A 243,793-nucleotide genomic window follows, 5' to 3' on the forward strand; every position below is an offset into this window, starting at 1 on the left:
TACAACGCTAAATTTTCCTACCTACGTTTATCTTGGTTGTTTTGCAGACAAGTGAGTAGGATTTTAGTTTGAACAAAAACAAACGGGCTCATAAAAATTCAAATTTAATGCATTTTCTAAGCCTCACGGTCTTCCTCTTCCCAAACATTAAGAAGTCATTTCTGGATCACTAATATTTCTGAGGAGGAAACCTCGTTGTTTTGTTCAAATTAAGACACTTCAAGCAGCAGCGCTGAATAGTTTTGCCTCTCAAGGAAAAAGTACAATTTATGGACAACTCTTGAAAGTTTTTTGTTAATTTCTAAGAAATCGATTTACTAAAAAATATTTTAGGCAGGTGTATCGACTAATTTAATAGGTTAAAGCAAAAGTTTATTTTGATTATTGCACTCTATAAAAAGTGGAGAAAATTATTTTATAAATGGACAATTTTAAGAAATATTCTTCAGCCAGATTTAATGAAGTTTGTTTAGCAATATTATTGATAACATATAGCACAAAACCTACGATTTCTCAATAATTACTGCTCAAAACTCTTAATAATATTACTAAATAAACACAGAAGGTGCAAGTAAACATTCCATGCGTTTCAACAATGCATGTAATGTAGCATTAAGGTTCATTTATCAATACAAAATTGATATAAATTCCTATTCCACTTATGATAATTTAAAAATTATTTTAAAACATATATAATTAAAGAAGATACATTTTTATAAGTAGCATATCGCACACCCACAAAAAAAGTGACACAATACGAAAAATTCTAAAAATCAGATTCACAAATGAACAGGGATATTGCCAATTTTGTAGTATTTACTTTCCCTAGCTTTTTTATTTTATTTTTATTATAAATTGCATTAAAATTTATTAGAAATTATTATATTTTTTACTGAAGGTACTTTCGTCCTTAAATCCTTTCCGACATCATACTTCTATCTGATTCTTCTCTTTCTTCTGGTCCCTTCAGCCTATTCTTCATACTATTCTTGGTAACCTCCCATATAACATTCTTTCTTCGTGTCCCAGCCATCTCAACATCTCTGATTTAATATTTAATATGTATGATGTCTTTTTTTTAACGAGGGTTAGCAACAGCAGAGGTCATGTAAACCCTCAGGGTGCCGGTGTTTTTGAAAAAACAAAGCCCATTTGTAAGTATGTCGGGTTCGAATGCAGAGCCGCTGGATTCGAACCCGGGACCTTCACCTTACAGTGATGAGCGCCGTTTCAACGCCTAATCGTTGCGGCCCTCATAATTTTCCTTTCCAAAATATTTAATTTTTCGCGGTAATACTTATTTAAGGTACATGTTTTAGAACTATAGCATATAACTTTGCGAACGAAACTTTTATACAGTTTCATCTTTTTTTGCGAGACAACAAACTTGTGGTCAATAACTCGTTATTTGCGTAATATGCTCTGTTGTCTGTTAATATTATTTCATTAATTTCTTTTGTTATGTTGTTTTGAAATTTCCAAGGGTGACAGGATGTGAGGCTCTTTGGCCCGATGAGAGAGGCATTTTTAAATATTTGGTTTTTTATTAATTTCTGTTCAATCCCAATATTTTACCTTTATTGTCAATAATTTCGAAAAGTTTTTTTTAATGTTTAAACATTTTGTGCCATGATTATTATATCATCAAGCGAAGACTTGCTATTTTATTAATGATGCCCTCTTCTTTTAAATATTTTACAGTGTGATGGAGTAAGACATTAAATAATGTATACGAGAGGGCATCATTAATATGTAAGGTGACTCCTTTCTTATTTCCATCCAAGACCTAAATTTTGGAATCATTAATAGTCATTTTTATTGGGTTGTCCGGAAAATAATGCAGGATTTTAAGTTTTCATTAAAAAAAATCTATATAAAATATTCTGTTTACGTTTACAGGATTACTCATTNAATTATTTTGATTAAAGAACATTGCTTTAAAGTAACTAGTTTCTTTTTTTTTGTTTAATACCAAAATCCTGCATTATTTTCCGGACAACCCAATATAAGCCTCACTAATATATCAGGTTCTCCGTTTATCCTCAATACATTAAGCATAGCCTTTCTGCGAACTTTGACGAAGGCTTGTTTTAAATCCGTAAAAAGTGCAAGTATATCCCGATCATATTCATATTTTTTTCTCAAAAACCTGTTTTAATACGAAATTCTGATTAACAATACTGTGGTTTGTTTTAAAGGCATTGATATTTCCCTATAATCTCTGTAAGCAACGTTTAAAAGCAAAATTTATAAATAGATGGCTATATAAAAAAACTCAAGTTGAACAAAATAGATTATTGGAATCCAGTAGAAAAAGAATAAAATATTGACAAACATTTATTATTATGTGTTTCATTTTGTTTCAACTGACAATAACTCTCTAGATACTGCTCATCTATTAATCCCCATCCTAATTGTTTAACATTTACGAAAAGGTAAATTCCTCAAATTATCGCATATGTAATTTATGACGTTGTTAGAAATAGACGGATCATTAATCTCACACGGTGAAATTATTGTTATCAAAAGTACACCATCGAATCGAGTGGTAAGGAGCTCAATCCATCTAAGCGCATTATCACGTGTGAGACAATGTGTCTCGCACATACACATAAATCTTTTGTAAAAGAGAGACGTATAATCATTAGCTGTCATGGGCGGACCATTGTGCCATGCATTTGCAAACGGAACCTAGCACATCTGCATATAGAACATTCCAAGAAAAACAGCCCGAGGAAGAAAAGATATTGACCACGTATTTCAGTCCACACTATTTCAAAAGGTTCAGACATAAACTTTTTTTAAATATATCCATAAACCATTGAATAAAAGGCGCGATTGGGTGAGGGTGTACATTTAAATGTGGTTGATTAAAATCAATCTTGCTTTACTTCTTAATTGAGAATTTTTGATAACTCAGAAGAGGTTATAGGAGTTTAAGAAAAGTTAGAGAAATTTTTCAAAATTCTTATGAGTTTTTTTAAATCATAAAATTGAAATTAATTTTTTTAAGAACTGTCACGTACTACATATATGAAAGTTAATTATGCACTGATAGATTTTAGATCAAATCTACACATGCATGTACACGCACACACTCGTGTACAGAGTTGAGCTTATCACTTCTCGCAGTCCACCGGCAATTCCAGATTTCGATTTACAATAAATTATCGGCAGGCCTCGAGAATCATACAACCCAGGGGTCAGTCCTCGATCTTAACCGTCCAAGCACTGAGGTTGGGCTCCAGAGGCCATCTTTGCTAGATCATTTCAGCCCCAACTTTCACACCCCACTCACTCTTAACTAGATTTTTTCCTATTTATATGCCATTCACTCAGAGCGGTGGAGTACTTAGTACTTCATCACCTTTACACTTATTATATAACTCACCTAATTGAGGGTTTATAAGGTACTCAATATTCCGCCATTAGCCCTCTGAAATTACAACTATTTGCGCCAATAAATTCATTCATTCTCAACACACGTTATGTACTATATGCAATAAAACATCCCTGTTTTATCCAATAATCGGATCGCTACCAAGCTCACGATTCTCATATCAGGTGGCATTCCTACACGCTCTCTATATGTAGCCAAGATATTGCCCCCTTCAATTAGGTGGGGCACCTCAAGAATCTTTCTCTACATGACGGACTCATACGCGGGCTTTGGCTCAAAAGTGAGAGTCGGTGTGTCATCCTCGCATGGCCTATCCTTAATCGGGTGAGGATGACCCTACTTCTACGATTCAGATCTCCCGAGAGTTTCTCTGCCGATCCGGCTCTCGCTGCTGCTTTCCTTTTTTGTCAATTATGAATAAATTTGCTTATTTAATTTAATAAAATAACGACAACTTATTAATAAATGAAATATTGTTTTTATTTTAAAAGGTTTTTTCTTAATGCTTGTTTTAATGCTAGAAAAAGGTACTCCGTTAAATCTAACGTTACAAACTTTGTTCAAGTAAAAATAATTTGTTCATTAATTGCGCCAAATTGAAACCAATCCTGGTCATGTTAAAAAAAAGTGAAAAAGCTATTAGTGTCAATTTTGGAGCGCGATGTTGAGTAATTTCGTTACCCAATTTGCTACCTACCGTTAAAAGAAAAATCTCCGTCTTTTTCTACCAGCCCACTCCGTCCTCGATTCTGGCAGGAAAGTGAGACGTTCCAATCTCCCTCGCCCGGAGATAGGATTGAAATATGAAGGGGGACAAAACAATTCCGACAAGGCGTCCATTATCGCAGGCTCGGCCGGTAAGAAGACTGTGAGTGGAAACCGGAGAGGCCACTTACCCGGCCTCCTCATCTGTCATAGAGAGCTGCATACATGAATCTTCAAACTTTACTTATTGCTCTTATATATTCTATGTATTGGACAACTTTTGTCATTTCTGAATTGAGAATTTTGAAGGAATTTTGGCCTATATTTAGTAGAGAGCGACTAATGGTGTATATCGACAATCGTACTCCAAAATATGCTAATACTTTACCATTTGATGAATCACATCCATATCCAGATTCTTTTCTAAAAACGCATTTCCAGGATTAAATTGTTATTTTAAAAAAATTATTAATGATATGCTGATCAAGTATGGCTGCAAAACATTCTATTTGAAAATGCCTTACTAGGAGGAGCATTTCGTAATAAACTCTATTTTTTTATAAAGGGGTTGGGGGGGGGTTGATACAGAATGATGACAATCCTTTCCTAAGTGACCTAAGCAAATCTATTGTGGAACAACTTTTTTCTTTATTTGTTTCAGATTTCTTCATGCGGTTCTATTCTATTATATTTAAGCTTGTTTATAAACTTCCGACTAATAAAGCTATAATAAGAATAAATAAAAATTTCATCTTTTAATATAACTTTATGAGCAAGCTTACATAGCATAGAATAGAACTACATGAAGAAATATGACAATAGAATAAAATCTAAATAGAATAAGTTTTAATTTACAAAGATGTTTCAGCTTATGTAAAAAACTTTCTGTCTAGTCTTACTGAATATATACTTATTTTACAACTTAAATTAAGGAAAAAATTATAAAACCCTAGTCTCAGGATTTTGGCATGGAATAAGTAGTTTGAGGGGGACCGCGGTAGCCGAGTGGTTAGCATGAGAGACTCTCACGCCGCGGTCGTGGGTTCGATTCCCAACCCCCAATTTGAACACACAAAGAATTCGTACCATGGCTAATATGCAAGATCATAAGGCCAATATTTAAAAAAATAAAAAATAAGTAGTTTGTTCATTAACGTGGGGGGAAGACCAGATGTCCTAGTTCAGTGTCGGGAGTCTGTAGAGAGTTTAACGATGGCTCCTCTACCTCTGGTGCATAATGTAGCGGAGATATGGGTTTAAGTTCTACGTTATTACCGGATATATAACCACCATCGGAAGATCCGCTTCTTTCTCTATGGCCTAATTGGGAGCCTGAAGATGCCTGCACGACAGTTCCTTGGCTCGCGTTTCGATTTTCATTATCACTAGACATATGATCATTGTCGGGACTTTCGCTGCAGTGGTGTTGTAAGCGAATATCCCTGTCCTATAACTAAGTTGATAGTGTCACCTAAATACCAATGAGAATATAGCTTATGCATGCGCCCATTTAGTGATTCCTCGTTATAGTCGTAAAGAAATGTCTTCCATTTGTTAAGAAAATAACAAGTTTAATATATGGCACAAAATAGAAAAATTAGCGTGCGAGGCTCAAGCAGAGTTAGGAGTGGTTCCAATGCAAGAAATGATCTCCAGCGAAGCAATGTGGTCGTGTAAGTCAACCTCCAGGAAGGACAAGCGTATAGGGGCTAGACGTAGTGGCATTTATCGCGACACATTTGAAATAATCTGCTCGCCAGTAAGAGTTTTAGCAAACATACAGGAAAGAGAAGTCAGAGCAAGACTGGCGAAAGAAAGGAAGAGCAGATCCTTGTGAAAAAGTGGTTGGACACATCAACTTTTATAACAATCTTTTAGTTCTTAAGATTCTGAATTGTATTATTGTTTTTGTTATTGTTATTTCTAATTTGTTACTTTTGGTTTTCCTTCCTGCTAACACGATTTCTTTGGTTCACAAGAAGTGTACTATTTTTGTTAGTTGTATATTCAGTACTGATATTTGCAAAGGGTTTGATTTTATTTTTTGGTTGCATTTTTTACATCATTTCAATTCACATCATTGGTCAACGCCAGCCCTCTCTTCCTTTTTTTTTTTTTTTTTTTTTTTTTTTAAACGGATACCAGGGACTGGAGGAGTTCCCTCCTGAGTACTGCAGCTGAGCTGTACAGCTTATTGTACTTTATCCCCGGCTCCATATTTTGGGGGAGGGCTCGCAACACAAATGTGAACTTGAGCCCCCGTTGTACCGGTGTTCTTCCATCGAAGAAACTCATTTTTGAAGGGGGTTGGGACCAAATTCAGGGTCGCTGAGATCCGATCCCGCCCCTTCCATTGATGAGTGCCGTGTCAATTTCTTTCAATTGCGGCCACCGGTCCCCTTAGGCGTCAGAAAAAGTCCAGAGGCGACGGTGGGGATCGAACCCACGGCCGCGGGATCTAATAGCCCTCTCTTCCTTAGCTTTATATTTATTTTCTTATCTTTCTCGCATATTAATACTACTAATTTCTTTTTCTGTTTCTCCCACTCAGTTTCGATGTTTTATGGTACAACAGTAACCAACTCTCTCTTATCTGGGTCCTATTGCTAGCCACTCTGTACCTCAGGGGCTCGTCAATTGTGCATAAAACAAGACAATACACAGAAACAAGATAAAAACATGATAGACTGGTTAACATTCACGTTTCCACAGAGACCTCGATATTCCTCGGGGGTAATTGCGGATAAACCCTACCATTCACGCTAATAAATTACATTCACACACCAGACTACATTCGTACTACTCCAGAGTTTTCGACATTCCTCGGGATATCCTTGGGACTAAACCCTTCCATTCATGCCCATTACATATGCCCATCACAAATCATTCTCACTAGCCCAGAGTACTCGATATTCCTCAGAGTGTTTTGGTGATAAGTCCATCCATTCACGCAAATAAATACAGTCGTTCGAACATTGCATATACCACATACATGAAGACACAGATTATTACTGTTATTATTTGTGTGTTGTTTAGTGACCGTTAGTCAATGATTATTCGGAGATCGTGAGATGCGGACTGGTGTGACGTAGGTTTTAGAAAAACATTTTCTTCATCGTGCCAACGTTTCGATATTTATTGAGATCATCTTCAGGGCTCAAAGTGTTTGTTTTCTGTTTAATTGTGCATTTCTTGGGTGTCGGGTTGAAAGTGCCCACGTCACACCAGACCGCATTTCACGATCTCCGAATAATCATTAACAAACGGTCACTAAACACCACACAAAATATTTTTATATCGATCATTTTACGGAATCATTCTTGTGTGTCGTATTGAGAGTGCCCAAACAACACGAAACAACACGAAATTTTGGGCACTCTCAACACGACAAAAAAATGACACAATTACGCAGAAAACAAACACTTTGAGCCCTGAAGATGATCTCAATAAAGATCGAAACATTGGCACGATAAAGAAAATGTTTTGTTCTAAAACCTACGTCACACCAGATCGCATTTCACGATCTCCAAATAATCATTAACTAACGGTCTTTAAACACCACACAAAATATTTTTTATATCGATCATTTTACCGAATCATTCTTGTGTGTCGTGTTGATAGTGCCGAAACAACACGAAATTTTGGGCACTCTCAACACGACACACAATAATGACACAATTACGCAGAAACCAAACACTTTGAGCCCTGAAGATGATCTCAATAATGGTTGAAACTTTGGCACGATAAAGAAAATGTTTTTTTCTAAAACCACGTCACACCAGACCGCATCCCACGATCTCTGAATAATCAATAACTGTTATTATTATTAATGTTTTTCTTGTTGTGGTTCTTGTTATTTTATTAAATTTGTTTATCGGCTATTTAAATTGTTTATAACCTCGTGGATTAAACTTTTTGTGCAAGGATCTTTGATCCGTATGTAATAAATTACAGTTGATGTACGGTGTGACGAGAGATTGTTAGGATGTTCGTTATTCTATATCTCTCCCCTGGATGGATACACATCTAAAAACAAACGTAAACTGGCCGAATGGAATTTTGAAGAAGAAAGAGAGACGTCCTTCAAAAGGTGTAACCCAGATAGATAGGTGAGCCGGCTGCGTGCCCGCCCACACTTTCTACCCCAATTACGCTAAAAGGAAGCCGTGTTGTTTGGGCCGCACAGGCCGATACCATTATATAAAAGCAGCCGGATAGAATAATATACGTTTTGTACGACGAAGACGATGAAAGAGGGAGTTAATGTTCTACTTAGACCACACGAGTTTTCTCAATGGCTCTCTCCCCTACCAAAAAGGCTCATATTACATTTGGAATCCTCTCATTCGACAAACTGGCCTCCTGTAATGATCTGGCTCTTTTAGAACAGTGCCAAAGGTGAATCCGTCAGCGCACTACAAAAAATATTGAAGTTATAGAAAATTCATTCACTTAACATGCAAAATTAGGCACTCACATGCGTTCCTGGCAGTGCATCTTAAATATAAAGAAGGAAATAAATTGATTTATTCCGCTTTAAAATTTTTAGATTTTTTGAAATAGAACAAGTTTAGAAATATCCTACACACTATCTTGAAAATGCAAATATGGCGTTTGTAGGAATACACAGATCTCCCAACTGAGTTTATAGTTTGGCCGTTTCTCATCAATTTTGACTGCCCTCCTGGATTGTTCTGTCTCCCTGTCCCTATCCTATTTCTCTACTCCTTTCCTACTGCTTTAGGTTGAACAGAAATGTAGCAATAAAGATGAAACCAAAATAAAGAGCATAATGACAAAGCAAGTTTATATAAATTTTTATATATCTATATTTTATATATCTACCCATCTATATCTCGCTTTCTTCCATAAAAAATTTTCTCTTTCCCTCTCTACCTCTCTCCCACTCACTCTCTCTCTTTCTCTCTCTCTCTCTCTCTCTCTCTCTCTCTCTCTCTCTCTCTCTCCNCTATCTCTCTCTCTCTCTATCTATCTATCTATCTATCTATCTATCTATCTATCTATCTATCTATCTATCTCTCTATCTATCTATATATCTATCTATCTATCTATCTATCTATCTATCTATCTATCTATCTATCTATCTATCTATCTAACTATCTATCTCTCTCGCTCTCTTTTATTTTATCTTTTTCTGTCATCGTTACTCCTTCCCTTTCTCTCTCATGCTTCCACTTGCCTTCAATTTTTTCTAGCACCGTTACTCTATTCTTTTGTAACTTTCTTTCGTTTATTTTTTCTCTATCTCTTCCACTTTATCTGTATTTTTCTCATTTTCGTATTCTATCATCTCTGTTATCATGTTCTCTTTCCCCCATATGTTTCACTCACACACTGGCATAGAAAATTGTTTGAGAAATGATTTGATTTGTAGTGTACATGGCGGAGATCAGTTGCGCCTCTTATTTTTCTATAAACTGTCCGATTGGTAGGTAGAACAGTTGATAAGTGAAGACACATAAAAGGCGAAGTGGAATTCATTACGAACTTGAACTTGAATGCTTAAAGGATATGCTGTAAATATTTTAACGTAATTTAGATAAAGATTTAATAAGGAAATTCCTATTGAACCTAGAATATACCTGTCTGTCGAGATATAAAACACTAAAATCCATTCAAAAAATCGTCTCTCCCCTCGACATCTCTCTCCCTCACACTCTCTCTACCTCACATAGCAAAATGTAGTAGAAAGCAAATTTTAATATCTTGTTTCTTCTTCTTAAAACTTTTTCTCTCTCTCTCTCTCTCCACCTCTCTCTCTTCCACCTGAGGTAAAATTATAAATTATAAAATCTATGTTGTTACCAATCTTTGATTATGCTTCCCTATGCTATTCTAATATAAATTACAAAAAAATAGAAAAACTACAAAAAGCACAAAATGCTTGTATAAGATATGTTTATAATATCGAATACTTTGACATGTCACACCATATTATGCCAAAGCAAAAATTTTAAAAATTAAGGAGGGCACTAATACTTTCAATGTTCGTAATAAAATTATTAAAAAGACAAAAACCATCATATCTGATAAATAACTTTAAATTGTATAAGCCTATCCATGACAAAAATACTAGATATTTTTTTTAAATTAAATTTATTTATTAAAACTGGTCTTATTAGACCAACCATTAATTTTACAATAATATTATAGAATAAATAAATGTTTACATTCTTATAAACCCATTGGTACAATAAGATTTACATTTCACTATTCACTATTAATTTTTAACAACACAAGTTCATATGGCTTTGTTCTTTTTAATCTTCTGACCATGTTTCGGTTATGTAAGAGTTTGGTCGCTTCCACATTCTCGTGCTGGCTGAGGCGAGCCTGGTGTTTGGCGGCAAATCGTTGTATTTCCGCTGTGACTTCAGGGCTCTTAAGATCCCTATGTAAGTCCTTATTCCTTATGTACCAAGGTGCATTGACCATGTTACGTAAGATTTTATTTTGGAGTGTTTGTATGATTTTGATATTGCTGTGTTTGGTACAACCCCAGAGTTGAATACCATATGTCCACATAGGCTTTATGACTTGTTTATATAATATTTTATTTTGTATTGCAAGATTGGAGCCACGTCCTATTAACCAGTATAGTTGTCTATACCTTAAACCTATTTCTGTCCTTTTTTTCTTCAAAGCCTATCCATGACAAAAATACTAGATATGATAACCTTAAATTTATAGTGCCTAACATTAGAACTGCTATCTACAATGCATCTTTTCTAGTAAAAGCAATCAATAATTATGATAAAAACAACCTGTACAATTTTCTACTTCTACCATATGTAAAAGCGAAATCTATATTAAAAGAAGAGTTCCTGAAAAAATGCAATAATAGATAAAAATTTAAATACACTATCCTCGTGTTAGACTGAATTATGTACTATTGTGTTAAGATTAGTTATTATTATTATTATTAATTTTTAAGGGCGTTTTAACGGCTAAGGTCATTTCACACCCTATCATCCAAACCTTCTATCTTAGGTTAGCTATATCTCTTCTGAGTGCTATAAAGCTCTGACTCCAAACATTCACTCGTAATCTTATTTATCCTATTGCCATCCAAGCTTTAATTTTTCTTTTTAAAATTCTTAATTCGGAAGGCCAAATGCATACAAAATTCCCATTTTAAATTGCATAAAATTTAATAAATTTATAAAATTTATTTCTGTTTCTTTTTTTAATTAGAATTGTGAATTTTGTTCCATAATTTAAAAATTCCCCGTAGGCTTGTATGGCTAATAATAATAATAATAATGGAGTCAGACTAGCAACAGTCTCAGCATGAGTATTGGCTCATCCTTATCCTTTTATTCTTCCATTCAAATATGATACATAAACTAATTCTACATAACAATAATAAGAAACAAAACACAATAACATTTCTTTATCTTTATCTTCTTTTTTTTTGTTTTGGAGGGAGCTATTTTTCTTATTTAAATTGCGATTTTGGGCATTGCAGTTTATTCCCCCGCAATTTGTATTTTCTTCCATTTCATTTTTCCGCTCCGGCAGCCTCAAAAACCTCTGAAAGAAGAAATCTTGCACGCACAACTTTTATTCAAACATTAGCAGGCATTCAATGATATAACAATTTGGGAAAAGGCCTAAATCTCATTATAAATTCCAATAAATTTGAGAAAGCTGAAAAGTGCTCTTCGAAAGAAACACTGGGGACCCAGTAACTCCTGTAAATCACTCGAAAGGTTGAGCCTTTGCCTAAAGGGTTGTAAAGTGGGACAGTCGACCAAAATATGTTTTACTGTCAAAATGGTGCGTTCTCCACTTCGCGTACATCGAGGACAAGTTGGAAGGTTGTTGCCTATTAAAAGCCTATTATGGATTAGCCTGATATGACCTATTCGCAATCTAGAGAGGATCACAAGTAAGATTAGTTATTACTAAATTTGCTATTTATTAATTATTAACACTTATATATTTATTATTGATTTATTTGTTATTTATTAATAGTGTACTTTAAATTATCATTGTTCTATTTAAGCGTTAATTAGAAAAATACCTTCTAAAAATGAAAATTATAATTAAGAAATTTACGATAAAGTGATATAATTAGCTATTAGAACTGAATAAAATTAAGTTTCCTGACTTCGGTAAGAGAGGACCCCATGGTCCTAAGTAAGCTTCAGGTTAATAAACTATTCATTCATTCATTCTCTCTCTCTCTCTCTCTCTCTCTCTCTCTCTCTCTCTCTCTCTCTCTCTCCACTCTCTCACCACTGGCATAAGGAATATAAATCACTTCACAACAAAAAATCTTTTCTTATAACACGTAAGTATCTATATAATGATTTACCAGATGAAATTAAAAAAAGCCTCCAATATAGAAGAAATTAAACTTTATGTAAAACTACTAATAAAGAATGATTAATAACTGAATTTATTATATCTGTCAAGTATTCAAACTATTAAAGTGAATTGTATGTTATGTAGAACAAATTTGTAAGTTCTTTTCAGGAATTGTTTCTTAATAGATTTACTACAATTTGTAATGAAGTGATGAAAATTTAAGTTTATGTTATGTAGTATATATATATATATTGTTAGTAAATTTTTTAATTATATAATTTTATTTCTTTATTGATTTGTTACAGTTAAACGAACGTAAATTTTTATTTAGTTATTATCACTGTTCCACATTCAGCTTAAATTTTCTATTTTTATTGTGTTTTAATTGTGTTACACATTTGATCATCTTGAAGCGCATTTATGTAAGTTCAAATTGTAAAATGTTCGTTTCTCTTTGTGTGTAAGAAAGGCCAAATTGACCTAGCTCTGCGACATTTGTAAAAATAAATCGTTTATTAAATCAAAGCAAATTTCTTTCTCTCTCTCACTCTCTCTCTCTCTCTCTCTATCTATCTATCTCTCTCTCTCTTTCTCTCTCTCTCTTTCTCTCTCTCTCCCTCTCTGTTAAATGTGTTACCACTGGCATAAGGAATATAAATCACTTCACAACAAAAAATCTTTTCTTATTACACGTTAGTGTATATATAATGATTTACCAGATGAAATTAAAAAAAGCCTCCAATATAGAAGAAATTAAACTATGTAAAACTACTAATAAAGAATGATTAATAACTGAATTTATTATATCTGTCAAGAATTCAAACTATTAAAGTGAATTGTATGTTATGTAGCACAAATTTGTAAGTTCTCTTCAGGAATTGTTTCTTAATAGATTTACTACAATTTGTAATGAAGTGATGAAAATTTATGTTTATATGTATGTAGTTTATATATATATATATATATAGTTTATATAAATAGTTTATAAAAATTTAGTTTATATATATATTGTTCGTAACTTTTGTAATTAAATCATTTTCTTTCTTTATTGATTTGTTACATTTAAAGGAATGTAAATTTTTATTTAGTTATTATCACTGTTCCACATTCAGCTTAAATTTTCTATTTTTATTGTATTACACATATGATCATCTTGAAGCGCATTTAGGTAAGTTCAAATTGTAAAATGTTCGTTTCTCTTTGTGTGTAAGAAAGGCCAAATTGACCTAGTTCTGCGAGATGTGTAAAAATAAATCGTTTATTAAATCAAAGCAAATTTCTCTCTCTCTCTCTCTCTCTCTCTCTCTCTCTCTCTCTCTCTCTCTATCTATCTCTCTCTCTCTCTCTCTCTCTCTCTCTCTCTCTCTCTCTCTCTCTCCCTCTCTCGCCCTCTTTCTCTCTCATGACTATTATTGCATTAAAAAATTTGGTGGTTGTACAAATCCCTGTTGTTCCTACCTGTTTGTATTGACTTATTAGCAAAAAATATATTTTAATTCAATCGTCGTTTTCCGTAAGTAGGTAGATAGCTTGTCTATCGGATAAAGGCGTGCGAATAGAGCCGAATCACTGTAGAATCTGTACAGTGTTGTAGTGAGTCGGAAAGCCCGCAATTTCCGTTCCCCAAAGGTGGCGAACCATCGATTGTTTGCTGTCAAAGAAGGAAATAGCATTACCTTTCAGCAAATCTTCATCTCTGTTCTTTGCCGCCCGGATTTACGCGTTGTCGCATCCTAGTATCTTGTGTGAGGCGGGGTTTGAAATTGCTTTTTTATTTACATTTTATTTTCCACGAAGAATAGTCGGCGATGGAGAAAGCTTCTGTTTTTATAATCGATCTGTGCGTCAAGTCCTCGCTACTAGACGAAAAGCTGGTAGAAACCATATCCACTTGCCGGGTTTCTTTCGATTGATTTTGTCCGAAGGGGTGTTTAATCACACGATTTAACCTAGTGCGTATCGTTTACAAATGAGAAATACAAAACCAACTTATAAATTGCCAATTTTTACTAATAAAATCCTTTGTAAATTTATTATTAATTTATTTTTAAATTCAATTTCATTCTGTGTGCTCTATGTCATCTTTTTTGATGAAGATAAGTGAGTTTTTTTACAGCTATAAAGGATCCTAATGCTTTCTATTAAGCGACGGTTAATAGTTATTAATGGTTCTTATGGTACAAATTTAATGTATTGTTTTAAATTACTTAATATCACTAAGATCATAAACGAATAACAAAAAACATCACCTATTAACAAAATTAATAAAAATTGGTTCAAAGTCCTTAGAAGTTGGTTTATTTTTGTCTATGATGTAATTATAAAAAGTTGACAAAGAGATCTGATCCGGAAAATCCGTCTAGCTTTTGTTGATTATTGTGACAGGACTACTTATCAGGGGTCCTTGAAAGGAATGGATTATTCCGTCTTATAAGGTTTGATCGTGCCCCTCGTAGCCGGTGATCTATCTCAAAATCAAAGGAATATTATTTGAGAAATAAATTACTAACTCAAATGAAGAGGGACACCTCTATATTATTTCTTTAAAACAAAAAAATCTATTTCCTTCAGAAATCAAGATACGTTGTATTAAAAAAATATATGAAAAATAATGCATGAACTTTATGGTTACAAGCAAACAATATAACAATAATTAGATACCATAAGAATTAATAATATGGGCCTGAAGGGAAAAATTAAAACAATCAGCTTTAATAGTCAAAAGAAAAAAACACCAAAAAAATAAAACCATTAATGAAAATTCACTAGTTTTCGTGATCCGCTTGACCAATTAATATCTTTCAATTAATTAAGGTTTTTAGTTGAGATAAAAAAGGTCCGTGTCACGAGCAGGATTCGAACCCACGACCTTCGGCTTTACTCTACCACTTGAGCTATCGTGTCCTCGATCCACTCGGACGCTAACTTCCCATCTCAACCCCACCTTTTGAATTTTCCCTCCTTTTTGCCATTTTTCAAATTCTCGGCGACAAATGAAATAGATTACACGACATTTGAAAAAATAGCAAAAAGGAGGGAAAATTCAAAAGGTGGGGTTGAGATGGGAAGTTAGTGTCCCAGTGGATCGAAGTCACGATAGCTCAAGTGGTAGAGTAGCGGCATATCTACCCGAAGGTCGTGGGTTCGAATCCCGCTCGTGACACTGACCTTTTTTATCTCAACTAAAAACCGTAATTAATTGAAAGATATTAATTATAACGGGCCAAATGTTTTATACAACGAAAATGATTTATATCAATAAATATTAAAGTAAATACAAATCTATTTTGGTGGTTTTCAGCTGAATATTTTTCTTTTAGTTTTCCTTCCAATGCCTAGACTAGACTGAACTATCCGTCCTCGCTTTCCTGCCTATACCATGGAGAGCCTGGATATAGTTTCTTGTTGCATATTTTAAGTTTATAATATGTCATTGGTACAATCTACTGTTCAAGTACGATAATCAATAGTAAATAGAATATTCTGTTAATTGAATTTGTAAGGCCTTAGAATAGGTGAAAATGTGAGGGTGCAAGGGCTGGTGAACGGATCTGTAGATTCGAGGCATTCCTGTCGACACGACGTAATCTGTCGAGCACGTAATAAACGGGTGTAACTCAGTGGAAAATAACACATCTACGATTGGCCAAACGTAGGTGTTTTCACGCTTCCTTCGACATTTCCGGTTTTTCGCAGGTTATGCTCAAATTCAAGGTCCGATTGAGAAAAGGACGCTTCTTTTTTTTCGATTTCCGTTTTCTTCTATTGTCATATTCATATGTGCTGATGATGGTGATGAATTAACTCTTATTGATATTATGACAGGCCGTTATATAAAACTGTAGACAAGAAAAGTGGCGCAACTACGTTATGGCAGAAGTGTTTTAAAAAAGGATAATTGCTCTTTTTCAACCAAATAAATGTAATGTGGGTTCAATATCTTCTTTAGTGTAGTCCTTCTAATATTTTAATCTTATGGAACTCCACATTACTGTGATGTGAATAAAACGCCTTGTGATCCATAAATAATTTATTTTATTTTTGGGGAACCTTTCGACAGCTTTGCAGGCTTCTCCCGTGTCTAAGAAGCCAACGGGTAAGCCAAAAATAAAAAAAGTTTATTGTTTGTTACTTATTCGTCAATGTTTTATCAATCAAAAGCCAACCCTCCTTAGGATAAGAATTTATTCTTGAAAACAAATAAAATACCATTGAATGAATTAAAATAGATTTAAATAATGTTAAACTTTATAAAAGTTTTAAAATGTAGCCTCCGGAAAAGAATAAATCGTCTGTACACGTTTGGATAGAGTCTCCAGGGATGGGTCGATGAAACTAATCAATCAACCCAGTTAATAAACGTGGATATAAACGATGTCCGGGCAGTGAACAATGGAGGGATGGAACGTGTGGTCGGGCGAGGCTGGCAGGATTACCCCAATACCTAATGGAAGAACGATGGCACATTTCTCCCCCACGGTCTCAATGGTCTCGATCGTCACTAGATTTCCTCATTCGTATTTCTATCTCTTTAACGATATTTCAATTGAATTTCTTTATCTGTTTATTGAGAGAATGATTATCCCTTTGTGGAAAGACATCGAGAAAGTGAGAAGATAAAGTAACAAAACGTCTCTAGAAACACATATTCGATTTGACTCAATTAACTTAATGTTTTGTATTAACAATAATTTCCATTTTTTAAATTATGTACAAAACAAACAGTAAGCCATCAAGTTGTTTCTGTTTTGTAGGATGTGTGAGACGACTTTTTGAAATGACCCAAATCAATCTGTGCCGTCGGCGATCGTTTCCGGTTGTTCGCATGGGACATCGAATCAATTTTTCGTTACACAATATCGCGATTGTTCTGAATTATACCCTTGGCAATTGTGTGATGCCGAAGAACAGAAAAAAAAAGTTCGTGCACGGCCAATGATTGGGTAAATTTTAATGAATTTCATTGTAACACAACAATTCGGTTGTGAACTGCCAAATGGTATGAAACATTCCTAATAAGTAATAAATTGTTTATTAAAGATTGCAAAGTACAGTAAGAGGCAAAAAAAGTGGCTACCTCCGTTTTTGTTAATAAATACTTGCAATACTTATAATTTTTATTTTTTATTCTTTACTGGATATTTTTGTCACACACTCACATCAGAATACTCGATATCAACAATAATTTGAATATATTACAATTTTTTTATTCTTCTTATGTACCATTACGTTTTCTAGTTAGTCCTAATAAAAAGTGCAGCTTTTTTTATTTGGCTACGTTCGGTAACTTTTTTCCTCTGTATTTCTGGAAAAATTGTAAAATTATTGGGTTTTTTTCCAATATTAATTTAGATAAAAAATTACGAGAGTAGTGGTGTCATGTCACGTGGTTGGTTGATTCTGAAAGCTACAGTTTTGGAAGTATTGATGTTTATGTTTACAATTTCGGTGAATAATATTTCAATTTTGTTTATGGGTTTTTGCTGAACCCGCCATCCACCGCCAACGCGACGTTCTAGTGAAAAATTGATTTTGATGCCGCTCAATTTGGAATGGGCGAAAAACGTGAATTACAATATAACTAAATAATATCCTAATAAATAGTGTAACAAAAATAATTTTAAATAAGTAATTAATTTGTATGCCAAATATTATTTAGGTACATGTTTAAAAAACTGGGTAAATCAAAATATATTATATTATTTATTCATTTGGTTCGATGTTTAATTTTACATTTTTTTATTTCAAATTTCTCAAACCAATCTAGCTCCCTCCCTTTGTTGAAACGGTGTAACACTCTTGTATTGAAATTTATGTTTTGGTTCAATTAGATGGTCCTTAAATTCATATATATTTTCGATTTAGGCAGGTTTTCTTTAACTCTCGTTTTAATTTATCTGCCGCTTTTTCCTATATATTTAATAACATAATGATTACAATTGAGTTGGTAAACCCCACTGTTTGACAAAGTGGTAATGAATTGAAATAGATATATGCAGAAAACCTAACTACAGATACTGTGAAACGAACAGATTCTTCTCACTCATGGACCCAAAAAGCTGCTTTATCTTTCTAAGTGAACGTGTACCTCTAAAAGCTACTCTAAAACTTTTTCTAGGTTTTCTGATAGTTCAATGTATGGCAAACAAGGAAACGCTAATGATTCTTTTTTTGCGGGGTAGCTAAGTCCGATTGTTACTTGTTTTACATTTAATTTTTTTTTTAACTTTTTACTAGCAACCTATCCATAAAGATTTCTCGATATCCATTGTTTTTAACCAAGGTTTTAATTGTGTGTGATTGTTTTTATAATTAGCACGTATTAATGAGAATTTCAACATAAGGTCTATAAGCCAAATGAATCCAGATGATGAAGGTTTAATGCTTGAAAACCGGATAGTTAAAAATAAAAAAATTAGAGATTAGAACCATTATTTACAAAAAGTGAATTTTCCTACTCACCCCACCGTCATCGTTTTTTATTAATTCAGTTGAATCTTTTCATATTTTTTTCATACAGCCTGGCAAAAAGCTCTTGTCCACCCTGTCAATAAAACCCTCAACCCATCCTCCCCTACAGACTACTGTCCCATTTCCATCATCTCAAACCCCTAGAAAGATTAGTCCAAGCACAAGTCTCCAGGCACCTTGAACACTCCCATCTTCCCAACCCCCTCCAATCTGGCTTCCGCCAAGGTTATTCCACCCAATCAGCACTAATAAAAATTACCAGTGACCTCCACATAGCAATGGACTAACGGAAAATTACTATACTTGTCCTTCTTGATTTTTCTAAAGCCTTCGATTCTGTCCCTCACTCTTCTCTCCTCTCTAAACTCGAATCTTTTTCCTTCTCCGCCAGCACCATCCGTTGGTTCCACTCCTACCTTACCAATCGCCACCAAGCTGTCTCCCTTCCCAATGGCCTTACCTCCTCCTTCCTCCCTCTAAAATCTGGGGTGCCCCAAGGCTCTAGCATCTCTCCTATCCTTTTTTCCATTTATATCAATGATCTGCCCGACTCCATCCAGTCCTGTAACTATCACCTATATGCCGATGACTCCCAAATATACATATCCTTCCACCCTTCCGATCTTCACTCGGCCACTCTCAAGATCCAAAAAGACCTAAACTCCATCAACGAATGGGCCCATAAAAATTCCCTAGTCCTCAATCCGTCCAAATCCACCGCCATAATTATCGGGTCCAGGCAACTCCTCAATTCCCTCCCCAGCATCCCACCTCTCATGCTAAATAACCATCCCATCCCCTTCTGCTCTTCGGTTAAAAACCTAGGAGTAGTCTTTGACCAAAACCTTTCCTGGCATTCTCACATTTCCCAAATTTCCCGCCATTCCATTGCCTCCCTCAGCCTGTTTCGTCGGTCCTGGCTTCTCTTACCTTTCTCCACCCGCAAACTCCTTGTATCTTCCCTTATACTTCCCTTCTTCGATTATAGCTGTTTGGCATACGGTGGTCTCTCGGAGGGGGAGAACGCGCGATTGAAGCGTATTATGAATTGTTGCGTAAGATTTGTGTACGGCACCCCACGGGGATCCCGGGTGTCGGGGTTGTATTCCCAACTTTCCTGGCTATTCCCCTCCTTCCGTGCACAGTATTTCCTAGGTTGCTTTCTTTTCCAGTCCATCCACACTCGTCGTCCTCCTTACATCGTCCAATCCCTCCAATTCAACTCCTCACATCTCACTCGTAAGACCCGCTCATCCCCAGTCGACCTTATCTTTCTGCAACATACAACCCCCTTTCTATTCGTCACGCTGCCTCCTTTTCCTCCTTTAAATCCCACCTGTATAATCACCTCCTCTCCCTCCAAGCAGAGACCTCACGTTAACATTTATTATTTTTGTTTAATATTCTCGTAATTTTTTCTTCTGTCCTGCCTTATTGGTATACATTGTGCCAAGATTTCTATCTTTTTTTTACTTTTAACTTCATAAAAGGAACCTCCTTTATTTATTTCATGTAAATTATTCTTAGGGGACTCCAGTCCCAGAATAAAGTTATTTTTCTTCTTCTTCTCCTTCTTCTTCATATTGTCATTTTAATCGGTTCCGAAAAATTTTGATTTCACCATTATACATTATAGTTTTTTGATAAACAATTTATCTATTAATTTCAGCACTTTAGCTATAATTTTTAATCCAAATTTTATGTTAATACCGTAATTTAAAAAATATTTGAAATTCATTGGTCATAAATAGGTTTATCTTCAAATAAAACGCGTTAAACAGTTATATAAAATAATAGATCAATTATCTTTTTATCCATGATCCGATTTGCATGTAGAATAGCTAAGATATTGGAGAAAATGTTCTCTCAGAAAACTTTAGCTGAGCATCTAAATTGATCAACCCATTCTGCCAATAAGTTACTTATGTTTCTAAAACGTCTAATATAGCCCTAAAAACAACTGTTATTCACGAAACCGATCGATAAAACTGCAAGGAAGCGTCGTTCCGACGGAAGGCCGTCCTTTTTACAGAAAAAATAAAGCTGCAATAAAAAGGGCAGAACGTTTAAAGAGAATTCTTGTAACTAGACGGGGTTAACAAGGAGTCTGAAAAAGGCCAATTCGTCGCCATGAGAGGGAGGGTCGAGAGCAGAGGGTCGACCCCAAAGTAAAGTACTTGTTACTTTGAAAGTCAATATTAAATCAGGATCGGCAGGAACCACTTGACTCGGATCTAAACTCCCAAGTTTCTTCTGAAAATGCTGAGAGCATTAAACTGCAAGGAAGGGTCATTACGGATAATTTATTTATACTTTCTCTTCCCCAACTTCATTTCAGACAATGTACTTTTTGTCCAAAAAAATCTTGTTAACATTTATTAAAGACGTGAACAGAGTCTAATACAAAATATGAATAGTATACATTTTGATAATATTTTGTGTCCACCTAAGTACATAACAGGATTGTCGAGCCACAATAGTTTTATAGAATGAGCTGTAACTTTAGTACGAATTTTAAAAAAATGGAAATTAATTTAAAGTTTTTCTACGAGTGCACGAAAAAAACTCCTTATAGCTCTAAGATAAGACCGGTTATTTCTTCAAGCTATAAATTTCCGCTCCTTATTTATGAATATGATCACCATCTTCTACTTTGCCGGAAAAAAATAAAAGTTTGTCGGAAATTGAACGAAAAAAAACTTATCAACAAGTGTAATCTTAAGACTTGATTAATGCTGCTATCTGTATTAACCGGTTTCAATAATCTGGTGGTGGTCAAATTTTTTACAGTTTACCATATTGGGTCGGGCTACATTTCTTCAAAACTTTAAACTTCTAGAGCATTTAGATAAATTATAGATCCACATATCCAAAACTTTTATCAGGTCGGAAAATAGTGTTATAAATTTATAACGCTCGACTTTTTTCGCGGGGAACGTTCCTAGCCTAACAATGTACTATTTTATAAATATTAGAATGCTTCTTAATAGCCAGATTTCAAGTTAATAGGTTTCAACTCACTTTATTTCACTTTTGAATCAGTATGAGCCGGAGCCGCAACGCTAATGCCAGAAACACACTTACCCGATGCTATGCCATGCGACGCTACCCGATGCTACCCGACGCAAATCAAAACTCCGATTTTCCATAAGGTTGCATTACCCCCGTGCACATCTACTCGATGCTATGCCACGCTAACCTACCCGACGCTCTGCGACCCCCACTGTCCAGATTTTCGTCGGGTCGCATCGAGTACAGTCGAAGACAAAAGAACCGGACACTCATATTTTTATTCAAACTACATGTATTATTGTCGTTATATTAATTACAACATACTTATTTTAATATAAACCAAATTAACTGTGATTAAAAATTAATTAGTTTTTATTTAAAAAATTAATTTTAATGGTTTGGTAGAAAATTAATCAAAACACCGGAATACGATTTTTTGATATAATGAATTTAACTAACAATTTATTGTACTCGCTTCGGCGGTACATATACTAAAATTGGAACAATTTATTACACGGTTTTGCTCATAAAATTTAATTAACAATTTATTTCATAGTTTTGCTCGTAAAATTACACCATTTTGTAATGTCGGGTAGCATCAGAACAGGACACTCATATTTTTTGTAGTTTATTTCAAACTAAGTACATGTAATTTTGTCGTTATATTAATTACAACATGTTATTTTAATGTAAACCAAATTAAACGAGATCAAAAATGCATAAGTTTTTATAAACATTGTTTAATTATGATGGTTAGGAGTAACTTTATTTAAAACAATTAAGATTAACAAACAATTTATTAGATGGTTGTGCTCATAAAATTTAACTAACAATTTATTACAAGGTTTTGCTCAAAATAGTGCATTAAGAACAAAAGATGCGTTGCGATTGTGTTAGTGATTATTGTGATAAACGCTGTGGATTGTACGCGACGTGTGCTTGCGTCGGATAAATGTGCACACCCCACAAAAACGTGGCAAGGCGTCGGGTCGGGTAGCATCGGATAGCGTCGCATGGCGTAGCACCGGGTAAGTGTGTTCCTGGCTTAAGTCGTTGACACAGCCACTCATCATTGGATGGGTCCCGGGTTCCAATCTCAGCAACCCTAAATTTCAACACATGTACTACCAAAAATAGGGACTTTTTTAAAGGCGCCCGGAGTATGACCTCTGCTACTGCGACACGCCGCCAAAATTATACAAAATAACATAAATGAATTGTCCTCATTTACATGATTTATATAACACTAAAGTACAAACTTAAAAAAGTAATCAGAACATGTGAACAATGTGTGACAGAACATGAATATAATTAATGAAATTAACAGTTTATTTCAAGACGGACATAATAGTTATGCGGCCATCAGAGGAGTCTACTTTTTTGTCATCTCTCTGTATCACATATCTGTGATACACATAATTACAGTAATTAAATGTGTTAGTTTATCACTGCTATTCGTGTAATCCAGCAATACTTTAGCTGTTACTGTCTCTTCGTGGAAATATATTATTAAAAATTAGTATATTATATAAAAAACTTTGAAGTGGAAGGTTTAAGTAGTTCCAACGCTTCCTTAACACATCAACGACCAAGTGATAGATTAGATAATTAGTTTCGAGATTAGAAGTGAGTATTTTGTACAATATATGAGTAGTTTTTAGTGAATAACGAATGAATTCATGACTAGTGAATAAATAACCAATAGTTCATTTTTAGTGAAGAACCAATGAGTTCATTATATTGTTTCAAAGTGTTTTACGAAATTCGGTGTTATATACGTTTTTACGAGAATATGTCAAAAACGAGGTTATATGAACCTTAAGTATTTCGGTGATTGCTAAGCCACTGGATTCGAACCCGGGACCTTTACCTTACATTGACGAACGCCTTGTCAACCGCCTTGCCTGAACCGTTGTTGCCACCAATGCCCTAACTAATAATCTTATATTCAATTGTGTTTTTCGTATGCTTAAACCATGAACAATGGAGTACGTTTGTTTTGCCAGTATCGATTTGTGCTAGCAAGCATAGCTAGGTGTCTGATGCGGGCAATAACAGGGCGATTTTCACTAACCATGCGGGTGGATAAAAATCTGCCATCCACCAAAGATCGTCGCATCCAATCTTTCTTGAAACTTTCTCAATTGACCCTCTCCATCCCCCCAACCCCCAATCATCCTAGATACTTTACCCAAACTTTCCCTTTATTGTTTAGCCATACTTGCGCTATACCGGATCCCTTAGCTATACCTGATTGGTCTCATTTCCCTCCGTATGTAGAAGAGGCAGCCATGAGGGGTCAATCTGACGCGGCACTAACCTTATATACGGACGGATCCAAACAGGGTAACCTGGTGGGCGCTTCATTTTTTGATCCCTGCAACAATTTCGCCGTACTGAAATTGAGTGGGGTAGCCTCCATTTTTACTGCCAAAGCGTTAGCAATCTTGGAAGCCTTAAAGTATGCTTAGACTATGAACTCTTCCGACCTAATTATTATTCTCTGACAGCCAAAGTGTGGTCCATTCCCTTCATAGTATCCTTAAAGCCAATCACTTCATCCTCACACAGATTTTCAATTTAATATGCCTGTTTAAAACCTCCAACACTAGCATTCATATAATCTGGGTAAAAGGACATAACGATGTTTACAACGATGAAGCCGATAGACTGGCGTAAGAGGCGGCCATATCTGGTCCTTTGCAGTTTTTCATCTCGGTTGGAGATATTAGATCTCATTTGTATAGGCACTCCTTGAGATCTTAGCAAAGGGAGTTTAGTTCCAGAAGTAATGCCAAGGTTTACAAATCAATCCAAATCCACATTCCTCCCTTCCCGTGGTTCCGTTGTTTGAATTACCCCCGACAATCCCTCTCTTCCATAATCCGCCTCCAACTAAACCACCATAGTCTACCTCTCCACCTTTACAAAATTAAAATCCTTAATTCCCTTTACTGCGCCTGCAATAACTTAGTAGTGGCCAATGCCAACCACTTCCTTCTTGAGTGCCCTCTTACCGCCTCAGGCAGAGAAACATTTTACAGGTCGCTGATTATGGCCGGCATACCTCTTCCCATCACAGTGTCCAATCTCCTATGTTACTCCCGCAGAACTGACATAATTGAATCCCTAATTAAATACATTTACCCCAACAAAATCATTATATAACAGACGTAAAAAAAGAGATTTTTTTGTTAAATAAAATTATAAATATAAATCATTGGCGAATGATAACATAAGGCCATAAAATAGCTTCCTTAAAGGAAAGTTAAATAAAAAATATAAAAAAACCATGAACATTTTATGTGCATTTTATTTAAGACTTGAATGGCTCAAATTTTGGGCATTCTAGGCAGCCAAAATTAAAATTTCTGTTATATATTTGCAGAATTGCAGATAATTTGTGAACAACGTAAAAAAAAGACGAAAGTATTTTTTTTTATTCCGTTGTTATAGCATACTTTTACATTTACTTTGTACAATAATGCTTATCTTATTTAATATAAAAACATAATAGGAGAATTTATCCTCGAAAATTCTTGTCTCTTTTTAGTAAAATGTAGGCGAGAGTTCGTATATAAATTAATTTCTTATATAATATACGTAAAATATAATTTAATGATGCAATAAACAAATAAGAAGCAATGTTGTTTCGCAGACGCGTAGAATATGTTTTTATTAAAAATGCTTTGTTATTTAAAGGCGGTTTCTGCTACACCGACAATACATTGTTAATTTGCTGCTTTCTTGTTACAAGAAGGGGTCTGACATGTTTGCACAAGTCCTATCTATCTTTTATCTGTCACACGTCAGGCATTCATACAAGATCCTCTTTTACATCTTAGATACATCTTTCTTTTCTCTTGTTCAGGCTTTTCAGTCAATTGAATTTTATCATTTATATCATTTGTGGAACTATTTCAATTCAATCACTTTTTTTATATGGATTTGTATATAAGGGGATTCTCCACAAAGGAAGATTATTAATAGACAGTTTGCCCAGATCCCCATTTTTATTTAACTCAGAAGAAGTTCCTGATGCTTCGGATAAAAAAATTCCACTTTCTATTTTATTTGTAACTAATCCAACAATGGGCAATTGTGATATACCTACTGCTTATTACAGTACACAGTCAATAGAGTAAAATATAAATCAAATTCACACGTGTTTGAGTTTAAACTGGCATTTAAAGTTCGCAAAAAAGTAAAAGATGGTACTAAGCCAATTATTTTTGCCGAGCTTTTTTAATCAATATGATCAAACATAACTTGATTCTTTTCCAATTAAAACTGAACGATAAACTTTGGACATTGGGTAGCTGATAGGCTCTAATGGTGATAATTTAACTTGAATTACCGGAAATAATTTTGTTAATACCGTCTTTTAATTTTTTATTTATAACTATAAAACCAGTCACCTATCATATTAAAAAAAAAAACATTTACTTAATATCTTTGTTGTTTTGAAGTTATCTCTTGTCTGGCGGTTTCTCGCCGATGTCATGCCATCATGAACCGAAACAGTGAAAATGCAATGTCAAAACCTAGCGGAAATTCGCGGACCCACAATGGTTATCAATGTCGATTGGTTCAACATTATGGTTCATCCACTGGCAGGACTCTAATCTGTACTGTATTACGTTAATCTTGTTAAATTAAATACTTCATGCTCACCTCAACTGCTAAATTTTGATAAGGAAATCCCAACAAAAATCTAGCAGTGAAAAAAGGGCCAAGTTCCAGACTAACAAAATACTGATATCCATATTGTGGCCAACATCACTTCACTCCTTATTTTATTAGATACACTGTTCTTTTATTTTTATTGTTTAACACAGACAGTTTCTGAATGAGGATTAAAACATCAGGAACATCAGGAAAGTTCTTTCACAGGAAAGGTGTGTTCCCTTGAAACTCAGAAAAAAAGAAAAAGGTTCCAGACTCCTCATTTATCAATTGCTCGTAAAAGTAGGAGTGAAGTGAGTATGTCAAGAATGTAGATATGACTACTTTTATAAGCTGACTTTTTCGAGAGGATGTCTCGACCTTTTACCTTTTCGTTTGAATCCTCCCAGCTTATGAACTACAAAACTGACTTGGACCCAGTGTAGATTTTATGGTGTGCGCTTAGATAGAAAAATACAATTTTTTATGTATTTTGCGCCAATTTCTGCGTTTAAATAAATGTGATAACAATCTAAACACAAAAAATTTTAAAATATGTACATAAATGAGAAAAAGCAGAAACTATTCATTAGTAGTCACACTTATATATTAGCGTTAATCCCATTCACTATTACTTTTACTATTACTGACTTAGGAGGTTGCGAAACCAGTGACGCTTCAGCCGTTGGGGAGGTTTACTTGGAAACGTGCGGGATGAAAAGTTTCTGACATGAGTGATTGTGCTACTGGATAATTGTTTATGAAACTTCTGGTAGCGGTTTTTCGCTATGTAAAAGACATATTTGATATTAAGGTCATTGTTAATGGTAAGATTGGATGCATACGAGGAGCTTTGATGATTGCTCAGAGGATTGTGGATCGTACATACATCATTTTACAGCATTTTTTGTGTAGAATCAAAATATACTATACGTTATCAAAGTTAATCAATAACCAAAAAATTTCTAAAACCCAAATATTATTCAAGTAAACCAGGGCATAAAGTTTTTTGGCGTGAAACTAACATGAAATTTCGTTTTACCACCTCTAGGGAACCTTAAAATTTTTCCGTTACAAGTCGTTATTGGAATATCTGATTTAAACGACTTTAACTCAAAACCGACCAAAAGGATTTTAACATCAAACATAACATTTGAAAGAAGAGAAACGTAGTTTTTAACGACGTATGTACCAAGAAAATATACAAAAGATTTCTATAAGAAAATATACAAAATAGGAAAACAATTTGAATGTTTGATACAGTTATAAAATGCACTTGACATTTTCTTTAAACCAAATTAATTATCAACCATGAAAATCGGCCTTCCAGGTTTTGAGGAAAATGTTATTAGAGGTTGCAGGATTGTCAGTCACCCAGAAGGTCATCGATATTATCAGTCAAAAAATTAATTTATACCGGTTCCGAAAAGAGCAAAACCGTAAAAGAGCAATATTTTGCTGATCTATCTTTTAAAATCATAGCAAATTAGCATATTCTGCGTCGTAGAAAATTTTTGCTTTTTACCTTAACCAACAATGAAATAAATATACCAAAAATAGTATTTTTTGGTCTGAAAATACTCATTTATGATTATTTAATTGCAATTAAAATTTGATTTTGAAAAAAGCTTCCTTAACCAAATGACTGCAATAATAACAAAATAAATAAAACGAGCCAACAGTTCCGCATGACACAGACGTTGTGCGGGTTTAGCCTAAATATCTAATAATTATTGAATAAACACTCCTTTCCATTTAATGTTACTTAATTTTCTGTTTCTAAAACATTTAAAAAATTATTTTTTAAATCTTTTACTCTACTCTTTCTACTCTCTAATTCCAGCTCCGCATGTCGAAAAGGGGCGGAGGGAAAGGGTGACAAAAACTCGTAGCAGAGCATTTTATTCGCAGCAATGATGCATATTTCAAAATCTAGTTTTAGTCGCACTTAAATAAATCGTTATTTAAAGATTTTAAAAAAATATGGTTTTTGGTGTATTAATTTCATTGTTGGTTAAGATAAAAACCAACGAGTCAAAAAATTAATCTTCCACAAAAGTCGGTATCTAAGGGTATAACGCTACAATCAAGATTATGAGGAGGTCAAATCCAAGTTTTGACCATTTTCTGACCTACTTTGCTTTTAGGAGTTTCTAGAGGTGCTGAAACAAAATTTCATATTAGTTTCATGCAAAACATATATATGTTTTGCGTGAAACTTACTTGAAAAATATTTGGTTTTTATAAATTTTTCGGTGATTGATAAACTTTAATAGCTTTTACTACATTTTTATTGCAATCTACATCAAAAATGCTGTAAAATGAGTTATTCACGTAGTAGATTGAGCAAGTTGAACGGCGAAATAAAAATATTAAAATACGGAAAATTTCAGTTTTCAAAACAAAATTGGCGAAACCTGTGAGGATATATGTCCAATATATTGGAGTGCAGATTCACCAAAAAAAGTTTGGTCCAAATTCGTGTCATACTAACCTGGTCGACCCCTTGTTAGTTTATTTGGTTCGGAATGTACTTACCAGTTACTTTAAACGATATTCCTTCAGTGTATGAAACTTCATCTGACATAAACATATTACTTGATCATGCTTATACTAGCACACTAGGAAATCTTATATAATTGCATTGTCCAATGTTATTGTTGGTTCCATTGACAGTGATTTATTAGTGAACGGTTCAGAAGCTAAGTGAATTGAATATATTCAGGAGTTGGCCACTCCCTCCCTGTTCTCTTTCTAGGGTTTCGGGGTCCGGCCATAAATCTCTCTTATTCTTCGTTGCCGGCTTGATCTCATATCACATAATATGAAGTGCAATTTATTTGATATATTGCACCCCGGCCTACATATTGCAATCGTTCACGGTTTTTTTTCCTCGCAGGATCCCTTGGCGCCGATCCGCCCCAATTTATACAAAATTATCAACGTTTAGTAAACATCTTTCAACTGCTGAACAGACAATGTACGACAAAATAATAACCTGAATTACAATATGGACAATGTAGTAATGGATGAATTTTTTTTTCAAATAACAATCAAACACTGACAAGCAAAAAATTCCACCCACTTGTAGCATAACATGATTTGTGGATATTTTTATATATCAATCAAAGTTTCATGTTTTTAACGTTTAATAATTGCGTCTTTGTCTAAAAAAGCAAAAAAAATTAAATTCCTAAGGAAAATATATAATATAATATAAATATAATAAATTAATAAATAAATAAAAAGATGGACAGATAAAATTTGTTTTAATTTTGTTTTATTTGTTTAATTAAAATTTCAATATCGCGTACTTCCTCCTCTTGGCTTAACATCATCTTGAAGACGCCTCGGCATACTTTCTACCAGTTTGGAAATATCTCTTTGATGAAGGTTAGCCCATTCTTCACGAAGAGTCCTTTCAAGATCGTGGAGTGTATCAAGAAGTGAATGACATGCTCTTCTTCGTCTTTTGAAGTTATCCCATAAATGTTCAATGGGGTTCAAGTCTGGAGAAAGGGCTGGCCAGACTAAGACACTGATATTTTGCTGTTGAAGGTACATTTGTACTATGCGAGCGACATGTGGATTATCGTGCATTAGAATAGGATTTTCCCTGATTTCATCGAGGAGATAACAATCATCAACGCATGATGTTCCAGAATTTCATCCACAAAGCGGTGGCCATCAAGGACCCTCGACGAACAGCAACCAACGTTGAAAAGTTTGTCTCTGGGAAAAATTACAGACTTCGTACCTTTCATTTTGCCTTCTCCACACTCTTTTATGCCCATTTAGAGCAAATCTACACTCATCTGTAAAAAGTACAGTAGACCGTCCAAAGTCCAAGAGCTGTGTTCTTGAGCAAATGCGAGCTGTGCAAATTTATGTGTCAATTATTGTCTTCTTACGGGGCGAAAAGCCATCAGTCCATACAGATTTAATCTTCTTCGAGCAGTGCGTACAGAGATTTGGACACCTCGAACTTCCTGGAGCTGATGAATCGCCTGAACAACAGTAAGGTGACGGTTACCCTAGGACTCCCAGAACCAGGCCTTCTATCGCAAGACCCGGTTCCTCGAAAACATCTAATGTCGTCTCGCAGAATTTCGTATGGAATAAAGCTGGCAATAGCCGAATACCTAATGAAACGTCCATCATCAATAAGTGCCACACCACGCAGAACATCCTCAGCACTAAGTGGCATTTTTAAGTTTAAAAATTGAAATTAAAAAAAAAAAAACTGAAAACATGTTATTGCTTCACTGAAGAGACTGAATAAACATTTTAAATTCCGTAAAAAGTAAACATTGAAATATCCTTTTTCATTATTTTGGATAAAGGATTAAGGTACTTACCTCTAATTGATATTCCCAATTTAAAACAGCATAAACAAATATTTATTGGTAAAAACAATCGAGACAGAGCAGAATTTTCTTTTATCGAGAAAATGATAAAAAATCAATTGGGTGGAATTTTTTGACTGTCATTGTATTTTCATTTCCCATTGATGTATTACGCCATCAAAATAAAAATTCAACTATATAAAACGTTTTATTGATAAATTCAAATTGATAACTCTTGGATAAATTTGCACTATGAAACTTAAAGTAATGGAAAGATAGGATTTACAAGAGAGATTGACTGAAGGAGTGAGGCCTCTATTAATGCGGTTAGCATCCTCCTATTAATTTCTGATGAGTATGATGGATCGAGTTTCCAGAGTGATTTAATTTCGACGTGAACGGAGTGGCAAGTTTGTTGTAGTTTGGCTTTCTTCCCCTTTTCTGTCCGATGGTTTCGAGGTATCGCAGCGACGCCAAAACACTTCGATAAACGATTCCAACATTTCTCTGACACAAACTTTCAAATTACGTATACACAAACGTTTATTTAATGTTGTGTCGTGTTAAATCTGTTATTTTTCTATCGAGTGACATCTATCGTCTTTCTTTTTATATTGAGAATTTATCTTGTCCATAAAAAAAGACCCTGAATGTTTATCATTAAAAAAAATGGATATTCTTTGTAAGAAAAATAAATAAAGATTGATTTGAGAGGAGAAAGATGGAGATTACTAACAATTTGGATAAGTCGTATTGACTTATAGACTTATTGGAGGTGTGTCGGTGGCCGCAAAGGTAGGCGTTGACACGGTGCTCATCACTGTAAGGTAAAGGTCCCGGGTTCGAATCCAGCGGCCCTGACATACTTATATATTACACAGGGCGGGCGACCAAGACCCGAGGGGTTAAAAGCCTGAGTAGGCCCGTACCCCATCCCTAAAAGGTCCGGGACCTGGTCGGCTCACGAGTCCTGTATAAACCTATTGGACCTATTCACAAACCCCAGGATTGTGGACCATTTTATCCTGGGGAGTGTTTTGGTTATGTCCTCTCCTTCGAAAGTATTAAATCTTTCCCTAGCATACCTATCGCATTCTGCGAGGTAGTGTCGAGCCGTTTCTTCTTTTGTTTCGCAGAAGCGGCAGAAGGGGTCTGGTAGAGTACCCATTATGAAGAGGTGTCTTCTCAAGGGGCAATGGCCCGTTAGGATACCTATCAGCCTCCTTATTCCCCTCCTAGAGTTAGAGAGTAACCATTTCGTTTCTTTAGGTTTGATTTCCTTCAGAAACTCCTTCCCCTGACATACTTAGAAATGCCGGTTTTCAAAAACACCGACCTGATTGATATTGATCTCTGCGTTCCGAACCCTCGTGAAAAAAGTGCGGGAGAGATAGAGAGATAACACGTATTTATTTAGGGATTGACAAATTCTTATAAAACACGGGAGTTAGCTGAGGATTGTTGTTCACAGACTTCTTATGAATTTACTTACTTGGTCATTTGGCTTTACTTACTTCTTTACTTACTTGGCTGGATGAAGCAACACAAATGGCCAGGCGTACTGCTTTTTCAGCCAGAGTTCAATTCATGGTTTCCAGCCAATGAAACAGTTCATTTTTTTAAACTGCAATGCTCGTCTCCCAAGAGACATTGCACTTTTATTTCTCAACCCGCTTTTTTTCTCAAACTTCAGCAACCCCCTTTCTAGGGCCGGGCCACTCTCACGATGCCTGGCAGTAAGGCCAGTTGAGTCTGATAATAGTTTTAAGAAGAGGAAAACATACATTGTGTAAGTTTATTTGTTCAATCTTTGTCAGTTTACAAGACAAAAAAGAGATTTGTTTGTTTGTCCCCCAGGCCGGGTTGCCCCTATTGTCGGCCTCACTTTTGTCTATTTCGCATTTGTTTCGTTACCACTATCTTTGATGCTTCACCCCTTCTACACGTGATTAAAATATCTTAAGTCAATTCAAAAACACACTCATGGCAACCTAAGTTCGGCGGTTCTCAAGTATTCTCGATATGCTGAGACCCCACCCCAACAACTATACTAAAATTATGTACCTAGACCTACGGTTGGAAAGCCGGCAACGCGATTTTCATCGTGACACCTTCCACTCAATCACGCAAATAAATACATTTACATCCAGAAAAAATCACATATTCATTATCCTATTAGCATAATTCGTTCGCGAGGTCTGCAGGTACTTGATATTCCACACAAACCGTGTCCATTCACACTTAACCACTTTCACACCAGCATTTTTTATATTACGCCTCCATCACACTGCAAATACACACAAAAATAAATAACCTAGACTTTGGTGTGTTTGTGAGTACTCCATATTCCATCACAAATTATACTTCTGGGGTATGTTTGTGGCAAATTATACTTCTGGCTAATAAATACATTCATTCAACTTAAGGATGTTATTTCCACCTAAGTAAGAATGCGCTTCCTATATATGACCATATACGTTTTTCCGCTTCAGGTATCTATCTATAATAGATTTCTTATTATAACCACTACTTTGCCTTAGAAGTTGTTTAAAATCTACAGGTAGGCCACACCTTATTCTTTGCGGCGATAATTCCTCGCATTCTGTTAGCATGTGCTTTGTAGATACTTATGCGCCCCATTTTATTTTTATTTTTGCCGTTATTGTTTTACTTTTTCGTATAAACGTTTTACCAAGAACACCTCTATTTCCACCAACAATTAAACATTGGTATATTTTCAGGTCCCATGTTGAAATGGAATTACAGGCGGGTTTTCAATTAAGGGCGGCCCGTCCATCAAACAAATACAACCATCAATACAAATGAAACCACATTGCTAACAACCCTCGTACATTGTGCAGTAAAACAATTGTCTTTATTATGAAATTTTTATTTAAAATCATAATTAAAAGTGGATCACAGTGATCTTTTAAGACGGCACCATCCTAGACATTTCAATAGAAACAAGTCTTTTTATTTAAAATCATAATTAACATATTACATATTTATTAATTTACGATTGTTATTTTATTTATAAATGTGAAAACACGATTTCGGTGAAAAGTTATGTTTGCGGCATTTGCAATTCAATGCCGAAACCTTCGGTGGCGTTCATTTTTATTTCAACGCAATTATTATCGACTTGTGGGACCCAGGGGAAATTCTCGTTTGTTAATAATTGTGGGATAAATCGGCGTTGTTTTTCCACTCGTCGCTTTATGTGTATATAATTACCAATGGTTTAGAAAAAAAGCTATGTCAAATTTTCAACACAAGGGCAGAAATGTAATCATCATCGGTCACAATGATCCCGTGAAATAATGGAATATTTCCAACCAGTGCAAAGGCGTCGTCGCGTATTTAATATTCTGTGAATTGGCGTAAAAATGTACAAGAGGGATAAAGTTTTACTGGGAAAATTCCCTATTCTCTTAATTGAAATAGAAGCGAAAAGAGAAGAAGGTCGAGAACAGGAGAGGGAAGGAATGAAGAGTTTAAACACATGAATAAATAAAAAGAAGTGCTCCCATCCGAGACCCGAACAAACAATCTGAAACCCCAAAGTAATAACAGAACTTTCTGGGCAGGTAATAGCAATTGGAATATTAATCAAGAAAATGTATTAATTAATTAAGATTATGTCCGAGAAAACAAAATACGCCGTTTTAAAGTAACGGGAAGAAAATTTCACTGCGAAGACAGGTTTTATCTTTGTCTTGAATCAGATGGATTTATTGCTGTTGATCTTTCATTTAACGTCTTAACCTTAGCGAATTATAAATTATTTACAGCCTATCATCCTGAGTTAAATAAACAGAATAGACATTCTGCCAAAAGATACACATAATTGATAGAACATTTCTGATCAAAATTTATTGAAAGAAGAATATTTTTTTCAAGACTATTCCATTATGTACATCATGTACAGGGGAAAAGGTAGAGTATTCTATTTTTTTGCCGGATAGGCACAGGGTCGCTTACTGGTTCTGTCACCACTAGCGGATTTTTAAGTTATTCAAACGTGTTTCGGCATTGTGCCATTCTCAGTGAGGAAACGCCTTCAAAATAAACTGTAAACCGTGCTATGCAGGTTCACCAACAGCCAAAAAAATGTTATTTTGAAGACATTTCTTCACTGAAGATGGCGCAGGGCTGAAATGCGTTTGAATTATCTTTTGTTATCTTAATTTTTGTATATATTTAAGCCAATAGTAAAAGGCCAAGTTACCAATTCGAAAGATATCTGCGCCCAAAAAACCGCAATAATATCGGACTTTTTTTTCGGATAGGTTTTTTATAGCAAAACAACCCATATTTTTTTCTATTTTTATCTTTTTCGTTATGTAGTATGGTCGGTAGTATCAGAACATATTGTAAGATATTATATTATTGCCACTTCATATTCTACCTATCTTTCAGTAGCTCAGTCTACTTTCTGTCTGACTATAGAATTTACAAAAAATTTTTTTTTTTAATTTGTACCTTAAAGTAGGTAATAAGTAACAGTGAGCAAGGTAATTAAAACAAAACAAAATTAAAATAAAATAAACAAAAATATTTAAAAATGCAATATCACAATATCATTTCCTCCCCAACAAAAAAAAAGTTAAACAGAATGAGGTGAAATTTAAAAAAAAAATTAAATGAACGTGGTGTTCCCATGCGGTCACCTACCACCCCCATGCTGCTTATATGAATAATCTGACAATAATTGATGTGTTCAGCATGATATAAGTATATACCCGTTGTCAACAAAAAACTTTTTCTTCAACAGAGTATAGTCATCTTATCTCTTGCGTTACCAACTACTCTTATGTACGTTCTTTACGGTATGGAATTTATCAGTTACTAGATAGCTGGTATTTCCTATTCTTTTTATTAACTAAAATTTTACTTAAAAAATACAATACCACAGGACAATATTTCTTTTTAATTAATTGTTGTTTCACATGTGTTTCAGATGCCTGCCAAAAAGTGCTGAGACCGAAGTAGGATGTCGATGGTAACAGCAAGTTTCTTGGCCGAATCGGCTGAAAACTCGTCGTTTTTTAATGATTCTCACTTCAACTCCTCTATGAACGAGGTCAACTACTGCGACAGCCTGGATCACCCTACGTTGTACATATTCACCCAAGTTTTGTACGGGCTGGTCTGCGGGGTCGGCCTGTTCGGCAACTCTTTGGTCATATACGTTGTCCTGAGGTACTCGAAAATGCAGACGGTCACCAACATGTACATCGTCAACCTGGCTGTGGCCGACGAATGCTTCTTGATCGGAATCCCGTTTCTCATAGCGACGATGCACCTGCAGCTTTGGCCGTTCGGCAACGTCATCTGTAAAATTTATATGACAACGACTAGCATCAATCAATTCACGAGTAGCATTTTCCTGACGATCATGTCTGCCGACCGATACATCGCCGTCTGCCATCCTATATCGGCTCCAAAAATGAGGACGCCGTTTATATCGAAAATAGTCTCGCTCAGCGCCTGGACGGCGAGCGCGATTTTCATGATCCCGATTTTTATGTACGCCAGCATCATGGACAACGACCAAGTGAAAAGTTGCAATATTTTGTGGCCCGAGAGCGAGAACATAAGCGGGCAAACTGCGTTTACACTTTATTCGTTCGTGCTGGGATTCGCCATACCTTCCGGGCTCATATTAGTCTTCTACTTTCTTGTGATCAGAAAACTGAAAACTGTAGGACCGAAGAATAAATCAAAAGAGAAAAAAAAGTCGCACAGAAAAGTGACTAAACTGGTTCTGACGGTGATCACCGTGTACGTGTTGTGCTGGCTTCCATATTGGTTAACCCAGATGGCATTAATATTTACGCCCCCAAAACAGTGCCAGACGAGGCTCACAGTCGCCCTCTTCCTTTTCGCGGGGTGTCTGAGCTACTCGAATTCGGCTATGAACCCGATACTGTACGCCTTCCTCAGCGACAACTTCAAAAAAAGTTTCCTCAAAGCATGCACGTGCGCCGCTGGCAAAGAGGTCAACGCCACGCTCCACCTTGAAAACAGCGTGTTCCCGAGGAGGACCCAGAGGGGCGGGTCCGAGAGGGCCAGGGTGGCAAGGGGCCGAGAAGACCCCCAAGAAGTGGGCCTCCTCGTTAGCAAATCCGACCATTCCACCGCACTGACTTCAAGATCAAACATTACAGTCTCGAGCGACACCAATACGCCCGTCAAGAACGGAGTCAAGCTCAATCTCGAACCTACAGATCTATAAAATTACCGAAAATAAAATCGATCTATGTACACATATCATATGAGTCGTTTATGGTAAAACACCACTTCTTGACTAATTGGTGACGAAAGGCGCGCTGGGAGAATCTCATTTCAACATACTACATCTCGACAAGATAGGACAAGATCTCTACATGTATTTTGCCTATTAACAAAACAAAGTCATGCTTACGTTAATAAAGCTAAAGTAGCCCTTGGCCCCGACACTTCTCAAATTCCTCAGCATCTATCTTGCAAAGCATCGTAAATTCGGATTGGTTCGTATGGGCAACGAGGAAGGCAGAGGTACCTATCATTGCTACGAAGTAGAAATTCTGTCAGCATTAAAACTGTTTTAACGGCCAACGACAGTATAGTGATGTTTTGGCACAAACAACCCGTAAAAAGGAAACCTAACAATATACAAGTTTACAGTATTTGATGTATTGACGAAAATGTGTTTTATCATTTATAGCTTTACGAATCTGGTCTATGTGTAGTATAAAAATCCTTCCCTACCATATTCCTAATATAGTCGTTCTTATATTGTAAATAAATCTCTTACTGGATTGGTTCAGTGTTAGATTAAGAAAATACGATTGTGTGTCTAGTCAAAACCTATGTGATGCGGTAGCCGTCCTGCTGCCATACTGAGCCCGCCTTCATCCGCCGGAACTGCTACCGAATCCAGCCAGTTTGATGTTCCAGCTCCAGCGGATAGGCGTGGCGGCATTTCGGCCCACCAAGCACACACTCCTTTCATATCCCACCTCATCTACCAGTCATGCAGGGTACATCTTATTTGTATAGCATTATATAATATTATATATATATTACTATTGTACAAATAAAAATGCTCATCATTATGCCGCCTTTGATTACAACCTCCTAGTCATTGTCACTTATTATTGTTAAGCCACTATTTTAACGTTGTTTTCAAACTAAAAAATATTCATCTTATTACACCGCCCACACAAAGTTGTTAGTTTGGCACAATTGATGCAGTTACATTATGTCTATGATGATAAATTAATACTACGAATGACTTAGTCAATCAAAATTGATCAATCAAGATGGTAAAAAAAAAAATAAAGGTTAAAGGTTTGGAAAAATAAATTCTAAGTGTAAAACAATATTATTAAGTAGAAATATGAAACATAACATGAGCAATTGAAGTTCATTTTACATCACAGCCAAAAATTTACATTAAAATAAAATTCACATGTATTCATAAATAACAATAAATGAGACATTGAATCAGAAAAGTTATAACACTTCAAGAAAATACACACTTTTTACATTACAACACTACCACATAAAAACAGGTTTTTTGATTAAAACACAAAATAACAACAAGTACACTAAAGACCCTTTTTTAGTTTGACATTATTTATACATTTAATAGGCCCTTTTTGCATAAAATCTACTCATCGGGTCATATCGTTTCGTGAAAAAATAAAATGTGTATTTTTGACCCCTAAAAAGAGTCATGATTTGTGCTCTGATTATCCGCATAATCGCATATCATTACAAACCACTAGTGTTTAACATAAAATATTGACTAATTTACACTATTTAAATCTTATTAATAACATCTTACATCTATAATAATAAACGTAGGAAAAGTGCGAATTGCCTTTCAGTTATTCTTTGAAAAAGTTTTCTTTTGAGAAATTCTCTACAATATCAATTAAAGGATATGTTAAAACTAATTTGGCATTACATAAATAGCAGTCGCATCTATTTAACCCATTTTGAGAAATGTCAACTCCCGATGACAACACATTGCCAAGCGGAAATTTATCGACAACAAACAATTACTACTCTAAATTTGTTCCCTTGTATGACTAGTCAAAGTAAGTTTTAACCTTTTTAACCATCACAGTATCACATTTTACCTTTGCACGACGATACATGGCACTGAAATGAAAATTAGGATAACGCATTGTTCCTTCCCCCGGAGAAAACCGTTTCAACCTCACCTGAGGTCCTTCATAATGCAATAAAATAAAAAAATACTCTAACTGAATCAAATTATTCAGCGTTACAGGTATCATGAAAAACCAAGATTTAGATTCTATAGTTAATGTGAAAACGGCATAACCTGCCTGTTAAATAATATTTTAAACGCTCATTAGATTAACGAGTTGAAACTGTGCAAATAAACATACAAACTTTTTTTAAATAAATCAATGCTCAGACCAATTAATTTTAACAACTAATTTAAAATCTTATCCGATATATCTTTCATGTTATGGTTACCAAAAATTTTACAGTACTGAGGTCGAATTCAATTAAAAAATTAATCTCTAGTTTTATACAGATGATGTGTTTAAAAATGTGACAGTTAATGTTTGATGTAAACTACTAGTCCAAGTTGTATGTAAAAATATGAAATTTTGTGCTACATACAACTGAGAACGATTTCTACTTCTACAACTACAACAGTATTCCCATATAAATTTTGATGATATTAAAATACAATCTAAAATTTAATCTCCGGATCAAAAATAATGTTTCAGTTAATATCTAAAAGGACTGGTTTCTTTCATGCACGACCTATTTACAAGTGAGCATTTCCGTTAAATTGGAAAGTCGTTTCTAAATAAAATATAAAACCAACTGTTTGGGCCAATAAACTCAATTGGCATGAAGCCCTGCCAGTTTGTTGACGATTTCTATAATCGTCATGAAAGAAGGTCTTTCCTTATCATTGAATTTCCAACACCTCATCATCACGCTGGCATAGACTTCACCGGGACAGCTTTCGGGTCGAGGCAGCCGGGTGCCAGACTTGAGGCAAGTGTAAAGCGTTTCGGCATTTGAGGACTGATTGTTGATGACCGGGTCCTGGCCGAAGGAGAACATTTCGTATAGCAGGACTCCGTAACTCCAGACGTCCGAGTACGTCGAGAATTTACCGTCCTGAATAGACTCAGGAGCGTACCACAGAAGCGGCAGCTCCCTGCACGTTTTTAAAATGTAGTAGTTGTTGTCTGTAACCTGAGCCAGTCCGAAGTCTGATATTTTGACTGTGAATTCGCTGGCTACAAGGATGTTCCTGGCTGCTAGGTCGCGGTGGACGATGTTCTTCTGAGCGAGGTAGTCCATGCCTCTAGCGATGTCCAATGAATATTTGAATAGGTGTCTTTCTGTGAAATGATCTCTGTTAGAACAGAGATGGCACTTTAGCGAGCCCTGTGGAACATATTCCATTATCAAGAGTATTTCGGGTTCTTGTATCACTCCTTTGACTTCGACGATATTCGGGTGTTTCAAGCTTTTCATTATGGCGATTTCTCTTTGGAAATCAGCCCTCCCCGAAGAAGAATGGTTTGTATTCAATTTTTTAACAGCCACTATTTGAGGCTCGCTAGCATGATTCGTATATTCGGCAATTGCTCTGTACACTTCCCCATAACACCCTTTTCCGATACGTGTCTCGAGTACAATATTTTTTATACCTTCGGAATCTAAATTTCTAGAGAGTTCGTATATACTCTGAATAGAGGTCGTACTGTCTAAAGAAGAATTCTGAAGATTGAAATGTGACCATAAAGAAGAGTCTTTTCCGAATAAGATTCTTTTGTCAGCGGTGTCGGGGTCGTCCATGTACGACGAGGTGGTTAATTGAGAAGTGACGGAGGTACAACTCTCATCGTCTTCGTTGGATCTAACTGGCCGCGCGAGGGTGTAAGTATGGGGTCGTCTTGAGTTGTGTACCTGATACAGCAGCTGGTGAAGGTCTCGTAGAGCCCCTTGTGGGCGCTTTCTCTGGTCTGGGTCGTGATGCCAGCATTCCTCGATTATTCTGAATATCTCCTCCGAGCAGTCTTTCGGCATGTCGAGCCGTTTGCGACTCAAATAAAAATCCTTGATACTGCCATTGACAAAAGGTTGCTCGCCGTACGAAAACACCTGCCACAAAGTGGTACCCAAGGCCCAGACATCAGCGGCCGTCCTTTTATATATCTCATCTCGGTCGTCGTACAACTCCGGCGGAATCCAATGCCAATCTTGATCTCCTAGAGCCTGGATTCCCGGATCGCTCAGACGGACATTGAACGAGAGGGAAGTGTGCGATACGACTAACACCTTATGACACCTTAAATAACCATGGACTATACCTTCCCCTTCCAGATGCCATAAAGCTTTGGCGATAAAAGCTGCCGCTTCTACGAGATCCACTTCACGGATGTCGTCTTTATACTTTTGCAGGTAATCGTCTAAACACCCTAAAGGATAGTATTCGGTAACCATTGCCACAGGAAAAATTGTGATACCGAGTAGTCGCACTATGGTATTTGATTTCAAAAAAGTCCATTTGTTCATCATCTGCAAGAATTCTTGAAGGTGTTTATCGTAATTTGCCTTTTTGAGCACTTTCACTGCTACTGTAACCTTCCTTTCCGGACTATCCGTTTTCCAGAGGAATTTCTCGACCTGAGTGAAACCCCTCTTACTCGGATAAACGTTGCCGGGAAAGATCTGGAGATTTTTAAAGCTGATGCACTGCGGCGAGGCGTTCGTATCATCTGCGATGTCTTTCGGTCGTTCTTTTACCGCTTGCAACTTACGACATAACAACACTTGAGACTCGTCATATTCTGAAGGTGGGATGATTTCGATCATAGGTATATCAATTTCCGGAGACCTGAACTTAGCCAATATAGCCTGAATCGAATCGTAAGTATTCTTATCGCCTTCGAACAAAAAATGGCCTTCACCTTTTTGCTCAATCTTGTATGTTATAACTTTACTCGTGTTAGTACATACATCGACCAAATAGGTGTTGTAAGTATTTTCACATTCCCTTAGGATAAAGCAGCCGGGTTTGTTTTCTCTCTTCTTCTCTAGTTTATTATAGGCAAAAACACCTCCGACAGGTCCATGGATTTTCAGACTTAACAATTTTTTAAGAGAAGGAGTATAAAAATCTTTGCAAATATTGAATATCGATTTTACCGAGAGGCGATAATATCCATCTAATAGTGTGACAAAAGAGTCCATAGTCTGCTTAGACATTTTAATGTAGACCGGGATGCCGTTTTTTCTTGCGATTTCAACAGTTGTTTCACAAATAGACACACAGCAGATATCGTCGATCGAACAAAGATGCGTCACCCCTTCAACGCCTTGTTTAAAGCAGAACGAAACGCCCGGTCTCTCTTTGCTGTAGATATTTACAAACAAATCTGCAGATCTAAAAACACCTTTATCTTCAATCTGCCCTTCAAACTCTTCTGAAAGATAGTTCGGCGCCATCCCTTCAAACTGGAATAAATAGTTGTACTTGACGCTTAAAACATCACGATTCCCAGTGCTTTCGAGCTTTGTGAGAGAATCAAAAATCGGCTTCTTAACAAAGAATTTGTGATGCTTCAAGATTTCTTTCGGTATGTGCCTTTTGTAATCGTTGAGGATCATGGGTATGGCTAGGTTTTTCTCAATCATCACTCTGTACATATCCGTTACTCCCAAACCCATGAGCTCGTCCTTGTGCTTCTCGTAGCTTATTTCCTTGATGTTACTATTAAGGATGTCTTCCCTCACCTGCAGAAAATAATAGTCCAGAGCTCTGAGATCCATGTTCTTAAGAGACTGTATGTTAGGCATCCTATACCTAAATAATTAAAATTAATTTTATTATATAAATTGCTCCAAACATCATTAACTAGCATTCTTATTTCAATGTAATTTTCATATTATAAAAAATACAAATAAAATATTGTGTTATAAGGGTTTTATTATGACCTTCAAGGATTTATCCTTGCCACATATAAATACCAATAGTATATAAATGATTTAAAAGGGAACATCAATAGTAATAAGTATGGTACTATTTAATTTGTTACAACTGCATTTACTACATAGCGTCCTAACAAAACGAGAATATGTTAAAACATAGAGAAACCTAGTAAAGACATACCAACACAAACAAGGTACAATAAAAAATAGAATGGTATGAATAAGAATAAAACACAAAAAAATGAATTGCTTTTACTAAGTAAAGTAAAGTAAAAGTAAGGCAGCACAGAGATGGTGATGCAAAACGCCTCTTCACCAAATAGGTGATGCTAGAATGGAGCAAGTGTTACACAAAGGGTACTGCGGGTTTCCTATACAAATCCATATACCCTGAAATCAAAACCTTCTCTGGAAATCATGGCACAAAAGAATTTTTTGCTTCTATATCCCAGATTCTCTCAAACCACTGCATTTGCGGTGCATACATGCATAAAATTAGACTGTGTGATACTGTGACATAGACTTCAGAGTCGTACGTGTGCATGTTATTGTAATTATTTATGTGTAAAACTATTTATTTTCTTGTTGTATTCCTTGTTTTAATTTGTTTATTTATTATGTGATGTGTACTTATGTATTTATTATATAATGTGTATATACGAGTGTACTAATGCTGTATTCTTGAAGCAAAGCAGTATAATAAATAATAGTTAAAAAATAAAAAAAATGGAGCACAGGGAAATCGGCACAAGACAGTGGGAATAACTGAAGAGGTAGACACAATGTTCAGAGCTTCGATGGGTACTAGGTACAATTTGTAGAAGTACAGATGAGCTGACGATAAAATAAATCCCAAATCGATATTTTGTTTAAATGCATTTTTATATTTGGTATAAAGTTTAAAGTATATAGGGTGTTCGGCTACTCGTGTTACAAACTTTGCCAGCAGATTCTACGTTCACAAAGGAACCAAAACTTCCTAATTAACTATGTTCCTAATCTCAACAGTTTCGGTTAAACTCCATTTAATATCCTTTTTAGTGGTGCAATTGCTTGGTTAATTACTTTTTTCAAAGATGAAAAAATTGATGAAGGAAAAGAAAAAAACCGTTATTGAAGGATTCGTAAGGTGGAAAGATTAATGATAATAAAAAATAAAAAAACTTAAGGAAATTTTGAATCTATGAATGAAACTTAGCAAGTAGATGTTTTTCTTCCAAAACTCTTTCTCCCATCTGTTTTAAGCATTCGCTGCTCTGATAAGCCGAGGCTTCTTCTCCCTTGTTGTTTTAGATACTTAAGATATATTTTTACCCTCAATGTTTGTTTTTTTCTCTCAATCATAAATATCCTCCGATAATATGGAAGGCGTTTTACCTCCTTTTTCTTTTTTGATAACACGGATAGACATTTTTACTTTTTTTTTAGTTAACAAGGTGGTACAATTAATGTCGGTAGAAAATTATCGGTATGTTAAATATTTCAGACAACTTGGAGAAAAGCCCTTCGCCTTGGACTTGCAAGAGAAAAGCATCCGCCGATAACTTCCGCAAACAATAGATACTTTGCTCCCTTCGGTGATGAAAACTTAATATTTACTTATGTCTTTTCATACAGTAACCCAATATTTGTATCTAAACGTAACCACAAATGTATTGATTTAAAAATTAAATAAACCTATGCATAAAAACAAAATAAATTATTCACAAGGGGTTTCGCAACTTTTTGGTTAGTAGTTGATAAATGTTGTAAAAAAACGTTCACAAGTAACCAAAAAAATATTTACGAAGTATCGCATCGTTTCAAATATCAAGAGTTTGTTATACGAGAATCCATAACCCTGAAAAGTAAAATGTTGTTTTTCTTATATTTTTAATTTAAGATCTGAACAAAAATACAGATACGCAAAACAATCTAGAAAAAAAGTCTTCATACAAACTCTGAATCTATCGTCTCTTTGCATAAATATCGATAGGTTTGATGTATGGAGTTGGGAGCTGGGGAAGATAAATGAGAATACTTTTTATAAACAGAGCAATAAAAAATTAGGCTTAAATTAAAGCAGAACATTTATCAAATGTAAAATGGAAAGGATTTGGCTTTCATAAACCTGTGTCACTGAATCGTTAAACGAATTGAAAGAAAACTTGGAAACCAAGTATAAAGTGCACGATACAAGAGTAAAACATTGCCTAGAAAAGGGCTCGTCAAGGGTCGGAAGTAAAATCTCCCTGAATAAGCGAGGTTAATCTCGTCAACCCTAAAGGGTTTTGGCCCGAATAGAAAATAGTTTCTACACCAGTAGATCCACAAAGAAAATTGATAAAGCCAGCTAAAGAGTACGATCCAGAAGATTTTTGTTTTAATTATCCTTAGAGGGAATTTTTTAGTGCCGTTAATTATTTGAATTTTACCAGGAGATTCCTATCCCGTTTTCAACAGATTAACGGGAACGGTTGATGATCGGTATGGCAGGTAAAGAGGGACTGGTGGCATATAGAAGCAATTTCCGTCTAAACACAAGTTTCATTACGATTAATTATACAGTTTTTAATTATTAATGAAAGATGTTTTCTAATTCGGCACTATAATGGGTCCAATATATAACATTGAGTCCTAGCTCGTACGTGAACTGTAATGCGCCTAATTAAACCCTTATCAAATTAATGTAAAATCTTAAAACTGTCTCGGACCGTTGAAAAATAGCTTATCTATTGCCATTTTGAAATGAAAATCATGTACAGCTATTTTCCAAACCATATCTCATTACTGGAATTATATAAATCTTATCTTCCCTAAGATAATACCCTCGTAGATAAAGGGACATCGTTTAACCACACCTACCTATATTTGTGAACGCCTTTTTTTTTTAAATACATATTAAAAATGCCTGGTCATGAGCAATCCGTTAACGTTTTCGATAAATACATATATTATGTATTTCCCACTAGCTGTCAATTACTCTCCTTTCGTTAACTTATATGATTTTTTTTTAAATAATACAAATAAATAATGTTTTACTATTTAGACCCAAATAACAAACTCTATTCCCGCTAACGCTATTTAAATGATAAACATTTAGACGATTTTTACCCCTTTGTTTTTATATCTATGCTGAACTTTACACTAAACACTAAACTTTAGACATATTTCTCTAACCTTGTTTAGTAGAAAACCTCAACATAACATAGCTACCAAAGAAGGAATCTAGGCTCAAGCTTTGAACTATCAACAACTTTATACTAAAGTAGTATAGCACTGTTCTAGAAACTTTCAATCCTAAACAAAAATAACTAACGACCAGGAGTAGTGAGGAAGCAAATAAACTTGCTAAATGAAAGTCACAAGATTTGTAGGCTCCATGATGTATTCATCAAACCAGTTTTAAGTAAATATTAAACAGGATTGGAAGATGTCTAATTAGAGTCAGAAATAAAAATAAAAAAATCATAAAAGTCTGCCACCTAAACTGGCTAACTCGACACTTTCAGTCTTGGAAGTCACCTTGTAACATTAAAATTGGTGGAAAAATAAGAACTTATGATTTCTTCTTATACCAGCTTTATGCTAAAAAAAAAAAAAAAAAATACATTTTATAACATCAATAACTAACTACATTGAATATATTGAAAATGTATAAATATTATATCTATAATACTGTGGACTTTGTGCATACTGCAGTAACTCTAAGCTTGAGACATATTACACAACCTCAACATAGTACCGTTAGTGCCAAATATTTCTGCCATCGGAACGAGGGTCGCAGAAAATATCTGTAAAGTGACAATCGGACATGGAGACAAAAGAGGAACGCCTTCAAAAAAGAATGAAGAAAAAGAGAAAGGGGTTGAAACAAAGCTAAACCAGTCGACCAGATCAATGTGCTGCCTTCATCATGTTTATGTTCCTTTCCTATTTCTTAATGACTACCTTTTAATAAGTTATAACAGTATAAACTGCACAGAGGTCAATCCAAATAATAACCAATAATGTAAAATGTATTATCAATGGTAACCAAAACTGGTCAATACACTTACACAGCAAAAACAACCTTCCAGCATTGGCAGGGAATCATTGGTCGGAAAGTACTCACAAACTTTTTTTGTGTCTATACACAAGCAGCTAGTTAAGCCAAAAAAAATTAAAACCAGTTTGTGAGTGGAAACCTTTCAAAGCAGTTCATTAATATACTCATTTCACCACAGTTATTTTGTTTTGGCATAGAATTACCATCAAAAAACACAATTTGAGGATATACAGACAATAATCTACTTGCAGCCTCTGTATGAAAATGAAAGAATAAAGATGTTGTTGAGTGTGGCACTGTTCTTGCTGTGGAACTCCATAACGGTGTTTTTTATAAATAAATATAAGCCTTTAGTTCCAGCAGGTTTGCCTCAACCTGCTGGAACTAAAGGCATATATTTATTTATAAAAAGTGAAAGAATAGATAAATTACGTATACTTTGATACTTAAACAAGAACAATTTGTATTATGATCAAATATAATCTTTGAATAACACCAATAATATATTCTACTTGTTGAACCTGCAATGGGTCATTTACTGGATCTCTACACGCACAGATTTTTCAAGTACTTTTTCAAGTACAGCTTTGGGCCATCTTCAGTGAAGAACTTCAGAACTGCCCAAGCACAGAAGCACTGCAGTTCAATGTATGTTCACCGACTCACAGACCAACATTGACAATCAACTTTAGTTGATTAATGGTGAATACATTGAATACCTCTTGCAACCTATTGTTATAAGCAAAGCCCAAATCCAAACACATCAGTTGGCTTTGTGCCTGAGCTTTCAGCAATATACACTAGACTCATTTCTTATATTCTTCATCTAGTAGGTCTTAAAAACACAAAAATGTCAAACATCCTTCATGAAAACAATGACAATGCAGTAACCCAAGCAAGAAGTTACTACCATCTTCGAACATAGCCATCGTACCAGTATTACATTGAGCCAATTGCCTCGTAGTGTTCATACTTGTACAATAGTAAACCACAAAATAAAATGTGTAGTTTTAATGGTTTGGGAATCAAGAAGTATGACATAAACCTTGGGTATAAACACAATGCAGTAGGTGCAGCTGGCTGTCGTTACCTGATCCTGATCTCGAGACCTTTCTTGAAGACGTCTTCGTTCATGTCCCAGAGGCGGACGTGGAGAGGCAGCCAGTGATCGACCCGGTCCCGGACTGCGAACAGATTCCTGCATATCGGCTTTATGTTGAACCGCTTGCAGAAGACGATTATCGTCTCTTCGACGGTCGTCTCCTTGTTGATGAGGAGGTCGAACTCTTGCAGGTTCACCGGAACGATTTTGATCACTTTTTCAGACATCGCTGCAGACGGGGAGTCAACATTTACCAGTTATTTAACGGCCATCTCGGGATTTATTCATAGATCCAGGCGAAGAGAATGAGCACCAAAGTCATACTTTGTGACAGTATTGTAACCTCCCAAGTCTCAATATCAACGTTCTCTATCGCTGATAAGGGTGAAAATATTCCATGACGCCAGATGAAATTTTCCCTCCACATTCAAAAAGCTACTCTTTTTTCTTTTCTTTTTTTTTAATTTTACAGGCGAAACAAAAATAAATTATACATGTAAATAATATGTGCCTACATCTAAAATCATCCACTATAAAAGTGAAGTTTTGACTCTCTCCAAAGGTTTCATCATCCGGAACACCTATGAATTTAAAAACCCTCTATGTTTTCTCCATCTTTATAAAGCTTTTGTACAACCCATACTAGAATATGCTACACCTGTTTGGAACCCATTATATCTAAATTATTAAAAAATTCTTCAATCTGTACAAAACAAATTTTTTAAAAAACTTTCCTCCAAACTAAATCTTCCTCTGAATTCTGCCTACCCTGGAATCCGCTCTGAATTTAAACTTTTCGAACTGGCACTAAGAAGGGATTACTTTGATATTGTTTTTGTATTTAAATTATTAAAAAATCTCATTGATAGTCCTTATCTCCTCTCTCAACTACAGCTACATGTCCCTTCGTACTCTCTTAAAACCTATAAATTATTTTATATTGAATTCCAAAGCTCTAACTACATGCTCTCTTCTCCTCTACACAGAATGATGATCAAGAGTAACAACATCTGCAATAGCATTGACTTCTTCAATAGTTCTGAGCAATCTGTGAAAAACCTTATACTACAACCTTAGTTGAATGCTTTTATATTTCATACTGTACAAAATTATTACATTTCATTTACTGGTTCAACTAATTCTCGCACTCTAGTCTTATTATATATTTACAAAGAGTATTATTTTCATTAAATATGTACCTAGTTATTGTAGTTTCAATTGTCTTTCAGCTTTATTTTGTTTTCTCTGCCTTATTTGGTTAGTAATTATGTCTTTCATTTTTGTTTCAGTTTGTTTCAGTTTTTACTCTTTAATTGTATTTTTATATTTATCATTTATATTTACCATTTATATTATTACCATGTATTCTTATTCTTTTTATATATATTATTTGTATTTTTACATATATTATTTATATTTTTTGTTACTGTAAAATGTCTTTTTTTATAATGGATTTCGATTCGTAAATAAATAAAGAACAAAGTATCTAGGAATAACTCTAGACTTAAAAGTTCAAATGTAAAAAACACATAGGCAACATCCTCCATAAAGACAAGGTTCTACTAATCCAGTCAGAGATTGTTCAACAAAAACTGGGGACTAAACCTCAATAGGGTTTATACACCACAACAGTCAGATCCTCAACTGTAAAAAGAAAACAGGAGCGATGCATCTGCCCCACAACAGCAATCCACATATATATTACCTTCCATCCTAACATATGTAACAACCGGAAGAACAAACAAGAAATATTTTCTTTTAAAATAATAGTTTATTATAATTCAAAACGAAACCAAAACAAAATTTATGGGATAACCATCATTCATTAAAAGATGAATAAGAGCACATACATCACTTCCTGATACACTCCATAATCTTGAAAGGACTCTTCATGAAGAATGGGCTAACCTCCAACATTATAGGTTATTATAGGTTAATAATTCCCAGACTGGCAGATTTTTTTTTTTTTTTTGCTTTGATTAATATTAAAAAATATATACAAATCGAGTTATATTACAAGTGGGTGGAATTTTTTGCCTGTCAGTGTATATAGATCATACTGATTATCAGAAAACACAGCTTGGCCCTTCTCAATCCTGTACTTCCAGTCTGGCTGTTAATTCAAGACTCCTGCTGTTTACATCTTCTTCTTTTGGTCCTTCCCTCTAGGCCCCTTATAGGCCTGTTGTAAGAAGAGAATTAATCTCTTCTTGTTTATTTCAATTTATATTTTTTATTAATTAATTAATTTTTTATTTGGTAATATTCAGGGTTCCATCAAATGGGAACGTTACGCATATATGGTGGTTTTTGAAAGTGTCAACCAGGAAACGAGGTCAAATCTAAGGAGGAACCACCACAGAATTTTGGAGAGAATTAAAATACTTGTGATAACAGTAAAATGAGAGAAAAGCCCAACTTTGATAGACCCTTGAAATACTGAAGTATACCCTAGCAAAGCTCTTTGGATTAATTCTGACAGCTTTCCAAACTGGTCCATGCAATACAACTTTTTCAAGAATAATAGAAGAATATAATAAAGACAAATATGAAACGTGCACAGATTTACATACTCTCAGACAGTCATGTGTATGCAGTGTAATATCAGAACCATCAACGACGATTAGGTATTTGATTCTTCTATTGATGCCCAGTTATGGAAATCAAGAAGAAATACTGGTCTTCCTTCCATAAGCAATCCAGTTCATTGGTAAGATGGTTTTCTTGTTGCGGTCCAATTGGTTAGCTAAAGTTGTAATGATTTGTTCATTTGGTGAACTAAGTGTATGTTATAAGATTTTATCTTAGGGTGTGCAGTGTGATGAACCTGTAGTTTGGTCGTTTCCAATCTTTTTGGCTGACTACCTTCAATGTTCACTTGGTAAAGCAAGGCACAAGTTGACGACTGAATGTTACAAGAAATAAGTCTGACAAACCAAAGCAGGAGGATTTACAAATCAACATGATCAAAACAACCAAACGACATATAACGATGTCTTATTGCATTTTTATATGTTGAAATAACAATTTATTAAATCTCAAATTAACATTTGCCATAAATAGAAAGTTCTACAAAAATAACACTTTATTAAACACAAATTTTACATTTCAACTTTTAATTATGGTTGTATTGGGTTGTCCGGAAAATAATGCAGGATTTTAAGTTTTCATTAAAAAAAATCTATATAAAATATTCTGTTTACGTTTACAGGATTACTCATTTGTATGAATGTCAACACTTATTAATCCTCTTCCAAATGATATTGTTTGTTTACCTCTGTAGCATTCCGCTACTTGGAAATAATTCAGTCATCCTTATAATGTCAAAGCGAGAATTTCGTACGATTTTCTTTTACGAGTTTAAACTCGGCCGAAGCGGAGCCCAAACGGCTAGAAACATTAACCAAGTCTGGGGCGAGGGTTGTGTTAATGAGTGCACTGTGCAAAGGTGGTTTAAAAAATTTCGGGAGGGAGATTTCAGCCTTGAAGATGAAGAAGGTCGTGGAAGGCCTTCCTCTCTTAATGATGATGTTCTGCGATCAGTGGTGGAAGAAAACCCCAAAACAACTGTTCGAGAACTTGCAGAGCAACTCAAAGTCAGTAAAACGACCGTCGCTGACCACCTCAAGGCGATTGGAAAAGTGAAAAAACTCGAAAATTGGGTTCCACACTCATTAAACGATCGCCAAAAAAATCAGCGCTTTGATGTTTGTGCATCACTTCTTTGTCGAAACAAAAATGACCCATTTCTGGCCAGAATTGTTACATGTGACGAAAAGTGGATTCTGGACAGTGGCTCGACAAAGGAGAAGCTCCAATACATTTTCCAAAGCCCCCAACTCATCAAAAAAAGGTAATGGTTACGGTATGGTGGGCTTCATTTGGTTTGATACACTACAGCTTCTTAAATCCTGGCGAAACCATCAATGCTGAATCATACTGTAACCAAATTAATACCATGCATCAGAAATTGGCAGTAATGAAGCCCTCTTTGGTCAATCGGAAAGGGCCCATTTTGTTGCATGACAACGCTCGACCACATGTGTCACGTGTAACGTCACAAAAATTATTGGAGCTTGGCTATGAAACTTTGCCTCACCCACCCTACTCTCCGGACCTCTCGCCTACTGACTACCATTTTTTTAGACACCTGGACCACTACTTACAACACATAATATTCAAAAATCAAACGGAACTGGAAAATGCATTTATTGACTTTATCAATTCTAAAAATTCTGAATTCTACTCAGACGGAATTAATAAGTTACCAACACGTTGGGAGAAATGTATTGAGAGTATGGGAAATTATTTTGATTAAAGAACATTGCTTTAAAGTAACTAGTTTCTTTTTTTTTGTTTAATACCAAAATCCTGCATTATTTTCCGGACAACCCAATACAACGGATAAATTTTCATTGTACAGTTTAAATTATACATATGATACACATGGACGATTATAACCTACTTCAATTCAGTTATACTTATAAATAATGAATAATCATAATGTGGTGGTCACTATTCTGCTCCGAATTGTAACATGGCTAAAATTGTCAGGTAACTAGGTAATATTATAAAAGATTTAGCTTTCACTATGTTATTGATCCAAAACTTGTTTATTCACCAGTGGCTCCGGAATAAGTACATTCTGGGCATGATGATTACATCAAAACAAAAAAGTCACTGTTGTTTTACACTACTTGGTAAGTTGGCTTAAAATTAGATATGTTTAACTAGGATTAAGACAGACCAATCTAGTTGGACAAAATCAATAATATTGGTAGAAAAGTTATAAATTAATTAAATATGATTTAAAAACCAATTAATTTCACATAAAAATTGTACAAATGTTAGTTATGTTGTGTTACTTCATAGTCAGTCTTGTTGAAATAAAATATAGAAACATTGCTGATTTTTACATTTAGATATTATTAAATTTCTAATTAAGCATTGTGTTTTAGTATAAAGTTCATTTATTCCCAGAAGTGATGCCTCGATTTGCAATAATACAAAAGTAATTGAAAACAACTTATAAGCCACTACTCAAATGACACGATTAAAATTTCCTGCTTACAACAATTTAAAACAGCCTTGTATCACAAAATTCTAAATGTTCTAACTGAAGAACTTTTTCTTGGCCAATGCAACGCTGAATTTTGTTTCAAATATAGTTTAAATAGACCATCGAGTAAAAAGGCAGGCTGGCTTACATGTCATAATCTAATGTAATAATCTATACAAACAATATACACAAATTGTAACTTACTTAAATTTAAAAAAATTATTTTAATGAAATTATTTTAGATTATTATAATATACCCTGATGGACGGTGATGTCTCAGAATGGCATAATCATAAAAAATTTTACTGTTACTAACTGAACAATTAATACATTCCTCTTTAATCAAAGGTTTCTAAACAATTAGAAAAATAGACTTTCTAAAATTGTTTTACAAATTGGATAAATAGATTATTTAAAATATTAAGTGAATATATTTTACTAATAAGAATACAAATTTATGTTTGTTTTAAAGCCAAGCACCAATATTCCTGTACATTTGACAATAATAAAATGTATGTACATTGTGAAAAAAAAAACAAAGACAAAAGTAAAATACAATGTTAAAAAAGTGCATATACATTTGTACAGGTGAGTCTAACAATTCACACATTAATTTTACTGCAGACAACACAATCTTTCACACGACATTTATAATTAATTATTGTTTAAGGTTTTTATAAACTTCATTTTAAACAATCATTTTAAGTTATTAAAAAATAAACAATGGAAATGGATCATCATAAATTAAAATATTATAAATTATTAATACGCATGGTTTAATATTTTGGACAGGTACTTTATTCACCCATAGCCAACGCATATTCATTGCATGGATACATTCTTGTTTTAAACATGAAAATATTAATGTAAAGAATTACATTGTTATACTTTCATTTCATCAAATTTACATTATAATTGGTTCTAACACAATCGAGTAATTTTGACTTAAGAAATCGCTTACTTTTAAATATATTATATACATAAAATCTTTGTACTTTCCATAATTTTCTTCATAGATTATAACAAATACGGAAATTCTTCATCATTGCTTGATTCTTGACTTGTCGGTGGAGTGTCAAGGTGAGGTAACCCAAGGTCCAAATATTCCTACAATTAACAATATGGTTAAAATGCACTAATTTCGTGGTCCGCTTGACCAATTAATATTACAATTAATTAAGGTTTTTAGTTGAGATAAAAAAAGTCAATGGCACGAGCGGGATTCGAACCCACGATCTTCGGCTTGATACGCCGCTGCTCTACCACTTGAGCTATCGTGACTTCGATCCATTTGGACACTAATTTCCCACCCACCACAACCCCACCTTTTGAATTTTCCCTCCTTTTTGCCATTTTTCAAATGTCGTGTAATCTGATTGGATTCTCGACGACAAATGAAATGGCCACGGACATTTGAAAAATGGCAAAAAGGAGAGAAAATTCAGAAGGTGAGATTAAGATGGAAAGTTAGTGTCCGAGTGGATCGAAGTCACGATAGCTCAAGTGGTAAAGCAGCGGCGTATCAAGCCGAAGATCGTGGGTTCGAATCCCGCTCGTGCCATTGACTTTTTATCTCAACTAAAAACCTTAATTAATTGTAATATGGTTAGAAGTGAAATTTTCACTTAAACAAATCCTGTCTTTTTTACCTCATTCGCTGTAACCATTAAAATTCTATCCAGGATCTTTACCAAGTCGCTAAATGTTGGACGCTCATTAGCTTGGTAACTCCAGCAGTCTCTCATGACCATATAACTGTAAAACGTACATTGATTGTTTCTAGGATGTAAAATTTATATTGATTTTTAGTCTTTTTTTTATTATTACATTTCAAGGGAACAGCATGGAGGTTTTTCCATTCTATGACCACTTCTGAGCAATTGGAAGAGTTTTTCCATGTTTGGCACTGATGGATAGGGTGTTCCTCCTAATGTCATTATTTCCCACAGCAGAACTCCATAACTCCAACTATAATTTTAAAAATTATAGTAATGAATGGAGAGTGTAAATAATATATATTTGATAAGGAAATTAAAAAATTAATAATTACACATCAGATTGAGTAGTGTATATCCTGTGAAAAAGAGCTTCAGGAGCCATCCATTTCACTGGTAATCTTCCTTCTGTGGTTTTCCTGTAATAGTCGTGACTGTGAATGTCCCGAGCCAAACCAAAGTCGGCAATTTTCAAGACATAATTTTCACTGACTAGAACATTTCTAGCTGCCAAGTCTCGGTGAATGCACTGTAAGATAAATAGCACACGCATAAAAATCATGAAAAAATAAAAATTCAATTTTTTAATATTTATTATTACCCGTTTTGAAGCCAAATAGTCCATTCCCCTGGCAGCTTGATATGCAAAGGAAACCAGATCTTTTTGTGTAAGGGTATTCCTATCTTTGATTGCTTCACCGATAGCAGGTTCGTAGCCTGATGAAGGCCTGTGCTGCCTCAGGAAATCTCGGAGATTGCCATAAGGAGCATATTCAACAATAACATAGAGAGGCCCGTCCTGGGTACAGCAACCTAATATATTAATGATATTTCTGTGCTTGCCTATCATTTTCATCATCTCCATTTCTGAGACGAGATCCATCATTTCAGTATCAGTGTGACCCTCTGGAGAAATAATTAACACAATTGACATTAAGAGTACTTTTGTCGTAAACCGATAGTATTACCTTTGAGCATTTTAACAGCGACAATGGTGGAAATTTCTGGCTGGATTATACCCAAGGCTTCGGCTTTCACTACTTTTCCAAAAGCTCCTTCACCGAGAGTTTTCCCCATCAAAAGATCGGTTCGAGGGAATTCCCAATCCGTGTCCAATGGTAACTCATATTCTGAGACTAGAGATTCAAGTTTAGTATTTCTCGTCTTCTGTTTTTCAATTTTTACGATTGGCACTACCTGCAAGAATAAAATTTTTGTTAGACTGTTCAAAGTTTTGCAATATTTTATTTATTTTTTTATGCAGTAGACTCTTGTTATTCACAATTTCATTATCTGTGCTTGCACTCATCATTGGTTGGCCACCTAGTTGGTTTTATCTTTTGAGGGCCCCAATGATGTTTTCTCATTTGTTTCAATGTTGTGAATAAGTGCATAAAAATCTGATGTGTGTGTACATAAGTTCATACATAACATTGACAATAGGTCCATGCAAATGTAAGCCGGCCCCTGTCTTAGCGATAAGTTAAATGGTAAAATAAGAACAAAATAGGTAAACGAGAAAAAGGGACAAAGGTTGTACTTTGAAGGGGCCACCGCCCAGATGGGAACGTCGTGACACATCTGGCAAATGTAGCTTGGAAAGGGTTACCCAGGTAGACAGTTAGGTAAGAACGGGGGACATCGTAAATTGGGAATACGTCAACTCCCACAACTTTTGAGTTTCCTTTCCACCCCTACTCCGGGAGAGACCCGGTATAAAAGGGATGACTGGAAAATCAAAAGTCAGTCAAGATACAAGACTCACCCCAGTGAGTCAAGATCTGAGACACCCCCCAGCCAGTCGAAATCAGAGACTCATCCCAGGCAGTCAAGACCAAGGACCGGGAGAGAAGCAGCCACACTCCGTCTGGGATTCAACAAGAGGACTCAGCCAGCCAGAGCCAGCGAGGAGCAGCCGTTGCAACCAATCGAGCCAAGTCAGAGGTCAAGAGAAGAGATGTTGTGGACACTGATCGTGGCGAGCATCGTTTGGGGTAAGTCCCTTTGTTGATAGACTCATCCCAGATTTAGAGTTCTGGCTGACTTGTAGATTAATTAATTAGCAATTAGGGTACTGTTAAGAGAAGGACTTGTATACAATAAATGTTACTGAATACTGTCTCTGGTTTATTGAATTCTGGAACCTTACCTTCCCCTACACAAAAATAAGTAGCGACGCGCTTACGCCGACTAATCTCTTGTCACTTATAGAAAAGCAAGTGAATATCGAGAGATAATTCGGCCGCCGCGCCGTCGTCCACTACACAATATAGAAAGTTTCTGATTGGTATACAAAAGAAGAAAATGCTTCAAAGCCTGAAATTCGAGGTGTTTCCTATTATACAAGGTTCTCGTTATCCACAGTGATGCTTGGTACATATTCTTTGTTAATAACGAGATATACTGTATATAAATGTTTAATTCATGAAAATTTAAGATTTCAAATATCCATAATCAAAAATTAATATACTCAATTGGTGTATTACGCATATTGATAAAACAGTTGTAATTTAAATTTAAATGTAAATGAGAATGTAAAAAAAAATTAAATAAATAAATAAGTAAATAATTCTTAACAGTTATTATTTTGTGAATAGGAATTTTTTGATTGCTTACAAGAGGATCTTGCTCGTTAACGAGGCATTGTTTTTCTATTATAACTTTTTTTGTCCACTGAGTGATTGCTGCAGCTCTCTCAGCCTCCAAAGCCAAAATCTTTTCCAGTTTTTCTCTGAAATATTTTTTATAAATTATAACATTATTTCTAAATTGTCACAGAATGGCTAGATCTATAAAAAAATTTCACAGTTGAAAAAGTAATAGATAAGATAGTTTACCTTTTAAATTTTCTGACGGCATTCAAAAGAAAGGTGACTAACGCAATCAGAAATAAACAAAAGACGATAAGGGCGCCGAACAGACGGAGGGCACTGCCATCAGATGTACTTGGAAATTCTAAAAATGTATTTAAAATAAATAATCGTTCATTGAAAATGTAAGAAATAATTCAGACACACACTATTAAACTGTGAACAATTGATACAACACAAACATCCAAACATTCATATTTTAATTATTACCGTCTACAACTTCCAAGTAGGCACTTGCATACGTATATCCCAAACTGTTTCCTGCAATGCACGTATACCAGCCTTCATGTTCGTGAGTGACATTTGATATTATTAATTTCTCAGGATCACTATTATTTTGATCTCCTGCCTAGAAAAACATATCATTCCAAAATGGCACTACACATCACAACATCCAAATCAATTTTGTTTAGATAGTTAAATAAATTATTATTGATCTATATCAATCTACATCAACAGATTATTGATCTTGAAATATATTTTTCCACATAGTTTAATACTATTTCAATAACATAAACCAGTAGTTCCTTAATTTTTATAAATGTATTATAGATTATATTTTATCATATGCAGAAAATTGAATAAAAATGTAAATTAAGAATATATTGAACTTTCAAATAATGAGCTAACTTATTTTCAAAATTATTCTAAAAACATGCACCATGAAATCTTCCACCGTTATTCATTTAGAACACATTTCCCCATATATTTTAAAACCGATCACCAAAAACAAGATAATTTGACATTGGATAGTGATGTATAATAAATAAAGATGATCCCTTGTTCTCAGCACCTTTTTTGACTAGCAACATCCAATACATGCAGTATAAATAAAAACCCTTTAATCACACAAAGTTAGATTGCATTGAATTGCATATATAATGTTAATTTTTTAAGGTAAAATGAACAATTAAAATGAATTTTCTTTGTGTTCAAAATTAAAAAATATATACTCTTATATGGGAATTATCAAAGAATAATATGAAATTATACAATTTGGTGTTAATGAATAACATTAAACAGATCAGTGTGATTTTAGCAAATGTTCATCTTAACTGGAATCCATTTATGAAATTTTTATTTAATATTGTGTGAACTATATATTAACAAAATAATTTTGCACAATATATTTTTATTGTATTAATAATAAATCAATAAATTGAAAATTAAACAAAAGGAATCCCTCAACTAGTGTTTTAAATGTGCAATTTTAAAGAGTAAAAGATCGTGTACTTATGAAAAAAATGGTGTTCAGATAATTAACTATTAAATTAAAGCAATTTTACATCATGCAACCAACCTTCACCTCGCTTGTTATATTTGTCGAATTTGAAAGAGTGACATGATGACCCTTATGAAAGCTTATGTGTGTGTGAAGAGATGACAAAATTTGACAAACAAATTCTGCTCTACCACCAGCCTCCACCGTTAGATTCTGAGGAGCTTGCGTCAGAATCGGCCTGTGTGATACAGTTTCTACAAAAATAATAAGACGTTTAAAGCAAATGTAAAGAAATGTTATTTACACCTGCCTTTGAACCAGTCTGAACGATTCGGTTGCAAAAACTGGTGTAAATATTGTACCTGAATTACAGTTCCGTTAAGGAGGGGATCCGGGACATTGTTTATCTCACTAGATCCAGCATAAGAGAAAAAAACTTTAACCCATTGCATATACGGTACCAAGTCCGTTAATGTCGGACATTCAAGTTTGGCAGTTGTATTTACAAGAACGGTTGAATTTCGTGGGTATCCCTCTTTGATGAAAGGTTTATGTGGAAGTCTTTCTATATTAAAAATGTATATCACTTCTTTTGTTTAACATAAAAAGACATTATTTACACCACTAGTTAAAAATTTATTATTGCCACAAAACAAATTACTTCGTCATTATTATACAATAAAAAAAAATGGCTTAAAAAAATTACCAAAGTAACTGTCAAATCCAATTGTAAATATTTCAAATGTAATGACTTACCTTCTACAAATACCTTGAAGTCATGTTCTATACAGCCAAGTATGTTGCATACAATGCAGGTATAATTCCCTGAGTCGCTTTTAATTAAGTCTTCCATCTTCATCGTCCACCCGCTGTATTTCACAGAGCCCAAATTTCGCTGTGGCGTTTTACCATTTTTGTACCAAGTTATATTGGGTGAAGGATTACCTGAAAGAGAAGAAAAAAAGAATTCCGAATTGAAATATTTTCTCTTTGAAAATCTCATAATTAACAGGTTAAGAGCAAAATGTTTACCATCTGCAGCACACTTTAGCCTGAACATGTTGCCTGCTGGTTTTGCAACAACTTTAGGCATTTTTTCTACCTTGGTAAATACAGGAGAATACATAAAATGGGTGTCGTTCATCAATCCAGTTGGATGAAGTTCTAAGCAAAAATCATAAATGAATTAATTAGACATGACATTATGACAATAAAGTAAGATAAAAAATTATGTTCTATCATGTAGGTTTAAAAATGTAATTATTACAATTTAAGAGGTAATGATTTAAAAAAATATCTGCTGTAATGATTAAATTTATTAAAAACATTACCATTTTAATTATTTACCTTCATTTACTTGTAGCCAGGCACTACTAGAAGCTTTTCCATCGATGAGACATGAGTACCAACCAGTGTCTTCAAGATTAACTGACATAATTGACAATATCTGTTTATTTTTTGGTTGATTTTTTAACTAAAATCAGATCGATAATCAAAAATAAAATATTTTTAATTACATGATTACTACCACTGTATGTCTTTATTCTTTAATATATACAGAAAGTTTACAATTTGGAAAAATGTATAGTAACAAGAAAAAACCTCAAGGTTTAAGACCATCTGAGGGCAATAAAATGATTCATTCTTTTCATATATATTAAAGGTTGAACATTATAAACATTATAAAATTTAAAAAAAAAAGTTGAACATTTCATAAAATGCCTACATTACTTACTGAATATTTATTTATTATCCCAGTATCATTAAATTGGGATGGATCAATATAGTTGTTATGCTTTAGCCAAACGATGTTTTCAGATTCGCTCGAATGCGGTTTGCATTCAAAACTTACTGCACTGCCGACTAGTACTGTCATATTTGCTGGCGTTTCGACAAAAATAGGCAATTCAACTTCTGATTCTGAAAGTAAAAATGAATGATTTTATGTACATATAATATTTCAAAGGCATCTCACTTGAAATATACATTATACATACACTTGAAAATGTATCAATTTATTGATGTACTCTAACCACAAAACAAAAATATACAGTGTCTTTCAATAATACACATACTTATGGTATACGTACCATATTATGCTAAGATAATATTTGTAATGGGAGATGATATTATGTACAGCAATACTTTCTACTAAATATATTTGGAACACATTATTAATATATTATAAACGAGGTTTAATAGGAGTAATAAAAAATTAATTCTTGGATTTTCTCAAAAACCTGGCTAAATCTTTGAAAAATTTTAGGTTCAGCTTTTGTAATTAATAAATTAAACACCAGAGTGAATTGGTTGAGAGCAAATAGAGCGACAACATAATAGACAAAATACTTTTTAAATTGTAGAACACCAATTTTATGACACATTTTGTATTTTGCCAATTTTAACAATCCTACCAAAAGACATGTAAAAATGAATTGAACATCACTAAAGTGAGTTTGGTTATTACCATAAACTTTTAACTTAGACTTGTGTTGAATAGTCCCTTGGCTGTTGCTCACGATGCAAGTATATGTACCACTGTCTTTTACAGAAAGCTGCGTAAAATTTAAAGATGATCTGACTTTGTTTTTCAACTCGTGGTCATCTTTATACCATTTGGTCACCGGTTTTGGAATGCCTATGCAATAAATAAATTTAATTGTTTTTAATAAGTCTATAAGAATGTTGAAGGAGTTGCTTACCGAAAGCTTTGCATATCAATGTACAGTTGTCACCTGCTGTTTTAGCAATGATGCTATGCATTTTTTCATAACTTGTAAAATAAGGCTTGACTTCTTCATCGTCCCAATTGTCATCTATGTCATCGATCGTTTCAACCCAGAGCTCATCGTCGACATCTTTTTTGTGGTCTAAGGCTTGGAAGCTAGGCCTCAAGTCTGACAGAACATTCAGGGATACATTATACAGTTTGTTGTTTTCAACTGAACACATATAATGGCCCTGGTCACTCAATTTTATTTTGGATATTTTCAACCTGTAACAAGTTTATTTTCAGAGGATAATGTAGAGTAATGACTTGTTAACTACTTAAACTAGATTTAATCTCCAATTATCCCATAATCTTGACTTAAGGATTCTTTTCTTCTCATTACTGGCAATAATCATTTACATAAATTATTAGTCATTTAAATTAAGCAGCTCTTTAAACCAGTAAATATTTAATAAAATATGTACGGGATGTATAATTACCAATGTTTTGACAGTGTCATTCTTGGGGTTTTTTTGTTAATCTTGTTGTCATCTTTGTACCATGTCACGGAGTTTTCAAGGCCTGGTATTACATTACAAGTCATGTTGACGTTTTCATTAGTTTTGACTGTCACTTCAGTCAATATACCTACAAATAGTATCAAATTAAACAACCATCAGCTAAAATTTAACAGTTAGACATACCATCAACCAGAATTTGTTGAGTTTCTCTCTGCAATTCGAGAGAGAACGAGGAAGCCCAAAACAGAAACAGAAAGAGGAAAAACATTGCACCTATAGAAATAAAAACTTTATTAGAATTTATTTATTATATCTTTTACTTAAAACGGAGTCAGAATTGGTGTATTTTTGCGTTAAAAACAGACTTCAATGTATGAACAATTCGAAAATTAATCAGTTCGGTTTGCCATTCATCATAGTGGTCACCATTTTCTTGTCAATACGCTACCCTTCCCCTTGATGGTATGGGCAGTTTCGCTGTTTTATAAATACGATAATCATTTTGATATTTAAAGAAAGATAAAATGTTTAATTTGTAACGTAAACTTAATGAGAAAATGAGAGAAAACGACGACAAGAATTGGGAAGACACGCCAATCACCGAAAATGGGTCTAAAAGGTTAAAGCAGCTATGGAGATCAGACTAATCGACGAAAAAATTGGCAATTTTTACTTTAAAGTTTGAATTAACATGTTTTTTTCACAAATCACCTTTGTCAGTAGTGAACTGTCGACTATCGGCGAAAAGCTGAGTAGAGATAAATGCTGTGCCAGTGCTAGGAATTGATTGATGCCGTATTAGCCGGTATTCTGTACGCACCGCACGTGACATTGCATTACATATGCGTAGGAAACATTTGCCTCACTACATGAATACAAAAATCACTAACTCTCTAGTATTTGATCCGTTGCATTTAAAACGAAGGCCTGCTTCTAAATACAAATAGGGTCTGATTTATAAAACGTCAAATTTAGATTTGTTTGCTGCTAGCATGAAAACTACTTTCATCAATTTTCAAAGCAATAATGCCGGCATGTAAAGGCTGCCCGGATGTGCTCAACATGATTAAAGGGTGCAATACCTTGGATCTATATAGAGAGCGTGTAGGAATGCCACCCGATACGAGAATCGTGCTTGAGCACCGAAGCTAGTATCTAGTTCCCCTGTTTCAATTTTTGGAAAAAACAAGATTATCTCATTGCATATAATACTAACAGTTTTGTGCCCCTAGATTTTAGTTGATTGTGTAGTGAGAGGGCCGATGACTGAATATTGAGTACCCTATGAGCCCTCAATTAAGTTAGTAATGCAGGGTATATCAACTTCTATAGTCCACCCATTTAATTCGGAAATGATTAACTTTAGCAAAACAAAATGGTCTTATACAAACCCCAAGTTAATTTTGACAAGAAATCGCGTGATGGTGACAGATTTAACATAACTTTCTCATCTAGCTGGGGAATTACACTCACTTTGTTATTTTAAACTAGAATACCATATTTATATTGTATAATATGATTCTAGAGCTTATTTTATGCCACTTTTACTGAAAAGAAAATTTTGATAGGATCGACCATTTCTGAGGTATGCCCGACGGAAGACGCGAAGAGGGGTATCCTTTTTTGTAACAAGATGGCCCTCCCCATTTATTTATTAAACGATTAGCATTAGCAAAAAATCCGTCGGCATGTTAAATCCGTTGCGACCACGTGATTCCTAACCAAAATTAACGTTGGGTTGTATAAGACCATTTTTTGCTAAAGTTAATAGTTTCCGAATTAAATGGGTGGACTGTTGAAGTTGATACACCCTGTATAATACATTGAATAGGCTGATGGAGGAATATCGAAGCCCCACTGGCAAGGGGACGACCAGGCTGGTGGGACAAAGATTTAGACCAATTTTTCTATTGCGATTCTACACACAAAATATCGGACAAACATTCGCCACTTCTTGTGAACAGGCCCTGGTTTTGCCCCGAAAAAATTTAAAATTGTAATTTTCCTTTTTTTTAAATATTTTTATTTCGCCAACTATGTGAATGATCATTTTACATACACGTAGATTAAAGTAAAAACATAGTAAAAGCTACCAAAGTTTATCAATAACCAAAAAATTTCTAAAAACCAAATATTTTTCAAGTAAACTAGTGCATTTTTTTCTCGCGAAACTAACATGAAATTTCCTTTTGGAGAGACCTCTAGAGACCCTTAAATAATGTTTGAATTTAAATTTATCGATTTTTTTTACTCTTAAATTTGTCCAATTTTTAAGAAGGCATTATCGGAATGCTTGACTGAAACGGCCATAATACAAAAAAGACTAAAAACGTCAAACATACCATTTGAAAGAAGAGGAACTAGCTTTTTAACAATGTATGTATCATAAAAATATATAAAAGATTTCTATAAGAATGTACGCAAAATAGGAAAATTATTTGTAAGAAATTAACTTTGTTTTTTAAGTAGAAATAATAGTCTGATTTTGATGATTATTACAGTTATAAAATGCATCTGACAATTTCTTTAAAACGAATTTTCAACCATGAAAATCGGTCTTCTAGGTGTGGAGAAAAATGATGTTCGAGCTTGCAGAAGGACGTTGAAATTTCAGTCAAAAAATTAATTTCCACAGATGTCTACGAAAGTTGTTATCTAAGGGATTATAATGCTAGAATCAGGACTATGAGGTCAAATCCAATTTTGGACCATATTCTGACCCACTTTGCTTTTAGGGGTTTCTAGAGGTGCTAAAACGAAATTTCATATTAGTATTATTCAAAAAAAATTTATGACCTACGTTACTTGAAATTTGGTTTTTTGAAATTTTTGGTTTATTGATAAACTTTGATAGCTTTTACTGTTTTTATTGTAATGTACCTAAAAAATGCTGTAAAATGTTATATTCACGTAGTAGATTTGGGCAAGTAGAATGGCGAAATAAAAATATTAAAAAGCGGAAAATTTCAACTTTCAAAAAATTATTTTTCGCGAAACCAGGGCCACAATAATTAATAACGTCAATTATGACTAATAAATATATGGTTTATTTGCAATATTAATGTATGTAATATTTCAATATGTCAGTACGATTATAGATTTTGAAAGAAACTTACAAGGTGACGACCGGGTTGGTGTGACACAGATTTGGACCAAACATTTTTTGGTTATCCTACCCTCCAAAATATTGAACATATATCCGACTTGTGAATAGGCCCTGGTTTCGACAAAACAAATTTATGAAAGTTGACATTTTCCATCTTTTAATATTTTTATTCCGCCGTTCTACATGCTCAAATCTATTACGTGACGTGAATAGTGAAGATATAACTTTACAGCATTTTTTATGTAGTTTCAATAAAAAAGTATAGTAAAAGTTATCAAAATTTATCAAAATCAAAAAATTTCTAAAAACCGAATATTTTTCAAATAAATTAGGGCATACTTTTTTTGCGTGAAACTATATGAAATTTCGTTTTAGCACCTCTAAATAATTTTTGTTTGAGTTTAAATTTATCTATTTTTTTGAACCCTAAAATTTGTCCGATTTTAAGAAGTAGTTATCGCAATATCTGGTTTAAACGGCTATACGTCAAAAAGGGCTAAGAGGATTTTAACGTCAAACATACCATCTGAAAGTAGAGGAACGTAGCTTTTTAGCGACATATTTACTATAAAAATATATAAATGATTTCTATAAAAAATACACAAAATAGGAAAACAATTTGAATGTTTGATACAGTTATAAAATGCACTTGACAATTTCTTTAACACGAATTTTCAACCATGAAAATCGGTCTTCTAGGTTTTGAGAAAAATGATGTTAGAGCTTGCACTAGGAATGTCAATCACGCAAGGTGGTCAAAATTAGCAGTCAAAAAATTAATTTCTTCTGATTCCATGAAATTCGGTATCTAAGTGTGTAAATAAAAGAGCATTTACAAAAGTCCTTGTTTAATTAAATGTTGATTTATTAAATTATTCTCCATTTCCAACCATTCCATGTAACCTTTATCCAATCTGCGATACTTAGCTCAACGCGATGATCGCTTAAAATTAAAACTAACCAGACCGCAACATAACCCATAGACGTCCTACTGTGTTTAAATCTAAGTTAAAAAATGAAAACTAGGCGAAAAAAATATAAATATTTACATCTCTTAAAATAAACTGAGATTTCATTTAATAATTTGAGCATAAATAACTTTTTTTAAATTATATCCATATTTAGTCATAAGAATAAACCACGTCGATCAATAAGATTCAAAAATACAATCAAAACAAAGGAAGGTAAGCCACTATAAAGCCCGAATTACACAGATAAATAAGTTTTCTTGACCAAAAAAGAAAATATAACAGAATATTTAATGATCATTAGATGAAAATAATCTAAAAATCTACTTGAAATAATGAAAAGTCACGATAGAACGCAAATGTAGGTTGAGAAGCTGATTTTTTTTTTTTTTTTTTAAGATTTTCCCTATTGTTTTCTTCTCAATTTTGACCAACATTTCGTCGAACGTTAATGATTTTTTAATTGGGGGATTCATTATCGTCACTTTCCGAGTTCTAATTATTGCCCATAGTTTTGATAAATAAATGCTGAGGAGGAAGACTGGACTCGAGTAGGCTCAATTGAATAATCACTGGTACATCCCTCTTGCATTCAATTTATCGTCTTGGAGTCCGCTTCCCCGAATCCGGCACGACACCCAACATCTTTAGAAAGCTTCAAACGAAATGAAGACGTGGTGAACCCTAAACCCATGTTCATCGGTTAAAACAAGATGTAAACAACATCCGAGGAGATTGTCTGACTACCTGCCCTAAGAACAGATTGAGATACAGCTTACTAGACTTTTTTCCTTTTAATATTGAAAGTAGCTCATTTTCATGTGGTTTCTTAAAGTGAGCGTGCCTTTAGTCATTACTGTGAAAATGCTTTTAGTTGACAAGAATGCGAATGGCTCTTCATGAAAAGTTCACTCTTATTGTCTATACAGTTGATAATTTTTTTAAGTTGTTTAAACATTTGTGGTGATTAGTGACCGTTAGTCGATAATTATTCAGAAATCGTGAGATGCGGTCTGGTGTGATGTAGGTTTCAGAAAAACATTTTCTTTATTGTGCCAACGTTTCGAACTTTATTGAGAACATCTTCAGGGTTCAAAGTGTTTGTTTTCTGCGTAAGTGTGCCATTCTTGCGTGTCGTGTTGAGACTGCGTGTTGTTTAAACAAATAAAACGAGAACTGATGTGTCATTTAAGTAGGAAACAACAACATAATTTATTTACAAATTATAAATAGATACCGTTTTGTGAGAGGTTAAACAGTCCCGCCTATAAACACTCTAGCCATAAGATTTACAATAATATATGACTTAAATTTTAAACTTGGAGAGATAAAAGATAAAATGAGTCAATAGAGTCATTATTATTAAAACTCGGGGTATAATGACAACTGATTTACATAATTTACATGAGGGTTATTCTACCAGGACTTTAAAAACTTTCGGTCAGCGGGTAAAATATGTATATAGAAATGCTTGGGTTTATACACTGAAAATGCATACGATCATGTTCTTCAAGCTAATAAACCACCCAGCCTATCCTCCTACAGAGCCATAAGCCTTTTTTTTTGCGATGTCTAAAATCTTCGAAAGATGTAAAGCGATTATTTGATATCCGTTCATTTTACTATCCTACGAGGTTTCAGAGTCGTCACCAAGATCTAGAGAGCAAAGATGCTCGGGTGGGTTCCAAGATGTACACACGCTTTTGATAGGGTCTTGCACCCGAGTACGCTTTATAAACTTAAACGCTTCCTACCCCCTCGTTATCCTGAACTTACTACTTATCCTGAAATCCTACCTAACAGACCACTGCTTCAGAATGACGTGCGGCAGCGAGCACTCGGAAATCAGATCGTTACGCCGGCGCCCCACAAGGGAGCATTCTTGGTCCCATTCTATCATCTATACTGCTGACCAACCTGCACACCCCAGATCCATCATACCACCTACACGGACGATGAAAACTTACTATGATCACATTAGTAATATGTGCAAAAATGTATAGGCTACAAATAAAAATAAAAAAATAAAAGAATTTTCATTAAGTAAAGGGAAGAACTGTACATATTATCCTAGATCATCGTCGCTGGATGAACTAGTCGAAAAAATCGCGCCCTGAGGAAATATGAATAGCTGAAATATCGTGCAAGGAAGATGGCTATTTTTAGTCAACCCGAACTGAAAAAGCCCCATTAAAAGGTTCCATTTCGACAGAGGCAAATGTTTACGCAAGTAAAAAGCTGTTAACATCTAAAGTTTGGAAGAAAAAAGAATCCTTAATGCTTTGCACACCGCTTTAAAATTATTTAAAAGTATTTGTTTAATATCAGAATTTTCGTATAAACAACAACATAAACATACAAAGTAGAGAATGATCATGCAGTTGAGGTTTTCCAAAAACTATTAAATGCCATTTTTATGTACAAAATCAACTTTCAATTCAAAAATTTCTTCACCATTTAATTCCATTCCAGCATTGGATGCTCCCAAAACCTAAGAAACCTAATCACCTTCCTAGTTCGTATCGGCTCATTATTAACAAAATACTAAAAAGCTCCTATTGATCCGTTTGTCCAAGGATATTACTTTAAACACAATTCCCCATCACTAATTCGGCTTTCGGAATAGCCACTCGACTGTCCAACAAGGACATGGCATAATCAACGTTGTTCACACATCCCTTGAACTGAAACAACATTGTCCGGGTGTGTTCTCAAATATACACCAGGCCTTTGACAGAGTATGGCATTCTGGAAGCTCAAGAAGACCCTACCAGTAACCTATTACCTCATCATAAGATTTTATCTTAACGATCGCTTCTTCCAAGTATCCCACAGAACTTCATTGTCGCCAATCCATCCTATTTCAGCAGGTATTCTAGGCGTGCTCGCTCCTTTCCTTTACTCAATTTATACCTCCGACCAATCTACTCAACCACACATTATCACCCTCACTTTTGCCGATGATACCGCAAACCTTTCTCCTGTTAAAGATCCCATCACAGCTTCCCTTAATCTCTAAAATCACTTACGTATTAGAAAGCTGTCAGAGGAGCTCCCACCAGTATACCTCAACAACGTTCCCATCCCTGTTGCGAATATAAGATACCAAGGGGTCTACCTGGACAAACGACTGGCATGGAACCCCATACACGATTAAAGCGCACAGACTGTAAAATACGATTTTCACGACTACTCAACAGACGATATAAACTCTCACTGACAAACAAAAGAAAACTTTACTTTGCACTTCTGGCCACCATTTGGACATACGGAATTGAACTTTACGGGACTGTAAAGCGTTCCAACCTCATTCGCATCCAATCCTTCAATTTAAAATTCTCAAAACAACAGTCAATGTGCCTTTCAATGTTTATAATGACACCAGCCATACCGACTTAAATATTTCTCTTGTACTCAACTAGCCCAAAACAGCTACAAAAGTTCCATTACAAAATATCTTATCATATGAACCCTTTCGTCAAAACCTGTCATCGACCACTTTACCAAATAATCCAAAAAGATTGAAGCGTCCTCGCGACAACCTAACTTGTTGACATCAGACTCTAAGATTGAGACAATCTCGCTCATCATATTGATGTACTACTTACGGCTACCGTCACAGCTTGCACGCTATCGTTAATATTTTTTACATGTAAAATTGTTTTACTTGTTGCGTCGAAGTATGTAGTTGTTAAAAAAATATATGTAAAAAAGTTAAAAAACAATTCAAAAAATTATACGTATTGATTTTAAATTACCAATACCAATATTATAAATTTATGATAGTACAGTTTTTCAAAATTCTACTGTTTTATGTAGTGTGTGCAACTTGTAAGAGTAGGAAAACCTATTACATATTTTTTCTAAAATATCCAATTTATAAAACAACGAGAATGTTCAAAGATTCAGCATCTCCAGAAAATCAGTTGATCGGTTTATTAACATGCTACAGCTGTAAACAAATTAGTGATGTATGTAATTTTTCAAAGAAGCATTGAATTTGTCCTTCACCATCAATGAGTAAATCAAATAGCTGATAAGTTAAGGATTGAAGATCGAACAGAGGTTGGGTGTAGGGGTAAAAAGGCAGAATTGTAACCTAGCAAATCTCTTTTGACTAATCCCAACAATTTTCCAAGCTGATTATTCAGGGATCGTGAGTTGCGGTCTGTGTTATGTAGGTTTCAGAAAAACACTTTCTTTATCGTACCAACGTTTCGATCTTTATTGAGATCATCTTCAGGGCACGATAAAGAAAATGTTTTTCTGAAACCTACATCACACCAGACCGTATCTCACGATCTCTCAATAATCATCGATTAACGGTCACTAATTACCACACAATTTTCCAAGCTTAGATCCATGCAATGGCTGTGTACAGGAGCTCTAACCAATTGAGCCATTGTGACTTTGATCCACTCGCGCACCAATTCCTCATCTCAACCTAAAATATTTGTAATTTTCCCTCTTCTTTTCATATTTTCAAATATCGAGGGTTCAGAATTCGATTCTTGCCCTAGTGGATCGAAGTCGCGGTGGTTCAAGAGAGCAGCGGCTATTGAGCCAAAGCTCGTGGGTTCGAATCCCCACCTGACACTGGTTTTTCATCTCAACCAAGACCTTAGATAAAAAATATAAATAATTAAAAAATCATAATTTTGTTAATAACTATTATAAGATAAATACATATTAAACTTCGTAAAAAGTTTGCCTTCATCTGTCTTTTCGGGGTCGGTCGGGATATAAGCAGGGTGAGATGAAACACCAACCCACATACGAAACTGTTTCTTAAACTAATCACTTTTCTTACACTGGCCAAAATAGTTAGGATATACAGACCAAAAAGGTCGGAAACGACCAAACTACATCTTCTTCACATCCCGCATTCTCAATTTATCTGTCATTCTATTTATCTATCTATTCATCGGTCCTAATTATCTATTTATATATCTCTTTCTTTTCCTGTATATTATCCTGATTTCTTTTTTGTGCCAGAGGCATTTGTAATTCGCTCAAGAGATTTCACAGATTCTTAAGCCGATTGGAGGAAGTTTGATTTATAACCTAATGATTTAATGACTATTAAATGGGATGGTGGCCGGCTTATATCAAACCGTTTAACTATAGTTCAGTTTTTGCTTAATAATTCACAAATAGTTAATTTACTGCGATAATCGTCAATTTAAATTGGCTCGGGGACAAATTAAAACAACAGCGTTAGGCAGGGTAAACTGATTTTTACAAAATAATCTATAGCACACAACCGGTGATTAGAGGAGATAAAAGGGGGACGCACCCCGCCAAAGAACAAAATTGTACACTACTTGATAATATCCTTTCATTCGATAATTTTACACGGGGATGGATGAAAACTTATATGCAATAGAATTCATATTCGCATATACATACATAATTTTACTTATTGTTTTAAGAGTGGTCAGTTGTTATATATTCAACAGAATACAGTGAAATTCTTACATAAATTTATTTTACGTCGTAAAAATGTGGTCAGATCCCTGTTACACGTCCATGCTGATCGTGACGCGTTCCATTGTAATGTCGCCTTCACCTAAAATCAATAAAAACAACACAGTTAGAAAATCTTTAATATAGCCAATCATTTCATAGAAATATAATGCTGTTACAGGGCGGATGTCATATATTTACGATTGTATTATAAAATTGAACTTTGTTATAGGGCTGCTTAATAATTTCCACGTTCGGGATATAGCAAAATATGAACAGTTGAGATATTCTTTTTTTTTTTTTTACGAGGGTTTGCAACAGCAAAGGTCATATCAACCCTCAGAGTGCCGGTGTTTTTGAAAAAAGCCCATTTCTAAGTACGTCGGGTTCGAATGCAGGGCCGCTGGATTCGAACCCTGCACCTTTATCTAACAGTGATGAGCGCCGGTCAACGCCTAACCGTTGCGGCCACCGACGCCCCCTGAGATATTCTTAACATCAATTAACATTCATAGTCTTAAAAATTCTATATTTAATTTTGTATGGCTATTGTCTGTTGTTTGCAGGGTAAAACAGTAAAACCGACATAAAATTTTAATGAGTCAATTGTGTATTTTCGGACTTAGGCATGGAGAGATTGTAAACTATTTGTAAACGGGTTAAATAATTTTATAGACAAGTAAATTAATTCAATTTTGTAAAATTTCGAAAGAAAAAAGTTTGGTTTTTCGATACTGCCAATTTTAATATCTCTTCTGTAATTCACTATTTTTTTCTAAAAGTGACACACGCTTTTCGAATATACTTTTTATTATACTGTTTTATCGATATTTATTTATATAAAGACAAACTGCAAAATTAGATATTTATTTAATTTTCATAGTGTATTGATAAAAAAAGGCATTTAATTTTTCCTTGGTTATAAATACTTTAAAAAAAGCACCGTTGGTACTTGAAATTATGCTTGGAAACTGTAGCTTTTTGTAATAAAAATGAAGAGGAGAATGTTGTTAATTTATGCGAGGAATGACTTCGTCGTCTGAAATTAACGACTGTATATGTTAAAACATTAATGTGTTTATGTTTTCATTATATCGGACAAATAAGATTGACTTCTTATTTTATTCCAGACAAAGAAGATTATTAACACGTTAAAGTTGATAATTAATTAATACTCTAGCAATTTACCTGCTAGACAAGGGTTTGCGAAAAAAAAGTAGATATCACTCAAATGAGAGATAAGATAAACAACATCAAACCAGATTCCTGTTTTTTTTTTCTATCCATCAGGCGATTTTTCCATATTTTCTTGAAGTTAACATTTTAAATACATTTTGCATAAGAACGTCATCTTATATATATTAAATAGTTATAAAAACGATATATATTGATTTGAATGAATCATAAATGGCATAACACCATACAGCGCTAATTCAACAAGCAAGTTTTGGCATTTTCTTTTAAAATCCTGCTTGTTTTTAAATTAATTAGTTCGCATATTTTGTCATAAATTTTGGCCACTGAGTAAAGACTAAGTACTCGTAAAGTGTATAGTTCTTGGTTAAAACGAATTTGTCTTTGTGCGTGGTTTTATAGTCTTAAAATGGGATAAGAATTTTAATCTTCTCTCGGTGGCCACCGACAATTTATCGTTTGTAGTTTACAGTCCAGGAACTGTAAGTACATTGAGTTGTACAAAGTTAAAGGAACAGCTGACTGTACCGATACCAGCCTAAGAATCACTCTCAAAGCTCTCTGTTGAAGTAGGAAATCTTTACGAAGTAGGCCCACATCACTGCCCCATAATCCAATATCACTAGCACGTGCCATAAAAAGAGCATAGGCTGTTAGCAGTTGAGACTTGTGTACAATTGGTTTCAATCTCTTGAGACCAAAACAAGCAGCAGACAATTTCCGCACCAGTATGTGGCAATCGAAACGAAGGCTTTGGTGAAGTTTAATACCCAAAAACTTCGTTCTGTTCACAGCCATTTCCCATCCGAAGTATTAAGGGAAAAGAGGAATTCAAAGCTATGGATTCGTGTCTGTTGATCAAATGAATATTACAACTTAGAATGATTTAAGTTTGTTATAGTAACTGACTCTAACAAATATTACAGCAGTTCCACATAAAGCAGTATAGAAAAATGAGCTCGAATCACGAAGTTAGAGATTTCAGAGTAATTAGTTATCAGGCACTATGTAGGCAGATCGTTCGCATAGAGCAGGAAAAGTAGCGAGCCAAATATCTCCCTTGAGGCACTCATATTAAGATTCTTTATCGGACCCAACCGCGCGTATCCATTGCCATTTTAATATACACTGTAGATTGTGTCCCCTGGAGATATACACTAACTATTTGATAAATACATGACCTCTTACAACATACACCTCCAACTTGAGTATTGCTCATTGAAATGAATTTATGTTATTCGTCCAAAGATTATGTAACATAAGATTAAGTAGTATTAGTGTTATTGCAGTTCTATCTTGTTTTGAACATTTTTTTTAACATTTGCCAAAAATTGTGAAATTTTACAACCACCCACAGATAAAAAAGTTAAATGTATTTCCTCCTCAAAAACGTTTATTTAGTTAAATTAAAAAATAAACAACAGCGTTTTTTATATTTTCCTTTTGAGGAAATATTTCTAAAATTGTCGAGTACCCACCCTTTACATAATGGATGACTTTGATAGAGAGAATTCCTTAAAATTCTGTTTTAGTTTGGCGGGCAATGCCCTTTTGTCGGGAAACGTCTTCCAAAAAAAAAAAGAAATCACACTTTCTTCCCATTTCTCGTCAAATCGTATTTCTTAATTCAGGCAACAGATAAATATACCTCATAACGCTCTTGTAATGCTTAGAGTTTATTTATATATTTGGCCTTTATCCCATTTTCCACATCTCTACGAATAGATGACGTCTGTTTCATTTTTAAAAGAAAAAGTTTACAAAGGTTTTCAGACGAGAGGTAATACATTGCAACGGAAAATAAGTTAATAATCGGAAAAAATATAGAAAAAATTGTTTATTGTTGAGCTGTACAAATTCAATTCAATTTAAAATCAAAATTAAAGTAACAATATCCGAAGAAGAAAAATAGATTATTATGAAATTTTGTTACAACCTCTTGGTTAAACGATGAAAAAAGTCTAGTTATAATTAGAATATGCAAGCTTACAATTTCCCTATCGATTCCAGGCTGCATTTGGAAATATTTAAGAATGGATTTTCCATTTAGGCTAGCTTTATAAGTCTTGCGTATAATAATTATCAGAGGATAACAATGCATTTTAATTTTTAATACAAAACAAGGGATAAAACAAATATCGAAGTTGATCCATGGATATGATTTCAATCAGTATTTCTGTGAAAGTTTGTTGAAAGGTGGGAATTGCATGGCTATGTATAGCCCAGGTAAAAAAGCAGCCTACACGCGGATGGCTATGGACGTACATTTGTGATATGAGAGCTATTCCCACGCGTACAAAACTTTGATACCACTAAGGTAGATTTCAGCCTCTTGTCCTTGTCATACGATATTTCCCGACAGGTGTATTTAGCATTTCGGCCCCTTTTGGTACAATGTCTATTGAAAAGACCCTATAAAGAAAATACCGCCAAGGGTATTGATCAAGCAGTATAGTTGGATGGAGCTTAAGTAGCAAAGAGTTCTTCCTACTGGATTCTTTAGAATAAAGGGGTTTACTCGTTTGTTTTTAATTATGGTTTAACTGTTAATTATACGAAGAACTTGCATACGAATAGATCTCTATTAAACGAACTGATTAAATTAACCTAAGGGGAAACCAGTTGTTAATTGTTACGTCTATATTTGTCAAGGGGCATGTGGTCCCGGAAGTTCTGGTGTCTAGTACTTGACTCGTCATCTTGTTTCATGCGACCTGACTCACTTTTTATCCGCGCAGATGGGAAAGGGCAGTTTATAATTTTACACCCACCGTTAGGGAGTCTTAAGTCTGCTAGAAATTATTACTGGAATAATTGTTCAGATAAAAAAAAAGTTATCAACAGTACGGTCGTTTTACATTTTTCTGGTCTGGCTATCTTTACTGTTTCGCTATCTTCAGTGGTGAGCCTGTTTGTGATGTCGACGTGTTGTTTTTAGACGTTAGAAAAAGGTCAAAAAAATGAGAATACTTGAAAATCTTGCAATGTACAAACACGACATTAAACAAACAAACATAATTATGAAGTATCTCAACTAAGAAAAATAACAAAGCCAACATTGTGAGAAGCCGAAACATATCTGACAGACCAAAACAGCGAGGATTGGCGAACCAAAATTACCGGAAACGACCAAATTAAAGACACTTTTCCGCAAACTCAACAATAAATCTCACAATTTAAATGTAATGTTCTTCTTTCAATTAATTAATCTTTATATAAGTTATTGGTTGAAATATGCGGCGTATTTAGCCGAAGGTCGCGGGTTCGAATCCCACTCGTGACTCTGGCTTTTTTTATTTCAACCAATACCTTACATAAAGATTAATGCTCTTTGTTGGCATCGACTTTGGTCATTTCTCTATAAGTGTAATTCTACTTTCAACTGTACTTTCCAGTTTTCTGACTAGCTCTTATCCTAAATCGCTTGTTTAAATCAAATTTTAATTAATTTCTATGGCAAATTAATTAAGTTATTGAATTTACATTTGGAATGTGTAAAAACAAAACACATTATGCATTAAAATAATAAAATATTGCTAACAATACACACCAATCGATGACCAATCTATAAAAAATAACTGTGTTCCAACTGACGTGTACTTTTAGCAGGATCTGTCGTTAAATTTTTAAATTATCAACTGTATTAAGAAACATGACACTCTTTACCCTCTTTCACAGTTCTTTTATTTAAAACCAAGTCACCATAATAAAATAATAAACCATAATTATTAGCCTGTATATTATTTATGGTTTTACTTCATTCCGTCTAGTTCTTATCAAGGAAATGTTTTCTCACAGGAAGTCCTTATTTTCTTCTCGGATTATCGGATTAGGTTATATATTGTTCATGACAACTCATAAATCAGTTATTTTTTTCTACTCTGTTTACACCTCTGAAAAGAGAATCGTATTATGAGTACTTTGGTCATATCTTTGAACTTGACCATCTGTACTGACTCCTGATTTCAGCAATCCACGCCGTTTAGTGAAAAACCGTCAGAACAATTTTCAATTGTTTTAAAATTAATTTGAAGGTTGAAACGATCGATAACGTCTGCGAAAGCCTCGATCCTCGCCTACTATTATTATACCCAGGAGGGAAAGGACCTTTTGTACCTGTCCTCCAACCCCTATCTCGATAAACCTTATCTCACGTCTACTTTCCTGTGTCGCCCTTTTACGTACGAGATGTGTATAAATTTCTCGTGAAATATGGAAACATAAAAATGAAAGGGCAATAAACCACCCGTTTGAAAAGCACAGTTTGGGAAATTATGAATCTCGTGTGACTTACAACAAACGATCAAAATCTTTTACAAAAACGTAAATCTTAACTCTATTGTAACTAAGGGTTTTTATTTAAATATTTAATAATAATTTATATTACAATTTGTATTTGATTATTAGTTCCATTGGTAGACTTAATTACTAAACTTGATTTAAGTTTTACAAAGACAGTATAATATTTGAAAATCTAAAAAACAACAATTACACCAATTCTATACACCAAACAATACAATTAATAAGTAAATTATGATTAATAAGTATCAATTTGGTCATATTTAAATTTATTTGAAGATAGACTCAGTCTTAACATTGCCAAAGAAACTCACAGTCCTTGACAATTTTGGAATCGGTCTTCAAAGAAATTTTAAACCATCTATTAAGAACATAATTATGTCAATTTGTAGACATCTTTAAAATTGTTTTGCCTTTGATTACCTTAAAACAGTTCGAAAGCTTGGCGGATAACAATTGAATTTGCTTTTTCATCTGTATCAAGATCCAGATTATACGTGAATAAAAAAGTGGACTCATCTAATTCTTTAAACAGAAACTTAATTATTTATTTTTTAATTTGTGAAGAGGAGTTTTCTTTGATGTGTAAAAATCGGCTGGCAATTTAATCAACTACAGGATACATTCGTTTATAAGCATTTCGACCGTTATCCACAATTTTTTGCTGAAATATTAAAGCAAATCTTGAAAATTGTCTCAATGGTCATCTTCAGGGTATAACAATTTTAAAATCACACTTTGGTAACGTTGAGGGATGAATCGGTTTTCAAAGAAATTTTAAATCGTCTGTGAAAAACATAATTATGTCGGATTTGTAAACATATTTAAGATTGTTTTGTACTGACGATGACCAAAAAATAGGCCGAAAAGCTTGACCGTAACAAACGGATTTATTCTTTAAATAAGACCGAACTTCCAGAGTATTCGTGCATATACTCGACCGTAGTTATATGCTTCACTCAAATTTTGATTAAACATTAAAAAATATCGACAAAAGTGCAAAATGTTTAAAGATTTTTATCTAGTTCTTTTTTATAACTTAAGTTTTATTCCTTCACAGATGTCCAAGATTATCCGAGACTTCTTTTCTAAATAAAAGGATACTCAATTACCAACCATTGTGGTTGAAGACCATTTAAAAAAAAATAAAAGGATATGCATTTTATTGCAGATTTTGCAATTGATTTTTCTTTTGAGAGAATAGAAAAAGACATTTTACAATACGTTTTGAGGCTGTAATGCTATCTTCATCCCGTATGAATAGACTAGGATTGAAGAATGGGCACCCATGGATATTTTTGTGCCAATTCTGCGAAAGATTCCAATTCGAGCAGTTTCCTTTCATGTAATCGAATAAAATAAAGTTTGAATAGCATTTTAATTTATCGAAACTGGAAGACGTTTTTTGACCCTTTGTCAATTTGGCCGTAACTTTTAATTAACAAAACCTATTTTATAATTTCTTTGAGCATTTTCTCCAGAAGAATGAGCAAAATTTTTGATTATTGTCTTCTATTATAAAAACAAAAGTACCTTGTATAATCTGTACTGAACTAAACTATCGACAAAATATGTTTGTTGTTTTTCAAGTTTTCGTGATTAAGATAAAAAATAATACCCTGATGAAACTGTATGGCAGTTTTAATGTGTTTTCATGTTTTTTTGTTTTTGTCTTTTTATTTCTACTGTTGAAGAACATCTCCAATTTTTATTTAGAAATCGTGAGATGCGGTCTGGTGTGATGTAGGTTTCAGAAAAACATTTTCTTTGTCGTGCCAACGTTTCGATCTTTATTGAGATCATCTTCAGGGCTTCTGTGTAATTGTGCCATTCTTGCGTGTCGTGGTTTGAGAGTGTTTCTCAACAAGAGAAGACAAACACTTTGAGCCCTGAAGATGATCTCAATAAAGATCGAAACGTTGGCACGTTAAAGAAAATGTTTTTTCTGAAACCTACATCACACCAGACCGCATCTCACGATTTCTAAATAAATATCGATTAACGGTCACTAATCACCACACACAAACATCTCCAATGTTGTTTTGTTTAATTCTATGCCAATTCTATAGCAAACCAAATGTCATGTGTAAACTACTAGGGTATATTTAAATTAAATGTACGATAACTCGTTAATTAACTAGTAAGAAATGAATTTATTATTTCATTAAGACCATACTTCTGAGTGTACATCATGACCATAGTTATGTGCACCACTCACATTTTGCTTAAATAATAAAAATATCGAAAAAGTGCAAAATGTTTAATGATATTTATCAGGTTCTTTGTATGCTTTATTCCATCACAGGATGTCCAGGATTATCCGAGACAAATTTATGTTTTTTAAATAGAGGGATACTAAATGACCAAACTTTGAGGTTGAAGATCATTAAAAATGTTTAAAGTGTTTTTGTGTTTTCTTAATTTCTGCTTTTATTGCTTAATTCTGTCCTTAATTTCTGCTGTTGAAGACCCTCTCCAATGTTGTTTTGTTTAATTCTATGCCAATTCTATAGCAAGCCAAATGTCATGTGCAAACGACTTGGGTATATTTAATTTTAATTTACGATAACTCATTACTAAGGTCCGAACAAAATAATACGTAATATAATAACATATAATGCATATGCAAACATAATGCGATATAATAAAGCTGTAGCTCTAAGGCAAAAAGAATGTTAGAATATTTGCAAATGCAGATAGTAAAGCATGGTTTTTTTATTCCTATAGATAACGAGTAAATCTCAGAAATTTGATGAAAAGGAAAAATCGGTCATTCCACCGCTCCGGTCTATTTCTGGCGTACCCGGATGCCGCTTCAAACGCTCAATGAAAATTAAAAATAACGAATTAAGACTGGATTAGCTTAGAAACTAAACAGGACCTTGTTGCGTTGTAAACAAAAGTTTTTTTTATCTAGGCCATCGTTGGAACCTTTGAAGATCAGTCTTTAAAACTACCGAAATAGAGCCAATAGGTAAATAGAAAAAAATACCAGGAGGTTCTCCGAAAAATTAACACTATTTTATTTCTGACATAACACGCAGATAATCTAAGTACACTGAGAGGCAAAAACAAATTGGCCACCTTTAATATTTTTAATTATCTCTTCGACAATCCTCCATTGATTATTATCTTACGACAACATTTAACCCGTTTTAAAGGATTAGAGGTCAATAAAACGAAGAAAAAATCTACCTACTTGTGTTTACAATTGGATTCTGTAAATAATTTTTTTCTGTAAAGCTTCTTTCTAACCTTCCAGTGGTGCAATTTTTTTTAAGTTGTACCAGTTTTAAGTTAAATATTTGTTTGAGAGATGGTTTTAAGTGATACCGATTCGGCTAGAATTATAGCATTATTGTAAGATGGAAGAAGTCAAGTCTGACCAGGGTGCTTAACATTTCCTGAACAATTGGCCGAAGGGTCTTCCATCGCTACCAAGATACTGGAGGTTACTCAAGAAGGAATGGATCAGGTCGCCATCTTGTTGCGTCTCAGAGAGTTGATAGTATTATTGTTTCGAATCGACTTTCTATCGCTGTTGACATCAAGCAACAAGTTAGAAATGTTAATTTCAGTTTACGCACTATAAGGAGAAGACTTTCAGAAGCTGGATTACGAGGCCAGTCACTGGTCCTGAACTTATGTCAAGACAGAACAGCTTGGCTAGTTTGCTAACTATATTGCATTACATAAAACAACACTGTTTCCTCTAAAAATCTGAACTCGCTGCGCGCTCAAGCACAATTCTCATATCTGGTGGTATTCTTACGCGCTCTCTATACGGAGCCAAGTAATTTCCCCCAACGGGCAACCTTTCTCTGCATTTTAGCCACTAACATGCAGCTCCTATTAATTTTATTTTGCTTTGTTAATTAAATTATTTGAACACATACAAATAATCTAATTTACTCCCATTATTTTCTTAATCCATTTTTAGAGCACATGTTCATTCTATAAAGGCGTTGTCGGACGAAGACTCCTGTTATTGACTCAGACACTACATGTCTTCTGTGAGAAAGATATTCTATAAAATTGTTTTTACCATTTGTGACCACAAAGATAATATTACATTGTGTAAAGTATTGAAAAGAAAAGTTTACAGTTGTAGTGTTAGTTTAGCTGATGCAGTCGCAGCACCCAACACAGTCATCATGTAAACAAAACGATAAAAAGGAAACGTCTATGAACAAAACCGTCGGTCAAAAGGCGCCAAACGAAATTTCCCCGAAGGAGGTCAAATAAGTTGCACCGAGCTTTTGAGGATTGACGAAGCCCTTAAAGACTTTATGCCTTCAAGTGGCCATCCGGAAAAACCTGGCAAAAGATTGATAAAATATTGGAATAATAGTTTAACCTAGAAAAAGTAATTTCTACAAAAGTCCCCATTTTTTTATGAAAGTAGGGCTGTTTTGTTAAATTTATGGTCAAACCTCAGAGATTTTCGTCGAAGTTTTATACTTAGAGAGGCAAAACAGTGGCCACAATCTTTTATTTAGGAAATACTTGTTTTGTTTACTGAATATTGTTAAAGAAAAATGTAAAATATGCCTAAATAAAAAATTAAACTGAGCAAAACAATTTTACAAAAAATTCCAATTAATATGGTCAATTATGACCACTAAACAAACATGGAGTAATTTACCAAAAGTGTTGCTATGGAAAGAATGAAGAAAATATTCAATTCATTACTGACTATTTCCTCCCCTTGCGTTGATCACCGCTTGCATTTGACCTGGCATTTTATGAGGTTTTGAATATTTGGTTATTACACATTGTGGTATATTTCCATACTCCTACAACAGCGCCATACTTAATTCCTGCAAATTCTCTGGCATCACCGGGCGAGTGCTTGGGTGAGTTTGACAATTCGTCCCAAAGGTGTTCGATAAGGTTTAAGTCGGGACTATTTGAAAAACAGTGAATTGAAGCCCGTTCCAAGTAGTCACCAACAATAAAGTCTTTCTGGGCTTTCACTTTTCACAGACTAGTGATGTGATTTTTTTATTTTTATACGCTTCAGTGTCACCTTGTCTATCCGATTTTATAAGGATGTTTTTCCACAGATTTTTTTATGAAATATTAAAGCAAATCTTGCAAATTGCCTAAATTTTCATCAGGGTAAAACAATCTTAAAATCACAGTCTTTGGGCGTTAGGGAATGAGTCGGTCTTCAAAGAAATTTTAAATCGTCTGTGAAAAACATAATTATGTCGGATTTGTAGACATATTTAGATTGTTTTGCCCTGATGATGACCGTAACAACAAAATGTATTCTTTCGATAAGACCGAACTTCCAGAATATTCGTGCATATATCCGACCGTAGTTATAAGCTCAACTCATATTTTGCTTAATTATTAAAAAATATGGACAAAAGTGCAAAATGTTTAAAGATTTTTATATAATTCTTTTTATGTTTTATTACATCACAGCATACCCAGGAGATGCGAGACAACTTTTTGTTTTCTAAATAGAAGGATACTAAATGACCAACCATAGTGTTTAAAGACCATTTAAAGAAAATAAAAGATATGCATTTTATTGCAGATTTTGCAATTGATTTTCTTCTGAGAGCAAAGAAAAAGACATGTTACAATACGTTTTGTGGATGTAATGCTATCTTCATCCCGTAAGAATAGACTACAAATGAAAAGTGAGCACTCATGGTCAATTCTGAGAAAGATTCCATTTCAAGCAGTTTCCTTTACAAGGTAATAAAACAAAATAATGTTTCATGTGTAATAAATTATAGTTTTGATGTGATTTTTTTGTTTTTATATGCTTCACTATCCAATTTTATAAGGATTTTTTCCCAGTGTAACCTATTTTACTTTCAAGTAAACATTAGTGCGTTAACTTAGAATTCTTGGCAAATATACTATAAATAAAAATGTTTTTGCATATTTTTCTAAACTGTTTATTAACGACTATAAGTGGTGGTGAACATTAAAACGAATAGGTTTCTCGAATAATAGAGAATGGAAGAAGAATAGGGCAATATATCATATAAGAAATAATGAATGTACAAAATGCCATTGTATGTAAGGGCCTTTTAAATATATGAGCTGTTTATTTAAATAGATGAAAGTTGGTTCCTTTGTTTTTGTATTTTTCATGAAATACAATTTCCGATCTGTTGACAATGCGTAAACTCGTTCCTTTTGGTCGCAGCCGGGTCGAGGGATTCCCGTTTCGACAATAAAGTAAAACATGGAACAAGTGTTCAACATGTGCAGTCTTCCCTTCCATACCTGTTGAGCCCCCTTTCGTGAAATGGCGTGAGAACCCTTGATAACTCCGTCCTACGGCTATCTGCATCCTTCTTCGGATAAAGAGCAGAGTGTTTCCGACTTGTTCTGAACTTTTGATAGGTAGCACGAGAGATCTATTAATAAATTCTGTTGTTTTCTTTTCGAGAAAGACATTAAATTTGCTTAGAGATGATTTTGAATAATTTCTACCCAAAAACGCCCTTTTTTATACGAACCGCATACATTCAAATATAAAAGACATAAAAGAACATATGTCAAAAATATGTTCTCCTAACTGCTAATAAAGTTCACTATTTCTTCAAAATCCTGCCAGAGGTTTAAGCTGTTAAAATAAAACTGTAACGAATGTGTTTTTGAAATGTTTATTTACCACGTTAAAATGCTAATACGAGAAATTTGTGTCGGACATTTATTTTATATAAGGCAGAAAAAGTAATCATATTTTTCAATATATTATGTGTTAAAAAAAATCGCGTTCTTTCGCGTATCCATGCTATGGGACTAGGTAAGCAATGACAGTCTGGTCTGGTGGCCACAGTCGACTACCCTCTCCATTTTTTTAATTCATTAACAATGAAGTACTGGCAGTCATTCTACAGCTCAAGGAGTCCACAATAGAACAGCGGTTATTGGCCGACCGAAATAGACTAACCTCCACGACACGCCAGACCACATGTCTGGTCATATGAATTCAGCGAGTGGAGATGTGTGGATTCGGTTTAAACCAGTTAGAACGCTGCGTTTTTTTTTCTCCCATAGGTCATAGGAAAATTGTAAAATGAACGTACAAAACGCCTTTTCCCTGGAGTAGAGTCTCCACAGCTTTATGCAGCAATTATGTGATTGATGCTTAAAAATCGTATTTAGTTTATTCAACCAAAGGTGATGTGAATTGCGTTATACTACATGAGCCACATGTCTTAAACCCAAATTATCCTTCTTTTTATGTTTACTTCTAAATTTTTGCAAGAAATAAACTTTTTGTTGTAAACTGTAAAATCTAATCTTCAAGCAATGTAATGTGTAAAATGAATATTATATTAAAATGAATAGTAATTTTTTTATGATAACGACAAATCAAAAACCAAATTTTACTAACGCTACATTCTTACATCCATATGTATTTTATTATGGATGATTCCAATTCTTATTAAAATACATGTACTTTTTATTAATAAAATTAACGGATTAATAATAAATTAACGGATTTTTACAGAAAAAATATTAATAAGTGTAACTCTGTGCCGTCATCTTATGTCTACAGAATTTTAAATTATGTGTATTTTTGTATCCTTACTTGTATAAATAATCCGAAATTTAATTCCTGATGAGAGTAGTACACAACCGAGTACCCGTCGGATTAAGACTGAAAAGGTCCCACCGTCTTAAGAGGGGATGGAGGATGGCAGAACGCCGTGTCGCCGGGGGTGGGGCCACCCCCTCCAAAAACCGCCGCGCCACCCCCTTCGACAAAACCGCCACGGGCCCCAATTGCCCGTCCTATTATTATATTAACCCCCCTCGGCCGAATTGGGATTTCAATTCGAACAATTACATCTCGAAAAGGCCGATGAGGATGAGGGCTAATTGGCTTTCAGACGAGGGAAAAAAGTTCCACTCGCCTTTAACATTGACCACATGCTACCCCTCTCAATTGCTGTCTCTCGAAGAACGAGAGAATCACCAGAAAAAAAATTAGCCCTTTGTTTTCCTATTTGTTCATTTATGTGTGCATCATAATTGTACTATGCTATCGCCACTTCTCTGGTTGCTGGTAGTCGATCATCTAATCGAAGAACTCAATGATTCACCGTACCACACCATAGGTTACGCAGATGACCTGGTAACAATCATAAAATAGAAATTTGAAGACCCTTTGTCAAAAATATAATAGGAAGATGGTGTGAGAAAAACGGTTTGAATATAAACCCTAAAACAACATATCTCAATAAATGCTCCCACTATAAAAGGTGAAACCTTAAGTTTCTCCGAAGAAATAAAGTACCTTGGTATAACCCTTTACGAAAAGCTCAAATAGGGAAAACATATAATATCCTGTATAAAGCCAAGGCTCTTAAGCATTGGCCAAAGACTGTGCAGTAAAAATAATAAAGCACAAAATGGCGTACCGGTTATACACCACAACGGTAATACCCTTGGTCACATATGGAGCTCTAGCATGGTGACCAAAGGCACTAAAATAAGGAGACAGAGATCAAATTACGAAATTTACAAGACTAGCGTATCTCAATATTACAGGGGCAATGCATACTGCACCACCACAGCAATACTGCATTCAACCTCCCACCCTTACATGTTTATGTGTCAGCTGACTCCTTAGATATAAAGAAATAAAACCAGATCTAAGGAGTAGCCGCCACAAAATTCTATAAAGAATTAAAATAAATGAGATGGCTACAACGGTGTCTGACAAAATGAGAGAAAAGGTAAACTTTGAAGACCATTCGAAGTGGTCATGTAGATGTATTAGTCGTGGTGTAATATAATGCGCCCTTTTGTATCCCCCGTTCCTTATTTCATCAAGAAACTTGATTATTAGGTCCAGTTTCAGTGGTTAAATTTCTTCTACAGCCACATTGTACATACCACAACACTTCCTCCTGCGAGCAAGTGTAGCACCATAGTTTGTTAATAGGTGTGTTGGTGTCTCCTCTGCTTCTTGACAGAATGTGCATGTGACGCCTTGAATTATACCAATCTTCTTTAAATGCCCATTAGTTTGCAGTGACCTGTTAAAAATCCTGTTAGGATTCGCAGGTTTTTCCTTCTTCCTTTGGTACATTCTGTCACTTCTCTTCTTTCGAAATTTGTTAGGAGGTTCTTGGATTGTTTGTGTCCAATGAGTGAATTCCATTGTTACCTCATTTTGTTTTCATCCCTCGGTCTGAGGTACTCATTGATAGTGTGAGTTCCTATGCCACAAAAGGGTTCGGGTCCTGTCAGCCGTATAGCAGCCCCTTTTTTGCAAGGGTTGCTGAGGCTGATTTTGTTCTGCGTACCTAATATGTTTAATTTGGTTTCGCGGTTCAACTCCAACTTGGAACTAATGATGTTTGAACTTAGTGCTTTGATGGCTGCTTGGTTATCTAACATGAGAGCTATGTTCTTGTTTTTGTACCCTTTAGTCAAGTAGAATTGAATACATCCCTCGATTGCGTGGATCTCAGCATGGAAGATACTGGTGTATTTTCCCATGGGTTCTGAGTATTTGGTTCCTTTTACGGTACATTTTTCATATCCAAAGAGATCCACGAAGACGCGCCAAGGAAAGCGCTCAGTTTTATAAGGAAGAGCGTACTTTCCAAAGTATTGGGGGGTCCACAATAGACCTGCTTAGGTTGCAGTAGAGTAGAATTGTATTCAATCAACCCTCCCCCCCCCCAAAAAAAAAAAAAATGTGCTAAGCGTATGAACTTTATTGTGTAACACACATTCCACATAAACCAAATCATAGATAACGTTTTTCACGAGCGTATTACTGGTTTTTTCTAAATTAGGGTAAAAATTGTATTTCTCTTAAATATATGTAAAAGTCATCTCGATGTACGGTGATGTGCCACACTGTAATCATCAATCCTTCACTTCTCGAGCTCTGCTATGCCTTGTACTCAGCAATTTATACGTGGAAGATTTAAAAAAAAGTTAAGATGTTTATAGACTTTTTATTTAGGTGTCTGCTTGATGGTTGTTAAAACGCCGATCCCCATGAGGCTTCTCAAAAAGTGGGAACCTCTTAAAACTAGCCCAACTATCCATCGTTTTATCATACCCTAAAGTTATAATTGACGATGATGGAGGAAGTGGGGTTTTTGTTCCCCAAGAACTCCAGCCTTCTGGCTTATTGTACTTCACTAGTTCCTTATTCAGTGCAATCGACTCGGTCGTTCTCTCACAGACTGTTGCTGCAATTACTTTCCCTGGGTTTTCTTTGTATCTCAGGTTAAGTCTCCATTGGAGCGGTTGCTTCTCATTATCTGTTTCTTCCTCCTCATTACATAATCTACAAATTGGATTATCATTGAATATGCCGATATTGTGTAGATGTGTTTCACATGGCAATGCCCGGCAAAAATCACTCCTCGGAATTTAGCCCTCTCTCATAACAGTTATAATTACTTCATTCTTACTTTTTCTTATCAAACCATTTCGCTTTCGAATGGTAAACTCGATATGGTGGAACGCTAAACCTCACAACCACAGTACCTTGGTTAAACGGTTTTATGTTGAACTGTTCAAAATATATCACTTTTCTGGGTACGTCTATTCTCGCGGGTTTTTTACGTAACTTAAGACAAAATTGACACAATACCGTAACAGAACATTGTGTTGATCCATTCATTGTAAGAGCAACGACAAGTTTTTATTAAATGTTTATTAAAACAGGAGTGGTCTAAGTAGGAGTACTAGTACGCATCAACACACATTGACATCAACAGAATGACACAATATATTTAGATTTTGCCAAGACATTTGATAAAATTGATCATTGTCTCCTTATCCGATAATTCATCATCCTTGGATTTGTTCTCTAGTTTATCTAGTTGGAATGTTTTAGCTCTTATTTGAAAGATAAAAATCAATTTGTGAACCTTAAATTAGTAACTTCTAAAAAAAATAGTAGCCTCATCTGGTATACCTCAGAGGTCGTTACTCGGTCCATTCATTTTCAAAGTATTTATTAACGATATTTCTTCTCGGTTTTTGCTCAGGTAATATCACCCACTTTGCTGATGACTTGAAGGTTTATGCCACTATAACTTTCATTCATGCTGCTGAAAAAATGCTGTTTCTGCAGAAACCTGTCAATAATCTTCTTGAGTGGTGTTCAGGCAACGGCAGGGTACTGAATATGGTTGTTTAATTTGGTTATAATAGGTATGTGGTTGTTAGATTTAGTCTTTGACGTAGTGTTGCCTTCTTATTATACCATACAAGACACCCAATTGGGCAGGCAGACTACCATTAAAGACCTTGAAATCACCTACTCTAACAACCTGCAATGCACCTCAATAATGAAATAAGGAAAATCATATTGTAGGTTTCTTACATGAAACTACAAAAAAATTTAAAGATGCAGAAACAGTGATTATATTGTTTAAGGCTATGGTTTCCTATTTTAGCATACTGTTTAGTTGTTTGAACACCACATCAGAAAAGACTAAATAATGCGATAGAAAATGTACAGCGACGATTACATTTGTAAGGTAAAGGTCCCAGCGGCCGTGCATTCGAACACGACGTACTTACAAATGGGCTTTTTTTTCAAACTCATCGGCACCATGAGTGTTTATATGACCTCTGCTGTTGCAAACCCTCGTAAAAAAAATACTCTCGTTATCCCAGGGGATACATACTAAGCATCACTCAAGATAACGAGAACCGCGGATAATAGAAAACCTCGCACTTCAGACTTCGAAGCATTTTCTTCTGTCTGCATACCAATCAGGTACTTTCTGTACCGCGTGTACTTAACGTCAATATTATGTATGATCTTATGTGCACATATTTCAGTGTGTTTTTAATAAGAAAAATACAATGTACTATAACAGACATAAAATTTATTCCACGCAGGAGAACAATATATATACATCAACAGGTATGCACTTACATACACTTACACAACATGGAAACAAATAGAAAAGTTTTTTAGAGGCCTAAAAGAGATAAAACAACTACGGGGCAACCGTGGATGAGTGAAATCTCGGATAAGTTTTAGATTTAAAATTTAAAGCAGTTCGCTGACTGTGCGTACACATATTTTGCCAGAAAATACTGTCGTTAATTGTTTTATTCATTTAATTAAGTTAAACTAGAGGTAGATAAAAATAACACTAAGAAGAGAAAATCTATTTGCAACCATGAAAGACTATCTGTTACAAGTCGGTTTTTAGCCACTGATAATTCCTTCGTAAGTTTGTAATACTTTTGTCGAATGTTTAAATCCCAGAAGTTGGTAACGCTATCATGGAAGAATTTAAGAAAATATGAGACAAATTAGTCTACTTCATATTTGAAATAAAATAACAGTTACGCAGTTCCATTTAGAGATGTTATAACTAAGCCATTGCCAACTCTTGTTGTTCTTATGCTCCTAGGTTTATGATGTTATGATGTTACAGTTAAGGAGTGCCCGATATGCTGTCCTTCTGGACCCTTTGCACCCATACGCGTATCGGCTTCATACCATCTTCATCTGTAAATGATCACTGTGCAATATAAATTCATCCACTACCAAGCCTACCAACTCCAACCAACTTCCAGTGGTTTTAGTTAATAATTGTTCTCCTTATGAGATTCTTTGACTTTTCTCCTGTTTGGACCAGGTGACTGATTTAAAATTGCACACTGGGGTGCCTGGGGTTTCCAAGCCGGAACGCCCGCCCGTCACCCTCAACGCTTTATTTTGAAAGGTCCGCATGCTCTGGACTTATTTTTGACGAGGCAGCTGCTCTCTCCCGCTCACTCTATCTCTCTCTCCCTTTCTCTCACTCGAGGACACAGTTTCAGTGTTTCATTTTACTCCCCTATTTCATGGGATTTTTAGAATTTGTAGACGGGTAACTTTTAGGCGAAATCAAAGGATCTAAGAACGGTCCTTTCGGTTTTAACTTTTCGAGTGGGATAACACCGACGAGAAAAGGAAGTAGATTTTTTGATGGCTGGCACAATCCCGTTGAGAAAAGAAGTCGTGTCGCGGAAAGTGTACTTAGTACTGCGTACCATTTTGATAAAGACGTCGGATTGGACCTCAGGTTACGGATTTCCGTAGCCCTGTGTACGTTAACGGTGATTTCCTCTGGCCGTTTATAGTGGGAGAAAAAAACGGATATTTTTGAACTAAAGCCTATTAAACAGGGGTATAAGAAGTGAGGAGGAAGTCGGGGATTGTAGGAGGCTCCTTCCTCCACCCTCACCGCTTTAAAGAGTTATTTTAACTTATCTACAACAGCCAAAAAGGTAGTGTGTAGACCGCTCCCCTGCGCCTTCGAATAATATAACCGTTTACGATGAAAAGACCAACAAAACATGTTTTTTTATAGTTGGATTAAATTTATTTTCTAGTGTGGATTTAGATGTATGTAGTTGTAACAATTCTGTAAATTAACGGACAATTGTCTTAGTCAATATTTCTCCAAATTGTGAAAAAAGACCTTGAAATTGCTCTCACCACGAAGAGTGTTTTTCAATATAAAGAAAATACAATCTGGAAATATTGTTGCTTAATAACGATTGCCCCCTATCCACCATCGCTAATATTAAAGATAATTAATAAACTTTTTTAATGGCTCGACTTTTTTTAATAATATATGACAACGCTAGTCTCAGTTCTATTTATCACTTGGGGGCAGGTGTTCTTCTGTCAGGACGGCTTCCCAAATCACGTGCCGGCTCCCGGTCCATCCTCCCCCATAAGTAAGCTCCGGCCCTTCACCATCCTACGTGCAGTGCTTATTATTAAACTCTGCGTGTAACTTTCAACACCATTGTACTTCCTGTCGCGCCCGGTTTCTTACAAACTCAACAGAAGCTGAGTAAGATAAAAACGTTCCTCTCGTTAACCACAAGATCCAGAAAAATTTATAATTATTATAATGAATTATGAGATGCATGAGATTTCTTCGTGGGTTCTGCGGGGTGATGAGTCTAAATGTTGGTCGTTTCCGATCATTTTGGTCTGTCATTGCTTCGCTACCCATCAGTGCTGGGTCTGTTCAGCAAACAACGAAGGAAAATGTATAACGTAGGTGTGTGTATTTCGCCTCGCCCTGCCTGCCTCTCAGCCGCTGATGATGGCGAAAACCAACGTTTGAGAGACCGTACCAGCGAAAATAGGCAGACCAAAATGATCCGAAACAGTCCAACATATTATACATGGTGCTAATCTTATTACAAACTTTGACAGTAGATTCTACATTCAAAAGGGAACCAAAAAGTCCTAATCAACTATGGTCCGAATATCAGCAGTTTCGGAGTTTTTTTCTGATTTTTTAAGATTTCACGACCTTCCGTCAAATAAACAATGATAAGTCCAAAACTAAAAGGTTTTGGACAAATCCGTTGAGACCACTGAAAAGTATGTTAAATTTACAATAAGATGTGATCAATACTAAACTTATAAACGTTGGTGAAATAGTAGCGTTTTAGTAGCCAGAACTATGAAAAATAATTTTTTGCTCAATGTTGAAAAACTTACTACAGTGATTCTAAATTACTATTTCCAAGCCTAGAGTCCAGCAAATTCAGAAAACGTACTCCATTTGTGGGAACGTACTCCATTCTTTTTAGTGGTGTAATCGCTTTTTTAATTACTTTTTTCAAAGATGAAGAAATTGAAGGAGGAAAGGAAATTTCAGAAAACTCCATTTAATATCCTTTTTAGTGGTGTAATCGCTTTTTTAATTACTTTTTTCAAAGATGAAGAAATTGATAGAGGAATGGAAAAAACCGTGGCTGACGGATTGGTAGGGTGGAAAATTTTATCCGTCAGCCATGGTTTTTTCCTTTGGACTGGAATCTGTCTGCTGATTTGCGTGGTGTGCGCTTTCTTTACATTTTCTTATTTCTTAAGTTTTCTTACAGAAATAATAAATAACATAAAATAATCCTTTTGATTATGATTTTCTTACAAAAATTGTGAAAATACAATTAAACAAAAAATCTTTACATAGAATATGAAATAAAATAGAATATAAACTGTTAAAATAAATAATACAATAATATACGACTGTCAAGTACCGAGTTATATGTGTTTGTGTTATTATGTTCGGTCATAAATTTTCTTCCGGTCCAAGCACCAAGGTAGTTGGTTCCATCCATGACCTGTGGTGTTGCAGCACGAGTTCCTCTCTAGTTATCATCTTCTTGCCAAATCATCCTGCACTCCCTTAACGTTGAGGAAGAAACCAAATAATGAAATGTGACTTCAATCGCCCCATTAAAAACATATTACAGAGGTGTTTTGTTCGGTCAAGATGTTACTACAATTTAAATTCAATAAGTGGTCATGCACATTATAACAGACATAAACCCCAAGTCATTCCTATCCATAATTTTATGTTTTCCACATTAAACTTAAATCTAATTCTTTATAAAACCCGTGATACATAGAATTTTGCACAATCAAAGCATGTTTTCCCATTTACTAAATAATAGTTACTACTCCATTTCTATTCGGCAAAAATTATTCGGAATTCCTTATGCCAGAATAAGTTTTTATTTATTTTTTTTCATGAGTATCATACTCTACATATAATCTTTGTATAAAATACTAATAATGTAATTTACGTATATTATACACACACGTATTCATCTACGAGGTTATATGGACCCTTGATGTGCCAGTACTTTTTGGAAAAAAGCCAATTTGTACCTCTTCGAACCCGGTACAATGATGAGCCCCGTGCAAACGCCTAAGGTTACTAAACCGTACCGTTTCGGCCATCTCAGTTTTTTCCATGTAGGTCACATGACATATTTTACAAAAAATTAATAATTTAACGAAGGGTTAAGTTGATCTAAAAGCCAATTAATTGCTTCTATAGCATTCAACAATTATAAATTAATATTTCGAATCACATCAAATTTTATTTCTTTAATGTTGTACGAATCTTTTAGCAAGCATCTTACAATAAGCATGTAATAAATATATTGTGTGGTGTTTAATGACCGTTAGTTAATTATTATTTGGAGACCGTGAGGTGTGGTCTGGTGTGACGTAGGTTTTGACATTTTCTTTATCGTGCCAACGTTTCGATCTTTATTGAGATCATCTTCAGAGCTCAAAGTGTTTGTTTTCTGTGTAGATGTGTCATTCTTGTGTGTCGTGTTGAGAGTGCCTACAAACACTTTGAGTCCTGAAGATGATCTCAATAAAGATCGAAACGTCGGCATGATAAAGAAAATGTTTTTCTGAAACCTACATCATCTTCCGGGCTCAAAGTGTTTGTTTTCTGTGTAGATGTGTCATTCTCGTGTGTCGTGTTGAGAGTGCCCCTCAACACACAATAATGGCACATCTACACAGAAAACAAACACTTTGAGCCCTGAAGATGATCTCAATAAAGATCGAAACGTTGGCACGATAGAGAAAATGTTTTTCTTAGCCTACGTCACACCAGACCGCATCTCACGATCTCCAAATTATTATAATAAATATACATATTATAATACCGTATTATTCAATGCAGTATATTACATATTCGTTATACAAGTGTAATTTATAGTAGATGATGGGGTTTGGTCTGCGTGTTTTTTTTTATTCAAACGGGTTTCGGCATTACGCCGTCAGTTTTTCACTGAAGATGGCGTAATGCCGAAACGCGTTTGAATAACTCAAACAAAAAAACCCGCGAGAAAAAGACAGACCCAGTAGTGCCCGTGTGCCGGTTCAACATGAAATGTAATTTAGTAAATAAACACGCATAAAGGATATTATAAAAGTTAGGCTCATAGCATATTATGTTTTGTCTTAAGTAATTAAACGAATTTTATATAGTTAATCCTCCTCTCAAAATTTTTAATGGAAAAGAAATTATAAGGTTGGGAAAAGTATTGTAAAATTTAACCGTTCAATTATTAAGACTGTTACATGAATTATTCAGCCTCCTCCTAGGAGTTTTATTAAATATCATTTTACCGTTCGGTACATCCTTTAGGTAATTTGTAATAATTAGAATAAACGTATTTAATACAATTAAAAATAAATAAACAAGTTAATGTGAGTAATGTAGACTTTTAAATGCATTTCTGCAATCCGCATCATAGCGTAACACGCAAATGATTCCTTCTCCCTTTCTTTGGCTGGAGAAAATAAATTTATAGTATATGCGGATTTTATTTTATTTTAAAGTTACAGTATTCATTAGTAGTATAATATTTCGTTGTCATATCTTTATCATAAATAAGTACGGTACATTTTTCGGTGTTGATTCTATTAAATTTCAATAATTTTTTTTTTCCACTTCAATTGAGACCTAAAGAAGTAATGTCATAATATTATGTACTGTTTTCGATCTTCCAAGTATCTTACCTACATATAAATAGAAATTATGTTATTTAACGGGGGGAAAAGAAGAATATAAGTAACACGTATAGGTTTATCTCCACTCGCATATTTGTTAAACATTTGCATGGTGAAATTGCACTATTAAAACAAAATAATAAGTCCGTTTTTGTATAAAGTTAGGTAAATGAAAGAAGTGAGTTGGGTTAAAAACAATGCAAACAGATTTATAAATATCGTTTCCTGCGAGCGGTGTCCTGCCATTGAGGAGAGAGAGGATCTCCAATCCGCCTCCGGTGCCAGGTGTTTTGCTACATGTGGGACGCAGATTTGCCCGACCCACAATGGTCGCTGTTTAAAAATTTTTTTTTTCTAAAATCCAATTGGTATCAATAAACCAGTTTAAAATTTGAAGGGAAAATAGTTGAATTTGAGGAAATTGTTCACTCACCCTTCTCCATAGGACTTGGAAAAGAGAGGGCCAAATTTTCCATTATTATTATTTTTTTTTTTTTTTTGGCGTAAAATTGTAATTTCATTTAGTCGAGTCTACCCTCGCCCGAAATAAACACTGTTGTCTAGACCATCAAACGAAATCCAGATGCATTTTATTTTTAGATCGGTTTGTAAATACTGCAAGAGGAGGAGATTTTTCAGCGAATCGGAAACGAGGGAAAACAAATCCGAACGAATTTTCTTTTTTGGATGCAATCCAAGGCGACGTTCAAAATCGTTCACGATCGTTAATCGACCTTTTAAAAGACGACGCCCGTTTTTTTACGTTTTCATTTTTCACCTAAAGTTTGAAGCCCGTCCCATCGGTTGCCAAGACGTTTATAGAAACTAGCGTCCGAGTGCGATGCTCTTTCGTTTTTGCCAATTCCGCAATGGTTGGTAACCCAAAGTACGATAAAAGTTGTACAGAATGCCCTGCGAATTTAGGACGCTTCGACGGATGCGGTAGTAATTGTTAACTGTAAGCTTAATGTATGATGATTAGTGACCGTGACAAACACTTTGAGCCCTGAAGATGATCTCAATAAAGATCGCAACATTGGCACGATAAAGAAAACGTTTTTCTGAAACTACGTCACACCAGACCGCATCTCACGATTTCCGAATAATGTAGCTTAATGGTCATATTTTTCATTCGACGTCGATACAACTCGAGAAATCGAACAAAATCAGCAAATCTAACTAGAATTTCGTGTATTTCTAGGCGTGCATGTGACCATGAGATCTTTTTTTAGCAAAAGGAAAACAAACCGCTTTGATTTTCACAAGCAGATTCGACATATCGTTGAGTGTTAATTGCACCTTTTTTGACCTAAAACTCTACTTCTAGCTCTCACGTCATCTGCGTGTGTATCATATTTTTATTTAAAATTGTGTATGAAAAATCAGTGATAAGGTTAATTGGAGAGTGATGAAGGTATTCTCGAAAGCTTGGCCAAGGAATTGACTATTTTCTTTACTTATTTTGATTTATTTTCTTTCAAATCTGGCCTGTCATTGATTTTCCATATAAGATTATAATATTAAAGTCTGGTATTAATTATATCGCAGAGTATTATTTGTACTAATAATATAACGTATCTTGTTTGGTCCACAGACCCACAGACTCTGAAGACGGCGAGAAGTCGAAACGCGCTTGAAAGACCAAATCAGATAATATAAGCCAAATTACACTTCGTCACTCACGAATTTAGACAATATTTATTTGAGGATTTTCATATGTTGTGTGGAAAGTGACATAACTGTTGTCTGTCCAAGTCAGGAAAGCAAAACCTCCCTTGAACGGACTAATTCTACGGTTCCTTCCTATTAGTTTCTCCACATTAAAATCTATAAAGCAGGCCTTCCCAATAACGGACGCCGACAGCAATGAAGAAGAACGTTTTCTGATTAAACGCCGTTTCCCCTGTGTTTTTTCGCCTTCTAATATCGTATTTTGTCTCGAATTCCTAAATTTTGATTATGCCAGTTTGCGAATATGTTTATGCACTTCTTCAAAGTTTAGTTTGACTTCGAATTTCAACGCCTCCGTTTATCCGATGTTCTAATTCGGAAAAACGCAGAACTTTTAGATAGATTTTACCAATGTGGAAATGACCAATCCCGCCGATTTTTTCTAAAACGTCTGGTTCGGCTATAAACCAGGACTTATTTGAATGGTTTTGCCATGCTCGGGCTCCAAACAATCACTGTCTGGACCGCTTATTCGAAAAAAAAATTGCAAAATATTTAGGGCAAAAAACCTGTTAAAAAATCATCAGGTTGGCTCGACAAATTTAGAACACGGCATTAGATTTCTTTTAATACCATTAGTGGTGGGTACCAACCCCAACCGAGGTTGTACAAAACTGGATGGAAAAACTTAAAACAATATTCCGCTTAATTACTTAGTTTTTGGATCATTTCCGGATAAAACTATGGAGTTAAAAATGAACGTTGTCTCGGAGGAAAAATTTCAAAGGGGCGTTTGTTTAACTTTGATTTTATGCACAAATATGCTCGGAAAACTTGAAATGCTCTGGTCATAGGAAAGGGAAAAACTATTCGGTGCTTCAAATCGATTCTTGTATTCTCATTGTCGTCCATCTATTAATACTGAAGAATCACTCAACCAAAAAGGGACACCTGTAAAGCGGACAATATATCATTCCCCAAGAGTGTCCGTTATAGAGAAATTTCACTGTAATCGTCTTCATTTCATATATTAAATTTATGAACATAGTTCTCTAGAAAACATTTATACCAAACAATATGTTAAATGTTACAACATTGATCAGATTGATCTGTCCTTTGACAATTAAGGTAAACTGATTCTTGACTGAATTATCCTTGTTACAAGACGATTATTTATTAATCATAAAGAGAGTTGACAACTTTTTGAATGTAGACAATGCAATCAAATAATAACCATTGACCATGCTTTTATATTAAAAAGCATTGTTGACAATCATTCTTTATAAATAGCCATATTTTATTTCGTTAAGTAATGACAGCATGTTGTGTTACGTTGTAGTGGTCATTTTGGTCAAAAACTATTGACGTGGAGGGTCTAAATCAGTGGTGCCCAAAGTGGTCCTTACAAACCCCCAAGGGTCCCCGGTATCATTCAGGGGGTCCGTGGAAAATTAAAATTAATTTGGGGTCTCTGAACAACATCAGGGGGTCCGCGCAAGGTTTAATACAAAATAAATAATAATACAAAAATTTAATATAATATAAATAATAGTATAAAACAGAAGTACGTTGGTTATCTAAAAGTGCATGTTTAAATCGATTTTATGCGCTTTTTGATTCAGTGTTGAAATTCCTGGAAACCAAAGACAATGATTTGCGACACAATTACTCAAAAAATGACATAGCCTATATGTCTGATTTATTTGCAAACTTAACGAAACTAATTTGAAACTACAAGGTGACCAATTAAATTTAGTCAAAACTAAAAGGGTAACATCTGCGTTCGTCGCAAAACTTTTTCTGTACAAACAAAACCTGGGAAGAATGCTCTCAGTTTCCAAATCTTTCGAAATGGCAAATTCGAGATGAAGATTTGCTTGCTTACTGTCAACACTTAACGGCTCTTCATACAGACCTGAACCAAAGATTTGAAGACTTTCACTTGGATATTCCCGACTGGGTGTTGAACCCTTTTGCACGTGGACATACTCAGATCCCAAACACCGATGAATCCATACTAATAAAGGACCAGCTTATTGAAATATCCACAAATGAGGAACTTAAACCAATGTTTGAACAAGGATACCACAAATTCTGGTTACAAAAACAGATCAAAATTTTATATCCTGCATTATGGGTTATTGTACAAAAGTTGTTGACTGCTTTCCCGTCTTTCTATTTGGTAGAACGTGGATCCAGTGCCGTTATGAACCTCATCACAAAAGAAAGAAACCGATTAGAAATTATACACTCATAACATCTCATCACGTTCATCCAAGTCATTAATTTTTTTATATTTTATTTTAAACCAAAGTAATTAATATTATAATTTATATATATTTATAATTTATAATTTCATAAATACTTCTTCAACAAAACGTTGTTTGTTTAATTTGTAACTTTTATATTATGTTGTTTTTTATGTGGCTTTTTCACTTGGGGGTCCGTGGGCAATTTTTGACTATAAAAAGGGTCCATAGGTCAAAAAGTTTGGGAACCACTTTTATCTATTACTTTGTGTGGTTAAAATATACAATTCTCATACAAGAGACGGGATATGATTTATTCGAACCTTACGCAACATTTTGAAAAACGATTCCGGTTCGGTTAAGACAAGAAAATAGTACATCCGACACTTCCTCCTTTCCGTTGCAAGACAAGAGCGGTTAATTAAAATAAGTAAATTTAAAGATTTCTATTAATAGCGCTTCCTTCCTGTACAAGGTGAGCCCACGTTCCAAGGAGGTTTGTTTTTCATCGGTTGAAAATTCAACCTTTTTGTCAAGTTTTATTGACCTAGGACAATTTTTAAAATCAGACTATGCGATTCAATAAATATCTTGATTTGGTGACAAACCGGTAACAGTTGATGCATCATTATCGTTATTATTGCAATATATTCTAGTTCAATAAATTAAAAATGTTTTTTGGAGGTAAAGATGACAAATGAAAAAACTTTGTTGTAAACGCGTTGCAGATACAATCTTCTTTTAAGGATTTTCGACTGATAATTCGAATGTTGCGTATGAATAGAGCTCGCATCGGCTTGATTTGATATTTTAATCATTTGCGTTATTCAAATCGCATCCCTGAGGAATGCCGATGAATATAAATGCGGTGGGACAATGGACGGAAAACGGGTCGCCTTCGTATTCTCGTAGGGTGTCTGAAGAAGCGAGTAATGGGACGAATAACTTGGCCAACGGACTACCGGATTTTAGCCAATATCTCTTTTCCCCATTGAATTTATTATATTTTAAGTATAAGTCTTTGAACATTTCGCAAGAACCTGAAACTTAATTATAACGATGTAGGCAAATTTCTATTTTTCCGTGGAAGAAACTGCTCTGAAACGCGCATTTCTATTGGTGAATTATGTTGTTTCTCACCATTTGAATGTAAACTTTGAAGTATATTGAAATACTACATCATACACATATGTCGTCTTGTCCTACCTTTATCATTTTTAAATATGACTTGCTTAATATTGAATTAGAACCACTTTTTAACAATCTAAAGGCCAATAACACTTTTAATAAAAAGTTTTTAAATTATTTCAAACTAAAAAACTTCTAATTTTACTACACGTCCATAAACTGCCAATTTTACAGTATACATTTACTTTCGCTTTTTTTTCTTATTATAAATTGCATTAAAATGTATTAGAAATTATTGTTTTTTGCTGAACGAAAATTTAATTAAGGGATTTCGAAAAATAACTAAATAAAAGGTTTTAATTCCATAATTTTGTTTATTAGACACAATAATTTTTTAAACAATTAATTCCACTTCATAGATGTTGCAATGCTGCATTCAGTTGTTGCAGGTCAACTGACTGGCTGCTTATGGTGCTTGAAAAGGCTTCTCTGTAGCGCATCCCTCATGTGCTCTATAGGATTGAAGTCTGGATACAATGGGGGAAGGGGCAGATGGTAAATTCCCAGGTTTTCTAAACAAACAACTCTGTGTCTATGAGGTCTGTCATTGTCATCAAGAAATCGAAAATCTCTGCCAATGAGACCTCTGGTTTGAGGGATGTATTCCTCGATAATTTCTTGGACATAATGGACTGAGGTCAAGTTGGCTTTAACAATATAGAATCCGGTTCGTCCTCCAGTGTAAATCCCAGCCCAAATCATTATACCACCTCCTCCAAACTGCACTGAAGGGAGCTTGAACTGGGGTTGTACATGACGCTTCATGGCAGGCTGTTGCTGCTGGTCATCTCAAAGGGGCATAAAATATGTGGCCAACTTCCCACAAACGATTTATAATTGATAAAGGCCTTGCCAAAGCATCTTGTACTTCATTTAAGATCTGGCGGGCACTATGGAAAAGGTTCCATTTTCCAGCAGACAATATTTCTGCCCTCCCGTAGTGTCATAATGCACCGAGATCCACTACCAAGACAAAGACAAAAAGACAAGACAAAATTGAATTTATTTGTTGTACATTGAAGAGAAAAAAAAATTAAATGGTAATATAGAACAAAATAACGCTCTTCCAAAGAGCACATGTGGGAAGTGTCGCAGAGAAAGCTTTTCGATCACCATCCTCAGCAAGTTGACCTGCTACAACTGAGTGCAGTGTTGCAACATCATGGAGTCAAATTCCTTGTGGAATTAGTGGCAACTTTATTTACAGTATCCCTAACAGGTACGCAAAGGTTTTAGCTAACATAGGACATTATACATGGTATTAATTGTTTAAAAAAAATTATTGTGGCCAATAAACAAAAATACAGAATTAAAACCTTTCATTTTGTTATTTCTTAAAAATCCCTTAATTAAATTTTTCAGTAAAAAACATACTAATTTCTAATAAAGGGAAAGCAAATACATACTACAAAATTAGCAATATCCCTATTCATTTTGAGCAGTTTAGAACCCAGGTCACAAGGGTTGGTTCAGGTTTTCATTACCTGTTGTGTCAGGAATACAACAAGGTACTGTTTGTGCCTTAGGTTTTGTGCATTAATGATCTTTTGGACAGAAAAAATTTCAAATTTTTTTTATTTATGCAAAGATACCTGCTTCATTTTCTCTCAGAGTAATATTGACAACTTGCTTGAAACTATCAAAATTGTCTGAAGATGGTTAAATTAAAATTTCCTACTTCTAAACTAATAAATGTAACGATTTGCATTTCTCACTAACTCAAAGAATAAACACAAGCAATTTTCATTTCATTTTTCATACCTGTCAAAATGATAAATGTACTTGTCCACCTATTCTTTTTATACATAGCATTAAGTATTTGGGTATATTGGATTAAAATTCAAACTACACATTGGCTTCCTAATTTCCCAATTTATGAATTTATGAAATATTAAATTTTATAATCTTTATAAAATATCGAAATGAATATATAACTGTTACAATCAATATATTTTGGCATTGTCTCATATGGAGGAGTACTATAACTATACAAATTAATACTAACACTAATATAACTAGACCATAAATTATAAGTGGTTGTGTTGTTAGAAGCTCCCTCTATATCCATTAAGAGTATTACTGCTATTATATTTTTTCATTAACGGTAGAGTATTTTTAGCAATTAGTTTAGTATGCTTATTTTCCTCTTTTTTTAAATTGTTTAATATTAATTTATAATATTTAGAAATGTAAACAATAATTTGATCTTATAATTCCATTTGTATGAAAAACATTACAAATTTCTATTTTATTTTAAAGGTAGAAATATGATCGGTTTGATTCTTTGTCTGGGATTTGCTCTGTAAGCAAATAAATAATTCAATTCATTCAATATGATCAAAGATGAGTCATAAAAAAAGTTGGTTTTTCTTGCTACTTTAAAAATTATTATTATTATTTCTATGGTTTGTTGCCATTTCAAGGCCCACTACACATTTTCCCAGTACCACTTTGAACAGAAGAATCTGCAACTTTATTTTGAACCTCATCCAGAGAATTAAAAGTTTTTTCTTGAAGGTAGGGGGGGGTCTTTAAGCCCCCTTACATGTACGTATAATAGAAATAAATTAAGTTTTATGAACATATTAAAATAATAACACCAATTATACAAAACAATAATGAAAATATTATATTCTTTAAAATATTAATTATTTATAATCGAATGATGAAACCACGTTATGAAAGAAAAGCAGAAAGAGAAAAAAAGGAAACGGGGAAAAAGAAAAGGAAGAGGGAAAAAAAGGAAATGATTTATGTCATTTTTAAAAACTCAGATGCCATGGACCTGAAACAAGCCAGCGAGAAAGCAGAATGTACTTCCCAGGGAAGCAAAGTCCATAGTCTTGACCATGGAATTCTGGAGGATAAGGCTAAAGGTTTAGAGGAGTGGTGTAGGTTTCAGAAGGTTGATTGAATATAAAAAATATATTTTGCCTTGTATAAATTCACTTTTCCACATCCTAAATGTGTTTGTTAAATGTAAACAATGTTTGTAAATCCCAGGCCCTGAAGATGATCTCAATCAAGATCGAAACGTTGGCACGATTTCTGAAACCTACATCGCACCAGACCGCATTTCACGATTTCTGAATAATTATCAATTAACGGTCACTAATCACCACACATTTAGAGGAGTGTTGAGGCTTGGGATATGATGGGTGCATTTGGATAGGGAATGAGGGAAAATAGTTGATAGGTACTGAGGACATTTATTGGATTTAATTTTAAATATATATGTTAAAACTTTAAATTTATAAGTGTTTAGAATACTAAAGTTGTTGAAGGCATTAATATAGGATGAAATTTGATCCCTTGGTTTAAGATCGTACAGTATCTAATACAGGAATGTTAAACAATTTGAAGGCAATGAGCATCTGTGAATCTAAGAGAGTAAGGAAAGTGAAAAAATAGTGCTACAGTAAAAGAATAAGGGAATTATTAGGGATTTAATAAGGCGAACTCTAGTTTTCTGTGGAGTGAGTCAAAGAGAATGAAGACTTGAGTAGGCCATTTTAATAATTGATCTCACATGGTCATGCTTGGAGTTAAAAATAATACAGAGATTTTTAACTTTAGGACAAAAATTAATATGATGGGGGCTAGGCAATCTTTACTAATGGGTTCATTGGAAATTAATAGGGACTGGAATTTGTTGAAGTTTAAAAGAATGCTGTTATTTCTTGACCATTGGTTAAGAGAATGAGATCACGAATGAACAGAGAGGGCTTCAGAGGTGTAGCTTGTAGGACATTGGATGTAAAGCTGAGTGTCATCAGCTTAAAGATGAAAGTGAGAGGAATTAAGTACTAATGGAAGATCATTTAGAAACTTGGAAAAGAGTAAAGATATTATAGTCTATGGATTAAAGTAGACCAAATCTAATTGGATTTGAAAAAGAAATAAAGCCTACAGGGGATTACCATTTCCAAGAAAATGAAATCTGACATTTTTTTATGATTCACCCTATTATGCTTGTTAAACTTAATTAAAATTTCAATTAATTATTCTTTTTGTCTAAAGACTTGATTGAGATATATATTATGCAGGGTGGGCGACAAAGACCCGAAGGGGTTAAATGCCTGAGGTAGACTCGTACCTCATCCCTAAAAGGTCCAGGACTTGGTCGGCTCACGTGTCCTGCATAGATCTCTTGGACTTGTTCACAAACCCCAAGATTCCATTTAATCTTGGGGAGTGATTTGGTGATGTTCTCCTTCAAAAGTTTCAAATCTAGACCTAGCATACCTATTACACTCTGTGAGGTAGTGCCTTGCCGTTTCTTCTTTTATTTCGCAAAAACAGCAAAACGGATCTGGTAGAATACCTATTACTAGGTGTCTTCTCAGTGGGCAGTGGCCTGTCAGGATATCTATCAGCCTCCTAATTTCGTTCCTTGAGTTAGAGAATAGCCATTTCGATTCTGCTGGTTTGATTTCCTTAACAAACTCTTTCGATTGCCTGTGACCGGGAGATAGATTCCATTCCTTAAGGAATTGCTTCATACCCCAGTTTTTAATACGCTCTTTCGCTGTTCTCATAGAGTGAGGTATTGCCGGTTATGGTCCGACAACCACAGTATTAGAGCCTTCTTTGGCCAGGCTATCCACCTCCTCATTACCATAGTGTCCTTTATGTGCTGGTATCCAAATAAGGGTTACCTTGTTCTCAAACCTGGAAGAGATCCTATTGATAAGATCTACATTTTCCTCCACCAGTCTAGCGATTGACAAATCTTTTTGTAATGACCTAAGACTAGCCTGACTGTCATAAAAAATTCTAATATCTTTTCCCTTGATTTTATTTTCCATAAGTGGAAACAACACACATTAATGGGCCAGATTTCTGCATGAAAAACTGAGGTGTTATTACCAAGAGGGGGAGGAGATGCTGATCCCTAATTTAGGTATATGTATTCCAGCACTTCCTTTACCTTTGATAAGTACATCAGTAAAACAGTCTATGTTACGATGGTCATCATCCACGCTATAGTTATATTCACACGGAGTAACTACCTGGAAGTACTTTTTCCCTAAAGGGGTTTTAACCTTTTTATCACTAACGCTTAATAATTGGCAGTTAACCTTACTCAATAGTTGTAGGATTTTTGAGTGACCTATGTTATTGTACTTCTGATTCCAGCTGTCTTCAATAATTAATCTTTAGCAGCTGATTAGTGCTCTGACCTTAGCCTGTATGTATAGAGGTGACTTGATTGAGATGAAAAATCCAGTGTCAGAAGCAAGATTCGAACCCACAACCTTCGGCTCAATAGCCTCACTAATTAGTTTATAGCTATAGCATGTTAATAAAACAATCAACTGGTTTTCTGAAGAAGATGAATCTTTTCTGTAAATGATAAAATGATGGCTTCTCATTGGTTTATAAATTGTACATTTTTGAAAAAAATATTTTATAGGTTTTCCTACTCATACGAGTTGCACACACTACATAAACCAGAATTTTTAAAAACTGTACTATCATAAATTTATAACATTGGCACTGTTGTGTGGTAATAGGTTGTTTTCTTTCAATTTGAAATCAATAGGCATAATATCGTTGAGTGTAATATCGGCATTCATGATAAATATTGAAATACCCGATCCCGTTACTTCAATAAGCATAATTGTTTTTATTGTTTTTTATTTTTTTATATATTTATTTTTTAACAACTGTATACTTCGACACAAGTGAAACATAATATCTAGATATAAACAATATTAAAAATAGCATGGAAGCTTGAACAGCAACCATCCAGTGTTGGTAGTCGTAAGTACATCAATATGCTGAGCGAGATGATCTCATTCTTGGAGACCGATGTCAAGAAGTGGATGGTGAAGGACAAATTCAATACTTCATTGAAAAGTTACATACATCACTAATTTTTTTATAGCTGTAGCATGTCAATAAACCAATCAACTGGTCTTTTGGAGATGATGAATCTTTTCGATAAAGGATAAAATTATGGCTTCTTGTTGGTTATAAATTGGACATTTTAGAAAAAATATGTAATAGGTTTTCCTGCTCATATATGCACACACTACATAAAACATTTGAATTTTTCAAAACTGAACTATTATAAATTTATAATATTGGTATTTTTGTGGCGCAATAGGTTGTTTTCTTTTAATACAAAATCAATGAGTATAATTTGTAATTGATATTGTAGGTAGAAGTCACAACAGCTCAAGTGGTTAGAGCAGCGGCGTATTGAACCTTAGGTCGTGGGTTCGAATCCCGCTCGTGACACCAACTTTTTTATCTCAACCAAAAACCACAGATAAAAAGAATAATTAATTGAAATAATTAATATGGTAAATTATGACCGCTAAATATATACGGATTAATTTAATTAAAATGTGGAGGGAGCTCGTCTAGCTTCCAAGTTCCAAAAACGGCCGAAACAGGCGCTTTCGTCGATTTAAGCATTATTTTATATTTTCGATTATAAAATGAGTGAATATGAAATTTTTAGGAGAAAAATAATGAGAGATCGTTCTAATTTGTAAATGACCGTTTTTTTAATCATTTTCATGGGTGGTTGCGTGTGATTTTTCTCAATAAACCGATTTTTTTGCAAATGTTTTCAAGCATGTTAGTTTGAATACGGTGCCGCCGCGCCGTACCCGGGAACCGATATTGATTTTATGTAAATATTCTATTTCGATGAATTTCTCCTCGCCGAGGTTCCTGTTTCGGTCGAATTACTGCGAATCTGCAGTAAATTCTGCAATTTATAAATCGGTTCGCTTTCGGATCTGTAATGGTCGGAGTCGGGCGGAGAGGCGGTGACGGTCCGTCCATCTTGGAAGTCGGCCTCCCCTCCACAACATAACCAAACCCAAAGCCAAGCGTTTTCCACGGCTTGGCTCGAATCGGTAGTTGTTTACGGGAAAAAAGTTACGATTGAGGCTGATGGTCGAGCTCGGATGAAAAATGTCGGGCAACGTTGATATTGACCTGTATGCGGACGATCTTGAACACGACTTCGCACAGGAGGAATTCGCCGGGGAAGGGATTGATCTGTACGACGACGTGATCGCGGGACAGACGACCACCGTCGCAGAGACGCTCCAGACGTCGACGAGCAGCAATTCATCCCAGCCCAGGAGCGAGACCCCGGCGGCTACGAACCACTCCACCTCCTATTCACAGCACACAGGTAGGAAATTCCAACTGTACGTTGGTAATCTGACATGGTGGACGACGGATCAAGACGTGACCGACGCCATCGTCGGCCTGGGGATCAACGATTTCCTCGAGGTCAAGTTTTTCGAGAACCGGTCCAACGGACAATCGAAGGGTTTCTGCATTGTCTCCCTCGGGTCGGAGCAGAGTATGAGAATCTGCATGGAACGTCTGTGTAAAAAGGAGCTGCACGGACAGTCGCCGGTCGTCACCTACACTTCCAAGCTGGCGCTGAGCCAGTTCGAGGCGCAGACCAAGACGAGGCCGATGCCTCCCGCCAACAACCAGGGCCAGGCGAGGATGCAGCATCCGGGACCGCACTCGGTGACGCCGCGGGTGATGATGGGCCCGCCTCAGATGAGGAACCGGCTCCAACCGCCGGGTATGCAGCAGGGGCCTAGGATGCCCCCGGGGCCGCACATGGGCGGACCTCCTGGACCCCACGGAGGCCCTCCCAATCAGCAGCATCCTGGATTCCACAACAACTGGCAGAATGGGATGCGACAGAACGGCCCACCTCGACCACCAGGGCCTCCGCAGAACATGGGGCCCCAGCGTCCGGGAGGACCCATGCCAGGCATGCAGTTCCAAGGACCTCCTCCACCCGGACAAGGGCCTCCTCCGAGACCGATGCCTGGTAAAAGTTCACTTCTTTAATAATATTTCAGTTTTTATTTTATTATTTATTTTTTAATTGACCTTCTGATGTCATATGTTGTATGAGTATTGAGGAGGCGGCGAACAAATAAAAATCGCAAAATTGCTATAAAGCTTTTCGGCTTATTTAATGCCTTCATCAAAACTATAATCTATAATTCGAGTTAAAACAAATAGCATGAAAAGAATATTTTTCATGTCCATGTAGACATCAGAGATTTAAAAAAGTTGTTTCATCACTGAGATTCCACCCGGCTGAAAATGTTTGGATACTATTTGTTGATACTTGAGTTATACATTGCAGTCCTGATGAAGGAATTAAATAGGCTGAAAAGCTTGACTGCAGTTTTTGAGTTTTTCTTTGTTGACCAATTCCTCGACACTTGTACAATATATTTAATTATTGATTTATTTTTCATGCTAAGTATTATTGAGTTGAAAAAATTAGTGTCACGAGCAGGACTCCCATGACCTCCAGATCAGTAACACAGCTCTTCTACCACTTGAGCTGTCGTGACTTCTATCCTCAAGACACCAACTAATCATCTCAACTTACAACTTTTTTTACTAATGTTAAACTTTGCACACAAAATAATTACTTTGGTTAATTTGACCATACATTTCTAACCACAGGATTAAAACATTCATTTCCCGACGGGATTATTGGTACTAATTGACTTGAATTTTCAGATTTACTTGTTCACTGTTATTGTTAGGTTTTGCTAATCCAAAATTACTTAATTCTGCTATATGTTTATAATGCTGAAACAGATTAAATTTATTTATTTTTTGTTTGATATCCATGTAAAGAGGAAGAGGGTGTATTAGTTTAACAGTTGATCACTAGGACATGATACTAAGTAATTACACATGTTTATTTAATCCCTTTATTCTGTTACTCTTTTCTCTTACAATCCATCTTTCCCTCTCTCTGTTTTAAACTCTGTTCCTCTCCTCCTGCCACTTTCCTAAAATATCCCTACCTATACCTATCTATGTCATGAAGTAATATGATTCTTCTTTCACATGAAATAATAGAATCATTACTAGCATATAAACAACTATTGAACTACGTTATACAATGTAACTCAGCAATACATAATAGAATTACACTATATTATTAGAATTAATTAATGGAACTTTTAAAGAATTAATTGTTAGTCCATTTCATAGTCCTTCAAATAGTTTTGCAGTTTTCTTTGTCTTGTTTGATTATATCTCCCATCTTCATCAATATAATGTATAAGATTTTCTTTGGTGATTGATCAGCCTTCTCAGTTTAAATATTTTTCTTTCCAAAAGGTAGATTGGGGATGAGGCCAGGAAGACAGAAACAACATTTATTTTCTTGTCGAGCTTTCGGCAGAATATATCGCCTTCATCAGGACTTTGAAAAAATTGTTATACTATATGAACAGGTACATGTGTGGATAACGGAGAACTGGTAGAACCTGGGGATTATATTAGGGTTCTACCAGCTCTCCGTTATCCACACATGTACCTGTTCATATAATATAGCAATTTTTTCGAAATCCTGATGAAGGCGATATATTCTGCCGAAAGCTCGACAAGAAAATAAATGTAGTTTCTGTCTTCCTGGCCTCATCCCCAATCTACCTTTTGGAAAGAAAAATATAATTTATAAGGTAATTCTTCAGCTTTCCTGCTCCGTGTTGTGTTTGCTTTTCATAAATGTATACTATTCCTTCGAAATAGCTGGCCAGTTAGTTACAAAGTGCTTCACAATGAATGAACGTGTTTATTTTTTATCACCCCTAGGTTTTTTTCCGTCCTCTTGATTTGAGTATTGGATGTAGACTTTCACCCGCAAGTAATTCTACCAGGTTTTTGGAACCTCTGTTGTAATATTTTTCTGTTACTGGCGTTGTTTTATTATATTCTCTTCTACATCGTTATTTATCTTGGGTAAAAATTTTAATTGGGCTAATTGGAATTTTTGTTCTCACAATGCAGTTCATCAATAACTGTGTTGGACATAAATTAATACCTTTAAGAGGAGTATTTCTGTATTTTAATATTCCCAGATAAAAATCTTGACCTTGATCATAAACTTTTTTAAACATAATTTTTATGATCCCCACTGCTCTCTCAGCGAACGAATTTGCTTGGAGTAATTTACACTTCTGGTAACAATATCGAATTCATATTCCTTGGCAAATAATTTCATGGACTCAGCTGCAAATGGTACATTATCACATATTAACAATTCTGGAATTCCAAACCTGGAAAATATGACTTTCAATTTTTCGCTTTCAACATTTGCTGATTTAGATGTCAATTTCACACCTGACGCCATGTAATAGCTAACACACTATTAACAGTTTATCACCAGGACATGATACTAAGTAATTACACGTGTTTATTTAAACTCTTTATTCCATTACTCTTCTCTCTTACATCTGTCTTTCCCTCTCTCTACTTTAAACCTTCCTCCTCTCCTACCTCTTTCCTAAATATCCCTCAATATATCCCTACAATCTCTATATCTATCTATATCATGTAATAATATATATATAATGTAATACAACATATATAACAGAGGGTTTCAATTGGAAAGTAATAGTTAACTGTGTGTTTATGTTGTAATATTAGCATTGATTTATTTGGAAATCCAACAGTAGCCAAGGAAATTCTACACAAGAAGACATCCTCTTCTATTGTATCGGTACTTACTCTACTTGTATATTGATAATCAATTTGTATTTTATTTTATTGGAGTCAAATATTTTGTCATTTTTATCATGAACAGATATTACATATGCTAACTCTAATTCTACATAGAATGTTTCAAATAATTGAATTGTATATTGTCCAAGCCACCCAATGGATAGTTGGATGATAAGCCCTCCTGTATGACTGAATTACAGTTGACTTTTGATAATTCAAATTATCGAGAGAGAAAAAAATGTTAAGAGATGATATGCATTTTTCCAAGTTGTTACTTAAATTGTACATACATAAAACAGTAAAAATAATGAAAAAGCGGAAATACATTAACTGTAAAATTGAACATAGTTACATATTATTACAAAAAAAAAAAAATTGAAGTGGTTTTTGTTTCAATGTGGCCTGGCTTCCTTTGTTCAAATAATTTTCCAAAATGAGGACACATTGCTAAAACGCTGACTGCAGAATATAAAAAAAACTACAGGAAATTCTAAAAAGGCTGTAAGGAAATAAACAATACATGGAAATTTAGAGGATTATAACAATGAAAAAGTGTAAATTATAAAGATAAGAAGTGGTTCAATTAATAATAGTAGCATGCCTTTTCTCCCCCTGTTAAGAAAAATATTTCATATTTCCGAGTGTATCAAAATGCAAAGAATTTTTCAATTTACTGAAGTGACCTGCTAAGGAGTTAGTATTATCAAGAAATTGGAATTAACAAGAGTTGACTGTACTAAACTTTTATTAATTAACTTGTACATTTTCAACAAATGCTATTATCTGCAATATAATATGATAATATATGTTAATGTTAACAACTGGGGTAGTAACTTATTCTATATGCATTTTAGAAAATGTATGAATGTAGAAAGTGATTCTGAATTATTTTCTGAGCATGGTTTAAAATATGTGTGCTTTGCAGGCTTACCAGGAGGACCACCACCACCTCCTCCTCCAGATCAAAGAGGACCACCTCCGAGGCCAGATTGGAACAGGCCACCTGGAATGCAAGGACCAGGTGGGTTCATGCCTCATCAGCAAGGAATGCCGCTTCAAGGACCCCCTGCTCCTGGTCAGGGCCCTCCGAACCGAGGTCCCCCTCCTCCACAGATGGGCGGTGGACCCCCACAAGGTGGCGGAGGATCGCATGGAAACCCTTCTTTCTTTCCTCAAGGAAATATGCACCAACAACATAACGGGCCGCCACAGGGTCCTCCACCTGGGCCTCAAGGGCCTCCCCAAAGTTCTCACGGGCCTCCGCCGGGTTACGGCCCTCCTCCTCAAACGAGGATGCATCAGTATGTTGGAGGTCCTCCTCCTCCAGAGCATAGGCCTGAAACACCCGCCCTTTCTGAAACTGAATTTGAAGAAATAATGGCAAGAAATAGGACAGTATCGAGTTCTGCAATAGCTAGAGCTGTTTCAGATGCGGCGACCGGAGAATATTCCAGTGCTATTGAGACACTGGTCACAGCTATTTCTCTTATTAAACAGTCGAAAGCCTCAAATGATGACAGATGCAAGATACTTGTTTCAGCGCTTCAAGATACTCTACATGGTGTTGAAACAAAAAGCTACGGCCCGAGGAGAGATAGGTCGAGATCTCGGGATAGGGATCGAGCACATCGTAGATCCAGAAGAGAGAGATCCCGGACAAGAGATAGAGAATATAGAGACAGGAGCAGAGACAGGGATCGTGAGAGGGACAAATATTATGCCGATTATGCCCGAGATAGGTCTAGGTCTCGGGACAGGGAACGTGACTACAGGGATAGAAGTAGGGAAGACAGTTCAGCCAGGCAGAATGTCCGCTCGAGGATGAAATCGCCAGATCCACCTGATACCACATCAGTTGGAAGCTCTAAATCCCGTTATTATGACGATCGTTATCGGGATAGGGATAGGGAAAGGGAGAGGGAATCGAATAGAAGGGAGTCAGACCGAGATAGGGATCGTGACAGGGACAGAGATCAGAGAGACAGGGAGAGGGCGGAATCGTCCCACAGAAGCTCCAGGCATTGATCTCCATGAGTAGTAAGTCCATTTCCCTTTGCTCAAGAGCAAATTCATATGTAAAGAATAACATTACAGAAAGAACTATTCCTTACATCCTTCTAACATTACTTACCTTGTAAGAAATTTTTATTAGACTTGCCTTTATTATTTTATTTCTTAGTAAATAAATAAAATAAGACTCTTTAACTTCTACCCCTCTCTGAGAGTCATTTGCTTCCTTTTTTTTCTCAATTACTTTCTATTACTTTCATTTCTTTTTAAATGACTATTAACAATAGCATTACGTCTAAATTGTCACAACGTTAATTGTAACAGTGTTAGACGTGTCTAAGTACTGATACATTTAACACAGAACTTGTTATTGTAATACCTGTGACAACATGAAATAAATAAGAAGAACAGGAAACAAGAGGAACTATAAAAATATTGCTTTACATCAACATTTTCATTTCGTCAATGCTAAATAATATAAAACTAGTTTTATCTGAGAATTTGAATAGTAAAACACTATTGGAATTGTCACCTCTTTATTTTATAGTTTGATGAGAATAATAAAATATGTGTACAATTATTATTGTAATTGTTTAAATCATTCTTTACCTGTTTTCCGTACCTTGTTTTGTATATTGTTCTCAATTTTTACATTTTTATCCTTAAAAAATCTTTTTTTATTTTTTTATCATTTCTTTTTTATTTGTTCTAGATTTAAAACATGCCTTGTTTTATATTAGTTTTAATTTCATTTCTTTTTTTACTTTGTTATATTATTAATGAATTATTTATTATAGTTGTAAGTTATGCTGTGTAATTAAAGGTGTTTATGGTAAAACAGGTCCAAATCCATGGTTTGCAAAACAATTGAGAAATTGTAAACAACTTTTAGAATAATAGACTGAGGGGAGAAGTCCTAAATTGGTAAAAAGGGTATAGAACAATTGTAACTGTTTAGTACTAATTTCTAAACAAGACATTTTGTAAAACAAACAAAAAAACTAAAAATTTACAGTATTATTTAAAATGCTCTTTATTTTTAGAAACAAAAAAAATGAAATTGGTTGTAAATATGATTTTAAATATGCAAAAGAAAGTCATTTGTACAGTAATGTTAAATATTATTGTCTTAAAGGTCTGAAAAGGTAGTGCTGATAATATAGAAAACAATAGTAAACAATAAATTAAAAAATATTTATTTTTCCGATGTAAACACAACAAAATTGTCAACATTTTTATCGGTGGCTTTAATATGTCTGTTAGCGTTGGTAAGGTTTGTAGATAAAATTTGTACATAATATTTATATTTTTTATAAGTACTCGCCTCCTCGCATGAGGTGTAATGGCTTTTTTTTATTTTATAATATTGACTGTAATGTAAGACCAGTGATATTTATTTTTATAATGTTCATTATTTATTATACCAAAGACATGTTAACGAATCTGTGAGAAAGATAAAAATATAACAATAATAAAGAGAGGTTTTGGTCTCTGCTTGATTGTGACATTCAAGTAAATTGCGATTTTGAACTTGGTCACATTTATGTAATAATTTTTAAAATAAATACACTAGCATGAGTATTGCTAGCTAATATAATATTAAACTCGGTATAAATGTACTGGATTTTGTTAAAATGGTCTGTTTTTATTTTATTGTAGTTGAAAACTGTGCATTTTCTATTTATAACTTTCGGTCCATTATATTTTCAATTATTAAGAAATTTTTTTAAAATATTACTCATGACTGACCAAAACCAAAAAATGAGCTTTAAAATCTAGTCCGCTTAATTTATATGATTTTTTTTAAACAACTTAGCTGTATTATAAAACCAATAATAAATCTTACAATACACTGCTACACGACTTATGATTGAATATTGGAGGGTTTACCCTTGAGCAGTAGTAAGCGATATTGTAAATTGTCTGCTGCAAATTCTTGCTTGACCAGTCACAAAACAAACAAAAAATTTGTTGAATCACTTGCTTTGTTAATTTTTTTCTTGCTCTTGTTTTATATGAAACTGTATAAAAGTGGTTTGGTGACTACACAATTCATCATGAATCATTTGATCATTTTTTACATTATTACCAACTGCTGAATAACTGATCTCATATTTTTTGAAACTTTTTCCAAAAGAGAAAAAGGATTTTGATGGAGTAATCCAAATATATAACTTGAGTGTTCTTCACCTTGCAAATTGAAAGTATTAGCCCAATGAAGATAGCCTTTGATGATCCAGACTATTCGGTATTATCTTTAAAATTGAATTCAATATTTCCTTGATTTGTTTTGCTAGTATATTAAAATTGAAGTCTTGTCTTGGAAGACATGAATCAGGAAGTGTTGGTTGCCAGTTAGTTCATTTTGATCGTGTTTTCTTTTTTTAACTACACACTTCTTAAAATTACATTTGTCTAGTCGATAAAAAAGGGAAATGTATTTGAATTTAAGAAATATAAAACAGATTCCTGTAGTGTCCTTATTGCACAAAACATTTCACATAAGTGCACACGTGCTTGCATGTGAACATAGATGTGTATACATTATTTTTTAATTAAGCGTTTTAATGGTTAAGGTGAGTTTCGCTTAAATTTAAATGCAATTTATTACAAATAAAAATATTAATCTTCGTGGTTCAAAAACACTTGTCAAAAAAGAACATACAGGCAGGCATGTAAGTTTTACCCAAGTTCATTTGTTATAAATCAATTTTCATAATTTTATAGAAATGAATACTCCATATTGGAATGTCTTCACTACAATACGGTTAGTTTCAAGTTTTATTTCAACATATCGGCAAATTAAAATATTTTTAGATTGTTGTTTTCATTGGAAACATTGGGTTTTTTAGTTAGGTTATGAAATTGGGCAATTTTCTTGCATACCCAAAAAGCTGATGTATCAGTAAAAAAAGCTTTCTTCTTAAAGGAAAAATGTGTTTCTAAAGTTCGCATAATACAGGTAAAGCTGGTTTCCTTGTATTTTGGATTTTTATTAAATAATAACATGACAAAACTATGTCTATGACTTAGTATGGATATGGATAAATCATAAACCAAAGCTATCCCATGCATCAAGTTTTACACTATAGAATATGTGGGGTGATTAGTGACCGTTAATCGATATTTATTTAGAAATCTTGAGCTGCGGTCTGGTGTGATGTAGGTTTCAGAAAAACATTTTCTTTATCGTGCCAACGTTTCGATCTTTATTGAGATCATCTTCAGGGTCTGGGATTTACAAACATTGTTTACATATAACAATTACATTTTGGATGTGGAAAAGTGAATTTATACAATGCAAAATATATTTTTTATATATTCAATCAGAAGAAAAACACTGAATGAGTAGAAATACTTTGATTGAATATAAAAAATATATTTTGCATTGTATAAATTCACTTTTCCACATCCAAAATGTAATTGTTATATGTAAACGATGTTTGTAAATCCCAGGCCCTGAAGATGATCTCAATAAAGATCGAAACGGCACGATAAAGAAAATGTTTTTCTGAAACCTACATCACACCAGAACGCATCTCATGATTTCTAAATAACTATAGAATATATATACAGTTTTAAAGTAATAAATTAAACAGTTATTACCAAATTGAAAGACGTTTTGATCAGTGATAACTATAGCCAGGATTTATATGCAATAAAAATCCTTAAATATGCCATACAATGTGTTCTAAAAAAACCCACAAATATAGAAAATTATATGCAATAAACAAAAAACTTATGCCATTATAATTAGTTCTAAAAATATTAAAATATGCAGGATGAATGTCAGAAATATACCCAACTAATAATTCAACTTTTTATTTATTATTTTTACAAATGGTATTGGTTACTGCAACAGTTTAGGTGTTATAAAGGCGCTCATCACCATTAGGTGCAGGCCCTGGGTTCGAATCCAGCAGCTCTGCATTCGAACCAGACATATTTACTAATGGACTTTTTTCCAAAGCACCCCGAGGGTTCAAATATACTTTTTGAAATACCCCCATAATTTTTTTTTAATATAAACATATTTTTTAGTCTAGAACTTGTCTAGAATTTGTTTTCAACGGAAATGGAACAGAAAAATTATAACCACAAAAAATAATAATAAATATAATTTTAAATGTTATAAAAAATAAATAATCATGCATAATTAAGTTCATGACCTGATTTCAAAGTTAGTTTCTATAAAACTATAGCATTTATCATTCAGGAAATACTTGTATGTATCTACCTCAAAAAGACTTTTCAACAAAAACAGTTGGGCATATATGTAGGAATAATAAAATAAATGTCTTTTCCCCATATAATAACTGAATTGTTTCCATTTAAGATTTCATTAATTTTCCTCGATTCAGACAATCTGGTATTTTTATCAGGGATTTTTTAAAATTTATTTTGAAATATAATTCCTGCTTTGCTGGGGATTTTAATAATTTCTGTTTTACCTGATTTTGCCAGCATCCAATAAGTTCCCACTTCTAGCATTTCTTTAGACTAAGTTCGAAAAGTGAGAGGACTGACACTGTTTTTTGAATTTCTTATATGAGATGAACGCATGATAAAAAGCTGATTATTTCAAGCAACATCTACTTTTTTCTTTCTCACAACAGTAAAGGTCATATCAACCCTCAGGGTGCTGGAGTTTTTGAAAAAAAAGCCCATTTGTAAGTATGTTGGGTTCGAATGCAGGGCTGCTGGATTCGAACCCAAGACCTTTACCTTACAATGATGATTGCCATGTCAATGCCTAAACTGTTGCAGCCACCGACGCCCCTTAACATCTATTGTGTTGGTTTGTTTTGTACCTGGGAAATTGACTGAAATCCGAATCAAATTTGTGTTGCCTAGTTTATTTTTATTTTTCTAAGTAACCAAAATTATTTCAAATTTAGCAAAAAGAAGCTGCAATTACTTAGACATTCAGGGTCTAGTTTTAACAGAAAAAAAAATTTACTGACATCCAAAATTCAGAAATTTCTTATGAATAAATTTAACAAAATTATATAATTTGGCTATTATGATCAAGTTTTCACTAGGTTACTGAATTGAGCTTTTAATGCAAGAATCATTGATTTTGAGTTTTGGCTGTCGAGGATCAGACCTTGGTCCAGCCATTAAATTCAGCTTTCAATGCATGCAATTTTTAAACCTAGAAACACTCATTCATTCTTAAAAGCATTCTTTCTTATTTACAAACCATTTACTAAAGTAGGATATTGCAGAACTTGATATTTCTTTATCACCCTTTACACATTTGTGCTAAGATAATTGAGGGTCGATGAGGTACTCAATATTTCATCACTGGACCTCTCCTTAAAAAAAATGAGACATACATTGTACACAACTACATTACACAATAAAATAGATCTTTCCTCCAAAAATCAGAATGGTGTACCAATACTTGCTGTGTTCAACTAAATTTCTAATATCAGGTGGCAGGCATACTTGCTCTCTATATGGAGCCAAGGAATGCCACCATTGAATTATGTGTGACATATTGAGCAACCTTTCTATACATGCCGGTCATATGCGTAAGTAAGCATCCATGTGTCAACCTCACATGGCCTATTCTTAGGCTTCTTCTTTATATTAAATAAAATTGTGCCTTGTAGAGAAGAAGATAATTGGCAATACATATTAAAATTAGACAACTAAGATTCTTTTATGAAAATAAATTATTTATCTTTTTTTAACATTTGAACCTAAGTGTATTAGTGCATAGAATAATTAAAGTACTTCGCTAAGTAAGGTAATAAAAAAAATGTTACACAAGTTGTTGAAAATATATATTCATATAAATAAATAAAATTAAATGTTTTATATTGGCAATGCCAGCAGACTAATATCCTCATTGCCGAATTCTTTTGTGTCTATTACAATAGACGATGCAAATTGCTCAAAAGCTGTCCTCATCGCTTCTCCATTTTCAAGCACATTCACATTGACATAAGTGATATTTGCTAAAGATCCAGCTGTAAAGTGAAAACATTAACTATATATCAAAAACTGGAGATTGGGTAAGGCAGCAGCTAATGTACATAGTTCAGGTGTTTGTGGTTTCATGGTCGTATCTTTGCAGTTTGCAATAACCAAAGCATTGTTATGTGGTAGTATTGTTTTCTTAACAAAGTTTTCGTAGAACCTGTCCAGCTCCGGGAGTTGTGAGGCCTCTTCAGGGTTGAAAACAAGGACGACCCCATTGACTTCCCAAAGGAATACTGGCCATACATTTTCATATCTGAAATTTACAAGACGTTAATATTATTTTCAGTTTCTATTATCATTTTGAAATTTACTTATCATCTCCAGAACAGTCCCATAGTTCTATTTCGATTTTTCTCTGAGGGATTTCAAATTCTAGAATCCGGACACCCTGAGTCGGCCTGTAATCTTCAATGTTATAGTCAATGGCATCAGACAGGAAATTGGAAACTGTTGACTTCCCAGACTGGAATTTGTAGTTTTATTAATTTTATTAAAGATTAGCCTAATTGAACACACAGAAAATCATGAAATCTTTGATAATTCTTAATGTATTCAGTACAAATATATTGCACTTGCAAAAGTGTAAAAACTGTATTAGTAGTAAAAGTTTTGATATGTACGTAATCAAAAAGTATAATCATAAAAATCGACAACATATTCTTTTATGTATTAAGCAAATCAAACATTTTATTGTTTAATTACATAAATATTTAACGAAAAGATCATCAGATCTACTACATGATGAATTATAAATGTTCACATTTGATGGTATAAAATTGGTCATTATAAATAAAGTAGCTTAAGTAAAATGTTTTACTTTCCTATTAAAAAATAATATTAGGGAAGTATTTACAGCATAGTAAATGTAAACATTGTTACCATCATGAAAAAAAAAATTAATATCAAAATATGTACCATTTTTGGGCCGATAACAACAATTTTTAGCTTGACCATTGCACACCTTTTGCACTTACATAAATTTAAACAAACCTTATTAACATTAAGTTGTAACAGTCAGTCCAAAACAGCTAGGAACGGTTCCCATGGAGATATTTCAAAACAATTGTCTACTGGGAAAGTTTCCCTGTGGCAAGGTGATTCTTATTTAAAAGAATTATAAATAACAAAAAAATACAAATAAAAAAATAAATATAAATATAGTAATTTTGTCATTTAAAAGATTATTTTATTAACTGTAAAACTACATGTTTGTTAGATGCATTGGTATGTACGTGTGCATTTAGCAAACGCTTGATTGCCCAGGACGATACTAACAAATTATTACTTTTTTAAACATACATAAAAGAAAAGAAAATATTACAAATGGAACAAATGATTAATATTTAAATCAGATTGTTACATAATATTGTTTTGTTGTTGATTTGAGTTGCAAACATTTTTAATTTACAATAGTTATAGTTATAGCTTGGGTAGTATTTTTAAAAGATATGGCACAAGAAGATAGTATGCAAAGCACAAATAAGGTAGGTCTAAATTATTTTTTGATAACTTTCGATGGGGAAGAAAAAAAAAGCTTATGGCTTATTTTCAGCTTCAAGCAAGTACATCACGGAAGTCTTGTAACCCTTACATGGTTGAGGAGTTCTCCATGATTCGATTCAATACAGAATATCTTTTACATTACTTTGCTAATAGGAAGCAAGGGGAATTTTATGAGGTAATTGATATATGCATGTTGCATATTAACTTTCATTGAGGAAAAGTACACTTTTTTATGAGTTTTTCACTTTAGTTTTCATAGAAAGATAAAGTAATCACTTGAGAAAAATTAAAACACTGATTTACAAGAATGAAGTGATGAAATTATTATGCAAATTGTTTTAATTTTGTGCAAATCTTAGTGATCTCAAGAAAATAATTGTGTAGTAAATTAATAATAGAATTTAGTTGGTTAGCCATTAAGAGATCATAACCGTGGTCATCCTAGATGTGTCTGCCTGTTTCATTGATATTCTAAAGCATAAATGTTACTTATAAATGTTTCTTTATTTTAAGATTTTTTCTAATTTTTCCAACAAGGTTCTGACTTGCAAAAGATCTATTATTATCTCTTGACATGAAAAATTATTTAAATAATACAATATTTTGGACTTGTGTTTTACTTAATACGACAAAAAAAGACTGCCTACATCTTGGATTTTGTTCCACATGTTGGAATTTTTAATGGAAAGCTCTGACATTATTGTTTATTATTTTTTCATTTTATATTTACATTTTAATTGTTATAGCCATACTCTAGATTTTTAGGTATCTTTTCCCTTCTACAAGTTCCATGTTATCTGTGCATTTCGTTGTCATTCCAAATATAATACAAAAAATGTTTTTCCTTTTCAACTATTTTTATCTTATTTGCTGTGCACTTTGTCTGTATGGAAAGCTTTAGATGAAAATAAGGCTCATATAAACTCTAATTTAATGTATTTTTGATGCATTACTGGCCTGAGTCATTTCTGGACCCCTAATATTTCTGAGAAGGGATAGATAATAAATGAGGTGGTCACAAGATCTACCGCACCACAACCTGAGTAGATCTATTGTACTCCTCTATTTTTATAAGCTACTGGCCAGCTTCGGGTTGTTAGCCTTGGCAGTAGCTCCTTAGTGTATGATCTTGCTTGTGGCTTTTCCTCTCTCAGTTACAAATTATATATATTCTTAGTTTTACCTACATAGACCCTCACAAAAATACAGAATGTTTTTCTGCAGTCTCCTCTTCTTACTGACAGTACCTGCGGTATTTCTTCTGTTAGTACTTCTATCCTGTCTCAGGTGGCAGTGCCCAGTCAGATTCCAACCAGAATCCTGGCTCTGTTGTTGTTAAGTTACAGTAATTCTGTTGTAATTTTTGTGGATGGCCTTTCTATGAATCTCTTCACGTGTCTCATGCCTGGGGTGTTACTCAACCGGGTTTTAGACTCATTAATGATCCATTTTTGTGGCAAGGCTAGGCTATGGTTTGTGTCTTAGAGAATTCATATTGGCTCCTTTTTTGGCCAACTTGTTCACTTTCTCCTTGCCTCTATGACTTGAATGTCCATGGACCCGTGCCAGAGTCAGATCATTGATGTCACTGATTCCACATGATTTTTGCTTTTACCTTGCATAAGGGTCTTATGTACCGCTTGACTATCATAGAAAATAGCATCTTCTTAAAATGTCTTTTTATTTTTCTGGCACAGTAGTCAATTGCTGTAATTTCAGATTGAAAACTTGTAGTGTCTTTATGTAAGTTTAAAGTCAGTTCAGTCTTCAGATTCACCCCAAGGACTCCAGCTTTTGTGCTTCTATTTGCTTATAAGCCATTGGTATACCTGTAGGAAATTTTAGAAAAATTAGAGGAAGCCCACGAAGCTTTTAAAATGCATTTAATTGGAATACAATGAGCCTGGTTGTTTTTGTTCAAAGTGAAATCTACACATAGCAAAAAGTCTTTATATTGAAAAATTCTAAGGCTAAAAAATCACAAGGCAGCTTGTTCTACTGTGTCCAATTAATGAGCAGAAATTGAGAAAATGTGTTATTGTCAGTAAACAATAATGGCTATTTCAGATACTTTTTTACAGTACTTTAACTTTAAACTTAGAAATAGTTTAATTTTATATAAATATTAAAAATAATATATACAATTCTGCTTGATTTTTGTAGATATCGCCTTCCAAATATCTAAAAGAAATGTCAATGACTTCCAATGAAAGAAATTTTGTATTAATCAAAACATTAAAAAATCAAAGTCTTTCTTCAGAATTTGATATTCCTCCTGAATATTCTGTCGTACCGCCGACTTTAGTATTTCAATCCTGGGAACCAGGACATTGCTACAATTTGAAGTTTTCCTTGACTAATGTAACCCAGGTAGTCATAAATGCAATTTAACCATAACAGTGTATCACATGATCCAATTGTTTTATATGGAATTTCTTAGAAACCCCGAGAAGTGAAAATGCACTCACCTACGTCCGATGCATTCCAAGTTACATCTAATGCACCCATCCTGCAAATGAAACACCTCATGCCAAACCACCCATTGCCATTTTTAGTTACATTCTTACCCAAAGAACATGTCGATTACCAACATGTTGTGAAATTTGTTGATAAAGACAGAGTTTTTAAAGTACCAATTTTAGGTAGGTACTTATATAAAAATAAATATTTAATAATTAAAAAGCACAAATGTCTTCATTGTTTGAATTTTAGCCTTAGCTGAAAGGCCATTGTTAAAGTGTCCAGATGAAATAGTCCTTCATCCTTCTCCAGTAGGTGGTAAAGAAACAAAAAATATCACCATTCAGAATATCAGCTCAGTAAAAATAATTGGGCGTTTGGTTGCTGAATTGTATGTTAATTTATTTCTTAAGCTTATGGTATAATTTGTGATAAATATCTTATAAATTCTTTATTTTTTTACTGTTCTTAAAGGCCTTTTACAGTGGAACCTCCAAAAATTTCTCTAGATCCAGGCAAATTATTTACTATAAATATTCATTTTGTAAGTTCAGAGCTTGGCCCATGTTCAAGAAAACTTTATATTTACTTTGAAGGAGGTAAGATATATATATTTACACATATTTTGTTAGTTTAAGAAATAGAAATGCTTTTTTTACTTGATGGTTAAATTTGTATGTCTTACAATAGTGATACTGGGTGCAAAATTATCATGGCAAGATTGGCAAAATTGCTGAGTTGTAGAGTTGTAATGACTGACAAATTAAAACAGGTAAAATGGAGGGCCATAGAGAATATGGACAAAAAACAAATGATAATGATGACCCAATTACAAACTGGCCATAACAGACTGATGCCTAGGCATCTTTTAATTAACAAAAGGCCACTGAGATACCCCTTGTGCAGTACCCAAACAGTAATTATTTGTAGGGTGGGAACTATCCACTGAACAAGGTGTAGCTTTTCCGTGAATCCCAAAGGCATTCTAAGATACAGCAGTGATGGCAGCAAAAATTTGATTGGATACTTGAAAGGAATGGCTTTTTGCACGTGATTTGTCCCATCTAGAATGAATTAGCAGGAGTGGTTTGAGTAAATGGGTACGTAGTCAGAATAAAGAGAACCCCATGACCCACCAAATTAGGTTTGGTGTACACTAATGTATTTATTAGTTGAGTTAGTGAGTTTGTGCCAAAATATACAGTACTCCATAGACCAACAAAATTAGGTTAGTTTTTTTTAGGTTAATTGCTTTTAGATGATAGGAGGGAGGCCTGTAATATCCCATATCCCAGTGACACTATTTTATTAAATTGTATCCTAAATTTTATCCAGACATATTGTATGAAAGTATTTATTAAATTGAATGTTTATATATGTGTGGGTGAGTCTGTGACGGAATATACACTACTCCATAGATCCACCAGCCAATGTTAATTTATATTTTATATTTTTTAGTGATTGTGGGCAAGACACCGGCATGAAACCCTGATGCCTTCCAAATTTTTAATTGCCCATATTGCATGAAAGCATCTAGTTAGTGTGAATGTATTGATTTGCATGAATGATGGTGGATACTCAGCGGAATATCTAGTACGCCGAGACCCGGCAAACTTAGGTTAAACCACATATATGTACATGTTTACACAAGTTGCAGAGGCTTTTCACCACGTGGGGAAGGGCCAATTAAGAATGATAATAGAATCACAAAAATTCCATCAAAAATGAAAATTCTCTAGGCCCTGCTACTGGAAGCCAAATTTTTTCAACAAACTAGCTGGCCAGAAAAAATGTGAACTATGATGTTCTGAAATTTTTTATTGCTATTGAGCTGTAAACAATGTAGCTAATATTTCTTCAACATTCACACTAAAGTTTCTGTAGTTTTGTTGTGAGCATTAAATGGAAAATCTCAATGGTTTTACCTTTACATATGATTGGTTTTAGGGGAAGTCCTTACAGTTAAGCTAACAGCACAGACTTGCTTATGCAAAATAAACATTGAAGATAGTACAGTACATTTCGGCGGTGTTAATCTACAGTTAAAATCATGCAGAAAACTGAAAATAGAAAACAATTCAAATTTCACTGTAAATTTTGTGTGGAAAATGCATCCATCTCGTTTAATAGAAACAATAAACACCAAAAAGTGAATATAACATTCTTTAAAATATTTAAATCTATAGCACATAGTCTGCAAGCATCTTTTTCCAGACTCACTGAAATATATGCCGACTTGCTTGTGGAGCAAGAAAAACGTGCAGTGACGGATGACTACAAGATTGTCACTAAGCGGTTATTTTCAGATGAAGTAACTTTTGCAGGACAAGAGAGTTATCTGTTTAAGGATAAAAACTTTGACATATCTCCTCTAGTTAGTCAATATTTTATACTTACTATTCTATTGGTCAAACTTTTGTTAAAATATTAAATTATTGAATTATATTTTCTAGACTGGAAAAATCGGCCCACACTCGGTATTTATGTGCACATTAATATTTCATCCAACCGAAATTAAAGAATTTCGTACAATCGCACACCTTCAAGTAGACGGATTAATGGAGTTGTTTCATATCAGTTTGGAAGGAGATGGTATTGGTCCTGACATTGAGTTGGTTTCACATGTATTGGAATTATCTGAAGTATATGTAGCTCAAAAACATGATTATGAGGTATTTTATGAAACTTCAGTTGACAACAGTAATCAAAATGACAAATTTGAATTTTGGTGTAATTTAGCTTTCAGTCGGAAATTACGGCATTGTACCAGGCACAATAATCTTTAAAGAATCAGATTATAATGTACAATGCACACCACAGAGCCTTCTATTAATGCCAGGGGATGTGAACATCTTTACTATATCAATTAAATTTGACAAGCTAGAAAGAATACTTGGTGATATCTTTTTTGAAATTGTAGAATCGAAAAAAATCCTAAAATGTTTAATAATGTTTGTATTTTTGTGACATGAATGTAGAGAAAGATGTATTTTTTAAATATTTTTTTTAGAGGTGATGTTAAACTTGAAGATGTAAAATTCTTAGAAAGTGAAATTGATTTTGGAACAGTTAGTTTTGGTATTGGTCAAATGAATTATTGTAGTAACTATTTTTATCCAGGATGTTTGTACTCTATTCTACATTTTGCTGCAGGTGTCCAAAAATCCAAGTTTGTTAATGTAGTAAACAAAGGAGATTTTCCAGTCAGTTGTAAATTCATAGTCGAAAACGATGGACAAAACAAAGCAATAACTAGAGAAGCATTTATAAATGGAAATAGCATTGTGGACGTTCCTGAAAATGTAAAACAATTCTACATTGAACCAGAAGAGAAAACGTTGGCTCCGTTAGAATGCAGTGAAATCAAAGTATTGTTAAGACGATTAAAATTGTTAGAAGATGTTAAACATATTCTCTTCACAAATATTGCAGGTGTCTATCATTGCGAATAACTTCACCGACTCTGAAAACAGTTTGTACATTTACGGAAATGACAAGGACTATATCATTCATGAGATTAAATTAAAATATTACATAAAGGCAACATTTGTCACTGCATACCCAGATCAATTCAATTTGCGAACCTTTCTCATGTTTACGGAGCAAATGTACACCTTTGAAATCACAAATCCATTGGATACTGAAATATATTTTTCTCTTGATGTTCACTTTACAAAGGTGAGAATTTATCTGAGAATCGATTCAAATTTAATATTTCTTCTTGTGTCTCTTTTAGGGTAAAGGAACTACACAACTCGACCCCAGTGGATATCACATGTTAGAAGGATTTGAGAGTAAGCAAGTGACATTGACTCTAATCGCAGAATCATTAGGAAATGGAAATGTTGAAATTGTGTAAGTACTTTGTTTCAGGACATATTTTATTCCTTTATTTTTGTTCAATAACTCTGCATTATTATTATATTATTAATAATTATGAATAGAAAAACATACCAGGTATCGTCAAAGTAAGATAAGCATGCTTATCTAAAGCGGCTGTTCTACAAGAATGTAGCAACATAGTTTATTTATGAATAAATACGAGAAAATAACTTAATTTTTACTGTTAAATCTTTACAAAATGGATAAATTAAAAATATTAGTTAATCATCTCTTCTTTAAGCTTTACAGAAGCTATGTATATTATAGGCTGTAGAGAAGAAAGTTAGCATTAAATCAAATCAAAGAGATTTATTGAGAGGCAAACAACAGCTTACATACATTTTAGAATAAAGGGTCATCTTACATAATAGTTAAAATACATAAATGTACATAATACTTATAAAGACAATAATTACAAATTTGCATGATTTATAAATAACATGCACGTCATAGAGCTCTAGTTCAAGAAGCAAGTTCTGGCATTTTCTTTTAAAATTCTGCTTGCTTTTAAATTCAATTAGTTATCATATTTTGTTGTAAATATTTGCCATGGTGTACAGACTAGAGTGCTCATAAAGTGGAGTGTGTGGTTGGGTAGAGTGAATTTGTCCTTGAGCCTTAGTCATGTTATACCATAAAAGTTTTAAATTGTCTCAGTGGTCAGAGAATTTATTTATTATTTGTAGGATATAGCATCCAGGAACTGTTAATATGTTAAGCTGTTAAACTTAGTGGAACAACTGTCTCTGTATCTCTGCCGAAGAATCATTCTCAAAGCTCTCTTTTCAAGCAGGAAAACTTTATGAAACAGGTCCACAGCTCTGCCCTAGAGTCCAATGTCGCTAACACCTGACGTAAAAAGAGCATAATAGACTGTTAAGACTGGTGTACAAGTGGTTTCAATCTCTTGGATACAAAACATGCAACAGTCAATTTCCTCACCAGGAAAGTTGATCAAAATGAAAGCTATAGTGAAGTTCAGTACCTAAAAAACTGTTTTGAATATATCAATTAATGATTTCTGAGTATTTATATACCATAAAATTGCATGGATCTCTGTTTGGATGTTTTTGTTAATTAGGGAGTTTGCTAGGTATAATTTTCATGCATCAGTTTGTCTCTCAGTTATCACAGTTTTCCTACTTTATTTATTCTTTTTTTTTTTTTTTCAAATAATAAACTGTAATTAAAACTTTATTTTTAGGACACAAATATTAGGACAAGATGAGATAAAATGTATATGTACTATGCCTTTTGTTTCAACTGCTCCTTATGTGAGTATTGAGCCAAAGTGGTTAAAGTGGAAGTCCATCGATTCAGAAATTGGTTTAAGCAAAAACTTATATTTAACAAACCCCGGATACGTTGATCTCGGATTTACTGTTCACATTGTAATGATACGATTAATGCACACAGCTTAGATAGTTTCTTATGATAATTTGTTTTAAAGGAACATCCTAATTTTTGGAGTATCAAACCTTCTACTGGAATAATCCGAGTAAATGAGAAAATCATGGTGGTAATCACACCACTACTTTTTGATATAGGGAAATTCAATTACAAAATGGTGTTTGAATTCACACATGAAACAAAACACATTGAAGTGATGTTGAGTGGCTTTTCGAGCATTTCCAACACAATAATATTTGATCCAAAAATTACTCCTTGCTGGGATATGGGAAACATATTTAAGTACGAAAAAAGCGTATGAACTGCATAAACATTGCGATTGATTTTTTTCCTTATTTCAGATGTTACAAACAAGTTCTTCCATTAACGATTAAAAATATTGGTATAAAAGAATATAATTTGAGTTTTATCACTGACAGTAAAGTTCCAATAAAAATGCTAAAGTGAGTCCCATCACATTCTTAGATAATGAACTACTTAATTCAACTGTTTAATGTTTTTCATGTTTACTATTTTTAGGAGTGCATTTAAGATTAGGCCAAATCAAGTTGACTTGAAGCCAGGGCAGAAAGAAGTCATCAAAGTAACAGTCTATAGTGAAGTGTAAGTTTTAAATAGGATAATTATGTTTAAAATCATTCTATTGAAAGGACAATATTTTTGTAATTATGTCAGCACATGATATTTAATTATTTATTTGATTCATGTATTTAGTGCACGTACAACTGAGGAGCAATTCTTTGTGTACACAATTTTATCGATGCAAGGGAAGAAAGTTCTGTTGTTCCCAGTTACATTTAAAGTTAACGTATTTGACATGGATTTAATAGTCAATCCAAGAAGTATTTCATTCGATCTCAGCTTTTCTCAATTCAATCTTGATAAGAATATATATGAAAGTAAATTATTGTTTAATTTTTAAAAATAGCCAGATCATAACGGAAATTGTATAATTTTTAGAAGTGATCAATATTGGGACATACACTAATTTGGTATCATCGGTAAATTGCACACTAAATGATCCTCATTTTAAAATTTTATCCGAAAGTGGTGCAAAGGTCAATGAGCTCAATGTACCAGTTGAGGAAGGTGAAATTTATCAGCTCAAGATTGTCTGCTGTCCAAACAAAAAACTCCTCAATTGTTCCCAAGTTTTGAATACAAAAATGATTATAAGAGATAAAACTTTCAACTTAATTGTAACTATTTTGATTTTAATTGCCAGTATAATACCTTTTACTGAACATACATTATATAATATAAAAGTGGGATGTCGCAGACGAGGGGGTCAAATCAATTGCAATATTTATTTTAAATTAATCTCAATGGAAATTCCATGTATTATGTTGAAATTTGAACCAACTGCTAGCATGGCAAAACATGTTTCATGCCATAACCATGCTATGGTAGTTTCCCATTATACAATAAATATAATGTATGTTTGCTTCAGTATCAATTAAGATCGATGTTCAAAAAGTTATCCATGATTATTTTTGGTCTCAATGAGTGAAATTTATGAATTATAGAGAAATATTATTGTAACTTGATTTCATTTCAGGTCCCTGTTAGCATCCAAGTGTCAATTACTTTTGCAAATTTGGAGATTAAAAACAGGATTATTGACTTTGGCTGTGTGAGCCCTGGGCGGGAAAATAAATTTTCTTTAGAAGTGTTTAACAACTGTTCATTTCCTGTGTATTTCTCATGGCTCTGGGAAACAGTTGATATTTTTCCATATATTTCATCAGTAAATCACTGAAATCAATACAATAATTAACACGGTATGAATTATTTTGTAAAAACTATTTTTTTTAGTCCAAAAATTTAAAATCCATTGTGTCTTCTACATTGGATCAAGTTTCAATAAAGGTATAAAGTTTATATTAAACAAATTCATGTGATGTAATATGCATTTTATTTGACAGCAAAAATTGGCGACCACAAAGATCAGACAATTATCTCACTTTCAGGTAAATGGCATAGTGTTAATTTAAATTTTGCAATTATATCTTTTTTTCTTTGATTGTGAAACAAAATGCATAAAAATACATTTTAAACTGTTTGTAAAATACATTGGTAAAAAAAGAAGTGGGAAGTTTTTTCAGAAACGATTTGTTTCATTACCAACCACTTTCGCGCAATTTGAATTACTGTTTTAAATTAATATACACATAACATTGCCATATATTATGCTTTGTAATATTGGTTGTTATTTAAGCATAACTTGATAATGGGCGTGTATTTTACCTGAGTGTATTAATTTAAAAATTCATAAAAATCAACAAAAACATTTTATTTCAATTTAAAAATAAGACTGATTTTTAATTATACTTTTTCAGCTTGGTTTCGTTAGTTCAGATGAACTACTTGCAAAATCAAAAGATAAGCCTCCTCAAAAAAATGTAAATTTCTTTACTTACGATAGTTGGATTTAAGAATCTAACGTTTTCTGATTTGAAATTTAGGCTGCATTGAAGCATTCAAAAAAAGCTGAGATCCTCTTTGAAGATGACAGTGACCCTTTACTAACAAAACAGAGATTGGTAAGTCTTTTAACAAACAGATAAAAAATATTTATATAAATTATTAACATTGTTTTAGATTACCACTGTTTTATATCCATTCATTTCAAAGTTTAAAACATCTCACGCGACTTTTTATTCATTTATGCCATCAGAACCACCCTCAAGTAGTGCCACAAACGTATGTCTAGTATTATAAAAGGATGTTAAAATGATATTTTTGATATATAGTCTAGATAATTGCCCAATTCCTCAAAATACAAATTTATAAACTTTTTTATATATAGGATGTAATATGCATTTTAAACTAAATAAGGCAATATTGTTCTTTGTCCAGCTCATTACAATACATCCCACATTTGGTTTTTTACCTCCAAATGAAAGCCATGTTTTTGATGTTTATTTCTTACCTCAAGAACCACTTGATATATCTGGTCTAGCTTCGAGCATCAGAATGAATGGGTACAAAGACATAATTGAAATTGCTGGAGGATGCAGGGATAAGATAAACCTCGAGGTTTCAGAAGTTTTTGACTTTGGATACAAGGTTAGGGATTTACTTTTTTTTAAATTAAATTTATTCTAATTTCATTTGACATTTTAAGCCTTTCTGTGAAATTTGGGAAGGAAAAATCGTTATGACAAATAAAGAAGATTTTTGGATCAGCTATGATTTGTGCTTTGAGACAGAAGTTCAAAAGTATATGATATGCTGCAATCCAGGAAAATGCTTTTTCTTCCCCCTTCAAGGTGTCATAGATCCTGGCAAAAAAGCTGAAATCACCATTAATGTTTTCCCTGCAGTTCCAACGGTCATAAGCCATGAATTAAGAATAATTGTATGTGCATTATTGTATTATTATTACATATCTATGTTGAGTTATATTTGTATAGATGTGGCGTGATGACCAATTATCAAAATTTAAATTAATTTCCTATTATGCATTCTTTTACAAATATATATCAATGTCATATAGGTAAAGATAAATTGGTTTTCAGATGACCAAAAAATAATGATTTATTTGAATCTGTACAAATTTTGTTCAGGCTAAATGCAATAACTGAGTTTCTAGGTTTGTGAAACATTCGAGTTTAATGTGAAGATCATAGGTACTGCAACTTCAGTGGAGTTGACCGTTGATTTATCACCTGAAGAAATTGTAGGTTTGCCTTTGGAATATAAGTACATGGCAATAGACAAACTTGTGAAAGAATGTCTTGAAAATGAAAGATCAGAAGAGGAAAGTTTATTATCAAATATGAAAAGTATTTGCTTGACTAGTCCCGAGTTGATGAATTGGGAAATTGTTTCTTTCGATGTAAAGTATTTAGCTATAAAGTATTGGTTTAACTTTTTAATGCATTTACAGTAAAATATTTCCCTCTACAGGATGTTCCATCGTTAGAAGATTTGGACAAAGCTAATCATAAAGCATTATCTGAACTGTATGCCATTTCATTTCCTTCTTGGGTAGTTGACCATGCACGAGAAAAGAGCAAAACGTTTCATCTTCCAAGATTTGTGACACTAGGTTACATCCTTGGTAAAATCATTACAGCATGATTTATTGTAGTAATATTAAACTTTTTATGAACTTGACCATTTGTGGTTTTAGATTTGGACTATACATTGATGGACGTCGGTTCAAGACATACTGTAACGTTAAAAAATTGTGGCAAAATTCCTGTCACATTTTCTATTATCATACTGCAAGACAAGTATGCAGTTAGGCGACTTGGTTTCAAAATTGTATGCAATTTTCACACCCTCGAAGCCGGTGAAGAGAGGGATATGCATGTTTTATTGTTGCCTAAATCAAGACGGCTAAGTAAGCTTGTCAAAAATTATTCTATCCCTTTGGAAGTAATAGTTGAATTAAAGGTCTGTTTTCTAATTTGTTATAATAATAAAAACATTTCCACTTACTATTAAATAAATGCCATTTCAGATTAAATGCGGTCCAATAATCCCAATTACTGTAAAATCAATTATATCAATACCTTATTTGGTCCTTCCTGAAATAGTAGATTTTGGTATTGTCAAATGTGGCCAAAAAAGGATTATGAAAGTGAACATAATAAACGAGTAAGTTAATCGACTGTTGAATATATCACTATACAGTTAAAAAGTGTATATTGCTAACGACCAATTTTAGGGGTGCAGCGCCTGCACATTGGATAGCCGAAATTAAAAAAGTATATAGAAAAGAAACCAAATCAATAATTACTAAAGCGGTTGGAAATCCATTTTGGATTGTTGATTGCAAATCGATGGAATCCCCACCAAAAAGTCTGACAGTCATTGAAATCGCATTTGAACCAAATCACCAGGTCTTTTATTTACCCAAGCCCATTAAATTAATTTATTTCATTTATTATTATTTTTTAGGGAAACTATAAAGGTGAAATCAATTTCATTGTGGACTGGAACAGTGACTACTTTGCTATAAAACTGAAAGGGAAAGTAATTGAACCAAGAGTTCATATTGACATTACAGATTTGGATTTTGGGAGGGTTGTACCATTCCAAAGCATTCTGGAGAAGACAGTGACACTCACAAATCCATGTCCATTCCCTATTGAGGTGTTTTCTCCTACGATTGACAAGTACAGTTCTAGTTTTATTATATATGCTATAAATATCGTAATGTTTTTGACATTTTAGGCAGTTCCAATTTGAGAACAAAGTAATAAATAGTTTACTCAGGTACTACAAAACAGATGAACTTTATGTTCCAAGTGAGATATACAAATCATCGATGAGCCAAGATTTTTTGACTTTATATGAAATGTTAATAACTAAAGCCAAAGAATTCTTCTATATTTTAAATGAAGAAATGTTTGGAGAGATTGACAATGATCAAATTGTCAATGGTATGACAAAAAAATTATAGTTATGGATTTGTGTAAAACATTTGTATTTGGGCTGCTAGATTATCTCTCTGCACTTGAAGAAAACCCTTCTCTGCCGACTGAAGATTTAATTAAAACATTGACATCAAGAAAAGCTTTGGTAGATCATAGTAAGAACAGCTCGATAGTGGTTGTGATTGGTTTTCCAAAAACAGGTAATCGCACTTTCTATGTTTTCAAACTCTCTTAACTTAAAGATTGCATTTATGTTTCCAGATCATGTATATATTGTCAATAAGATGGCAAAAAAATTGGGAATGACTGCGATGTCTTTAGATCAATTGATAATTGAGGAAATTGCTCTTTCTAATAGCCCAGAAGCAATTGAAGTGAGAGCGATTATAAACAGCGCTTACATGACATACTTGTCAAAGCATTCAGACACTTTGCCATCCACATTAAACACGCCAGATTTTGAAACAGACGCATATCATAGCCGTAATACAGATGCACATTTTTAACTAGGTTTGAAAAATTAACCAGTTTCAAAACAGTTCCAGAATGGCAGAAATTGGAAATAATGCAGATCAAAGTGGAAGTTCTGTCAAAGGATAATAGTACCAATGCTCAAATGTCATTAGGAGTAGATTTATTCAAAAAAGGAAAGTTGCAGACAAAGTTAAAAAACTCTAGAAAATCATCAACTCCATCATCTTCAGTGAAGAAAGATAATGAAAATATTCTCTTTTCACAAAGTCTTTCTTTAACATCACGAAACTTGCACGACTCTACATTTTTATCAATTCCAACTGAACTTTTAACAAAACTAATAAAAAATAGGTGATGTTCATATTATTTTTGTTATATTTCATTGATAACATAGATGTTATTACAGGATAAGAAAGATGGTTCCATTTAAGGGACTTATAATAGAACAAATAGTAGGACTGTTTGTTAAAGACTTGCTCACAGGAACAAAAATATGTATTAAAATAGGGGAGGAAATGAAAAGAATACATTTTCTCATTTTACACAATACAGTAGAATCAGCTAAAGAATATACAAAGAAGAAAAATGAAGAAGAACTTAAAAGTGAGTCGTCGTTTTTTTTTTTTTTTTTTTTTTTTTTTTTTTTTTTTTTTTTTTTTAACTAAAAGTAATTTGGTTTAAACTTTAGTAGGGTTATCACTAAAATAAATAAAAGTACAGCAAAATTAGAACTAAATACAAATTAAAAACAACACAGTATAATTCAGAAAAAACTATGAATGTTTTCCTAAATTTTACATTAAAACTATTTTTTTAAACATTTTTTTTATGTACGGTTTGAATGCAGGGCCGCTGGGTTCAATGCGTCAATGCTTAAACCTTTATGGCCACTGACGCCTCCACTTTGTATTATTAAAAATTGTTTAATTCAAAGAACGTTTACTTTCTGATTTAATAAAACTATGAAAATTCAGGTTAATTGTGGTACTTGTATTTCTTGAGATTTTTACATATTTTCAGTATGTTGAAATGTTACAATGTAAAAATCTTTGTTTTTCGATGTAGTTAAAGAACAGGCTACATACATTCATGCTAATGTGAGATTTAATGAAATAATGATGATGGATGGTGAAGAATTTAAACAACTGAGCACTGAGGATGCCCAAAACTATTTGAAAGAATTGACTTCCAGATTTATGCAATGCCATGGCATTCTTTGTAATCAGGTTCGTCTTTTTTATTTATGTTAGAAACTTACGGTTTAAGAAGATGCACAGATATAATCTTAATTGTTTAATTTTATACATATTGTATCAAATTTGTGTTATTGGACTGCAGGAAAAGGAAAAGTCTGTTTCAAATAGTTCGGAGAAAAAAAGAAAAAGGATGACAACTTTTTCAATAAAAGCTAAATCACAATGCAAACTAGGACTGAAGAAAACGCCAATGACCTCTAAATCCAAAGCTTTAGATGAGGCAAAAATACTTTCAATGAGCAAACATTCAATAAAAGAACAAGACGAGCAGGAAAATCTGACTATTAATACTTACTCCAGTAAATAATAATTGTATACAAAAGTAGAAAGATATGTTATTATAACATGACTCTGTATTTTAGCTATCGCACATGACTTTGAAGAGTTTAATGTTCAACTTACGGAAGTGTACGAATTGCTTGATATACTTCCAAGTAAAGAGGTAACTAACTTTAGTTGGTTGATAACATAAGTAACATGACATTGGTTACTGCCTGTTTTAATAATTTCAACTTTTCCACAGCTTTCATTTGTTACGCCTGTTTCTTCCGTTAAAAAAAGTAAAAAGGACAAAAGAAAATCGGTCTATTTTGAACCAATTAACATTCAAACAAGTGACACTCAAGAAAGTGAAAAAGTAACTTTTTTGTAATATACCACTTTAAATTATAAATTCACAACCTTTTGAATATCTTGCAGAATGTGTACACATGGATCATTACACATCCTTCCCAAGATGATTCGTATAATTTGGAGATGTTATGTATGGCTCTAGCAAGTAACAAAAAATTTACAACCTTATTAGGTATAATTTTAATGTTATTAAATTGAAATTGTTAAATAGCAAGGTAAGCTATTAATGCTATTATATAATTAATTATTTCAGACCTGAAATCTTCAGAAAAAGTCGAAGATCCAAAGGTAACCACTTATTTCTGTATTCAACCATCACCTCTTCAATCTCGAAAAGAAGAAGAGGCGCCATTTTCTGTTTGTGATGTGAACAATGACTTGTACTTTTATAAAAGTCAGATTTATCAAACATCCACTCGATTTGAACATGACTGTGTGTATTTCTTCGTCAAATGTTATAAACAAGTTTATAATTTAATTCAAATCAAACAGTGTCTCAATGTAACTTCGATTCCGGAAGAGCCCGGATCTTCTTGAAACCTGGAGAAATGACACAACTAAAGATCACTTTCCAGCCAAAAGATTGTAAGCACTACAAAGAAAAGTTTGAATTTATGGTAGATAGTTGGCCGTTATCAAAACTGGTGCTGAATTGCCATGCTATTTGTGATATACCGACTATAAATGAAGATGTTACAAAAATATTTAAAAATGTAAGTATTAGTGGTTTGATATAAGCCAAGAAAACGGTAACATTAAAATAGAAAATAATTCAATTATTAATTAAAATAAATTTGACTTCTAAAAGGCATCTGCCTTGCCCTCTTCAGTTTTTATTTGGTATATGCATTCTAAGACAACATGGGAGGCAAAATGAATGTGTTTTATCCATTAGCTTTATTGTTTCACATCATACCAGTTAAAAGTGACCTATACATTTTAATAATTTATACACTTTACATAAATATTAAGTATACATTTTTTTAAATTTAATATATTTATTACAATCTGTATAAATCTGTACAATATATAATGAGTTGAATTCACAAATGACATGGATCATGTGATGTGAGGGGATTGAACAGCCAAATAATATAATGCATTAGTTAATTTTAAAAAAATATGTGTATAATATCTTTACAATTTATTGTATTTTCAGGTATGTAAGACTAGCAATGTTTATTCAAAAACTGGGCCAGTATATGAGTCAGACCTCAAGCAGTTTAATTTTGGTTGTACATTTGTGAACACTGATAACTGTGTTCAGAGGTAATGTTGCACCCCTTCCTCCGTTTCTGTAATAATTTTCCAATAAACCTTTTTAATTGTTCAATAAACCTTTTAGCCCGTATCTTAACCCAGCGACTTTTAAAATCAACAATGCATCTGACCTACCCATGTCGGTTTCATTTAGCATGTTCGCCCTTTTAGATTCACCGTTTATACTGGTGCCTACAAGCCTACAAATTGAGGTGAAATTGTAAACACTTAAAAATTAAATAAGATATGTCTAAAAATGTAATTAATTTGTTTTGAACAGCCCAAAGGCTATGGGTACTTGAAAGTGTATGCTTGTCCTACTCAAGTCACCATATTTGAAGATGATTTAATAATTTCAATTAAAGATAATCCCGCAATTACTTCCATAAAGGTATTTTATAAACGTCAAAAATCACATATATTTGTTTTAGAATGTATGTTTTATATGAATAGCTTGTCGGCGAAGGAATCAAATTAGATGTAGAATTCACACCGTCAATACTCTCTTTTGAAAATGTTTTAATTCACGACACTAGGAGTGAGCAGATTTTAATTAAAAACAAATCAAAGTTGCCAATATCTTGGGAATTAGAAAGTTGTAACAATGTAAATCAAATGAAGTGGTTTCCATTCGAAGGCGACCTTAAACCATCAGAAAAAGACACAATTACATTTCATTACTCACCTTTGATTGAAGAAACTAAAAAAGCATATGCAGTTTTCTCGGTAATTACATTATTCATATATATTATTTATTATATTTATATATATTTCTATTGATTTCCCCTTGTAATCCTCATCTTTTTGATTCTATATTCTGTTGGCCAATTTTAGATTTACAGATATAAAAAAAAGAACAAAATGTTAGGTAAATTGCAGCTAACCATGTATCTTTCTTCCTGTGACATCTTAATAGATATTGTTAGCAATAATAAAGAACCCCAATGCTTGGATTTTGGATCGATTTGGGTCGGAAAGGAAAAAGAATCCCAATTTTCTATAATAAATTTGGGAAAATCTTCAGTTCGTTTTAAGTAAGAAACAACCAAATTGGATGTACATCCAGCCATTTACTCTAACATAATGTAACAATTCTTTTTTTTTAAGATTACGGTTTGCAGCTGCAACTAAAAGAGGTTTATTTGAACCTGAAAAAGTTCTAAAATTGGGATGTTCTCATGGAAATCTTCATCCGAGAAAACCAGTCGACATAAATGTAAATTACCGTTTGTAGGAAGGGACAAAGGAAGAAAAATAAATAAATTGTTTATTATTTTCAGGTTGTGGCCTGTAGCACAGTGGCACTTACACTAAACAAAATCTGTGTACTCTTTGTTCAAATTTTGTTCAAAGATTCTGACCATATTGTAGCTGAGTTACCAGTATATGCAAGTTTAGAAGTGGGATATTCAAAGTAGGTCAAATAAAAAAATATACAAACATAGAATATAATCATGTGTGTATTTACAGATATGTGGTGTCGCCATTCTCAGAGTACAACTTTGGACCAACCGAAATGTATACTAAAAAAAAATATACTTTGACTATTAGCAATGTAGGGGCATTTCCTTTTGAATATATATTCAAATCCCAGAAAATACAACAGGAAACAGAATCCTGGCAAACTGGCTCACTGCAACTGAATAAATTAATAGCTTCAATCAATGAGAATAATTCGTTAATTAATTGGACAACAGTTGACCACAAACACGATGTAAGGGTAAATTATAAACATCCCTATTATAGTTTAAATTTTATATTCACACCAATTTGTTTCTCTGATTTCACATAAATGAGTAATACTCTTTGATTTTACAATATTATAGTCAAAAGCTTGTTGCTTTTCGCAATTCAATAAATAATAAAGGTGTGCGTTCAAGGATGCAATTTGATAATTTACAATAAATTAATGGCAGGCTTGAAGAATCACCTACCCTGGGATTTGGCAGACTGGGATCACACCTCAGTCTTTTCCAGCCACCAAAGTTGGGCTCGGGGTTCTGTGAATAGCTAGATCATTTCAGCCCCCAATGGAATCTGTTCCTAAATCCTTTCACACTCACTCTTACATTCTTACTTTTATATATATATATATATATATATATATATATATATATATACCATTCTCTCAGTTAGGGTAGTGGAATACTCAATATACCTCCATCACTCTACAGATATAGTAAAACTAACATAATTGAAGGTTGTTGGAGTACTGGATATTCCACTATCACCCCTCTCACACTACACATTCACACTAATAAATACATTCACTCTCAATACCCACAAGGACACAAAACCTAGAGGAGTGCAATATCAATCAAACAACCTGTTTCCTCCAAGAATAATCATTATATTCATCAATTTCTTTGAATATTTACTCATGCATTACTTTGTTGTTTCCAAATTCAGAAGAAGTCTCTAAAAAAGAAAAACGCATATTCTCATCAACAATCAAGAACACCATCAAAAGGTTTAGGAATGGGGGACCCTTCATTGGACTTATCCCTTAACAGTTTGGATTGGTAAATATTATGTTATGTAATATACAGTTGAGGGCACTCAAGGACCGGTAGTTATTGGGATACAATATTATTAAAGTAGCAGATACGCTAAAGTAATAGGGCAATAAACGTAAAATTTCATTTTATTTATAAATTTATAAAATAATCAATTTCCAGCAATTTAGGGAATTTTGAAATCTCAAATTACATGGGCAAATTACAGCCTGGTGAAATAGCCCAAGTTGAAATCATTTTTCATCCGTACGAAGAGGGTTCTATAACAGAGGTAATAAAAATAAATTTTCAAGTTCATGCTGTTGTACAGTATTTTATTTATTCTATTTCATTTTAAACAGATATTCGAACTACAAGTGGATTCAGCAGAACATATGAATAGAGTGACTCCAGTGAAGTTTCTAGGAGAAGGATGTGTTCCTAAAATAAGTACTTCTGAGAGAACAATGTTTAAGCATTTACATATTGCTACCGACAGAAATGCACTGGACTTATTAAAATCTTACGTATGTACACTCAGGCATATAATTATCAATATATATCTAATTTATTTATTCATAATATGTTGTTCTAATAACATTGAATGGTTCAACCTGGTTTAAGTTAAATACTTGTAGATTAAAAAAAAATAAAAACATGTATATGATAAATATTTCTATATATGATGTTAAATGCAAAGATTTAAAAAATAGTTAGAATGATTTTGTAAAAAAATTAAATGAATACAATTTATGTTTTTTTGAGGTTTTTGGGAGTTGAAAAAGGATTTTAAAATTTTTGCGATTTATATAGATCTATTTTGGAACCCCTACAAATTATAACTATATTTTGGGAAGTGCACTTTTTATTATAAACCTAAGCAATCAGTCATTGCTTCTTCATGCACCACTTATGGTTTGAGAATTGGCTTATCGAAGTGGCTACCGTAATTGGGCTAATGCTTCGTGTTCACGAAGTATGGGCAATTTAGGCACCTCCATACAAGTTTGGAATTTAAAGGATACGTATTTAGTACGTTAAGGCTGCCTGGTTGCATCTGTGCATCTTTCATATTTTTCTTTATTAACTCCTGTGCACATATTGATGTACCTTAGCTTGATTAAGGAGGATTAATCCAAGGGGCTTTGCTAGTGTATAGTTTGGCTTTTTACCCCTACACCTACTCCTTGTAACATCTTCAATCCATCTGTGCACCTTATTAGGACCTTTACTGAAACTTGGGGGCTACCTTTTTTCCAAATGTTCTATCGCCTATGCCCACTTGGACAGGTCTGTCAAAGTTGAGTTTTTCTCTCATTTTGCAAGGTACCATTATAGCAATCATATGTATTTTAATTCTCTCCAAAATTTTATGGTGGCTCATCCTTAGATCTGGCTTTAATTCTTTTTACTGAGGAGTCTGTTGGCACCTTAAACACTTGCAACAAATACCTCACTATAGACTGATATGATGAAAGAAATCCAGTAAATTTAATAACTGTTTGTTTATAATAATCAGAAGAACATAGTTTTTGTTTTGTTAAAGGTTTTTCTCTCAAGTCTAGTCATTCCCAAATTATCCAAAGAAAAAATATGTTTAAGTATTATTAAAAGTTTTCATAGTATTTATTATCTGTATTTCACATTTTGCAAGAGGTTGCATAGCAAATCAATAAATATGCCGCTGATCAGTATACATTTTTTGACATGTATAGCTTTTTTTGCAGGGAACTCCTTTTGCGGTATTTAAAAAAGAAGACCTTACCATTGATTTTTACCATACAGTTGTTGGTTTCTCACAAGAAATATTAATTGATCTTGAGAATGTTGGGCTCATTCCTATTAGGCTCAGGGGAAACCTTTACAACAGTTGTGAAAATAATTTCTCCTTTGAAAATGATTCAACTCACAAAATAATAACTATTGAGCCCTCGACGATTCAGACATTAACTATCAAGTTCACTCCTAAGACAGTAGATGTAATTGTCTATTTAACTTAACTTTATATATAACGACTATATGTTAGAAATGTTTAGTCATCAGATGCTGTACTTAATTTAATTATGAATTTGACACCGCCGTTGAAAGATATGGAATGTAATATATATTTACAAGGACATGGAGAGATCCCGAAGGTTGTTTTTACAGAATACATCAATGATGACCAACCGATTCTTGATCTTGGTGGAGCGATTATTGGAACTGGAGTTGGGTCAAACATAAGTTTTAAAAATGTTGGCAATGTTGTAGCAAAGGTGACAATTCACTTGTGCTTATTGATTAGTTTAAAAAAAGCGTAAAGATTGTTTTAAAACTTTGTATTTATTTAACAAAATTTTCAGATAATGTTGGAGTTTTTGGTGAACAGTGGCAAATTCAATCTCAGGATTTCAAAACACTCAAATCAATGGTTGAAACACCCTGCTGAACCAGACAGTACTTATCACTTTCTTTACAGTTTGTCTCAGGATAAAGATCTGACTAATTTGAATTTTTCGTTTTGCAGAACAATTGGGGGTGCCAATAGTTTTCACTTTACCAGTCGGTGAAATTGTAGATATGATCGTAGAGTACATACCCCTGAAGGAGCAAGAAGACATTTGCCACATGTTGCTTCATACAATTCATAATCCTTATGAAAAGCTTGAGCTTCTTATCAAGGGGAGAGGCATCCAGAAGGCTCTGACGATTGAAAATATACCTTTATTCACTATTGTGGATCATTCTGCAGAAGAAAAGACTAAGAACGTCACACACACTTATGACTTGACGTTTGATCCATGTTTACTGGGTTTGGCGAAAACTAGGAAAATTCGGCTGAGGAACAACAAATCAGAGATTCTTCGCCTGGTCGCTCCCACTCATCCCAACTTTCGTTTCATACCAACGCTTGCTCACATTGATGGAAATTCCTACCTAGATATGTTTGTAGTGTTCTTGGGCAGTGAAGAAGGTGTAAATGAGGTGAGTCTGTTGTAACTTGCAAATATAAATTTTTAAAAAATCACATATGATTACAAGTAGGAATTAGAAAAATATGACAATATGTTATTTAAATTGTATAAAATTTCAATTTGATCATCCTGGTCTGCTTTTCTTCACTATTTTTATTTTTTCAAAATCTACTAAACTAAAGGTAAACACTACTGCAGACCTCAACAAGAAATCTCACAAGATTAATATTAGTAATAATAATGTCACTCATTTGCCTCCATCAAATCATTAGCACGGAACCATGTCAAAATATCACAGATTGCTGATTATTTCACCCTCTATTCAGTAATAAGAATTTTGACGAAACTGTTAATAAAATGACACTGGCCCCCCAGGTTTTAGAATATTGGTTGAGAAAAATGGAGTTCATGGGCTTCACTAGTTATAGAAAATTATGAATCCCTCCTCCTATCTAGTTTGGTGACTTAAAAATCTGTGTGGTGATTAGTGACCGTTAATCGATAATTATTTAGAAATCATGAGATGCGGTCTGGTGTGATGTAGGTTTCAGAAAAACATTTTCTTTATTGTTTCCAGTCCCTGAAGATGATCTCAATAAAGATCGGAACGTTGGCACGATAAAGAAAATGTTTTTCTGAAACCTACATCACACCAGACCGCATCTCACGATTTCTGAACAATTAAAAATCTATGTGCTCCACATACAACTTCCTGGGTATAGTTTTGAACAAAAAACTTCTCTGGAACTCTCACATAGCATACACTGAAACAAGATATAAGAAGGCTTTATCATACTCAGATAACATCGAGAATCCAGTATGGAGCTCACACCAGCATACATTTACTGATTAAACTTGCTTTAAATTTCATGATTCAACCTACAACAAATGGAAATTCACCAGGGATCCACTGGACCTATCTTTGTTTAAAATTGTAAGGAATAAAGAGAGAAATATAGGCCACAAATCACAGACAATGACTGTTCATAAATTGCTCAATAAATTTACTAAGTCACTTTGGAACACTTAAAAACAAAATCGACAATTCTCACAAAGATTGTGAATACCCCTAATATATAAGTGTAAAGGGTATAAGTGTATTGTTCTACTTGATTTTTCCACTGCATTTGGTTCCTTAAATCATAATTTGCTCTCAATCTGCTCATCGCCTTCCAATTGCTTTTCCATCCTTCATTGTTTATATTAGAAATCTTAGATGCAATAAACTCTGGCTCTGGACACCAAGTAGACTCAGTGTATACTGATTTTTCTAAAGCTTTCGATAAAGTAAATCACACAATACTGTTAAGGAAACTAATGGAGTATGGTTTCACCGGAACTATCTTGAATTGGTTATCCAGCTTTCTCTCCGACAGAAAACAAATAGTCAAAATAAAATCATTTAAATCATGTCCCTTTGCGGCTTCCTCGGGAGTCCCGCAAGGGTCTCATCTTGGACCAGTTTTGTTTCTCTTATTTATTAATGATATCCATCTTGCTCTTCCTTCGGCTCAATTTTTATTATTTGCTAATGATCTGAAAATCTATTCCATAATCACTTCTCCTTCCGATTGCTTACAATTACAAAATTCTACCAATAATGTGCTAACCTGGTGCTCTAATAACATACTTGCTCTTAATGTTTTCAAATGCTACACAATTACATTCTCTCATAAGAAACAACCTTTTATTTATCTCTATACTCTCCATGATGTTCTTTTAACCCGGTCGTAAAGGATCTTGGTGTACTTTTTGATCAAAAGCTCAAGTTTAAAGAACATATTTCTTCAATAAAAAATAGATCTATGAAGATGCCAGGTTTCATCATCCGGAACACCTATGAATTTAAAAATCCTCTATGTTTTGTCCATCTTTATAAAGCTTTTGTACAACCCATACTAGAATACGCCACACTTGTTTGGAACCCATTCTATCTAAATTATCAAAAAATTCTTCAATCTGTACAAAAAATTTTTAAAAAAACTTTCCTACAAACTCAATCTTCCTCCGAATTCTGCCTACCCTGCAATCCGCTCTGAATTTAAACTTTTCGAACTGGCACTAAGAAGAGATTACTTTGATATTGTTTTTGTATTTAAATTATTAAACAATCTCATTGATAGTCCTTATCTCCTCTCTCAACTACAACTACATCCCTTCATACTCTCTTAAAACCTATAAATTATTTTATATTGAATTCCAAAGCTCTAACTACATGCTCTCTTCTCCTCTGCACAGAATGATGATCAAGAGTAACAACATCTGCAATAGCATTGACTTCTTCAATAGTTCTGTGCAATCTGTGAAAAACCTTATCCTACAACCTTAGTTGAATGCTTTTATATTTCATACTGTACAAAATTATTACATTTCATTTACTGGTTCAACTAATTCTCGCACTAGTCTTATTATACATTTACAAAGAGCATTATTTTCATTAAATATGTACCTAGTTATTGTAGTTTCAAGTGTCTTTCAGCTTTATTTTGTTTTCTCTGCCTTATTTGGTTAGTAATTATGTCTTTCATTTTTGTTATTCAGTTTTTACTCTTTAATTGTATTTTTATATTTATCATTTATATTTACCATTTATATTATTACCATGTATATACATCCTTATTCTTTTTATATATATATTATTTGTATTTTTACATATATTATTTATATTTTTTGTTATTGTAAAATGTCTTTTTTATAGTGGATTTTGATCCGTAAATAAATAAATAAAATCAACGGATCATATTTCATCCTATATTAATGCCTTCAGCAAATTAAATCAAATAAATGTCCTCAATATCTATCAACTATTTTTTTGTGAGTTCAACTCTATTTTGATAAATAATAGTTATCTTGTTTATATAAAAAATAAATATGTATTTTTTTAAATGTCATTTATTTTGTTAAGAAGATAAGTAAGTATATTTTGTTTTGCTGTAAATGGTCATTTGTAAACACTTCCACTTTTGTAGGAGTTGCTGTTACTGAAATACAGGCCTATTGTATATCATTCTAATGTAGGAATTGGAAACTGGACGAGGGATCCAAAGCTTTTTGAATTTTTAGCTCAAGAATCTTCAAATATAAGGTTACTATAACAGTACAAGAAAATAATCGTCAATTTAATTTATAACATTTTTGGTCAATTTGTCAATTTTTTTCCAGCTTTGACCATTTGAAACAGTTTTCTTTTGAATCCCCAAAGGAAACAGAACCACAATTTAGCGTTGTTGACAAGGATAAAGATTTTTCTATAACATTATTTGTAACAACCGAATGTTCTTCTATTAAAATGACTAGTTCAACAACAGAAATTAAGTTTCCTTCAACCTTAATGCTAGAGGTATACAAAATACTTTGTGAATCAGTTCAATAACTAACAAACTATTTGTCAATTTTCAGTCTAGTTATGCAATATTATTGCTGAAAAATACAGGGTTGGTTCCTATTGAATTTAATCTTCAATTTGGAGATGTTAAACAGGAACCATCCGATCCTTTGCTCGAATGGCAATGTTCGTTTGGCGACGAGGGAATAGAATATTTGCAGCAGTATAGGAAATTGTTTCCTTCGATCTCAGTCCAATCAAACATAGTTGTTCAAGGAGTAAAAAGGGTAAACATGCCAAAAACTTTAGAAAAAAGTGCGTTTGTTCACAATAATTATTCCTACTTTGAATTTCGTTAATTTCAAAGAGTTAAATTTTTACAGAAAATTTCGTTACAATCGAGGACTTGAATGACATTAATGTTTGCAAGGAGAATTCAGAAATTTATGAAAATAAAGGATACAAAGAAAATCAAGAGATTTTCAATCTTGAGTATTTAACTGAAGATGTGTCTGGTCTTGACCTTCTAATCAGTGATTCAGTCGATAATAGCCAAAGCATGATTTCTGTACAGAATGAAAGCAGTAAAGCATTGATTGTGTCATCAAATCAAGCCAAAAGATATACGCCTTATGATGTCGTACTGGGAGACAATCCATTTTCGTTATCACCACAGAATGGAGTCATTACGCCAAACAACTATGTCACAGTACAAATAAAATTTACACCCCACTTTGTTTATGACTATTCCACAACATTAATCTGCAAGTGAGTCAGTGATATTTTTGATATATTTTTTGAGAAAATGAAAAATGATTAAAAAGCAATTTTTTTGTCGATTTTCTAGTGCAAAATACTTCATGTGGAATGAAGAACCAGTTAAAATGGGAATAGTAAATTTGTCGGGTTCTGGCACCCCATCAATCTGTCATATTCTTCATAAAGAATCATATGTCCATGGCCTTGAAACTTATCCAGAATCAACCAGAGCTATTGAAATTGAAGCAAAGGGCGTTGGAAAAACATTTATCAAGTGATTTATTCTCACTTATTCTAGATTAAGATAATTTAAGTGAAATTTTACAAGTAATGTGTATGATTTACAACCAACTGTTACCAATTATGTACAACTTATTAATCCCGAGTAATCAAAATAATTAATTATTTCAAAATTATCCAGTTATCTAAATCCCATACAAGGACAAATAGTAACATCGCATTTTTCTCAATGAAAATTTAACAAAATGTCGTTTATTCCCTTACAAGGGAAGAGTGGATTTTTATTTTTTATTCTGTTTAATTTAAGCATAAAAGTATTTGATTATCTTTATCTAAAAGTCTTTGAACATTATCTATAATCTTCACTTGATAAAAAAATTTGTTTCTAGTGGTTTTCATCCCATTTTTATTTATTTCAATTTATGTTAAATTGTTAACTTAATTAGTTAGCTTTGAAGAATTTTGGTGGCCTAAAAACAGTTTCTTACTACTCTGAAAGTGATTGATTTGCTTGAAAATTTGACTGATTTTGTATCGAATTTTGAAACAAATTTTTCATTATTATAATTATTATTTATTTATTTTTTTTTTTTTTAAGGAAAATAACTTTAATGAACCCTTCAAAATTCTCCTACAATTTCTTTTGGAAAAAAATCTATGGCGATGATGATTCAAAAATTCTGTTTAGCTGCAGCACACAGTCTGGTGAATTAGCACCATTTTGGTTTATGCAAGTACGTAATATTATAATTATTTAACGTTATTTCACCTTAAATTGCTTTTTTTTCTTACAGATTCCCTTCAACTTTATACCTAGAGAATATGGTACATACCACTCATTGTGGCTTCTTGAAATACCGCGTTTCTCAATAAGCCAACCAATATTGTTTATTGGAAGGTCTAAACAGCCCAATATTTATTTTTCTCCTGCAGTCCTAAAATTGACACCTGGACCAATTGGTAATTTATACTAATTCTGAGTTCAAATTAAGATTTATACAGCACCTTCCTAAAAGAGTTTCGATTAAACAGATATTGAAAGATATGGAGATGGCACCTTGATAAATGAAGAAGAGTACACTATAACTTTTGCAGTTGATGAAAAATCATTGGCATGTGGAAGCCAAAGCCAAAAAATTCATATTTGTCCAATGGAAGGGACAGTGCATGGACGAAGCAAATTAAATTTCAGGTTTTTTATATATCTAACTTAAACACTTTTAGATTAAGTTTATCAACTTTAATTGTAAAAAAGTTTATATAAGATTAGCAAATGGCTTATTATTTGTAAAATTCTAGAATCAGTTTCAAACTAAGTACTATTGGAGAATTAAAACAAGCTGTGAAAATCAAAGTCTCGTCATGCAAAGATCCAATTAATTTTTATGTAGAAAGCAAATGTTTTGACTTAGAATGTGCAATTGTGTATATGTCTAATGACAGCCAGGTGAAGTTGCATCCAACAAAGACCAACGTTTTTGACATTGGAAGAGTAAGTTTTCAAGTTCATTTTATTTAGAACAAAATCGCATAATTTTAATGTTTAAAAAAAATCATAGATCCCTTTGAAAGTTCCTTATCATGTGGAATTTTTGATGGCTAATTATAGCAATAAGATGCTTAATTTCAACTGGGATTATGACAGGGATAAGGCTAAAGAATTATCCTTAGTAATAACCTTCGATTCACAAACGTTTTTAGGAGCACATGCTAAGACTAAACTTATCCACACAGTTCTTCCTATGAATACTGTCGCAATTACAGATTTTCATATCAGTTTAAAGGTGGTTTTCAATAGTTTTATTATTTATTATCTAAAAAACATAGTTGCCTTTTTACAGACTGATCAAGGTGCAGAATATGAAATAGTGCTCAATGGGATTGCAACTAAGCCTTTGTTTGACTTCAGTTTCAAGAAGTTTAACTTTGGCCCTTGCCTTGCTCAACAGTGTGATCTGAGAGTGAACAAGACAATACTTAAATTTTATAACAAAAGCCAAGAACAGTTATTGTAATTTTACTTCTTTTTTAATAAGACTATACCATTTTTAATTTAATAGCTGATTGTATTACAGATTAGAAAAGATCACACAAGACAGCAACCATCTAAAAGTGTCACTTTTTGAACATTTGGTTCCTCCTAGAAGCAGTCAGGACATCTTAATAGACTTTCTCCCTCGAGAAGCCTATAGATATGTCGACCACATTGATTTTCTTATAAACGGTGTTTATTCCGTACAGATTGAAATCTTGGGAGAGGGAATTTCAATGGCTGTATGTTGGTCAGTTGATTTCTACATCTATGACACGTCAATAATAAAATTCAAATAGGTTGGACCAGCAAATCCCTCCGGAACTGTTGTCAAATTTGATGATGTTTTGGTTGGAACAAGTCAGACAAAAACCAGGCAGATAGTCAATTTTAGTGTGGTTCCTATCCAATTATTATTAATCCTGGAAGAGAATAAATCATTAAAGATTGAGCCAACTGATGCATTTGTAATGAAACCAAAAGAAACAAAAATAATATCAATAACATACAGCCCTACTGTTAAAGAAACCATTTCAAGCCAGGTAGACTTACAATTCAAAAATCAATTACACAATTTTAACAATAGTGATTTATCCAGGTTATGATTAAGACAATGGATGATTTGAACCCTTTATTTGATTTGGTCTGCTCCAGTCTGCACACAAACATATATTTTGACATTTCAGTTATAAATTATGCCACTGTCGTAAAAGGCTGTAAAGTATCACAGCAAGTAGTGATTGTAAACAAAGGAGACACAGGACACTTGTAAGTACAAAAGAGAGATAAAATATTACTAATTTCCTTGAAGCACACAGTGGATGCAAAAAATAATATCACAAAACAAAGATTACAAATACCGCACCAATAATGAAATTTTATTTTCTCATTTGTCAAATGGTTAAATTTTTTTTTAAACAATTGCATCAAAAGGTTTACAATAAGTTTATTGCTTTCAAAGGGTTATGAATAATTTTTAATATATTTTATCAAGCTTTAAGTGGGACTGCCGAAGGATGAATTCAAATTTAAAGGTCTATCCTCAAGAAGGATCGTGCTTCCCGGGTTCTAAGATTGTTTGCAAAGTTTCATTTCAATGCATGACACCAGGCTACAAATTCAACGATGAGGTATATTATTTGTTTTAAAATTTCAGCAAAAGCACAATCAAATAAAGCTTTAATGTAGGCATGAGTAAGAAGAACATGATCCATTATTTTAGTTTATGACCATTGTTGTTATGTTGATCTTTTTAATTGTTAATTTCTTACTTTATCCATCCTCACAGATCATTTGCAATTTTGAAAATTACAAGGCTTTACCATTGAGAGTGTATGTCGAATGTGTGAACACTCCAGAGCCTAATAAGTGGACGTTATTTACAACACCAGTCCGTCAAACCACATATGAAAACATCTCTGTGGAAAATCAGTATGTTTTCTTCAAATTATAAATGAATGCAATATAAACATTTAATCTTATCTAGATCAGTGGATACTATCATAGTTTACCCCGTTATATGTGGAGAATATTTTAGTGTTGACGAAGCAGTAATTATTCCTGGTAAATCTTCATCGTTCTGCACTGTGAAATATGAGCCTTTGACCATGACTTCTGACTTCATACCCTACCATGAAGTATGCCAGAAATATAATCTCACTTCCATTTATCGTTAAATTATTATTATTTTTTTTTTTTTCAGGGAAAACTGTACATACAGTTTCCAAATGGAACATGCATAGTCCATGGTTTAAAAGGAGAAGCTCTTGAACCAAACACAGAAAGTAGGACCACATGGTGTATTGACACAAAAACACAGGAAACAAAATACTTCCAAATAGTCAATTGGCTAAATGAACATCAACGGTTAGTAAATATATATATATAAACAGGACCATAGAAAACAAGCATATTTGGCATACATTTCCATTACTATTTATTCCTATTATCTACCGTACACACCTTTTTTGTCAATAATTTAATTTTCTAGCTTTTGCGAATTTTTTCAAATTTGTCTATTGATATACTGTGTCTAGTAAAGACTTTTGCATTTGCAACCTCAACAAAAAGAACTGTAATCAATTATATTGTTATATGTTATATGATATTATATTGTTTATTGCTATCATAGATTTAGTGTATCGGCACATGTAAAAGCTATTGACTGCCCTCCATATTCCTTCACTGGCTCTGCATACATCGACATCGCTGCAAATAGTTCAAGAATGTATCCTTTTACAGTGTATATATCTAAAGAGACTGAATTTGAATTTGAGGTGTGGAAATATATTCTGTTGAGATTTTAAATTTATCTGTATGTACGTAAACAAACAAGTGTCGATGTTTTAGCTTACTTTCACTAATCCCAAAACAAAAGAATTCATTTGGTTTACAACAATGGTGAAAGTTAGTACGAAAGGGCCATTGGGCACATATTATTTGACAAGCCAAGTACGAACGACTATCTTTCAAGAGCTGGAGCTTTTAAACCCAACTGATGAAACACAGAGTATTATATTAGATTGTCAAGAGTCCACTGATATTGCATTAGCAAATACTGAACTGGAGAAAAATGCCAGTGTAAGAAATACATTTAAAATACATATTCAATTTTTTTTAAATATATTTTAAGTAATAAATTGGGTTTTTCAGACTAAAATAATATTGCAATACAGTCCTTTGGTTGTATGTGAAAATAAGCAAGTGAATGTTCGGCTGAGAAACTCCAAACTTGGGGAGTTTTGGTATGTTTTCATCTTGTCATCTTTCCCAGCCAAACCACAACCATGCGTATTTTTCGAATCGCCAATTGGTACTGAACAAAAAAACCTCCTCTTCATAGAAAATGGAGCACGTTTTAAAAGCAAATTTAAAGTCAAGGTATATTTTAAATTAAATTTTTAATGGGATATTCAAGCTATTTTAGAGTTTCAATTTTATTTGGGCATTTTTGATTTAGATAAATGATAGTGATTTGAAAGCAAAAAAGCGATTTGAAGTCGATGCACTTTCTTCTTACAATCTAGAAGTTGCTTTCAAGCCAATAAACTTGGGCACAAAACAAGCAGAGATTCATGTTACATCTCCGGATGCCGGTGATTTTCTGTAAGTTCCTTGATGATTATTTCATTTGGAATGGCTTTTATTCAATTTGATATTTAATATTTAAGCTTTCCTGTTATGATGGTTGGTTTACCTGCAAAGCCATCAGGACCGTATGTCTTAAAAATGGGTGAAACGAGAATTATTAAGTTCCACAACCTTTTTAACATGAGATCTGAGTTTGCATGCTCATGTAACAATGACATATTTGACGTCAGTCCCAAAAAATTTGAACTCAGCCCAAAAAAGGTAAGATAATTAATTACAGCTAACTGGCAAACTGTTTATATTGCCGTGTATTTGTAGAAAATCGAATTAGAAGTGTTCATATCAGACAGCTGCCAACTTCCTGCCACAATCGATACTCCAATTGCTGGAAAACTTACTATTTGCTGGAAGGAAGATGAAAATGTCCGATGGGACTTTTACCTCAAGGGTCTGTTTAATGACACTTGTGATGTTAATGAAGGCAGATATGATAGATGCTCATTTTCGCATGTAAAACAATCCAAATAACATTTGCAGTTGTACATATTTTGTGGATATAAGGATGACTGCATGATTTTGTTTTGTTAAAGTTGTATATATATGCACTCTGGTTTGTATTGTTTACTGCTAACTTTCAATAATAAACATCTAATATAATTATTTTTTGTAATTTATTTATATTTGCTATGCCTATTCAAAAACAAGGGAACATTAATGAGATTTCAATAGTCAGTTCTACACAAAAACACAAATTGTCATTGGAACTGTCCTTTTCAACTACTGACTGGATACTATATATATCAATACTTCATGAATTTTGAATGAATGTCTAAATCGATTTTTGGGTAAAATGCTAAAATCAGCCTCTTTGGTGTCATGAGCTTAGTCCATAAGAACCTAAAACTCATAGATCAACTGGGAGGACATGGAGGGATGTGTCTTGAAAATGGATTAAGTCTACTTAAATTGCTCTCCTCATTCACTAACTAGATCTGACTTACACTTATTACTTATTCACAATCCATGCAATTTTTTTAACGGCCTTATGATCTTGCATATTACCTGAGGAGAAATCGAAAGATGCTCCATATGCATATTTTTTGAGGGGGAAGGGTGTGAAAAAGGTCAGGAGCAACCCACGACTGTGTCCCTTAGCCATCTTCCATTAATGGGTTTTATGTCCTTACTAAAAACAAATCATGAAGCCCAGATCATGATTTTATGCATATTTATCAGTCATAAAATGATTAGAAGTTATGGTTATTAGCTTATTGAACCTTTACTAAAAACCAATATTGAACAAGGCAGTATCAGTAATTTATTTACAAAACCAAGTAAATTAACTTGATTGAAAAATCAAATTTGGCATATAAACAATCAATAAAAGCTATGTATTAAATTATAACAAAAAACAGTAGCTAAAAGTTAAATAAATACAACAGATTTTTTTTAAAGTAGAGAAACATCAAAATAAAAGCAATTGCGTTTTTAGGGGTAAGACATGTAATTTGTTGTTTAGATGAGTGTTTGCCACGAAAACTGGGAAATTTTTACAACTTGGAACTAGAAAGAACATCTTCAAGTTCGCATTGCCAGCAGACTGTTACACACCATTCTCCTGCAGTTAACAGTATTTTGTATATAATATGGTAGTTGTATGACCATGTTGCTAAAGCCAAATATAATATAATTGTTGTTAAATGTTCTAATAGTTTTTAATATTTGTTAATTTTTATTTATTATTTTTTTATATATCAATAGAATTTTTCTATGGCTCAAAAGAAATAATTCAAATCAGTATGTAAATAGTATTGAAAATTAAGATTTTCTGATCCTAATTTTTATATTTATCAGTATCTGGCCTGAAGGTGGTTATACAATTAACAAAAGGTTGGCACAATGGGAGTTATTCTGATTCTGACCCAATACCTGATAATTGCACACATTTTGTATATTAGTTCAATAATTTTTTTTTCTTGGGTAAGAAAGAAAACAATTAGTACAGAATAAAGTAACTTGTGTCATTTTATTTTCAATAAATGTATAAGACAAAAGTGAGAATGCACAACACACATAATTGGCACAAAGAACAATAAAATACAAAAGCAATATTTTCCACACTTTGTAAGTATGAAAAAATATCATTTTTTTAAGTCAAAAAATCATATTCTTGATTTATTTAAATACTCTTGTTTTTTAAAACTATAATAATGATAAATTTAATAATTTATTGTAACAACACAAATAATTCATAAATATGTATATTTATATGAAGTGTACTAACAGTCAATAAACTTTTAATAAAGATAAACAATTAAAACAAGAATAATTTTATAAGGGCTATATTAAAGAAGGAAAAGTTAAAAGTAGTAATTAATAAGTTAATGTTGATCAATTAGAGGATGAAATATTTTTAGCCGATAAAACGCCCTTGCTGAATAAATTGAACAGAATTTTTAAAAAATCAGGCATACAACTTTCTATAAAGGGCTTGCTGATCTACAATAAATCAGTTACTACTAGTATTACAATTTTTGCATTATTTTCTTTAAGAATAGCTTTTGCATAAAAAAATTACCATCTATATAATTCAAAATTAACAAATAAACATAATAAAAGCATACCTTTCATGTAAACTTATGATGGTCAAAACAGACAAGGGATGATATATTTAAGAATAGTTTTTTGTAAAAGAATACTATTTGTATAATTCAAATGTGATAAAAGCTTATCTATCATGTAAGCTTATAATGGTTGACTGAATTTGATACAAAGATTTTGACCCTTTTTACCAATTTAAAAGATAAAAACATGCTTTTTTAAATTCTACAGTGGAGTTACAACTTTTTATTCTAGTTTAAATTAAATTGCAATAAAAGCTTATCTATCACGTAAGCTTATGATTGATGAAGGCAGATTACCATATAAAGGGATGGTATACACTGCTGTTTGTTCTAAAAGTCAATAACTGTAAAATGTGAAGGCGTGAACCGACTTTATTAAAACACCCTCTAAAATTAACCATAATTTACATAAATTATGAAAACTGTCTAATCACAGTAATGAAACACTTAAAAAAAACTAAAATTAAAGAATACATTAATTTTTATCACTTACTCGCAATTTTTAGGTTTGCTTTAAAAGAACATGAAATACAATTTACAAAGAATAGAAAAATGACAAATGCAAGAAAGACATTGAGGATAAATACTAAGCATTGACTACAACAGGTACGAGTCTTACTTGAAAGCCATGGATACAAAATATTGACATATCGAAATAATTTATCCAATTTTGAATAAAAAATTTCTATCTTAGTCAGTATTTAATCAACACTTGAGAAATAATTGAAAAAGTGTGTTACTTGTCAACTACTTTTTACAGTACTTGTACACCTAAATTACCATTTGGGAAACATGGTATTCTGGCATCAAAATATACTCTGGTCTGTAAGTGTACACTTATTTCAATTAGGCCATTAAGAATAAATACATTTATTACTTTTAAACTATAAAAACAATAATTTTTGTTTGAATTTTCTGTTCTAATAATCTACTTTTGTCAAATTGGTTCCAAGCAACCTGTGACATTAAAAAAAAATTTCAGATCTAATATTGGTTCAACAATTTAAGAAGGCGAGTTAATATTTACATTAAATTTGATTACTCACAAAGATTTTGACCCTTTTTACCAATTTAAAAGACAAAAACATGCTATTTTTTTTAATTCTACAGTGGAGTTACAACCTTTTATTCTAGTTTAAATTACATTGGAATATACTCAGTGACCATACAATACCACCCATCTTTGCATGCATATATTGAAAACACTAAGAAGGCATAAATTTTTAATTTACAAACTCTTAATATCTTTCACTTTGAATAAAACTAGTGACATAATTTTCTAAATATGTTCAACTCAAGTAAAACAACTTGTTTGTTTCTATTCAGGAGAATACAAATTATTTAAAAAAGGTTTTCAATTAGATTTAAAATACTTATTAAGAACAGTGGGACTGATTTTAATTCTTTCGGGTGAGGTCACTTTTCTAAAAGAAAAAAGGAAAAATTTTTTAATCAATTTTACGCTGTATTTAATTAAATAGCTAGGCAATAGAAATGAAACCAATTAAATTATATAATTTAAATTTAAACACATTAACTATAGAGATAAAATATTTAAAATTTACGAACTAAATATGTCAAAAATTGTTATTAAGCTTTTGATATGTTTCATTTTAGTGATTAGTGATACACAAATAAAGAAATTGAGCCCATTATATATCTCTGCTTTAATTATGATTGTTTAAACAGTTCATTTATTTAATTTGTTGTTTAAATGAATTATTTTCAACAAAATTCTTACAGTTATGATTTTTTAAGGAAAATTAATTAATTTTTTCATGAATGTATTGTTCTAAAGATTTAATTTACAATGAAACTATTGTTTATCTATTATCCAATAATAAATGGTTATAACAATTTAGTTCAACTTTCTCTCTTCTATATATTTATTTAAAAACACACAAATTCTTTGTGGTATGACTAAAACTCTAGAATAACTTACAAACTAACCTATATCTATTTGATAAATATCTCAGCGGATTATAACAATTGCTACAGAAACAAACTTCAATACCACCAATGGATGCAACTGGGACTCGTAATTGACCATTGGTAGGATTTAAATTTTTTTTCTTTTTTACTATCATGTCTGCTCTATAAATTCAATTGGATATTGACATAAAAATCTACTTAGACTACCACTAGTCATTTAGAAGGATATAAACATTGTTTATTCTTGCAAATACACATTTGAGTTTTGTTTAAAAAAAAATTGAACAGAATTCAGAAATCGATTAAGAAAAGGATGGCATCAAACTCGTCAATCTGAATCGCTTTAGTTTTCTGTTCAATTTTGCACTATTTTAAAAATAATCAATTTTCTGTGTGTTTCAACAATATTTTTTTTTTCAAATTGATAAGCATAGAAAATGAATTGCTTAAACAATCATTTTATTTATTTATTTTATCAAGATCAGATTTTCAAAAGTTGAACTGTCTTAATGGGCTCAAGTGATTGTCAACAGCAGAAGATGAGCTTTGACTGGTTACAACTACTATAAGCTGACTTTTGTCTGAGTAAATACACCACATGTTACCCGTTTTCTAAATAAAAGACTTTTATAGGATGCTAACATTATTAGATATTAATCATTCTAATGTGAATAAAAATGACCATAAACAAGAAATTGAAAGTTTATAGATATTTTTATTTTATATCGATTAGACATTATTTCAGTCGAAGTTAAATAGATCCTAATAAAATATACAATACTTAAGATTGTATTATTTGAGAAATATAGAAATGTATACTTAATTTATATATAATATATATATTAATTTATGTTTGTCATATATATTTATTTACATTTATTATCACTAATAATCAACCATTAAATAACAGAATTTATAACAATTTCACAAATTTTTATTGGTAATCCTTTAAAGCAATAAAATATTGTATTGCACTTAGATAAATTATTTCATTTTTTCTTGTTACTTTTTTTCATTTATTTACTTTTTTTTTAAAGAAGAGATAAAATACAGTGATGCCTAAAACTTCTAAAAAATATGAATTGTATTAAAAGATATATTAAGTTTTACTAACAAGGGCCTAACAGTTTTAAAAATATAAAATAAGTGAAAAGTTTTGTCTTTTTTTTCTTCTTCAATAAGATGAAATTGAAAGAAAAATTACACCTGAATGTTACATTTAGAGAAACAAATCTACATTACCCTCAGCATTGCATATCTAAATGACTCATGCTCTGTTTACATTTCTCACTGATTGTAATCACAACTGTGTCATCACCCCATCTCTTTCCTACATTTCTTTTTCCATTATACCTGAAAAATGTGAAAATACAGTTGGTTTCTGATGAATGAGGAATGTGGGAAGACATGGGAGACAAAATCCTGTTATTTAGACATGTTGGATGAATTCGGGATTGAGATAAGAGAAGCCCATGAACTCGGTCTGGTCCAAATTCATCATAAAAAGCTTGTCAGTTGGTGTCAGATCTGTCTTCTCAGAAGTGAACTGTTTGTCGAAATTGCTCACATCCTTTCGGTGTTTCTGGGATAAAACAAAATGTTAGCAATAGTTTGAAAATTTGTTTGCACAAAAAGTGTATTACAATTTTCGGCTTAAATGGAGGCTGAACTTCTCTTGCTTCGATCCTTTCCCAGTCTATTCTTCTGAAAAAGGAGTGACCACGGACATCTTCTTCGCCCCTTAGCCCACACCCGAGTCGTTTGCTAGGATTTTTTGTTAAAAACTGTAATCAAATAATAACCAAACTATAGTTATTGCAAATGACGTTTATTCTCATCTTTTTACCCCCTTGCAAGCTTCCTTAGCTTCTTTGGACAAGCCTTTAGGGTAGCTAACACTATGATCTGTAATGGCAGCAAAAAGTTCCTCTTCATCTTCACCATCAAAGGGCGGTTGCCCAACCAACATTTCATACAGCAGGACACCATATGCCCACCAGTCTACTGATTTACCATATGGCTGATAAAGAATTATCTAAAACAACAATAATCAGTTAATAAATTGTTAAATCATAGGTATATAATCATTATAGGTAAAAATTAAAGAGAGAGGACGGGGTATAGATGATAATGATGATGATGATGTTTTTTAACATTTCATAGCACTAAAACTAACTTCAGGGGCAATGTAATCTGGCGTGCCACAGAAAGTTTTGGTTGTCTTGTCGCCAGTAATGCCTTCTTTGCACATGCCAAAATCTGCTATCTTAATATGTCCGTCCTGGTCCAGAAGGACATTGTCCAACTTGAGATCTCTGTATATAATACCTCTCACATGAAGGTAAAACAGTCCAATGGCAATTTCTGCTGAATAAAATCTGAAAAAAATGCAATGGATTATGAAAATCATGTTTTCATAACATTCCAAGTTCATAAACTATTTTTGGCCATAATCTATTATTACAGTTATTTTTGTAAAATCTATCAAGGATAATGTACAAACTATTATTAAAATGTCAATTTACTAGAACATTCCAATAAAATTCCATGAAACGATTATGATTTAAAAAAATGTTTTATAGTCTCAATTGAAAAATAGCATGATCACAACAGATCTTTGGATGCGGTTACTAAAAACCTAATTTAAATTTTAGAAAAAGCTTTTTAACGATAATTGTCTATTTAGAAGAAACGCTAAATAATGTTTTCAATGTAATAAGCCTTACACTGCAACTGGTTCCTTGAATTTTCCACACTGCTGAATTTGAAACATCAGATCTCCTCCATTAACATATTCCATAACAAAATAAAGCCGATCCTAGAAACCCAGAAAGTTAAGACAATTTTGATTTTTCATTACATTTTATAAATTCACCATTGTTTGAAAACAGGAATGTAATTGAACTAAAAACGGTGGCTTTTGTGAAAGTGCTAGAACACGTTTTTCAACCATTGTGCACTCCACATCATCGTCTTGTATGATTATGTCTTTTTTTAGAATTTTTATCGCATAAAGCTCATCAGTTCCTTTTCGCTCTGCTAACATGACCTTCAAATAAAACATTCATATAAAACCTAAATTTTTCTTGTGAATAATCTGCATTACCTTGCCGAAACTTCCTTTTCCTAGTACCATCAAAAAGTTGAAGTCTGATGCTCGGATAACATCTTTTTTATTCATGTTGTGAGGAACATCTTTGTCTGTCATAACAGGAGCTTTTTTTGTGAGTGAAGTCTTCTAGAACAATTCCCTCATTATGAAAACCAGATTCAACAATTTTCAAGTCTAATCTTTACGTAATATTTTCAGTTTTCATATAACAAAACAAAATATTTTATTCTGCTAATCTACAGATTGCTAAATTAGTAAATAATAAATAAATTAAACACCTTTTTACTTTTGAATAATGGTTACTGTTTTTATTTAGTTTTTTTTTTATTATTATTAAAATGTAGAGGTGAAAGTTAAATTGTATTCATTCTTCAAGTAACTTAACTGAGAACTTTAAGGAACTTTGAAAAACAAAACAATTAAAACATATTCAGTTTTTAGAGTTGCCAGGGACACCCGCCCATTACTTGAGAAAATGATTTTTTTTTAAAATATATTACTCAAGATGTGATCATATTATTTTTTTTTAAGTATTAGCTTTAATATCTTAAATGATTAATGAAAAATTTATTAAACAATAAATGTTTTAAAAAGTGATTCATCAAAATACGTACAAAAGATTGTTCACAATGTACAGATAATTTGATAGAAGCGTACCATTTTCAACATGAAAATTTATGGCAAAACGATATTTTGAAATAAATAGAAAATAGAAACCTTTTTAACCAAACGAAATGGGATGAGCCTTTTTGGATAACACAATTTTTTGGATAATCCATGCAGGCTTTTGGCCTATGGTAAAGGTATAAAAAACATAGTTTCCAATTAAAATCCAACGATCTAAGTATTTTTTGTAAAAATATAAAGTACAGTATACTTCTAGTTATATATATAGTTATATATATACAACCAAAGAATAGAAACTTCATTGATTTTTTCATGATTCATACCTTCATTGTCTTGTGGTTCGGCAGTTTACAATTATTCATGAAGTTTAGATTTAAATTTTACCCACTTCTGATATCCCAACATTATAATTAGCGGCCACTATTTGCAATGACACACCATCCTCACATACCATTTTTTAGTAAATAATGAATGAATAATGAACTGAAATTGTTTTCGTTAACCCAGGTTTTGGTTAAGCAGCATTTGGTTAAAAAGGGGTCTACTTTACAAGGCATGTAAAATCAATGAATTTATTGTTCTTTATCATAGGAGTAAATAACTTCACATGAATTTTTTCAATTTGCACGAAAGGGCAACTTTGAATAAAGGATTTGTAGGAATTTTCTGGTGAATCATCAAATCATTTGTACATATGGAAACAACTTTAATTGAGATAGTTTTGCTTAAAAATATGCTAAACACGTAACTAATCCAAAATTGGCATGCTCATCTCTACTGAAGGACATTTAACAAGTACTCATTTGGACAGACAGATTAAGTCGATGAAAATGGACTAAAGCCTTTCAAATCACATTTTTCATTCAGATAAATGTGCTTTAATTTACAGTTATGCCATATTTATCTATGAGAAAGGCCTTTAGTAATTAATCATTGTTTTAAATCACCATCTTAAATTAAATTCATCTTCATCAAAATTCAAATCGACAATAATAAAATATAATTAATTTGTTTAAAGAGGGTACAAATAAAAATGTTTCTGCGCTTTATTAACAATCAGTCTTTGAAAATTTCATGTCAAGAAAGACACTCAGTTATATTGAAAGTGATGTTAAGAGGATGGCTTTGTACGTATTATACACAATGTGACAGTTCATTAGGTGTAGCCAACCAAGTGCACTAAGTCCTTAACTGATCGTATAAGCAATAAATCCATCTTCCTATAAGTTACATGTTGCCTCAAAAGAGTAGTTTTCCTAAACCTATATTCATGCTAACTCAAGTTTATTAAGTAAAAATATTTATTGGATTAAACAATACAGTTAATGATATAAATAACAATCATATGTTTTAATTAATTTCTATTTAAATACTGCTTTATTCAACCAATCTGAGATTTTACATATATATAAATTTTCATGCTGAATAAAAAAGTTCCTATAAATAGATCCTCAAATGAAGCTTTCTATGAGAAAAAACCGCAAAAACCTCAATTGTTATTTCATCAGAAAGTTATTACTTATTATTGCAACAGTAAATTTTGGGCGCAACTGTAACTGTTATTTAGTTTTTTAATATTTAAGTTGATATAGTTTTGGAAACCCCAGCTTCCTTAAACACTTCTGAAAAAATTATCTTAAAAATAACAATAACATAGAACGATGACAAGCTAACAACAGACTCCTGAATAAACTCATGCACATGCACTACTGACAGAACAGAATTTTTTAAAATTCAATAATTAAAAACAAAAAGGAAACCCACCGAATGGCGCATCTGACTTTTAGGTCCCTGTGTCAACACACATATGCATTACAAAAAGTAAAAATCAACATTTGTCATTGTTTGGTCTTAAATACAACTACACTTTCAAAGAAATACATACAAAACACATATATCCATACGGTTAATTTGTACTTTCACCTGGGTTCTCAAAAGGATATATTTCACATCTATTGTATGTAATATCCACTATCAGCAGCGTATAATGCTTTATGAGCGACCATTTTATAATGTTTAGTAATCTTCTTGGGAAGCAATAATGTTATTTTTGTTGATAAGGGACAGGATTGGAATACAGTTATTTCAATGAACAAATAATTGTTAATTTTATAGTTTTGACATCCACTATGTTTATAAATCTTTATTCTACTCTGTCGTTTAACTGTTTTATGTTTCTTTATTATCAAACACACACCCATTATGTTTTGTTTTTCAAAACATATTAACTGACATAACTGTAAACCAACAGGCAAGCTTTGATATTAAATTTAGATGTCAACACAGTACATGCAACAAAGTAATTTCATAAAACATTTATATTACCTTCTTAATAGGGGACTCCTATTATGAACAGATAAAATTTGTTATAACAGATAAAAACTGTGGATATCTAACTTAATACAACTAAAATTTTATACTATACATTTTGATAATCGGGATTATTTAAATGCATGACCTGAGGAAGGAGGAATTGAGTAATGGAAAAACGTTTTACTTCATTACAACTAGGGCAGACTGCTTAATGGCAAACAGTAAATTATAGAACATTATATTGCAAGTGCTTAGTTTTAAAAATTATTTCAAGGTGGTTTTTGTACATAACATAAACACCAAAAATAACAAGCTGTTTAAAGTGTTCCATAGTTTAAAAAAAAGACTATTTCCATCTGGAATATTAATTATTCAAATAGTTCATACAAAAAAAGTAAAATGCCACAAAATAATTTAAATGAAAAACATCATTAATGATTCTAAGTTCAGGATCCTTTTCATGACAAAAACCCTCTTTCAAAGTACAGAATTGAAATCAGCAATAAACCAAAATTAACCTTCTGGTCAATAAGATTTATAATTGCAACATTTAGGTTCATCACCACGCAGAGAACATGGAGAAATCTCACAATTTAAAATTAATCAGTAAGGAGAATTAATCAGGATTGCTTAAAGTGAAGATACACTACAGCATATAAGATGAGAGACGCAGAGAAACATCAAAACATTTCACAGACGAAAAACAACTAATGAAAACATTAACATCCTGCATAAATTTCCTAAATACATTCTATGGACATGATATGTCAACAATCCTCAATTTTCAGAACTTTTGAAAGATGGTAATCAATTTGAGGAGGTGGGGGAAAATGGATGAATATTTTGTCTATGTCGTTAAAACCAGCAGGCATTAGCCTATGACATATTGGTTAAGTTCCCCACAAAATGGCTCATCGAGACTAAGATCTAACTTTGCACTGCCGATATTATGGTAAATGACAATTCCATACGTGATTCAATCAATTAATGTTGAGAGCTCTGCTGTTTTGGAAACTAAGAAACACAAATTCCTTATACTTGATATGTCTGAGTCAAATAAACAAGAGACTCCTATCACTTAAATATTGATTGAATTATAATTAATTTGACTAACAACTAGACAATTAATAAAAAAATATATAATATGCTAAAAATTGAATTTTTCAGAAAATGCCTTTTTGAACTTATGGAACGCTTTAATTCATCTTGTGCTGTGAAATGAGCTTCTATCTTTTAAATTTAAAAAGGCTAACAACATTCTAAAAATTAATATAACAACATAATAATAAAATTATGGATTTGGAGTAAAAGCTAAGTAATAAAAAAAACCAAAAGTGTTGATAAGAGGAAAATTATTATTATACTAACAGTAAAACATATTTTGCTATATGTAAATAAAAAATGTTAATAATATATATGGTAAAAATATATAAAACTTACTCTCATCTGAGATTTCAGCTGTGCAAGGTCTGCACCTTCCTCAGGCACGGGGACGTTGTAGAATTCACCCTCTTCTTGTGTCAAGAGTTTAAACCAACCTTCGACAGGGGCCTTGATTAGTTCAGAAATGCCAAAGGACAGAGAGCCCATGAAGTCATTTCTAGATGTTCTATCCCAATCCCAAACCTCGATGAGAAGCCTCCTGTCTTTGTCCTCAGGCTTCAATTCGCTGTCAAAATTACAGTCATTAGGTAAAAATTTTAAACTGGTCACACAATCACATTGCCAATTTGTTACTATTATTTTACCTTGTCTTACAAAGGTTCATAACTCACAACTAATGATTATGGAACAAATTAATTTCTTAAATGGTTTCATGACAACTCACAAACATCCATTTCAACAACTTCTTTCAAAGAAAGTTAATCTTAGAAACTTATTATAAATTACACCAAACACAATTCTTTATTATTTATATATACATCTAACAAAAGTAAATTGAAAATATGTTTTCAAATGTATGGCATTATTTTGTACGATAAATACATAAACATTTCAAACAAAACAATTAATTAAGGTTTTTAGTGGAGATGAAAAAAAGCTAATGGCACAAGAGGGATTCGAACCCACGACCTTCGGCTAGATACACCGCTGCTCTACCACCTGAGCTATCGTGACCTCGATCCACTCGGACATCAACTCCCCATCTCAACCCCACCTTATGAGTTTTCCCTCCTTTTTTTTTTCATCTCCCCTAAAAACCTTAATTAATTGTTATGTATTAATTGGTCAAGCGGACCACGAAAGTAGTGAATTAATTTCAAACAAAGTTAAAACAGAAACTTAACTTGTCCATTAATATAAAATGGTTTGATGTAATAGGATTAAAACTTACAAGGTGAGAGTTTCATTCCAGACAGGGTTGAGTGAAGATCGAATTGTTTTTGTTTTTTTCTTGACGTTGTCTGCGTCTGGAATGAGCTTAAGTTTCACGTAGGGATCCGAGAGCCCGTTCGGGTCCATTGGAATTAGGTTTTTACCTTGACGAACTAAAAAAGAAAATTTGATTTATACATTTTGTCCAATGCATTTCAACTATATGAAAAATGTGCTAGCATTGTTTATCATAGTCAATTTCTGGATAGTGCTGAATTAATGTTTGTTTTCATTTATTCATCCTAAATACAAATATGAAAAATGAAAGTTCCACAACTTAGAAAAATCAAAAATAGCTTTAAAATTAGCCAGGGATTTTTTAATCCAATATGTACATTGCTTTTATAAGAAATAGCAAAATTATGAAAATATGTGATCACATAGAAAAACCCTATCCTGGAGCTAAAACTGTAATAGAGTCTTCTGTAATTTTTTTTTATCTTAAAAACAAAAAACCCACATTTGATAATAAATTAAGGTTTTAGTGTTTGCACTTACCTTCGATGCTAAGTTTGTTGCTCACACAGGTGATTTTGAGTTCCATCCTCCCTCTCCTTTCAGTGTGGTCACAGCCGCATAAGTTGGGTACACTTTCTTTGCACCGTTTGTGCACATTCATGTCACATGCTGCAAATTTAAAAATTAAACATGTTGTAGTTGTATGTCGCAAAGTCGCATCCTTAAGAGGCTAATGTACTTCATTTTTGTTTTCGAGTCTTATGCATACTCGGTAAATCAACGTATGAAACTAATATAATACGTGTAAGTTGTGGTCGAAGTGGTAGTAGGTCGAAAAAGATAGATAGATAGGAAATATTGACATACAGTTAATTCAAATTTTACTAAGTAGAAAATAAAAAATACCAATTCAAGATATAATAATTAAAGAAGGAAAATCTTGCAACATTCCACAAATAAAAACAAAAATCCTGGCAAGAGATAAAAAAAGCAGAAAGTAGTTTACTTACCCTAATAAGCAAATATTTATATAAAAAATGATATGCTCATTCATAAGTTCAAGGCTTTTAATATTACATAGTATAAAGAAAAAGTGTGTAAATGCATAACAGCCCATGCACATGTTAGAGAAGTAGTTTCTTATTAAAATTTAAATGGGTCATTTTAATTGTTCTTTCAATTAACAGGAACAAAGCGTAAAAGATTATCTGTGTTTTGATAGAAGTAAGTAGAAATAAATTAGAACATAACGGGAATAGGATCTAGCAACTTACGTTGTGTATATCGCCTTCGTCAATGCCTCATTTTTACTTGTTAGTCCCCAAAAATGGTACTGATTGCACAAGTTAAGCTTCGACCTATTTTCCCGACGACCCATAAATGTAATGTTTAATGTTTCATCTTGGACAGTTTTTAATTTTTGTAAGAGAAGTTTTATTCATAAATATTTGTTTGGTTCCTTTAACAGCATGATGTCATTTAAATTATATCTATTAAATTAATAAACCGGAAATTTGTAAAAAATTGTACAGGGAAAAAATGCAAGTGTTTTAAGGCATAAATAAAACTTTCACAGAACTGTTTACATATTACATTGATTTAAACCATCCTGTTACAAAGTATTCCTAGAATATATTTGTCCTGGACTTGATTAATAAAAATGTTTCATAAAATAAATCATAGAAAGTTTTTATTTCTCCATCTTGTGATTCTTTCTAATGTTCCACTGATTGCAAGCTATTCAAGTACTAGATTCACTCTAATTTAACAGTACATTTCAATTCTAAATATTATTTCCTCAATTTAATTTTTGCTTAGAAGGTTGGATAATATATATTTTAGATATATATTGTTGATTTAATCAAGTGAATTTTCCGAGCTGTAAGCAAAATATGCAGAAAATAGTGAATCTGCTTGGGATAAAAGCCACTCAATTCTCTTTGAAATTCCTCAGATAAAGAGAGAGGTGGCCGAGAGTGTATGTCATTCTGTGTATTATATTCATAACAAAAGTCTTTTAAATCAGGGCACTTTGTTTACCCAACTTTATGCCGTATCATTGTGACTTTCACCAAAGATTTTTCAACAAGAAATCATTAAAAATCTGGTCCCTGCAACTTTTAACAGGAACGTTCAAGTGGTGAATGTATTTTGCTATTTTCCTGTTGTCTTTCACTTTCCTTTTTTTTTTCCTTTTTCATAAAACTTTCTATTAAAGTTTAAAAATCAATAACCAGTAGCTTAAGTAGCTCCCTGACAATGTTTCTATTGTGATTTTATCAAAACTTCATAACGAGTGCTATCATCAAAAAGGAAATTGTTAAAGGCATTTTAGCACAAAACAACCTAATTTTGGTCATAATTTTTTGATCTGTCATTAATAGTACATGTACAAGTACAACAGTACATGTGGTGATACAGTGAACTTATTTTACATGATAAACGTCACTTCATAAAAAGAAGAAACAACGAATCATAAAAAGGATATTTCATGGTTTTAATTTGAAAGTTATGATTGTAGAAGTGTAAAGAGTGATACCAGACAACTTCTCCTGCAAGTGACTCATACTACATGCAATCAACAATACAAGAAAAAAATTAATATAATTATTGTCGTAAATCACAAATAAAAGTTTTAAAAAATTATAAAAACATTAAGACAGCAATTTTTTATGGTCTTACTAAACCCGCAATGAATGTTGGAGTTGAAGGTTTAGCATAACCTGACCCCTTTTATTTTTAACTGATAGATTATAAAAAAGTTCTTTTTTTTCCAATCCATCACCAGATTAAAAAAATGTAAAAATCAACCTTTTTTGCAATTTTCTCAAGTAGGTTAAAATCCCAAAGCTGAAAACTACTTTGTATTTATGAAAAGTTGTTAGTAAAAAGAATTGTTATAGCGTTAACAACACCACCTGCACTTATCCAGTAAAAACCTGATTTTGTTTTTGATATCACGTATTATCGTAAATTATATATTATGAAAATCGATAGTTTTGAGCCATCGTTTGGTCTAATGGAACTAGTCCATTAATATGTATGAGAGCGGAAATAATATTATTCATTTTAGGATTAGGACCCCCATTTTAATTTTCTTTACTTTTCATATATACTTGATTGATTTTGTTCTTCATCCCACTTTTCAAAAAAAGTGTTGATTAGTAGTCAGACATGACATGACATCAGCTGTTAAAGTAACTTTTTTTTAACTAATGCGACAATTGGAAATCCAGTTTCTTGGATCTTGGCTGTATCTCGGAAATAATACAAATGCAAGTGGTTTAAAGCTAACTGCTAAATATATAGATACATGTCATTTTTAAGACTCGAAAAAACAAAACGCGCCCGATTTGCGGGCCCAATGCAATGGCCGTTAGAAGGCCAGCGGTAATACATTTATCATGCTTCTCCCTCAAACAATTTTAAAAAAAATTAAAACAGTTGAGTTTAGCTCTAATATAAAGCTCAGAGCCTATAAAAACGTAGTATTTATAAAAAGTATTACACCTACGACTAATGCGTTTATCGGTCCGTGATTATAGAACTATTTCGGTTTTACAACCAGTAAGAAAACATGCTAAAAACTTAAATGCAGTATGTACAATGCTTTTAAATATTTTTTTCAAATGGGTTGTACATTGGCTTGTTTATGGAAATGAAATTGAGAAATATAACAAAAGTTAAGATGGTAATTTAAATTAAACGTGATTCATACTTGTGCCAAAATGTTTTTTTCTTTTTCTTTTTAACGACTTTACGGAAATGAAAAAATATCTCGAACATCCCGTTGGTTGGAAAGTAAGAATGAGCTTGGATTTATTAATAAGAAAATGTAAAGTTTGGTCTGTACTTTCAAGATTATTGTAGTGCTTATATTTAAAGTTATTAAACATAAAGTAGTTAAACATTGCGGCATCTTACTCGTCCTCATATGCTTCAGTTACGTAAAAGTAATGTTACAAAAAAACTGAAGAGGTCACATTTAGAAATAAAAATATTGGGTTGATTATAAAATAACGCCGGTGTTTAGCTGAAACTGTAATTCCTTGTTTAAGAACATGCCCATGTTATGCGACAATAGTAACAATATTTTCTTATCGCATTTTAAACAATTTATTTGTACTGATATCATAATAAGTTCCTAGGGCTTTGATCTATAAACTCGTGCATACGTTAATTCCCTCGTTGATCCAACTGTTTATCGAGTCGATAATTTTGGCTTTGACCAAAACATCAGAAAGATTACGTAGCACGATTTATCCGTTTTAACAATGAAAAATGATTGTTATGGAAGATTTACGACTCCAATTTTCTATTTGACGACGCAGGCCGCTTTTTTTTCTTTTTCTTCTTCGGTAATATAATTCAATCGGTCCTCTCTAAACAATATGGAGTGGAATTGACCGATTCACAGGAAGCTAAATATAAAAGTTCCTACCAATCAACAATCCTACCTTTTGAACGGACATAAGGGGACGCTCTTCAGCCACTTCCCATCCCATTCTATGATTAATATGTGACTCATAGTCTTTACAAGAAGTAAAAGGAACTTGATTTATCTGGCGAATCGTACTGTGAGATTTTGTTCTTGAGACACTGTTTTATCCATCCCACTTAGAATAGACGATCATCTCGTCGCTTTGAACAAAGTCTATTAAAATTTTGCCGCTTAACAAATGAGGCATCCAAATGACTCATAGCACAAATTGTGTAACAGGAAAACTTCAGCTTTCTACATCTGCAGTATTGCTACTTATACTTCTTAAAGATTTAGCACTAAGGCTTTTATTCCAACCTCTAATTAAAATATAGTCGCTGATCGCTAGTTCTTAACCTCCCTAAATTAAATTGCAAGTTTTTACTCACAAGTTTAAACTTTTATTCAAATTGTTTTTACTTTTTATTTTTCCTAAATCTGTGTAAAAAAACACTCAAGACTTACAATCTCTTATGCTTGGTTTAGCTATCATCACCTATGTCCGGTTCTCGATAATAACGGAGTTGCCTGACAATTTCAGGGTACGATCAATTTTAGTTTTTCTTTCTACGTACAATTTAAACCTATTTTGTAAAACTTTTATCGCCTTTATTTATTAAGACTTTATATTTACTCCCAATAATAGTTTTTATTTTATTAAAACAATTGAAATGATCGCTTACGCCATGCAAATAATTTTATTCTTAAAACACGTCTTGCCTTTAGACATCCGCCCACCACCAGTGCAGATTTCCCTTCCAGGCTGTTTAGCTTTTCCATCTTTTCCAAAAATAGAACGTCCCAACAGGTAATAGAGACATCAGTTTGTTTCATTTTATAAGATATAAAAATCAAGACGTTGTAACTGAATATAATGACTGAGAATTTATGGAAGGTAACCATTTTTAAAGAAAACAACGGCATTATTTTCTGAACAACCCATATTAGTCCGTAGATTAGCAGTGATTAATTTAAGAGCAAAGATTATATTTCAAAAACCTTGTTCTACATTGAAGTGGTGTATCTTTCGTTTCAATATCAGCCGGGTAATTTAATATGTCTGAAACTCTTTTATGTGATGCTGGCACAATTTATTCTCTAATTTATCACATATTTATAGATGGGTTTATAAAATATAAAATTCTAAGCTCGATTTATAAGCCGAATGGGAAAAACTGCCTCCGTTTGCGCTTGGATATAAAAACTGCTAGGTTATCATAGCCTAATTTTGGATTTCTTCAATAGCATAATATAGACGGTCCAACAAACAGCCAATGTAACCACATTTATTATTTTCAGACTTTATCTTCTGTATCAATCTGAACCCCCAGCTTTTTAATTCATGCTATTTAAAATTTAAACAACTAGATTGGCAGTCCTAAATAAAATTATAAATTGCTTTTTAACTTTTACTCGCACATGCGATAAATCAAATAGCCATGAGATGAAAGGGTGTATTGCAATTTAACTAGAGTATTTTTTTGTCAGTCCTCTTCGTTAAATTGATTGCATCGAATGTCGAATCTACAACTCAAATTAATCAAATTATTTGCAATAGAAGGATCGAAAAAGGTAGAAAATTTAAAAAAAAACCAGAAGTATTTAAATCTAATCGGAAAATTTTTTAACTTTTTATTAAATGCTGCAAGAAACAAACGTGATCAAAATTTTACACCCGCCCGCTGTGAAGTTATAAGATCAGATGTTCCTGTAAAGAGTGGAGTCAGTCCTGCTTCCTCGTCCTCTGCATTATTACACAGACTTAATTCTTAACACCAACGAGAAACGCAAATTTTAAAATGAGTCGTATGTCGAAGCGTACAATTCCATCTTGCTCTTTGTTAAATTGTCATGCAATTGTAATAAAGGTTAAATCGATTCGTTTATGGTTGAAGGAAGGCGAGGACGACCTTCTAAAGAGTCTAGCCTTAAAAATCACTTTGGTCCAATCGTTTAAAAAACAAAACAATAAAAGTAGTCGATCGAATGTAATGAGAGTGAATGATCGCGATCCATTTTAACATAGAGAAACATTTGTTGTCAATTACAATTGTATAAGTAATACAATTTTATGCATATCTCAAATCATCTCAAGCTATTTGACATATCAAAAAAGACCTCACATCTACATCTTTATAGTAACTGAAAAATTCTATTTGTCAAAATATGTCAGCACTTAATAGAATTAGCAATTAAAAACAAACAATGTGCATTGGGCCCTTGGTTTGGTGTTATTATTTTTTGGGAATACTTTCAGTTCGCGCGGTATTTCAGTTTGTATCTTTGTATTTTGTTACCTGAACATTTCAATCCCTGCGATGTGAGCCCGTGGAGCATTGATCCGCAGTGGTCGCAGAACGTGGGCGCCAAGTATGTGTACATCTCGAACTTATGTTTGGAGATCTCGGCCTACGGTCAGCGGACTTGCCGTGAGAGCTGTTCTTTTCTTTTTGGGTTTGGGAAATGTGGGACCGAACCCGACCTCCGACAATCTTGTTGAATTTTTCTGTCTTCTGAGGGTCGGATTCGATCTGCTTTAGGGGTCAAAGAGTGAGACAATGCAGAGATGACTTTCGCTTTTGGCAAGCCACCTTCGCACAAGTGCTCAAACAAAACAAATAAAGAAATTAAATCAAACAGTATGCTATCTACTTCACGCGCACACACCAAATCAAAATTAAATTGAAAAATCAAACATATTCGCATTAGCAATTTTATTCTGTACTATTTCTAACAGAAACGAACCCTCCATTGTTTCGGAATGTTTTTTCTTCCTCCCTGTATTTCAGAATTTACATTTCAACTGCAAACATCACTTGATCGAATAACCGAATGAACTTTTAGAATGCAGCTTAAACGTGCTTACGATCTGAAAATTAACAATAAATGCGGCAAAACGATTCAAAACGTCGGAATTTATATGCCTAATTGGCGGATGCTAAGTACCGGAATATCAAAAGTTCGACATCCGTGATCAGGGTCTTTAACCAGGGTGTGCAAATTAAATAATTTCCCTTTATGTGCTAGGATAAACGTTACACAAAATTACATCAATTAATTATTTTTCAAAGAAAGAGAAGAAAAATGGAGAGTCGAATAGAACGCATGGTGGGATGAATTTATTTTGTTTTTATTACGATTAAATGAGAGGTGTGATAAGTGCATTGTTTTGATGTAATAACCAACTTGACAGCATAGCAGACAAGTAAACAAACAATAACCGGTTTTAATTATACAAAGCCTGGTAAAATCAATAAGAGCTCTTGACTCTACAAGAGAAATTATAAACAGTCCAACATTTTAATTTAATTAATTCTAGCGTTATATTTTGTCTGGTGTTTTACGGAGCTTCTACTTCTATACTTTGCTTTCATTCCTAATCACAAATTATATGTAATAGAAAATAGTCTCATCCGATTAGCTTTCCCAAACCATTTGTGTTCTGTACCATTGTCAGTATCATTTTTCATTCCTAACTCGTGAATTACATGTGGAGAAAAAAATTGAAACCAGTTCCGAGTATGTTGGGTTCGTTTCTGTGGGTTATTGTACTCCCGTTTTACTCAGCTACCTGCTAATGACAGAACAAAACTATCAGACACTCATGAGAAAAATGCTAATTAAAAAATAAACCAAAAACCCATTCCCGTCGCATTGCGGGCGGTTCGCAAGTAAAGAAACACACAAACAACGTATAAATGGTAACAACACACAAATTCATCATAAGTGTTACTTAAAAATCGACAAAAGAGGACATTACAAGTGGCGCAATTTTGGCGGTTTTTATTAATTGCTGTTTGGTCGGCACCATGCCTCTCAATAGCCGACAGAACACACAGACTTGTAAAATCAATAATTTTATTCCATAATTAACGTATTATGTATATATAAAATTACAAAGATAACACAACACACATAGAAGAAGTAACTAATGAAATTTGTAGCAAGCTTCAAGTGTCGGAGCTGTCCATGCAGAAACCACACCTCCCTTCTGCCTCGACTGCGGTCCTGCTTTCTCAGAGTGCCAAGCTCTAACTGTGCCAAAAATGTGTCACTTTCAAATGTTCGAGTCCATTGAGTGATAGGAAAAATGTGAAACTGTGTTTGTTGAATGTATTTAATGAAAAAATGCCCTATTATAGAAAAGAGGAAGTTAGGGGAGTAATATATACGATAGAGATATGTAATAGGAAGAGAAAGATAGACAGAGAGAAAATAGAGAGATAGAGAGAATGAGAAAGTGAGTGAGAGGAGATGTGCAGATTGGCGGTCGAAGTGCAGTGTACCAGTGCCCGTGGAGAAGGGAGGTGTGTAAGCGTTCCATACAAATGCGTTTATCAATCTTTCGTTTGCTTATTAAGAAACCAATAAGTTATTTATGGATCAAGTTAGTATCGGATTTTACCTTAGTCAGTCGTAAAATGGTTAAAATTGAAATTGCAATGCACTCAACTAAATATTGAATCATTACCTTCAATTAAATATAATTATTGTACGAATAAAATACTACGTCAGTCATGTATTCATTTAAACTTAAATGTAGCGATAAATCAAACAGGCGATTATTTTCAGCAAAATTTATACATCCAATTTTTTTACAGATTCTACTGAAGCACTCGTCAATTAATTTGTTACACACAAATCTGATCCCTAGTGACTGACACTTCACCCCAGCAGAAATAAATTACATTTCAAATATATTGGAAATATTTTATTTTCTAAATTATTTTTGATGTACTTGCAATGCATAAACATTTTTTAAAAGCCCTAGGGAACGAAGAGTTAAGTTTGTAAAGAATTATTTTTTTTTAAGAGAAGAATTTTCTCTATGTGGCCAATCCATACCGTCGCTATTCACATTTCTAAATCTATCTGTATTTGTGGGTTCATTTAGTTCTATTGTTTTATTCATGATCAAAAAAATACCTTTGAAAAATACCTTGTTAGTGTACCTCTTTAATGAAGAGCTGTGAATCATGTCACATTTTTGATTTTTTTTTTTTTCAAGGAACATTACATTTCAAAAATAACCAATTAGCCGGCTGACTAAAAGTAAGACAAATGTCCTTCCTTCTGATTTTACGTAATGGGAGTTAGTCAAGAGAGGTGGGTGTAGGAAGAGTCAAAATTATTGTAAAAGTGATATGTAGGTATTTGAAAACTTGATTCATTTTCTTTTTGGGGGCTGTACCTTCGCATTTCATGCCCTGGTGGATGACACCGTAGAGTAAGGATCCACAATGGTCGCAAAACGTTGGGCTCGAGTAGGTGTGAACCTTGAACTTGTGCTTTGTACGGGAGGCCTACACACAACAGACACAGGGGCCAAGTGACCTCTTCTCCAACAAATGTGACAAACATTTTAATTTTTTTTTACATCAGTGCTTACGCCAGACATCTTTTTTATTAACAAAGACACATTCAAACCATTCTTCAAAAATTACTTTTGCCGAAGTAAACTGTTTGATTTTCACTCGACTCCTCCTTCTGTCGACTTTCAACGCCCATACTTATCTTACTATAACAACAGTAAGAATACTTATGAAAAATATTAACGCTGATTGATAATATTGTTGACTTACTGTCTTACTTTATCGTACTTACTTCATTAATATTTCTAAAAAATGATCTATAACTGTTAGCATCATATACATATCATGATTACTGATAAGTTTAAACATAAGACAAACTTCCTCTACAAAAAACGGGTATGTATTTATTTAAATTACTTTGTGGACGATTTAGCGAAAAGGCGATATTTCAGTGTATTCTTTACGCTTGTGTAGTGTTTATGACTTACTCCAAAATCAGAAAAGAAAAACCAACTGGTTTTATTCAAATCTTCAAAATATTGCTTACCGATATCATTGGTTCCCTGTTAATATTTTACTCCGACCCGTTTTTAATACAATTATTGGCATTATCTTTTAAAGGATAACATAAAAAAAAATATATATATATAGTCGCAGACGTTGAAGAACGATCTACCTTGCATTCCAAAGTTTTGGATTTAAGACATCAAAATAAAATAACTACATACAACGTAAAATGTCAATAACTATTTCAAATTTAAAAATATCTTTTTATGTAAGGTTTTGGTGGAAATGAAAAAGCTAGGGCCACGAGCGGGATTCGAACCCACGACCTTCGGCTAAATACGCCGCTGCTCTACCACTTGAGCTATCGTGACTTCGATTCACTGGGACACCAACTCCCCATCTCAACTTAAAACCTTTCGAATTTTCCCTCCTTTTTGCCATTTTTCAAATGTCGTGTAATCAGGATTCGATTCTAGGCGACATATGAAGTGGCCACGGGGAGCTGATAGTGAAGTTATACTTCGTTTCATTTCAACCAAAACCTTAAAGAAGATTAATTAATTGAAAGAAGTAATTTGGTTAATAGACCACGAAATATAATGGAGTTAAAAATATCCGTGATTATTGCTATGTTTTAGTGCTAAATGTTGATGTATCTTTATATTTTTATAGATTAATGCGAGTGGAGAGGGATGCCCCTACGTCCATCAAAGATAACTGCTAATCAACTAATTTGTACTCATTATAAGCATTTGTCTGCTATGTACGTTCAAGGACGTAACCTTCCTTTAAGTAAAATAGAAATCTCCAAGAACCAACAATCGATGATTGTTCAAGAAATCGTAGATTAAAAATGCGTGTGCGTATTTTAATCAAATGAAGACACAATTTCGTTCTCCGTTTTCCGAACGCTAGTCAATTCATCGGTTGTAATTGCCTAGATTTTTTACAAACCAATTAATTATTTGTTCAATAACTTAGCTACAGCATTTAGGTTGAGCGTTAATCAATTCTGACAATAGACGGTTATAGAAAATATAATTTTTTCCCACAAAATACAGATATTATCAATAATCACCGGCTGTCATCGTGTTGTATCACAATAATTGTATTGCGTATTAATTGCCTTTTATATGGACTAGTTTTCGTAATATTTTAGGAGGACGAACCGACACTGATTTATTCAGCTGGAAAACGGGGATCAATCAGCTATCGTTGATATGATGGCGATACCGTGGACGATATATCTCAAAGGATTAGTTGCGGCAATCCATTTAATCCTCGCTTCCACCTGACCCGTAAACTGGCCGTACCACCGCCAACAACCAATTTTCTGCTGAATTTCGATTCTGAATGAATTCATCACGAACTGATTATTATTTGATGGAATAACTACATCAGCTTATATATTCAAAAAGCTAACTACTGTTTCTTCCGTTTCTTTACCGACATTTAGAACATTATTTTATAAAATTGCTCTATCTTACATTGGGAAGATTTAGGATGGTGGCTAAGAACCGCAGAAGCATCCTTCACCCATTATAATCTCAGGTGAACAAGCATCGGGGTGAAGGGTGTAAAAAACTTCTGAAAACTATACCCGACATAGTTTCATCAAGTAACTTTCTTTGAAAATGTATATTTAATCCATCCTCCTTCCCGACAAAGCATGTTCTGGGCAACCTTTTCCAGTATCAAGGCAAGAAAGGTCTGCCAAAAATGTCATACGCGTTTTGTGTAATTCTAAAGAAGCGATTGAGACGAGTTGGTCCATGATGGCCAGTCGATAAACTCGGGACTCTATTCATCCCAACTTGAGAGAGTTATCTCTACCCCCCGGATAGTCATTTTTTGCATCGGTAAACCGCAAAAGTACTGCACAAAAGCGCAACACATTTCACGATAGGCTAAACATTAATGAACGGACAGGAGTAGAAACGTCTTCCTAATTCAGTTAATAATTGTATTAACATTGTCATTTATAAGTATTTATATAAAAAAGTTACAGTTTTACGTATAATCTAATATATATATATAAGTGGGAGGTTTATGGGCCGACAAACAGCTGATCATCGCCGGCCCTCTGCGTGTTTTCCTTCTTTTTCTTTTCTTTCACGCATATTTTGTTTTAAACTGCAGCCATTTGAGCGTCTCGATCTGGTTACTGACTCTCTGATTTCAGATATATATACTACGCTGATGTTCTAGAATGCTAGTCTCTCGTTTGTACCTCAGGTTGTCAAATACAGAATAGAAACAAAACATACAATACATATATATACATCACCACAAACATAGATGTCTGGTCACATTCACTCCCCCAGATTACTCGATATTCCTCGGGGCGGGGATATAAGCAACCCCTTCCTGTCACGCTAATAAATTACATTCATTACAATAAATTAACACAAACACAACACTCGATAGAAACATAGAAGTCTGGTCACACTCACTCCCCCAGAGTCTCGATTATTCCTCGGGGCGGGGTTGAACCCTCTCCACTCTCGCTAATAACTTACTTTTACTCTCCAGACGTCACACACTCACCCCAGAGTACTCGATATTCCTCGGGGCGGGGTTAAATCACCCCTTCCTTTCATGCTAATAAATTACATTCATTCCAATAAATTAACATAAAGTCAAACACAGGCGCAACACAAACATAGAAAACTATATACATTTAAAAATCCCTCGATCTGGTTACTGACTCTGTGATTTCAGATATATACTACGTTGATATTCTAGAATGCTTTTATAGAATTTAAGAAAAAAATTATCATTTCTATTTAAAAATCCCTATAGCCCTGAGGTACCGGAACAGCGATCTGTGCCCGCTGCCGTGCCTCAAGACTACGCACAGGTCCGATGACAAAATATTGTATATATACATCAAGCCTTCTGCACTTGAAGAGTGCTCGACCGTTATTCTATCATTACATAACGGGCACCTACGCGGTCGCTTTCCGGCCAGAAGGTGCCCGTGCGTTATTCTTGTATGACCTATGCGTAGTCTTGTCAGTATGGCCTTTTCCCTTTTCGAACCGTTCTCCGTGGACCAGGGACCGACTTCTTTCTTAACCTGCCACAGTTTGGCAGGGTTAGTTATAATCTAATAATTTTTTTTGCCACTTTTTTCGTGAATGATTGTTCTATCAGTAAAATTATATCTCCAATTATACAAAAATTGTACCTACTGTTGATCTATTCGAAGAAACTGTATTTTCTGAAGAAGGGACGAAGAAAATGTATGTGTTAATTAGTTAAAACGATATTATTTTTGATGTAGTAAATTATACTGAAATGAGAAGGGCGCTGTCAGAAAATAATTCCATCTCGCTGGTCCGATTAATTAAATCTGAATTAATTGAGCTCTTTTAGCAGAGAAAAGACGGAGGGATGACTGGCTTTGAGAATCAGTGACTCAATAAAACATAGTTTTGTTAAAACTGTGATGATAAGTTTCACACAAAACACATAAATTCAATTTGCACACAAACACACACACGACATAAGTGGTATATAATAAACAAACATCCTCTGTCACTTGAAGCGCCAATGTTTTTTGGTTTATTACTGGTGGCAGTTTGATGTGCCACCAAAAAACAGTACATATATGCAAGTTTAAATTGAGTAATTCAGGTTATCGAGTTTCCCTGAAAAAATTGCAGCATCACACAAAAATTTATCATTTGATCCAGAGTCAATAACGAGAGAATAAGTACGTATTATTTTTTCATTATATCGTAATATGTACAAAATTAGCGCTATTTTATGGTAAACGTACACTGTAGTGATAAGAAAATTCTCCACATCTACCAAAACTTACTTATTTATTTTTTAGAATATACTACGCCGATTCAAATAAAGCAAGAAAATAAGCCCTCTTAACAATTTACTTAATTCAGCCAGCATCCAATAAATCCAAAGATCCTAATGATTAACTATCAACGTAACAGGTAAATGAAAATCATACTTGTTGGACTTTCACCACGAAGGGTTGTCACTCCTCGATGAGATGACCCTAGGGTCTGTACCTCAGAGGAGGTTCACTTACCCCGTTATGAGCCTGGGTCGCTAGTGTCTCCTTGAGCCAGATGTCCAGGAGATGGTCACTTCCCACACAACGGGGTTAGGGTCCAATGAGGGCGACAGCTAGGTCGCTGGAAAGTATAATCTAGCCTAAAACAACTAACATCTACCATTCGCACAAATAAATACATTCACACCTATGCACATTTTCAATCATTTTGATTGGTCGGTGGGGTACTAGATTTTTTTTCCCCATCCACCTCCCCGCCGTACCTAAGCGAGACCCCATACCGGCGGACCTCGGCCACTAAACTAATTCAAATGGGATGCAAGTTTAGGGGATCTTATTGTGCTTAACGTCTTCCTTCGACCTTGCCCTGAAAGGGAAGACCCAAAGAAGAAGGGAAATTTTTTTTATTATTATTAATTTATCTACTCTAATAGGTCTCCCCCTTGCTGGTTAATCCTTTTGAACACACTTTCTAATAAATACAATATGTTAATAAATAAATAACAATTATGGGTACAAGGAGTAACCAGCCCGGAATTAAAAGTTCAGGGAAACGCTAAGATTAACAAGTAACAACATAGGAAGAAAAAGAAGAAAAGAAAGAAAGAACAAACTAATCAGGTACTTTGTCCACTATAGCTCGGCTAACAGGCTTGAGGACCTAGTGGGGTACTAGATATTTATCATAGACCTGCACACAAAATTAAGCCGATGGAGTAGTTTTATAAATATGCTGAAGGGGAGATGGTAACGCTATATTTCGCCATGAGCCCCTCACCACTCACGCTAATAGATACACGCACTCACACAAAACACATCAAACAAATTATGTACAATAAAGAACTCCCACGTCCTCCAAAAAGCGAAACAGGGACCTAGAAACTAGCCACTGTGCCTTAGAACTAATCTTAAATTCGGCGGCTTGCCTAAACGCTCTCTGTAAGGAGCCAAGGTAGCTTCTATTATGTGGAACACATCGAGCAACCTTTATCTGCATTAGAGGACCTGCGCGGGCTTTGACCCAGGAATCAAGCGTGTTAATATTAAATATGGAAGTTTTATGAAAGATATAAGATATATATAAGTGTAATACGGCACTTATATCGCATTCTTATGCCAAAAATAAACTGATGCTGAAAATTGAAAACATAAACGGTGAATGAGAAAAAATTCCAACTCTTCACGAAAATGTGGAATAACATCAATATTTTAACTTGTAACGCCACGAATTCGAATTTTAACGCAGGAATTAACATAAAAGGTGAAACCTTTAATCAAAATTTATACCGGGTATGAGAAGCTGATCGAGAATTATATTTCGGTACAGGAGTTAATTCCGTACCGAGGGAGTTAAAATCCAAATCTGCGATTTTCGTAACGAGAAAAAAATTGAGAAAACAATAAATTATCTTAAATTGTGTTTCCACGATAAACAGTTCATTATTCTGAATCTGGAATTTTAACGGATTTGCACTATTTTGTCGTTAGAAACAGACCTGGCGGTTGCTCGCATTCTGCATAATAATGAATAATGATCGATTAGTCAAATAAATTGCATAAAAAACGACATTGGGCTTATTCATTAACATTTAGCATAAAAACAAGATAACACAATAGCTTTATAAAATTTATTCTTTGTTTTAACTTCACTTAAACTTACGGTACAATTTAATAGTACCTATCATAAATATATTTGTTTCAATGCATTGGCTAAGTTCTCCTGATGGTGAGAATTTGCCAGTATTAAGTTAATTAATACCTAAAGATCGATAAACTATTGTCGATACAAGTTTTTAAATTTTATTTTAGCATACAACATTTTAAAGTAATTATATAAACTGTTTTGTTTTGACTTCAGCAGCAGTCAAATCCCGGTGTTTCGTCAACGACAATCTTTTAACGGAGACGCGCGAGATGAAAGCGATAATAGCCCAACATTAAACAGAGGTGATTTAAACAAGCAGGCTGGACATAAGAGGATTACACAAATTGGAAAAGGTCGTGATAGGAATAGGAACTGGGTTAACAGCTAACTCTAGAGAAAGACATGGAACGTATTTGCACCTGCTTTCACACAAAAATCTCTCTTATGATTTTGAAGGAATGCTTATAAATCAAAACAATTTTAAAAACTAATTAATGTTCAAAATTACATAAAGGTTTCATAAAACGTAAGTTTCTGAAAACATGTTTTTGTTTAGTTGTGACATATAGCCTGTCTAGTACGAATTTGAGCGTGAAAATTTCGGACGGACTACTAGCCGGGCGAGTGGATATTTATGAGCTACGGATTACTTCGGATGTGAGGTCAGAAATTAGGGCTTATGCAAATTAGCTAGAGCAGAGCCTGGGGTTAATCCCCATACCCCAGAGGGAGTATCCCATCCCATACGGCCCTAGCATGTTATTATATCTTTATATATATAATATACACATCATGCTCACTCATTCCATCGTTCATATTTAAATATATTTACTCTAATAGGACGAAGGATATTTATAGTTCGCGCAAAATATGCAAAGCTAAAAACGATGGGGTATATAATACTTGATGCATAATACTTCCTCACACTTTATGCATTCACACTACTAAATGCATTCACTAAAGACTCTCGTCTATTATTCGAGGCCCATGAAGTGACTTACAGATATTTTTCTTTTTTTATTAAATTTAAATTTTTTTGTTTTTACTTTTTGATTAAAATTTTTGATTACCTATATAATTATTTATTACTTCACACTTTTTCATGGCATAAATCATACATTATAAGGCTAAGTATTTGTCAAAAAAAGACTCGAAGTGTTTCCTTTGTATCCAATGCAATATTAAATGTGCAATTGAAATTTATGATTTATGCAGTTTCCATTGAGCAGGTGCCCCCAAGTTGCATTAACGTCATAATCTATTTACATCTAGTTCTTAATTGACAAGAGCACCCTGAAATGATGGTGTTGTTTGTAAAGTTTAAACGACTTACAAATAAGCTATTAAGTTTTACCAATATGCAATTTAAAATTATTTTTAAAGCCTTAATTTTTTTTTTTTATTGGCCTTATGATCTTGCATATTAGCCATAGTACGAATTATTGTGTGTTCAAATTGGGGGTTATCGGGAAAAAAGGGCCAGAGGCGACGGTGGGAATCGAACCCACGACCGCGGCGTGAGAGTCTCTCATGCTAACCACTCGGCTACCGCAACAAAATTTACATATTATTCGAACAACAATTCTGACAGGAGAACTTTGAGGAAACACAAAACCTAAACATGTCCTCTGTGAAAGCTATTAAGTTTTACCAATATGCAATTTAAAATTATTTTTAAAGCCTTAAATTTGAGATATAGCATCGATACCAACAGCTATAGCAACTCTTAAAGATTTACATATTTTTCAACATACAGCATACCCACCCGCACACACCTCCTGATTCTGTTTCATAATCTGCCAATCAGTTTAATTAACAGTAGGCAAATTCTTGAGATCTTAGTAGACAAAGTTGATGGTGGGTGTTGGTTTGCGAGTCGGTGAATATTTTTTAATGAACCGGCTAACTTATTTGGAACGTTTATACTCGGCGGTTTTTGATGTTACTCACGAAGACCGTGTAAAGCCAAAACGAGTTTAGTAACATAAAAAAAAAACAAAAAAAACAGCGAGTGTAGACGGACCCAGTGCCGGTTCAACATGACTTAATAAATATTTGTCGCCGGATAAGTTCTTTCCATTTACAGAACAGTCCTCAAACTAGTTAGGCCAAAAAGCACAACTCTTTTTATCAAGTCTATTTATTTGTTATGGATTTACCGATGGACGTGGCAATATTGCGCTTTAAAGCTTACAATGCTCGTTGCCGAGATGTCGGATGAATTTCTTTTTGGATTAATTTTAATGCATTTGGAAAAATATAGACGAATAATATAGTGTACAGAACAGTTGAAATATCCATAGTTTTATAATAATTTAAAAGAATATAAGATATATTGTTAAGGGAAAACGAGAAGTCACGATTTAAGGAAGATTGAGCCTCTTCAACGCATTTCGTGCTGTATTTTGTAAAGGATCAATTAAACCACTATTTTTATTTTGTTTTTTCCCATGCTTGTCGAGAGAATAAAATCAAAAGATCACAATTTATAAAGTACAAAAGAAATTTTTGAAGAATTGTCAACCAATACATTCACACAGATGTTTGAATTAAATGATGGAAGAGAGGGAAATTTTCTGTCCGATCTATAAAGGCATTTTTTTTAAGTGGGTGTGGGTTCGTAAAAAATCATAAGTCAACACAAATACATGAGGTACACTTACACATACAGACTGGTTATGTTATAAGACGGACAGACAATATGTAAAATTGAGAATTATTTGCAGGACTGAAACATAGTGTGGCATTCAGGGTTTAGGGTCGTGACGATTCCCCTTTTCGTCATAATAATCAACACGACCCTGCGTCCCCTGACGTACTTCTCCGGTACAGTACACACATTCGGAGTACGACATTGCGTGTGTAGAGTGAAGGGAGCGACCAAGCTAAATGAAACACCAGTAACTATACCCAATTTCTCTGGCTCAGCATATAAAATTAGAAATTATTAGTCAGCAGGATAAAATGGAAAAAAATTTAAAGAATGGAAATCTGTACATACCAATTATTATATAAAAAAATTATTACAATTAGAATTAGTTCCACTTGTCAATTTTTGAAGACGTAAAGGACATATAAAGAATAAGAAAATTCTTCTTTTTTTCTTTTAATTATGATGTTGACGTTTAGTGACTGTATCAAAGATAGACTGTATCGACGTCCGCTAATAGTCGGCTTTCTGTTCAACGAACGCATTTACAAGGGATTATAGAGACTAAGGAGGAAAGCGGGTTCCAAGTCGGAATAGAGGTCGGCCCGGACGATTATAAGAGTGATCCATTTCAACCTGTTTCCGTTAATATCAGACAACGGTCGTTAAAGGCGGCCTCACGCCTCCAGTGGTTAAACAAGTTACCTGTGCGTTATCGCTCCTGGAAATTTTATCGTTTTCATCGCATATTTACATCACTTCAACATACAATTCAACAAGAAAAATATAACTGACACATCTTTATTTTATTTTTCTGCATGATCTCTTGAACAGTGAAACGCGATGATTGTTGGATCTGTCAAGTCACGATCGATGTTGGTTTTTGGTATCACGGCATCATTAGGGAGGCGGTCCCTCTACCTGTTCAGTCGAGACAATAATTTCAAAAAAATTTTCTATCGATTATTCTTCGATCATTCCATTATTAACAAACATTTACTTAAACATTTCATGAAATCTGGCATTTTTTGATAAAATAATGTAGCAGAACGTAAAAAGTTTTGGAATTTGCAGGGTGTTAATCTACAGGGCATTAGACTATGTGTTTTGATTTAAACCAAATCGAACTCGTTGAAAACATCTTTAAAGGCTTTACCTGTTAGGTTTTAAGCTTGGGAGAAAATCAACAATCGACGGTCATTACGTCCCCCTGCGTGTATCGGGGTTATCATAAATTCTGGACTCGGGTTGTTTAATACCGTCGAGAATAACGATATTTGTATTAAATTAACCCCGGGAGGTTTAATTAATTTCTAAATGGCCGAGCCTGCGGAGTTAGCAAGTCTGATGATAGCGCTTTCAGCCAAATGAAGGGGCGGTCCAGATTATTACCGTTCATACTCCTTAAAAAAATGAAGTAGAGGACAAGAAAACTTAAAAATAAGTCATGTCATCGATTTATTTTATTTAATAAAATTATTAAATTTTCTAAGTTGTACACAGTTATCAATATTATTGTCAGTGTCTTACGTTTTGAACTGTGTTTTATTTAATTTAACTACATATCTTTTTTGTAATCTTACTCTAATTGTGAATTATCTTTAAGGTCTTATTAGCCCTTAGAAATAATGTCTAATGTTGGCTGATTTTTTCATTTTCAATTAGGCTTTCAATAAACTTACTTTTAAAATATGCCTCTAAAGCGAATCTAATTTTACTGGACTTATCTAAGCAACTTTCTACATCCTGGAAATTCAAATTATTCAGATCAATTTGTTGGCGAAAGGCCCTGGTCTTTATTCACATTTAGTGAATAAATGTAAATAATGATGTCAATTTATATACGGTACATTCAGGTCATATTATATTTATATTACTAATAAATCACAGTGATGTTTTACGTTATTTTTACAAAATTATCTTGTTAATTTGCCTAGTTCATTTTATTTTGCCATATACGTAATTTATTCTCTTCATAGACGTGTCTCTAGTGTCCGATAGGCCACCAAGTCCATGATCCTTTCCTTGACGTCTTTGAAGTCCAACAATCAGAATTCTAACGGCAATTGCTATTGAAGGACTCGTATAAAATGCAGTGACAAACTATTTTCAATAATTTACGTACATAAATGAACTAGGAAAACCTTATGGAAATGTTCTAAAAACATTTACGAAATAAATTTCAGATTCCTGGGTTGTACCGTTTAGTTGAATAGCTTCACAAAAAATCACAATTTTAAAACTTTAGTAGCTCAACCACACCTGATACTTCTACCATTATATTCTACAATAAAACCCTCTAATAAGAACATGATGGCACATATCAAATTATACAAAAATTGTATCACATAAGTGACAAAATCCAGATTAGAAAAATAAACGAAATCTCTTAATTGTGTGCGATCCCCAACGTAAAAAGGAATACTTCGTCCAGGAGCTTAATTATTCTATTTACACAGTTGTAAAAATTAATTAACGTTAACGCTTCATTTTTAATAGAAAATAAATTTGGTATAAGATGATTTTCATGATGAGCATTATAGTTTAAGGATATCTATTTTGACTGCTAGCTGATCAGAATCGAGAAAACTAGGTTTTAACTATGCGAGGTATGATTTATCAAACGATTGCCCGTCAATTCATTTTATTTTGCGATTTTGCTTACATCCTGGACACTCAAGAGGTCAGTTGACTAGAATGGTAAAGAATGAAGACGACGAGGTCGGAGGGTAGGTTTTGGGAAGGGGGAAGAGAAAGGAGATCGATACCAAGTCCGTCTTAGGCTGGTGGCAGAACAGAATCTTTCGCCACGCTGATCGAGTACACCTGCGTCTGAATCACTTCGTTTTTTTAAGTTATGCCTCCTCTACGTCACATTGTCAAGTGGAACTTTTTTAAGATACTGAATTAAATACTTACATCAGAATCTGGCCCTTTGTCGGCTCCAGGGCATGTGAAGGAGACGTATTCGTGACACCGCTTGTGGACCACGAAACTGCATACTGAAAGATAAAAAAATATGTATATTAAAACACTAATACTTCATTAAATAACATTTTAATAAAATAGATCATTTTCATGTAAAAATTAATTTAACGTTCCTACTGAGGGTCATGCAGTGTGAATGTGTGTTTCTTGTCCTGAAAATATTTTCCACAAATTCCTAATTTGAATTTGAATCAGTTCAGATAATATTGAGTTAAATTTATATTCAATAATAGAAGAATGTAAAACCGTGATGTTTAGAATATTATTGTCTCGTATTATTGATTTTATTTATTAGCGATACGATAGGGATTCGAACCCACGATCTTTGGCTTGATACGCCGCTGCTCTACCACTTGAGCTATCGTGACCTCGATCCCGCTCGTGCCATTGACTTTTTTAGCTCGACTAAAAACCTTAATTAATTGTAATATATTAATTGGTCAAGCGGACCACGAAATTAGTGAATTTAATGATTAAAAATGAAATATACTTCACTAAAGCTCTCCGTGGCCATTTCATTTGTCGTCGAAAATCCAATCCGATTACACGACATTTGAAAAATAGCAAAACGGAAGGAAAATTCAAAAGGTGCGGTTGAGATGGGAAGTTGGTGTCCGAGTCGATCGAGGTCACGATAGCTCAAGTGGTAGAGCAGCGGCGTCAAGCCGAAGATCGTGGGTTCGAATCCCGCTCATGCCATTGACTTTTTTATCTCGACTAAAAACCTTAATTAATTCGATAAAATATTAGAGAGCTGCACCTTAGTTTCAACCTGAAAAGGAGCTAGGGCTTGGCTGAAAATATTGTTAACATTGTAATGAAAAAACTGTAGAAATAGTTTAATATAAAAACATTTTTGAAAAAGTGCAAAAAAGTAATAACTGTAATAATGACAAAGCAAGAAAATAAAAATAAAAATTGTATTAAAAATATTCCATAAAATATTTTTTTCATTATGACATCATATTCAATATGAGATTATGTATCAACCTGCTGTTGAACCTTGCTGTTTTTTTTTGTTTTTTTTATATATATTATGTAGTTTTTATTGATTTCAATTAATTCCATACCGTTAATGTTTAGATACTAATTTTAAATAATATTATTATAAATGCAGTTTCTTGTTTTCAAGATGTATTTCAAAACTCATCGAGTTAAAGTAAGAAAAATATTTATATTTTTTTTAATGATACAACATGTTCTAGCTGCGATATTTTCCTAAAATAAATAAGCCCTGATGATGACGATATAATCGTCGAAAGGTCGGCAAAAACTTAAAGAATTGTCGTTCTGTTGTGACCTCACCGAAGAACCTTTTTTCCAAGGACATCATATTCAGTTTAGTTCTCGACATTCGTCCAGGATCTAGAACTACCGCCAATGATTTAACTGGAAGTGAGCCTTGCGATTATAGTTCTTTTGTTATAATGAAACAATTAAATTTGAAATGCGAAAAAATGTGAAAAGAAGGGTTGTGAGAAAAACACATCAATACATTTGTAGGATGTGTTGAGTCCCACAACCCTTTTTAGTACCACCAGTTTATTTACTTGACCACTTTTTGATTAACACGTACGGTGATTTCTTATGGGTAGCTTTCATTAGGTTGTGAAAAAATCTCCAGTCTATCTATAAATAAATGTCAAATTTGAATCTATTCACCCTATATCTCCTTATTTTATAATTAGTCCTCTATCCTGTCAGATTGCTAATCTTATTCATCGTACGTGAGTTTCTCGAATGCACTTAATTTGTCCATATAATTGCTGCCACCAACCAGTGTCGATTGGGATCCTACTTTCTATCTCCCCGGTTTATTGAATTCAGCGGTTCGCCTCGCAGGTCGCGCCCTCGGTTCCGCAGAGATTTCATATCGATCGATCATCAGGAATGTTGATACTGAGGGATAAATTTAAGGTTTACTATGCAGCCAAAAATTTAATTAATTCTCTCAACATCGCTGGGCCAGAACAGATTAGAACTTATACCTCCAACTTTCCATTGGTCTGGGCAAAGTATAAAACATACTTGATACCGGGTTGAGAAAGAAATACGGAATGCTATTAAAACCAAGGCCTCCGAACAAACCTAAATTAAAAGAATCCACGGAAATATTGATAAAACCACGAGCTGGAGCCCGCATGAGTGCAATCTTTCTCGCTTTTACCGGCAATCTCTTCCAGAGAACATTCAGTCACATTCACCGTGTCAGATGTCATGTCGAACAGTTTGTAAAAAAAAATGGTAAAGTGAAAAGGCCTGTGACAGAAACACAATACTACGTGTAAAGTACTTGCATTGTCAAGGGCCATTCAGCAAATTTACCCCACATACAAATCCAAAATATCAAGCATTTTTATGTATTATAGACGGATTGCTAATTCTCGGTAAAACCCTCCAATCTCAATATTATCAATCATTCAACGTATCAAAACAATACAGGAATAAGATCGATAATTCTGTAATATTTCCACAAATAATAGGCGTTCAGTAGCAAATATTCGAAGTAGCGATCGGATTGGCTCGAATAAAACCAACCTCGATTATACGAAAAAATAAATAACTAAACCCTCGATCAGGACTCCCGTCCATCAGCAGGCGGCAAAAAATGGAAAAATTCCATCCAGGATTCAATTACAACTCACCTCCGAATAAATGGAAGCCCAGATGATGACGAATAAATTAAAATGTCAATTTAATAAAATAAACATTTTATAGAGGAATCTGTTTCAGGAAATATAAATTCACAATTTTCTTCAAAGGGGATTGGCGAAACATGATGTTTATATGATAATAATACAATTTAAAATTATGCCAAAAAATGGATTTGTTAAAGTCGATGATGGGTGTCGGACTACGAGTGACTTATTGGAACCTCTTCACCCGCGGGTTTGTTGAATTTTCGGCATTGTGTCATCTTCAGTGAGGAACTGTGGTAACAACAGACGCCGGTTCAACATTCGAAATATTTCAAACGAGAACTGCATATGTCAAATTTAACATAACACCACTTTCGACAAACTTGGCTGTTTCTCCTAAGGAAATTTAAAAGAAATTAAACAACAACAGTTCTTATACAGCAATGATTATTCTGAAACCGTCTGCTGGAGAAGGTGGCCCGCAGAGATTTACTTTAATAAAAGATACTATGTAAACACAAAAATAATAATAAAAAATCAAGTAAACAAAATTAAATTGAAATAAAATTATTAGTGCTTCTCAATATAAAATTAAAACTTAATCTTTATGTAAGCTGATTATTCGGAAATCGTGAGATGCGGTCTGGTGTGATGTAGTTTTCAGAAAAACATTTTCTTTATCGTGTTATCGTACTTTGATTGAATATAAAAAATATTTTTTGCATTGTATAAATTCACTTTTTTCCACATCCTACGTGTATATGTTAAATTTAAAGAATGTTTGTAGATCCCAAGCCCTGAAGATGATCTCAATAAAGATCGAAACGTTGGCGAAAGCTGTATAATATATAGCTACAAAAAATTCCCGTTAATAATTGGATCAATAAACATATTCTTAATAAGGATCCAAAATTTCATCAATTGGAGATTCTTGAAGGGCAAGAAAGATCAATAAGTAAGTTATTTAATATATTAATTAGTGGATGACTCTTACGTGTTGATATATTCATTATCTTTTTGAGCGTATTGGCCCTTCATGAATATTTACAATTGATGAAATAACAACTATAGTGAAGAATAAGTATAAAACTATTATTATAATTAAAGGTACTGTTTCTAATGAAAAGAGCTTTCTTAAGGAGGTGGAAATATCATATTTTATAGTGGTATTAGTTTTATAATTATGTAAATTGTATATAATTGAGTCTTGCTTTATTATAAGAAGTGGAATTAATAAGATTAATAATGAGTTTTTGCTTGTTATATAAAATTTTTCATTAGAAGCTACGTTTGATATGTATATAAATAAAACTAGTATCCCTCTTAATATAATTATTATTATAATATAAGAAAATAGAAATGAACTGATTAATCCGGTTAATATTCTAATACAGATAGATTGAAAGATTAAAGTAACTCCTATTCTTAGAGGGTGTTTTGATTTAACAAAGTAGATTGAAATTAATATTATAATTATTATGATAATAATTAGTAAGACATTTATATGTTACATTTAAACTTTAAGGGTTTTATATCCTATCTGTGGATTTTAAGGCCATCTGTTTAAAGCTTGCAGCTAATTAGGTTGCTGTTCATTGAATATTTCACACTCCCCCCATTTTTTCCCTCCTACGGGGGGAAACTATATTTCTCTTTATTTATTTTGTTTACTAGCTGCCAACAAGTAGTTTAATTAAAATATTAGTTTTGGAGATTAATGTTAGACAAAAATTCGTCTTTTGTTGAAGTTTTAAAGGTTAATCCTATCTATGATTTACAAGATCATTATTTCTTTTAAACTATTAAAACTTATTCTTGGGTTTTTATTATACTTATTTGTAACTGGTCTTTTTGCTTATTGTAGTGTTTATAGGCATTTGCTTTTAATATTGTTAAGATTGGAATATTTGGTTCTTGTTTTGTTTCTAATGTTCTTTGTTGTTTTTTTTAGGTTCAGGGGCTGGTTATTATTTTATTATGGTCTTTTTGTCTTTAAGATCTTGGGCTAGTGAATTGAGAGCCTTAAACCAGGATAAATTGGTAGTAATTATTTCAACAGCCCATTTTGGGGAGTCCGAAGTCTGATGATGTGGTGTGTGCGAAGTGAGTGAAGATGGTGTAAACAAATAAAAAGTCAGTTGATGTTTCTAAGTATAACATGTAGTTAGGTGTGAAATTCGGCACGTGTGATAATTTACAAATTAAAAAAGCTGTAAATATTCGACTAGATCGAACCGCTGATACCCCCTAGGAAGCATTCCATCGAGCAACGGTCTTAAAATCCTTGAACTTAATACTAAGTGGAGTTGGAGAGAAGATTGAACTCCTAACGAAAGATTTCGATTTAATTAATAATAATAATAATAATAATGTGTGGTGATTAGTGCAAAATTTATTTGCAAAAATGTATGTTACATATAAATTTTATTAGATTTCGTGGTCCGCTTGACCAAATAAATTATTTTGAATTAATTAATGTTGAGGTTGAAATAACAAAGTCAGTGTCACAAGCGGGATTCGAACCCACGACCTATCCCATGAGCTATCGTGACTTTGACCAACTCGGACACTAACTTCCCATCTCAACCCCACTTTTTGAATTTTCCCTCCTTTTTGCCATTTTTCAAATGTCGTGTAATCTATTTGATTCTCGACGACAAATGAAATGGCCACGGGGAGCTTTAGTATACTTCACTTTGCTTACTATATTTTATTAGGTTTCGTGGTCGGCTTGACCAAATAAATTCTTTTGAATTAATTAAGGTTTTGGTTAAGATAAAAATGGGTTCGAATCCCGCTTGTGAGACTGAATTTTTTATCTCAACCAAACCTTAATTAATTCAAAAGTTACATATAAATGTATAACAAAAAATAATATTTTAGTACATCCCCTGCCTGCTGTCAAAAAGCAAAGCTCCTCTAGATAGCAGGAGTTTTTGAAGATCATCAGAGAAATAAACAGAATATATCTTTACAAAATGAAAAACAAACAAATAAAAAAACGTAATACAGAATAAACTTGTAGCATGAAAAAACCACCGAGTTTTGAAATTTTGAATAATAATCCTTTCTTTATAAAAAAAAAGTGCCATATTTAATGAAAAGTTAAAATATTGCGTAGTTTTTACATCGTAAAAATGTGAGTTAGCCAATAATTAAATCGAAAATTAATTGAATTTAATAGAATATTATTTACAGAGTAAGATGATTTCTTAATTAATAATATAAAGTCAGATTAATTTACAATTATAGATATGATTGCATATATTTGTAGAAAAAGAAAATTTGTGAAAATTTAATGAATAATAGCAGTAATGTAGTAATGTGTAAAAAATAATATGAGCTTTAACAATTTGTTTAGTACTGTAACACGGCAAGCACAAGAAGTCACTTAGTTTTACATTGACTTGGTTTAAGCCGCTACGACATGATATTGAAGATTTTGAAGTATTGGGGCAGATTTTTATTTTGCCTGTAAGTCCGAGCACACCTTGTCGATCATGCAATTCAATCTCATAGGGATTAGATTAAATATCACATAGGAAAAATTATAATGTCGTCGGATCAATCGGATTGAGAGTTTAAGTCAAAGGGGGAGTAAAGGCTTGGATGACATTAACGTTTCCACAAAGGATTGCCCAAGGGTGCCTCCATCTAAATGGCACACAAATACCACACAGGCAAGGTATTAATTTGAAGCCAGAGGCAATTCAAAGCAATTGTCGTGGTTCCCTTTGAAACAGTATGGTACATAAATTGTTATTGTATTTAGTTAATACACAGGAACGTAGCTTGTTTGTTTAACTGGACGTTTCACGCTAAGTCTCCACGAGAAATGCCACGAAATATTAACCGTTCCTAGCCAAAACAGTACTTGAACTCCTTAACAAAAGTGAAAGAGTTTGCGTGCACGCGCGCTCTAAATATATATAATGTCCGTCGTTGATGCAAAATCTGAGCACGAACTTCTTAAATACATACGTACCTGTGCACACTATTTATCTGAAAAGTCAAGCTGATTGAAAGAAAGAAACTATTTTTGATTTATGAGCTTCACTATTTATGATTTACTTGACATTTATCGAGCTTTATACGGGGTTGGGGGGAAAAAAGAGAGAAAGTTGCATTAAAAACAGCATGGTAAGGTCGTAATGGAAGATACATTGGGGTTAGGCATTAACCTTTAGGTAAAGAATTAGACAAAGGTTTCTTAGATCCGCACGATTCAAATATTCCACTTTGCAGAACCCTTTAAACATAAGTTTTACAAATTGTTGAGGAATTTTGAGGAACTCTTACAATTTAAACGAGTGTTGGCAAACAGAACACAAAACTGATGTCAAACGTTAGGCCGTAAACATCTAAATTTTACGTAGCTAAAAATGAAGTATACCTTCACTAAAGCTCTCCGTGGCTGAGAATCAAATAGATTACACGACATTTGAAAGATGGCAATAAGGAGAGAAAATTAAAAAAAGGTGGGGTTGAGATAGGAAGTTAGTTCCGAGAGGATCGAGGTCACCGTAGCTCAAGTGGTAGAGCAGCGGCGTATCTAGCCGAAGATAATGGGTTCAAATCCCGCTCGTGACACTGGCTTTTTTATCTCAATTAAAAGCTTTAATTAATTGAAATATATTATTTGACCAAGCAGACCACTAAAACTAGTGAATTTTACGTAGCATAGACAAACACACACTACACAATCTTTCTGAAAGACTAAATAAAACGAAATTTTATATTTTTTAATAATAGATACGTGTGTCCTAATTCCAATATGTATATTTTGTTGTAAAACTGTCTTATCATTTGACAGCTATACACAATGTATTATTACAATTAATTAGGGTTGTAGTTGAGATAAAAAAATCAATGTCACGAGCGGGATTCGAACCCACGACCTTCGGCTTGATACGCCGCTGCTCTACCACCTGAGCTATCGTGACCTCGATCCACTCGGACATCAACTCCCCATCTCAACCCCACCTTATGAGTTTTCCCTCCTTTTGCCATTTTGTGTAATCGGTTTGGATTCTCGACGACAATTGAAATGGAGTCGAGAACCCAAACCGATTACACGACATTTGAAAAATGGCAAAAGGAGGGAAAACTCATAAGGTGGGGTTGAGATGGGGAGTTGATGTCCGAGTGGATCGAGGTCACGACAGCTCAGGTGGTAGAGCAGCGGCGTATCAAGCCGAAGGTCGTGGGTTCGAATCCCTCTCGTGCCGTTAAGTTTTTTTCATCTCAACTAAAAACCTTAATTAATTGTAATGTATTAATTGGTCAAGCGGACCACGAAATTAGTGAATTTAATAAAACAATGTATTATGTTGAATTACCATAATAATGAAAGAAGTAATTCATTCAAATGCCGGAGATACTATGGATTAATTGATATTCGTTTTCCATCCGCTACAAAAAGTTACTTCAAGCTTTCCTAACTGTACAATAATTCGTGATAACGACTTTCTGCTACCATGGGAAAATTATTTAGCACAATACCAAGTATGAAGTTTAATAACACTTTGAATTGATTACCGTTATATTTACCGTCGTTATAATTGACGCTGTTTGAAGACTTTTTGCATAACGGAATTTGCCGCTAACGCTAAACTTCCTGGGGAATTTGCTGTGTGGCTATAGGCCTATCTTGCAGGCTTGTTAACAAAGCCACCGCTCACGGATGTTGTTTTTATCTTGATTACTAACGGTAGTTCGTCAAGTGACCTGATAGTTGTCGAAGGTTTAACGTACAAAATAAACAGCCAATAACTCTTAAGAAAAAAGCTTTTATCTTAACTTAGCAATTTTAAGAAAAATTAAACTACTACAGTGCTGTTAGTAAACCATATGCATACCCAGTACAACCACATTCTATACCTGTCTCTTACCATTTTAGTTTTTAAATTGTATTAAGGCGGACCAGACCAAAGGGTCTGTTTTACACAATTGCTGTGGCTTTATTGAAAGAAAGATGTGTACGGTTGCAGTGCTTCTGTCATTCCTTCTTGTACGTAAATAAAACAGCTAAATATTTTAATAGTGATGAGTAATGAATGATTTTATGCAATTTTAATATTTTAATGTTCACGTTAATTTATGCAAAATCTCCCTATTACTGTAATGTAAAGTTCAAATGAATGTGATCGTAAAAAAGTCGTTTTTGAGTCACTTCCTTCAATAGAATTTTTATTATTTATGCTCGTAAGACAAAATCCTTTTTTTTTTAAACAAAAATCCCAAATTTGGCAAATCTTTAACAATTTACATTTAACAAATCACTTTTAGCCCATATTAATATTCATTCTTTAATATTAATATACAAAAGGTCTAGTCGATTAAAGAGATCAAAATTTAAAAACAACTTATGAAAATATGATAATCGAGGGATTTTAAGTTTTAATTAAATTGAATACATTAAAGTTCGAAGAAAATGGCGAAGTTACCGTGACTGCATAGATAAAAAAATACAGGGGAAACATGAGCGTTGAAAGCAAAGTTAGGTCTGATGGTTCAGGATCTCTCAATGTTAGAGCTAGGTCGTACCCAATATGCCATTTGTGACACAGGGATAAAAACGATCGTATCAATGGAACCACCTTAATTCAACCTTTCTGGTAATCAATTTAATTACCGAATGGCTTGATTTAGCGAAATAGACTATTAATAGACCACGTTACCGACACGGCAAGAAAATCTGATGCCGAGTAGCTTGAGACTCCATTGGAGCAGGAATAGTTTGGACGACTTAATTTTAACATGTGGAAACGAAGTTTTCTCTCGTTTTTATCAGTTCAGAAGCCGAAGCCCCATCGGTGGATTAAAAACACTTTTTTATAAATAAAATGATATATGAATGCATTCGACAATTAATTCAACGTACTAATGAATAGATAAGGCGATAGGAGAGGACGTCTAATTCAACAGGATGAAACTCCTCGGTAAAAGCTCCTAAATATATTAATAAAGTGTTTCCTGGCCGTTACTTATTAAATGGCCTCTTCAATCATCTGCTTTGAATCGATTAGATTATTTTCTACGATCAATAGAAAATCATCTTTAATAGATCGGTTAACCGTTATTTATTATACGTTAGAAAAATCCTTTGTTAAAAGCAGCCATATTTCTTTAATGTTTTGTCAAATTCAAATGAATGTAAAAAATATTTTTAAGTCACTTCCTTCAATAGCACTTTTATTATTTATACTCGTAAGACAAAATCCTTTTCTTTGCTTTTTTAACAAAAATACTAAAGTTAACAAAACTTAAACAATTTAAATTTAACAAATTACTTTTATCTCACATTAATATTCATTCTTGAATATTAATATTCAAAAGACCAAGTCGATTAAAGGGATTTAAAAACAACTGATATAAATTAATCCGAGCGATTTTAAGATTTAATTCAATTTAATACACTAAAGTTGTCAAATACCGAAGATATCATGTCAACACAGGAAAGGTTGAAAAAAAACCGGGAAATAGTTATGGGCGTCAAAGCAAAATCAGGTCAGGCAGTTCAGGATCTCTGTGATGCCCACGTTTTAGTACAGTAACTTGAGATACCAATGATTGGCAACTTGCTTTGTGCACGACGTATATGTCAAGTAATTTTGAAGGAGGTCCCTTCGAGTTCCGATGGCCAGGTAATAACCACAACAGCATACAGCTCGACACAGCATCTCCTTCGGTATTAGAAGCCCGACTGCGCTTCTTCGTATAACATTTAGGTCCATGGATCAGTTTTATCAACGTAGGGTAGGACAAACATCGGCAACTAATTTCAGTTTCAACTAATTGTGATTTTTTTCGCTTCGACCCAAGTACATTCACTACTCATCCGTGTGTAAGCGTTTTCTATTTAAACTTAATTACATTTTTATTTCATTAACTAAAGTTTTCACAATTACGATTTAAAACTAATTACGAAAAACGATACGTTAGAAGTAGGGCAAAACACTGACAGAAACAGCAATAATTTGATGACTTAGAAGAGAGAAATAGCAGAAATTACAAAGGGGTTTATGCCAAGGCAGCTATAATTTATTAATATCACGCTACATTAAAACTCAAGCGATATAATCCGAGTGATTGTTACAAAAAAAAAATTGTAAAACTGGTGTCTGTTCATATGTTGAAAAATCTTATGGATTCTAACTTGTTTCATATTTCAGAATTGTTTTTCAAATTGTTGTTTTCTTTCCTTTGGCCAAGTGATTAACCGAGACATTCTTACTAACATGCGAGTTCATGCCAACAACACGTACTCATGACCTGTTGCTTATGTAGTTGTCAACTACACTAAGAGGCAAAAACAGTGGCCACCCTTAATATTTTCAATTATCTTCCATTGATTATCTTACAAAAATATTTGGTCTGTTTTAAAGGATTGGAGGTAATAAAACACAGATAAAATCTTCGACTTGTGTTTACAATTTGATTTTGTAAATAAATCTTTCAATAGTCAATCTCTTCTTTGTTGATATTTATTAAAGCTTCTTTCTATTTTAAGTTTCTCAAATTTGTTTGACGATGGTTTTAAGTGATACATATAAAGCTCAAATCATAGCATTGTTGGAAGATGGAAGATGTGTAACCGTATGTGACCAGGGCTGTGCTTAACAAACTGTCTGAAAGGTCTTCCTTCGCTGAGATACAGGAGGTTTACTAAGAAGGCATGGATCAGGTCGCCGTCGTGTCACATCTCTTAGACCTGATCGTTTTATTTTTCGATGAACTCCGTAATCGACATTCTACTGCCGTTGAGATCAAGCAACGACTTCAACGTTTAGAAATGTTAATGTCAGCGAAGAGTTCAGAAGCTAGATTACGTGCGAGATGGCCTGCCACTGGCAACACAAAACAGCTCGACTAAGTTTATTAAAAAATCACATCATTTGTTCTGAGCAAGATTGGACCAAAACCTTTTTTTTCGGCTGGGTCAAGGTTTTGTTTGAGGTTTTCTGACAGCCGAGAGAGGATTTGGGGAAGAACAAGAGAGCGATATATCCCCGCAGCATTTTCACTCCGGAGAAGCTATTTAAGTGGTCGTGTTAAGGTCTGGGCAGGTATTTTTATGGAAGGGCGCACAAACTTGATCTTCATCAAGCTAGCGTGTAGCCTCGACTTAAAACTTATCGAACACCTTCGGGACGAGTTGTCAAAGAAGGTAAAAAGTCGCCCAGTGATGCCAGACAATTTGCAGGAATTATGAATGGCGCTGTTGTAGTATGAAAACATTCCACAGCATTAAATTCAAAACCTCATAAAGTCAATGCCACATCGAATGCAAGCGGTAATTTACGCAAGAGGAAATACTCCGTACTGAATTGAATATTCTCATCATTTTTCCTTAAAATTGTTTTGCTCAGTTTAATTTTTTCTTTTTTTAATTTTTTTTTTTAATTCTTATGTTTCTTTAAAAATATCCAGTAAACAACGAAAAATAAAAATTATAACGATTGCTTGGAAGCTATATTCCATAACCAGATTTATTGCAAACCCAGCTTACTCCTGGGCATTCATTCAAAGCTGATATTTATTTTATACAATTTAGAGTAGATGCTGGTTTCGAAAGGGTTTTGTTTTGAACTTTGCAGTACAGAGTTTAAAGGACGAATCGATACATCATTGTATACGCGATGCCCTGCCTTTTGGCGGTTCGTTACGTTCGGCAATGTGGGCCGGAGGTGGTTCATCACGAATCTAAATTAACATGCGACCGATGAACTGTACTGCCGGCCTGTTCTGGAGCTTGCACTTTCCATACGACAGGCGTACATATAATGTAGTTGTATCTAAGTAATGGACGCGAAAAATACAATAATCGATTTTTTGAAAGTTGTTTTGCATGAATGTACATAGTTTTGTTTTTTCGAATGTAATACACAAAATTTATTTATTTATTTTCAACGGGGGTTGGCAACAGCAGAGGTCAAACCAAACCTCGGAGTGTCGGTATTTTATGGAAAAAAATTAGTATGTCAGGTACGGGTATACAAGGCCGCTGTTTTCTACAGTAATGAGGACCGTGTAACGCCTGAAACGTTGCGGCCACCGTCGCCCCGGCGATTTTTATTTATTAAAAATTTCAGTCAGTCATAAGTACCACATTTAAAAAACTCAAATAATAGTGTATAACGACTACTTTTCAAAAATACATAAGAAAATAAATTGATTGTTGTAACTCGATAGCTCCTCTGTTCCTAACAAAAAAAAAACATACTGGAAATATAGCACCTGTAGATCTGAACACAATTGAACGACTTCTTTCGAATTTCGAACGTGCCTACGAATATAGATAATGACAATTTAAAATTTACAGATGTCAATAAACTAAATTACGGATTGTTGAAGGTTTTCTGGTTAGCTTCTGCGAGTTGCTTTGTAGTTGTTGTTTTTTTTTTTTTTTTTTTTTTTGGGAAGCATTCAATATACTGGTCATGGGGATGCTTTTGCATTATGGCAGACTACGAACTTCGGGTGAACCAAGAAGCTGCGGAACGCCGGCTGAATGCGAGGTCGTTAACGGGAGGTGTGGCACTGGACAGATATAAAACCGTTTCTATCCACCCCTATAAATAACAAAGTAGAATCCATAATTTACTAAGAGACCGGCTCGGAAGTGCAAGACGCGCTATGTGATTAAATTGGCATCGGAATGAAATGTTAACCTAGACATGATATGAAGGTTTGGCAGTCATACCACCAATAGGTGTATTTCGGGTTTAAGACTCTTCCGTCAATAATCCTTTCAAACAGACAGGAGTACGACTTAAAGATCTTTAATCATCAGTGATTGATTTACAATAAATATCTCCTTTTGTATCTCTATAGGCCAAATAATCATTCCAGCAACTATCTCAAGTTCTCAAAACCTACTTGGTCTAAATAAAAGAAAAAAATATATTTGATAGAAATAAAAACTCACCTTGGCATTGGAATCCCTGTTTGCCGAAACCCCTGAAACAAAAAACAAAAACAAATTAAAATAATGATTTGGTTTTATAAACCAACAAAAATGTCAAAATTATAAAATAAAAAAGTGTCGAACACTTATTTAACATTTTTTTAACATTAAATATATTGAATTATTTATTCATTTATTGTTTTTTGAGAGGGAAGGGGTTTCTCTGAAATATATAGTTAAGAACTACATGAGAAACACTACTCTCTCCTATTAATTCCAGTTTTTGCTACTATGATTTCAACAACGATGGACACTTTAAGAAACACATAAATACTAATGTGCTACGTAAGAATAATTCGCACAACACAAAAAACAGACACTCGAATTTTGTTGTTTCTTTAAAACTATATGTATTTTTATCGTTTTTTTTTTTCATCTTTTTTTACAAGGGTGCGCAACAGCAGAGGTTATATCATCCCTCGGGGTGCTGGTGTTTAAAACAAAAAACATTTGTAAGTATGTCGGATCGAATGCAGGGCCGCTGGATTCGAACCAGGGACTCTCTCCTATTAATTCCAGTTTTTGCTTCTATGATTTCAACAACGATGGACACTTTAAGAAACACATAAATACTAATGTGCTACGTAAGAATTATTCGCACAACACAAAAAAACAGACACTCGAATTTTGTTGTTTCTTTAAAACTATATGTATTTTTATCGTTTTTTTTCATCTTTTTTTACGAGGGTTCGCAACAGCAGAGGTTATATCATCCCTCGGGGTGCTGGTGTTTAAAAAAAACCATTTATAAATATGTCGGATGCAGGGCCGCTGTATTCGAACCAGGGACCTTACAGTGAGGAGCGCCGTGTCAACGCCTACGCCGCTGCCTCCACCGACGCCCCCACAATATTTCTATCATTACAATAATTAGAATGTACTTATTTGAAGGTAACCCAAATTAAACGAGATCAGCAATTCATGACTTTTAATAAAAAATTTCATTATGATGGTTTGAAAGAAAGTTCACCAAAACTCCGGAAATGTAGTGATAGATTAAAATTAAACTAACAATTTATTATCTAGGTTTGCTCTTAATTCTACCTCTTCTGGCCTCGCAGAGGGCCTTAAATCTCCTGGGCGTCGGGTAAAAAAGAATTCGGATTTCGTGTTCTGAAACAAAATCCCATTTAACACGAGCGGTTTGAAGCTGTCCTACGCTTCGTGGAGTTGGAGAACGAAACCCATCTCATTATCATGTCCCATGTGTTGGATTCATGTCAGGAGAACGTGCTGGCCAATTCATTGAGATAATCACACGATCCTCCAAGTAATGGGTGAAAATTCGAGCTACTTGCGGTCGAGTATTATCAAGGAATGATTAATTGTTTCCAAGAAATGGAGCGGAAAGTAACACAGCTTCCAGAAGAACTTCCTCAAGTGCAAAGATCCGTTCTGTTTGATAATCAGTTCGGTACGAGCATGGACGTTGATTCAACCCCATACCATACCCGACTTCTTTGAAAACACAGTGACACACGCATGGCAAATGAAGTAAAGCGATCTCCACGTCTTCTCCACGACGCACGGCCCCGATTGCCAAAAACCAAACCGGCATCCATCTGTGAAGCGACAACCTCCCCCCCCCATTGTTCAAGTGTACAAGCGAGATGCTAATTTGCAACTAGACGCTTTTCTACTGTATGCCTCTTCCGAAGTAGAGAACCTGAAGCGGGGCGTCCAGAGACTAGGTTATTCTCATGAAGCCTTCTGATGACAGTTTTAGTTCCCTTACATTACGGTTTGGAGTTGACTACCTATCAAGGAAACGGTTCTGAAGTGCGGTAAGAGCAATAAAACGATCATCTCTAGCCGTCGTACATCGCGGTCGACCACTACCTTCCATGCTTCGATCCGGTGGTCATAACCCTCTATAGATCGTGGATGGAAGAGCGTGGCGCACCCACGGCTAGGACATCGTTTGCCAAAACATCTGCCGGGAGAGATCTCGACTTAAAACCGTGCTTTTAAAACTAAAAAGCATTAATTAATATTTTACTCAAAGTATTATTTCATCGAAGAGAACAATTTAAAAGAACCAATTTACTCACTCAACAAGTCTTTACTTAGGATGAAATTGAACCGATTTCCTTTAATTTTAATTTAAAAGTGTGTGAAGGAATAGTAACATTATAAAGGTAATCAACATGTTATTAATATTGTGTTCACATTTTAGGCTATTAATATATACCTTTATATGTACCTAGATATTATGGAAAAGGAAACAAATAAATACCTTCTTCCCCCCTTTGAGTGTATTATAGGAGAGAGCTTCTAAAGTCACAAAATTTATCCTGGACACAGAGATTGAAAGTGTGTTGACTGTGTATTTTCGCTCGCAGAATATCGCGTTTGCGAGAAAAAAGTTAAAATATTATCTGATTGCATAAAATTGAAGAAAGTTGAAAATCTCTTTATGATCAGACTGCGAAAACGAGCTCTCTTCGCTCTAATATAAATTTGTTACCTATTCTCTTTGCCGGTGTTTACTTCATAAATTATCGCTGTTCGCGCTGAATTAAGAACTGGAAATGATAATCAAGATATTCTATTCTTCTTTTTCAAAATGCTTATAAAAAGATTCCTCGTGCGTTTAGAGTACGGATGCTTTTCGTGCGAGGTGAGACCCACTGCTGAATAATGTAAGCTAATTTTATCAAATGCACTGTATTTTTACCTTTTGTTTTTATAATTACATTCATCCACATTTAGCTGATGAGGTAAAATAAAAATAAATTTGTTAACTTATAACTCTTGATGAATAGTAACCATTTAGGCCTCTACTCAAATCTGACAAACAGGAGTCTATCATATAACCTATGATTCAGCCTTACTCTTGCCATTTTAACTAGTAGATTTTACACTTTTTCTTCTTCTTTTCTTCGTTATTGTTGTCTTTGTTCTCACAGAAATTGTTCATCCGTAGAAAGAAACAGAAAGACAACATATATTACATATATAGGTCGAGTAATTGAATTGTGAACACAGATTATCAAGGTCTTTAAACCACAAAATTATCATTCTAATTATAATATATTTGTGGTCATTGGAATTCAAGAGGTTTATAAATTTAATATGCAATCAGTACTGATTTCGCGTCTAAACACTCTTCTGATAAAAAGAAAACCTCAGCTCGACTTCATCAAACATTTTATTACGCTAGACCATTGAGACAGAGCGAAAAATTGCGAGATATGTACAAAGAAACGCTTTTAAAAAAATTTATTGTAAATATTTTTTAAGGGGTTCTAAACTGCAGAGGCTATATCAACTCCCAGTGTTTTTGAAAAAAAAATATTGTAAGTACGATACCCTGTGGTAAGTCAAATACTTTAAATTTGTGTTTCAAACAAGATATCAGGGTTTCTTATTACATTGTCTTTTAATTGTCTTTTTAAATCATATTAAAAGGGAAGGTGTAAGCTGCACTCCTCGTTAACAGAAACAATTCCATTGCTTTCACTTTGAAAATAACGTTTTTCCATCTTGCCACCTTCCTCTACGACTTATAATTTTGAATTTTTCACAATTGTATTGAAAGTCACTTGTATTTATCAATTTCGGTACAGCGATGTGGCCTATTTGCGATTACAATTGGATTTAAAGAGGTTTAACAATTTACTATGCAATTGGCAATAGACATTTCTACCACATTAAAAGGTGTAAGTAGGTAGTAGAAGCCTCAACGTTAAAGAATTGGATTTATTGTGATAAACATAGAGTAGAGCGGACCGTCGTCATTATTTTGAACTTAATGTAAAATATTAAAAAACGGTACACTAAATAATCCTCATATTTACTCAATGATTATACACAATTTTTTCGAAGTAAAACATTTATGTCACAGGCGGGATTCGAACCCACGACTTTCGGCTAAATAAGCCGCTGCTCTACTTCTTGAGCCACCGTGACTTCGATCGGCCATGCCACAAACTTCTCATTTCGACTGCCCGTCTATTCCAATTGTAAGTATATAATTAAGCATAAGCTGGTAAAAATAATTAAAAGTTAGTATTAATCCTCATATATTAGTTTGCGTCGTTCTTTTTCCTTACAGACACACCGCCCCCAACCTAATCATCTAGATCATTTAAGTAAATTGAAAACATGGTAAGGGATCGTAGATACCCATGCCTTACACCAGATGTTGAAGGGGGAAAAAATCAGAGAAAATCTAAAATAAAATTTGAAAAATAAGGATTACACAATTCTGACAATTTGTTAATCCTGTTTTCAATGGGTTTTGGAGAAATATATTTGAATAACAAAAGAAACAGCATTTTTGTTTTAATTCCAGTTTTACAAATTGTTACACGTTCCCAGTTTCGCCACGTTAGGATTTATCGCCCGTAGATAAGCGAGTTAGGAAGGGAGGTAATCTAATTGTAAGAATGTGTTTCCCGTTTACGGATTAACTAAATCTAAAAGTTTCTTAAGAACCGAAAGAAAAAAAAACATTTTACCATTGTTTCCCATTGCAATTGGTTTTTGTGTGTACATATATACTTGTTTTATACACCCAGATATATAAATCGTTAAGAGAAGATAAAAGGGGATTTTTTTCATTATAAGAGCATCAAAAAAAGTATCTTCTAAATTTAGTGAAATCAGCTATTGCGTGACAAAAGTCATTTTCACTAAAAGGGGAGGGAAAAATCTTATTTCCATTTTCTTGATCAAACTCTCTTAGCGGATTACAACGAGCGGCTAAACGAAATGTTTGTTTTAGTACGAACACGACATAACAAAATAATATTTTCTTAAATTATTGATAGTATAAGTTACAAGAGAGTAGTATAAGTGCCAACACTCTAGTAATTTAATTTCATTATGCAATTTCTCTTGATATCTGCAGGGTGATGATTCTGCGGCTTGGTCTTTTCCTGTCTGACAAATGCGTTTCGGCTTCTCGGCATGTTTTGGGGTATGGATTACATTCAGGATGAGATAAAGACTCTCACATTCGCTTGTAACTCAATAAAAAATATCAAAAAAAAGTGGAATCGATGTTTTGCCACACCCGGCTTATACCCTGACAAATATTGAATATGGCGAAAAAGCGTCTCTCAGACTAAAACAGCGGAAACAATCAAGCTACTACTTTCACAAGTTAACTATTTATAAATAACAAACATAAAACATGATAAAAGAATTTTTTTAAATTTGATATTTACAAGTACACACACATATTGTATTAAGTGAATATGTGCATATATGTTGAATTTGTCATTTTAGTCTTTTGTAGGAGAAGTTGCTCAGTGGCAGCATCCTTCACACTGATATCTTGTTCAATGTTCACTTAATGAGAAGGTCTCGAGGCCACTTTCGCTTCCGTCTTGGAGGATTTTCAGATAGGGTTCGCCCAGAGGGGTCTAATCATTGTCCTGTAAATTAAAAGTTTGTTTTCAACGTCTAATTTTGATAGTGAGTCAAGTAGTTTTTTCAATAATTTAAAGCGTCGGTTACTTTTATTACTTTTATTTATTATTTTATTATTTTTGTCTTTGTTTAATATACCTCGTAATTTTCTCTTCTGGCCCGCCTTACTGGCATACATTGTGCCACGATTTCTATCTATCTTTTTTTTTCCTTTTTTTTTAAATTATGTGACTTCATAGAAGGTTATTATATTTTGTCATGTAAATTATTCTAAGGGGACACCAGTCCCAGAATAAAGTTATTTTTCTTCTTTTCTTCTTACTTTGCTTCTTTTCAATGTTGTGTGGGGATTCCAGGTCAGTCGTTTATCCATCCAAATCCAAGATAACGCACAAGGTCAGTGGTAGGCAATGGGATTCCATTTATTTATTTTTAAGTAAAGCAAAATTTATCTGTACGCTTTTCGTCAGGTTTATCTTCTCCATTTTGTAAACCATACTGTTAATTCATTCAATGTTGTAAGTGTTGAGTGTTAATTGAAGGGTCGGAATTACGTATAAGAATCGCTGTATCGCCAGGGAATGTATGTGTTGAAATGTTAACATGTGTAGGAATATCTGCAATGTATATTGAAAATAGAAATGGGCCAAGTATGCTTCCCTGAGGAACATCCGCCCTAATGCGTATATGCGGTGAGAATTCAGTTCCCTGACGGACTCGGCAAAATCGGTCAGTCAGATATGATCTCAGTATGAGGTAGTAAGTAGGAGGATGGATGTTCTTCAGCTTTCAAAGCAAGACTGAGTACCAGACTCGATAGAAGGCCTGTTCTAAGTCAAGAAGGCACCCAAGCAGTGCTGTTTTTGTTCAAGAGAAGAGGCCGTATTGTCAACAACACGATGCAATTGTTCAGTTATCGAGTGACAAGTATATTTGAAAAATAATTTTTAAAAAGGGCAAACATCTTTTTACACAAATGAAATTAAATCTGTTTTTCATGATGTGGTTTTGAGCATCCTTTGGATGAATGTAAGAACTAAAACTGCACTGAATCTATTTCCAACTAAAAAAAACTGAATAGTGTCTTCATTAGGCAAGTTGGAACATTTTGGATTTCCATTTTTTCCTAGTTAAAATTTCAATGAGATTGATTTAAAAACACATATAATACTTCAATAAATTGAGCAGGAAACGGCATACAGGCAGGATTTTGTGCTTATTTCTCTATTGTCCCAAGAGAGAATGATTAGAAAGCGTAATGAGCGGAGGCGGGCCACCTTCCATCTCCATCCCTTAATGACCGGTTAATTGTACCCTCTTTGTTTTTCGAGTTGGCGAAAAGAGCGTTTCTATTCTCAAAGCCCTTTCTGCCCCAGTTATCTTAGCAAACGGGAATTAAAAAACACACAGAGGAAAATTACAATTGTTGTCAACTGATCCTTCACCGAAACTACTTTTTATTATGTTAAACTGTATAATCTTGCTATCATCACATCGTTATTTCTACTAATTCTATCTAAAAGCCTGTTTTATTTTAAACAAACTTACAAGTGCATTGTACAATATTCAATGACTCTTTGAAGCCACATTACAATTCGTCAAGAACAACAATCAACAATCATTAACTCAGCGTTTTTCGGAGATTTATTTATTTTTAACTTTTCTTTGCTCCTTATAAACTGCTCTAAAAGGAATAGGGATATTGCCAATTTTGTAGTATTTACGTTCCCCTGGCATTGGAGATGGAAGAAAACTTCTTTTAGTCTTAAAACACAGATTCTCTATTATGGAGTTCCGTAGGTTGGACAAAATTATTCCCAGGCATTTTTATTTTATTTTTTTATAAATTGCATTAAAATTTATTAGAAATTATTACGTTTTTTCCCAGGGAAAATTTAATTAAGGGATTTTGAAAAATAACTAAATAAAAGGTTTTAATTCCCTAATTTTGTTTATAGGACACAATAATTGTTTAAACAATTAATACCGTGTATAATGTCCCGCGTCAGCTAAAACCTTTGTGCACTGGTTAGGTATACTGTAAAAAGGTTGTCACTAATTTCATAAGGAATTTCACTCCATAGATGTTGCGACGCTGCACTCAGTTGTCGATCAAATAGCCTTCTCTCCAACGCATCCCACATGTGCTCCATGGGATTGAGTTCTGGAGACAATGAGGGAAAGGGGGAGATGGGAAATTCCCAGGTTTTCTAAACATTGATGAACAACTATGTCTCTATGAGCCATTGTCATCCAGAAATCGAAAATCCCTGCAAATGAGATCTCTGGTTTGAGGGATGAATTCCTCGATAATTTCTTGGCCATGACGGACTGCGGTGAGGTTGCCTTCAACAATATGGAGTCCAGTTCGTACTCCAGGGTAAATCCCAACCCAGACACCGCCTCCTCCAAACTGCACCCAAGAGAGCATGAACTTCGGCATTGCACGCATCCCCCGTTCTCGGTACTCTTCGCCTCCTGCTATCAGTGTACAGACAGAAACGCGACTCACCAGTAAACATAACTGCATTCCAATTGGTGTTCTCTTCTAGGCGTTCGCTGCACCAATTTCTTCCGAGTTGCTGGTGGCGGGCTGTTGCTGCAGATCGTCTCAAAGGGGCATACGAATCGTTTGTGTTGATAAAGGCCTTGGCAACACATCTTGTACTTCATTTAAGATCTGGCGGGCACTATGGAAAGGGTTCCATCTTGCAGCAACGTCAATATTTCTGTCCTCCCTTAGCGTCGTAATGCAAAGAGATCCATTACAAGGCTTCCTATTGAGACTTCCAGGCTCTCGGCATCGGGCTGAAGCCCACGCTCTGAGAGACGCCAGCTGACTCTCCGATATCATTTGCCGTTGACCTCGATGGCTCATTCTCACAATAATATTGCGAACTTCTGATTCAAGATGATGTCTTTCCATGGTTAAAGAGAATACAACTGGATTAGAATGGAGAAAAATCGAGTAAAAGTGTTTGTTTATAAGATGATTAATCCTTATGTTTATTATTCTTAAGTAAATCCGTTATTAAAAATGAGGATTAATATTTGTTTGCTTTTGGTTTGTACTTTCTGTTTTGTTTTATCCAACTAAAATGATGTATCGGTTAATTTAATTAAAATTGATAGAACAAGAATAAATTACAAATATCCTTTTTCGTTTTTGAGCAGTTTAGCTGTAAAGTGTCTACCGGCTGAAACTCTGACCAACAAAACGTTGTATGGGACATGATTATCAAAACCTAGTTTAATTTATACAATTTCGAAAATTCAAAATAAATAAAAAATTCGTTAAATGGCAAGTCTCATATGTATCTGTGAATTTCATACATGTACGATTTGTAAATTGAAATTTACCAAAAATTTCAATCTATAGCCAGAAAGCGAATATTCACTGCCAAGAGGAATCGGTTTAATTTTTACGATAACTTTAGGGAGACCCTATACCGACGGACTGTGACAATTTACTAAAATTTTGTTGTCAAGACAGCACGGGTAATTAACTTAACTCCTTCCTAAGGCCTTACCTGGTGAAAGGCGGGGTTAGGGGAATTCGAGAGGTTCTCTTCTTCTTCTTTAAAACTCTCCAAATAGGTACCCTAATGAGTCTCCCCTTGGTAGTGTCCCCTTTACAATAATGTAAGGGACACTAGCCCAGATTGAAGCTAATTGTGTACGTAATGATATACTTTGGGTGTATACAATAATTTCAATAAATAAATTATGTACAATATATAACATAAATAATATCGTATATAACTAAATTATAAGTACCCTGACTCTTTTTAAGAAAAGCCACTTTTCAGGAAAAATAACTTGTCGTAAAAGATTTCTTAATTTAAAAAATTAGATTTAATTGCATTAATTTATTGTAATCGTTACTTTCTTTTGTATTCAGAACCGCAGTAAATGCCCAGGGTTTAATAATTGTTTTACCATTTAAAAATTACGTGAGAAGACTATTGTTTCATATAGCTAATTAGTCGAGAACTAATTAATAATTAATCGTGTAAAAGATTATTGTATTAACGGTATTGAACGATTAGAATGAGGATATGTAAAAGTCGAAGCAACACATTTCGTGTCTTCCCTTGGACGCTCGTTCTACAAAAAGGGTAGGTCACTGGTAGTCAGTGGTTGACACGAGTACGAAGTTGTCAGTAGTTGAGTTGAGTTGACAGTTGGTCATGAGTCAGTTAAAGTTTATGATTAGTCACTGGTCATTTGCCCAGTGATGAGTTAAAAGTTTGATTATGAATGCGACTTCGTTGGTAGCAAAAATGAACACGAGTGGGCTAGACCTATATTAAATTTTTGTGGAGTGAGCGAGCTTTGGAAGGAGAGTTTCTGGCTTTGGCTTGGATAACTCCTTGTGGATTTTAGTTAATCAACCTTGTTTTGAAATGTGAAGATCAGGATTAATTGTTTTATCGAATGCCGGATTTGGAAGAAAAGCCACCCCTGACGAAGGATTGACTCTCCTAGATATCCGTCTGATTCTCTCTCTCTCTCTCTCACACACACACACACTCTCTCTCTCTCTCTCTCTCTCTCTCTCTCTCTCTCTCTCTCTCTCTCTCATTCTTTCTACGTTACCCTAAAACCCCTAAAATCTACATTTATATATATACTTATTTTACACTATTGTAGCGACCTGGTTTTTTTTTTCTTCATTGATAGTCTTATCTTAATTATATTTACGGTTTTACAATTATACACAATCTTGTTTGCACTTTCGTATGACATCCTCTGAAGTATATGTGTAATGTACCGAAGGACCCCAGTTGGGCAAGGTTTGCATTGTCTCTGTGACGAATATCGCGTACAAAGCTGAAACCATTTGTCGGAGAGTTATGCAATTTTCAAAGATTATGCGGGTTGCTTTCAAGATAATCCCATATGAATTTTATTCCAAACGGATTAACATATACGCATGCGCGTGCCCAAAATGTGAGGAAGCTATACTGCCTACTCACTTGGCAGAGGATTTGTTTTTACAAGCGATTATAGTACATTGTAGCTAGGAAGTTGTTTTCTTCGGGCCAAAGATTTTTTGGTTCTTGACACCTGGGTAGGCATTCTCTTTTGGGAAAGGTTATCGTTATGTTGATCAAAGTTCGTGGTTTTTGGGTTTGATCCTTCCTACTTGCAAAAAGATATCAGTGTTTTGGCATCTAACCGCATCCGCCAACACACTTATCCATTACCACTATTACCTCCTTATCTGCGTTACACAGAAAAAAATTGAGTATTTCAATTATGTCGCCCACCAGCAGCCGTAAAGGAGTGGCGATAGAACCCTCCCTATGTTTTGATTATACTGATCTAATGCTTCTTTGACCTCTCGATTTTTAACCACGGATGTTATTTTACACAATTTATTTTATTAAAACTGTTTACTTCTTCTTTGAGGCTGGCTGTTTATGGTTTTTTTCTATTTTGTTTTAGAGTCGAATTCCTTAGTAAGCAATAACTGAAAAGTAACATAATGAATTAAAATTTGTTTAACTTATTTATGAAATCCTCTCAAATCCATAGTAATAAAATAACTGTCTGAAAAAAATGTTTGGTTCCAAATAACAGAGTGTTTTAGTTGAACATGAATTGATGCCATTAACAACAGCTAATATTGCTCTTTATATCCTTTATTTTAGGACTTTGCGGTAATTACATTTTTCCAGTTTGATGATTTATACATTTTTTGATACACATAACATAAAACTATTTAAAATTTGTATCGCCACACAAGCAATGTTGATAGAGCCTAACGAATGAAACAAGAGACCCTTTTTGTTTTCAAAACATGTTCTGTAATTGTGGATCAATGATGAACTCGAGCGCGCCAAGATCTTTTCACACTTGTCAACACACAAAACCGAAAATAAGTTTTTAAAATAGGATCTACATTTTTACTGCCACGTTACCGGTGCTTAATCCAAAAATAAAATTGACACAGAATGGACTTAGCTTCTTATTTTGTAGCATGTAAAACTGTAAAACGACGAAAGTAGTAGTGCGAAGTACTAAGGAATTTTTTAAATAGCGATTTAGCAGTTTGTTCATTAGATGTAAACACGACGATGAACAGAAGAGGAACAGTTTTGAAAATATCCTCAGTTCGCAACTTAATTAAAGAACTAAAAGAAACTTAAAAGATATCCTCAGGCTAAATGGTGAAAAGTTTGGAGTTTTCATCACTCCCACAATTATGACATAAAAACAAGTTTCATTTATAATTTTTTTTTATTCTCTTCCTAATGTAGTATGTACAAGAAACAGCCTTGTCGGTCATTTTGGACGGCCTTATCGGCAATTTGACCTCTAGCAAAAACGTCACTCATTGTAAGTCTTAAAGACGTCTAATCCGCTAGTTACATTCAGGTCACTCGTCTTTTCCTCGCCATTGTTCGCTTTCTCGTTTGCATAAATGGCCAATGTCATTCCAACCACATTTATATTTGCCAATATTCCACTTTCCTTGAAGTCATTTTTCTTTGTTAATTAATAATTCCCTCCCCGTCCTCACCATACGAAAATTCATTTTCATCGTCCTCTCATGCGAGCAACTTCTGTATGTAGAATGTGTTGGGGTCTCTTCTCTACCAAACGAAGCATTATCAGCAGCCCGTTGTAGGTGGCGTGACTATTGTAGCAGTTCATCCATTGTTTTAACGTCATTGTCTTCGTCCTTTACGTATAATAACAACGCTTTTTAATTTCAAATCAGCCCCCTCCTCAGATATGCTTCTCATTTTCCCGACAAAAACGAACACTCGTCCATTTGAATAAAATATAAATATATATTATACATATATATACATTTATAATTATGTAGTGTTTAGCTAACACTAGCTACGTCTATTCATACACTTTCTTTCATAAATTCTGTTTATGATTCGGTAAAAGCTTTTGTTAATTAGACGTTTTAGTCAGTATGTATTCTGATTAAATATAAACCATTTTTACACACATTTTAAACAAATTTCAGCTTACTTTGTTCAGCCAAAGGTGACTTTTTAACCTTTTTAAACCGATTGGTTTGAATAATTGACAAGTTTTTGGAACACGAAGGAATTTTTCGTAGGATCAGTATCTTCGTTTAAGACAACTATCTTCAGATCTTCATCTAACCAATTTTGACCGGAACCCTTATGTAGAATTCAACCTGTCAGAAAAAAGGTGCAATTGTGGAATGAAAGCCCAGAACAAGCAAAGTCTTCGACATGAAAGCTGCAAAATACTTACGATCTTTGCAAGCCTGTTGAATGGACATTAATGTGTAAGTTCTGCACAGAAACTATAGTACATATACTCGACTCTGAAGGCTTAAAAAGGAGAAATTTTTACTTATTACCAGCAAATATAACTGCACGGTCAAGGCTTTTGAGGGATAAAAAGGGAATATAAGAGTTAAATCTGATGATTAGGGCTGTGAAATATATGCATTTGCATATTTTTCCTGGTTAACTAAAACATCAAATTTTAACAAATAGTATATGTTTTGAAGCATTTAGAATCAATTTAAGCTATATTTATTTTGCATATTTGTGCATATATTGCCATAAATGCATATTTTTGCATAAGTGGGTTATAAATTGTATATTTTTTACATATCCGGCATATCGGTATTTGGCACGTCAAATTTTAATGTTTCTGAGCAGGAAAAAAGAAGTTCTCCTAAAAAGAGCTGCAAGCTCCCATTCTTCCATTTCCACATAATGAACGAGTTTGTGTTGGTTCAGTTGCTGCTCCACCTCTTTCCACGAACGGTCGCCTTTGCTTCTCTTGGAATAAATAGAGAAAGGAATAGTGTTTGTACCATTGTAAATGTTCGGAATAATCCTATCGTCATACATCACTGTTTTAGCCAGTCTCTCATGAGTTTTACATCTTGAAACATTATTTGTGTGTTGTGAACTGACTACTACTAAAATATCGAAAGTCACCGCAAAGACGAAAGATCTAGTTCAAAAGTATGTGCTTGAGTTTTCAAGTGAGACTTTTAAGGGCTGTGCACACGTTTTATACTGTGTTTGTTGTGGTGATAAACCTGTATCGACAGCCACACGTTTCAACAAACCTTTGTGACACAAGCTGCCACAAAAGCTGGGTCTGGAAAGTACGGTTTCGATACCGATTTATATCGTGCTTTAGTTAGAGCTACCATACCCATTCATAAACTAAGCCACCCAGAATTCAAGGTTTTTGGGGAGAAATACACAGGGAAAACCATTCCCCACGAAAGTACCCTCAGGAAATCTCACCTAGCACTTATATCCAATGCACTCCATAAAATCAGAGACTTCATCGAAAATCGACGCATCTGGATCCCGGTGGATGAGACGACCGATTTTTTAACTTTAACTTTTTTTAATGCGTTTTTCTTTCTTTTTTAATGTTACCAATGTTATATTCCTCTTGCCACTGTTTCTCTTTACAATACAATTATATCCTTTAATTTTAGGTTTCCTTATTTTTTCTCATGATATTTTTAGTTTTAATTTGTATTTTTTACAAATATATTTACATTTATATGTGCATATTTGTCTGTTTTTATTGCTTATAAATCACAGCCCTACTGATGATAGATAGTGAGCTATAACCCATACGAGGAGTACGACAGTCCTATTTGATTGACGCGGTGTGAAAAGCTCTTTAGGCACCTCAGTAGTAATCTTAATCTCTTCCCCCTCAGTAGAAAATCAAATTTGATTAAAAAACGCATCCATTGAACACCCACCATTCAATTTTTCGGATTTAGATTCTCTTTTGAAATATGAACAAGTAAGTTGCTGATGAACATCCAACTACTAAACAGATCGTGTTTTTAAGTTACTAAGCGCTATAAAAAATTGTCATTTTTCGACGTGCGAGTAGAGATAGAGAAATGTATTGACCCAAAGCAAGCCCTCTGAAGAAGTCCGTCATTGATAGTCATAAGAACTATTTCCTAAAGAACACTTTCTCAAACACGACGACTAGTTCATTCATTAGAACTCTTTAACCAAAAATCCGATTAATATTCCGTTCAGCTTCGGCAGCAGAATGAACTCATAAAAATGCATTCGAAAAGTACGTGTTTCTATTGTCATGTTTAAAATCTGAATGTCTAAACTGACGTTGCTACTAAACAGATAGTTAACAAGTTTATTGCAGGTTGTGGATATTTCGCCGGCAGTCAAGAGATAACTCTGTAATCCTCTTTAAAGTGTTATAACAAAAACGGATATTTCATGTAGGACAACCGATTAATTTACCAAATGGGTTCTGTTCTGAGAATGGGGTTGATCCGGAGCGTATCGCTGTTGTCGATGAGGACAAAATTCAGGCAGACGGGTTGAAATTGAGCGCAAATAGTTTTCCAGCGGCTTCTACTAATTGGAGTGATTTCGTGACCGACCCGGGCTGCAATTTTAGTTACTAGCGACTTAGAAAGTAATTAATGCACCAATTCATCGCTACTTAGAAAGTCACGCCGACGAAAGATACATACAATAAGTAGGTTTTTTTTCAAATTAATTTTTAAAAAGAGCAGGAACATATAATAGAGAATGGTCAGTTCTCTTGGGACTATAATTACATCGACCGGTACTCCCTCTAACGCTCGTGGAAAACAATCTCATTCTCATCTTTTAAAAAAGATTTTCAGTTTGCATTCAATGACTAAACGCAATCATGTGAAATTGCCTGATCGGTGCTCAGTCGAACTCGTCGAAAATGGCGTAGAATTTTGAATGTTAAATCATTAAGGTACACCATCTGTCACTGCTTGCACATTAGTCTATCCTATTATTAGTAGTCTTTCAAATTGATTCGTCCTTAAGCGTAGGTAGTTTGATCGGAAAGGAAAACCAAACCGTAATAGTACGGTATTACTACTAATTAAAACATTATTAATCTTTTTTTGTTATTAAAAAAATTAAAGTTAAACTGTCAAAATACAGTAAAGATACCTTTACATCCAATATATTGTATGGCATTTATGAATCAGTCAAATCGTGACAAATGTAAACAGTGAAGAATTTATGTCGGAGATATGTAAATATTTTAACCTGTTTGTGCCGACACACCTACACCAGATGTAAACACTGATTAGTTACAAGTTCAAACTCATTCGACACATCGCGAAATTTGGCTGTTCGTCTACTTTTCTGGCATTATGCAATAAGTTTCGTGTAAACACAGACAAAAAAGACTAGGTTAAAGCTGAAATCGAAGTTGCAGCAATTTGTTCTTACAGTTACTAGTTTTTACGGATTGGTATCTTGCTTTGATATAAGGATATTTTACAAGGAGCTTTTCAAAATCAGCAGATTTCATTCTTAAAAAATTCGAAAACTGCATCCTCAATACTAAACTCAGACATTAATTGACGCCTTCAAATTCACTCTCGAACCGAAACAGAACTGTTTGCTTCTTTTCCATCTTTAGAATAATTACACAGGCCGCGATTTTGCGTGCTTTCCAGAATGAAAGAGATATACTATACAGGGCAGAAGTGGATACAAAAATTTATTTTGTATGTAAACGGGTCGTACATTTATAGCAAATTTCTCATTTCGGGAATTTGCCGTATCCATGACATTCTAGTAATTTCTATCAGTATGTAAACAGTCAATGCGATTTTTCTATTTGCCACTCGACATATATTTCCGGACAAAAGTGTCAGATGTAAACGGACCTTTATATAATTTTGAGTTTAGACGATTAATTAAGATGTCAGTAGCGATTCGAACGTCCAAGCTGGTGCATAAAGCGTTATATGTACCGCAGTTACAAATAAAACATATTTATTCATTAAACATTAATACAATACTTTTAAAATTAATAAGAATAGGACGAAAACCACGTTTAACGTAAGCAAACATACTATTTGATTCTATTTGATTATTTTAACCTAACCTTTCCCTGGAACGGCACGAACTGCGATGTTTCTTTTAAATACATTCCACAAAAACTTGTTAGTTTAGTGAAAAAATCAAAATGTAAATATTACAAACTATATTACATCAATAACCGATAAAAACCAGTGATTCCCTAGCGATTTTTTTTACAATTGAGGTTTGCTACCATTCAGAGCTGAAGATGACTATTTAAGTGAATGCCAAACGCGATATAATAGTCTACTAAAGAACCTATTGTGCCTACATTCCAAACATTATTAAATTGCAAAATTCCCTAATAGACAGACGCGCCAGGTTTAATTTATTGTTTTGATCATCATCGGGGCAATTGAATGGGCTTCGATCCCAATTGTATTATCTTAATTTAATTATCGAGTTGAGTAACACCCAGCCTACCAGAGGTACTTCATTTCTTCAAGTCCTTTTTGCCAACCTTTCGAACATACTTTATGAACATATACTATAAATGTAAAATCCCTTTATCTAAATGACCAGTTCAAATTTAAATTTTCAAAAAAATTATAATCCAGAAGATAAATCATATTGGCGAACAAAAACATGAATAAGTTGCGAGGTTATGTAGGACAACAGTCCTGTTAACGGACGGCTTTATGAAAACCCTTTTTCAAGGAATCTCACAGAAAACCTACCTCATAGTAAAATTGCTAACCTCTGCAAAATGAAAATTATTTACATAATTACATTATTAACATATTTACAAAATAATTTGTAACTGGTTAGCATCAAAAGATTGGCCACTGTATTAGCCATAAGGTTCGTTTTTCAATGTTTCTTATTGTTAATGTTTGAGGGTAACAGTTAATCTGAAGTAAAATCATATTTTTTCGCCGCCTGATTTGATATCACAAAAAAGTTAAAACAGAAAAGCAGCACATTTTAAACGTTAGTTTGATTGTTTTTTAATTAAATAATCATCATTCATATCAATTGTTGCTCTGTTAATTCTCTCTCTTTAAATAGCTTGGTGTGCGAGTAAGATGAAATCGTGTTGAATGATCGACACTACTAATCGCACTCCTGGGTCCGTGGAATACCGAGTGAGTACAATCGAAACCCAAAAAAAAGTGATGTGTCGATTAGAAAATAATTGTTAATATGCTGTTTTAATCTGTCAATCACGTTTAATCTCCTTGTGCACGTTCTCATGTTCCTGTGATGTCTGGGTTACATGAAGGGGAGGACAATCCTCCGTACAGAATTCGCCTTAAACATCGGGGTTTTTGCCAAAGTGAGGCAGATCAAACATAGGTTCATCACCGCAGACCTCAAGAGGAAATCCCTCAATGTTGTTATTAATCTCTGGAGGAGATTGTTATACATTTCTAATGCAAATGTTTAATATATTGAACAGTATAAATAAATATATCTCGATTCCTCGAATCGGTAACGCTTTTGTAACTCAAGTAGTGATTTTACAAATTATAGTTGTTTCTATTTAGAAATGTAATATAGTTTCACGTCAGTTAAATGGAAAATAAGCTAATCTGTTCAAATTTTCTAGTTTATTAAAGGCAATGTGGCACTCCTCAAATCTTCGCCCTTTTAACCGTAGTCGGTGTAATTAGGTCAACAAGAAAACATGGAAGAACTCACAACCGTTCGCGTATTTATTTTTTTCGTCGATTCGATTGTCCATCGGCCGAATTCCAGAACGATCCCCGAAGAAACCGATTGTCGATTGTGCCCGACGTCCTTAGGTATCACTATTTTCACACGATCCGTCGCCGATAATGGAACTCGTATTGAAAACGGAGGCGATGAAAGTGTTGGAAAGAGACAGAGAGTGGGCGAGATAAATGTGAGCAAATCAATACCGTAGGACGTTATCTGCAATCAACTCCCATCAGCCGCAGACTCAAACACATCCAAAAGTCTGACGATTGTCTATTGTATCACGCTACGGTTACTTTACATATTTCCAACGTGCTGAAAGAATCCATGATAACGAACACCCTAATATCAATTTTTCTTGAATTTTCATCCAAATATTATGGTTATTGTGCTATCCTCAAATTGTCGAATACATATTTTTCCTATAGCTTATATATATTATTTTCAGTATTAGAAGAATCGACCATTTTTTCACTTACGAACACTCTGGATCAAGGTATAGTCTTGAAGAAGAGGAAAGCAAATCCAGTTCTTCCTCAAGACCATACCTAGATCCAGAGTGTTCGTAAGTGAAAAAGTGGTCGATATATAACTTATGTATACCCTTGAGTGAAATATTCAGTAATATAACCTTTGTTTTAATATAAAACTATGTTTTAAATTATTTAATTAAAATTTTGTTTAATTACTAGCCAACACTGGTCGAGATTTAACTTGATAAAATCTTAATATTTCCATTCAAAGGATCATAACAGTTGTATAGTTTAAATTTTGGGCTAAATTTCTGTTACTGCACACAGGCACGTTTTGATCCGCAAGTAGAAATTAAATAAAGGGTAGGTGGATAAGGCGGTACGACCTTTGGGTTAATATTCATCCAAACATTGATTAAAAAAGACGACCAAAAACGACCAACGCCGTTTGGAGAGATGAACGGCAAAGCCGTTGTTTACTTCAGATTGACATCAGAGTGAGTCGACCCAAAAATCTACATCTGGTTAGTTTTAGACAAAAAAAATTATATATATTTNTATATATATATACATATACAATTTCCAATTGTCTGTTTACACAAAGGGAGGAAAATGAGCGTGCGAATTTTTCTGAAAGTTGTATGCTTACTGAAATTCGTTTAAAAAAAGTTTTACATACGAGAAAACGTTACTACGAGTATTTCGTAACAAAGCCTATATTGTGTAATCTTGATGGAAACGAAAGCTTTTTATTTTTTAAATATTTTAATAATAAGTCAGATCTTCCTTTTAAAACAAATTCCTTTCAAAAGGGAAACAATTGCAAAATTGCTTTAAACAATTACATAATTTGGAGAGAAAAAATAAACGCTATAAATTAAATCAGTTTCCTTCATAGACGTCGTTAAATTAAAATATGATAATGAATCTTTTCAAAGTTAAATTAAAGCATTAAGGCATATCATAACAAAAAGGTCATTCCTTACAACAATAAAAAAAATTAAAAGTTGCATCAGGCTAAAACGCGTCCCGTATTTCAAACTTAATTATAATCCACTATTTTTCGTGGTCGCTTGACCAATTAATTATCTCAACTAAAAACCTTAATTAACTTAATTATAATGTGTGGTGTTAGTGACCGTTAGCCAATGATTATTTAGATATCGTGAGGTGCGGTCTGGTGTGACGTAGGTTTTAGAAAAACATTTTCTTTATCGTGCCAGCTTTTCGACCTTTATTGAAATCATCTTCAGGGCCTGGGATCTACTAACAAACTGCGGAGCTACACTACCCCGCAGGAGGAAATGTTTTGGGATGTATATGTGACCATAGAAGAGCTTCAACCACTGAATCTGGGCCTATTAATCAAGTTTCTTGATGAAATTGGACTCACCGATGTGCTTTAGGCAGAGCACGGGGGATACAATAGCTCTTAAAGGACGCAGTATACTATACCCCGAAACTATATCTACATCTACAGGGCCTGGGCATCTATAAACATTGTTTAAATTTTACAAATGCATTAGGATGTGAAAAAATGAATTTATACAATGCTAGAAAATTTTAGATAAAAAAATGAATTTATACAATGCTAGAAAATTTTAGGTAAAAAAATGAATTTATACAATGCTAGAAAATTTTTAGATTCAATCAAAGTATTTGTACTCGCTCAAAGTGTGTTTTCCGTGTAGATGTGACATTCTTGTGTGTCGTGTTGAGAGTGCCAGTGAGATATTACTGTTTTATGTATATATACGTTGTATTTTGAAGGGGAAGGGAAGGAAGTCAGGATAGAAAGACATTTTTATATCAGGAGTCGGCTTCTTTGAGGCGAAAGGAGTCGACAATGGGAAAAACGTGGGTAATGGTTCGGCCTGATTATCCTTTCAGGATTATATAGACGGGGATACGTAGGGAAAGTAAAGCCAAATTGTCGAAGAATTAGACTATGTAGAAATTTTTGATGTGTGGAATGTGATGATGGTTTTATATGTTATATGTTTTGTGTATGCTATCGATATTGAATTTGATTAATTATGAAAATTCCTGTAGGTCTGTTAATGTATAAACATATATTTATTGATGTAAGTATGGATGTGTGGAACTAAAAGACCATCTGCTTGAACAACTTTATTTGAGGTCGATTTTCGAATCATCCGCCTCTCCTCATCAGAAGTAAGATGCTACGATATTCTACAAAATTGCAACATATTTCAAAATAATACGTTTCTTGGCACTTAAACTTTTTATTGGCACAAAAAAAACGACTATGGCATAAATTTCCGTTTCCCTTAGTAGCAAAAATATTCAATAAGAATTGTATGCACCGTCAAAAAAGAAGTACTTTGAACTTCATTCAGATACATACGACGCGAAAGTAATGGCTTATGATATTTAATGAATATCGGGGACTATCATAAAGCGAGAAGGCATGCCTAGAACCGTATTTATAGAAGAAAAAGTATTCTTCTAAAATAATGGCATGAGGTGCTCTAACGCAGCAAGGTCTCTGGCATCTGATCAAAATTTAATTCATGACCGAAAAAATAAAACATTAAAATAGGTAACAGGTATTAAGTTATACCAAAGTGCATATTTGTTAGTTTTGAAGATACGTGTTCTTCGGATAATATTGTGTATAAACGCTAGCTCAGGCTAACTATTTTAAAATATACAATGTAAATTTGGTTTTCTGAAAATTAAAAACACAATTTATTTATAGAATTTATATTTCCATTTGTCATTACACTTAAAATAGCATTAGCACAATTTTTGATATATTGATTATTACAATTAATTAAGGTTTTCAGTTGAGATGAAAAAAAGTTAATGGCACGAGCGGGATTCGAACCAACGATCTTCGGCTAGATACGCCGCTGCTCTACCTCTTGAGCTATCGTGACCTCGATCCACACGGACATCAACTTCCTATCTCAACCCCACCTTATGAGTTTTCATAGGATAGGAAGTTGATGTCCGAGTGGCTCGAGGTCACGATAGTGGTAGAGCAGCGGCGTATCTAGCCGAAGATCGTGGGTTCGAATCCCGCTCGTGCCATTAACTTTTTTTCATCTCAACTGAAAACCTTAATTAAGTGTAATGATTTAATTGGTCAAGCGGACCACAAAATTAGTGAATTTAAAGAATATTGATTATGTTTAAATTCCACTCATTATTATCTGATCTATTGATGAACATAGCATATTTTGAATTCGACTGATCGTCAGAATCAAATATTCTTCTAAATCGTACAACGAGCCAGATTTATGTACATTTTTTTTTAAATCATACAGTATCATAATATAATTTATAGAGTGAATAGTATAAGTGGGTGGATTTTCCATACACTCGAGGCAAGAGTGTACGAGGTGTTATGTGTTTGATTCGTTATCAACTTAAGAAACCAAGTGGCATCGCATCGATCGATATCGGAATCACTGTTGGCCACTCAACCCAGTCACCTCGATAGTCTTATTAATCAGAATTACCCTAAAAGCCCAGTTTATACCCCACAGTGATTCCAGATCTTTACAAACGTTTAATGGGCATCATCGAGATTTCCTTCAATTAACCATTTTACTAGCTAACTTTTTTTCAGTTTCAACTAATGAGAAACAAGGTAAGCGATTGAGCATGGAATTAGCACCGGCTTGGGCCTTCTCAAAAGAAATGTTTCGAGTTGATTTATAAACCGTTGTCAGATTGTTTCACAAATATACGTCTACAGTAAGATTATTTGTAGCGTAAGTTATTTTATTGATTTATTTTTAGCCTGAACTAAATCTCCCACTCCTGTTTTGTAAAAAGATTTATTTAAGAGTTCATTTTAAAAAACAGGTTTTTTTGCGGCTTTTCTCCTAGTCAAACAAGAAACGCCGAAATATGAGAAAAACGCAAATCAACTCTAATCAGCTCAGCTACAAGCGTTGACCAGTTCTCTATCAAAACGATAGCTTCAATCGCCAAAAATAAAGAAAATCGATATATTATGAATTCATGAATGAATTATAAACATCCAATAACGACGATCAGAAAAACTTACTCATATAACTTCGTTAATCCAACAACAAAATAACATTATTAGCGTATTTTTAAGTTGATTTTGTATTAGATTAAGAAGTCATGTATGAATAGGAAGTCGTATACGATCGCTCTGTAACCAGGTAACGCAGGTAAGAAAAAGAAAATACAACAAACAAGAATTAATGTTGCCCGGTGGTTTAATTGTTCGTGTTATCTTGCGTGCTCACCCACTCTAAACGGGCAATAATAACGATTAAGAAACGTACACTCCCCTCCTTCTTGCTCCGTCTGAAATTGACTCAATTTTGAAATGGGCAATTTACCAACATTTTCTATTATCTCATTTCACACAACAATTGGAGATATTCACAATGGAAATGCGTGCCTACAAAGATCTCTAAAATGAAGAAAAGAGGGCAGAGATACTTTATACATTTCCTTATTTAACCAATAACTTCAACATAACAATTAATCTTACTTAAATCATCAATAATAAAGTTAATTAAAGGACAAGTTGACTTGCACTGGACATGTAAAAACTAACAATATTGAAATACAAAATAACCTAAAATTCCACGTTTACAAACAAGCACGTTTTACCTAAACACAACCGGGAACGAAGAAGCAGATAGGAGGCCGCCGAAAGGCTGCACGATGCTTCCCATACAGTAGCTAAAGCTACTACAATAGTTTCAAATGTTATAAAAGAAGAATGGAGAAAAATAGAGATATTCCTGCCAAACCGGAAAGAAAGACGTCGGTCCCTGGTCCACGAGAACGGTTCGAAAAGGGAAAAGGCCATACTGAGAAGATTACACATAGATCATACAAGAGTAACGCTCAGGCACCTTCAGGCATGGATACCCGTTATGCAAGGATAAAATAACGGTCGAGTACTTTTTAATTGAAGAGGCTTGACATATATCTAGGCAGTATTTTGGCGACCTATGGGTATTCTTGGGGCACGACACCGGGCAGATCGCTGTTACCTCAGGGCTATAACTTATTTTTAAATATATGTAGTGTTCGTGTCATGATTGTATGTGTTTCTGTTGTGCCTGGGTTGTATTTATATTAATCTATTGAAATGAATGTAATTTATTAACGTGAAAGGAGTTGTTTAAGGAATATCGAATACTCTGGGGTGAATGTGTGACGTCTGGAGAATAAAAGTAAGTTATTAGCGAGAATGGAGTGGGTTCAACTCCGCCCCAAGGAATATTAAATTTTGGCCGACTTGCTTTGGAAAATCCAACTTGTTGCCAAAGGAAACGGAGGAAATTTTAAACGAAAGTAATTGGATTAACGTATGTAAATATTTAATAATGGCAAGAAGATATAGTAATTTTTTAATATCGGAGTTCAAATATTAATTTAACATATTTTCTTTAGATTTTGTAGTAGTTGCTTTGTTCGTGCCAGAAATTAATTTCAGCTATTTAAGACTAAAATGTATATTTCCGTTATATTCAATTATACTACATATTATACTATTGTAAAATTATATTTGTTAAGCCACCAGATGAACAGTATGTTCATGGCTAAGTCGTACATAAGAGGGATATAATTTATAATTTTATATTTAAATTTTATATTATAAAACACATTTATTGTTATAACATAAGCAAGCAACAGGTATTTTCCACTTTACCACTTCCGTTTTGTACGAAATATTTTTATTACAATTAAATGGGGAATTCTGTCGTAATTAGATTTTTTCCATGCTCTTTGAGACATTTTATTAAATCTTTTTTTTAATCATTATTAACCTTTATGTGAAGGGGTGAATAATGACTTTATTGGAAATTTACAGCCCTAGAGTTATGACGATAATTCTTTTCTTTCAGTTTTTCACTATACTACACTGAGGGATTCACGAGATTTAGCAAAGCTACACAGTTAACTAAACCATTCGATTGTAAAACTAGTGTAGAATGATTGTCTTATATTACTCAATAGTGACATTCTGATGTAATTATAAACTTTCATTTGTTTCCCACTATGACTTTGGATGAGATCACGGAGACACCGAAACTCCGGTTGCCGTTGGTGACTCAGGAAGTGAGGCTGAAGGAAACTGAATGACTAAGAGTTTGGGATGACCAGTGAGTCAGGGGTGCAATTGGTTATATCTGTTTGTTATCGCGTGGGATGAGGAGGTCATGGTATAGGGTGAGTATGAAAATAGAAAAGGTGTGATTGCTTTCGACGAAGGGTTTTAAACTGGTTGTGAAAGGTTTGGCTAAGCACCATATTTCGATGATAATTCCAAGTACGACTATATTCGAAATAAAAAGTTAAGGGGAAGAGGAGTACTACTGAGATATACAGAAGGCACGATTGCTCGCCGTAAACTGAAGATAGTGCATTTATTTCCATTAACTTATATTCTCTACTTCTTACACACGGATAAGGGTAGAAAGGATATAATGTAGTGGACGAACAGCAAGGACAGTATTGCAATGCCATCTGTAGGAAAGTAATGAGATGATTAAAGATGTCAAAACTATGTATGTACTAAGAAAAGGATAAATTTAGGACACGGCATTGTTGGACTCCTGCGCGGACAGGATGGATGGGTAAGTGGGAAGAACGGTACATTCTTGGAGGAGGCGATGTTTATAACGCGGTGATAGTGTATGAATTGTAAATGGTGACGAAAACCATGTTGACGAATGGAAGTAATTCGACAAATTTACGTTTATTTTTCAATATTTTGTTTCTGTTCTTAACCATGTCATTCTGGTATATGTATATTTGTTTCCTGTATGTCAATTTTCAGGAGCTAATTTAGTCCATATTGTCAAGTGCGACGTGTCCTTTCAGGCTGTAACTGGAAATGACACCGGTCAAACCGACCCGTCGTCCCTCTCATTTACGTTAATCCAGGCCCGGCAAAAATGAACGAGCGTGAACTTCTTCATAAAAGACTCATTCTTCGGTGGCATTTTTTTATTTAAGGCGAATGGTACGAGACTGACCAAATTGCACATTGAAAATATACGGATCATCTCGATCAGGGTTGCTACATCTATAATATAAACAATTGTGTGTCTGAATTTCGAGAAACGAGTTTTCATAAAAGGACTTTTAAACCCCTTTCAATGAAATAAATTCATTAATTATAACCTAATTTTTTAATGTACGAGCAAATAACAATTTGATCATAAATTTCTAGATAGACATTTATGTATTTGCTATGTACAATATATTACAAGTTTCATTGAAGTCTCTGTTACAAACAATTAGCTTCAGATATGAATAATACATAATAATTAACAGTTTAGGAATTATTTTCTTTGGAGAAACTTTAAACCTAGCTATATACTGAAACATGCTCATCAATTTATAATAATGGGGTGTCCATTTTAATCGCGTGTCTGTGCTGCGCGTACGTCCTTTTCCAGGGTCTGGTTAAAGTCAAACGAACGGGATTGGGGTCGGGATTAGGTCCGTGTTCGGTCAGTGTCCTTTGTAGTAAAAGACAATTCAAGTATAGTTAGATCTTTGTGGCTCTTTTTATAGAATTACAAGTTAATTCTTTTTCCTTTTTCTGATTCCTCTTGCATGACGTGGAGACCAAAGACAGACAGTAACCGGTTTGAAATGGCCAATCGTCTCCGAGGAACCTTCAATAAAAAAGAAACCAAAATAAAACCGTTTTACTTATAAAATATTAGTATTTTTATTATCATATAATCAAAAGTTTACGTAGTGATATATCATAAGCATTCATTTCATCGATGGGATTCTTAAACGTGATGAGAATTCTAAACAGGGTCTCTTTTAACCCGGGTTAAACATAATAGAGGCCAAAATAGAATGGTGTGTTACAGATGTCCGTGTACCAATTAGCCGGCTAATTTATTTATCACTTTCACGAATATACGTTTATTTGCCAAAACATATAAACCAAAGAAAAATAGTCTCTCCACATCTGCTTTATGAAAACAAGCCTCTGTCTAGTATTGTTTTAGAAACAAAAATAGCCTAAGCTAAACGACGTCTTCATGAGTGATCGAACAACTGGTGAGGCGCCAACTCACAGCGGCAACCGGTAAAAAAACATGAGCGTTAACGGAGTCCGTTCGTTTTCAAAATTGCGAAAAGAAAAGACAACCGTCCGGTAACCAAACTGGAATAGAAAATTACATCTCCTTTTTGGGGGAAAGGTATGCCTGCTTCGTCCAAGTCCGCAATGCTTCGATGAAATGTGCGAACAAATATTGCAAGTTCAAACTTAGGTATATATTAGCAGGACCCCCAATCAAACGCTCGACCTTATTCAACACACTCTTGTCGTCTTCAGAATGTAATTTTGAAGTTACATTACCTCAACTTTTCTTATTTGTGGAAGGAAAACTTTTAATATTACATTGCTTCCGTTTATTAATTTTTAAACTTTTATTTAAATTGAACGCACTTGTGAAACATTCTGAACTTAATACATAAATCGCTACACTTAGCCAACAGAAAATATATTTCGAGTTATCGGATTTGGTCGCTGAAGTAATAAATTTAATTAATTATTATTGTATTGTGCAGGAGATGCAGGGAAGGAGGGGGTATTGCCGGTCACTTAACTTCTACATTGCCCCATGTTCCATAGCTGATAGAAAGTTGTCAATACAGTGATTCAGTAAGAAAAATATTCTAGTTTCAGTTGCTCTCCCCGACACAAGATGTACTTACAAAATCTTCAACTAGCACACGCCTGGATATTCACTGATAATATATCTATATATAATTGTATTAGGTTTCGTGGTCCGCTTGACCAAATAAATCCTTTTCAATAAATTAAAGCTTTGGTTGAGATAAAAAAGTCAGTGTCACGAGCGAGATTGAAAAATGGCAAAAAGGAGGGAAAATTCAAAAAGGTGGGGGTTGTAGAGATGGGAAGTTAGTGTTCGAGTGGAACAAAGTCACAATAGATAGCTCAAGTGGGAGAGCTGCGGCGTATTTAGCCGAAGATCGTGAGTTCGAATCCCGCTCGTGACACGACTTTTTATTTCAACCAAAGCTTTAATTAATTGAAAAGAATCTATATATAATCTTTCCGATTATTTTCTCCCTTGCCAACGGCAATAAACGGAACGAGAGCGAAGAACGTCAACTAAAAAAGGGAGTGGTGAAGGAAGACGGATCGGGTTGGAAATGAACCTGTTTGGTCATTTCCGACCATCGCGGTTTCATTCTGATAGACATTCGGCATTTCAGCATACCCAGTATTTCTCTTCTGCTCACCTTGCATGTAACCCAGACCCACTACTGGTGAGAAGCCAAATCCTGTCTGACAGACCAAAGCAGCGCGTTTAGACAGACCCAAATGATCGAAACGACCAAACTGTAAGTATATCACCCCAAAGGCCTCAAGAGGAAATCTAAACAATTATGATTGTACTGTAATTAGTATTGTGCAAAAGGGGAGGTCCGACAAGTACAAACGAAATCATCAACTGGTGCCCCAAAAACATCTTAGGAACCGTTGCTCACCGGCTTGGTATTGGAACGATGAATCAGAATCCTTACATATGCGAACTGGATAGAATGCGCCTGGAAAAGAACTCCAGGATTACCCAGAGAGGACTGCTGGAACTTTAAAGTGCTTCATGAAAAAGAACACGTAAAAAAATCTAAACCGTAGAAATAGAATGTATATATATATATATAACNTATATATATATATATAGAGAGAGAGAGAGAGAGAGAGAGAGAGAGTGAGAAAGAAAGAAGTTCCTCCTGATTGCAGTCAACTATCTATTCTGTATAATACATTCCCGTAAGAGTGAATGGTCGTCGATTCCACCCAATATTACATATACTGCACGTATTGTCTGTGACTCACGCGTGGCCCATGAAGCAAAGCGCATCTAATCGCCCCAAACCAAACCGGCAACCAATAGCCCACATTGTTCAAGTGTTCAAGCGAGAGGTTCATTTACGAATAGTCGCCTTTCTATTCGATGCCTCTCCAGTAGAAGAGTAAGTAAAGGTAGATAGCCTGATGCAGGACGTCTAGAGACTAGGCTATTTTCATGAATCCTTCTGATGACTGTTTTAATGCTCACCCTTGCATTATGAACCGATTGGGTACTACCTATAAAGAAAGCCGTTAAATGACGTTTCGTAGTGAGGTAAGGGAAATAAAACGATTGTCTCCGTTGTACATCGCGGTCGACCACTACCACTCCTCCATCAAAACTTCCGGTGGCCCTAAACCGCTGTAGACCATAGTAGATGGTAAAACGCGGCACACCCATAACTTGGGTTATGTAGCGGACACTGCGTCCTTCGTTGGCCCATGCTATTAAGAAAAAAGTAATAATTAATTTTTTCTCAAATTTCTTGTTTCATCAAAGAAAACAATTTAAAAAACCAATTAACTCTCTCGACAAGTTGGCTCTGTAAAGGGTGAAATTGAACTGATTCTCTTTATTTTTAATCTAAGAGGAGTAAAAGGATTAGTAACACTCTTATGTAAACAAAAAGTTATTAATATTTCGTTTACGTTTTAGGTCAACTATTAATCTTTATATCCAGTTATTATGGAAAATAAACAAATAAAATACAAGTGTCCAGTTTTGAGTGTATAACGCATAATAAATCCTTTGGAACAAAGCGTGAAGTGTATCACATACATGGGTACATATTTAAATAGAATTGGAAAAATCATTGTTATTGTTGTTACTCGCAGGTAATTGTATTGTTCATAAGGAGTAGTTTTCAGTTGAAATCGGACTCCGTAAAATCTGGTTGTTGAAACGTTAAAAGTGACAAAAGTTTGAAAAGTCCACAAAATAACACCGCATACCGTTTCTGACGCATATAAGAAATCGTAAATAAACTTTTATTACGATGAATGGTAAATTAATTAAACAATAATAATAAAATCTTAGGTCAAAATTATTCTGTTTAAAGTGTAAAAAAGAACAAGTAGCGTAATGACTACCAATATAATTAGTACGCACTAATTGTATATAAACAAATTTTCACACATTCAAAGTGTTGATTTAATAGTTCGTTTCGTAATTACGGACCTTTAAAAATCTTTTGAAAAGAACGGCAGAAACGGTGACTGTGTTATGACATCGCAAAATACAAGCACAGTATTTTTAACAGATGATGCAGCACACCAACTTCCCGAAGAATTCTAAAAATGGGTTCTGGCGATCACTTTAAAGTTGTACACCTTGACGATCGTAATATTAATTCCTTCTCTATATTTCGACTTTCGGAACCGACCTTCGAACGGACAGATCACTTACAGACAATAAATTAGCTTGTACCACTTTTATGTAACTTACGGACTTAACGGATGTAACTTTTTAAGACAAATTACGCATTAATAGTGTTTATTATGAACGTAATTTTTAAATAATAAATAAATAAGATTGTAAATGACGGAATACGCCAGTCATTTCGTTCGAAAGGATAAAACGTGAAGTTTAGAGTGTCTTGGATTCAGCCGTTTAAAATTTCTCTCTAAGTCCTGCTCACACGGAAATACTCGATAATTGCATGTATAATTGTTGAAGTATGGTCGGTATGGTGAAACATCGTTTGAAATTCTAAGGCCATAAAATGCATGCAACTGTATGAAGAGCAAGAGGTGAACAAACAGATCGATAGAAAAAATGTCGGTGAATGAAATCAAATGACTCGGACCAGTGATTTGCTGCGATTACCTGCTGGAACTTACACAGCGTAGGTTCTCACAATTAATAAACAAACTATCCTGCCAAGGTGGACGAGGTGAGTGATGCACTTCTTACCATATATTGCGTTCATACATCAACCACGCTTTCTTTCGTTTCTTTTTTTCTCTTAGTTATCTTATTTATTACGGTTTATAATAAATCAAAATATCATAAAAATATTGTAACAACCAACTGTCAGCTGAATGAATCAACTTAAAGACAATACAAGATAGAAAAACAACCCAGGAGACAAGCCGGCAAACTTTAAACTTTAATCGTCTCGCATCTGCTAAAACAAATCCTGGGAAAATCTTAATATTTTTTAAGGTATATTAGCAGGACATTGCCGATTCAATATACATGAAAATATTGATAGTGACAGAAGATAGCCTGTATACTTCAGCCAAGTAGATGATGGAACCATTTTATGTTGGAGTGATGGTAATGAAGTTTCTACTCACGGGCAAAGAAAAGCTCAGTCCGGTTATATAACTTCCGAGCTACTTTAGCGCTTTGGATGTTTTGGATGCGAGTTAAAACACATGTGAACAAAAAGAACGTACCCGTGCTTTAAGCAAGCGATGAAAAAAGAACAACTCTAAAGTTGTATCAATCTGCACGTCGTCAGCTGCGCATTCCTTTCCTCATGAGATTATGCTATATCATCTAACATTACCGCCGATGAAACGATGCGTCACCTTTGGCCACTCCAAATAATGGTTTTCATATCGAGCTTGCCGTTGTTTGATAATAAAACACCATCTTCTTAAGACTAAGAAGGATAAGGACTACTTTTGGAGTGTACAAGTGGTACTCCTAGGCGGCGTACTGAGACCTCGGACATCTTAGAGTTTTGTAGTACTAGTTACTACTCTTACCCGAGTCACCTCGACCGTATTTTGAAAAACAGCAATGGGAAGAGAACGTCTAGAAAGCCAGCGAAGGTAACAAAAATTCTCAAAATTAACTACTGCACTAATTAGCATGGTAAGAGCCTGTAACGTTATCCTCTTCCAATATAATATCACTCGTCACGACATTTATACCTTCTACATTTGGTGGTATCACATCAAATCCCAAAACAGCAATAATTCGATCGTGACCTCTCATTATTGTTCCCATACAAACGATACTCTCGCCCAGTGACCTATTTTCAAACGTTAGCTCTTAGTTATATCATCAATTGAAGGACTTTACCAAAATTCCCTACGAATAATAATGCTCACGTACATAAAACACGTCGAAAAAAAGTTATGTGAAATTGAAGATTAAAAAATATTAATTGGAAATTGTTAACTAATTTGAACTCTTAGAAGCAACACTTAAGGTAAACTACATTGCTTTAAGAAATTGGGAAGTTTTGGAGATTTGAAAAAATATTATGTAAGAATTGTTTCATCCTGCTTTTCACTTTTAACGAGATGAAACAAAAATCCATTTTTCAAAAAATAATTCACGTTTTTAATTTTTCTCAAAAATAGTATCAAATGAATTACATCGGACTTCAAACTTTTGTTTTTTCACTTAAGAACCGAGTCCTTTTTACCGTTTAAGCAATCGTGTATAAACTTTCAGGGAATTTAAATTAGGAGGATTAAATTGTGAAGTTTATACGCAACTAAAATTAAAGGGTTCGAGGCTTAGAAAACAACTTCGTTTCATTTTCCAAATGACAGAACATAACACATCTGTTAGGCAGAACCTGCATTAAATTTAAATTTGCATACACAAATATACACTTGAAATATTATAATTCATAACAAAAACAATAAAAAAAGATATTCGAATAGTCCAAGGACTTTGAAGTACCCAAACAATCGTACAAAAGGAATTGAAGTTATTGGAAAGTCTATCGAACTTCAAAGAACTATATGTTAGTACTAAGAAGTCATCTAGTTTACACAATATTGATTTCGATTTTGCATCAATCCATCAAAAACAATTTAGTAGAAGAAACGTGGTAGAATGCTTTAAAATAAGGCCACAACATCCTAATCAGCAACTAATTAGTCAATTACATATGTATAGTTAAAAATTACATATTAAATAATGTGTTAGGATTGACAATTTTGTTCAAGGTAATCCGTTTATTATTATTAAATAAATAGAATTATATAGAATCGAGGGTCGTCGACAAACAGCTGAGGTCATCGCCGGCCCTCTGCGTGTTTGCACTTCTCTTTCTGGACTTTCACGCGTATTTTTCAGCCTGCAGCCATTTGAGCGTATCGATCTATTACTGACTATATGCTTTTATATCAAAACTAAGTCGATATCCTATAATGCCAACCTTTCATTTGTACATCAGGTTGTAAACTACAGAATAAAACATACAATATATACTTATCACCACAAACATACAAGTCCGGTCACATTCATACCACCAGAGTACTTGATATTCCTCGGGGCGGGGTCGAACCCATTCCATTCTCGCTAATAACTTATTTTACTCTCCAAACATCACACACTCCCCTAGCGTACTCGATATTCCTTGGGGCAGCGATAAACAACTCCTTTCACATTAATAAATTACTTTCATTTCAACAGGTTAACATAAATACAACCTAAGCACTACACAAACACATACAAACATGACACGAACAGTACATACATTTAAAAATCGCTATAGCCCCGAGGTGCCTTAGCTTAACTTAATTTACTCTCCAGACGTCACACACTCACCCAAGTCACAAGATAGTCCTCAAGGCGGAGTTAAGCAACCCCTTCCTTTCGAGCTAATAAATTATATTCATTCCAATAAATTAACATAAAAACACACAGACACAACACAAGCAGTATATTCATTTAAAAACCTCTATAACCCTCAAGTACCGAAACAGCATTCTCTATAATGAAATTTTTCAATTTTATTATACTTGACTTTCAAAATTGTGAATAGTTTTTCATATTATTAACAATTTAAATTATTTTAGTTTCGAAGTTCTGATTTTCAAACTGTTTTTCCCTGACTTTTTTTACTTTCAAATTAAATAAATAATTATATAAAAATGATCGTTAGTAGGGAAATCTTCTATTTTTCTTTATCGATTCACCAAAAGTCGATACCATAATTCGTATATATTACAATATAGGTGCCACAGAAACCAATTAAATTGTACGCCATTAAAATTTAGTTTTACCAGCAAATTCAATTAGGTTTTTTAACGGGCTTTATCTTTTAATGTCCTTATTTTAAAAAATTATATACAAAAAACGGGTTGAGGAGTGAATTTCCTTATTTGACGAAATGAATATTCTCTTAGTTTGTGCTTACACGTAAACAATATTTTTAAGTTCTGGGTTATTTATACTAACACGATTTTGCTAACATCAAAATAATTAAGATTATGCTGTGTGTAGGGTTTTAGTTTGAACAAAAACAACAAGACTCATATAAATTACAATTTAATGCATTGTCGAAGTCTTACGACCTTCCTCCCCAGAACTATAAACTTTGCCACGAAATAATGTTTATAGTTCTGAGGAGACAGCCCTAAGGTTTCGAAAATGTATTAAATTGGAATTTATATGAGTCTGGTTGTTTTTGTTCAAACTGAAACTCTGCCCAACCAAGATAAACGAAGAAGCAAAATAATTAAGATTACGACCGTAGCTGTAAAACGGCCGGTTTTATACATTTAGCGTAGTGGGAACTTTTGTGTTAACACAATACGGCCTTGTTTATTAAAGTTAATGCAAAGTAGAAAAGAAGAAACTTTGTGGGATGAAAATTGCAGCTGATCGAAACCTAGTTTTAAAAAGAGATAGACACAAATTTTCAGTGTAATTACGAATTTATTTGTCGATAAATTTCTTTAAAACTATCTGTAGATTCTGTTTAAATCAAATAATCTATAAATTATGTACTTCTCTACTTTGTTCCGTTTTCTTTTATTTTTTGTTTCGTACCACTTCGTGAGATACCTCGCCACAAATAAAAAAACAACACAGACATGAAATTCACGGATCAAGAAAACCTACGAGTTTCTGTAATCTTGTTTACACATATTCTCGTTCTTATGGCTTCTTTGGCTTCATCGGTCCAGACAAAAATATTGATCGAGGTTTTGAATAAACAAGAAATACAAAAAATTTGAAGAAAAAAATTTTAATTATTGTATTAATCCATATGTTTCAGTTGGTCCTAGTTAACCAAAGTAATAATTTAAATTGATTCATAATTTTTTATGTAAAGTGTAATGTTTTATGTAAGTTTGTAATAATGCTAATTTCACCACCAATTCAAACCGGAATAAAAAGAAAATCAATTTAGACTACACAAAATAGCATAATAATTGTTCTATAATTTCTGCCGCTCACTTGTCAGACGACATGATTTACAATCAATCGATGGATTTCCTAAGTAAACGTCCACCAATGCAAAAACTAACAACGAACCCTTGGTGTCAATCACAAGAAAGCAAATAATTACACCGTCTATTGTTTACGTTCGTCTACCTCCAAGTCCATCTTTGACAACGTTACTCTGAACGGAAAACGATGAGGTCGGGTCGAAACGTGACCGCGAAAGTAACGTTACTTCCTGATGGACGACCGTTTAAAAAATTAAGTGATTGCGGTTTAGCCTCGTCGGGCAAGGAGGTCGGGGAGGATGCCATCCCACTCTGACTGGGACTTGAACGGACAGTTGTGAAGGGATTCCCTGAGGGGCAACAATTATACTAGATCCTGGCGATCCTTAATGCTCAATATGTTGCGGAAAAGTCACAGTTTGACGAGTAATAATTTGTTTCCTTTTTTTCATGAACTGCGGCACTTCGAAACAGTTCTTAATCTATTTTGTGGATTTTCCAGTTGAAATCGTCCTTTAGAACTGAAAATGCCAATCCGTAAAAAAAAAATTTATTTACGAACAAAGGGCAAACAGTATTTCGTTTTGTACATCATCTTTATTGCCTAGGGTCACAACTTAAATGTCTTTTTTCTATTTTTCCAGGTAAATTTGCAGTCGTACCGAAATTAAAATTTTAATAAAACTCATCCCTTCCTCGATTTTGTTGTAATTCTTGTTTCCTTTTCATGTACTGTTTAATTTTACCAAAGCTTTTTTTTTTTTTTTTTGATAATGGTGAGAGACATTTTCAAATATACGTCGTTTCGGCTTTTTTTGCCATTTTCAAGTACATACATACTTGGGCAATATAACGCTAATTACATTTTACATTAGTCTTTAAATAACAGTTTCAATAACAATAGTTAACAACAGTGTCAGAATTGTAACCTCCATGTACAAGCAGCCACGTGGCATGTCAGTTTTTTTGTGTTTTTTAAACTTGCTTTAAAATTGTTTTTCCACTAATCACAGTAACGTAAATGTTCCGACATACAAATGAGCTTTTTTTATAAATACCGGCACACCAAGAGTTCATATAACCTCATAGTTGAAATTCCCTCGTTAAAAAAAAAATGTTTTCATATTATAACTCTAAAAGTAAATATTAACAATAAAATAATTACATAAAAATAAAAGTCTATTAAGTAATTAAGAAAAAGAATAATGTCGAAATATTTTCCAGAAATAAACTATGGATTTGACCATGGCACAGGATACGAACCGAAAATTAGTAGTACATACACTTCAGGACAAAAATCTGGACACTTCATTTGTTTATTTTCCATAATAACTAGATATAAAGATTAAGAGTTGACCTAAAGCGTAAACAAAGTATTGATAACTTCTAGTTTGCCTATGAAATTTTGCTAGTCTTGTTACACGCTTTAAATTAAAAATAGAGGAAATCAGTTCGATTTCATTCTTTCCAAAGAGAACTTGTCGAGTGAATAAATTGGTTTTTTAAATTGTTTTCTTTGATGAAACAATAGATTTAGTAAAAAATTAATTTTTACTTTTTTTTAAAGCGCAGGACACACGACGGACGTAGCGTCCGTTACATAGCCCGTATCTTGTGTCTGCAGCGCTTTACCATCCACGGTTTAGGGCCACCGGAAGTCTTGATGGAAGGGAGGTAGTAGTCGACAACGATATACGACGGCTAGAGCAATCATTTTATTGCCCTTACCGCACTAGGGAACGTCTTTTAATTCTTTAAAGGTAGTACTCAATCGGTCCGTAATATAAGGGTGAGCTACAGCTAAAACAGTCATCAGAAGGATTCATGAAAATAGCCTAGTCTCTAGATGTCCCGCAGGTTATCTACTTCTACTTACTCTCGAATACAAAGGCTACTGTTCGCAAATCAGCATCTCGTTTGGACATTTGAACAATGTGGGCTGTTCTCTTCACAGATGAGTGCCCGTTTGGTTTGTGCCAATCAGATAACAGGAACCGTCTGTTGAGAAGAACTGGAGAATGCTTTGCTTCATGTGCCATGCGTGAGTCACAGCCTTTTCAAAGACATTCAGTATGGGGTGGAATCAACGTCCATGCCCTTACCGAACGATTATCATACAGAATAAATCTTTGACTGCACTAATGTACATCATGGAAGTTCTTCTAGAAGCAGTGGACCCATTCGCTCGATTTATTAGGTACAACTTTATGTAAATGCTCGAGTTATCACCCATTACTTGTAGGATGTAGTGATTACGAGAATGATTTGTCCAGTATGTTCTCCCCGCATGAATCTTATAAAACACGGGTCGTTCGCCACCTCCAACAAGCTTTAAACAGCTTCAAACCGCTCTTGTTGAAGAATGGGATGCTGTTTCAAAAGGTGAAATCCGATCTCTTATTTACGCGGTGCCTAAGAGACTTGTCCTGGGCGAAGCAAGAGGATATAATACGTGTTATTAAGAGAAAACTAGGTAATAATTTTGTAGTTAAATATTAATCTATCACTAAATGATTTTCCAGTCTTTTGTAAAAATTTCTTTCAAAGGATCATAATTAAATATTTTTGAGTAAAACTCATGAATTTCTGGTCTCGTTTGATTTGGGTTACATTAAAATAAATTTGTTGTAATTAATATAACGAAAAAATATGTACAGTTTGTAATAAACAGCAATACGAGTGTTCCGTTTCTTTTATCTTTGTATGTATTTCAAAATTTTTTTGCTTACACCATCCATAAAAACTTTCATTTCATAATGGTGAACGACACGAAAAAATCACACATCTATTTTTATTAACGATAAATCGATTTAAGTAAAACTGAAATCTGAAACATTTACACGTGGAATATAATCTTTCTTCGCGAATAAGAATATACTTTAAAAACTACAGCTTATTCAGATATGTAAACAAATTCCTGCTTAGCTCTCCTTTCGTAGAATTCGAATTATGACAGCAATTTTTAATTTTGCGCCTTCTTACATTCCATAACGTAAAACAAAAATGTAAACAAAAATTATTTCAATTACTTTATCTTATATTACATTTCGTGAAAGCCTTTTATTAAAGTCAACAGGAAGATAGTACAAAATATAATAACCCACGTCAGACGAATAATAATTATTAACGTTTGTTCTTCACTTATTATTGCCGTTATTAGAATGGCCATATCTCTCTCCTTCTAGAACGTTCTTAACCGTAATTCGATACGGTTATTTTACGGAAACGTCGGTGTAATTCGACGTTCGGCGAAAGCACGACGTTGAAAAGTAAGAAACGTTATCGTGCCAAAACTGGCACACACGTTTGTTTCTGCTAGATAAACCTTTTTGTACTGCTCGACAAGAGGTTTTTTTTTATTGAAGTGCGGCGTCAATTTTCAACTGTTGCTTTTCCACATTAACCAGTTTGTATTTTAGGGATGAAGAGAGGCATCGGTGGCAACTGCGGTTAAGGCGTTGACACGGTGCTTATCACTGGAAGGTAATTGTCCTGGGTTCGAATCCAGCGGCCCTGCATTCGAACCCGACATAATTTAACAAAAATAAAAGCACCGGCACTCCGAGGGTTCATAGAACCTCGTAATTGAAATACCCTCGTTAAAGGAAGGATCGTTGAAAACGACACATCTGATGGTCACTAATCTAGTATCTAGTAGGCACACGGATCGAGTAGGCAGGAAAGTACAGGTGCAGGAGTTTTCGGTTCTGGAACCAAATACTCAGAACCCAAGTAAGGATGGAATAGCGAGATGTTCAATTTAACAAAGGGTACAAAAACAAGAATGTAGCTATCATGTCAGATAGCCCAGCAGCCATCAAAGCACTAAGTTCAAACATTATTCGCTCATAGATGGTGCAAAATTGCAAAACTAAACAAAATAGATTAGGTATGCAAAATAAAGAATCGCAGTAATAAAAAAATTCTACGATACTATCTTTTATGCTAAATAACTGTTCATATTGAAGTCGTATTGTAGTGGGAAGTTACAGCGCTACTTTACTTTCCCTACACTTCATTGTTATATGTATTGCGCTTAAATCACGTAAATAATCATTAATTCATTCAAAATAAAGTCACACTCTGCTGGGTCCTAGGACACGTGGGAGTATAGGTCAAGGAAAGATCGAACACCCTTGAAAGGAAAGGTAGGTAGGTAGTAGCTATTCCGCTAACCTGTGCCCTTCTGTGTCACTCATCACACTATCAATGAGTATCTAGTCAAAAATACAGGACGAAAATGAGGTATCAGCGGAATCCACTCATTCGAGACAAACAATTCAACAAATCAAGGGCGAGTTTCGGAAGGAAAGACCAACAGGAAAAAGGAAGTAGAAAAACTTGAAATTACGTATATACATATATACATGAACTTTTTAAGTGACCCGGTTGTTTAATAATTTGTTGGAGTCGTGAGGAGCGGTCAAGAATGAGGTAGTTTAGCAAAACACCTTTTCTTTTTTCGTGCCGACGTTTTGACCTTTATTCGGGTCACCTTCAGGGCCTGGGTGAATTACAAAATATGTTGATTGGAAAAAATACAATACAGCTGTAAATATACATTTTGAACCAAGTATTTCATACTCATATAAAGTGTCGTGCTGTTCTTGTGATGTTATATTGGTTTAGTGTGAAATTGTTGTGAATTTGTATTCTGCTGTTCAAACTATTCACTACAACTATGTTCGAAACATCGGCAAAAAAATGAAAAAGGTGTTTTTCTAAACTACCTCATTGTTGACCTTCTCCTCACTACTCCAACAAATTATCTAATAACTTTGATATCTAAGCTACCATTTTTTCTATTGTTGATGTATTTTTTATTTGTTTTTTTGTTTTTTACATATGTACATATTACCTTGAAATAGCAGGTCTCTTCACTACACTTGTTTTGCTAAGGGTCAGAGAAGAACGAAAATATACAATTTTATTTACTACTTAAATTGAATTGTCATCTAATTATGTTCTTATTTTTCTTTCTAATTATGCTTTTCTTTGTACTGTTTTTATTATGAGATTTCCTTGTTTGTCTGCACTTTGGTTTATTCCAACCTTTTTCGTCTATTTATTTCGTTGTTTAGGTCCGAGTTTTGTCCGCAGGGAGGGTAAGCAGACCAAAACGATCGGAAATACCAAACTAAAAAATTACTTTTTGTTTATTAACCACTTATAAACCATGAACGGGATTAAGAAAGCGAAATTTTGCGATTTTCGGCCTTCAAGAAAACTTAAAGATATCATGAAGGTCTTGATCAGGAAGAACTGAAGGCCAGATATATTAAATAAAATATATTAATTGAAAATTGTGAAATATTAATCAACAAAGTTGATGTCTCAATTTGCAGTCATATATTAACAACATTCGGAGAATTGGAAAACCAGCTTGGCAAGTTCAGGCTGGTACTATTGGGTACGTATAACAGAGACATGATATAAATTGCTTAAAATGAATAGGGATATCTGTAATTTATTCTTATTCTATTAATTTTAATTAAATTATCCTATATATTCTTGTTAGTTGGATGAAACAAAAAAGAAAATGCAAATGTTAATCCCCAATTTTAATAACGGATTTGCTAAGAATAGTACACTCGAAGATTACGCATTTTGTAAACAAACACCTTTTCTTGTCTTTTCACCATTTAAATCCAGTCGTATACTCTTTAACCATGTAAAGACATCCAGAACCAGAAGTTCAAAAATTAATGTGATAATGATTCATGAGAATGGGTTATGGAGTACGAGAGAGAATGAGCAATTGGCGCTTCTCAGGGCGTGTTCTCCCGGGATTTAGCCAGATTCTGAGAGACTGAAGTGCCAACAGGAGGCCCGGTAGTAGATCTCAGCGCATTACGACCCTACGGTAGGACAGAAATATTGTCATTGCTGCAAGATGGAGCCCTTTCCAAGTGCCCGCCAGATCGTAAATGAAGTACAAGATGTTTCAGTAAAGCCTATTAATATTAAGAATCGTTGTGGGTGGGATGTTGTCCTCACATGTCCCTTTGCGATGACCTGCAGCAACAGCCCACCACCCGCAAATCAGGAGAAAATGGTGCAGCAAGCGCCTAGAAGAGAACACCAATTGGAATACTGTTATGTTTACTGATGAGTTGTTGTCTGTTCTCCCGAGAACAGGGGATGCGTACAATGCCCTAGTTCGTGCTCCCTTAAGTGCAGTTTGGAGGAGGCGGTGTAATGGGCCTGGATTTATATTGGAAGCCGAACTGGACTCTATATTGTTGAAGGCAACCTCACCGCAGTCCGTTATGCCCAAGAAATTATCAAAGAATACATCCCTCAAACCAGAAATCTCATTGACAGAGATTTTCGATTTCTTGATGACAATGCCAGACTTCAAAGAGGCAGAGTTGTTCATCAACTTTTAGAAAACCTTGGAATTTCCCATCTGCCCCCTTCCCCCATTGTCTCCAGAACTCAACCCCATTGAGCACATGTGGGATGCGGTGTAGAGAAGGCTTTTCGATCACCATCCGCAGCCAGTTGATCTGCAACGACTGAGTGCAACCTCGCAACATCTATGGGTTGATTTTCTTATGAAATTAGTGACAACCTTATTAACAGTGCCTAACAGGTGCACAGATTTTAACTAACAAAAGCCATTGTGTCAAAAACATTTTTGCCCTCAATGAAAAATATATGGAATGAAAACATTTTATTTTGTTATTTTTCCAAATCCCTTCATTAAATTTTCCTTCAGTAAAAAACAATAATTTCTAATAAATTTTAATTCAATTCATAATAAAAAAAATGCTATGGAAAGTAAATACTACAAAATTGGCAATATCCTATTCATTTTTGAGTGGTTTATATCTACCGACTACGACTACCCAATGGATGTAGTGGTTAGTAGGAAGCTATTTCATACAGAGATGATGGAGGCCCGTAAAAATGGAAAATTCTCTATAATTAAGTATGACAAACTTATTATTAAAGAATTACAGGGAACTCTCGCAAACTAAAAAAGGAGAAATGTGTCTTTGGCACCAGAGAAAGCAGCACCATCGACAGAACTTAAAAATGCCAAGAAATTAAATAAAGAGATATACAAAGGAAAGGACCAAAGGAATTCTTCAAAAATATGAATTTACACAACAAAAAAAACGAAACCCAGATGAAAAACGGGGAAAAACACCTGAAGGATTCGCGCTCGAAAAAGAGTGAAGGCATAGCAGCATCCATTCGGAGCAACACAACCCAGACCAAAGATAAATCAAGGGCAAACACGACATCGCACAAAATAGTAAAATCGAAACCATAGGTAAGAGATAGATAATTTGGTGTTGTGATACATCCCAGGTTTTGAAAAACTGTTAAATTTCGATATACATTAAACTTTTTCAGCAAAAGAGGATGTGTCGTCCGAAACATGAGCTTTTGAGTTCAGGGCCATTCGACATTTTTTACATTATTTTTTTAACGCTGGAGCAATTAAAGAAAAAGCCAAGTTCTGGACTTGATATTTTTTATAAAAGTTTTTGAAGCAATTTCACTTTTTATTATTACACACTTAACACCTTAAATTCGCCTAATAAAAGAAATCGCACTATAGAGATTGTCATCGCCATTTTTGAAATAGTTAAGTAAAGAAAGTTCAAAACATGAAGAAGATGAATTAATTCATTCTTTTGACCATCCTAAAAATGAAAATGCTAAAAAATGATTCTTCATCGAAAGGAGTGAAACTAATAATGAAGGTCCAGATAATGAAGTTCGGATTAATTAAGCGGTACGTGTAAAACAGTCGATACGCCCGTTTCAAAACCCCTTCGCTTAAAATAGAAACTTGGTCATTTGCCTAATAAAATACAATTTAAACAACGGAATAAAGGGAAAGAGGTGTGTTCGATTTGCAAAATAAAAACAGTCGGTTCATAATTTATTGTCGATGGATTTTTGTGCGAAAAATGTCAAAAATCGGTTTGCGAACGCGTCGAGGGGGTTTTAGGTGAGAAAGATAATTTTGCAAATATCGGTGAGGAAGGATGAAAATACGGGCGAGTGATAACGGCCCACGGCAGTGACGGTGAGCATGCAGGGGGAGGAGAAGAATTGATTATTTCTGGCAACACTAGGTCATTCTGCTCGCTCGGTTTTCTTCCGTTCCACGATTTCTCCTCCTCTCGCCCTTGCCCGACTTTAAAATCGTAAAGTGTAAAGTTTCGACTGAGCCGCGTCGTCCGACTGAGCGGTGCGCGCCCGAATCCGCGCTCGAGCCGAGCCCTTGCCGGCGTAAAGGCGGCCCTTCGAAAGGCGAAAGTCGGCCCTAGTGGAAAGCTTTCTGGCAAATTTTCTCATTGTTCAGGACTCACCATATAAAGTCCTTGCAGTGGCTGCAAAAGGTCGGCTGTTTGAAGAACCTCGGAATGAATTTGTGACCTTTAACGTTGTAGACGTTTTTCTTCTTGAGGGCACCCTTGCGACCGCGGACCCCCTGCCCGAATTGCGTGCTCATGTCGGCGTCATCGTTAGCGTTCGCTTCCTCTTCCGCCATGGTTTGGCCCTGAACAGAAGCGGATTGAGAGGCTGCCTGGAGGGAACTGAGTCTGACTCTGAGCCCTCGCGGACAGCGCTTCGGCCGGCCCCGCTCCAAAACACTCCGTCAATGAATTTCCCCCCACCCCCGCCACCGCGCCGGACCGGCCCTGGAGGGGCGATCCGGGTCACGAGAAGCCCACGTCCGCCCGCCCGACTCGACCGCAACCCACCCGGCCAGCCGGCCGACAAACATCTTCAAGCACTCTTCTTCATTTTTGCCGAGGACGTGACTCGACGTCCATCCTCTAATCGGCAGTCGGGAAACTTCAAAGCCCCAAATGTTTAAACCGGCTCGACTACGCCTGCGTTCCACCTACCACTATTACGATCGTGTTAAAACACGAGGATACCCAGATTCTGACATAGAACATTTTCATTGTACATCAACAACAAAGAGATACCGACGTCCATTCAAGTCAGATACTTAGGACTGTACCTAAACATGAGACTGACATGGAATCCTTATCCAAGGATTAATAAGCAGAAGACTCGGGGGGGGGGGGGGGTCAACAGAAGACATGGGCAACTACGAAGACTTCTAGGACCAAAATCTATCGTCAAAACGAAAGTAATTTATACAAGCTTTACTGCGACCCGCACCAACATCCAGCGCATCCAATCCTTCCAATCAAAAGCCCACAGAAAAAGCTCCTTACTACGTCACAAAGACCAGATCCGTTCCCGATTCCAAAAGTTTCACACCAACCTCTCGATCCATCCTAACCCTTCTGGTCGAGCCCTTTCCACACATTCCCATCCTCAGAACCCGCCAGGTCGCCTAAGTCGACGGTGACCTCGAGACCTCCTTGTCTCTCAAGGCATGTGTCCTCTGGGTGCAACGCTGGCATTAATGCTAGTGTTGTGACCATGTAAAATAAAACTTTTTTAATCACATTTGTAATATGTATAGGGTATTACAAATAAAATAATAATTATTATTTAGTACAGTAAACGGACTGAAATGTACGCTACCAGTCTTCGGTTAAAATTCCGGGTGATTTTACGTTTTTCCAGATTTATTTATTTACCGGCAATAGCCCAATAATTACAAAGAAAGACAAAGAACATTTAAAACATGAAAAACATCGAAATATTAAACATTGACAATAATTTTTTTTTCATTCATTTTCATCTACAACTTTATAAGTATTATATTCAACCAGCAGATTAGATTTCAATTTGTGTTCAAAAATCATGTGTGATCAAAATAATATTTGAGATTTAACTAGTAAATAGAACAATTGTAAATTAGATTAATTAACCGTACATACCAATATAAACACAACAATCAACCAGCACGTCCGGTATACATACACATACATATACATACACGCATATACACATACAAA

At 33.9% G+C, this 243,793-nt stretch overlaps 6 protein-coding genes and 1 non-coding gene across 21 annotated transcripts in view; 3 read left to right on the plus strand and 4 right to left on the minus strand.

Annotated features, from left to right (window-relative positions):
* LOC106664553 (somatostatin receptor type 2-like) overlaps nt 1-38,920 on the plus strand; it is a 144,913-nt gene extending 105,993 nt beyond the window's left edge. For all 4 annotated transcript variants that reach the window (XM_014390378.2, XM_024226089.1, XM_014390377.2 and 1 more), the window contains one exon: nt 35,894-38,920. In XM_014390378.2, coding sequence (XP_014245864.1) covers nt 35,927-37,171 — 1,245 coding nt within the window. In that variant the 5' untranslated portion in view covers nt 35,894-35,926 and the 3' untranslated portion in view covers nt 37,172-38,920. The remainder of the gene's footprint in view (nt 1-35,893) is intronic.
* Nucleotides 38,921-39,047: 127 nt separating this feature from the next.
* On the minus strand, nt 39,048-84,826 carry LOC106664605. The gene is made up of 22 exons (XM_014390488.2): nt 84,745-84,826; nt 71,694-71,784; nt 62,325-62,414; nt 62,121-62,268; nt 61,613-61,905; nt 61,378-61,548; nt 60,646-60,830; nt 60,258-60,384; nt 59,943-60,074; nt 59,667-59,855; nt 59,273-59,475; nt 57,899-58,037; nt 57,656-57,773; nt 57,435-57,549; nt 55,787-56,015; nt 55,420-55,724; nt 55,154-55,347; nt 54,931-55,071; nt 54,753-54,858; nt 54,124-54,210; nt 48,033-48,295; nt 39,048-42,790 (listed from the first exon to the last, which is right to left on the minus strand). Exons 3-22 carry the CDS (start codon nt 62,407-62,409, stop codon nt 39,808-39,810), a joined length of 6,213 nt encoding a protein of 2,070 aa, XP_014245974.2. The 5' UTR covers nt 62,410-62,414; nt 71,694-71,784; nt 84,745-84,826; the 3' UTR covers nt 39,048-39,807.
* Nucleotides 84,827-106,278: 21,452 nt separating this feature from the next.
* Nucleotides 106,279-112,719, plus strand: LOC106664610 (cleavage and polyadenylation specificity factor subunit CG7185). The gene is made up of 2 exons (XM_014390503.2): nt 106,279-107,418; nt 111,052-112,719. Exons 1-2 carry the CDS (start codon nt 106,530-106,532, stop codon nt 112,149-112,151), a joined length of 1,989 nt encoding a protein of 662 aa, XP_014245989.1. The 5' UTR covers nt 106,279-106,529; the 3' UTR covers nt 112,152-112,719.
* Nucleotides 112,720-117,925: 5,206 nt separating this feature from the next.
* Nucleotides 117,926-119,163, minus strand: LOC106664457 (intraflagellar transport protein 22 homolog). The gene is made up of 4 exons (XM_014390158.2): nt 119,043-119,163; nt 118,439-118,590; nt 118,181-118,380; nt 117,926-118,114 (listed from the first exon to the last, which is right to left on the minus strand). Exons 1-4 carry the CDS (start codon nt 119,079-119,081, stop codon nt 117,960-117,962), a joined length of 546 nt encoding a protein of 181 aa, XP_014245644.1. The 5' UTR covers nt 119,082-119,163; the 3' UTR covers nt 117,926-117,959.
* Nucleotides 119,164-119,488: 325 nt separating this feature from the next.
* LOC106664532 (hydrocephalus-inducing protein-like) lies at nt 119,489-151,950 on the plus strand. 3 transcript variants are annotated; one of them, XM_014390338.2, is made up of 85 exons: nt 119,489-119,611; nt 119,680-119,805; nt 121,794-122,000; nt 122,071-122,272; nt 122,343-122,481; nt 122,565-122,689; nt 124,038-124,239; nt 124,305-124,464; nt 124,544-124,762; nt 124,830-125,041; nt 125,101-125,168; nt 125,244-125,458; nt 125,523-125,768; nt 125,827-125,945; nt 127,177-127,363; nt 127,423-127,664; nt 127,724-127,825; nt 127,902-127,985; nt 128,097-128,281; nt 128,343-128,581; nt 128,941-129,129; nt 129,198-129,251; nt 129,308-129,352; nt 129,722-129,784; nt 129,848-129,925; nt 129,984-130,085; nt 130,242-130,451; nt 130,510-130,743; nt 130,978-131,223; nt 131,295-131,448; nt 131,521-131,786; nt 131,854-131,990; nt 132,061-132,235; nt 132,294-132,511; nt 132,570-132,778; nt 132,838-132,972; nt 133,034-133,255; nt 133,312-133,597; nt 133,653-133,849; nt 134,312-134,472; nt 134,585-134,801; nt 134,865-134,944; nt 135,026-135,139; nt 135,202-135,307; nt 135,389-135,568; nt 135,628-135,848; nt 136,295-136,404; nt 136,481-136,607; nt 136,676-136,786; nt 136,849-137,121; nt 137,230-137,429; nt 137,503-137,611; nt 137,676-137,809; nt 137,866-138,109; nt 138,805-138,917; nt 139,074-139,182; nt 139,253-139,417; nt 140,618-140,869; nt 140,927-141,145; nt 141,233-141,326; nt 141,397-141,854; nt 144,814-144,929; nt 145,007-145,184; nt 145,244-145,484; nt 145,553-145,937; nt 146,017-146,202; nt 146,767-146,902; nt 146,963-147,128; nt 147,201-147,360; nt 147,468-147,660; nt 147,728-147,952; nt 148,010-148,179; nt 148,244-148,442; nt 148,500-148,742; nt 148,799-148,968; nt 149,195-149,330; nt 149,489-149,631; nt 149,687-149,837; nt 149,903-150,066; nt 150,332-150,476; nt 150,550-150,780; nt 150,853-151,080; nt 151,160-151,305; nt 151,371-151,551; nt 151,609-151,950. In XM_014390338.2, the coding sequence occupies exons 1-85, from the start codon at nt 119,576-119,578 to the stop codon at nt 151,816-151,818; spliced, it is 14,835 nt and encodes a 4,944-aa protein (XP_014245824.1). In that variant the 5' UTR covers nt 119,489-119,575; the 3' UTR covers nt 151,819-151,950. The 3 variants fall into 3 exon arrangements, with proteins under 3 accessions (XP_014245824.1, XP_014245825.1, XP_014245826.1); XM_014390339.2 differs by lacking the exon at nt 129,308-129,352; XM_014390340.2 differs by lacking the exons at nt 148,799-148,968; nt 149,195-149,330; nt 149,489-149,631; ... (6 more) ...; nt 151,371-151,551; nt 151,609-151,950 and having other exon boundaries at nt 148,244-148,450; nt 148,500-148,674.
* Nucleotides 151,951-156,683: 4,733 nt separating this feature from the next.
* Nucleotides 156,684-242,462, minus strand: LOC106664526 (protein kinase C, brain isozyme). Of its 10 annotated transcripts, XM_014390320.2 has the most exons (16): nt 242,219-242,462; nt 199,423-199,454; nt 185,785-185,867; nt 171,010-171,121; nt 164,773-164,901; nt 164,234-164,387; nt 163,339-163,567; nt 161,911-161,928; nt 161,350-161,376; nt 158,953-159,081; nt 158,722-158,895; nt 158,573-158,664; nt 158,023-158,224; nt 157,693-157,881; nt 157,490-157,630; nt 156,687-157,428 (listed from the first exon to the last, which is right to left on the minus strand). In XM_014390320.2, the coding sequence occupies exons 1-16, from the start codon at nt 242,398-242,400 to the stop codon at nt 157,276-157,278; spliced, it is 2,046 nt and encodes a 681-aa protein (XP_014245806.1). In that variant the 5' UTR covers nt 242,401-242,462; the 3' UTR covers nt 156,687-157,275. The 10 variants fall into 10 exon arrangements, with proteins under 10 accessions (XP_024081858.1, XP_014245814.1, XP_014245812.1 ...); XM_024226090.1 differs by lacking the exons at nt 161,911-161,928; nt 171,010-171,121 and adding an exon at nt 173,904-174,015 and having other exon boundaries at nt 156,684-157,428; XM_014390322.2 differs by lacking the exon at nt 161,911-161,928.
* Nucleotides 193,363-193,435, minus strand: Trnad-auc. Its single transcript has one exon. It is a non-coding gene; the product is annotated as a tRNA-Asp (tRNA).
* Nucleotides 242,463-243,793: the final 1,331 nt, after the last annotated feature.

This window comes from Cimex lectularius, unplaced genomic scaffold (genome assembly GCF_000648675.2).
Source record: "Cimex lectularius strain Harlan isolate CLEC.00 unplaced genomic scaffold, Clec_2.1 scaffold112, whole genome shotgun sequence".
NCBI lineage: Eukaryota > Metazoa > Arthropoda > Insecta > Hemiptera > Cimicidae > Cimex > Cimex lectularius.

What these genes read in the sequence shown, in the direction of transcription:
- LOC106664605 (XM_014390488.2), bottom strand. Translation starts at nt 62,409, where the DNA reads ATGTTTTTCCTCTTTCTGTTTCTGTTTTGGGCTTCCTCGTTCTCTCTC. An exon ending in GCCGTCAGAAAATTTAAAAG is followed by an intron (nt 57,550 to 57,655) that starts GTAAACTATCTT and finishes AAAATATTTCAG; the next exon opens with AGAAAAACTGGAAAAGATTT. An exon ending in TAATGGTTACAGCGAATGAG is followed by an intron (nt 54,211 to 54,752) that starts GTAAAAAAGACA and finishes TGTTAATTGTAG; the next exon opens with GAATATTTGGACCTTGGGTT.
- LOC106664610 (XM_014390503.2), top strand. Translation starts at nt 106,530, where the DNA reads ATGTCGGGCAACGTTGATATTGACCTGTATGCGGACGATCTTGAACAC. An exon ending in TCCTCCGAGACCGATGCCTG is followed by an intron (nt 107,419 to 111,051) that starts GTAAAAGTTCAC and finishes TGTGCTTTGCAG; the next exon opens with GCTTACCAGGAGGACCACCA.
- LOC106664457 (XM_014390158.2), bottom strand. Translation starts at nt 119,081, where the DNA reads ATGGTCAAGCTAAAAATTGTTGTTATCGGCCCAAAAATG. An exon ending in TTGTTATCGGCCCAAAAATG is followed by an intron (nt 118,591 to 119,042) that starts GTACATATTTTG and finishes TACAAATTCCAG; the next exon opens with TCTGGGAAGTCAACAGTTTC. An exon ending in GACTGTTCTGGAGATGATAA is followed by an intron (nt 118,381 to 118,438) that starts GTAAATTTCAAA and finishes TGTAAATTTCAG; the next exon opens with ATATGAAAATGTATGGCCAG.
- LOC106664532 (XM_014390338.2), top strand. Translation starts at nt 119,576, where the DNA reads ATGGCACAAGAAGATAGTATGCAAAGCACAAATAAG. An exon ending in TTGATGTTCACTTTACAAAG is followed by an intron (nt 125,769 to 125,826) that starts GTGAGAATTTAT and finishes TGTCTCTTTTAG; the next exon opens with GGTAAAGGAACTACACAACT. An exon ending in TTACAAAAATATTTAAAAAT is followed by an intron (nt 135,849 to 136,294) that starts GTAAGTATTAGT and finishes TTGTATTTTCAG; the next exon opens with GTATGTAAGACTAGCAATGT.
- LOC106664526 (XM_014390320.2), bottom strand. Translation starts at nt 242,400, where the DNA reads ATGGCGGAAGAGGAAGCGAACGCTAACGATGACGCCGACATGAGCACG. An exon ending in AAAGTCAGATGCGCCATTCG is followed by an intron (nt 159,082 to 161,349) that starts GTGGGTTTCCTT and finishes TTGTTCTAGAAG; the next exon opens with ACTTCACTCACAAAAAAAGC. An exon ending in CAGATTACATTGCCCCTGAA is followed by an intron (nt 157,882 to 158,022) that starts GTTAGTTTTAGT and finishes TTGTTGTTTTAG; the next exon opens with ATAATTCTTTATCAGCCATA.